General features: G+C 42.1%; 1 protein-coding gene across 1 annotated transcript; it reads left to right on the top strand.

Annotated features, from left to right (window-relative positions):
- Positions 1-64375: 64375 nt before the first annotated feature.
- FREM2 (FRAS1 related extracellular matrix 2) lies at positions 64376-280154 on the top strand. The gene is made up of 24 exons (XM_065415604.1): positions 64376-69521; positions 77506-77595; positions 180890-181036; positions 188283-188513; positions 192850-192975; positions 196872-197123; positions 220166-220315; positions 223026-223235; positions 223894-224091; positions 226685-226849; positions 226947-227129; positions 233175-233305; positions 235858-236016; positions 238861-239164; positions 246049-246180; positions 252528-252859; positions 262952-263144; positions 263902-264006; positions 265198-265325; positions 265418-265552; positions 269570-269696; positions 272125-272312; positions 277381-277527; positions 279642-280154. The coding sequence occupies exons 1-24, from the start codon at positions 64376-64378 to the stop codon at positions 280152-280154; spliced, it is 9492 nt and encodes a 3163-aa protein (XP_065271676.1).
- Positions 280155-288358: the final 8204 nt, after the last annotated feature.

The raw sequence follows: 288358 nt of genomic DNA, 5'->3' as shown, positions 1-288358 counted from the left end.
TCAACTATGGCTCTCAGAGGGTTTCCGTTCCTATGCAAAAGAGTGATTGATTAACGAGGTGACCACTGCAATGGAAAAAAAGAGAAATCCACTTCACATTTATCCTCCTTGTTGTTTTATGGCCAAAGATCCTGTGGGGCAGGAATTTCCCTTCTAGAATAATACAGCTGATGTAAATTAATTTTCCCCTTCGGATTGCCATTCTTGCCCATTCCCATCATAAACTGGCCTGAAGTACCCAGGGACTGGAAGCGCTAATCTGCCACTGATCACACTTACAAACTGGGACCCTGAGCCAAACCACATTGAAGTCTAAAGGAGTTTTCCATGCATTTAACAGACTTTTTTATTTCTGAGTTTACAATATCTATTTATCCTAATATCTGAATAGCCTAATCAATATCTATCAGCCCACATTATGGAATAAGTTGAGGTTTCATTATCCAGAGTTCCTTCAAAATAAGAGAACTTGACTAGCCTGGCTATTTTTACATTTTCAGCATCAAGGACACGAAGACAGGTGTGAAGAGAGTAGGCCCAACATCCACCTTTTCTATCAAAGGTACTATGGTGATTGATGTAAATGCTGAGTGCTTGTATGGATTTTGAAATATAGTTGTCCAAGAAGGAACAGTAACTAGGAAGACTAGCAAATCCTAATGGCAACAACCTCTACAAGCTCTGCTAGGCAATTCTGTGATCAAAATGGCATTAGCATTTAAGCCCTTTCAGCAATTTGTTCGTTCACAATTCACTTGAAGCCAGGGTTACTAATGCCTCTGTCATCTACTGTACATGAAGTCACAATCTAATGCAAATTCCCCATGCATTGGCCAATGTGGTATGCGGAACAGCTGTTGTCTCCCCACTCCAGAGTCCAACATGGCGCCTCTAAGATTTTGTTGCTTGACAGATGTAGTGTCCAGCCTTCCCTGCTTTCAGAGATGTCTGCCAGCCGTGCTGTTCCATGGGGCACTTAGCAGGTGCGATTAGTGCTGTGCTGTCAGCCAATACAGCACACAATAGTGTAGATCACTCAAGCAGTACTGGCACTTCACACCATCATAGGTCTGGGCATCAGCAGTCCCAGTTAGTTGCATATCTTGTTTATTTATCATCAGTCTGCTTTATCTCCCTCTAAAGGTCTATTGCCTTAATATCTAAGCTTTTATTATATTAAACAGGAAAAAAAGCTTTCATTGTATTATAACAGGTAACATTTTTTTTTTTCACGGCTACTATAGTCTACAAAATACTAAACGTCTGATTCATGGCAGTGCTATGTTAGGTTATTTCTGGCATTACGTGCCAAGCTATTACAAAGGCATATGCTATCTACAAGCAATAAAGACCAGAAATAACTTCTGACTTACATCAGACCTCATCAGTAATGCATCAAGTTTTTCCATTGTTTCTGGGCATATATAAACTACATGGTGGTATTTCTGATAGCAAACCACGATAAAAGGTTATTTCTGGAGAGAGCACAAAATAATTACTGACATTTGCCCATTACACATTCCTCGGTTACTGGCATTCTTTAAAACCAGTGTGCTGAATTCTGTTCTCAGAATAGTGAAGCCACTGGTGTAACTGAAAGCAGAATTTTGGCTCACAGCTTAATGTTTTTAAGAGTTTCCCACTCTTTTATGATAACAAATATCTGCGTACCATAAAGATCACAGTAAAAATATGCCAGTGTTCTAGCATAGCATCTCATTCCTTATCTTCAGGGCCATGTACAGACAGCCTGACTCAAAACCAGTGAAGTAAATGACATCTTTGTTTGACTTCAGTGGGTTTGGGATCAAACCCAATCCAAGTAGGGTAAAGTTTTCAAAAATCTATAAATGACTTGGGAGCCTAAGTCAGTATACCCTTTATATATTAAAAAAAAAAAAAGCTTCACCTGTAACTTTTTTTACTAGCTGCCTGGTCAGTAAGTATGTTTACTCCCATTTTACAGATGTGGGGGAAAATATTAGATGAAGGGTCAAATTCTCCCTCGACTTTCTGCCCAGGCAGCCACACAACTTCAAACGGGTTCATAGGCCCACAGAAGTCTTGCCTGCATTAGAACACTTCTGCTAACATTTCCCACTGTTGATCTCATGGTTCCTGCTCCAGTGGTCATAATGCTAGTGGAAGTGCTGCTGTAGACAGAGAGCCAGGTGACCCTCAGATCAGATCTACATAAGAGAGCTCATGAAACACCAGCAGCCTCTGGTGCCTTGTCTGCACTAGTGCTCTTGTTATCAATGGAGCTGAAATGACCCTCTGAGATACAAATTCAGAAGCCACAATGCAGCATTAGCTACAGAAGGAAGAATGGTGAGAGAGGGTGAGATTGGGCTTAAGCAGGTCACTATTCCCAGAAGTTTGTGTATTATACTCCAGAGTAGAGATATTACCCTCCCACATCCCACCATGCCATTTTACATGTGAATTTCCAAGTAGTTCACTATTGCATATTTATATTGGGGCAGATCTTTCCCATCTACTAAGCCCAAATGAGTGGGGTTGGCTAGGGAGCCCCAGGGCCCCCATAGGATAGAGATGGAGTCCTCCCCTGGGACATGGAGCAGACTTGCCATTATGTGCCCCTGCCTCCCAGACACTACATGGTGGTGTGGGGAAAAAGAACTAGGTAGCCTTCTTAATGACAACCAAAGTAACACCGAAGGCCCAAATTCAGGCCCTCTGACAGAAGCTGACTACACAGCCGGCCTTTACATAAAACAGTACAGGCCAGAACCTGAACAAAACTAGGCTGTGCAATTCCCTGCCAAATACGGTCATGGGCCATGACCAGAGGAGGGAGGGGAAGGAAGCCATGGGAAAGGCCTTAGCAACATGATAACCGCTTGTTGATGGAAAAACATGATAACTGCTCATTGATGAAACATAGTAACGGCTTATATGAAGAAATTGCTTCTAGTAAAGGCCAGCTCCTCCTATAGTTCCAGCTACCTGCCACCAGCCAATCATATATCATCTTTGGGCATCCTGTAATGAACCCCCCCCCCCGAAAACAATATGCACCCTGACGAAAAACAACACCCCCGCTGGTGCCAAGTACCACCCATGTCAAAACCACCAAGAACCCCCCCCACCCAATAGGCACCCAATTCTCGTAAAATAATGAGGAAGGTACCGGGAACAGGGGACAGACCCCAACTCTTATTTCACGCAAATGACGTATAATTTGTACTATGCTTGCGGTTTGACGGAATAAAAGCAGCCTGCGTGCTGTGCTATTTGTGGTAGTTTTCGGACTGCTACCCCAACGCGTTGGTATGTTTTGCAATAAACTGGCCTCAGGCTTGAGTCTGTGAACTAAAATCAATGCGTGGGTGACTTTTTCCACGACAGTGTGTGTGTGGGGGGGGGGGGGGGGGAATGGATTTGCAGCCATCTCCTTCCACCCTTCCCTTGGCTTGCCCCTGCCACTCCAACCTCCTTCCAGTAGGGGCAGAAAAAAGCCCCACAGAAGTGTTCTTTGTGACATGGAAGGTGCATGCTGCATGTGAGAGACTTGGAATCCTGCCTGCTCACCCACCCCCAGAGAACAGAACTGCACTGATTCTGCCCAGATTCCCTCCACAGGTATGGAGAAGAAGACCTGATTCAACTAATTGTATCACAATCAGAAACGCCTGCATATTACTATGCACTGGGTGTTAATAGGATATATTTGAGCAGTGAATGCTCATGCTGAGGGTGATTTTTAAAAGATCCTGTACATGAGTTCAAGACCGCAACTGGGCCTTTTGTGCTGACCAGAAATTTCAGTATTGCATAGCCTTCCAATTGCTGTAGAACACTTCAGTTCTTCAGCAGCCAACTGTCTGTAGTGAGTCAAACGTTGTAGCCGCATCAGTCCCAGGATATCAGAGAGACATGGGGGTGAGGTAATAACTTTTGTTGGACCAACTTCTGATGGTGAAAGAGACAAGCTTTTAAGCTTACACAGAGCTGTTCTTCAGGTCTAGTGATTCAAGGCCACGTTGCAGATTTATCACTGCCTCCAAGATTTCACAATACTTTCTTGTTAAGTATTTGTTTCTGTTTTTCACTCTGATGATTTGCATTTCAGGAAGCATTTAAAATGCTACTTACTGATGCAAAAATAACAGGAGTACTTGTGGCACCTTAGAGACTAACAAATTTATTAGAGCATAAGCTTTCGTGGGCTACAACCCACTTCTTCGGATGCATCCGAAGAAGTGGGTTGTAGCCCACGAAAGCTTATGCTCTAATAAATTTGTTAGTCTCTAAGGTGCCACAAGTACTCCTGTTATTTTTGCGGATACAGACTAACACGGCTGCTACTCTGAAACCTGTCATTACTGATGCAAGTTCACATTAAAACTCTTGCAATTCTTGGTTAGTTCTCTAGGTGGCTTGTCATTGAGTTGCACAGGTCATTAGGCTAGGAAAATTCTAGTTAGAATTTCTATTTTTCAAAAGCTCTTTTAAATGAGGGTAAGGCCTGGAACACAGGGAAAGGAACAGCTTCATGTTGATGGGCATAATGCTTATTTGTAGCATTAAACCATGTCACTGAGGAGCTCAGTGTAGAATTGGTGCTAAAGTCTAGTTGATAAGCAGCATGAAGGGCAAGGAATTAAAGAGGATTAAGTAAGTAGAATCCTTGCCAGCCTAATCCATTTGGCACCAGTGAACTGTGGGGAGGCCTGGATGCTTTGTAAGTAGTGCATTTATCAGGCTTTTGTAAATAAAGATTTAGTCAGTTTAGGTACTAAGATGACTTTTGGTGGTAATTGAATTAAGTGACTGACTTTTTTTTAATCATGTTGATTTTAACTATTGGGCTGATCATAAACTCTGTGCTATTTCAGTTTAATGTATCTACACATCAAAGAAATATTTGCCTACATAATGTAAAATGTTGCAAAGCTCAGCATAATGAAGAATCAGCATTTGAAGAACAGAATTAAGGCTTGTGATGATAGTGTGTGTGTGTGTGAGAGAGAGATTGTTCCTAATTAGTTAGGGCCTGATTCCATTTCATTAGTCATTCAAAATATTCCCATTGACTTGAGTGGGAGTTAAATTAGATCCTTATCCTTCGAAATGATCTGAAATGCAGCATATTGTAAACTCAGAAATACAACTTTCAAATGGCAGGATATGTGTTGTAGGTTAGGTCAAGTCATGACAGGAGGGGGAGGAAGGGAGAGGGAGTCTCTAAGGTATCCAGGCCAAAACTGCTTAGGGCTTTATAAATCTATGCTAAATGTCACTTGGAAAACAGCTGGAAGCCATTGCAGACTACAGAGCACAGGTATATGTTCCCTAGCCTACATGCAATATCACTAGGCATGAATTCAATTTTTCTTTGATATCATTCATCAAAATCATAACAATGTTTAGTGTTTAAAATTGAAAGAATGCTTATCTATTTAAATTTTCACAGTGAGGGAAATTATGGGAGGGGGTCAGACAATAATTTAACGATAGCAGGCATTCAGATTCAAAAACCTAAAGCTTTATAACCATTAGAACACTAATTGTCAACATCAAATGTCAAAATATAAAAGTAAATATCCTTCAATCAAACTCTAATAAGTTCTCAAGCAGCATTTTTCTTTCTTGGTTTATCTGTAAATTTTCATTATCAATGGAAATATTTTTGTTAATTTGTGTGTACGGTGAAATCAACCATTTACCAATATTTACTGATTAAAAATTGAATCCTTCCAAGCCTAAATATCACTTAATAATAAATGGACAGGAACATTCTGCACCAGCAAAGTTTCTAGGTGGCATTCCATGATGACTCCTATTGTACTGTGAAGCACACTAAACTAATGCACTCTGGCAGTGACAAAGACATAGATAACTGTGCCAAGGCACTCTTCTGTGAGAAAAGCTCATTGTTTCCCAGCTAATTCTAGAGGGTGAACAACACTCTTTACCACTACTGCTACTAGGTCATCCTGAAACAGCCAAATATCCAAAAAGACTTCCAAACTGCATACTTCAGTAACAGTCTAGCAAATATGTTGCAGTATATTGCAACATGTTCATGGCTGTTTGCCTTGCTCGTGGATAATGCCCGGTGACTGATGCATCCTAACTTGACATTCTGATGCTTCTCAAGGAAAATTTGAAAAACGGGCATCAAATGATGGGGGAAAACCAACCAACCACTTTTTAGACTGAGCAAAGTGACTCAAGCAAATACCGCAAGATTATTTCCTTAATTAAGTTGAAGAATATTGTCACTGCAATGACAGTTGGGCAGGGCCTGGAGCAGTACAATACCCACCGAAAGCTAATTTACAGGGATTAAAATAAATAATGTATGGGTGTCTGGGTACCCATAAGCCTTTATTTCAAGTATATGCTACCTGAATTGGGATTGTTGGTTTCATGCTAGCAGTTTTTACTCAGAAAACTACTGTGTAGGTGGGTGGGGGGGGGGATTAGAAAACAAGGCTTCAAGTATTTGGTATCTTCATTTGTGTGACTTGAGAAGACAAGAGAAATATGTGAAGGGAAGTAGAAAAAGAACAGTTATTTCTTTTGAGACGACTTTGTTTAAAAGGATTGCTCCTTTGCTTACCACCCCACTGATCCTTGGGTTGTACAGCTAACAGATCATTAGACCTACATCAGTATGTGACATAAGTGCTCCTGTTTTGGAGCATGTCAAGCATGCAACAGCCACATCTGAATTCCCAGAGGTTAAACAATAGCTTCTTGTTCGTAGCTGCCTCCAGTTCATTTAGTAGAAAATGTATAACTGTTGAAGTTTTATCAGATCCAGTTAGAGGGAGGAGGTGCTTTAATATTTCCTGTGCTAAGCAGAAGTTCTTTGATCCATTATCCTGCTAATTACTAAGGGTCTTGACCTTTTCCTGAATTCTACTGCCAGTGCCCACTTTTTCTGGCTGCCTCTATTTCCTTAATTAGACACAGACCTCGAACACTCCCACAGTGCATTCTACCTTGTCACATATTGACTTTGTCTGCATGGGTGTTCTACTGCCTTTTGAATAGAAAGCCAGACCCTCAAAAGGGCCTGATTCAAAGGCCACTAAATCAATGGGATTCTTTCAGTCATTTCAAATGACTGGATCTTCACCTGGGGAAAATTAGCATACAGCAGAATCTCAGAGATGCGAACACCTCGGGAATGGAGGCTGTTCATAACTCTGAACAAAACTTTATGGTGGTTCTTTCAAAACTTTACAACCGAACATTGACTTAATATGGCTTTGAAACTTTACTCTGCAGAAGAAAAATGCTGCTTTTAACCATCTTAATTTAAATGAAACAAGCACAGAAACAATTTCCTTACCTTATTAAATCCTTTTTTAAAAACGTTCCCTTTATTTTTTAGCAATTTATGTTTAACACAGTATTGTACTGTATTTGCCTTTTTTTTGTCTCTGCTGCTGCCTGATGGTGTACTTCCTGTTCCAAATGAGGTGTGTGCTTGACCAGTCAGTTCGTAATTGTAGTGTTCATAACTTGGAGGTCCTACCGTAGTTCCACTGACTTCAGCTGGAGCTATGATAGTTTAACGCCATCTCAGGATCTGCTCCAAAGTGCTTGAGTTCCTATATGGAATTTACAGTGGGATTGCTCATGGAGTAATATGCTAAATGTCAGTAAGGGTGGCAGAAACTGGCCCTTGGTGAGAATCATATACCTTGGACAAAGTAGAAGAGTTTCAACAGCTGTGCCTGATACAGATGAGCTCCCATATAAGAATGTTTAGTTATCCCCAGAATATTCACGGATGTTCTTTCTAGTTATTTATCTCGGTTTTGTGTCTAGCTGAGGGATGTCGAGGACAAGGATCTTAGCAGAATGGAACTAGCGCTGGGCATAGCCCATAAGAAGGGCAGAGCACCACCACCGAGGAGGAGCATGGTGACACATTCTGCTCCTGCCAGGAGTGCTGAATCGGAGGGGAGAGGGGGTATATCTACATAGCAAAGAAAACCCACTGCTGGCCTGTGACAAAAAACTTGGCCTCGTAGAGTTCGGGCTGCAGAGCTGTTTCATTGCTGTGTAGACTTTCAGACTTGGGGCTGGAGTCCAGGCTCTGGGACCCTCCCACCCTGCAAGATCCTACAGCCTGGGCTCTAGCCTGAGACGAAGTCTACACAGCCCCGCAGCCTGAGCCTGAGCCCCCATGGGTGCAAATCAGCTGCCATGGACCAGCCACAGGTTTTTCTTTGCCGTGTAGATATACCCTGCATGCCCAGTACTATAGCCAGTTGTAGGATTTTGGCTGCTATGTGACTTGTACATGTATATGTGGGTCATGAAGCAACTCCAGCCCAAGGGATTGCAGGTCTGCCAGGCCCTTAAACCAATTGTGCAATCAGGGCAGGCTTTTTATACCCTCCCTTCCCATTGTGCACCACTGTGGAAGGGCCGGTCAGACTCTGGCCCTAGATAAGGAAAAGTGCCTCCTTTGTTCAGTAACTGTTTGTTTGGTACAGTAGTCGAAGTCAGTCTTATTTCTCAGATTACAGACCATATCTAATTCCATCTTTCTATAGGGATTTTGAGAAATCCATCTCAAATTACACTCTGGAAATGAAGTGTTGAGATAAGCTGCTATGGCTATATCCAAATTTTCCATGAGGGAAAAAAAAAGCAGTATGCTTTACATCTTGCCTATTTCTTAAAGTTAGATTTATTTCTATCAAAGTGATTTATGTCCCGAATAAGCAGAGCCCATTTAAACTGAGGATAATTATTATCCTTCAAGAACTGAGCAGACAATGCGTTATGCAGATGCTGTTCTCTCTCTAGTTTGAAGCTGAAACTCAAGTTTTCATTCTTAGTTTATTTTAGTTTTGGCAAAATTAGGGGTGGGACTTCAAAATCAATCAGTCTGAAAGTTTTTCTGGTGGGTTGGGGCAAATCAGACAAGTTTTGTGATTTACAGGGTTAAAAATGAGGCAGTTTCACATCTTCAGTGTGTTCCTCTGGTTTACCATATCTCAAATACCTTGAGCTTGAAATTTTATTTTTTTAAATTTACCAGCTGGCCTCAGTGAGGACTGATCCTTTTGACTAATTTGGGTATATGAAATATTTTTAGTTAAGAGCATTTTATTCATAGTTTAGGAAGTCCACTAGATTCCTAATTCTACACAACAGGTTTTACCACCTTAGGAATCTTCACCATCCATTTATGAGCTTTTCAGAGTCTGCAAAGAATTGCTCTGAGACAGTGAGTCAAACTGTTGAGTCTCAGACCCACAGTGTAAGTAATGGATTGACTAAAGGGCTAGGATTTGGGACCCAGGAACTCCTCATCCAGAGTAGGCTCTTAATAAAACCATATATGCCAATGTTAATCCAAGCATCTCAACCCCGTACAAATTAGCTATTGCCTCTGTAAAGTAGTGTTGTTCACATTTTATACATTACTAGAGCTGGGAAAACAACTGATTTTTTTTCAGTTCAGTGGCCAAAGCAAAAAATCTGAAATTTTTGGTTCAGATCAAACTGAAATGAAAAATCTCCAATTTCTCAATGAAATGAAAGTCAAAAGGTTTATTTTTGGGTTGGATATTAGGAAACACTATTTTGGATATTAGGAAACACTATTTCACTAGGAGGGTGGTGAAGCACTGGAATGCTTTACCTAGGGAGGTGGTGGAATCTCCTTCCTTGGATGTTTTTAAGGCCCGGCTTGACAAAGCCCTGGCTGGGATGATTTAGTTGGGAATTGGTCCTGCTTTGAGCAGGGGGTTGGACTAGATGACCTCCTGAGGTCCCTTCCAACCCTGATATTCTATGATTCTATGATTCTATGGGTTGAACAAAATGTTTTCCTTGATCCCAAAAAATGTTCTGTTTTTATTTTCAGGGTTTTTAAATGTCTAATGTTTTAATAAAATTTAGGGACATTCCAAAACAAAACATCTGCTCAAAACAAAAGTAAACAGTTTCAACCTTTCCAAAATAATTTCTTTGACCAAAACTATTTGCCAAAATTAACCCAAATTCACAAATAATTTTGGTCAACCTGCATCTGTATTTTTAATGGAAAAAAGCTTTTTGCATAAAAAAAAATTCCTAGCTGAATCCTTATCCATATAACAGCTGTGAAAAATTCAGGGACGTTTTAAGCACATTGCCTGTGGCCACACAGTAAGTCATTGGACGATCCAGAATTGGTCTCCCAGGTCTCTTGACCTCCAGTCTTGTACCTAGTCCAATCTCAATCTTTTTTTCTTTTGCAGACCTCTTTGGACATTTCAAATGGAGGTGCGGACCCCTTTGAAAATCTATAGTCTGTATATACAGTTGAATTCTGTTCAGTCAATTTTTAATCTTAGTCTTTTTGTGGACCCGTTACACATAGTCCATGGATCACAGGTTGAGAACCACTGCCCTAAACACCACTGTCTCCTATGCAAGTCATGGGTTAACAAGCTGTGTGTGCCCTTATTTCCCCATCTGTAAAGTGATACTTTGCACTCCAAACCACACTTCACTGAAGGTGCTTCACAGATATAAACTATTCCTCATGACCACCCTAGGAAATAGAGGTATTGTCACCATTTCGTAGATGAGAACTGATATTCAGAGGTTGTAACTTGCCCAAGACTACCCAGTGAAGCACTGGCACAGAAAGAGTAGGACCTAGGGCTCCTGACACCAGGCTGGATACCTAATCCACAAAACCAGGCTCATTTCCTCACAAGTTACTTAACCGCTCTGTGCCTAGGCTTTGTCATCTGTAAATTAGATGTTGCCCTTCATTTACTGCTACCCCAGGGTATAGCCCACTTGGCCCATAGATAAATGTATCAAGCCAAAGTGTCCCTCTCAGGAGACGCAAGGAGTCAGAGGCCGCACACTTCCCATTTACACAACTGCAAACATGAAAGAGGTAGAGGCATCTGACTTGGTTGCAGAATGATCCTTCCCTATAATCTATCCACTTGCTTGCTTATTAGCTTGAAGTGGGGCTCTCACCTTCCCATAGTCTACTTCTGACTTATCCCATCTATTCATTGGCATAAATTACTTGCATACTTCATATGGCAGGTGTGCATATTTTGGGGGTTGGCGTGATGCGAGGAGCAGGGCTTTGGGTGTGCCATTTCCCTTATTTTTCCAGTGCAGCGATGGGTCCTTATCAGATATTCATGCAGCCACATTTTTAAGTGGCTACTGGAATTCAGGTAATATTGTACAAGGGTGATGTCTTTGAGATGTGTCTGGCTTCTATGCGTAAATTTTGCATGCACACTGGTGCAAGCCGCCTCAAAATTTGGTCCAAGATTCTAAGTTTAATATTTTGGAAAATATCTGAATACAGGTTTTGGTTTCATTGTGTTCAGGAGTTTCTGCTGAAACAGGTAATTCATAACTGATGTGAGAGAACATTACAGGGAATAACAGAAATAATAGTAGAACATAGGGCCATATCCTGCTGTGACCTGTATATCTTGCAACCTCTCAAATTTCAATGGCCGCTCCATTTATTTTTACTTATTCTAAAATATACATCTAGAAATAACATATGACAAAGCACTCATCAGCTTCCATATTTAACTGAGTATCTGGGCAGCTGGCTCACTTTTTTTTTTTTTCAGATAACCTCTTTACTCTCTCATGGATTTCAGAGGACACATAATGCCATGAAATGAACTGACATTCAGATTAACACTTTAAACATAGTTTTAGCTATTTGTGTTCCAAATGAGCAATCACCATAAAGAACAACTGCATTCAGCTATTAGGAAGCATAGTATTTACACAGATAATATCACAGTATGACTGACTGGGTCTCGGGCCAGCATATTGTTATAATAGTACAGGACACAGAAGCTATCCAAGAATATTGTCTGAATAATGTGTGTGTGTGGTTTTTTTTTTAAGCCTGACATGAGCCCCCAAATCTAGAAAAAATGCCATACTTCTTTGGAAAGATGAAGTCTCAATCCCTGCTTACCAGCACAGCTGGGTAATAAACAAGGAATTTGAATTGCTTATTTACGAGCATAAATTCAACCTAGTTGATTTTACTGAAACCTAGTGGGATAAATCACAGGATTGGAATGCGAAATCACTAGTTATAACCTTGTTAGGAAGGATCAAGTGGGCAAAAGGGGAAGGGGAGTGGCACTCTGTTTAAAAAAAAAAAAGGCATTACCTGTTTCTGAGCCAACTCAGAAACCAATGAAATTGAGTGCTTTTGGATCCATGTTCTAACAGATAAAGCATAAGATGAGGTAGTAGCTGGTGTTGTCTGTAGACTGCCAAATAATACTAGAGAACAGGATGACTGTATGTGTAGCGGGGGAAAAGCTGCATTATCATGGAGACTTCAATCTGAGAGACACGTTAGAGGTCTCACGCTGCCAGTGCCAGTTGAACTTCTAAATATCATAGATGACACGTTTCCTAACTCAGGCCGTGTTTGATCCAACATGGAAATTCTACTTTGGACCTTGTCTTGAATATAAAGAATTGATCACAGAACTAAAAATTAGTGGTTGTGTAAATATAATGGTTGTGTATTAGTGAGGGAGGGATAGCTCAGTGGTTTGAGCATCAGCCTGCTAAACCCAAGGTTGTGAGTTCAATGCTTGAGGGGGCCTATTTAGGGATGGGGCAAAAATCTGTCTGGGGATTGGTCCCCCTTTGAGCAGGGAGTTGGACTAGATGACCTCCTGAGGTCCCTTCCAACCCTGATATTCTATGATTCTAACCCATACCTACTTGGTATGGCACTCTGTCCCCCTCTAGTGGCAGCTAGAGATTGATGCGCCTGCTACAGTCTTAGCTAAGAGATGTGTGTCTTTTAGTTCCTACATCCATTAAGCTCCAGAGTTCCAGACACCTGGGGTCTGTTGGCATTACAGTTGCATAGGTGCGAGTGATCCTGACTTGATTACTTTTGTTATGTCCAAACATAATAATGTCCAGACAAGTAATTATATATACTTGGTGCTTTAAAAGGGCCAGTTTCACAAAGCTGAAAACAATTGAGCAAAATCAGCTGCAGGAGAGACATTAAACAAAAAAATGTGGACAATAACAGGGAGCTGTTTAAAAACACTTTATCAGTAGCACAAAAAGCCACAACTGAGAGAGAAGTCTACACTGTTTATAAAAAACAAACAAACAAAAACAGCCTGGCTTACAGGGGAAGTAAAAGCAGCAATAATTTATATTATGTGCATAGAGGAGGGAGGGGGAAGTTAATAGCAATGAAAATAAATTAGAAGCTAAAAAGTTATATAAATTGATAAGGGAAGCAAAAGGATACATGGAGAAATCTCTAGCCAGCAGAGTTAAATACGAGTATTTTCCGTATATTCAGAACAAAAATTGGTATTAGTTCATTAATAGGTAGAAATGGTAGAATTGTCAATAGTGATGAGAATAAGGCAGAAGTTTTCAATAAATATTTCTGTTCTGTATTTGGAAAAAGCCAGATGTATTCATTTCAGATGATATACTTTCCATTCCAACAGTAAATATAAGGAGGATGTTAAGTAGCAGCTACTAATGTTAGACATTTTAAAATCAGTAGATATGGATAACTTGCATCCATGAGTTTTGAAAGAGCTGGCCAAGGAGCTGTCTGGACCATTAATGTTGACTTTCAGTACGTCTTGGAAAACTGAAGTTCCAGAGGACTGTAAGAAAGATGTTTTTTGTCAATATTTAAACAAAAAAAAAGATGCATAGGATGACCTGGGCTATTATAGGTCTGTCAGCTTGACATCAACCCTGGGAAAAAAGAGGGGAATGGATGTTATGGCACTCTATTAATAAAGTAATCTCAAAAAGTATATAGATTTAGTTTGACAGGATCGATTTTCCATAACCCATGTTGATTGTCATTAATTATATTACCCTCTTTTAATTCAACTTTGGTTGATAAAGATAATGTTGATGTAAGAAACTTAGGCTTCTGTAAGGCATTTGACTTGGTACTGCACAACATTTTAATTTAAAAAACCCTAGAACAATACAGAGTCAACACAGCACACATTAAATGGATTCAAAACTGGCTAACTGATAGGCTGCAAAATGTAACTGCAAATATGGAATCAAGTGGACTTGTTTCTAGTGGGGTTTTGTAGGGATTGGTCCTTGACCCTATGCTTTTTAATATTTTTATTGACAATTTTGTTTTCTTCCGTGTCATTAATTATTAAGCCTGCAGTTGGCACCCAGATTGGGGGAGCGGGAAATAATGAAGAGGACAGGTCACTAATACAGAGCAATCTGAATCTCTTGGTAAACTGGGTGCAAGCAAACAATATGCATTTCAATATGGCTAAATGTAAATATATTCATCTCGGAGCAAAGAATGTATGCCATAGTTACAGGATGGGGGCCTTTATCCTGGGAAGCAGTGACTCTGAAAAAGATTTGGGGGTTGCAGTGGATAATCAGCTGAACCATGGGCTCCCAGTGTAATGCTGTAACCAAAAGGGACAATGCAATCCTTGGCTGCATAAACAGGGGCATCTCAAGTAGGAATCATAGGCACAGGAACTAGGGCTGTGGGGGTGCTGCAGCACCAGGTTTTATGCGTGGTCCTGGCTGCCGGTCCCAGCCTCGGCCTCCCCTTACCCTGCTGCATCCCCTCTCCTAGAGCTGCGGCCCTGCTCCTGGCCCCAGCTCTAGGGCACAGCGGGGGGGGGGGGGGGGGGGGGAGCGGCACAGGTAGGTAAAGGGGGCGCGCAATGTTTACACTCTAAAAAGTGTTCTATGCCCCTGGTAGGAGTAGAGGTTATTTTACCTCTGTATTTGGCATTCGTGTAATTGCTGCTAGAATACCATGTCTAGTTCTGATGTCCACAATTCAAGGACACCTCCTACAAGACAGGCCCAAGAAAGAAAATAACAGAACACCACTAGCTGTTACCTTCAGCCTCCAACTAAAACCTCTCCAGCGCATCATCAGAGATCTACAACCTATCCTGAAAGATGATCCTTTACTCTCACAGATCTTGGGAGACAGACCTGTCCTCGCTTACAGACAACCCCCCAACCTAAAGCAAATACTCACCAGCAACCACACATCACTGAACAAAAACACTGACCCAGGAACCTATCCTTGTAACAAAGCCCGATGCCAACTCTGTCCACATATCTATTCAAGTGACATCATCATAGGACCTAATCACATCAGCCATACCATCAGGGGCTCGTTCACCTGCACATCTACCAATGTGATATATGCCATCATGTGCCAGCAATGCCCCTCTGCCATGTACATTGGCCAAACCGGACAGTCTCTATGCAAAAGAATTAATGGACACAAATCTGACATCAGGAATCATAATACTCAAAAACCAGTGGGAGAACACTTTAACCTGTCTGGCCATTCAATGACAGACCTGCGGGTGGCTATCTTACAACAGAAAAACTTCAAAAACAGACTCCAACGAGAGACTGCTGAGCTGGAATTGATATGCAAACTAGATACAATCAACTCAGGATTGAATAAGGACTGGGAATGGCTGAGCCATTACAAACATTGAATCTATCTCCCCTTGTAAGTATTTTCACACTTCTTATCAAATTGTCTGTACTGAGCTATCTTGATTATCACTTCAGAAGTTTTTTTCTCTTACTTAATTGGCCTCTCAGAGTTGGTAAGACAACTCCCACCTGTTCATGCTCTCTGTATGTGTGTATATATATATCCTCAATATATGTTCCACTCAATGTGCATCCGAAGAAGTGGGCTGTAGCCCACGAAAGCTTATGCTCTAATAAATTTGTTAGTCTCTAAGGTGCCACAAGTACTCCAATTCAAGGATGTTACTAAATTGGAGAGGGTTCAGAAAAGAGCCACAAGAATGATTAAAGGATTAGAAAACATGTCTTAGAGTGATAGATTGAAGTAGCCCAATCTATTTATTTTAACAAAGAAAAGATTAAGGGTTGATTTGATCAGTCTAGAAGTAACTACATGAGGAATACTGGTAGAAATTTGATTATAGAGGGTTCTTCCGTCTAGAAGACAAAGATATAACAAGATCCAATGTTGGAAATTACAGCTAGACAAATTCAGACTAAAAATAAGGTGCACGTTTTTAACTGTGAGGGTAATTACCCATTGGAATAATTTACCACAGGTTAAGGTGGATTCTCCATCTCTGGAAATCTTTAAATCCAGATTGCATGGTTTTTAAAAACTATGATCTAGTTCAGAGGTAGGCAAACTATGGCCCGCGGGCCACATCCGGCCCGCGGGACCCTCCTGCCCGGCCCCTGAGTTCCTGGCCCGGGGGGATAGGGGTTGGATAAGGGGCGGGGGTGCCGGGCCACACCTGGCTGTTTGGGGAGGCACAGCCTCCCCTAACCGGCCCTCCATACAACTTCTGAAACCCAATGTGGCCCTCATGCCAAAAAGTTTGTCCTCCCCTGATCTAGTTCCACCATAGCTACTGGACTTGAAGGAATCAATTCAAGGAAGTTACATGGCCTGTGTTATGCAGGAGCTCAGACTAGATGATCACAATGGCCTCTACTGGTCTTAAAAATCTATGAAAACTAATGCTGGGTACTCTAGCAATTCAAATTAGACAAACTTACAAGATTGCAATAGCCAGAATTTTGCTAGGAACTGACATTCATATAGATTCCAGAACCCATGACACAGCCACCAACGCTATGCCAGAACAAGAATGTATACCTTATGATCATTCCCTACTTGCTGCTAGAGTTGTATAAATAACGTTTACCAGTTTGGTGACCAAACGAAAACTTTTTAAAAACATTAATTTAGGATCAAAAGAAGCAACATAGCAGCCATTACTAGAACTTCAAAATAGTTACCTAACAGATTTGTTCAAGAAAGACAGATGTAGAATTAAGGTTGGAAAAAGTCCATGAGACTCATTTGCCACTGGTGGAAGCAGGTGCAATGCTATTAATCTCAGTGGAATTGCACTACAAGACCTGCCTAACCAGCTCTCTTAAGTTGTTTGCCTGTCCAAGCAATGCTTTCTCTTGTGTATGCTTTCTCTTGTGTATGCTTTCTCTTGGAACTAATCCTCTGAAGAACCGAGTATGAGAATTCTCAGAATATTAGCTTCTTCCATATTGCTAAAGGATTCCATTTCTTAATCACAACGGAATATCTAAAGCCAAGGTTTTTTTTAGCAATGTACTTTAGTGGGCTCTTCCTAATAATTTTAAATCAAAAATGCCTGATCCTCAGAGGTGTCAAGAACCCACAACTCCCATTGGTACCAATGTGAGCCACAGATATTCAAAACCTTACTATTTCTGAGCATAAAATCCCTGAAGAGTACATGTGCCTATGAAGGGTAAACAAACAAATACCATGATGGCATGATTTAGAAGTGAAAACATTAACCCTGTGATGAAAGAATATTGCAACTGACAGATGCTGCTTTGACTGTCTGATGTCAATTGTATCTGCTGTAGTAAGTTTTAGTGTTCTGAAAGTTACGCTGTGGTCATGTGAATTATTCTGTGCAATATGTTAAGCTACCTTCATTTGCATATTCAAGTGTTTAAGGCCATCAATGAGGACTATGAAATGTTATGTGAGCTGCTTGTATTTGCCAGTCACAAATGTCATTGGTGGAAGTGGGTAAGTTGTTAAATGCTTAGATAGTATATTTTGTGAACAGTGAAACAGGAAAAGAGATATGGGTAAAAACGAGGAAAACTTCCTGTTATGCAGATTTCTAAAAGTGTGGGAAATAAACAGTTCAATAATTAAATAAAAGAAAAAATACAAGAAGCCTAATTTGAATATGGTAATTGTGATGGGTTGGATTACAGAAACCCCCTTGGGGCTGCCAACTGATGTGCCAAGACTACGTCTGCCCCTGCCTTCCCTGCCACTTTGGGACACCAGAACCCTGCCTGGTTGTGCCAGATACGCTTGCCGGCCACAAACACAGACCCAGGTCTGAACTGCATCCCACAAGCTGCAGGCTTAATTGAAAGCAGGTTAAGACGTGTTCCTGGCTTTAACACTCAGATGCCCAACTCCCAATGGGGTCCAAACCCCAAATCCGTTTTACCCTGTATAAAGCTTATTTGTAAAAGTGATTTTATTAAATACAGAAAGAAGGATTTAAATGGTTCCAAGTAGTAACAGACAGAACAAAGTGAATTACCAAGCAAAATAAAATAAAACATGCAAGTCTATGCCTAATACAGTAAGAAAACTGAATAAAGATAAAACCTCACCCTCAGAGGTGTTCCAGTAAGCTTCCTTTTACAGACTAGTCTCCTTCTAGTCTGGGTCCACCACTCACTCACCCCCCCACCCGGGGTTACTGTCCTTTGTTCCAGTTTCCTTCAGGTATCCTTTTGGGGTGGGGAGGCTATCTCTTGAGCCAGCTGAAGACCAAATGGAGGGGTCTCCCACGGGCTTAAGTAGACTCTCTTGTGGGTGGAGACCCCCTCCTCTCTCCTATGCAAAGTCCAGCTCCAAGATGGTGTTTTGGAGTCACATGGGCAAGTCACATGTCCATGCATGACTCAGCCTGTGTGCAATGGCTGCTGCCTGTAAAAACTATCTTGAATGTCTCCAGGAAGACTTCTTATGTGGATTGGAGCCTTCCAAGATCCATTGTTTGTTAAGTGTTTCTTGACTGGGCAGTTAATTTGCACATTCCTTTCTCAAGAAGCTGACCAAATGCTTTACTAAGACTACTTAAAAATCAAGCCAGTACACAGCCAATATTCATAACTTCGAATACAAAAATGATACATGCCTACAAATAGGATGAATAGATTCAGTAGATTATAACCTTTACAGAGATGTCACATGGCATATGTAGCATAAAACATATTCCAGTTATGTCATATATATACATTTATAAGCATATTTCCGTAAAGCCTTAGGGGGGGCACCGTCACAGTAATAATATTGGTTAAAATGCTATAAAGTTGTCTTGTGTCTCACTCTTATTTTATTTTATACAGCTTTTTGTTGGATATTTAAATTTTCATACAAAAATTAAACGGGTTAAGAATTTTTCAAATATTCCTCAGTCTAATCAGATATTTGTTTTCCTCTAAATTTTATTTTTAGAATTCTATTTTATTTACTCCAAAACAACCTAGAAGTCCAAAATCAACAGCAAAAAAGCTGGAACGAAACAGGTTGGAGTTAAACTAATGGATTAATTATTTAAGGAAAAATTCTAATTTCAACATATTGCATTTCACTCTGTAAGATGTTTTTCACTAGCACTTGTATGCAGCACTGTAGTTGCTTGGGATATGCAATTATTTAGACAAATCTTTTTGACTGAACGTATCAGTAACTGAGAATACAATGGATAGGAAACAAATGCAGTAATATAACTTTATATGTCCATATTGTATTTAAAAAAACAAACCCCCCACACACAAAGAAAAAACCTTTACTCTGTAAAACTTCTTTTCATGAGTCTGTAAGACAAGTAATGTCAGTTACATTATTCATTCTATTATTGGCATCAGTCTTTAGTTAAGGCTTGTGTTAAGCGGTACTAGAAAAAGAATAGAAATCTGGGTTTGATGCCAAAAGTACTAAGAGGCACACATGCAATTCATTATCTATGTAGCAGCTGTTTCTTTATTTTCAGTATACTTGCTCCATTTCAGAAGTTGCAATTGTAAGACCAGCTAGCAACTCTAAATGCCACATTAAAATTTGGATAGCTGTCATTGCATTTGATCATAATTTTATTTGCAACAGAGATCAAAAGGCATTTGAACGAAATGACTAACACTGATTCTGTCTTTAAAGGTCAAAGTAGGGATGTTCAATTGTAGAATGAAGGGTCTCTTCTGTGAGAGCACTAAAACTGAATAAGTATATTACCTGGAAGGCTTGTGTCCAAAATGACTGGAAGGTCCGAAACTCAAACTGCAATATTCAATGGAGAATCTGTCTGAGGCACTGCTTCAGGCCTGGGGAATTCTGGGACTGAGGTAGTCTTTCACCCATAGGGCAGTAGTTTGATCTATTCTAACTGAATGTTATTTGAGGGCTGGTTGGTAGCATTTTGATATGAGTTGGTAATCTAACTGGCGCCTTTTATGTGAGCAGATAGCGCAAAGATTTAAGGAAAATTAAAACTGATCTTCTCTCTCACTTCTAGAGATGGTTCAGGACTAAGGCACATTGAAGCCTGCGATACTACACCAGTTCTATACAGAGAGGGCTTTGGCCTCCAAAGCTGCCACTCTGGGACCTTTCTATTAGCACTAAAATTTACTTTCAAATGTTTAAAAAAAAAAGTTTGTTTTAATTTGAATAGATTTAAGTTGAAAAATCCTATTAGTTTGAATTACTCCTGATGTCACTGAGGAATGAAGATAATCTGTGTATGTATGAGGAGGCAGAAAAGCAACGAAGGAGATGTTGGCTAGCCACATCACTTCATGAACTTCTGAGGAGACTCAAAATGTATAAGGGTTGTGTCAAGGCTGGACAGAAAGGTTATTAGCCTGTAAGTGTATCTAAAGAATTCTGAAAGACTTAGATAAGAGCTCCAAACTTCAGAATATTTTATATACCCTTTGAGATTCACCAATCTCTAAATTTTAGGAGTGTGGTCTTCATTGCCAATAGAGGGATTTCTTTCACACACCCTTCTCTTGGCTATGATTTCCCCCCCCCCCCCTCAGTTTATCCTTTTACTTCCCACTCCTATCTCCACTGACTGACATTCCTCTATATTTCTGTCAGATCCACTCCCCCTTTCCCTGTGAAAAGGCATTAAAATTAAACAGGACTGTTTATAGAGCTAAATAACTATAAATGACTCTTCATAAACATACAGATGGCATCCCTGCTCTGAATGGTTTACAGTGCATAATTCAGACAGATAAGATACATGAAATAATAGACCGAGCACAAGAATGGATGGAGGAACCATGATCAAAACTAAGGAAGACATTTCAGGGAGGGATCTGAAGGACTCTTTATTCAAGAGGAGTGAAAGCTGCTCCAATTGTAGAGTGCAGCAGGATAGAAGATATGAAGCTGGCACACACATGGACCAAATTTCAAAAAATGTGTGTGCATAATTGTGCATACAAACATGTAATTGTGACTGTACCTAATTTGCAAACTCTATTACTGTGATTGTCTATGCAAAGTGAGTAGCCTGTTAGACATGGCTTTTGCAAGACAAATTTTAGATTTACATCTATAGTTGTTAGTTTCAGAGGCATGTCTGCAGCAGTTGCACTTAAAGTTCTCTATTGTGGGGGACAAATGTATTAGTAAATATTAGTACTGTAGTGAGCAATACTGGAAAAGATATGTCACTTCTAACCTGAAGTTCAGCAAGTCCAACCCTGAACCTGAACTCCTTACTGTGCTTCTGGGCTAGCAGCTTGACATGATGTTTGTGGCATAATGCAGCATAACAAGGATGTATGTGAGAAATGGCGATGTAACATATTTACATTAAGGCTGGTTAGTCTGTATGCACCATGTTTCAATTCCTTCCTAAACTGAGCTTTGTGATTTCATAGACTTTCTTTTTAAGGCCAGAAAGGACAGCTATTATGACCTAGTCAGACCTCCTGAATAACACAGGCCATAGAATATCACCTAGAAATTCTTGCATCCAATAAGTTGGGATGAACTAGAACTCTTTCTAAAGAAAATTTCTCAGTGTAAGACCTCAAATCATTCCCCTGGATCTTCAATGAACCCTCTCTAATTTTTCCACATCTTTCTTTCAAGCATAATGTTCTCACCAATGCTATATACCGAAGTAATATAATCTCCCTATATCTGCTTGATACTCCCCTGTTTATACACCCAAGCATAGTGTTAGCACTTCTAGAAACAGCGTCACACTGGGAGCTCATGTTCAGCTGGTTATCTATGATGACCCCTAAATCCCTTTCAGAATCATTGTTTTCCAGGATACTGTCCTTCATTCTGTAAATGTGACCTACATTCTTTGTTTCTACATATATGACCTTGCATATGGCTGTAATAGAATGCATGTTTGAATGGGCGCAGCTTACCAAGCAATCCATATCTCTCTGTAGAAATGGCCTATCCTTATAATTATTTACCACTTCACCAATTCTGTTATCTGAAAACTTTACCAGAAATGACTATTTTCTTCCAGATCACTAAATTATTGAATAACATTGGGCCAAGAACAGATTGTTGTAGGACCCCACTAGAAACATTCAATTGGATTCCTCACTTAAAATTACATTTTGAGATATATCAGACAATTTTTTAATCCACTTAGCATGCTATATTTTTGTGTAGTGCTAATTTTTTTATGAGAATATCTTGCTGTACTAAGTCAAATATTTTACAGAAGTCTAACGCTTCAGAATTTTGGAACAGCAGCACTAGATTTGTATTGTTTTAGGATCTCTGCAATTGTGGAATCCCCAAGGTTCACCCATCAAAATATTTTAATCCTGCAATCTGACACGGCAACTGTACATTTTAAAGCTAGATGATTTGGTACCCAAATACTGTTGCACAGTTATAGTCTTTTGGGGGGATTCTTAGAAAGGTTAGTTGCCCTTTTCTCATCAGGTTAAATTTGTTAGGATCTTAAATCACCCAGTAAAGGACTAATATGTGAATAGAAATCGTACTCTGTCTTCACCATGGGCCAGACTAGGCCTATCTGAGCTACCTCCATTGAAGTCAGTAAATTTACTTCAGGTTTACACCACAGTTATTTGAAATCAGACTCTGGCTCCACATCTGTTGTCCCAGATTGTGTGTCTGAAAATGGATGTAAGATATATTTTTCTTCAAGTAGTGCCCCTGTGGGTGCTCCACTTTAGGTATACATGTGCCCCTGTGCCTTTGATCAGAGATTTTCGGTAGCAGGGCCTGTTCGGATCTCACATGCATCCTACACATCCTCATGCCCCATACCAAGGCTACCTAGGGCTGTGTGGGTGAACCACTCTCAGTTCCTTTTCAACTGCATTCAGTCTGAGGTGGAATCTAGCATGTGGCTGTTTGCTGTGTGCCTGTTTGCCTCTTTCATTAGTATTTAGATGTTAACTGGTAGAATAGGTTTAGTACCTTATAGCTTGAACTTTGGAACACTTTGTTCCCTCCTTTCCTTTCCTTTTAAAAATATTGTTGACAGGATTTTTTCTTGTCTCCTATTGAGGGGTTTGAGTAACTTTTTTTCTTCTGTCAGGGATGCTGGGCTCCTCAGGTTTTAAAAGATGCCTCTCATGTTGGGAAGTAATCCCTGTTAGTGATGGACACTCCCACTGCATTCGTTGTTTGGGAGACTCACATTCCTATCTATTCCTCCTTTAAGGAAAGATACCATAAAAACAGGGAAATTAAATACAGACTTTTTTTAATGATGGAGCAAGCCTTAAGACTCAGAGATCTGCCCCCATACAGGGACCTTCCTCGTCTGTAAGTACCCCATCATTGAGATGATGTTCACCCAGAGCTTCCAAGAGCAAGATGATACCAAAATCCCAGTTTCCAACACTTACCTTGACTGAGGTACTGATAACTGTGCCACCGGTGCCGAGAGATTCCCACTCCAAGAATAAGGAAGGGGTAAGAGGAGCAAAACATCAGAGTTCCTCTTCAAAGATACTCTGGTCACCAGAGGCCTCAGGCCCCGAGAGACGTGCCAGTCAGGCTCCTGGTACTTCAGAATCCATGAAGCATGTTAAGACTTCATCTTCAGAGACCCTTTGCAGGATCAATTGCTTACACAGGAGATCTCAACACTCCTAAGTCTAGGAGCCATAGATCCAGTCCCACTTCAAGACAGGGGAGAAGAATTCTAGTCAAGATAATTTCTGACACCTGAGAAAAATGGCAGTTGGAGGCCAATACTAGATCTTAGACAACTGAACAAGCATGTCAGACATCTGAAATTCAGGATGGCCTCCCTAACTGCTATAATTCCCCCCTTGTAATCAGGACTGATTTGAGACCCTTGACCTCAAAGATGTCTACTTCCCCGTAGCCATTCATCCTTGCCACAAAAGATTTCTTCAATTCACTTTCAATCACAATCATTACCAGTACTGGGTCCTGTCATCTGACCCAAGGGATTCTCAGAAAACATGGCAGTTATAGCTGCCTACCTCCATTGTCTAGGAATAACTCTTTCCCTACTTTGACGATGAGCTCCTCAAGGATCAGTCATACCAGGAGGTATGGTTGGTGGTTCAAACAATTTCACTATTCTGAAGTCTAGGCCTGCAGATAAATCTTGAAATAGATTTTTTTGATCCCTACTCAACCAGTCCTCTTTATAGGAGTGCTTCTGGATTTGATAATCGGCAAAGCTTATCTCCTTCTCAACAAGCTTGAAGGACCCTTATAAAAAGATCACAGCTCAGCCCTCAAGTTCCAGCAAGGACATGTCTGCAACTACTAAGACACATGGTGGTTTGTGTTATTGTGACACAACACCAGGTTACATCTTTGATGTGTCTAAGGGTGGCTCAGGACCGTTTATGTTCTCAATAAAAACAGCCTGAACAAGCAGGTATTCATACCCAGTCAGGTCCTACAGTCACTCACCTGGTGGATGAATCCATCCAAAGTTTGTGCAGGGATCCCATTCAACCAGAATCCCTCTATAGTTAGATTAACTTCAGATGCTGTCCTCTTGGGATGGGAAGCACATTTGGGTCCTCACACAGTCCAAGGCAAATGGTTACAACAGGAACAGTGCTTGCACATCAATCTTTTGGCTTTGAGGGTGGTCAGAAATGCTTGCCTATACTTTTCTTCCCCTAATCAGAAGCAAATCCATCAAGATCTTGACAGACAACATAGCATGCATGTACTATATCATTCATCAAGGCGGAGCACATTTTCCCCCTCACTCTGTGCAAAAGTAAAAAGCTTTGGAACTGGTGCATAGCCAATCAGTTAGTCATCTTGGCTTCTTACCTGCTGGGGCTACAAAACACCATGGTGGACAACCTAAGCAGACATTTTTTTCCTAAATTATGAATGGGAGTTGGACTCTGAAGTCCTCAGCAAAATATCCCTAGCTTGGGGGTTTCCAGAGGTGTTCCTTTTTGCCATGGCAACCAACACAGTGCAAGAAATTCTGTAACCCTAACCCTAAGTTACGCCTCCCCCTAGAGTGACTGCACACACTACTAGATCAATCTACATTTATAGCCCTACTCAATGATATTCCAGTTGCTAAAACCTGCAGGGCTGCAACATAGTCCTCGGTGTGCACATTTTATAACCACTGTGCCCAAATTCACTCTGCAAGATCAGATGTATCAGTAGGCAATGCAGTTCTTTCTTTAGTGATGGACTCTGTTCCAAAACTCCTATCTCCTTAAAGGGTTACTGCTAGGGAGTCACCTAAAGTGGCACACCCACCGGTACACTACTTGGAGGAGAAGTTACTCACCCTTGCAGTAACTGGAGTTCTTGGAGATGTGTCCCCCTGTGAGTGCTCCACTACCCCTCTGCTTTGGAGCCGCCTCTGTGGACTTTGTGGTAGAAAGGGAACTGAGGGCGGTTCGCCCGCGCAATCCTATATTACCTCAATACGGGGCACCAGGATGTGTAGGACACCTGTGAGTGCCAAACAGGTACTGCTGCCAAAAATCTGTGATCAAAGGTTCAGGGGCACATGCACACTTAAAATGGAGCATCCACAAGGGGACACATCTCAAAGAACTCCAATTACTGCACAAGGTAAGTAACCTCTCCTCCATTTTCTTCTGTGAAAGCTTTTATGGTTCTCTCACTCTTTACATTGGATTGGATTGCAAAACTATGCGTTTATGCTGAAGGGCACTGTTCATAGAATATTTTCCTCTATAGCAATTCAAATATGCATTTGTCAGTGATCTATTCCTAGCACACATTTCTGAAAGCTAGATTTGTATCACTCACCTTTTCACAGCAAAACAATTAATTTGTTTTTGCTATAAGTTTCACTTTGATGGAAAGTAAAATGACTCCCTTCTCCATACAGATGTTTGGGTAAAAAGTTTTAATCAAATAATGCCAGGGGGGAGGGGAGAATCTCTATTTTCACTAAACCCTAGTTGCCCTAAAAGAAAGGTAGGGGAACACATTTTTCTGTTACAGCATAAGAAGGAAGGTCCTCTCATCAATCAGTAACTGCTTAAAAGATAAGAAACAAAAGGTAGGAATAAATGGTCAGTTTTCAGAATTGGGAAAGGTAAATAGTGGTGTCCCCGGGGTTCTATACTAGGACCAGTACTGTTCAACATATCATAAATGATCTGGAAAAAGGGATAAACAGTGAGGTGGCAACATTTGCAAATGACACAAATCTACTCAGGATAGTTAAGTCTAAAGCAGACTGTGAAGAGTTACAAAGGAATCTCACAAAACTGGGTGACTGGGCAACAAAATGGCAGATGAAATTCAATGTTGATAAATGCAAAGTAATACACATTGGAAAACATAATCCCAACTATAAATATAAAATGATGGGGTCTAAATTAGCTGTTACCACTCAAGAAAGATCTGGGAGTCATTGTGGATAGTTCTCTGAAAATAGCCACACAATGTGAAGTGGCAGTCAAAAAAGCGAACAGAATATTGGGTTCCTTAGGAAAGGGATAGATAATAAGACAGAAAATATCATATTGTCTCTATATAAATCCATGGTATGCACACATCTTGAATACTGTGTGCAGATGTGGTGGCCCCATCTCAGAAAGATCTATTGGAATTGGAAAAGGTTCAGAAAAGGGCAACAAAAATGATTAGGGGTATGGAACAGCTTCCATAGGAGGTGAGAATAAAAAGCCTGGGACTTTTCAGCTTAGAAAAAAGACGACTAAGGGGGGATATAATAGAGGCATATAAAATCATGACTGATGTGGAGAAAGTAAATAACGAAGTGGTATTTACTCCTTCTCATAACACAAGAACTAGGGGCCACCAAATGAAATTAATAGGCAACAGGTTTAAAACAAACAAAAGCAAGTATTTCTTCACACAACACACAGTCAACCTGTGGAACTCTTGAGGATATTGTGAAGGTCAAGTCTATAACGGGGTTCAAAAAAGAACTAGATAAGTTCATGGAGGATAGGTCCATCAATGGCTATTAGCCAGGATGGGCAGGGATGCAACCCTATGCTCTGGGTATCTCTAGCTTCTGATTGCCAGATGCTGGGACTGGACAACAGGGGATATCAAGACAACTTGATAATTGCCCTGTCCTGTTCATTTCCTCTAAAGCACCTGGTACTGGCCACTGTCAGAAGACAGTATATTGGGCTAGATGGACCATTGGTCTGACCCAGTATGGCCATTCTTATGGTCTTATGTTCATTCTTCAAGAGTGTAACAACAGGATTTAGCAAAGAGGTGAGAAACTAAGGCATTGCAGTGTAGACTACAAGGGGTGTAACCTGTATCATTCACTGAAGTTGTACAATGCACCAGCCTGTAACTGCCGCATGTGGCTGCTGTTGGAACAAACCAAAAGGTACTTAGTTTGCATTAACATAGGCCTCTTCAAACAGGACTATTTGAAGGCAAACCAGGTACCTTTTAGTTTGCCAACATCATCTGCATCGGGCAGTTACAGTGCAGCAGTTTGGTGCATGCTGCAATTCACACACTCCTGTAGTTCAAGCTGCAGGGCCATGTACACAAGTCTATTGTCTAGTCTCCACGGTATAATAAAAGAGCTACTTTTGACTCAATTGAGAGTCTTGTTACATGCTGAAGAGTTGAAATCACTGATACCTAGGTCTAAGTATTAGACCTACTTTGGGACAGTGTCTCTGATGCAAGAGACTTCCCAGTGTGCACCAGCAGTGAGGCTCCCCCACTAAGAGCTGAAATCATTGAGAGCTGTGTTAAGTGGTGGGCCCTGAAGACATCTTGGTGAGCGGGCAGCTGGCGGAGAGGCGTGGCTGGTGGAAAGGTGCGGCAATCAGCCAGTGGGGTGGCAAGCGAGTGCCTAAGCAGCAGACCATGTAAGGTGCCTCCTTACCCCTCCTTCCACGCAGGGTGGGAGGTGAACTCTGCAGATGAACCTCTGAACTCTGGGGCTGCACTGATCAAAGACTGCAATTATGAGTGGGGTGCAAAGAAGGGACGGACACATTAAAGGGACTTTTGGGTTTCTGGACTTAAGAACCTGAGGGGAAAAGGATACTGCCCAACTTACTTGGGGGTGGGTTTATGTTAATGAACCCTAGTTGCGGTGTTTCCCCAAACTAATGCTGAGTTACTCCCCTCCTTTTATTAAAAGTTTTTGCAACACTCAGACTCTGTGCTTGCAAGAGGGGAAGTATTGCCTCTTAGAGGCGCCCAGGGGGTGGTGTGTAATTGTCCCAGGTCACAGGTGCGGACTCGAGCTGGTTTTGGATTGTATTTTTGAAAAGGAACCCCTAGATATTGAACCCAGCCCTTATTGCTGCCAACTCTGACTGGCAGAAGGGTTACATAAATGAAGTTATTGAACCTTCCATTCTCTTGTCTACGTTTACTGAAACAAACCTAGTCATTTTAATTACTGTAAATAATGCAAATGAGTCTGACAGGCACACGGGGCCTGATCCAAAGGCCACTGAAGTTAATGAGAGGCTTCCCATTGATTTTTTTCAATGGGCTTGGATCAGGCCCTGGGCCTACAGATTCATAGTGGTGGGGAACCATCAACGCTGTTCTCCTCCCAGGAATGACATACACCCTCTGCACGTCCACAAAGCCCTGCTTCAGAAAGACCCTTCGCTCTGAGGGAAAGCCTTGGGGCAATGCACCTACTCACAGCTCCTTGCTCAGGACTGTGTCTTAAAGGTTGCTGGTGTTTTAGCTGCTATATCCTTTAGACCTGCTACTTAGGAAAACATCCACAGCTATGTTGGATAGAGTAATGGAAACATCCAAAACTTTATATGATAGGATCACTTGCTCTTATATAAAAGCAGTATACGCCCTTATGTTTCAGGGTATATAAGCCAACTGATAAGGTTAGGAAGAAGCTATCCCTGACATCAGGTAATTCCATAATTGTACTGCAGTGTTTCTTTCGCCTTCATCTTAAGCCTTTGGTACTGGCCATTGTCAGACTGTATACTGGAGTAGATAAATCACTGGTCTGAGCTGGTATGGCACTTCCTATGTAATCAATTTTCCTTTCATTTTTTCCCATCCGATTCTTCAGTGTTTCTTCCATTTCCCCCACCTTTCCCCAGTTTCTCTTTCCCTGAGTTATAGTAGCATCTGGCTGAGGAACACCCTATGTAATCCACAGCCCTGCCTAAATCAGCTAGTAAAAGTCCTCACCACCCTCTTTCAAAACAAGTTCCAATCTGACAAAGAGCTTGAGAGCCTATTGTTGGATACCCCCAGTTTAAGAGGTGTTTAAATTTTAAACTGCTCCCAGAAACTATTAGTATGCAGTACTTTAGAACAAATAGTGAAGGAAAGAATAATTAAATTCATGGAGGTAAGGGGGATGTAATTCAAACAATTGTACATCATGCCAGAGTAACTTGATTTCCTTTATTGAGAAAATAATTGGTGGGTTTTTTTAGGTAAGGGAACTTCAGTAGATCTCATAAACTTGGACTTCAGTACAAGCATTTGACGTGGTAACATGTGGGATATTATTAGTTAAATTAGGGAAGGTGAAGATTAGTACAAGAATTGTAAGGTGTATAAGGAACTGGCTAGAGGGGAGAAAGCAATGGGCTTTGCTGAAAAGCGAATTGTTGGCCTGAAGGGAGGTTACTAGAGGAATTCCTCAAGGATCAGTCTTGGGACTAATCTTACTCAATCTTCTTATTATTGACCGTGGCACAAAAAGTGGGAGTGTGCTAATGAAATTTGCCGATGATACAGAGTTGACAGGCATTGTCAATACAGAGGAGGGTCAGAATATTATACAGGACAACCTGAATGACCTTGAAGACTGGAGTGACAGAAATGGGATGAAATTCAACAGTACAAAGTGCAAGGTCAGGCTCTTAGGGTCTAATAATAAGAATTGCTGCTATAAGCTGGGGACTTGTTGGTTGGAAGCGACCAGAGAAGAAAGACTTGGGTATGTGGATAGATGACAGGATGGTTATGAGCCACCAATGTGATGTAGCTGTGCAAAAGGCAAATGTGATTCTTTGATGTATCAGGTGAGGCATTTCCAGGAGAGAGAAAGAAGTATTGATGTCACTGTAAAAGTTACTGGTAAGACCTCATTTGGAATACTGTGTACAGTTATGGTCACCCCTGTTCAAGAAAGATAAATTGGAATAGGTGCTGAGAAGAGCTAGGATGATCAGGGCAGTGGAAGGTCTATTTTATAAGAGGAGACTGTAAATAAGCCAAGCTCTTCATCTCACAAAAAGAAGGCTGGGAATGAACATGATTGATCTCTACAAATACATTTTATGGGGGTAAATACCAGCTAAAAGACAATGTTGCCACAAGAACAAATGGATATAAACTGATCATGAACAGATTCAGGCTGGAAATTAGAAGAAGTTTTCTAACCATCAGAGGGGTGAGGTTCTGGAACAGCCTTCCAGCAGGAGTTGTGGCAGCAAACACCTTAATTAGTTTGAAGAGAGCCCTGGACAAATTTATGAGGGTGATTGTATCATGGCATTGCTTGTGATGCTACGAAGCAGGGCTCAGCAGCCCTGGGACTCTGTTCTGGTTTATGTTTTGTTTCCCTATGGGCTTATGCTTCAAGGTCTCAGTAAACCACCTGTGCAGGAATCAGGAAGGGATTCCCTCCACCCAGGGCCTTCCCTAGGGGAGTGCGGGGCCTGGGGTGGAAGTGACAAATCTGTCACTTCCGGGATCAACTGCGCCGGCCAATCGCACCGGCCCGCAGGGCCCCCCAAAGCATGGGGCCCAGAGCAGTCGCTCTGATTCATCGTACCCGAGAGATGGCTCTGCCTCCACCCTCTAAATGTATTTTCATTTGGGTATTGTATCTTCCTCTGAAGTATCAGGGATGGCCACGACTGGGGATGGGACACTGGATGTGGTAGGCCAGGGCTCTGAGGTGGCACTGAGCATTTTTTCCCTCAATTCTTGGCTGGCTGGTTCTTGTTCACATGCTCAGAGTCTAACTGATCGCCATATGTGAGGTTGGGAATTTCCCCCCAGGTCAGATTAGTAATAACCTTGGGTTTTTTTCACTTTCCTCTGCAGCTTGTTGGTGCGGGTCACTTGCCAGGCTTATCTGGGAATATCTCACATCCTCATTTCCCTGCCATTGTCGGGGCCTCAGGCACTGGTGCACCTCGGACCCTCCTGTGCTCTGCCTGTGGCACATAATAGTCTGGTCTCCTGTGAGCTGTAACACTTTGGTCTAATTTTGGTTGTTGGGTTTAGTGCGCCGGTGCTGGATGGTTTTGGTGGTCTGTGCTATACAAGAGGTCAAACTAGATGATCTGGTAGTTCCTTCTGGCCTTAAACCCTGACCCTAGACTATAGTCATAATCTGCAATGCTCAGAGGCCAGCTCAGAGAAGAACTGTACTATGCCACTAGCATTAAATCAACTGTGTCTCAATGACGTGACGTGTCTGTGTAAGAGTAATTTCTCCTCACCCAGGATACCAGGCTTCCTAGTTCATAAGTATGTTAAATAGTTCATCACAAATAACATTCACAAAGAAACAATGTTCATCACCACACACTAAGCAATGTTCAATTTGAATTTGGAGCTCAGATATCAGAAAACTTATCTGGGCCACAAATCTCATTTGACAAGAATTGTACAATAAGCTTGTAAAGCCAGTTTGTAAATTCACAATGGCATGAGAAGTTATCCCTTCATGCACACATGTGTCCCATCCATCTTGTCCTAGTCAGAAATGTATGACCTAATGCGAAATAAATCTGAAGTAGATCTATCAGAAAACCAACCACAGAGAGAGACAAAAGAATGGAGTTTTGTTTATCATCGCTCCAAAAATTTACTTTCTGGAGTCTGATCAGTGTGTGTTAACTATTCAAGCATTCCGGTTAGAGAACCAGGTAGCTGCAATTGCTGTTATGATTACAGGATCCAGACCCATCACATGGTACTTTTAAGTAAAAGATAAGGAAGAAAAGAAAAGGAGCTGAAGGAAAGAGATAATTCACTCTAAATATTTTGTTTATGGGTTAGATTGGGACTGGCCCTTATATAGAGGAGTAACATGAAGGTAAGGACAATGCCCTTACATGGTCATGTACGGGCTGGCCACAGCTGCAGCCCTGGTACTTGGGGGAAACATAGCAGCTGTGCTCCAGATGTTTCCCTCTGAGACTAGGCTCCCCCGGGCTCCACTCTTCCTCCACCCCCTGCCCAAGCAACCTTAATTCTGGCATTTCCTTACTTTTGACTGCTGGACTTTAAAACCATAATGCACTATTAACATATGGGGGAAGGGGTTAAATATAATTTTCTAGGTTTTTAACAAAGGAAACTGAAAAACTAATTCCATCATGTAGAACCATATTGACCTCCACATGGTTCATGAACAGGGTTTGAACCTTGAGATCCACCACACAGACCTCTGCCACTTGAGCTGAGTACCTGACTGCAGTAGTAGGTTATCATCCTCCATGTGGATCAGCCACTAGAGGAAAAAGTGCATTTGGCCAGCAGATTCAGAGCTAATTGCTGACTGAGAGCAGAAGAATGGTGAGACTCAGGAGTGCTGGATTCAATTCCAGGTTCTGGAAGAGAGTGTGTTCCATTTGTTCTGCCCCATTCATCTGCGCTCCCACCCCTCTTATTTCTGACTACCCTAGATCCCTGTACCTGATCTTCCCCAGCTATTACCCACCTGCCACTAGGTTCCTATTACCCTCAGCCTACACCTATTCTCCCCTCTGAGTCAGGCGGCTTCCTCTTTCTCCTCCTCACTACTAGGTATCAGCAGGGGGGTCATTTGAGAGCACAGGAGAGAATCTTCCCTTCTAACAATTCTGGTGCCATATCAGCTCTTAGCAGTTGGCAGGAGCAATTGCAGAGAAAGTCCTGCTCAGCCCCCTGAACCTCTGGGATGACAGATGTGCAGTCCAGTTGTACACAGGAACAGTGTGGATTCTCTGAAAATTTAAAGTCCCTGCTCCAAAGTATGGAGGTGCTAGAGCTTATATAAGAATTTAACATGGGCTAACAAAATATTTTTCCCAAATGTCATTCTTGGAAATCATAGAATATCAAGATTGGAAGGGACCTTAGGAGGTCATCTAGTCTAACCCCCTACTCAAAGCAGGACCAATCCCCAGACAGATGTTTGCCCCAGATCCCTAAATGGACCTCTCAAGAATTGAACTCACAACCCTGGGTTTAGCAAGCCAATGCGCAAACCACTGAGCTATCCCTCCCCCCAAAACTGGCTCAATGTTTCTTGCTGAAACTTTCCAGAAATATTCAGCCTGAGGCAGACACCTAGAATAGAAAAGTTCAGCCTGAACAGTTTCAGATTGGCACTTCTAGAAGAAACTAAAACCAGGGTCTTTGAATGAAAAGTGTTAAGCACTGTAACTCTAGGCCAGTGATTCTCCACCTGTGGCCTGCAGCCCAATCAACACACAGCTGCAATCCATGTGGCATCCTCAGGGCCATACAGGTAGTATATATATTATATGGACGCAGCTCACATAACACGCAGAGAGCTGCATATACAGCCCACAATATCAAATAAATTGAGAACCATTACTCTAGGAATTGCTATCAAGGCTGTCTATAATTTTATTTTATAATTTTATTTGTATTATCATAGTGCCTAGGAGCCCCCCAGACATGGGCCAGGCCCCTACATTATTCCTTGTTACTAAAACACGTACATTTTTATATCCACTAAATATATTTCGAAACCTAGCAAAGAGCAAAACATTTCTCTTATGACTTCAGAAATGGGCTGTATCATACTTACCTTATGCATGAAAATAGTCACAATAATGGAAAAATATCATACTTTTAGGAAATGTAACATCAACTGATGTATTGCAATTGAAAATACATAGCTAATCACTTTCCTTATGCCAATGAAGTCATCATTTTTTGACATTCAGGCAGATGAGCTTTTTAAAAGCCCAAATCCTGCTCACCTTACCCACATGAAGAGTCCCTTATGGAAAGTGGTTAACTGTGTATTTTCCTTTTGAAATATATCAAGTGAAAAACTAAATTATATTTTCCAAAAGTGTGGCTCTTTTATTCAAAAGAGATCACTATTCACCCTAGCATCTAAAACACTGTCCTTCATAGATGACAAGTATCAGAGGGGTAGCCGTGTTAGTCTGGATCTGTAAAAAGCGACAAAGAGTCCTGTGGCACCTTATAGACTAACATATGTCTGATGAAGTGGGTATTCACCCATGAAAGCTTATGCTCCAATACGTCTGTTAGTCTATATGTCTGTTAGTCACAAGACTCTTTGTCGCTTATTCCTAGATGATTTTGTTTTGTTAAACATGTTGGGCAAAATTTTGACTTTTGTTTATATCTTTATAAATCTGGAGTAATGCCACTGAAAATAATAACTTCAAATTTACACCACTGTAAGGGAGAGGTCAGATTCTGGCCAATTCATTCTTCGAACAGCCCAGATTATTTCTAATGTTACCCAGAACATTAGCAAAATATTGTGACATTCATAGCTGATATTCAAACAAATGAGTTGATTGTGCTTTTTAATCCTTGTCACAAGAGGATGTAGGGTGTGCCAATTCCTGTTTTTACTGGAGTAGTTGTCAGATGAATTTCAACAAAGTAGAGTGTGTACAGATCAGGCATTATAGGGCAAGATTTGAGAGAAGGATCTGCCCCGAGGGAGCAAATGACAGACTCTCAATCTCCCTCCTCATTCCCATGCATCTCCAAAGAGGGAGGGAACCACACAATCCACAACTGGCACAGTGTACACTGCATGACATGCTAGCACAGTTATGATGCCTATTACATTTGGGAGGAGGGCAAAGCAAAGGATCTACCTGTTCGTTTCCCATTGACCTGTGCCAGGAAGCAGGGACGTAGGAGTTCTATGAAGCCTGCTGTGCGTGCATGCATGAAAGCTTGGGTGTATCTGTGGGTGGATGGGCAGGAGCGTGTGTGTACATGTGGAGAACGTGCAGTGCGTGATTAGACTGCATAACTTATGTCAATGTTAAAAATCCTCAAACTTGTTCTTGCATCCATAAATAGACGCCTTAGTTCCTAAACAAACCTGAACATTAAATAATTCTAAAAGGAGCGAATCAGCTGAGAAAGTTATGTAGTAATAACTTAGGCAGGAATAACTCACAAAACATTTAAATATCTAGATTTTCTATGCCTATTTAGTAGTAGTAGCATATTGCACTGAAAGTAAAGCCACACAGTCTGAAAACACTAAAGGAAAGAATGCACTCCTTATCAGCAAACTATAAAACATAACAATTTGGTTTTAAAACATCCAGACACTTAGCTGATTTTTTTTCATTAGAACAGACATTTCTGAGCCCTTTACTGTCAGAAGCTTCTTAAAATAGACATACACCTCTACCTCAATATAACGCTGTCCTCGGGAGCCAAAAAATCTTACTGCGTTATAGGTGAAACCACGTTATATCGAACTTGCTTTGATCCACCGGAGTGCGCAGCCCCGCCCCCCCGGAGCGCTGCTTTACCACGTTATATTCGAATTCGTGTTCTATCGGGCCGCGTTATATCAGGGTAGAGGTGTACTTTACACTGCCACACTAACAGAGATAGTGTGGAATAGAACATAAACCAAGTATAGAAATGTAAGAAACATGATCCCCAGAATGGACTGATCATAGAATCATAGAACTGGAAGGAACCTCGAGAGGTCATCTAGTCCAGTCCCCGGCACACAATGCAGGACTAAGTATTCTCTAGACCATCTCTCACAGGTGTTTGTCTAACCTGCTCTTAAAAATCCCCAATGATGGAGATTACACAACCTCCCTAGGCAATTTATTCCAGCACTTAACCACCCTGACAGTTAGGAAGTTTTTCCTCATGTCCAACCTAAACCACCCTTGCTGCGATTTAAGCCCATTGCTTCTTGTCCTATCCTCAGAGGTTAAGAAAATTTTTCTCCCTCCTCCTTGTAACAACCTTTTATGTACTTGAAAACTGTTATCATAGCCACTCTGTCTTCTCTTCTCCAGACTAAACCAACCCAATTTTTTCAATTTTCCCTCATAGATCATGTTTTCTAGACCTTTAATCATTTTTGTTCCTCTTCTCTGGACTTTCTCCAATTTGTCCACATCTTTCCTGAAATGTGGCACCCAGAACTGGACACAATACTCCAGCTGAGGCCTAATCAGCACGGAGAAGAACAGAAGAATTACTTCTAGTGTCTTGCTTACAATACTCCTGCTAATACATCCCAGAATGATGTTTGCTTTTTTTTTGCAACAGCATAACACTGTTGACTCATATTTAGCTTGTGATCCATTATGACCCCCAGATCCCTTTCTGCAGTACTCCTTCATAGGCAGTCATTTCCCATTTTACATGTGTGCAACTGATTGTTCCTTCCTATGTGGAGTACTTTGCTTTTGTCCTTATTGAATTTCATGCTATTTACTTCAGATCATTTCTTCAGTTTGTCCAGATCCTTTTGAATTTTAATCCTATCCTCCAAAGCACTTGCAACCCCTTCCAGCTTGGTATTGTCTGCAAACTTTATAAGTGTACTCTCTATGCCATTATCTAAATCATTGATGTTAACTATGCCATAAATCAACTCATAGCAAAAGAGATGATTCTCCTAATGTCTATTAATTTCTGGATCTGAATTCTTGATTGAATGAACTTACTACAGTTCTTGGACACACAAACCCTTTAAGTTAAAGGAAAAGATTAGACTATTTCCATCAAACAATATTAAGGGAATATTTTTAAAACCCTAAATTCTAGGCGCTCAAGAACTTGATATGAAAATTCTAACACCAACCTTAACTCCACGAACTTTACACCCATGGGATGGATATCCTCATTAGTTCCAAACTCATCCTCTTAGTATATGAATTTCAAAAATGTTTAAATTATATAATATGTTGCACACAAAATTACATTAAAATAACATTAGTAAGGTGACAAAGTCAAGCACTCAAAAGTTAAGCATTAAAATTGCCCACACATGGGTACAAATGGTTAAAATTTGGCAAAGTTATAAGACACTGAAAATAGATCCTTATAATGGGAAGTGTCAGGCAACCTTAATAAGCTGTGCTACCAGCCCCACCCATAATAACCCCCACCTTCTCTTCTAGTCTTCATCCAGCACAAGAAGGTCCATGCTGTGTATAGAGCCCTAGATGCTTTGCTAGCCAGCCAGAAAACATTTTGCTCCCTTTCGCCCAGAGCAGCTGAGCCGTTTAAATAAATAAATAAAAAGCTGAGTGCCACAGCAATGTGCCCTGTGTCTCCAGAAGTTGGTGCCCAGAGTGACTGTCTTACTTGCCTGTCCCTAAAACCAGGCATGGCTATATATCATGAGTGTCACATTTTGTATCCTTGAGTTCTAGATCCCGTGTAAGAAAGGGCTTCCAAATTTGTGCCCATCTGACTGCTGAGATTGCTTCCAGTAGGTCATGCAAGATCCAGACTGAGTGGCAGAGGAATAAAATACAGATTGCACACTATGGTTGCCAATCCTGCAGGATTGTCCTGGAGTCTCCAAGAATTAAAGATTAATCTTTAATTAAAGATTATGTCATGTGCTGAAACCTCCAGGAATACATCCAGCCAAAATTGGCAACCCTATTGCACACTTCGGATCTCCTTCTAGAACAGGGGTGGGCAAACTTTTTGGCCTGAGGGCTACATCTGGTTGGGGAAATTGTAGGCAGCACCATGAATGTAGGGCTGGGGCAGGGGGTTGGGATATGAGAGCGGGTGTGGGAGGGGGTGTGGTGTGCAGGAAGAGGCTCAGGGCATGGGGTTGGGTTGCAGGAGGGGGTGCGGAGGGCAGGAGGGGGGTCAGGGAAGGGAGTTGTGGTGCAGTAGAGGGCTCAGGGCAGGGGATTGGGGTGTAGGTAGGGTTCAGGTTGTGGACTCCGACCCGGCGCTGCTTACCTCGAGTGGCTTTGGGGTGGCAGTGGCACGCAGCAGGGCTAAGGCAGGCTCCCTGCCTGTCCTGGCCCCACACCGCTCCCTGAAGTGGCCAGCATGTCTGGCAATGGCTCCAGGGGTTGGAGTGGGGCAGAGGGCTCTGTGCGCTGCCCTCGCCTATGGGTACCACCCCCGAAGCACCCATTGGCTGCGGTTCCCTGTTCCCGGCCAATGGGAGCTGCGGGGGGCAGTGCCTGCAGGCAAGGGCAGAGCACGGAGCCCTCTGCCCCACCCCCAGGAGCCGAAGGGACATGATGCTGGCCACTTCTGGGAGCGGCGCAGAGCCAGGGCAGGCAAGGAACCTGCCTTAGCCCTGCTGCGCCATGCCACAGGGCTGGCAATCCCGTGGGCTGGATCAAAAGCCCTGATGGGCCAGATCCGGCCTGCAGGCTGTAGTTTGCCCTCCCCTGTTCTAGCAGTTGATGCTTACTACTCCTTCCTGGCTTCCAGGACAGCAGAGTAACCTGAACCCAGCAGTGGTAGCAAACTATAAGGAAGCCAGAAGGAAAGGAGGACAATTATAATTGTGGGAATCCTGTAGGAGAGGGTCTGAAACCTGGAAAAAGAGGAGGAACTGCAGAGTTGGCCAGAGGAAGGAGCTGACTTTGCTTTAAGATCAAAGGATTGCACTGCTGGAGTAGTGCCCCAGCTTCTTGTTTACATTGGGGTGAGAGGGCTCAGTTGTCAAATGCTGACCATGCTGTCCCCTAATCCAGTCCTTGTGGATGGGAAGAGGGAGCACTGAGTCTCAGACCTGCATTTTTTGGGCGGCTGAATGGTTTACCAGCCAGTGAGTGGAGTGGGTTGGGAGAGAATGTTAGTAGTCTGCTATTCATAAATGGAAATAAATATAGACAGGTTAGAATGGATGGAACAAGAGGGTCTCTGACTCCATATCACTTCCCATCTGTTGGTCAGAGATAAGATTGCCTCTGGAACCTTAACTGCAAATTTCTTGAGTTTCTAGCATTTGTCTTTTTTATACTATAATGTTAAGCAACATTGCTTTCAAGGTCTCATATTTTTAGTTTTCAATTCAATGAGGCTTTATTGGCTATGCAAATATTGCCAGCATTTCATCCTTAACTCTGTCTTAAAGCTTTTGGGGCAGAGACCTTCCTTCCTTTTACGTAAGGGAAAACAGTGCATGTGGGGGTGGGGGGCGAGGGAGGGGAGAGGTATTACACAGGGCCAATCCTGTTCATGAGAGTTACAATCTCCATTTACTATGCTGACATAGGTTAAACTTCTGTGTGGTTCTCAGTAGCTATGTTTGTTCATTCTCTCTCTCTCTCTATCAAGGATTATTTTAAGGACTCCATGTGATGGCACTGCAATCACTGGAATTCAAGAAGAATCACTAACACAGCTGAGAGGTTTTGAGCAACAACACTAACTCAGCTCAAAAAGCATGTCTGCACTGAAGCTGGGTAAGATTAGAAGATCTTTGTTTATCAGCCTGAATCTAGAGCCTTTTCTCAGAGGGAATCACTGATATAGTAGAAACATTTAGAATTTGAAGGAAAAAATAACACACTTGACTGTTACCAAAGTTCCAATGAAACCTATTCTCTACAGCATAAGGAGGTCTAGATGTAGGTAAGAGTTCATAGAAACCAGGCTTACTTTACTGTGTATTTTGCACCTTCAGTTTACTTTCTTACATTTTTATTTCCTGTATTTTGCTGCAAGTTTTTTCTATGCAAAAATCCCCCAAATAAAACAATATTAATGTGAAATTATAGTGAAGAGACCTGTACAAAACTACACAAAGATTAAAGTTTCAGTGCTTGTTGTCAGGACAATATGGCAAATAACTTTCCATCCAGTTCAGTCCTGTTTAAATAGTAATAATAGTACCCTTGGTTTAGGACACTAACTCTCAGCATATAAAATTATAGCCAATGGGAAAAGTGTGCTAATAAGCAGGTAAAACTATAAGCAAAAACCTTGCAAAATGGTTTAGCATGGTAGCACAGATCATTTATCCTTTCTATGAGCCAGCCACTAAAGGGCAACATTGCTCACTAGCTCACACACCTAGAAAGCCAGTATATTAAAAAGAAAGCCATTCCAAAGCCAACAGAAACTCCAATAGTCCCATTCCTGTTCACATGTATGCAGAGATCGAAAACCCAAGTGGAGGAAAGGAGGTTTTCTTTTGTGTCTGTGCTTCTAATGTGTAGAAAAGCTCTTTTAAACAATTCAAGATTACAATGTTTGTGTTTGACTATAGCTTGCGTGATTTGGAATAAACAGCCTTCCAAGCCTTTGGCCAAGAAATGTGCATGATGCTCCTGCAATAGACCGGGTGATTGATGGATGGGCTTGTACCTGTCCCAGAGAGGAGTAAAGGGTACGTACACTTCCAACCTCAAGTTGTCCATATGTAGGGTTCTTCTGGGTTATAACTGTACGTGAGGCGTGACAAGAATGTGTATGTGTGTGACTGCTTGGGAGGTGGGAGGAGAGAAAGGGGTTTTTTTGGTCTGCATTTTCCCTATATTAATGACTCTATCCAGATACTGCAGTTCCTGTACTCTTCCAGGGCCAGATAGGGGAAGTGAATGGGAACAAACTGGCTTAAATGCAATCATTCTGATTAAACCAGCAATGATATGGGTAAGTAAAGAGAAGTCTTGCATGGTTAGGGGAAGGATGAGGGTAAACCTTGAGGTGTAAGCCTTCTGTCAATGTAGTTTATGGCCTTGGGATTGATCCTATTGGACCCTCTCTGCATAGTAGCTGTGGCATGTAAGGACTGTTTTCAGTTTCACCTTTAATTGAAACATAAGTTGCAACTATTGCAACACAGTCTAATGCAGGCTTTGCCACAGTGATCCATGTCTAGAGGCTATGTTTATTGCAATTGCGGCTCCCATGGAAAATGGCTTGGAAACTTCAGCTAGTGCAGATGGAAATGGTTTGTCTATAACTGGGATGGGCTCCTATGGACACATACCACTGGCTACCTGTTTTTAATAGAACGGTAGACTCCAGAAATAGAATGGACCAATTTGGTCATTTAGTCCATCTCCCTGTTAGTCCATGACTGTCACTTATTGAATGTTTACTATTACTTTTTCCAGTCTAACTTTAGATGCCCCAAGCAATGGGGTTTCAACCACACTTCTTGGGAGACTATTTCATAATGAACAGATTGTACTATAGGATTTCTTCCTTGAAAAATTTCAGGGTAAATTTCCCTTTATTAATTTACTCCTAGTTATAGCTCCTCTTATTGTGCTAAGTAACTCTTCAAATATTGGTAAACTGTTTCATTTCTTTCCTGCCCCCAACCGTTGCTTAACCAAGATACATATGTAGTTCTTTTGCTATTTCCTTATCAATCAGTCCCTCCATCCTCTAACTCAGGGGTGGGCAAACTTTTTGGCCCGAGGGCCACATCGGGGAATAGAAATTGTGTGGAAGGCAATGAATGCTCAAAAATTGGGGTTGCGATGTGGGAGGGGGTGTGGGCTCTAGGGTGGGGCTGGGGATGAGAGGTTTGGGGTGCAGAAGGGTGCTCCAGGCTGGGATCGAGGGGTTTGGAGAGCAGGAGGAGGATCAGGGCTGGGGCAGGGGGTTGGGCTGTGGGGAGAGGCTCAGGGGATGCAGGCTCCAAGCAGCGCTTACCTCAAGCGGCTCCCGGAAGCAGTGGCATGTCCCTTCTCCAGCTCCTATGCGGAGGCGCGGCCAGACGGCTCTGCAGGCTGCCCCATCCGCAGGCACCACCCCTGCAGTTCCCATTGGAGTGCATAGGAGCCAGAGCGGGGCCGAGCAGTGTGGTGCAGCCCCCGACCCAGCGCCCCAGCTGGAGCGCCGGACCGGGGCCAATCAGCATGGTCCAGCCCTGACCCGATGCCCCGGCCGTAGCGGGGCCCAGCTGCTGGTCCGGCCCCCAACCCGGCACCCCGGCCGGAGAGCCGGAGCGGGGCCAAGCCATGTGGTGCGGCTCACGGGCAGGCTTAAAACGGCTCGCAGGCCGTAGTTTGCCCACCCCTGCTCTAACTCCAGTTGTCCTTCTTTGAATTCCCTTTAGGTTGACAATATCCTTTTAGTTAAGGAGGCAAAACTGACCACAATATTTTAAGTGGGGTCGGACCTTTGCTATCATCTTCCTTTCACATTACTTCTGGTGCCTCAGCATATGCAGCCTAAAATTCCATTAACTTCTTTCAAGTATTGGTTATCCCCTATAAAGCCATATGTGGTCTAGGAATGAGTTATCTGGGTAATCACTCCTCTTCTAATGGCCCATCATGGAAGTTATGACCCACTGGTTCACTCTTTCTCTTGGCTCCAGGGGAGTGGAGATGGAAGTATTCCTGGAGGCTTGGTTTTAGCTAGAACTCAGTTCTCCAAGTGAACTGGCATCATTTGCTCTACCTGCAAAAGGACACTACCAAAGTCCATTCACAAAGAAAATCTTGCAGCTTTTGAAAAGATCTGCTTCATATGTTTTACTCTGCACCTCTCTAAAGATACACAAAGTAGCTGCCATAGAAACTATAAAGAAAAAAATCTTACTATGAAGATTGCGTCTGTTATGAGGATTAGTGTAGTCGCTGTACTTAATATTTAAACAACAATTGCAATTCATTAAGCCAATTTCCATTTCAAGTATTGAGAGAAGTTAATAATTACTTTTTACTTGATGCTTAGGAATTACTGTTGAGCTAATAATAAATAGTACTACCACCAAGCTGTTTCATGTTGATGTCAGTAACATCTAAATTTTAAGGAATGGAGACTATTCGTATTAAAACTCTGAACAACCTTATTCAGTGTCAAACTCTTAGGGCCTGATTATGATCTAACACCAGAATAAATCAAGAGTAGTTTTGTCAAAATCGATAGAGTTACACTTGTCTAAAATCATTATAACTCCATTGACACATGTAAATTGAGAGCAGAATCAAATGTGAGAATACCTGAGCTGGTGTAAATTATCCAGCCACCCAGCCAAAGGAAGATGAATGAAACATGATGGGGCAGAACACCAGTGTCCCCAAACATAAGAACAGGGAAGGTGCGGGACTGCTGGGGCTTTGGGTAGGAGATGGAAGGAAGGGGCTGTGGTGCGGGGGAGCATAAGATCAGGGTTGTGAACCAATAATGAGCCTGGGTGGATGTAAACCAACTGAAATGTGAACCCAACTTGGTTACAGGTAGAGCTGGTCAAAAATTTCCTGAAAGAACAGTATTTTCCTTCTGAAAATGCTGATTCGATGAAATTGAAATGTTCCTCAGGAACATACCAATTCCATCAACATTTTTTGGGGGGGATGGTGGGGGGGGGAATGGTTTCATTTCAACAAGGTCCAAGTGTTTCATTTTGACTTTCACTTCCACTTTTATATTATATTGTATTTAGTCCAAACACAGTGCTTCAATAAGGTCATTTCAATATTTCCAAAACAAAATTTGGGGGAATTTGTTTTGTGGGAAATTTCAAAACTTAGATTTCTTATTCTGATTTGAGGTGAAAGAAAATTTTGAAACACTAAATTCTTCCACAGAATAGAAATTCTTTTTGACCAGCTATCGTCTGTGTAATCTGGTCTCATAGATCTACTATGGAATTACACAAGACAGAGCTGCACAATCATATAATGGCTCAGTTATGAGGGTTTATTTTTAATATTGTTTTTAATAAAATCCAGGATCCTTGAATGGAAAACTTTATATTAGTACAACATTGTGGCTTCAAATCTCAACACAAGACCCCTTCATAAGTTAGGGCTTCAGTAGTGAGCCTAACCTTTCCTAACTGCATATGTAGTAACTTTAGTTACTGACTAAACTGTTAAATGTATAACTAATGTGTAAACCAAGTGTTAAATGTTGCAAACTCTCATGATTTTATGATGTCTTATGATATTTGGTGTGTTTCTTCAAGCCCCAGCTGCTGGTGTCATGTTCTGATGTGGGAATCTCAGCTTCCATTAAAAAAAACCCAACAGTTTCTAGTCATGGTTACTGAGAAATGCTTGAAAATATGAACTCTAAAGACTCAAAAACCAGAGGGCAAGTAAAAAGAAAATAATTGTTACTTAAATCTTTTGATTTTAAGCCAGTTTCATGGTTTTTTGAATGCGGGATTGGCAATTTTGGTGCCAATCTGATCAGGGCCGGCTCCAGGCACCAGGCAACCAAGCACATGCTTGGGGCGGCACCTGGTAAGGGGCGGCGGGGGGAGCGTGGCGCGGCGCGGCATTCCGCGGGGGGGGGGGCGTTCCGGTGGAGCGGCGCTCGGCGGGGGGGGCGGGCTCTGGCGGTGCGGCGCTCGGTGGGGGGCGGCGCGGGCGCGGCGCTGGGGGGGGGGGTCCGGCGGCACTCGGCGGGGGGGGGCGGGCTCCGGCGGCGCGGCGCTCGGGGGGGGGGTTCCGGCAGTGCTCGGCTGGGGGGCGGCGCGGGGCGCGGCGCTCGGGGGGGGGGTTCCGGCAGTGCTCGGCTGGGGGGCGGCGCGGGGCGCGGCGCTCGGGGGGGGTTCCGGTGGCGCGGCGCTCGGCGGGGGGGGGGGGGGGGGCTCGGGGGGCGGCGCTTTTTTTTGCTGCTTGGGGCAGCAAAAAAGTTAGAGCCGGCCCTGAATCTGATAGTAGCCTTTTATTTAAATCTGCACCCTTAGGGCAAACTCCTGCATGTGTTTCATGGAAGCACTCGGGATCAAGAAGGTGCAGAGGAGTAGGGTGACCAGATGTCCCGATTATATAGGGACAGTCCCGATTTTGGGGGCTCTTTCTTGTATAGGCTCCTATTATCCCCCACCCCCTGTCCCAATTTTTCACACTTGCCCTCTGGTCACCCTACAGAGGAGCCTCTTCTCTGCCAGCACACTAAGCAAGGCTCAGGCAGAAAATAATGCTCTCGTGAGCACTAAAAGGTGACCTGACCCCTGCCGGCACACCATGGCTTAAAGCAACCAGCCCTCAACCCTCCTCTCCACATGTTGACATCAGCGGGTACTGAGAGAGGTACAAGCTATCCTTTTTTGTAAGGAGCACTATGGAACTGCCTGTGCACCTCGTAGACTTTTTTTCACCTGCAACAACAAAATGGCATCTAGGCCTTCTATTCAGCTGCCACTGCTCCATTCCCCACAGTGAAAGTTGGGTAAGTAAGGCCAAGATGTTGCCATTAATGTTACATTAATGTGGGATGGCTTTTTCAGCTTAATATTACTATTGGCACAATATACTTTGACTCGAAAAAAAGAACAAACTTAGTTCTATTCCTTGTTTAATTTCTTTCAACTCCAGCACACAATAAACCAAACCCAATAATCTTTCCCCAAATGAAGGGATAGACTCTCTAATTCATTGTGTGGCACTGGCAAGAGATTAATTGGGTACACTGTACTGTTATGAATAGCAAATCAATCCTTTAAAATATGTTCTGCTTAAACAAACTAAGCTTCAGGTCTATTATTTTACTCATTTCATTGTTTCTGTTGATTAAGTCAATTAATTACAGTTTGGTAGATTTAATTTCAGTGCATCGTTAGTCTGAGATGTTATTAATCCTGAGATACTTTCTGCTTTTCACTAACTTTACACTGTCTGTTATGGTAGATGGTTATGTACACACCATAAATCATGCAGCATAATTAACCTGTTTCAGCTTTTTACAAGTGGATAGTTTGGTTAGGCAAACCTTAGTACAGTTTGAGATGTCACTGCAGTTGTTATAACTCTTGGCCATCTCACTCAAAATTAAAACTCCATTTACCAATGGTCATTTCTTTCTAACATATAAGGAGCAAAATATCAGCTGCATCAGCACCTAGACATTGTGTTGATAGGCAGTATCGAAAACCATAAAATAGATAGAATAAGCAAAAGGAAGTTATAGTATAAAATGTCCTATACCACTATAGAGGAAATGCAGGTTTTGTACTTTACACCCAGGAACCATTTGTTTTTCTTGAGATCTATCTATAGTAATTATATGGCCCCTATCACCACAGTTTCTGAGTGCCTCAGTCTTTAATGCCGTTATCCTCACCACACCTCTGTGAGATAGGGAAGTACTATATCCCCTGTTACAGAGGGGAAACTGAGGCACTGAGCGACACACAAAGATGACCATGTGGCTAAGGTTGTGGACTGAGACCCAGGAGATCCCAGGCCGGGCCGTCACTTCCTGCAGCTCCCATTGGCCGGGAACGGCGAACCACAGCCACTGGGAGCTGCGAGCGGCTGTACCTGCGGACACTCAGGTAAACAAAGCATCTCATGGCCCACCAGGGGCTTACCCTGAACAAGCCGTGAACCAAGTTTGGGAACCCCTGCCCCAGGGGTACATGTACACCTGATTGAGAACCCCTGGTTTACAGTAGTGCCTATCTATTAGGGTTTTACCCTGCCACCCATCAGCTTGAAAACCTGAACCTCTTTCATGCAAAATCAATCGCAATAGCAAAGTCCCTTGTGGATTTCATGGAGTCTCTGGCACTTTGCCCCATTTTGAGGTAAAATCTCTACTTAGGGGGAGTTTTGTCTTTTTGTTTTTTGAGGGAGTGGTTTGATTGGTTGGGGGATGTTAGGGTTGAAGAGGCCCCAGAGATAAATAGGCAGGATAGACAAAGTGTAGGAGATTCAGAGGGACTTAAACTAGGTGAATGGGCAACATGATAGCAGATGAAGCTTAATGTTGACGAATCCAAAGGAATTAATACTGAGACAACTGTCACCTTACAGTGATGGCCCTTTAAAAAACTGTCAATTTTACTTTTTAGCACCATACTGTCAGATACATAAATACTGCAAATGCTCAGGTTAGCTAACTACAATACTTATTTAGCTCTCTAAGGCAGTTGGCAAAATTTCAGTGGTCGTGGTAGAGATCTTGATATACCAGCTCAACTGGAGGTTCCTGTGTTATAGTAACACTAAACTTTATGGTGGCTCATGTAGTGGAGACCTTTGACCCCCATACTGCATTATTTGTTAAGTGTATGTTTGCTAATTGATCTGCTAATGGCAAATAGCATTTTTTTTTAAAGTTTTTATAGTGTACTGATTTTTAAGAGTGGGGAGGGTAGGCGTACTTGTGGTTTACTTTGTCTTTAAGTGGTCAGGAAGCAGGCACTCAGAATGAAAAATTGTTTGCTCTATTCCTTTATTGCACATCTGGGCCAAATTTATTCTGGTATAGCACCATTGATTTCAGAGGATTTTTTAACCAAGGATGAATTTGGCCTTGTGTGTCAGGTAAGTGCTAGGTATAAGACAGAGACCTCACAACCATAGGTAGTAATTTGAAACTGATAGTTAAGGTTTTGAATTATTTGTAAACCAGGCACTTAGAAATCACAGCTGTTACAAGACTAACCTTGAAAACAATGAAGTTCATGCATTGTATTCTGTTCCATATTCAAGTACTAAAACCAGCCATCTTCAGACAAATTCTGAGGATGCTCTAGAGACTTGGCCCTCCCTGAGGAATATGAGCACATGTGAAATGGCACAATGCATGGAGACAGACTTTAAGAAAAGCCCAGCATTTAGCACACTGAGGTCTCTGCAAAATCTGGCCTCAGTTAAAGTTACTGAGCACATTTGAAAAGCCGATGCTTATTGAGACTCAGTCAGCTTGGTTTGCTCCAAAATGTAGATTTAAAAAATGGGCCAAATCATGTAATGTACATCTTAGCCAGGGAGTGTTGGGGGCAGGGTGGAACTGCATCACCTGCGGGAAGAATTGTGCCTCTGGAGGCATAGATCTTTGATGTGCCGGGAGAATGTACATGCTGCACCATTCCTTGAGTGTGCAGGGTGACTTGTACTCCTGGGATGCAGTAACAGTGTTCCTCCAAACAGGTGCTACTGTTGTCTGGCTCTTGCAGAGGGGAAGAAGAGAGAAGGGCTTCCAGCATAGCACCTCACAACCATTGACAGCCAATGGGAGTTTGGTGCTTAACAGCCATTTGTGCCTTTGACAATCTCCCTCCCAGGTGTTAATAGTAATGCAGGTTAGGATTATTTTGTTTAAACATAGAGGGCCAAATTTGTCCCTGGTGTAATGCCATTTGCATCAATGGAATTGCACTAAAGATTAATTTGATCCACAAGTTTTACATTCAGTGTTCCTTTTATAGCCCCTCTATCTATAGTATATATTTGTCCACTTTGGTCTTGGAAAGCCTGCAGTTCTTACTCTAGCAAAGCTTCCTGAAATCAGTGGGAGTTTTGCCTAAGTAGAGACTCCAGGATCAGGCTCCAATGGATAACTCTGTTCAAACCCGTATGTGTTTGATAAGAGTAAAGCGAATATTGATTTATTTTAGGAAATTCTCTACTGAGAAAAGAAATGGGTTAAGTGACTGATATCACTAGTTTAGTATGAAAAGGTTTGCATTGCTCCTCTGGTCCTTTCAATGCCTTCAAACTGCAGTTTCCTCATTCACCTCCCAGCACCTAAACTGTTCAACATTGCCAGCGTAAATGCTAATAGTTCACAGGAGACAAGAAAACGTGTGTACTTGGCAGCTACATTGTTTAAACTATAATATGATGAAACTGACTATGTGTGGTGGTTTTTTGTTATGACAACTGTGGCTCCAAAGGTTAGATAACATTTCTCACGTGAAGTAGGGAAGAGAGAATTACAATTAAAAGCACTATATGTGCTTGAATAACAATTTCAAGCAGCCTTTGATACGTCTTTTAATAGTTGTACGAGGTCAGCCCAGAGACAGCAGGATCGTCTTTCAAAAGAATTTGCTGCATTTTATGACACATACCAATATGCCCTGCATCATTAAAAGCATTCAGCATTAGGATATCTGGCAGTTTTAGTAAAAAACTCCTGGCCTATTTTAACTGTCTTTGTAATGGAACAAATCCATATACAAAATGTATAATATTTTCTCTGTGTGTGTGTGTGTGTGTGTGTGTGTGTGTGTGTGTGTGTGTGTGTGTGTGTGTGTGTAAAAAATGGTTTTTTTTAATTTCCTTTGAGGAAAGGGGAGCTCTATTATTTAGTAAATCAGCATCTTGAAACAAAAACAAATTCAAATAACTCTAAATGTTGCTAAATTAAATGTGTTTTTTTTGTCAGTGGTAAAATTATTGTATTGCCATCAACAAAAATACCCACACCAATCATTTAATGTATTAGTTACCAATCCATCAAAAGCTGCTCAAGGGTCATGCACAAAATCAGTGTTGCCAACTCTTATGATTCTAGGTGTTTTACTTAGAGCCCCAACTCCTAGAAACAAGAGGTTAGGCGAGAATCTCAGCTTTTGTTCCCTAGTGGATAGAGCACTGAACTAGGATTCATGAGACCAGGGTTCTATTAGTTTCTCTGCCACGGGTGGGCTGGGTGCATTTGCACAAGTCACGTCTCCTTGTGCCTCAGTTTCCCCATCTGTGACATGAGGATAATGATTCCAACCTCCTTTATAAAGTGTTTTGAGATCTACTGATGAAAAGCACCATGTAAACACTAGGCTACACTATTATTAACATTCATGGTTTCTGTTTTCAGGCTATTTTTCTGCAGCCAAGTGTACACTAAAGTTCAAAACCTATAAAGCAAATAATGTATTTTCTAAAATCTTGTAACTTTTGGGGAGGCTGACTCATGACTTTAAACATTTAGTGTTGGCAATAGTGTGAAATGCATTCATTTTATACTGTATATTTTAAGTGAGATCAGACCAAAGTGCCATGCTGAAGGCCTCCTGAAATGTAAAGGCTTTTAAATGTCATTTCAAAGGCTAGACAGCTGGTGTGATGTGACGGCTGCTTATTTTACTATACACAAATATCTCAGTTTCCTTGTGCTTTCCCCTTCACCCCCCATCTGTTTAATGTATCCACCTGTTGTCTATTGTGTTATACTTGGGTTGTAAGCTAGTTGGGATGGGGACCATCTCTCTGTTTTTTGACAGAGCTTTCCACAATGGTGGCTGGCCTCTAGGCACAACCACAATACAAACAGTTATTAACTTTCTTACTGCCTTGCACTATGTTATTTAATCATGGCTTTTTATGGCAGCACAAGGGCCCCATTCTGAGCTGGTCACTAAGCACTGCACAGATTAGTAGACAGTTACTGGTCCAAAGAGCTCACAATCTAAATTCAGAGTTTAAGGCTGGAAAAGACCATTAGATAATCTCCTGTATATCCCTGGACGTTGATTTTTCACCCAGTTTCTCCTATATTGAACCTATAAGTGGGGTTTGACTAAAGCATATCTCCCAGAAAGTCATCCAGTCTTTATTTGAAAACATCAAAAGGTGAAGAATCCACCTCTTCTCCCTGGTAATTTGTTCCAATAGTTAATTACCTTCATTGTTAAAAATTTGTGCCTTATTTCCAATATGAATTGTCTGTCTTCAGCCTCCGGTCATTAGTTCTTGTTATGCCATCCTCTGATAGAGAGGCAAATAGACTAGATGGACATAGTGGGTCCAGATAACTTGCATCCAAGCGTTTTAAAAGAGCTGGCTGAGGCGCTCACTGGACAGTAATGTTGATTTTTTTTAATATGGCTTAGAACACTGGGGAAGTTATAGAAGACTGGGAGAAAGGTAATGTACATACCAATATTTAAAAAGTGTAAACTGGGTGACCCAGGTAATTGTAGGCTTGACAGTCTGACATAGATCCCAGGCAGATAATGGAGTAGCTGATATGGGCCTTGATTAATAAAGAATTAAAGGAAGGTAATATAGAAAATGCCAATCAACATGGGTTTAAGGAAAATAGAACCTGTCAAATCAACTTGATATCTCCTGGTGCTTATACTTGGTAACACACAACATTTTGATTAAAAACTTAACATGGCATACATTAAATATATTAAAAGTTGGCTAAATGATAGGTCTCAAAATGTAATTATAAACAGGGAATCATCAGCAACTGGGTATATTTCAGTGAGGTCTGCAGGAATCTGTTCTTGGCCCTATGCTATTTAATATTTTTATTAATGACCTGGAAGAAAACATAAAATCATCACGGATAAACTTTGATAAACCCAAAAATTGGTGGAGTGGTAAATAAATAATGAAGACAGATCACTAATGCAAAGCAATCTGGATTGATGGGTAAACTGAGCACAAATACATTGCATTTTAATATTGCTAAATGTATACACCTGGGACCAAAGAACATAGGCCATACTTGCAGGATGGGGGATTCTATCCTGGGAAGCAGTGACTCTGAAGAAGAATTGGGGAGATATGGTGGATAATCATCTGAACATGAGCTCCCTGTGTAACACTGTAGCCAAAAGGGCTAATGCATAAACAAGGGACTCTTGAATAGAAGTAGAGAGGTTATTTTACCTCTGTATTTGGCACTGGTGCAGCCACTGTTGGAATACTGTGTCCAGTTCTGGTGTCCACAATTCAGGAAGGATGTTAATAAACTGGAGAGGGTTAAGAGGAAAACCACAAGAATGATGAAAGGATTTGAAAATGTACCTTAGAGTGATAGACTCAAAGAGTTCAATCTATTTAGTATCAGAGGGGTAGCCGTGTTAGTCTGGATCTGTAAAAAGCAACAAAGAGTCTATTTAGCTTAACAAAGAGAAGGTTAGAGGGTGACTTGATTACAGGCTGTAAGTACTACATGGGGAAGAAATATTTAATAATGGGCTCTTCAATCAAGCAGAGGAAGGTATAACATGATTTAATGGCTGGAAGCTGAAGCTAGTCAAATTCAGAGCATAAATAAGATTTATATTTTTAATAGTGAGATTAATTAACCATTGAAACAATTTTCCAAGGGTTGTGGTAGATTCTCCATCACTGACCATTTTAAAATCAAGACTGGATGTTTTTCTAACAGATATTGTAGGGATTATTTTGAGGAAGTTCGATGGTTTGTGTTCTACAGGAGGTCAGTCTAGAATCTAGACTCTAGATCAGGGGTCGGCAACCTTTCAGAAGTGTTGTGCCGAGTCTTCATTTATTCACTCTGATTTAAGGTTTCGCGTGCCAGTAATACATTTTAACGTTTTTAGAAGGTCTCTTTCTATAAGTCTATAATATATAAACTATTGTTGTATGTAAAGTAAATATGATTTTTAAAATGTTTAAGAAGCTTCATTTAAAATTAAATTAAAATGCAGAGCCCCCCGGACCGGTGGCCAGGACCCTGGCAGTGTGAGTGCCACTGAAAATCAGCTCACATGCCGTCTTGGGCACACGTGCCATAGGTTGCCTACCCCTGCTCTAGATGATCACAGTTGTCCCTTCTGGCCTAGGAATCTCTGAATCTGGGGAGGAGAAAGGGGCATGACATACAAGCAGAGTGAACAATGGGGCCCTGGTTCCTGACTGGGGCTTCTAGGTAATGAAGCAGGAGTAGTAATAGCAGTCAGTTCACATGTTAGATTTTAGGAGGTTTAAAAAAAGAGAGAGAGGTATGCAGCTAGCAATCTCCAGAATTTGTGTCTGAATAGTAACAGGCAGACATACCCAACTTCCTGTCATTTATTCTGGGTGATGTTGAGCAAGAGGGATTTCTTGTGCTAAGAAGCAGTGTAATTGAGATACCACTACATGGCATCCAAAACCCAATATGCCTGATCTTGGTTACACAGTTATGAGATCAGAAGCTGGCCCTAGGTGCATGCCTGTTACCTAGCAATACATCACTAGGAATTTTACCTGAGTAAAGACTGCAAAACTTGGTTCATTGATTGGCTTAAGATGAGTGTATATTTCAATAAACAGAGTAGGAGACATCCCTCTGTTATAGCTGGACAGATCATGTGCTCAATTTATTGGGCTCAAATTTAATCTGAGAGGCAGCCACAAAAATATTACTACTCACTACCATGATTGTTTAACAAGACAGCAAAATACATGGTGATATTCACTTGTGCTGAGGACAAACTTTTACCTTTCAATGTGCATGCCTGGTTCCCATTAACTGCAATGGAAACTGTATATGTTCATCCAAGAGCAGAATTTGGCACACTGAGTGGACATAAGAGACCTTCAAATGTTGTCTTGTGTGAAATTCAAAGAAGTCCTTGCAGCCATAATTTCAGTTACTTATAATCAGAACAGAAAAGTTGGAAGTAGAGAAGATAAGCAATCCAAACACAAGTAAACTGAAGCCCACCAAAAAATCCAGGAACAAGGACTGTTTGTTGATAGATTTAAGAGTGCCTAACAAATGAGTAACCAGTCTTCCTGCTGAGTGCTCGGAAATGCTAGTGCAATCAGTACGAAATCTTACAGCAGTAAGTGACCAGAAAGAACCCTAGCACAGCAAATGCAGAACAAATAAGAACTGGAATTCTGTTCATTAGTAGGGAAGAAGGGAGAGACAACAGAACTCAGAGATTCCAAGGTCAGAAGGGTCTACTGTGATCCTATTGTCTGACCGCCTGTATAACACAGCCATAGAAGATGACGCAAACATTACTGCAGAAAAGTATCATCTTCAATGTTACGTACGAGAAGTTTTTTCTTTTCTTGATTTGTTTGTCAGTTGTGTTCAAATGTCTATTTGACCTGCATTTAGCTTGTCAGGGGCTCTTTTCAACTTCCTTGATGATGGAGAACTTAAGCTTCACAGGCCTGATCTAGGATGTGCTTAACACCTCCTAAAACAACAGTTCCTTTTGATGTTGGTTATACAAATAACTTCAGCTTGCTCCACATCACCTATGCAATCATGCAGTGCTTTGCACTCCCCACCCCCTTCCCTACCGCAGGACACTCTTTTTTGTATTCCATTCAGCAATGGTTAACTGCACTGTGTGGCAATAGTGCTCTGGGCTACTATACAGGAAATTGAGAAACCACTTCAGCAAGAAACTTTACCCCTATGTTGCATCCACCTTTCCCTGCCAGAGACTGGGTGCCACAATTTCAGAGGCATAGTGAGAGTTGTATAATCACAGTTCCCCATAAAATCAGTGGCTGCTCTAGACCAATGTTACCCAAGTAATCGCCTCACATACTGAGTTGCCTCTCTCAGTACCTATCTCTCCTGCCACAGCACTACCAGACAGAACAACCCCAATCTCTTTCCTCTTCCTCATCTGTGGTTCCTCACTGCAGAACAAGGAATGGTAACTGTCACCTCAACTCCTTTCTCAAGTTTCTACTTCGATTCAGTTCTAGTTGTCACCAGATTGACAGTCTTCCCTCATCCTGAGATCACCCTTCCAATAACAACAGTGAAATGCATTTCAATTTGTTTTTCTACAGTCCAAAAACTCAGAATAAACTAAATTTGAAGAGTTGGGGATCTTACTGATGGAAAGAGCTCAATTTCAGTATTTTGCTGTGCTTTTCTCCTGAGTCCTAAACTATCCACCTGAGTTCCCTCTTCCCCTACTTTCCATATGCAACTGATCACACAGGTAAAATTTATTCTATGAAAATAGGCTACTGAATGAAAGCAACATTTATTACATCCTCAACTCCATCTGTGACATGAGTTTTAGTTAAGTGCCCAACTGCGTAATCTTTACTCACATTGGTGAACTCTTACTCAACTAAGTAATCCTATGGAAGTTGGTGGCATTACTCGGATAAGTAATTGCTCACCACTGTGCATACGGGCTGCATAATCCCCCTCATCTATCCCCACACAAAACTTCATTAATTTCCAGGTAAGGTTGCCAAGTGCAATTCAAAGAAGGCCTTCTCATAATACGCGTCTGAAAAAATCCACACACATTCAATACTGCGGAAATTACAAGCCACGGTTGCATAAACAATTCTGACATTAACCATAACACTCAATTCATCACAACAAGCAGGAAAAGTCCCTGCAGCATCTAACCAACCTTAACACTCTCATCAACCAAATCACACATTCATTCAAGCAGAGCTTTGTCCCCTAAGCTACACCTATAAAATGCATGTTCTGCAAACTTCTTGTGATACTAAACAGTGAAAAAGATACACACAATACTACAAAACATCCTCCCTGAGTATCAATTTCATTCACGCGAAGTATGAAAAAAAAACATTATTACTGCTTATTGTATCAATATACATATGTAACCATTTAAAAAACCCCTAACACAAGAAAATCCCTATAATCCAAGATAAATGGGGCTGAACGTGTGGTGTGATTTGGTAGCTAATGTAGAGTGAGTGTTTGAAAGTATATGCATCCGAAGAAGTGGGTTGTAGCCCACGAAAGCTTATGCTCTAATAAATTTGTTAGTCTCTAAGGTGCCACAAGTACTCCTGTTATTTTTGTTTGAAAGTGGTGAGGCGGATGCCTAAATGTTAATTTCTGGACTGTCTAAAGTTTAGGGGGGAGTTATAAGTGTATGATAGGGAGGTTTAAGAAGTTTTAGCTGGATTTTAACTGTAATAATGAATATCCTTTCAATATTAACTTTCTTGTAACAATTTTTGTAATGTGGGCATATATATGAAAACAGATATTTGTAAAAGTTTTATTCACAATAAAATGGAAATAGACAGTAAGTTATGGCAGCAACTGTAAAATAGGCAACAATATACATTTTACTTTTTAAGTGTCAAATAGTAATAATAGATCCATACATTTATTTTAACTAGCTGTTTTTATCTAAATCTTATTATTTGTATTACTATAGCATCCAGGAGCCCCGGTAATGCACTAGGACTCCACTGTGCTAGTGCAGTAAAAAGACAGAACAAAAAGCTAGTACCTGCCCCCAAAGAGCTTACAGTCCAAACATAAGAGGAGACAACAGATGGATGCAGACATACAGGGAAACAATGAGACAATCTTGGTCATCATGGTAGGCAGTGATCTCGGCAAACCAGCAGCCTAACTGCTGTCATGTTTTGTACCCATCACAGCAAAAGTGTTTTGAGGAGGGATTTGAAGGAAGATAGAGGTATCTCTGTGATGTTTATAGGGAGCTCCTCCCAACCATGTGGGGCAGCATGGGAGAAAGCTCAAACTCCCATCATATTCTGTCAATTTGGAAGACATCTGCAACATCCTGTGTAGAGAGAGAAGTGAAGGCAGGAGGAGAAGAGGATTTAAAGAGTGAGTCAAAAGGACTGGGAAAAAGTAGTAGCTGGGATTGCAAGCATGGATTCAATTATGTTGGAGAAGAGGAGTATTTAGCAAGGCAGATGGCAGAACTGAAGGAGGAGACAGTGAAGTTGTAATGGAAGAAGACAGCCTGGTCATGGAATTTCTGCCAGAGACATGGAGGAAGCAGGTGTTTGGGGTGAGCCAGGGCTGGGGGTTGGCAGGGCAGACCTTGCAATGGGAGAGAGGGGCAAAAGAGTTAAGGGTGGAAGAGAGTGGAGAGACTTGACAACCATATCAATGGAAGAAAGGGAGGAGAGGGCTGAGAGCAGATGAGGTCATCAGTGCTGATAGACTAGAAATCACTGATAGGGTGAGGAGTGGGATGCTGATGGGTGATGCTCAAAGAGACCAGGTGATGGAAAGAGAGGGGGAACTTGGGGCCGGGTGGCAGAGAGAGAGCAGTGCTTGATGAAGTCCGGGTCAAGTGAATGGGCCATTTGGTGAGTAGAAGAGATGAACTAGGGCTGCAGGTCAAATGAAGTCATAAGTGTGAGGAAATGTACAGCTAAAGGGTCAGGTGGGTCATCAACATGGAAGCTGAAGGCACCATGGATGAGTGGGAGATTGTGAAGAGAGATAGCCAGAAGTCAAAATCAGAGAGGGAGGCTGATGGGAAGGAGCTGGATGGACGGTAGATGACAGCAACGTGAGGGGGATGGGAGAGATGAGTCAGATACAGTACAGTTTGAAAAGAGGGAAGGGGGACGCAGGGAGGAAGCAGCAGGAATGGGAGAGAAGAAACCCAGCTCCCCCAACATGGTCTGATCCAGGGAGGTGGTGTGAGAGAAGGAGATGCTTCTGTAAGAGAGAGCATCTACAGAGGCAATGTCAGGCTGAGGAATCCAGATCTCTGAGAGAGCCAGGTGCTGGAGGGAGCACTATATGAAGAAGTCCTGGATGACTGTGATATTTTGTAGAGATGGAATGGGTGTTTGAGACAGCACAAGATGGGATGGGGGAGGGGCAATGGAGGAGGAGGGGCATGAGGTTAGGAATGGCAGTATAAGAGAGGCAGAGGTGGTGGCAGGGATGGGTGTGGGAGTTGGTGGGGTTGGGGGTAAATGTCACCAGAGGTGAGGAGGAGGATGTGGATGTGGGATCTAGATTTGTGGTGGTGGGAGTAGGGGAAGATTAGGGCGGAGAGGGGAAAAGGAGCTGGAGTGAACTGTAGAGGGGTGAAGATAACCAGGAAGGGGAGATGTAGCCATTTGGGGCACGAGAGGGGAAAGGAGGACAGAGAAGGACTGCAGACTTCTGATGCAGAAGAGGAGAGTGGGTGAGTAGCAGGTGGACAAGAGCATTGTAGTGAGGCTAGGTGGCCTCCCACTGAGCCAGAGGGGGAGGAGCTACTCTGTGATTCCCTGGTTGACAGAGCCAGGCTGGGCTCGCCCCTCCCGTCGGAAGCTAAGGGGTGGGACAGGAAGTATAAAAGGCAGAGCCTCTAACACAGTTGAGTCTGAGACTGGTAAGGGAGCAGACGTCTCCAGGCCACTGCAGATCTCCGGAGTGGAACCCACGCTGTGCCATGCCCTGCCAGGAGACTGACCCAGACGAAGAACTGCCAGGACTTCCGCTCGCCACATACCCCGAAGAGGCCGGGAACGACCCCGAGCTGCAGGTACATAATAGTGGAAGAGTAGGAAATAGCCCAGGGACAGCCGACTATAGTCCGGTTGTGTTGCTGCCTGAACAGCAGTGTGTTTTGGGCAGATCCCCGCTGACCCAGTGGCGGAACACTCCACTACTGTTAGGGCCCTGGGCTGGGACCCGGTGGAGTAAGGTGGGCCTGGGTCCTGCTATACTCAGCTGCTAACCCAACCACTGGGTTGGCAGCCTTCCCACCTTAGGTCAAGGGGCCTGCGTTTATCTGCCATCTGCCAGAGCTAGGATGACGGACTGTTTTGTACTCCACCCTGCCTGAGGGCCTGAGCCCCCTAAGACTGTTTGGTGCTCCTTCCTGCCTGAGGTTCTGAGCTCTCTAAGGCTGTTTGTTCTGCCCTGCCTGAGGATCTTAGCCCCAAGACTATTTGGTTCCTCCATCTGCCTGAGGGCTGGAGCCCCGAGACTGTTTGCTTTGCTCTATTCTACCAGAGGTCCTTGACCCTACCACTTGAATTGCTACTCCCCTGAAGTGGGTGGTGCCCCAGTGACACAGTGAGGCGGAGAGGCTTTCCACTGAGCCAGAAGGGGAGGGATGACTAGTAACACACTACAAGCACACAAAAAAGGAAAAATTTGAAGGTCTGCTCTTGGCTCTGGTGCCAGGTCTGGGATGGCTAGGAAGTGCCCCCGTTACTGGCAAAACCCTCCTATCATGTTCCCCATTGGTGGTTAGGGGCAGGCCAGGCATCATATATATCTGAACAAGAAAATAAAGTTTCTATAGTGCAGTTAGGAGAGTTAAAGTACTCCGTGTGCTATGCTCTTACCCATTGAATGACTTCAGTGTTATTTTCTATTTCAGAAAATATGGCATCAGGAATGCTACCCTACTTATTTCATTAGGCAAACATATAAGTACTTGAATGAAAAAAAAAATTGGGACATCTAGTCACCCTAGTTGTAGCACGTATAGAGCCAGTCCCGATATTTGGGGCTATCACCCCTCACCCCCTGTCCTGACTTTTCACACTTGCTATCTGTTCACCCTAGCTATAACTAATGGTTTGTAGACAATTGTTAGGTTAGCATAGAGAAGCAAGGGTTAAAGCATACTCCATACTGGCCAAGCCAGGGCTCCCTTGAACCATGATGCTGAAGGAACTATCTTGGTTTTCTTTCCCTGTCCCTTTGTCTGTAAGTCCTAGGAGAGATGCCACATGTCTCAAAAGGCTAGCCTCCTGTCACCTCTCAGTCTATTGTCCTGTTCCTGCAGACCCATGCTGAGTTCACATGTTCTGCCTGCTAGAGTTTCTTATGGATATGTGTAAATTGTTTAGTCTTTAGGGTTTCTATTGTCTCTCTGCCACCGGACTCCTTATTGTCTCTCTGGATCCTCCATTGATATAGTCCTTTAACAACTGCTCCAGACAGTAACATGACACAAACACCATTCATACCATCCCATATGGTTTCATGACACACATCTCATATCTCCAGTTCTGCCCTTAGAGCAACTTTTTAATCCTTTTGCACCCACTGGGTAGCAATGCCTGGTCAAGTACGTCACTACCAAGCAAATCATTCATAAAAAATTACAGAAAATTCCCACTTTGTGAAAAGGCCAAATTTTGATTGTCCTTGTCAAGTGAGTAGAAGATGTGATTTCTCTTCAGTCTTTGTGAACCTCCCCTAACAAAGTTTGTTTCTATATAAAATAAAATGTAAAAATTTCCTTACTAAATGGTAAGTATCCTGAAAACAAGTTTAAAATATGAAGAGTTCAGATTAATCTATTAAATGCCTACTATAGAAGTTTAACCAGTACATATGTCAAACTACAGATGACGTAAACCATTGGTATGCCTAACCAGCCAAGATACAATCATTTGAATCTATCTTGCCGTACTCTTGATTCTTATTCATGACCACCTTTCTTCTGGAATTGGGATTATCATAATCTGAGACATCTTCATTCTAAAACTAAAGTCACCAGGACTGTTATTAGCGACCTTCAGTATGCTGACGATTGTGCTATCCTTGCGCACACTGAGGCTGACCTGCAATCCACCCTAGTTCTCGTCTCAGGTACCTATCGTAGCCTGGGACTTTCCCTCAACTTTGGGAAGACTAAGGTGCTCCACCAGCCTGCCCCAGCACAAGTTGCCCCTGTTCTCCCACAAATTGTCATAGATGGTGAACCCCTGGAAAACATTGAGCCTTTCCCTTACTTTAGTAGCCACCTCTCCCAGACAGCCAATCTTGAGGTGGAGATTGAACATATGATCCATTGTGCCAGTGCATACTTCAGAAAGTTGTTCCATCATGTCTTTATTGAGAGAGATCTGCGATGGAAACAATCCTGGTCTACAATGCAGTAGTCATCCTCACTCTTCGTTATTGGTGCAAGACATGGGTGACATACTGAAGCCATTTTAAGCATCTGGAGTGGTACCAACAGTTCTGCTTCAGGAAGATTCTCCATATCAGATGGAAAGACCATCACACCAATGCCAGCATTCTCTCTTCAGCTAACATCACCAGTGGTGAGGCAAAGATTATGAAACATCAACTTCGCTGGGCTGGTCATTGTGTGCGGGTGGCTGATTCTCGTGTTCTGAAGCAAGTCCTCTTTTCTCAGATTATTTGGAAGTAACTGGTCTCATTTAAATTGAATGGTACAGTTTTTAGTCACTTATTTTTTATATTTAATTTTAATTAAATTGTAATTACTGAAATTAATTCTGTAAGGCTGAAATCCTGTCAGGAGTATTGTAATAACAGTAATCATGCCCTGCAAGAGTTAACATGTAAGACTATTATATAACAACAGAGGGCAGACTTTGATAACTAGGAATTTGTATGCAGTATTTACAGAGCAGATCAAACCTTTGTATCACAAACACTGTAACTTCTTAAAATCTAAATTGGACAAGGCAAACGCCACCAGATAGCAAGCAAAGTAAAATCCTTCTCTCCCCCCCGCCAGCTTTGGGATGCTTTTTATTTACTCTATCCATGAAAAGATGATCCTTTTTATCTTTCACTTTTAGTGTGGGTTGTGAGCTAAGAGCTTGCTGACTTGCTTGACAGGACAGAAAACACTAAAATTAGAGGACTGCTGTGATTTGTGCACATGTAGATTTACCATTTGATGATGATAAACATCACAGGCTTAATCCTGCAGTCATTGAAATCAGTGGCAAAATTCCATGAGTTCAGTAGTAGAAAGATCACATCCCAAATCCACTCCATTACATATTTCATCACAATTTATTCTTAATTTTGTTGAAAAATATAGGAAATCCATCCAGTTAATAAATTGCACATTGAAATTGTCTGTATTTTGAATATAGATATTTTAAAATCCAACTCCCTAAAATGGGTTTCTCTCACTCTTGTCCTGCAGCCAAAGGGAAAGCCAAAGCTCTTAACAAACCAGAGATCAATAAGCAGTGTGAGAATGCTTAAAAATGAGGTAAAATTACAAATAAACTAGTGAGAAGATGGGATGGCCTCTCAAGGGTGTGTAGTCTGATTTAGTGAAACATCACAGCAAACATTAAACTGTGTTTAAAACAGATTGATACATCTTAAGAGATTCAAGCAACACTGTCAGGTTAAAAATTTCCTTACCTGTGTAAGATTTTGATTATCAAAAGCTGACTTCTAAAATGACTGCACTTTTTATTAGTGATATTGTTTGGTTTATCTTTTTTTATAAGATGAACAGTGAAAATCCTAGTCAGTTTTGCTTTGTTTGATTGGTTTCTAATCTATTTTCACATTCTGGCTTCAATGTCCTTTTAAAGAAATTTGCACTATATGAGTTGCAAACATTGGTTAGGGAAGTCTTTTTTTTTTTTTTAACAGTTTCTACTGAAACTAATGAGAACATTCATATTGGACCAACAGTGGGCGAAAGCTTCTTTTTAACAAAACTTACATGGGGTCAAATTAAAAAGGACAAGACCCCTTTAACAAATTAACATATGTTGGTAAAGGAGGGTATTCCTTTACATTGGACTCTACCACTCCCCAACCCCAAAATTTCTGTTTAAAAATAAAACCTAGACAATTATACTCCAGAGCCTGAAGTATGGGGTTCTTCCATTACCTTGTATACTGGTAATCTCCCTCACCACATCCCTTCCATAAAGGGTCACCCAGGGGTGAAAGTAATTTAAAGGACTTGCCGGTACGCCAGAGTCCTGAGCAGGGGCGTGGCCTCAACAGGAAGAGGTGGGGCCTTTAAATCACCCCCGGAGCTACCAGCTGCAGAGGCGGCTGGGAGCCCTGGGGCTCAGGGGTGATTTAAAGGGTCTGGGGCTCCAGCCACCACTACCGCAGCAGAGCTCTGGGCCCTTTAAATCACTACAGGAGCCCTGCTGGAACCCTACAGCCACTACCCTGGGGCTCTGGCAGCGGGGCTTGGGAGGCAATTTAAAGGGACCGGGGCTCCAGCCGCTGCAGGGAGCCCCGAGCCCTTTAAATTGCCAGCCTGGGAAAGCTGGTCCGGCACAGCACGGCGTACCATACCGGCATACTTTCACCTCTCGGGTCACCTCTAATGCTGCATTTCTTAATCTGAGGGCTATCCTTGAATGCGGGAGACATTTGTGTCAGTTCTTCATCTTTCATTGAAGACAAGGAAGCAGAAATTTAAAAGAAAATATAAATGTAGTGTACACTGATTTGTATAATGTTGCAATTAACAAAACAGAACCTTATTGTCTGTCTCTTTCTACTTAGGTTCTTATAATAGCCCGTCTGATAATGGGTTACTAGCACCTAGGTGTTACCATCCCTATAAGAAAATGTTGCAGGCTTGAAGTATAGTAATTATAACAATCGCAAAGATGCTTTTAATAATAGCTGTATTCATATTATGCTAAAATAAATATGGATTTGCTGGCCACAGAGTGACCCATCTAAGCCTGTAAAGGTGTCAGCTCAGTGATATCCATCATACCAAATTGCTAAAATAACTCCAGCTGTGTCCATATCAATAATATAAATAAGTTGTTTTCATTAAGTATTCCAGGGCTGTTGCCACCTAGTCTTCCACATTCAATGCTCCATCTAGACAACAATAGGTTGCTTTATTATGGTCCCCTTAGCATAGACATTGACTAATTTCAACTAGTTTTTAAGATAAAATAATCTGTTTTCTAAGACTTATTTCCCGGCATCCTTTTTGTTTCGAATTGCCTATAACACTGTTCCAGAGCTGTTTTTACAGATTACATTTCCATTTTCATCAGAGATAGAAGTTGAGATGACAAACTTGATGAATGAAAGGCCATGTTCCCTTATTAAAATCCAAAAGGAAACTAATTCCTTTACATGTTTCTACTCCTTGTAGTTTCTATTTTTTTTAAACCTAAACTTACAAACACAAGGGGCAGAAAGAGCTTTAAACTTTTATTCTTCCACCGCTAAAAGAACTCAACTCCAAAGAGTGAAACTGGATATAACTTAATGTGTTTTTCCCTACAGATATTTATCAGTTTTCCTTCTGGGGCAAAGAAATGTGATGCTGACAAGCAGATTTCTAACACAGTTTGCACTCTAATTATTGCAACAAAAACAGAGTCATATATCTCTCAAATGACAGCTCTGCACTGTGCCTGCTTTCTCAGCGCCTTGGAGCACTTTTTTCCTTAACCTCCTCCGGTTTTCCACCTTCACCGTCCTCCCTCCCCCTCTCCCCCTATTAATTTGTCTTTCTTGCCAATTATAGACAACTCGTCTCCCTCTTTTAGCCGTGGAAAGAAAAGAAAGTACCCCACCCCCCTTAATTCTTGCATTTATTAACTCATAGTTCCCCTGAGCAATTCCTAACATTGTTTCCTCTGCTCTAGGCGCTATTTTGTAGAAGCTGCACTAGCCTGCCTGGAGCAGTTTCATTCACTGGGAGGGAGAATGACGCCTAGTTAAGGATGAATTTAAAGGCAGTAAAAACAACGAGTGGTCCTTGTGGCAATTTAGAGATTAACGAATTTATTTGGGCATAAGGTTTCGCGGGGCGGGGTGTGTTACAGCCCAGCCCCCTCCCCTTCGGGCAGGGGCGAGACTCCCCCTTTGCAGAGAGGGATGCTCGGGCAGGCTCTGTTAACACCCTAGGATCTGGCTGCTGGCCTTTCCCAGAGATTTTGCACCCTCCCCTGCTTCACGCCGTCCCTGCGCTTGCAGGACTCTGTTTCCCCTGCTGCCAATGGCACGGGGAAAGCAGCCTACCGGCTCCCCCCAGCTCCCCTTTGTTGCTAACCCTCCCTGGGGTGGGGGGGAGAGGCTCCGCTGCTTTACCCGCGGCTTCCCTCTAAGCAACCTGTTGCAAGGAGGGGTGTTTCTGTGCTGTCTCCACTTGGATGATTGGCAAGCTTTGCTGGCCATTCCCCGCCGCCGACAGCGCTCCCTTGAGAGCTTATTGGACAGCGTGGGGTAAATTGGGAGGGGGGTAGGGCGAGGTTTCGCAGCGTTCCCCTGTTCGCGGCGGGCTAGGGGGCGAGTTTATAACGCAGCCTACTCGCCAGGCTGCGGAGCGTGGTGCAGCGGCTCGGGCCCGGGGGCTGCCAGGCGGAGGCGAAGCGGCTGGAGGCAGGGGACGGGGGCTTGGCTGCGCAGCGGGGGCCCTGCGCGTGCTGAGACGGGACTCGCTTGGCTTGTGCTCAGCGGACGGAGACCATGCAGGGCAGCCCCGCCGCACGGACTCTGCTGCCCGCGCTGCTGCTGCTGCTGGCTGGCAGGGGCGGCGGGGTCTGGGCGCAGCAGCCGCCCCCGCCGGGCAGCCCCGCGTTCTCCTATCCCTCGGCCCTGGGACCCCAGGAAGACGCCTCCATCGTGGTGGCCAACCGAGGGCTGCGCGTCCCCTTCGGCCGCTCTGTCTGGCTGGACCCGCTGAGCGACCTGGTGCTGCAGGTGCAGCCGGGGGACCGCTGCCACCTGCGCGTCTTGGACGACGACCCCATGTGGCTGCGCCCGGGCCGCCTGATCCCGCAGCGCTTCCCTTGCGACTTCGCCCCCGGGGAGGTGACGTACTGGCACCTGGGCTCCCGCAGCCCGTCCCGGGACCGGGTCCGCCTGCAGCTGCGCTACGACTCGCCCAGCCGCGCCGTGGTGCTGCCCCTGGCGCTGGAGGTGGAGGTGCTCTTCGCCCAGCTGGAGATCGTCACCCGCAACCTGCCCCTCACCGTGGAGAGCCTGCTGGGCACCAGCAACGCGTTGGACGGCCGCAGCCTGGAGTTCGCCTTCCAGCCGGGCAGCCAGCGCTGCAGGGTGGGCGCCCTGCCGGGGCTGGGCGGGCTGCCCCGCTACGGGGAGCTCCTCGGTCAGCCGGCTGCCCCGTGGCATCCGTCGGCGGCCGGCGCCCCGTCGCCCTCGGTCTGGTGGGAGTGCGAGGAGTTCCTGCGGCTGGGGCTGCGCTACCGGCACTCGGCGGCCGGCCGCTCCCCGAACCGAGATTCGCTGCCCCTGGTGGTGGAGCTGCGGGAGGCGGCGGGCGCCGGCGCGTTGCTGAAGCGGGAGCATTTCCAGGTGCTGGTGCGGATCCGGGCCGGCGCCGAGAACACTCCGCCCCGGCCCAGCTTCTTGGCCATGCTGATGATGGAGGTGGACCAGTTCGTGCTCACCGCCCTCACCCCGGACATGCTGGCGGCCGAGGACGCCGAGTCCGCCCCGGACCTGCTGCTCTTCAACATCACCTCCCCCTTTGGGCCAGGCCAGGGCCATGTGGTCAGCACCGACGACCGCAGCCTGCCCATCGCCTACTTCAGCCAGCGGGACGTGTGGGAGCTGAGGGTCGCCTACCAGCCGCCTGCAGAGGACTCGGCCAGGGAGCGGCTCTTCGAGCTGGAGCTGGAGGTGCTGGATCCCGAGGGCGCTGCCTCCGAGCCCTTCGCCTTCATGATCGTGGTGAAGCCCATGAACACGCTGGCACCCGTGGTGACCCGCAACACAGGCCTGGTGCTCTACGAGGGGCAGTCGCGGCCGCTCTCCAGCCCGGGCCCCAGCCCCAGCCTGCTCATCAGCGACGAGGATGACCTGGAGCAGGTGCGGGTCTGCGTGCTGGCAGGGCTGCGGCACGGGCACCTGGCCCTGCTGGAGGAGCCCCAGGCCGGGGAGCCCCAGGCCCGCAAGCACTTCACGGTGGCCGAGCTGGCAGCTGGCCGCGTCATTTACCAGCACGACGGCAGCGAGTCCCCGCTCAGTGACAACCTGGTGCTGCGGCTGGAGGATGGTGGCGCCCGGCACCATGTCGAGTTTCTCTTCCCCATCACCCTGGTGCCCACTGATGACCAGCCACCCCTGCTCAACGCCAACACGGGGCTGTCCTTGGCCGAGGGCGACATAGCCCCCATCCCTGCCCGTGCCCTCAGCGCCACCGACATCGACTCGGACGATGCTACACTGCGCTTCGTGCTGGAGTCTGGCCCTGCTGCAGGGCAGCTGCTGCTCCGTCAGGCCCAGCCGTCCCTGGGCTGGGACGGTGAGAACGGGGGCTCCCCCTGGAGGAGGGTGCTGGGCTTGCCTGGGGACCCACCAATGTACGAGAGGCTGGTGAGTGAGTGGCTGCAGCAGGACATTGTGGAGGGGCGGCTCTTCTACAGGCACTTCGGGCCCCACAGCCCTGGCCCCGGGGTGGTGCTGGACCAGTTTGTCTTTAGGGTCCAGGATGACAACGACCCGCCCAACCGCTCTGGGCCCCAGAGCTTTATGGTCCGGGTGCACCCAGTGGACCGCCTGGCCCCGGTGCTTCATGGTGGCAGCAGCCTGCGCCTGGTGGTGGCTGAGCAGCAGGTGACCCCACTGCGGAGGAAGCACCTGCGCTACACAGATCAGGACTCTGGGGACCGGGAGATCCACTACACCATCACCCAGCCCCCCACTGACACAGACTCCAACCACCCTGGGGGGGCCAAGGGCACCCGCCTGGGATCCCTGGTGTTGACCGATGACCACTCAGTGGAGATGATGCACTTCAGCCAGGCCCAGATCAACCACCACAAGATCTCCTACCGGCCCCCACAGCAGGAGCTGGGAGTGGCTCCCCGCCTGGCCCAGTTCCAGTACCGGGTGGAGGATGCAGCTGGTAATGCTGCCCAAGGCACCTTCACCATTTACCTGCAGCCCATAGACAACCAGCCCCCTGAGATCACCAACAGCGGCTTTACTGTGCATGAGGGGGCCAGGCATGTGCTGGGCCTGGCTGAGCTGGACGCTAGCGATACTGACACTGAGCCCACTCACCTCCAGTTCACCCTGACCCAGGCTCCCCAGCATGGACAGTTGCAGCTCTCTGGGAATAGCCTGGCCATGGGAGCAGCCTTTGGCTTGGAGGACATTAAACATGGTAGGGTGGTCTATGTGCACAGTGGTACTGAGTCTCACAGTGATGCCTGCAGCCTGGATGTGAGTGATGGGGTCCATGTGGTGCCCATCACACTGAAGGTGACTGTGCACCCTGTGGATGATGAGGTGCCCACCTTACGGCTGCCCCCAGGGACACTTGGCTCCTACTTGGACGTGCTGGAGAATGGTGCTGCTGAGATCACCACTAACGTCATCCAGGGCACGGATGAGGATACAGATGATCTGATGCTGACTTTCATTGTGGAGGACCCTCCCCAACATGGGGACATCCTGGTCCAGGGGGTGCCTGCAGAGAGGTTTTCCCAGAGAGACCTGCTGGATGGGGCTGTGGTATATGCTCACACGGGTGGTGAAATAGGGCTGCTGCCCAAAGAAGATACCTTTAACCTCACTTTGTCTGACCTGTCTGAAGAGTGGAGCATTGGGGGCAATGTTGTTCGTGGAGTTTCAGTGCTGGTGACAATCCTTCCTGTTGACAGTCAAGCCCCTGAGGTTTTTGTGGGGGAACACTTAATGGTAGTGGAGGGTGACAAAAGGGTCATTACACATGCCCACTTAAGGACTGAAGATGTGGATACACCTAGTGATGATATTCTGTGCACCATAGTTGCACAGCCCACCTCTGGTTATGTAGAGAACATCTCTCCAGCCCTAGGATCTGAAAAATCCAGAGCAGGTACAGCTATAAGTGCCTTTACTTTGAAAGACGTCAGGCAAGGGCACATTTATTACGTTCAAAGCATCCATAAGGGTGTGGAGCCTGTTGAAGACAGGTTCACTTTCCGCTGCTCTGATGGCATTAACTTTTCTGAAAGGCACTTTTTCCCCATTGTCATTATCCCAACCAATGACGAAGAGCCTGAAATCTTTATGCGAGAGTTTGTAGTGATGGAAGGCATGAGCCTGGTTATCGATACTCCCATCCTCAATGCAGCAGATGGGGACATCCCTGCTGATGAACTGACCTTCACTATCACTAAGTTTCCCACGCATGGCCACATTGTGAACCAGCTGATCAATGGGACAGTCTTGGTGGAGAGCTTCACCCTGGCTCAGATAACTGAGAGCTCCAGCATTATCTACGAACATGATGACTCTGAAACAAAGGAAGACAGCTTTGAGGTGAAACTCACAGATGGTAAACATGCTGTAGAGAAAACTGTGCTAATCATGGTTATTCCTGTAGATGATGAGACACCCAGAATGACCATCAATGATGGGCTGGAAATTGAAATAGGGGAGACTAAAATCATCCACAACAGAATACTGAAGGCTACTGATCTAGATTCTGAAGACAAAACCTTGACTTACATTATAAGGTATGGTCCAGGACAAGGCCTCTTACAAAGAATAAAGCTTTCAGGTGGGGTTGAGAATATCACACTGGGAATGAACTTTACCCAAGATGAAGTGGACAGAAACTTAATTCAGTACATGCATTTTGGCCAAGAAGGTATTCGGGATCTTATCAAATTTGATGTGACAGATGGGATAAATCCTCTCATTGACCGATATTTTTATGTGACCATAGGTAGCATTGATATTGTCTTCCCAGACGTGATCAGCAAAGGGGTGTCCTTGAAGGAAGGGGGAAAAGTTACACTTACCACTGATTTACTGAGCACCAGTGACTTGAATAGCCCAGATGAAAACTTGGTTTTCAGTATTACCCGGGCACCTGTTCGTGGCCATCTCGAATGTACAGATCAGTCTGGGGTGCCCATCAAAACCTTCACTCAGCTCCAGTTAGCAGGCAATAAAATCTACTACATTCACACTTCAGAAGATGAGGTGAAAATGGACAGCTTTGAGTTTGAAGTGACTGATGGTTATAACCCAGTATTTCGCACTTTCCGAATTTCCATTAGTGATGTGGATAATAAAAAGCCAGTGGTCACAATCCATAACCTGCTGGTGTGTGAAAGTGAAAATAAACTGATAACCCCCTTTGAACTGACAGTGGAAGACAGAGACACCCCTGATATGTTGCTTAAATTTATTATCACCCAAGTGCCAGTTCATGGTCAGCTCATGTTCAATAACACCAAGCCGGTTACATCCTTTACCAAACAAGATCTGAATGAAAATCTTATAAGCTACAAGCATGATGGCACAGAGTCAGCTGAAGACAGCTTCTCTTTCACTGTTACAGATGGGACACATACTGATTTCTATGTCTTCCCTGACACTGTGTTTGAAACAAGGAATCCCCAAACAATGAACATTCGGATAATGGCTGTGGACAATAGTGTACCCCAAATTGTAGTAAATAAGGGTGCCCCTTCTCTCCGTGTTTTGACCACTGGCCACTTGGGTTTTATGATTACCAACAAGGTATTCAAAGTGGAAGACAGGGACAGCTTGCACGTTACCCTCAAGATCAGGATCACAGAGGCTCCTCACCATGGCTTCCTGATCCACCTGGGAAAAGGCAACCATAGTATCACTCAGTTCACACAAGGTATTTCCGTGTCTGGTACTCTCTCTTTAGAGCACTGGAAACATGCATGCAAGAATGAAGCATACTTAATTCTGAAATAATTGATCCCAGAAAGAGCCTGTTTACAGCATTAAGGGCCTGATTCTTTTTTTTTTTTTTTTTTTTTTTTTTTTTTTAAATGTATATTTGTGGTAGTGTCCAGGCTTCAGCAGAGAACAGCTACTAATTGTGCTCGGTACTGTACAAACAGAATGAGAGAGACAGGGTGGGTGAGGTAATATCCCACGATATTAGAGAGGCAATGTAGGTGAGGTAATATTTTTTTTGTTGGACCAACTTCTGTTCGTGAAAGCGACAGGCTTTCAAGCTACACAGCTGAAGAGCTCTGTGTAGCTCGAAAGCTTGTCTCTTTCACTAACAGACCTTGGCTCAGAAAAAGATATTGTCTCACCTGCCTTGTCTCTCTAATATCGAGGGGCCAGCCCGGCTACAACAACACTGCAGACAAAAACAGAATAAGATAGTCCTTGCCCTGAAGATTTTCCAGTTTAATTCTGCATCCTGTATTCATGTTGAGTATCAGTTACTCAAGGGCTTAGTCTAGCTACTTAACATGAGTACAGGTTACAGGATTGGTCCATAAAACATTAGACACTCATAACTTTTTTTTTTTTCAAATTGTTTTCCTTAGAAAATAATAATAGTTGACTGCTCCATTAGTAACTATCCTAGCATATTTAAGGTGCTGGTCATGTACTGCCTGGGTGCACTTTACATAGTTTAAAATTATCCCTAAGCCCAGGGAGCAAATATCTCATGACTACCTTATTGCCTTAATTGCACAAACTTTAAATCACAAAGTCTCTGTGGTAAAATAAGAGGTAATGTAAATATTTTAAATTATGTTGATGCTTGCTACTTAGTTTTTTTTAAACTGTACTAGGTGGCATAGTTAGGATGGAAACCACATATGTTATATGCACTGAAATAAAGCCTTAAAACAAGGCTGTGGAATAACCTCCTTGAGTCAGAAAGGGTGTATTATCTATCCACTGGGGAGCTTTCAGTATTATGTTATTAGTTAATAGCTGGCTGAGTAAAAGTGAAATTGTGCTTCGTGGAGCCTTAGTTGTAGTGAGTTTGTTTGCTCGAGTTGCAAATCCAGCAAACAGACCTCACAAACCTTATATATTTTGACTGAATGCCAAAGGTATCCCAAGAGTTGCAGTGATGGGCAAACCTTAATTTAAAAAAAAAAAAAAAAAGCCCCAAATCATTGCAATATGGCAGGAAATTCAAGCTCCCTAAACTGTGGGAACCAACACAGCTGATGTATAAAGAAACATTCCCAATGATGTTGTGTTAGGACCTTTTGAAGTGGTGAGTATCAGGGAGAAGTACAGAGGAGTAGTAGGGAGTGTGCACTCCTGAGTGGAAATATTCCTTTTTAAGGGCCTTGTCTTACATTTGAAATAGACTGGGTCATGTGTATTCCTTGGAGCAAACCACAGTACAGCATTCCAGATAAGCAAGGAGGCTCATTTGTGAGAATATTGACAGCTTGTTACTGCCTGCCACTTGGTCGGCCCACCCACCTTGTTTAACAGATATGCAGCCCTCTGGCTGCTACATCCTGCATAGCAGAAGAATGGACCAGGTTGGAGGAAGAGATGGGATGTGTAAGAGGCCAAGCAGTGAAACTCTGCATGCTGTACTCAGCAGCATGTACAATCCTGGTGCCATATAAATGATTAATTACCTAATCCTAATTCAGACATTTGCAACTATTGGAGTTACTTCCCTCCACATTTCCCGGCAATACACCCATACTACGGTGTGTCTGCACCTGGGCTTTTCTGCCAAATTTTTTCCACTGTTGCTATCAGCTGTTGTCTCCAACAACAGTGCTGATGGTGGTAGTGCTAGTGTAGTTAAGGCTTCAATCAGGCACCAGTGTTTTTAAGTGCACTGTGTCTGTCTCTGCTCAGAGCAGGTTTATACAGCATATTTATTAAAATGCCAGTGGCCTCCAGCACCTTGTCTGCAGTAGTCTACCACTGGTGGTAGGAAAAAAAAATAGCCTAGGACAGACTAGGTCATGTAGGCATGTAGAACAGTCATAGCAAGGAGAAGCATGTGCTTCCAAGAGGAGGGAGGCAAACCTGGCAGGGGCCTTCAGGTGAAGGAGTAAAGAACAGGGGAGCAGGAGGTATGGGTTGGGGAAGATAGCAGTTTTGGGGAGAAAAGGAGCAGTCCCACAGCAGGGCAGTGGAGGAAACTCTAGGCAGGGGAGGAACTCCTGGTTAGGGGCAGCAGTCTTGCAAAATTGGAAGGCCCTAGTCAAGGGCAAGTGCAGCCCCCTAAGTGAAGAAGGGTGACATCAGCCCTGCTGGGAAAAGGGAAAGGGAAAAAGGCTCCACTTACAGGAAGCTGCAGGAGTATTAGTAGGGCAAACCTGGAGGTGGAAGCTGTGGATGAAAGATCATTTGCCCCAGATCCCCTCTTCACCATATCTCTGACTGGGTGTATGGAGAGGGTTATCAGTGCTGGGAACTACAACTTCTTGGCTAGACTTAGAAAGTTTAAGTTTCAGCAGGTAGTGAGAGAAGCTTACTCAGTCCTGTAGATTGAGGAGCCTGTACAGAATTCTGGGCCCAATTCGCTGAGGCCCTGCACCTTGTGTAGCCATTACACCGGCCTGAAACATGGAAAACATTACCAGATCCAGAATGGGTAGCCTTTTACACCCTGTTCACTCTCACTGGTATAAATGATTACACAGCATGCAAGGCAACAGCCTTTCTTCCTGTTGTACCTTTCCCATCTTTGGGGACCACTGTGAGTACAGTTCTCCCCCTCCCCCCCACCTTTTTTTTTTTTTTTTTGACTGTCAAGAGTCAATTTTGACAGTGGGAGTTTCCTGTTACTGACTCCATGAGTCTCCTACTGCCATCTGTCTATTTCTTTTTGTATCTTATATCTTTTCCCTTTTTAAGGGCCCCATCCTGCAACATACAGAGCTCCTCCTATGAGGAGCTGAATGCCCTCATCGTTCATGAATGTCACTGGGTGCTGATAAAGCTCAGCCTCTTACAGGAGGTATGCAGCAGTTTGAAGGCTCTGGTCCTAACCCCTCTCCCTTACTCTCCCCCCTCCCCCCAAAAAGGGCCATTTTATTGCCATGAGTCCTAGCCTTAGAGCTTTAGCTACTGGATGGTGAACCAAGCATGGGGGAAGACACTTCTGCCCACATTGTTTTCCCATCCCTAAGATGGTGCCTCCATAATTGTATTAATGAACAGACTAATTTCATAGAAAGAGAGAACTCCTCTGAGTTGAGATCCACTGTGCTTTAGCAGCAACTGCCCCAGTGGGGAAAAATGTTAGCCACACAGTAAATTTTGTTTACTATTTGGGAAGGCCACTTTTTCCATAGCTGCTAATATTTTACCAAATACTGAAAAGAAAATCACCCAAATATGTCAGATAAACCACAAACTCCAATTGAAAATTCCAGAGCAGTAATTGGACACACCACATACTAGAGGAGTTTGCACTGACAGTTGATGATCCGGTTCAGGTTTTGTCCCTGCAATATGTCTTCCTTTGCTCAGATACAGAATATGGGTTGGTTTGGGTTACTAATGGAAGTTAGATATTTTTTGTTAGGTTTACATTAGGTAGCATCTTGCTCACATGAGTAGTCAGTGGACTTAATTGGGATACAGTGGGGTGCTGGTCCATGTCTGGGGCCCCTAGGCACTAAAATAATACAAATATTAATTAGTCACATGGGTAAATTACAAGTTAGCAGAGTTGAGCCCCAGGGTAATAAGTTCCAAGATTTTGCAAGCATACAGGATTGCTTCTTGCTCTCGCTTCCTCCATATGCTTATAAATATTAATGTCGTATAAAGAAGAAAAAAGGACAGCAAGGTAGAAGGATCAAATGTTCCCCAAACAGGCCCAACTACTAAGTAACATTTGAAAATGTATAATAAAACTATTTTCTATTACTCAAGTTGTTTCAACTTCAAAGCATTACATTCTGATGCTTTATTTATTTATTTTTTCTTTTCTCCATTTACTTTCACATAGCTTGCCTTAGGCTTGCAAGGATTTTAAAGGTGGAGAATGTATGACAACAAAAATCCCTCCCTAGCCAGTAATTTCAAACTCTCTTAGTTCTACTGAGGACAAAAATATTTACTAAGAAAATTGCTTATGCATAATCGCACAGCACTCATCTCTGCAAGTTAGGGCTGGAATTTGTTCATAGAAGATATTTATTAAGATTAGATAATTGACTATGAACAGGGGAACTCTATTAATGAACTGCCAAGTCTTTTCCATTAAGGAGAATAAAATGTATGTAGCTTTTAATTAGCTACTGTTTTTCAGTGTTTTGAACATGCATACTGCTATATAAGTGCTAAGTGTTATTTTGGGGCCTACTCAATCCAATTTGGTTAGCTTTGATTATTAAGGGCAAGAGCATGACCTGCAGCTCTATGGGTGTGCCAGGGAGTGAAAGCAAAAGAAGCCCATTTTACAATTGTGTGCAAAAATATGGCACAATCCTCTGGGGCACATAGTATCCCAAAGGGGCCAGTGAGGAGGGCTGATCTGTTGCCTGGTCTCTAACTAATACACCTGCCAACAGATCTGGCCCTGTGCATGGGATTTAGTGAATGTGCTGCAATCAAGATTCTTCATCAAAATTCCTCCCTGAACTCCCCCTGGGGTGGGGTAGCTCCACACCTTCCCCTGTTGAGGCAAGTGCTTTGGAAGACATTCTCTCTCTCTCTCTCAAAAAATAAATAAAATAAAAGTACATTATTGGGGAAAAATCTCATGACAATCAAATGAGTTTGGCATAATTTTAACTGGGAAATCAAATTTCTAATCTTGTGTGGCTAACAGTTTTATGTAACCCTGGCTAAAGACAAAGCTATAGGATTGCAGATCAGGCCACAATTCCAGAAACTGTTCAGCAAGAGTTTAGCTGAGTTTGCAGTCACAAAGGACTGCATTACTGCTTGCAACTAAAAAGAAAGTGCTAGTGTAATCAAATGAGCTATGGAAGGATAATGTAGGTTAGCTCAAATAACACTAATATGTGTTTAACTAACACAAAGAAAGACATCCATATAGGATACTTTATCTAAATATAAAATTTTGGTAGATGTTATTGTTTTAGGAGCTGATCCTGCAAACCTTTACTTGAGTGCTTGGCTTTATGCATGTTAGTTCGATTGACTTTAATAGGACTACTTGTATGTGTAAAGTTAAGCATTTGTGTAAGTGTTTGTTCGCAGGATCAGAGTTTTAATTTTTTGCCACATTGACATGAGGATATTCACTTGCAACCTCTTTATTACTCCAGGAGTTCTTTGTTTAAAAGAAAGTAAAAAATATGTACTAAAGATAATTATTTAACATAAAAGATACATGTCTGGTTTTTGAACTATTATGCAGAGGGACACACAACCTCTAACAAAAATGCTTTTGACATGTTTTTACCAACCAATACACATGTCCTGACTTGTGGGGAGAATCTGTATGATACATGAGTTCCACTTAAATGCTATTACTTTCTAAAGTTTTGTCTAAAATTGTTCATGATATGATGCCCTATATGATTGGGAGAAACAAAGGATTTCTCTTTCAAAGTAAGTGACAAGGACAAGTTTGTATTTACTAAAGAATTCATGTCACCCTATAAAGAAACTAGAAAACCCATATTAACAAATAACTGTTTTGCCTTTTGCTTTTTTCTCTTCTATTTATTTTGCTGCAACTGATGCTCCAACATCTATTAAACTAAATAAGTTGAATTCTCTCTTACTTCATTTAACTGAATTTGTCTAGGTTTTTCAGTGCATCACTAGTGTCTGAGTACCTCTGTTTGTGATGGCTCAGTTATAAAGATTGTAAGCCATATTCGGTAGAGTAGATGGTCTGTAGGAAGGATGGTTTAGCGACAAGGGCACTGAACTGGGATTCAAAGGACTTGGTTGGTTTCACTTCAGTTTGGTGTCGTATAAGTAAGGGCAGAATTTGGCTTCATGGTTCCTGTTTGACATCAAACACATTGCATACAGGCATGTTTGAATTCAGTGCAATAATTAAAATGAAAAAAGCAAGTTTTACCAGAAATAAATAAGGAAAGACATTAAATAATACAATTAAAATATAGCATAGAATAATTCCTTGTTTTATTTTAAAGTTTGTATAGTTTAATAAAAGCTTGTTCTAAGAGTAAATTCAGAGGATGGATTTGAAAGAGGTAGGCAAGTAACATGAGTTCTAGCATCAGTAACCTTGTTGTTATTGACATTCCTATATTGTGCACTTTTAGGTCACAATAATCTATCTTGGCTCCTTCATTCTCTTTTAGTCTATGAAGTGCACCTCCTTGCAACAGCATTCATTAGTGGTGGTAAGCCATAGCAATAGGTTTCCTTTGAGTGTCAAGATTTTCCCTAGTTGTACAACCAGCAAGATTGATCCCTTTTCTCCTTTTTTGTTGTCTAAATTGTTGCTGGACAGCTTGTTGATCCAGAAAACCAGTGTTATACAGTGGTCTGAATGACAGGGCCGGCTCTAGGCACCAGCCGAGCAAGCTGGTGCTTGGGGCGGCAGATTGAACGAGGCGGCATTCCGCCCAATCCTAGGGCGGCACGGCCGCTTTTTTGTTGTTGTTGTTCCACTCCGGCCGCCCGGCAGGCGGCGCGGCGGGAGGGGTCACGTGGCAGCTCCCCCTTCTCTCTCTCTCTCCCGCCCGCTCCCTCCCCCACCCCCCCGCTAGCCGGTCCCCCTGCACCCGCGTTCCGGCGCACAGATCACTGTGGTTTTTTTTGCTTTGCTGTTCTGGCTGCCCCGTTTTTTTTGCTTGGGGCGGCCAAAAAGCCAGAGCCGGCCCTGCTGAACGATCATGCTTGACACACCTCATGTAACTGTAGAGGACACTAATTCTGTAAGTTAGCATATGTTTCAGAATGAGTGGCACTGGCAAGGCATTCAGGACCAGTTCTGCAACCTTTATCTGTGTTGAGTAGAACCATATTCTAGACTACTTACAGAGTGAGGTACTAGTCAGCGTAAGTAACAGTAGCAGAATCAGGCCCTTAGTGATGATTTCAGCTGAACAAAGTGCTACACAAAAACAAAACAACCCCCCCGCCATGTAAAACCCTCACCATTGACCATACCTTCTTACCAGAACTCATAACACACATGTATGCATATTTCCTCTGGGTTCTGTTTATCAAATATATATAAATAGGAAAAAACAGTGAACTTTGTTTTTTAAAACATGCAGTCCATTAATACTGAAATTCTCTGACTCTAACGGTATGTCTAGTGTAAGCCTAGGCTTCTGTTTGAACTCAAGCCTAAACCCCCTTCCATGTACACATAAATCATGCTAACACGGCTCAGACCCAGGGTCCCAGGACCCCACGGGGCTGGAGGGTCCAAGCCTGAGTCAAGCCAGGACCTATTGTTCAAACCGTATTGCTTTGCAGTGTAGACATGGCTGCACTGGACTCATGCTCTGGGAGTCTGCCAAAAGTATCCCACAATCCCCTGGGCTGATTTTCTTTGTCTTCTGGACAGTAAAGTTTGGTGGACAGTCAAGTTTTCCCACAGAGCCCCACAAGTAAAGGGCAAGAATTGGCCACATTTTGGGAGGGTTCTAGGAAATCTGGGATGTGGGTGGTTGGACTCGGGGCCAGGCAATGCATTGTAGACTCTGGAGCCCCAGATTGGGACCCAAGGTTCAACAATTCCTAGCCTGGGGTTAAAAATGAGTGTAGATGCTCAAGCCCTATGTTAACAAACCCAGTGTCTCCTCAGTCTGGATTAACATTGCAGTTTAGACATAACCTAATAGTGAAGTCAGACTTCTGATGAACAAATTAATGATAATTGTTAAGTGTTCCTATTCAAACTGTTTCTGTTTACATTTAAGTTAAAATGTGTTTGTCTTGACATTTTCCAGCTGATATTGATGACATGAAGATATGCTATGTTTTAAGAGAAGGTGAAAATGCCACTAGTGACCTTTTCCATTTTACTGTTGAAGATGGTGGTAAGTACTCAACTTCGAAAACAGCTTTCTGTGGGTTGAACTACCTTGTGCAGATGTTTAGGTTAATTACAGGAAGCTTGTGTAAGCTGTTACTTCACCAGCTTCTGTGCTTTTCAGTATTGTGGACTATTATTATTGTGGCTACAAAAAGTTGTTTTGAAGGAATGGTAACTATATTCAATGTGAATGTACTTAGACTACTATGGTAAAAGGATGAAATCCTCAAATTCCACATAAAGCTCAAGTTATGGGGCTTTATGCAGTTTTCCTGCGTATCCCCAACCCAGACACATAGTTGCAGCATAATATCTCTGCAATTACTGCACTGGCTTATGAGCGGCAATAGTGGCTGCTGTACCTAAGAAGCCCCATGTTGGGGTTCCTGACCACGGGGCCCAATACCTCTCTCTGCGCTCCCCATCAGTACCCAGCCCAAGCCGGGGAAGCTAATGATTCAACCAGCGAACCAAATTTGGTGATGAATCCTGGTCACGTGCCACCTGAAGCACGTTGCGCATATGCTAAGAAGAATATTAGGAGCCATCATGGACCCAATCCTTTCAGCACACAGGTTGTGTGGAGTCCCCATTCTGCGTATCCTTTCCGTCAAATCCATTGGGGTTTGGTCACATGCAAGGCCTTACTCAGGGTGATTAGTAACAGATGAATTTCAATAATTGAGACTTTGGAGGCAGGGGGAAAAAGATATATTTTAAATAGAAACAAACAGTTGCTCTTCAGCTAAAACGATTTACCAGAACAAAACAAATATTGATACAAGATTTTGGAAACAATATGTGTGAACATGGCTAACTTTTTATCAGAGAGTTACATTTTAAGAAACGACCAGAGATCTTTCTAGGTGTAGATGTCCCTATGGCATTGTAGGTGAGTGTTAAGTTAGGATGCTTTAGTATATTTTTCAATAAATTAAATTGCTTTATGTCTAAGCAACAGTGAGTTTTAATTAGTTTAATTTAACACTAAAATCTCTTTTCAAGAACAAAGCTATTTTGAGCCGGATTGTGATCAGCCCTTGTGTTCCCTCCCCCCCACACACACACACTCAAAGACAAGAAGCACCGTCCATCTAACAACCAATTGCAATAGCAGTCTCTGTGAGCAGAAACTGCTCAGCTCACCCTCTCCCTAGTTAGCAAATTGCCCCAAAGGAGGTTGGCAATAGCCCTGAGCCCATCCTCGCTGGCCTGTGGAGTGGGGCAATGCACTGGGAGTGGGGCGCTCTACGCCATCCTTCTGGATGGCACAGAGTGTACCCCCTCCTGTGTGCCAGGGATCTGTCTAAGAGATGATGTCTCCTGAGGCACAAATCAGGCTCTTGGAATTAGAGGCCACTTTTCAAAATGTGATTGCTAATCTGTACTGGCCCATTGACACCAAGATGAACTAATTATTTATGGCATCCAGGCTTATTTTCCCAAAATATTTTAATTAAACCAGTACCTAGATCAGGGGAATGAAAGGGTAAGTACACATATGTGTATGAAACACTGTGAAATATTTTGCATGCAATACCATAGTATTGTTATGGCAAGAGTCACCAAATGTCGTTACACGGAGTCTCCCAAGTTCTTTTTCTGAATGCGTGAGCTCCAGTGTTAGGAAGACTAGCAGTATAGTGGTATTAGTTTTGTTACGGAAGGCTCTGAGTAGAGAGAGCTATGTGAGCAGCTGGAGAGTTTGTTCTTTGCCTTGGTCTGTGATTAGAGTCAATTCTTGAGACAAATTTGCTCCCTAGGACATGGGCATTGGTGACGGGCAAGGCTTCCTGATGGCCAGATCGGCCTCTGTAGTGTTTGGCCACTTCTGTTGGTGTATATGTGTAGCTAAAACAAGGTACACATAGCATACACCCAGACTCCGTGTCACTGATTTTTCTTTTACTGGGAAGCCAGCTTGCCAAAGTCCTGGACATCTGCTGCCACTTGGCAGAGGGGCAACAGTATTTATTGTGTCCAATTGTAATCTGTAATAGTATGAGATTTTTTCATAATAATAAAAGGAATCATTCTACTTCAAAGCTGATTGTTGATTTTCTAACCCTTTGGGTATTTTCAACAGAGCTCTACCAGATACATTATCATGTTGCACATACCTTACCTAGGTGGTAAGGTAACACTAACATTAATGTTGTAGTCTTTCTTTAAACCATGGAAAACATTGAGTTGTATTGTATTTCAACATATTTTGTGAGAAATGGTTGGCTAAAGAACTTGGAAGGGATGAAATTTGGGACTGAGACACTAATAGTTTTCTTTGTTTGGAATAATAACTAAATTATACTAGCAGGCTCTTCAGGATCTATAATTTCATGTGAGAAAAAAGCAGAAACTTGCCTTTCTAAATTTCACTCTTCCTCAAAAAGACATCAAAGCCTCTGTTGCGCAGGTCACGTAGGTTTTTTGGCAGAATGTCAGTGATGCAGAGACATTTGTTTCTATGTTCTTGATGCAAAGCCAGCTATTTTTGAGAGAATAAACACAACGTTAAGGAGTGAAAGATTCAGTACAGAATACCCAAACCCACAATAGAATTATATATGACATGCTTCAATTTTCTCCTGTCTTGATTTCTGTCTCCTGAATTAGCATTGCTTTTTGAAATCTTGCAGTAGTAAACAAGGTTGTGATGTCTACTGTACATTACCTAAAGGTGTAAAATAAGTAATTCACTCTTTCTGTGAGAACCCTTAACTCTGGTTGAGTTGAACCACAGTGAAGTCAGTCAGAATATGACTTGATCAAAGAATGAATGTTTGTTGAAATTACTCCATAAATATTATTTTAGGTAAGTCAAAAGCTGTATTGAACAAACACTTTCAAAAGTGATATTCTACTAAAGGTGGAGCAGAGTTGTGCTTACTATGTTTGGGAATTCTTTGGGGCAGTCTCTTAAGACAGCAAGTTGCTTTATAAGGATGGTTTCTTGGACAAATTTCACTATTCTTAGAACAGGAAATAACTGTACTATCGCAGATATTATGTGGTAACTGTATTGAGATTTTAATGGTGGTAACGCTACGTCTTCCGATTTACTGTTCTGTCCTGTATTGGGATCTGCTGGTACATACCCCTATGCCTGTGTGAAGTCCCATTGACATTAATATGAGTCCACATCGGTGCTGGGGAGCCATGCTTGCTGAGCCTGGTGCAGAAACTGGGCTTTGATTATGTATGGGTGGCACAAGAGCCACACTTACTTTTTTCTTTTAATCATGCACACTGTAGTGATAGGTTGAAAAAAGAAAGTTGGAAAAATCCTCCTTTTCATATGAGCAAACATTTAAATGTAGTGAATTTTGAATCTTAACTGCCTGGAATCCCTTGTCATGTTAATATTAACAACAAAGGAACCAATATTACCAGAAAGCAGGAAAGAACACAGGAGGCAGAAGTGGCAGTGGTAGGAAGAAATGGAAATCCAGGGTGATGGCTGAACTCCTGGACTTTACCCATGTTATTGTGAGTACACGTTTATGGGATGTACAGTCACAAGCTCTTCAGAGCCTCCTGTAGTACATAAGTATATTTATTGGCTTGAGGATGGAGATTCAACCTTAACTCAAAATGTCTGAGCCTTTAATTGGTTTAAGACAGACTCTTTGTGTAGTTTATACATAGTATAATAGATTTATGATAGGCTTTAATAAGTATGGCAACTTTACAGTGTTAAAGAAGTCAAGTCAGCTTGATACATGGTGCCTTCTGTATATGTGTAGAGTTAGCATTTCAACTGTGCAAAATGGCACTAATCCATTTGGAATGAAAGTTAATGCACAAATTTGTTTCAGTGCATTGAAACCCTGTTCCTCTCGCAGAAAATTCCACACCATATCCCCTTATCCACTATGTGGAGCATTCTTGCTTCATAGATGAGAAATGACTGAAGTAAATACATGGCTGAAATCTAAGGACCCTATTCTACCTTCATTTTATGCCCAGTGTGATTCAGATTTATTTTATGTAATCTTAATGAGAATGTGGAGCTAAATGTCTGTCTTGTTCAATCTATGAAAAATTGTCATTTTCCTCTTGGAGTTTGGTGCATGTCTCAGAAACATGAAACTAGTTCAGATGGGTTACACTGACTTTATGGGCAGATTCTGCTGCTAGTGCAGAGCAAAATGGACAGAACATACCCCAGCATCTGGAACCATAATGTCAAAGTATTGCACAGACCTTAACTAATTAATCCTCAAATACCTCTGTAAGATGAAGAAAAATCATTTAACAGATGAGGAAGAACATTGATAGAAAAGTTGTCGTATGCCCAGAGTCGCACAGCCAAGAATGCTAGAGCTAATACTGGAGTACAGGTGTTGTTTGATCCCAATCCTGTACTCATTCCCTCACACAGTGCTGGCAGTAGAAAATCAAAAGCTTCTTTTTTATCAGTGCCATCAGGAAGTGCATAGCTTCATTTTTTGCACATAAAATTATCCTTTCTATTTTGATATGACAGATATCTTTGAAACATTTAAGGCCAGATCTTAACCTGGTATAAATTAACGTAACACCATTCACTTCAGTGGAAGTGCCTTGACTTACACTTGCTGTGAATCTGGCCCCAGTACATGTTACATCTGGGGACCTTGTTGCTGAGTCTTTCATCTCTTGTCTGGCCCTTTTAATGTCAGTGGTTTTTGGTTTGTTTCCTCCTCTTCTTTCTTTGCAAGCCATCTGGTGCTCAGAGCACTTAAGAACAGAACTGAGTTCCTGGTTGGAGGGATTCAGGTGGTATGTCTCAACTAGACCTGGTCGGGAATTTTTCGATGAAATGTTTTTTATCAGAAAATGCTGACTTGACAAAGCTGAAACTTTTTGTGGGAAAGGGGCTGGTTCTGAGGAATTTCCTGTTTAAAAATAAAATGGGGGGGGGGGAGGGTTGAAAATGCCAAAACAGAGTTTTTCAACAATTTCAGGAAAGTTCAATTTTTCAATTAAAAATAACTTTATTTCAAAATGTAAGCTAATTTATACTAAAAATGTAAAAAGATGATGTTGAAATTAAACAGAATGCTTCAAAATTATCAAAACAAAACATTTTGATTGACCCAATCAACTTTTTTTTTTTTTTTTTTTTTGATTTTTGGATCTCAAAATGTTTTCAAGATTGACTTGTCCTGATTTGAAATGGGAACACTTTTCAAAATCTCAAAATCTCATGGGATGGGTAAACTGTTTCCTGCCTACTCCTAGTCTCCACAGTAATCCTCACCCCCAGACTGCAGTTTGGAGTCTGTCAGAACTGCTTCTTAAGGAGTCCCATCCTTCCTGACCAGTGATATGGTGCCTTGAGGGTGGAATGATTTTGAATGAGGAAACAAAGATTCATATAGTTGTACCAGGAATGCTGAGTATCCCCAGTGAAGGAGAGAAACAAGAATCTGTGATTAGGGCTCTTTTGAGCAATCTTTCTGTCTTTAAGCCAAAGCCTGGGAAAGCCCAGGCTCGCTGAAAATGGCGATTTACACAATTAGATAAATATCACTTGAACGCTTCATTTCAGATCCCTAAATACCTTAACACTGCAGCACACTTTCCTGATTTACCACTTGGTTAAATCCTCACAGAATCAAGGAACCTTTCAAAGATAGTTTTAAATGCTTAATTTACAGACTTAACTTCTGGGTAAACTTCATAGACAGTTTCCATATATGTTTATACAAGAAATGATGTTAATAAAAGAAACCCATGTCTACTACTTAAAGCAATCTTCCATTATTAAACCTTATAAAGTGTCGCTATTTTGTCTGGGTCATATTCCTTGTTTATATAAACATTGCATAAAACATTTTTGGAATTTCAATCCCTCCTCCCTCCCCAGTTTGTTCATTTCAGAGAGAGAGAGAGTGAGCGATCAGTGTGGTGTTCCTGGATGTAATTATAGTGTTAAAACAGGTGTCAGTGCTATTTCTTTGAAGCCACGACACTGATGTGGCTTCCAGTATGTGGTATAATAATTTAGGAACAGAAGTTTTGGAGTTGTATCAAAATATCTGGCAGTTCTTAAAGAATCAATGTACTAAAATAACGTTAAGAATTATTTGGAGTAGCCTTGCGCGAACTCTCTTGTGGGATTTGGGCATGTCAGTTATGAAAGGAAAGTTCAATTACATTTATCTTTGACACTAAAAACTGGGGCATCCTGAGTTATGCTAGTGGTACCTTTCATCACGTGGGCTGTGTCTAGACTGGAATAAAACACCTGCAGCACCGAGTCTCAGGGCACCGGACAGTTGACTCGGGCTCACGGGGCTTGGGCTGCGGGGCTAAAAATTGCAGTGTAGGCATTTGGGCTGAGCCCTACCCCAAATGTCTACATGACAATTTTTAGCCCCACAACCTGTGCCCCATGGGCCCAAGTCAATTGACCAGGTCAGCTGCGGCTATGCTGTGGGCCTTTTATTGCAGGGTAGATGTTCCCTTGGTGACGACTGAATAGGATTCTGATCTATTGCCAGTCTTGTTGCAGCTGTTTTGGTGTCCAGACAATTTTCCACATACCACACTTCTCACTGTAAGCTTTACCAGAAGATTTAAATAGTAGCTTGACACTACAGTATAAAAAAAATCTTTTCTGTAACTGAATCATTGGGGGTTTTTTTGGTCATTGCCTTATGGGGCTGAACAGTCAAAGCTAAATGAAGAGCTATGTAGAAAAACGTAAAGAATAAGAGAGGTTCCATGCCCTTTGTCAGCAGGTGATTACAGTGGGAAATGTAGAGGGCTCAATCCAGCTCCCATTAGTGGAAAGACTCCCATTGACTTCAGTAGGAGTTGGATTGGTTCTGTTATGTTTTGCTCTTTTAGAGCCACGTTTTGCTTGCCTTGCTCACCTGAGTAGGCCCACTGATTTCATCGGGAGGACTCTGGTGAGTGAAGTAAGCAAGATTTGACTCGGATAATGGTCTGTACGCTCAAGTTCTGTGCAAACATGAACTACTTAACAGGGCTGGTCGTAGGTGTTTTGCTGCCAGTATGAAAAATGTGTTTGCTGTCCTCTGAGTAGCTGAGTTAAAAAACAAACAAACCCAATGACAACAACAAACAGCGGGGCAAAAGAATAAATAAATAAATAAAGTGGCAGGCAGGGGGGAGGCAATGGGAACAGCAGAACCAAAAAGGGGAGGGGGAAGGGGGAAAGGCCAAGTGATGAGGCAGCTCCATGAAAGCAGGCTGCCCTGAGTGCATGCTCCTTAGGTACCTAATGTAAAAAACTAAGCACTGACTTGTTTGTTGTTATGCATAAAAAGGCATGGCTAACAGTAAAAATAATAAAAGCAATAGTCAGTAAAGTGAGGTCCAAATACAAGTATTAAGAGATTAAGGAGAAACATTAGATTTAAAGTGAAAAACGGAGGACTCGAGGGGATAAAATGGATTGCTGGTGACATGAGAATTTACAGAAAGACACTAATGCCTAAAAGGAGTTATAATAAAGCTGTGCAATAATACCAGGGTTTGGATACAAACATTTTTGACTGAGGCAGCCTAAAGAGGTGCTAGAGAAACATGACAAGCTCCATCCTTTCCTTGTTCACTGAATAATAGCGCAGGCAATTTGGTTGCACAGTATACTACACTGAAGGGTACACAATGGAGCTATGACTATTATTCTTATTTATAGATTTATTCATCATTTAATAACACCGGATCCCTGAATTCCGCCCATAATAATTTGCCAAATTCTGCATCTACAGAAGATGTTAACCCAGAAAGTTTAGTCTTATATTGGGTGCATCTGGCCTTTCTGAAAAGTTGTATACAGTAACTCCTCGCTTAATGTTGTAGTTATGTTCCTAAAAAATGCGACTTTAAGCGAAACGATGTTAAGCGAATCCAATTCCCCCATAAGAATGAATGTACATAGGGGGTGTTAGGCTCCAGGGAATATTTTTTCACCAGACAAAAGACTATATATACACACACACACACACACAATATAAGTTTTAAACAAGCAATTTAATAATGGTACACAGCGATGATGATTGTGAAGCTTGGTTGAGGTGGTGAAGTCAGGGTGGGATATTTCCCAGGGAATGCCTTACTGCTAAATGATGAACTAACACTCGGCTGAGCCCTCAAGGGTTAACGCATTGTTGTTAATGTAGCCTCACACTCTACAAGGCAGCACGAATAGAGGGAGGGGAGACCGCATGACAGACAGAGACACACACCTGTGAGAGAGAGAGTGAGAGATGCGCATTGCCCCTTTAAGTACACTGACCCCACTCTAAGTACATTGCCTTTTTAGATCAGGAAGTTGAGACAGCAGCTGCGGCCAGCAAGCTCCCTCCGTCCTGAGCCCTGTCGTGTCCCCTGCTCTATGGAGGTGGGGTAAGCGGGTGGCAGGAGCAGGGGGGGAGGGGGACACCCTGATATTAGCCCTCCTCTTCTTTCCCCCCCCCCCAACAAGCAGGAGGTTCCCGGGAGCAGCTCCGAGGCAGAGGGCAGGAGCAGCACATGGCAGTGTGGGGAGGGACAGCTGAACTGCCAGCAATTGATAGCCTGCTGGGCGGCTGCCGCACGGGAAACTTAGGGGAGTGGGGAGCTGATAGGGGGCCTGTCAGTCCACCCTGGTTCCAAGCCCCCACCAGCTAGCTGCAAAGGGCTGCTCTTTCTGCAAGCAGTGAACAAAGCAGGCAGCTGCCAAACGGCGTTATAAGGGAACATTGCGCAACTTTAAACGAGCATGTTCCCTAATTGATCAGCAACGTAACAACGGAACAGTGTTAACCAGGATGACTTTAAGGGAGGAGTTGCTGTATATGCAATCTGATTTTATATAGGTTAACTTCAGAGCTATGTTAGAATTGTTTTCTGACAAACAAAGCTAGTGATTCTTGATCTACTGGAGAACATTAAAACATGAGATATCTTAATTTAAATAATATAAGTATCTATTGGCATTAAACAATTACAGCACCTGCTTCTTAAATGAAACATATTTATCTTTTGCCATCATAATCTTCTTTCTGGCAGTTTAACAGCATATTAGCAAAGACCATATGATGGGTTTTATTGCCTCTTTATATTCAAATTCTTATTTGTGTTGCATCATGTGACTTACTGACTCCATGAATTGACTCCTCCCTGGTCGGCTTCCCAACTCAGCTCTGTGGAAGGCGTTTTGGCAGGAGTTTTGAATATGATGTAGCTGAGCCTGAAGCTTACAGCCTTTTAGCGAGAGGATGGATTAGTGCTGCTGTTTGGAAAGACCCCAGCTATCAGCCTGCGGAAAAGGAACCGGATTCTGTAGGTAGTCTTGCTCCTAGGCTTTCAGATGGCAAACACTCACTGTGATGTGAAGGAGGAGTGATGATGTTCATGCTAAAAGTCAGCCTTTGTTGCATGTAGGGCTTAAAATACAGGGCTTCTGTAGAAGAAAAAGACATCTACTCATAAAGGCACAAGACCTGTTGCTTCTATGGTCCTGGATATTTGTGCCCAGTTGGCTTTCTGAACCTGCTGTATCCCTGCCTCTGTGGGAAGTTAAGACACAAGGATGGCAGTCATGAAGAATTGGGGAGACTTCATAATAGAAAGGTGTCCCCTGCAAAGATATTAAATGACAGACAGCCACACAAAAAATGAGAGATTTATTATTGAAAGTTACCTTAGTGCTCCTGATTGAGGCTAAACTTACAGGTATAGAAATTTTAAAGAAAGAAAAGTTTTAGAATATCAATATATAAAGAGCTGAAAATTAGAATAGGAAGAGCAGAGCCTGCTTCAGATTTTGTATAGATTCTGTGCTGTGTCCATCTTCCACTTGGCGCCCCATAGGTTCACAGAGTTTAAGGTTAGAAGGAACCATAGGATCATCTAGTCTGATCTCTTGTACATTAAATTTCACCCAGAAATCCCTTCACTGAACCAAATAACTTGTGTTTGTGTAAATCATATCTTCCAGAAAGGCATCCAGTTTTGATTTGAAGCCATTAACAAATGGAGAATCTCTACTACCCTTGGTAGTTTGTTGCAGTTGTTAATTACTCTCACTGTTAATAATCTGTGCCTTATTTCCAAAAGAATTGACTTCCTTCAGCTTCCAGCTATTAGTTCTTATTATGCCTTTCTCTGATAGATTAAAGAGCCCTCTAGTACCCAGTATTTTCTCTCAGGGAAGATACTCATACACTGTAATCAAGTAACAACTTAATCTCTTTTTGATAAGCTAAACACATTGAGTTTGTTACATCTCTCACGGAGAGGCATATTATCCAGCCCTCAAATAATTTTTGTGGTTCTTCTCTGCACCCTCTTCAGTTTATCAGCATCCTTTTTAAAATGTGGACACCAGAACTGGATGCAGTATTCTAATATTGCTCTCACCAACTTTGTATTCAGTGGTAAAATCACTTCCCTGCTCCCCTGTTTATACATTCTAGGATCATGTTAGCCTTTTGTGCCACAACATTGCACAGGGTGGTCATGTTCAGTTGCATGTCCACTGTGACCCCTAAATCTTTTTCACAATCAGTGCTTTCCAGGATGCAGTCCCCCATTCTCTAGGCATGACCTGCATTCCTTGTTTCTAGATGTTAAACTTTGTATTTGGATATATTAAAACACATTTTGTTTGAGAGGGCCCAGCTTACCAAGCAAATGTGATCACCCTGTGTTACTGCCTTGTCCATCAGGAATAGGATCCCTGAGACCATCATGGTAAACCTGGTGGCTGAACTTTGTGACTTTGTCCTCACCCACAACTATTTCAGATTTGGGGACAATTTATACCTTCAAGTCAGCGGGACTGCTGTGGGTACCCGCATGGCCCCTCAGTATGCCAACGTTTTTATGCGTGACTTAGAATAACGCTTCCTCAGCTCTCGTCCCCTTACGCCCCTACTCTACTTGCGCTACATTGATGACATCATCATCATCTGGACCCATGGGAAGGAGGACCTTGAGGAATTCCACCAAGATTTCAACAATTTCCACCCCACCATCAACCTCAGTCTGGACCAGTCCACACAAGAGGTCAACTTCCTAGACACTACAGTGCTAATAAGCGATGGTCACATAAACACCACCCTATACCAGAAATCTACTGACTGCTATACTTACCTACGTGCCTCCAGCTTTCATCCAGACCACATCACACGATCCATTGTCTACAACCAAGCTCTAAGATACAACCGCATTTGCTCCGATCCCTCAGACAGAGACAAACACCTACAGGATCTCTATCAAGCATTCTTAAAACTACAATACCCACCTGGTGAAGTGAAGAAACATATTGACAGAGCCAGAAGGGTACCCAGAAGTCACCTACTACAGGACAGGCCCAACAAAGAAAGTAACAGAATGCCACTAGCCGTTACCTACAGCCCCCAACTAAAACCTCTCCAGTGCATCATCAAGGATCTACAACCTATACTGAAGGATGATCCCTCACTCTCACAGACCTGGGGAGACAGGCCAGTCCTCGCTTACAGACAGTCCCCCAACCTGAAGCAAATACTCACTAGGAACTACACACAACACAACAAAAACACAACCCAGGAACCAAACCCTGCAACAAACCCCGGTGCCAACTCCGTCCACATATCTATTCAAGGGACACCATCATAGGACCTAACCACATCATCCACACCATCAGGGGCTCATTCACCTGCACATCTACCAATGTGATATATGCCATCATGTGCCAGCAATGCCCCTCTGCCATGTACATTGGGCAAACTGGGCAGTCTCTATGCAAAAGAATAAATGGACACAAATCTGACATCAGGAATCATAACTTTCAAAAACCAGTAGGAGAACACTTCAATCTCTCAGATCACTCGATAACAGACCTAAAAGTGGCAATTCTTCAACCAAAAAACTTCAAAAACATACTCCAATGTGAAGCTGCAGAACTGGAATTAATTTGCAAACTGGATACCATCAGATTAGGCCTGAATAAAGACTGGGAGTGGTTGGGTCATTACAAAACATAAACCTAATTTCCCCAATACTAATTTCTCCCTACTGTTACTCACACCTTCTTGTCAACTGTCTGTAATGGACCACTCTCATTACCACTGCAAAAGTTATTTTCCTCTCTTGGTATCTTGCTGTTAATTGATTTATCTCGTTAGACTGACCTCACACTTGGTAACGCAATCCCCATCCTTTCATGTATTTATACCTGCTCCTGTATTTTCCATTCCATGCATCTGATGAAGTGGGTTCTAGCCCACAAAAGCTTATGCCCAAATAAATTTGTTAGTCTCTAAGGTGCCACAAGGACTCTTAATTGTTTTTGCCTTGTCCTCGTTATTTACCATTCCACCAATCCTTGTTTCATCCACAAATTTCTTCAGCAGTGATTTTTATGTTTACTTCTAATCATTGTTGAAAATGTTGTATGGCATCGGGCCTAGGATCAATCGTTACGGAAGCCCACTAGAAGCACCCCCATTTGATGTTTATTTCCCATTGACTACTACTTTTTGAGATATGTCAGCCAGTTCTTAATCCATTCATTGTGTACTTTATTGATACTGTGTAATACTAATTTTTCATCAGCATGTCATATTGTACTAAGTCAAACACCTTACAAAAGTCTAGGTATATTAAATCTCTATAGTTACCTTTATCAACCAAACTTCTAATCTCATCAAAGAATAAAAGCAGGTTTGTCTGATAAGATCTGTTTTCCATAAAACCATGTTGACTGGTATTAATTATATTCCTGTCCTTTTATTCTTTCTTTATTAATTGACTCCCATATCAGCTTTTCAGTTGTTTTGCCCAGAATTGATGTCAGACTAAGCAGCCTATTGTTACCCAGATCATTCCACTTGCCCTTTTTGAATATTGGCACAACTTTAGGACTCTTCCAGTGTTCTGGCATTGCCCTGGTATTCCAGGATTTATTAAAATGAACATCTGCAGGCCAGAGATTCCCTCAGCCAGCTCTTTAAGGAATCTTGGGTACAAGTTATTCGGGACTGCTGATTTAAAAACATTTACCCCAGCAGATGGTGTTTAACATCCTCTATGGTTACTAATGGCCTGGAAAGTACTTCATCCTCATTACCTGCTACAAGCATATCATATTGCTTCTTTCCAAATACAGAACAGAAATATTTACTGAGCCCATCTGTCTTTTCTGCATTAATATTAACAACATTACCATCTTCATCTAGTGTTGGGTCTATACCATTGTCAGAATCTCTTTATTACCTAATATATATTTAAAAAAATCATTTTCATTACCCTAATCCCTGCCAACTGTGGATTTTTCCCTGCTGTCTTTAAGCTTCTCTTATCATGCCAGGAGGTCTGTCAGGGAGCTGGTTATAGCTCCCAGATTCTCATAGACTTATAGAGTTTAAGGTCAGAAGGGACCAATATGATCGTCTAGTCTGACCTCCTGCACAATGCAGGCCGCAGAATCTCACCCACCCACTCCCACAACAAACCCCTAACCTATGTCTGAGCCATTGAAGTCCTCAAATCATGGTTAAAGACTTCAAGGTGCAGAGAATCCTCCAGCAAGTGACCCGTGCTCCACGCTGCAGAGGAAGGCGAAAAATCTCCAGGGCCTCTGCCCATCTGCCCTGGAGGAAAATTCCTTCCCGCCCCCAAATATGGTGATCAGCTAAACCCTCAGCATGTGGGAAAGACTTACCAGCCAGACACCCTGGAAAGAATTCTCTGTAGTAACTCAGATCTCATCCCATCTAACATCCCCATCGGACATATTTACCGCTAATAGTCAAAGATCACAGTGTCCACATTGGTACTGAGCTTAAATAATTCCTCTCCCTCCCTGGTATTTATCCCTCTGATATAGTTATAGAGAGCAATCATATCTCCCCTCAGCCTTCTTTTGGTTAGGCTAAACAAGCTGAGCTCTTTGAGTCTCCTTTCAAAAAACTGGTTTTCCATTCTTCGGATCATCCTAGTAGCCCTTCTCTGTACCTGTTCCAGTTTGAATTCATCCTTCTTAAACATGGGAGACCAGAACTGCACACAGTATTCCAGATGAGGTCTCACCAGTGCCTTGTATAATGGTACTAACACCTCCTTATCTCTACTGGAAATACCTCTCCTGATGCATCCCAAGACCGCATTAGCTTTTTTCAATGCCGTATCACATTGGCGGCTCATAGTCATCCTGTGATCAACCAATATTCCGAGGTCCTTCTCCTCCTCTGTTACTTCTAACTGATGAGTCCCCCGCTTATAAGAAAAATTCTTGTTATTAATCCTTAAATGCATGACCTTGCACTTTTCACTATTAAATTTCATCCTATTACTATTACTCCAGTTTACAAGGTCATCCAGATCTTCCTGTATGATATCCCGGTCCTTCTCTGTATTGGCAATACCTCCCAGCTTTGTGTCATCCACAAACTTTATTAGCACACTCCCACTTTTTGTGCCAAGGTCAGTAATAAAAAGATTAAATAAGATTGGTCCCAAAACCGATCCCTGAGGAACTCCACTAGTAACCTCCCTCCAGCCTGACGGTTCACCTTTCAGTATGACCCGTTGTAGTCTCCCCTTTAACTAGTTCCTTATCCACCTTTCAATTTTCATATTGATCCCCATCTTTTCAAATTTAACTAATAATTCCCCATGTGGAACCGTATCAAGTGCCTTACTGAAATCAAGGTAAATTAGATCCACTGCATTTCCTTTATCTAAAAAATCTGTTACCTTCTCAGAGAAGGAGATCAAGTTGGTTTGGCACGATCTACCTTTTGTAAAACCATGTTGTAATTTGTCCCAATTACCATTGACCTCAATGTCCTTAACTACTTTCTCCTTCAAAATTTTTTCCAAGACCTTGCATACTACAGTTGTCAAACTGATAGGCCTGTAGTTACCTGGATCACTTCCCCCCCCCCTTTCTTAAAAATAGGAACTATGTTAGCAATTCTCTAGTCATACGGTTCAACCCCTGAGTTTACAGATTCATTAAAAATTCTTGCTAATGGGCTTGCAATTTCACGTGCCAGTTCCTTTAATATTTTTGGATGAAGATTTTCTGGGCCTCCCGATTTAGTCCCATTCTTTGCTGACTCTGGCCGCAGGTGTAGGTCAGTGCAGCCTGGGAATTGCTCTGAACTGAGCTAGCTGGCCATGCTCCCTAAGCAGCTATATACCAACTAACAGTTTCTGGGGAGCTTTGCATTCTAGCCACTCCACCTGTACATCCTTCCACACCCTACACATGCCTCTCCGTTGCCTTGACTCCCCCCTGTGCCATGGGATGCATTGAAGAAAGTATAGAAGCCAGCTTCTGAGGTTTACATTTGCTGGAGACTTCCCCATGCCAAGTGTATCCACAGCTAAGTGCTTAGGGTCAGATTTTGCTTTCTTTATATTACTTGAGTGGGGCAGAGATTCTTCACCCAAAGTTTTCATGTGAGTGTTCCTATCTAATATCAAACAGGCAAAGAATTCCCTTATCCCCCACAACATACATATGATGTATCATCAGGATTGCTTTTAAACTGAATGTTTTAAGTTTGTATGGAGACATCCATTAATGTTTTTGTCTCTGTCTATTCATTACTTGGCCTCTCTATTGAGACTGCCAACGTGGGGGCAAATTGTGATGCTAGTTAGGATGTGGAAACTGGTTTATTGGGAAAAGGAATGACTTTAGCAACTTTTGTTCACCTGGGCTAAATTTTAACCAGTGATCTATGGATGAAAGGCAGTATTATTGATCTATATCTTTAACCTTTTGGGAGCTGACCCCTCTGGTCTGATCCAGCAAAACTGGACCCGGTTTGGGAGGACAAGTAACTTTGTGTTCTCCTGAGTGGAAATGCTATCCTGAATCAGAGCCCTTAAGCTGTGGTATTACTCATTCATGTGCTTGAAGTTCAGCACATGCTTAAGTGCCTTTGCTGGATCCTGAAAGATGCTGAGCATTCTGGCCCAATCAACACTTTCATATACTTCTGAAGAAAGGAAGAGATTGGTTTTATTTAATACACACACACTATATTTGGATGAAATTCAAGTTCTCACAGTAGTAGTAGGACATATTCTTTATAGCTGGTAACTAAGAATTTAAAAAGAGGAATGAGAGAGGAGTGAAGTTGGGAATAATAAAAGCAAAGTGAAAAATCATCAATACAGTAAATGAAGTAGTTTTTTGTTTGGATTTGGCCTAGATGGGAATTTCTTAAACTGGTATATTGTGGTTTGGTTGCCTACATGGGAGTCTCTTCAGTTAATCTTTCTTTTACAGAATGCTCAACAGCTAATTAGTTTTTGGTTTTAGTAATAGAAGGAATTTTGTTAAGAACAAGGCTCTTAGAAAGCTCTGTGAAAAGAGATTTTTCTATTTTCTTCTTTCAGAAGCAGGCTTTCAGCTTGTTTTTTATGGTAGAATCATTAGTAAAATATTAATTCTTTAGACTCGATAGAACATTTCCCTGTGTTTGCCAGGATTCAAATTCCAGTTACTTGTAACTTAAGTATTAGCACACTGCTTCTGTCACTTGACTGTTTCACACACATTTTCTTTGGGATTGAAGGAATGCTGTTATCACACACCTTGCTGCCTCGGTAAAGCTTTGTAGTTAGGGTGGGGCACATTGATTAAAGCAGTAAGAATGCCTTTGGTGCAAATTTAGGGCCTGTTCTAATGTCCAGTGAAGTCAATGGGAGCTTTTCCAAGGAGTTTAGTATGCTTTGGATGAGGCCCTTTGGGTGGGAGTCACAAAGATATTTAGGCACCTAACTCCTCCTGAAATCAGTGAGAGTTAGGCACCTAAATACCTTTATGAATCCACCCTTTGTGCCTAGAAGTTAAGGACCATTGAAGTCAATGTGAAGTTTGCCAGGATTTCAGTGGGTTCAAGATCAGATTCTATTAGAGAAATGGACTTCAGTAAAATACATTATGTACAGTTGTAAAAATTTGGGCAAAAAACCATCTTTTAGTCTCACAAGCGTTCAATCCTTCACAGCCATTGCTTTCTCTAAAACTCTAGCTCCCCTCCTCCAGTGTCTACAGGGATGGTTGGCTGTCTCCCCATGTAGTACTTTCAAGAGGCATATATTTTTCCTCTGTGGTTCACTCTCCCAAAGTCAGGGACGAAGCATTGCTGCATCTAACTGCTGGACTAGTTGATTCCTTTTCCCCTCACTAAATTCACTGTCTCAGTTCCTCTTCCTGCTTTGTAGTTAGACATACAGTATGGAGAAGGAACCACCAGCATCAACAGCATTGAATGGGGTGGGGCAGGAGAAAAATCATCTGTTAGCTACTTGCCCCAACAGCTGCAACACTGACCGCACCCCCCAGCAGCAGGCGAGAGGGAAAGATTTAAAAAAACGCCAGCAACTTTTCACTGTTGTCCCAGAGATTTAGGGTTTGAGCCAGGACAAACTTCTAAAACTGAGGATGGTTTTGGTCAAATTGGGACTGTTGGCAGATTTCTGGTCTTCTTCACTCTCCGATTAAGGCTAAAGGGAAAACAATGGCAGGCTTCGGTCTTGTTTCCAGATAAGAACTGGCAGTATGGTTCTGCAAGCGAGCAAGGGATGGGAAAGGAGGGACTGTTATTAATTTCTAGTTTCTAGTTGCACCCGTGATAAGCGAGGCCCTTTTAGAAATTCATGAAGAGACAATCCTTGCTCTAAATTGCTCATAGCATTAGAACAGATAGTCACATAGGGGAAGAAGAACAACAACTAGGGATTTTTTTTTTTTTATTACAGATCAGCTAGATTGTCCATAGCAGGGGTAGGCAACCTATGGCACATGTGCTGAAGGCGGCACGCAAGCTGATTTTCAGTGGCACTCACACTGCCCGGGTCCTGGGGCCTCTGCATTTTAATTTAATTTAAATGAAGTTTCTTAAACATTTTAAAAACCTTATTTACTTTACATACAACAATAGTTTAGTTATATATTATAGACTTATAGAAAGAGACCTTCTAAAAACGTTAAAATGTATTACTGGCACGCAAAACTTTAAATTAGAGTGAATAAATGAAAACTCGGCACACCACTTCTGAAAGGTTGCCGACCCCTGGTCCATAGCATGGCACTCCAGCACGGCTGGAATCTTTAAAATGGACTTAAATGTGGACAGGGCAGGGGACTTGCAGATGAGCTCTGGGAGTTTTTACCATCCATAGAAGGCTATGTGAAGGAAGATATGGAAGCAATTGTATTGCGTTCTAATCCCAGTTCTGCCAATCACTTGCAGAGCATCACTGGGCAAGTCACTTGACCTTTCTGTGGCTTAATTTCTCCCTTTGCAAAATTAAATTTATCTAGTATCTCACATAGGTGGTGTTGCCTGTGTAACTCTTTGAAGACTAAAATTTCCATGTACAGTGTATTTATCTTTAAATATATTGCAGCAGATGCTTAGCTGGTTTAAACTGTCCTAACTCCATTGTCCTCAATGGAGCTATGACAATTTGCACCACTGATAATATGCCTCATTGTCTTTAAAGGGTAATCCTTTTATTAAAGAGTGAGAAGTAACAAACTACAATGGTTAAGATACATTTCTTTTTTTCAAGTAATTTTAATGAGACCCTCTCCTCCATTGTTATCCAGCAAAATGTGATTTTTATTTATTTCAACAATAAACTGTCCCATAATTCCGCCTTTTATAACCACCAGAAAGGAGAGCAATGATGGAAAAAAGCATAGCCACTTGGTAATCAAAATGTCCAGTTAACTTTTTATTTATTTAGCCTCAACATTATTTCACTTTCTTCCTCTCGAACATGTCATCCATCGTATGTGTACCTGTTGCCATTGAGTACACATAGCACCAGCTCACATTTTGTATCCTTGTATCCTTATTCTTTGTGACAATTTCTTTCTCATGTCTTCATAATGATCGCTTCTCATCAGAATTCTTAGGGTTTCGTATTAATAAATTAAAAGGCAAAATTATTTATTCCAATTTTTATTTTAATGAATTGAACCAAATGGAATGATTATAGATATGCGGTATGTATGCATTTTGGACAAATAGCCCAGTAAAATACATGTCCATAACATTCCAAGTTTATTGCTAAACCCATAGGCCAGGGTGGGTCACCGTAAATCATATTTTTCCAAGATGCATTAATGATCTGCAAATATTTGCCACAGATTTAGAATGGTTGAGGGGGAGGGGGAAGAAAGATATTTCAGGGGGTCTGGTTTTGCTCCTTATTGAGCCCCCACACTAAGTCCTCTAGAACAGCCCACACATCAGCTGCTAAATGCATTTTACTAATCCCACTTTTCAGGCAGCCAAGAGAATTAAGTTTCTGTGGAATGGCTCTTTGCTACTTTGAGTGCTTACATATTGAAAGAGCAGAAGAGGGCCCCAAAAGAATTTATAACTTAGATTTACATGTCAGGTTAGTTAAATTGTTTATGGTAAAGCTCTAGTAACTGCAAAGTGAATTCAATAATGAGTGAATGCAGTTTTACATCATTCGTTTGCAAGTTGCTTCTACTATTGTTTAAAGGGATATTAGCAATGTAAAAACACTGGGCCATATCATACCATCAATTTTTAAGCAGAAGTCGCTCCTGATAGGAACTCTGCCTAAAATATGTGGCCCAATATGTTCTATAAAATATTCCTTTTCTTGCTTCAGTTGCACCAGAGCTTATTCAAACTGAAATCATTTTGAAGATCTAATTTTCACCATTTATACTGTCTACATTTTGCATTTCTCTCACGTTTCACAGTTTAACAAGAACGGTCAGCTTTCACTTTGTTCATAGTCTTTACTACTCTTTGGTGTTTATGCACTACCAAAATGTTGTCTTGTGTTGGTTTATATCACTGCCTGGGAATATTTACAGTATTTTTATTGGAATTTTGATTTATTTTATTTGGCAATCCTATTTATGTGTAAGCTCTTTGAGGTAGGACTGGATCTATCTATAAGGACTTGATCCTGTAAACATTTATTCATTCAGCTCCTTTATGCATATGCTTGATGATACGGCATTTTACTTACATGATTACATGTAGGCTTGGAAGGATTAGATTTTTATTGGTAAATATCAGTAAACATCAATTTCATCACGCACATACAAACCGTTGAAAAAATATTTCTATAGATAATAATCGAAATGTGCAGATAGGCTGCATAAGAAAAATGCTGCTTGAGAACTTATTACAGTTCGATTTAGGGATATTGACTGTATATTTTGACATGTGAAGTTGACCATTTGTGTTTTAAAGGTTATAAAGCTTAAAATTTTTGAATCACAACGTCTACTCTCACTAAACAATTATTGTCTGACCCCTCCATAAATTCCTGCAACTGTGAAAATTTAAATTTATAAAAATCGAAAAAAGATGCTTAAAAATAAACCATGATATTATCCGTCAAAATTATAAAAAAAAATAAAAATTGAGTTCTGCCAAGCTTAATTACATGCTGTTTTTTTTATAGAATATTGGCTTCATTCAGTGCCCAGGATAGATCCACAAGAGGGCACAAATAAAATTGAATGGGCAACAATAAATCTGGCATTTCATAACTTTTAAATGCTTGATTTTGCAACCTAAATAACATTCTTTTAACACACTTCAGGTACACTAACATGGGTGTGTTCATTTTGACTTAAGGGAGACTTTTAAGCACTCTTTCCCATGGTATTGCCTCTACTTAGTTTTGTTTTTTGTTTGATGTATGTTCAGAGTAAGTTTGGTTTTATGGAAAATAGGTCTTGTCAAACAAACCTGATTTCATTCTTTGAGGAGATTACAAGTTTGGTTGAAAAAGGTAGTAATTTACTGTATAGATGTAATATATGTAGACTTTTGTAAAGTGTTTGACTTAGAACTGATTTAAAAAACTAGCACTATACAACAACAAAGCACATGTTAAATGGATTAAGAATGCCTAAATGACAGACTTCAAATGAAGCTGATGAAGGGAATCACCACTGAATGTGGAGTTATTCCAAGTGAAGTTCGTCAGGGATAGGTTCTAGGCCTGACAATATTCAATATTTTCATCAACAATTGGTAAATGTAATATGACTGCTGATAAAATGTGCAGATATCACGTTGGTAGAATGGTAAATAATGATGATGAGGACAGGGCAATCATACAGAGAGGTTGGGATTGCTTGGTAAGCTGGCCCATTCAAACAAAATGCATTTTAATACAGCCAAATGTAAGATTGAATAGCTGGGAGGAAAGAAATCAGGCCATATCTACAGAATGGGCGGGGGTGTAGCCTGGAAAGAAGTGACTCTGCAAAGGATTTAGGGGTCATAGTGGACAAGCAATGGAACATGAGCTCCCAATGCAATGCCATATATAAACAGGGGAGTAGTGAGTAGGAGCAGCTCTGTATGTGGCATTGGGGAGATTGATACTAAAATGGTCTGCATCCAGTTCATGTTTTAAAAGGAGGTTGAAAAATTAGAAAGAATGCAGAGAAGAACCACAAAATGATTTGAGGGCTGGAGAAAAATCTCCTAATGTGAGTGGTCTAAAGAGCTCAGTTTGTTCAGTTTAAGAAGATTGAGACGTGACTTGATTACAGTGTATTAGTATCTTCACAGGACAAATACTAGATACATGAGGGCTCTTTAATCTAGTGGAGAAAAGCATAACAAAAAAATAAAGCTGGCAGTTAAAACTAGACATTCAAATGAGAAATAATGTGCATGTTTTAGCAGTGAGGATGAAAGTCAGACTAAATGATCTAAAGGTCCCTTCTGGTCATAAAATCTATTAACCGTCTCATCAGTGAGGCAAGGTTCTGTAGAAACCTTTGCCTGATAGGCCTGATCCTACTTTCATTTGAAGTCAATGGCAAAATTCTCAATGGTTTCAGTGAGGAAGGACGGGGTCCAAAGTACACAACTTGTGCAAGCCAAAGCACTCTTGTACAATCTGAAAAAATAGTGCTGATGCTACGTTTTTTTTTCTTTTAACAAACCCAGAAAATTCTTTCACAAAAGTACAGTTGAACCTCAGAGTTACGAACTGACCAATCAACCACACACCTCATTTGGAACTGGAAGTACACAATCAGGCCACATCAGAGACGACAAAAAAAAAAAAAAAGGCAAATACAGTACTGTGTTAAACGTAAACTACTAAAAAAAGGGGGGGGGGGCGAGCAGCATTTTTCTTCTGCACAGTAAAGTTTCAAAGCTGTATTAAGTCAGTGTTCAGTTGTAAGCTTTTGAAAGGACAACCATAATGTTTTGTTCAGAGTTACAAACATTTCAGAGTTACGAACAACCTCCATTTCCCAGGTGTTTGTAACTCTGAGGTTCTACTGTGTAACAAGAATCTTAGAGTCATGTGGCTAAGAATTCAAAAGTCAGGAAATACCAGTGTTAAGGTTGAATCTTGTTGTTGTTATTTAGGCATATTGTGAAATACGTGGGGACTCTTCTCATAGACCAGGACCACATTGTGGTAGGCGCTGGATGTGCAACGTTAACTCTGGCTCTTTATGACTTTTGATAGAGTCTCTAATTAAATGATGGAATGTTATTTCTAAAATATGATACACTAATGTTTTTCCCCATACAAGCTCATGAGGTGGAACTTGTAATCTGAACATTCTTAACTTTTTTCCATTGAGTTATTTATTTATAAAAGTGTGCAATATTTTAAGAAAATAAAATCTCCCTTTTCCTGCTAAATTTCAAGGGCAAACGTAATTCACAAACAAGTATGAAAGTTGTCTAAAAGATGCCAAATTTATTGCATAAACACATTTTATCTCTGATGTATAACAGACCTAACCTGTATACCTTTCTTTTCTAAATAATTTTATATTTTGAAACACAGGTGCAGTGTTCTTAAGACTTTCATGGGCCAAATTCTGCTGTGCTCAGTTACAGCAGGGTAAATCTAGAATAAAGGGAACTCATCCAGATTTACGGTGGTAGAAAGGAGAGCAGGATTTAGTTGCATTTCTTTAAACCTTTTATATTTCTCCTACACAAGTGACTTTCCTGTTGTGTACCTATTAGCCAATGTGGCAGCTTCTGTACACTGTCCCGCCAATATGCTTCAAACCCTTCTTCTGGACAGAACACCTCAAATGACAAGGCTGTAATAATTTTATCCACATTCACTGCTAGCCATGGTATCACTTAACACCAAATGCAATGCTATAGACAGTTTCCTGCTATGACCAGACACCAAGACTACCAACTCATCTCATGTGGGCCCTCCAGTTGGGTGAGGGCAATAAGTTTCATTGTAGTTTATTGTTTAATTGAGCTGGATTTGAACCTGTGACCTAAAGGCAAAAGGCTTTGTAGCCCACTAATAATCCCCTGAGCTACCAGGGTCCTTGACTTTGTGTGGCTAGTACATTTTCAAACAGGTCATCTTTCTTTTCTGCTCTACTCCTGCTCTTTTTTGTATTCAACTGAGGTTGATTTAGTAGGTAATGTGGCTCACAATGGTGTCTTGAACTCTGAATTCTTGTCATGCCTGAACTAGTATTCTACCAGAAGAAAGGCAAGTATTTCTTTCAGTGTTCAGCTTTGCATAAACAATTCTTTCCTTGAACTTTGTTTATAGATATTGTTCACCCAATTAGCCACCTAAATGGGTAGGAGACATAACATTCTGTTTTAGGCAGTAGTGTGTTCTTAAGTATATGAAGTACATTTATCCTTTACACTGAAGAGTCAAAGTTTCAGTACAATTTCTTGGAAAACATGGGGAAGGGCTGGGTGGGTGGCGCTGTCGTTTCACATTTAAGTAATACTTTTGGAACAACTTCTAGCTTTCACTGTTGTTAATATCATCCGCTCTCCGGCCCAACCCACCTCTCCACTGTAAAATTGATAAGAGATCATCAAGAAGTTGATAAATGAGGGCTTGGAGGTTAAGAGTAGAATGAAATATTTGGGGTGGGTTTCAGTGCAAAGCGGTATGTATCAGTAAACTTGTGCCTTCATTTTAGCAGCCTTTTCTTCAACATGAAATGTTGTTTAACTGCAAGTTCCACTAAAAGGGCTTGAGATATTTACTCCACAGTCTACTAGCCCAAGGACTGAGATTCCCTGTCAGAGTGAAAAACACCTGTCCTCTTCCCCTCCCCTAAAGCCCTATCCTGCTGTGAATCCGCTTTAGGCAGTGCAGCTCAGCACCATCCTCCACTCAGGGCTGTGTGTTAAGTGACTGTGCTCTGTTAATAGGATTTTGCTAAACTAGCAGGGCTTGCAGTTGATTTCCATATAAGGACATTTTTAAATTGGAATTGGTTAACAAAGTGAAAGCCATTGCAATAACTTTCTGTGAGTTCTGGCCTCTCTTTAATTAAGATGTAACAAAAATTGTTGTTTTGCTTTAATGTCTTTGAAGTTTTGATTTTTGCAATTCAGACTAACAACACGGTAATATCAATTTTATTAGAGAGAGTTGGTTATTCCAAATAATAGTTCATGAACCTTTCTAAAATTTCATTTCAGACCACAAATGCCATAGCAGGACAAACTGCTTTTTATTATCATTTTTGTCCAATTAATCAGTACATATGTCAGTCTTCTAAATTTAAATATTTGAAGTACCAGTTCACATCAATGGAAGTTTTCAGTATGCTTGATAAATATCCCTTTAGTAGTTTTCCTGCACCAAATATTTTCATGAAGGGAAATTCATGCATTTTGTTGTACAGTACCTGTTCAGTTTAGTATCAATCATTTGGCTTTATCATTTTTGTCAGTATCCTAGCTAGCATACAGTGTTTGTGGTCTTATCTACTTCTCTTGTCTACATACAATGGCAGTGCATTAATGACCTTGTCCAATGTGGTTTTAGGATCTGCCAGTGCACCAGTGACCTTGGGAAGTGTAATTCCATAGTCTGGGGCTATATATAAATGACCTTGTCTATTTCTAGTTTGTGCCGTCTATCCCAGCATAACAGTAATTTCTGCGATGGATCTGAGGATCTCCTAGTTCAGTTCATCGTATGTGTAGCCTTGTCTTGAAACGACTGATTTAGAACTCTAGTCCCAAAGGACTTTTTTTCCCCTTTATGAAAGAAATGAATTAATGTCCCTATCCTTTTCTCACCCTAAGGCTCTTTCATAACAGAGATAGAATACATTATACAGGCTCTGTCTTGAAACCATTTATGCACTTTAGGGTTAGCCTGCTCATTTGAACAGGCATTTACCCAGCTCAAAGTGCAATCATGCTAATTGCAGACACAAGTTAGGTGCATATCTTGTGTGCACAATTATATGCTTAAGCTTTTTGAAAATCTGCATGTTAGTCTTGACAGTTTCTCAGCCTATATTAGCATTTAACTGAAAGTTTAAAGAGGATCTAAAATACAACAAATTTAAAACACATTAAAGGAAATATAGTTTAGGTAACTCATAATTAATCTACTTATTTTAGGTAATAAATATGTGGTACTGTCAAAGACTGATTTATCCAAAGAGGAAGTCCTGGAACAAATTGAACAAACTTATCATGTGAAAAGCACCAGTTCACCAGGACTGGATGATATACATCCAAGAGGAACTTAAAATCAAGTGTCTGAACATCTAACAAAGCTATGCCCTCATTAAAATCAGCTACTATAACAGAGGACTGGAGGGTGGTAAATATTGTATCTGTTTTGGGAGGAGGGGGTAGGGAGGGAAAGGCACTACTGGTGTTTCTGGGACATATAGGCCAATAAGGTTACTGTAGTACCAGGGACTAGGTTGAAACTATAATTTAAATTAGAATGTTAAAACACCTACATGCATATGATATGAAATAAACATGCCAGCAAAGCCTTGCCAATCTACTAGAATTCTTTTAGCATGTAGTAGAATCTGGTGGCTAAAGAACTGTTTGACATACTCGCTTTAGACTTCCAAAAGTCTTTGACAAAGTCTTTCTCAAGTGGCTGTAAGGAAACTAAATAATCACAGGGCGAGAGGTAAAATTCTGTCATGTGTTACAAACTGATTAAGAGGCAGTAAAGAAAGAATAGGAATAAATGGTCAATTTTCATCTTGGCAAAGGGTTAATGTTTGTGAGGAATGGTCATATTTAATATATTCAGTAATGATCTGGAAAAGTGGAACCGGAAACATTTAGTGTAGTCAAGACCAGTGAAAACCGTCAGGAACTTCAGACTACCCAAACAAAGGTAGATGAATGGACAAAACAATAGCAGATTAATTCACTGTTGATAAAATCCAGATAATGAACATTAGAAATAATTTGAACTAATACACATTGCTGAGTTCTAACCTTAAACACTCAAGAAAAAAAAAGCTGGGCATCATTGTGGACAGTTTGTTTAAAACATCTATTCAGTGTGCCGCCATGATAAAAAAAATAAACAAAATATTAGGGTACATAAGGAATGGGGTTGAAAATAATTCGGAAAATATTTAAACTGATAGCGTGCTCTCACTTGGAATATTATGTTCACTGGTGGTCACTCTCTTTCTGAGATATAGAAGAAAAAGCGGGGGTCCAAAGATGAGTGACAGAATAATTAGAAATATGGAAAGAGAGTCTTTTTTTTATGAAGAAACTGAAAAAAATAAGACTGTTTAATTTATGGAGGAGACAAACAGAAAAGGACATGATAGATATGCAAAATAGTGAAGAGTGTAGAAGAGAAAAATTGGGTGTTCCTGTGTATCATTTCTAATAATGGAAGAATACGGGGGCAGCCATTGAAATTGAAAGGCAACCAATTCAAAAATGTAGAAAGAAATACTACTTTACACATCACATAATAAACCTGTCGAACTTAATGAGTTAACAAAGGATTAACATTGATATGGGACATGGAAATGTCCAAAATTACATGAGCTAGAGTAAGTCTTTTTTTTTCTTTTTCTTTTTTCTTTTTTTTAAAGGATGTAACTTTAAACACTCCATGCATCATGGCCTAACCCAACCACTAATTGATGGAGGTTAGGAAGAAATTTCCCTGGTAGATTGTAATTCTGTATTTGTCCACCATGTTTCTTGCACCCTCCACTGAAGTTAATGGAATCCACTGATGTAAATAAGAGCTTGGTCCAATTGGAGTCCAATCCAAAAAGAGGAATATACTAAACTAACTGAACATTATCAATATTTAGTTTAATAATCAGTTGAAATGGGACTCATCAGGCAGAAACATTTAACTGTGACATTAAATTGGTTAGAATCCTGTTACCCAGAGACCAGTGTTTTTGATGGACTGCCATGTTTCTTCTCCAACTTGAAAAACTCATTCAACCTATTTAAAGACTTTCATTGCATTTTTATTGTTGTTACATTCTGAGTTGCAGAATGTATCAAATGTACCCTCCATTTAGTTCAAGGCACCATGGCTGAAGGCCAGACAATTAGCCTAATGTGTTGTCCAGAATACCATCTACCATAGTGATTGGGCATTTATAAAATCCTAATTAGGAAAGGCCAGACTGTGCTGTCTGGTTTCAGTTTATATCAAGATAAATCAAGAAAACTTCACTGAAGCTCTGTGCAGTCAATGAATGTAATGTTCTTAAAGCTAAGGTTAAAGTTCTGTGTTTTACCCACTTTGTGAACTAGGGGCTATCACTGTTACAGCTTATTTCTTTAAAAAGAATAACAGCTCTGACATACACAGTATCTGATTAAAGCAAGTTTAATTTAATGAGCTGGTGGACTTCATGGAAGTGAAATTGTGTTTTCTTTGCCTTGACTGTAAATATGATAAAGCACTTTCAAGTACATCAGTCATTCCTTTTATCTAAAAGTTTGAAAAAGAAGACAGAGATAATTGTCAGTGGAGCAAAGTACTAAGACAGTTATGTTGCAGATAAAAGAAAATGCTAAAAGATGCAAGGGAATTTTATCTGATACATATAATCCTTTAAGATACCAAGTGATTATAGAAAACAGGGAGTCGAGCACTGAAGTTTACAGAATTGTAAGCCAAAAGACTTTATGTGCTTCTTTATAAACATTTAGGTGCTTTTCTTCTGTGTGGTATGAATATAGACTATGTCCCTAATAACATGTTTGTATGTATATATGTACATGTGGTTGATGCACAAAATTCGGTTAGTGGCAGTGAAATTAAGGAAGCAGAAACAATTTTAGTGAAACTGAATGTTCCCATTTCTTAGGTAAAACAAACCATTATGACTGGGAAAATCTACTTTCCTGATTTTTTTTGTCTTTCTAAGTGGAAGAAGGGTGATCTTGTGGTGAAATTACTGAACTGGGACTTGCCAGATCTAGATGCTATCCCTGGATGGTGCCACAGGCTCCCTGTGTGACTTGGGCATCTGTAAAATGAGGACAATGCTAACTGCCCTGTAAAGGACCTTGAGATCTATGTGAAAACCACTGTGTAAGATCTAGATGGTGGTATTATTGGGCAGGTCACTTATCTCAGTCCCTTAATTCCACAGCTGTAAAATGGGGGTAATCCTTTCTCTCGTCATTTGTTTGTCTATTTAAATGTAATGTCCTTGGGGAAGGGATTGTCTCCTACTATGCAGGTGTAAACACATTAGCACAATGGGACCCCAGTTTTTGTTGGGACTTTAATGCTACTATAATACTGACAGTGACATTTACACATAAACCCTTGAAAATATTTATACTTTTTTCACTTCTTGGATTATGCTAGTCATTATATCAAGACAGAAAAGCTTATGTTGTTGAATAGTAAGTGGTCAGTATTTAACTTTTTATATGGATTGGACATGAGCTTTTCTTATAAATTTCAATAAGAAAATAGTTTTTAATGTACAAAAATGTCTTCTTTAAACCTATGAATTCCTAACAGTGGGGGACATGCTATGATATATCAGTCCAGATACACCAGTACTTTCATTTTACAGTGATAATGACTTTCTATTCAGCCTCACAGGAACGATAATCTTAAAGCATTAAGTATATGAACAGTTCACACATTTTCACCTGCTATGAAGCAAAAGGCATTCCCAGGCTACTTTGAATCATATCCATCTGAGTTTAGACTACCAGCTGGCTTCCATACTTAACATAAACCAGAGCAGTCACCCAGTAACCACTAGTTTTATGTAGTGAATAGACCTTATAGTGGGGGGGGGGCGGGTAAGGGAATTCACACTAACGGCTGCTGCACGAGTTCTCAGGATTTATTAGCATTTAATACCTGGTTCTTGGTGAAACAGCTGGAGGCTATCTTTTTTTATTCCTCTTTGTATCTGACATGTAGTAGGTTTGAGCATAGACATTTAATGCTATTTATTCCTCCATATTCCTATGCGGAGCAGCTGGTAGAATTATGGCGATGTCAGACAAACTAGAAAAGTGCTAATCTTAAATTTATTAATTTTGAAATTAGGGACCATCAAAATAATTCCTCAATTTAAAAAGTATGTATATGAAACAAAGGCGTAAAATATGATTAATTCCTGAAATGAACTATGAGAAGATTGTTTTATGCAGTTTTTGCAGTTTTGTGGAATTGACTCACAACTTATTCCTTGATTTTTAACCTGTATGAATGAATCAGAAGTTTAATTAGCCATATCTACAAAATTTAACAGATCTCCATATTTTTGTTGTATTTGATTTGTTGGTGATTTCATTGAACAGTATATACCATTGGCTTTAATATGGTAGCTTTATAAGTAAAGTAGAATAGACATGTATTAAAATGTTAGCAATCCATTTCCCACGTGAAAGCAATATTCCATGGTAACATCTGGAAGGCTTTTTGTTTCACATAGTGCTGTAAATGCTCTAAAATATATTTTATAGTTTTATCAAATTGGGGCGGGGGGGCAAGCATTTCCAACAATTGCCCTGCTTTTAAAAAAAATTACAGAGGAACAAGTGAAGAAGTGATGCAGGTGTTTAAGACTTATGCAAAATATTTTAATATTTATGATAGAAAAAGTAGAAATTACATGTGTTACAATAATGTCATGGTTTCTATTTCAGCTTACTTTAGTATCTCCCAGTTTGCATACCGATTCTTTCAGTCAGACCATGAGAAGATCCATTCTGATTTTCCTTAGTACCCTGCAAAAATATAGGCTATAGATTAGTGGATTAAACATTTTAAGAATGTGGCAAAAGGGATGTGTGTGTCTTGAAGGAGATACACATTTTGATTATTGAAATGATGGGTCATGCTCTCACCTTATTGAGAATTTTATTTCTCAGAATAATAGCATTATGTTGCTTTGGATGGACTTAGCTGCATTACATCCATTAACTTAATTTGTTTTGTAACTTTGATTTCTCTCTCTATATTTGTCTAACCACACAGAGTGATGCATGTTCAAGTGTTTGGAATTATAAGATTGTGGAATTAATTATTTTAATGCATTTAAAACCTGACTTCTTAGGAGAATTTTCATCTTCCTTTTCCTTGATAGAGAAATTCCTTTTCCAAATTTATTTTATGGTGGACATTAAGTGGATTTGTTACAAAGTGATAATCAGTATTTTCCCCCTAGTTTGGAGATTTTGTGATGTTTTCATGCATTGTTTTTGTATGTTGTAACACTGTTCTGCTTTAAAACTTGTGTATTAAAAAGAAAAGGTGGGGCATGACTTGAGAGTGGTATACCAAATTGAGTCCTAACACCTGAATGACCAAATCAGAGTATGGCATCCATGTTAACAGCAGATCATGGGGGCAGCATCCCTTTTGGGATATCAGAATGGATAGTGAATTAGGGGCCAAATGCTGAGGCCTTTTCTTAGACAAATACCTCAGTGGGAGTTTGTTTGCATAAGGTCATGTCTATACTGCCAACTTTGGTAGAGATGCCGAAGTTAGTATATCACTCGTGCATGTGCATGCCTGACTGCTTGCATCAGTCTTGTGCGTATTCATCAGGAGTGCTTATCTTGATGAAAAGTGCAGTTCACCATGGGAAGGTATCCCAGTGTGGTATGAGCTGCCATCTCGCGCAGTGCCTCTTGGGAAATTTTTACAATCTGTTGTGAGATAGAAATGAGTTGCCCAGGAATCTCAAGGAGCGAAGGGTCAAGTTCCCAGCATGCAAGTTTCTCCATTGCATTATGCCATCCATATTCCATAATTTTTGCACCTTTTTTTTTTAAATCCCACAAACCTGTGCAGTACATTTCAGTGACTGCCACCTCGGACAAATATATGGAGTTCTCACAGCTCTGCACTCTTCACATGAACATTGCAAATACAGGATGCATGATCCTCCAGTATTTGCAGATGTGCAGGAAGTAATGCAACAACAGGGGTCATGACAGTTCCTTCAAGAACAGATTGCTAAGGAACATAATGAAAGCAATTCAAGATTGTTGGTGGCGTTCACAGAGCAGTTGCAGATGGCGGCGTGCCACTTCTGAGCCTGAGAAATGAGCACTGATTGATGTGATCTCATCATAATGTAGGTTTGGAATGATGAGCAGTTGTTGCAGAACTTTCAAATGCAAAAGGCCACATTCCTTTATCTGTGTGCTGAGCTTGCCCCAGCCCTCTAGCTCAGGGACACCAGAATGAGAGCTGCATTGACAGAGAAGTGAGTGGCAATTCTGAAAGCTAGCAGCGCCAATGGGATATCATTTTTGAGTTAGAAAATACACAGTAGGGGCCATTAATAATCTCCTGCTGTTCAGGACTGTGACTTTGCTTTCACACGGCACTGCTGCTAATTCCTGTCATACCCCTTTGCCTGCATCCCGTGCAACCTTTTCATAGATGCTGTGGCTGATCCATAGCTGTGCTTGCACAGCCTCTTCTCCACAGAGGCCCAGGAGGTCCAGTACCTCCTGTCTACTCCAGGCAGGAGCACATCTAGAGCATGTAGCCAGCAGGGTCAGTTGTGCAGCTTCACACAACAAGAGAGAGCTTCTGGGGGTGTTCACCAAGCTGGGCATTCAGGAAGAGGCATTTCAGGTATACGTGGGTTGTTTCTAAGGGGGTTGGTGAGGGGGCTTCCAGTTTCCATAACCTCTGGGCAGTAGAGTTTTCAACTGTGATCAGAGCCATCACTGTCACAGGGAATGGGGCATTGTGGGACATTGTTAGAGGACCGTTAGGATCAGCACAGGTCACTTAGTGTCTACATTCACGCTGTATTGATCTCAGGAAGTCAACCACAGTACCCCAACATTTGGAGGAGGGCATTTTACTGTGTTGTGATAATGGGGTGCTTATGTTGGCCAGAGACAAATTTGAGTATAGACACATGCAGAAATAGGTAGAAGCAAGGTGACTTATCAACCTAACTTTGTAGTATAGACTTGGACCTAAGGCTTGGATAAAGTCTCTGGCATATTACAATTTTCTTTTGTAAACTTGAAAAGCACATTTTCAGAAGAGACTTGATTTTTGTATTTTGTATTCATCTTTTGAGTGAAAAATTGAGAAGTATCCAGTTAATCCTTGGAGAAGAAAATATTGAGAAATTCCATAATACTTGCATGTTTTACATTGAGTAAATTCTTTGGAAAACATTACATTCTTGGTATTGCGGTAGTGTCAAGTAGCCCCAGTCATTGACCAGGGTCCCATTGTGCTTGGTGCTGTACAAACACAATAAAAAAGATGGTTCCTGCCCCAAAGAGTTTACAGTTCATGCTGCATAATTAAACAAATTAAGACTCAACTACTGATGTTGATCAAACTATGTATTTCTCTTTAAAGCATAGAAAGCAGTTAGCAAAGAAGATAGACTGTAGATACAGAAACCCTAAATGTTAACATTTTACACAAGTGAGGGGGTTAATGAGACTCCAGCTGAAAGTAAAGAGAAAACTCTACCATCCCATTTCTATAACTATGAAGGAAAAGTGCAAAGATGTTGCTGTAATGTACCAAGAAGTTGCAACACTTTTATCCAGACATGTTATGTCTGTATTGATTCCAAATTACCCTGACATTTTACTGTCTCCCATTTGTGTAATGAACAAAACGTAGCCTCTGGATGTTTCTGCAGAAAAACATTTTAGATGACAGATGCAGATATATAGATAATTCCATTTGTCCTCAGGGGTTTGGCTAACTTCCTGTTTCTGTTTGCACTTGGTGTTGAAATGTTTTTAACCTGTGATCCAAGTACAGTAAAAGCTGTTTTATCCGGCTTGTTGTCAGAATGGGGGGTGCCAGTAAGTGGAAAAATGTTAGTTAACTAAGAGGGAGGGAGTTTGGATGTGGGAGGGGGTGCGGGGCTGGAGGTTGGGGCGTGGGAGGGGGTGTGGGGCGTGGGCACTGGGAGGGAGTTTGGGTGGGGGTGGGGGCTCGGGGTTGGGGTGCAGGAGGGGGTGCAGGGCTCAGGCTCTGGGAGGGAGTTTGGGTGCGGGAGGGGGCTCAGGGCAGGGGGTTGGGGCATGGGAGAGGGTGTGGGGTGCCAGATCCAGAGGGTGCTCACTTTGGGCGGCTCCCCGCTAGCGGCAACCTGTCCTTGCTGCTCCTAGACAGGGGGCTCTGTGTGCTGCCCCCGCTCCACCCCGAGCACTGGCTCTGCAGCTCCCATTGGCTGGGAACTGCGGCGAATGGGAGCTGCAGGGGTGGTGCCTGCATGTGGAGGCAGTGTGCAGAGCTGCCTGCCGCACCTCAGCCTAGGAGCAGCAGGGACATGTCACCGCTTCCGGGGAGCCATGCGGAGCCAGGTAGGGAGCCTGCTGGCCCTGCATCAACTGGACTATAAACTGGACTTTCTATGAAGATTAGAAATGCCGGTTTATAGAGCTTTCCAGTTGGTACAGGGCCAGATAACACCGTTTTACTGTAATACTACAAAATAAAACATTGGCCTTTGCATTCCATACGAAAGAATAAATGGGACTCTTCCAATTTTTCAAAATGATGTAGTAATGGGATACCTTAAGGGTTAATAAAAAGTGACTTTTATACAAGGAACATACTGAAATGTTAGGTTGCTATTTCTACTGATCAAGGTGATGTCCAGCTGGAAATAAATACTACTCTTTTGCATACTACTCTTTTGCATTTTTTGATAAGGTGATTTAAAATAAGATTACTTTTAACTCTGTTTTAGAGACATTAGTCCCAATCCTGCGTTGCATCTGAAGTTAACTTTATGATCCCAATCCTGAAGCAGACTGAGGATTTAGTAGGTTTCCGGCTTAGAAAAAAGCAGCCTAGATCAGTCTGTGATTCCAAGGCATTGTCCCAGAAGACATTAAATGTTGGTGCACAGGGTAACTTTGGCCATACTTCTTTCCCAGGTGAGAGGCACTTGTGCTGGGGGCGGAGATGGTGGATGTCAGATGAGCTGGTGTTGCTCGTTGCTATGTGGGGATTTCTCTAGAATGGAAGAATCCTCCCATTGGAATATTAAGCCAAAATTACGATTGGAGCAGTGCCGTGCAGCCTTAGTGAGGCCAAAGGTCTGGCCCATCATGTGATCAGTTTAATTTATTTCAAACCACAAGTTAATGTTTATACTGCTACTGATTTTCTCTAACCGAGTAGGTGTTGATGTGACTTCTTACAGAGACCCAAATCCTACAGCAGTTACTCAATTTTTACCCTTAACTCTTTTTTCAAAATCAGTGGCAGTTTTCCGGTAGGCAAGGACTAGGTGCAAACTGTGTAATAAAACTAGTCAGCACTGAAAGGTCAGACTGCAATAGAAAATCTTTGAAATTTGTTTCTGGCTGAAATTTGTCCCTTGCAATCTAACCTTAAAGTGTTGACTAGTTTCTTTCAAAAAAACATTGTCTATCTACACAAAATTTGGAGAGATCGACTCAGGAGGATATATCAGGTACAACATATGATTGACTGTGGTTGTACTTGGGGAACTGAGAAGATAATTTAGTGCAATATTTTTATCATGGAATAGATATCACACATTGAGAGGGTCCAGGAAGAAATTAAATTCCTAATGTTGCAATGTGGTGTTCAGCCAAATCCTGAAGTCCTTAATCAGGCATAAACTTCCAGTGAAGTAAATGACTCCCATGAAGTCTACAGTAGACTTGCCTGAATAAAGACCGAGGGTAATATTTTCAAAAGTGTCTAAGTAACTTAGGAGCCCAAGTCCCATTGACTTTTAGTGGGACTTGGGCTCCTACATCACTTAGATGCTTTTGAAAATTTTACACTGAAATAAAATAACCAAAGCTGAGAGGGGAGCTCCAGATTAATTATACTGTAGCGCTATACATAGAGATTTCTAAGTATAGGGTACAGCACAGTCCCTATACAAGAGAGTACTATGTCTTAAACATTTTGTACGTAACTGTCAGCTTTCTGTCTGGTGAGAGAAAGATTACCAAGAAGGTCTTTTCACAAACTGTCATATAAAATGTCATGGATATATTCTGTGTTCTTAAGGATTTTTTTTTTTGATGAGCTGATTAAGGAGGTTTTAAAAAATAATTTAATTTGACCCAGTATAAGCAACTGAAGCCCAGGGAACTGATCATCTATTGAAAAGGGTATTTCAGTTCTTTTCTTTTTAAGTTCATTAAAGGGGATCACAGAGAGAGGTGAAAAAGTCTCCCACCTCTCTATATATTCTAGAAACCTGAGTTCACTTTAGAAGGCCTGAGGCATGAGAGGAAGCTAAGCCTTGTGATGAGGGCACTACATTGTGAATTGGAATCTAGGTTCAGTTTCCAGTTCTGTCACACGCTATATGTGATCTTGGACAAATCATTTCCTCTCTCTCTCTCTCTCTGTTTCAGTTCCCCATCTTTAAAATGGAAATAGTAATACTTCCTTTCTCCAACACTTTCTCTGTCTTTATGTGGACTATATCTTCTTTGTATCAAGGAATATCTCCTACTGTGTTTATGTACAGCTCTTAGAACCAAAGGCACTACTGTAATACAAATAATTAATTATAGTGCACTTGCAGTCCATATGTATGTTGATATGAGATGAAGTTTTTGATTGCTGGAACTTCATTTGATGTTTTCTTAAAGTTTTTGGATGCATGAGATTGAGTAAGGAGAGCCCATGAGGAACAGAGATTTCATGTAAATGCATCTGTCCAGCTCTAAAGTGATTGTCAGAAAATTCAGGATCAAAAATTATTTTTCGAAGTTAATCTGTCCCCAAGCCCACTTGCTGTATCATATGTTGCCTTCTTATTGAAAATGTTGATTGAGGGTTTTCTGTCTCCAACAATACAGTTTTACCCCAATTTTTAAAAAGTTCTATATTACTATTAATCAACAGTTCAGACATACCAATACACACTGCAGTACTTCCAGATTGGTTACAAATGATCAATGTATTGTAACATACCTGCTAATTCATTACAGGGGACCACATTTATACCCAGTGCAGCATCCAGCCCGCAGAGGTTCCATAACCTCCTGAGTACAGGAAAGGGAAGTACTGCCTATCAGAGTTAAGGGGAGCCCGAGGCTGTGTGGGAGCTGGAGCAGCAGCCTTGCCAACTCTTGTGATTTTTATCGTGAGTCTTGTAATATTTGGTGTTTTTCTTAAAGCTCCAGTGGTTGGAATCAAGAGATTGTGAGAGTATCTCAGCTCTCGTTTTCAACATAAACATAAGTGTGTAGCTCTTGTGGTTATGGAGAAAACTTGAACACGTGAACTGATGCACCCTAAAGGCTCAGGAACCAGAAGGCAAATTAAATCTAATTCTTTTGAATCCAATCTCATGATTCTTGGGGCCTGACTCATGAGTTTTGAACACTCTGGGTTGCTAATACTGCAGCTGGCTGCAGAGAAAAGGCTGTTTGGGATCTGGGACTGACAGTTGGGAAGTTGTCTGTTGCTGGCCAGTGGGCCAGTGGTAGCCATGAGAGATCTTTGGGAGCAGACAGGAGAGCTGTGCAGATGGGTCTGAAAAAGATGGACAAAAAGAACCAAACTCTGGCCTGGGGATCTGCCTGATTGAATCCCCAATGGAACATTCTGCCCTGAGGCAGAAAAGATTCACCTTCATATCCCCATACAGGCCTGCCCTTAGGGGGCTGAGTCAGGAGTTGTCATTTGGTTCATTTACTGAAACCATTAAAGGAACTCTGGCTGGGGGGATTTGCACCATTTATTTCTGGCAGAAATGGAAGTGGACTCCTCTTACCTATGTAGTAAAGGAAGGAAAAGGATTCCTCTTCCCTATTTGGAATCTGTTTTGGGAGCCCACTGAGAGCTACAGTCTAGTGTTTGGAGCACTCACAGTGCTTGCCTCTGAGCTCATGGTACACCCAATATACACAGGCCTGGTGCAGTCACCATGGTACCCTACAGTGAGTGGGGTTACAGTCTAATACAGTGGGTTGTTTCTGCACTATATCCGGTACATTAATGATGCAATATTGTTGTTTCTCTCAGGATTCCCCCCCCCCTTTTTTTTCTTCAATATATTTGTTTATGGCCACTTCTAAAAATTTACTCTTAACTCTCTCAGCATTGGGCTGTGTGTAAAACCTCGTATGGAATATTTGGTGACATTACTTTCTTCATTGGTTCTGGTCGGGAATTCGGAGGGAAATCTTCCTAGGGTGTTGAATGCAAGACATGACAACAGAATTTACAAAAATGACTCTTTGGGGGGGGTAAATCTTAGTTTTTCAGGAACTCAGTAAATATAATGACTGCTGTTAATAACTTCATGTTTTGTGTGTGTGTGAGAGAGCAAGCAATGTAACCTCCCAAAAATATTTTTTAGCATACTGGCAAATAGTTGATCTTTGACACCACTTGACACATGCACAGTGGTCGGAATAGCTTTAATATGCAATAAACTGTTGCACAGAAGTGGCACCTTTCTTTAATTTTACTCTTACTTTCTGTTGCTGGCATAAAGTGCATAAACAAACATTGAAAAATAAACCTTGAAAGATAATTTTTAACCCAGGAGTTACCCATTCATTAGCAAAGCCGAAAGGCAGGATGCATTAAGAAATTATTTCCTGACACCAGAGAACTATGTGCATTTTAGATATGTGACTAACAAGTGATTCTGCCCAAGGGGAAAAAAGAAACATAAAACTAAATGAACACAGAGAGAGTGATCAGTGAAGGGTGCTCCCAGAGTAGTAGTTTGCTTCTGGCAATTGTCCCACCCGTGTGACTTAAAGTTTCAAATATATTTTATCTCATCCAGGAACGTGTCCTATAGGGTTACCATACGTCCGGTTTTTCCCGGACATGTCCGGCTTTTCGGCAATCAAACCCCCGTCCGGGTGGAATTGCCAAAAAGCCGCACATGTCCGGGAAAAATGCCGGCCGGGCACTTCCCCTCCCGCGGCTGCTCTGCTCCTCCCCTGACTCTTCGGCTCTGTTTAAGAGCTGAGCCGCCCGAGCGCTACAGGCTTCGGGCAGCCCCCATGCCTCCGGACCCTGCGCCCCCGGCCGGGCACTTCCCCTCCCGGGCTCCGGCGGCGCAGGGTCCGGAGGCATGGGGGCTGCCCGAAGCCGGTAGCGCTCGGGCAGCTCGGCTCTTAAACAGAGCCGAAGAGTCGGGAAGAGCAGAGCCTCCGGCCGCGGCGGCTCTGCTCCTCCCCTGACTCTTCGGCTCTGTTTAAGAGCCGAGCGCTACGGGCTTCGGGCAGCCCCCATGCCTCCGGACCCTGCGCCGCCGGAGCCCGGGAGGGGAAGTGCCCGGCCGGGGGCGCAGGGTCCGGAGGCATGGGGGCTGCCCGAAGCCCGAGCGCTACCGGCTTCACGGTTTGCTGGGCAGCCTCCAGACCCTGCGCCCCCGGCTGGGCGCTTCCCCTCCCGGGCTCCGCTGCGCTGGGGAAGCGCCAGCCGGGGGCGCAGGGTCTGGGGGCTGCCCAGCAAACCGTGAAGCCGGTAGCGCTCGGGCAGCCCTTTTCGTGTGTCTGGGAGTGGGAGGGAGGAGGGGGTGGAGTTAGGGTGGGGTTGGGGCGGGGAAGGGGCGGAGTTGGGGCGGGGCTAGGGGTGGGGAAATGGGCAGGGCCAGGGCCCCGTGGAGGGTCCTCTTTTTTTATTTGTTAGATATGGTAACCCTAGTGTCCTACATTTAATCGGAAAGGTCAGTGGATAGAAGCAGAAACACTGATTGGTGGACTGATTCTTTAACCTTAGTTCTCATATTGTCACATAAACATTCTTTGTGGGATGCCAACACATGAAAATGTGACAATTTTCTTTTGAGGGATAATATCTCAATCTTAATTTAAACATCTACATGCGCTGTATGCTAATAAGGAGACTAAGGAAAAATCCTGCTATCCAATTGAAAAAAGCGTAGGGCTTGTCTTCATTGCACACTTAACTCACATTTTATAACTTGAGTGTTGCCACTAACTTGAGGCCCACCCACACACACAAACCCTTAACTCAAGTGTGTTTGTGCTTTTAACTTAAGTTGTCTGGTCCCTCAGCGGGTATAGACTGCAGCTTGAGTTAGCCTAATTCATCAACTGATAACACAATCACTTTGTGTGCTTTAATACAATTTACTCTGTGCAGTTCCTGTTGTTTAGCTGCTCTCACTCAAGAGGAGTTAACCTGAGGCCTGGTCTACACTTGAAAATTAGGTTGGCATAACTGCGGTTTTCAGGCATGTGAAAAATCCACCCCCATGAGTGACATAGTTAAGCCAACCTAAGTTTCCATTTAGATAGTGCTAGATCAATGGAAGAATTCTTCTAGCTACTGCTGCCTCTTGGGGAGGTGTTACCTATGCCAATGGGAGAACCCCTGCCATTGATGTAGGTAGTGTCTATACTGAAGCGCTACAGCGGCTCAGCTTCACAACTGCAGCGGTGCTACTGTAGCCTTTCAAGTGTAGACAAGTCCTATGTGTAGACAATTCAAGTTAATTCTGCAGTAAGGACATAAGGAGTGCATGGCGCTAATAAAATGTAAATCATACATACATTTAAAGACACTCAAGATAAAAAAATCTTTAAAAAAAATTGTCTTTACTGTCCCTATGTTGCTAATTAACACCTGAGATTAGTGAAGAGGTGCCTTGTGGGGGGGCAGGGTAAAGAAGTATTATCCCCATTTTAGGCCTTGTCTACACTACAGGGAAAAGTCGATCTAAGCTACGCAATTTAAGTTACGTGAATAGCGTAACTCAAGTCGACGTAGCTTAGATCTAGTTACTGCGGGGTCCACACTATACGATGTCGACAGGAGACACTCTCCTATCGACTCCCCTTAATCTTCCTGATCCGGTGGAGTACAGGAGTCGACGGGAGAGTGATCTGCGGTCAATTTAGCGGGTCTTCACTAGACCCGCTAAATCAACCGCCAATGCATCGATTGCCGCATGTCGATCCCGCGGTAAGTGTAGACAAGCCCTTTCATATTGGTCTGAGGTACAGAAAAGAGAAAGGTCAGTGAATGAAAGCTTCCACTAATTAGGAGTGCCTCAATTTTGTCAACTTGAGACATATAGAGCATAATAATTTTTCACAGGTGCTGAGAACCCTCAGCTCCCATTGACTTCTTTTGCAGTTGTGGGAACTCAACACCTCAGAAATTCAAGTCGTGTATGTGGACACTTAGGAAAATTTCGGGCCTAAGTGGCCTATCCAAGGCAGAATTGGGAACAGAATGCAGGTTTCCTGGCTTGTGCTTTACTCGTGAGACCATGCTTCCTCTCATTATAGAGGACACAGATTCACGTTGCTTTTTCAGATCACAATGAACACCAAATATATCATGAAATCTCTTACATTTTCATGGTTTTGTTTTTTGGACCAATGCACATTTTAAAACAAACAGTTTAATAGTTTAAGTGGAAATGAAAATGGGAGGAAAATAAGATGTCCCTTTTTTTTTTTTTTTTGAAACTGAAGCTCTGAAAAGGGCTTTCCTTCCCCACCCCCTTCCTTTGCCTGTTTTGGGGGTTATGCTTTTTCTTTGTTGTGCATGTGTGTACTAATACACTTACTGATTATTTGCAACGTATAGGTTCTGTCATTCATGCTAATTCTGAAAAAAAAGAAAGGGAAAAAAAAAAAAAGAACCCCTGGTCATCTGACAGGGAGAACACACATCTTGCCGGTGATATTACAATTTCCCATTCAGAAGCACTAGTGACATTTACAATAACACTTGGAATAGGTTTCAGAGTAGCAGCCGTGTTAGTCTGTATCCGCAAAAATAACAGAATCTCCACTCTCAATATTGAATCATTCCAAATGTACCCTGATACTTCCTGTCTCTATTTTGCTAACCTTTTAGATTATGGGAGGATGTAATTAGAACGAGCATTGGCAGTAGAGGGGGAAAGAAAGGGTGCTATGTCAAATTTGAGTTCTCAGAAGGCCTTACTTTCCCTAAATATTACAGCTGCTATTCTCCAAGTTAGTGTGCATCATGACAGCTTTACTGTCCGCGTTTGTAAATAGAAAATACTGAAATGAGTTCCGTTAAGGATTCAGTTAATGCCATTCTGGTTAGCCAGTAGGTGTCATCACAAGACTGATCCTCCTCTGTCAGGAGCTGAGTAATATTCTTTCATGATCCTTCGAGCCCTTGCCAACTCATGACTGGGAGAGACCAAATTTTAGCTTGAGCTTTTTTTTTTCTGGCTGGCTGGCATCACATCTTGGCTAGCCGTGTGGTTCAGTTTGTATTTTATTGTTTCAAAAGAGCCACAACTCACTGAGGCACCTGTACAACAAAGAACTGATTATCAGCGGGATCTGTTGCTTTAAAAACACAAGGTTATATCAAGGTGAAATCAAGATTGATTTCAATACAGGAGATATCAATGATGCCTTCAGCAAATGGAAAATGGTAGTGACCCTGAGTTAGTTAAGGGCTCACTTGGGTCTTCTAGGCAAGGGTCCAGATGTTTCATAAAGCTGTTGCTGCAGAGTACAGCCCATGTATTGTTCTCCAGAATGTGGTATTTTTAAGGGCACTCACCATTGATCTACCTCTGCCCTCATTGAAATCAATGGGAATTTTACCATTGATTTTAGTGGAAGCAAACTTAAGCTACTGCTGAGCATTTTTTAAAATTCCACCCTGCATTTTCATTTTTAAAAAGCTGGTTTTAGTCCTTATGACTGTGAAGAAAAACTTTAAAATTTGAACCCAATGTAGCTAATGCAGTGTTGACTTCCTGGGTCTGCAGGCAGCCTAAAGCAATTATTCTGAGAAGTGTGAATCACCAATAGTTTAACACTAAAACCTAAAAACAATAATGTGCTAATCCCACATTGTTTCCTTCCAAGATATCCTGGATACCAAAAGCCCTGATTACCGCTGCCCAAACCCCTAGCTTCCTCTCTCTTTGCCAACTTCTGCAGTGCAGTTATACATTATCAGTACAACACCTTTTAGCTGCAGCACACTGAAAACTGAAAATGTGGAGACAGTGTAAATTAATTGAATTTAGCATCAAAATATATACTATAGGGACTACCGTACTGACTGTATTACTCATTTTCATATTTAATTAAATACAACCCTCTATTTTTTAAAATGTAAATGAGCATGCTATAGAATTTCCAGTCTGCTGTATCTGAGTTGTAGAAATCTGGGGGCCTTGCTGCAGAATGTAGGTCCATCTTCCCTTGGAGAACACGGGCCCTTGTTTACTGGTACTTGCCCTTGTTGGAGGCAGTGCAGAGCAGCAATGCCCAAGAGGAACTCCAGGAGGAACTCTGGCTCAGGAAACATAACCTTTCCCACAGCTCTCTGGTATGCATATGTAACACTGACAGACCCCAGTCGTCAGTGGGCGGGTTGAGGGGCCCCTGGATCTTAGTGCCTGAGCCTCTACTGCGTGAGCTAAAAGCCAACTGGCTGTTAGCTAAGGCTGTAGAGCAGACTCACTTATCTCTCTCTAAGTGGTCTCGGTGCCACTAGATGGGACAGAACACCACACCCAGGAGGTGTGTGGGTTACACATACACTTCTGACCATTTCTGCTGACCAATGTGGAGGTGGGGCTGGGGGCATACACCTTCCCTCCCCATCTTCTTTGTGGTCTCTTACCATGAGGGAACAGTCACTGCAAAGACTGTGATTGGCCCAGCGGGTCTGCTTCTTATGCATTGCTTGAGCAGTCTGATTCTACGGAAGGATGACGGCTTCAGGCAGGAGTGGTGGATGCACCCTAAAAGTGGGGGGGAGCCACAGGCTCCCGAACTGTGGCACCGCCCCCGCCCCACCCCTTCCCCTGAGCCCTCGCCCTTGCACTGCCCCTTCCTCTGAGCCCCTGTCCTTGCACCAAGCCCCTGTCCCCACCCCACCTCTTCCCCTGACGCCACGCCCCCCACTCATTCCTGTCAACCCTCTCCCCCCATCACTTGCCTTTATGTCCGGTAAAAGGTGGGAGGGCCATGGCCCCCCCGTTCCAGCGCCCCTGGCTTCAGGGGGACCGCTGGGCCATGGAAAGACAGCCAGCAAAGTAGCAATGACAAAAAGAGAAGTACTAAAGTACCTCACAGGATCACACATGTAAAAAAGAGTGTGATGATTGTGTATTTGTAATGATCCTCTTAAAATGGGCTTTGGGGTATTATATCTTCCAAATTGATTTGCCTTTTAAAGCCACAGACACTGCATTCCTGTAGTTAGCTAAGGGTGTTTCTTTCTCATGGATAGAAACTACTGTACTACCTTCTCTGTTTTTGACAGAGATTTTATTTGAGGTATCAAGTATCAAAACCCAAGTCCCGTACTGAGGTTTTACTTAGCCCTTACTTAGGGAAAGTTCTCATTGACTTCAATGACTGAGTAAAAATACAGTAAAGACTTCAGAATTTGGCCCTACATATATAAATCTCCTTAAGAAGCCTCTTTAAAGTGCAGCTTGTAACTATCAAAACTGTCACTTTGAGAAATGTGGCAAGATTACAAGGTCAATCATGACAAATACATTGTTAAATGAAAACATATGTGGCACAGTAAAATGTACAGCATAAAGTTTTATTGTCAGTTTGCTTAGTGTCTAAAACTGTTTCATGACCATTTTGCAAGACATAGTATTTGCACACTGTATTTAGTTTCACCCATCAATCAAATCATGTCAACTGGTCTCTTCCTTTCCCCTTATTGTATGTCCTCAGACAAGTAAGAAATACACAGATTCTGTTTGTGATAAAACTTACAACTGTCAGCACAATGCCAGTTGGAACGGAGACAGGAAACTATCTTAGTATCAGTTTTCCGAGCTAAGATTAATGCAATAATTTGTATTTCTAGGAACTGTATACAATTTGGTGCCTTAAACAAGATTTGCAGATTGTAAGAATTTTAAATCCCAACAAGGGCATTACTTAGGTTTACATAAGAACAGATGTGCAATCTGGTATTTAGTTGGCTCTGAGAAAATAATGGAAGAAAGTGAGAAACCTACAGAAATATATTAGTGGCCAGGCAGCATTGCTTGAAAACAAAAGGTGACTAATAGAAAGCTCATCTATTAATATGATGTTGTTGCACTTCATGTTTAAGAGTAAGTTTATCAGTAATACACTCTACTATCAATATTACTCCCTGGTTTGGGCCTTGGCTTATTGAGAGCTGAACACTATTTTTACAAGGTTGTTCATAATGCTGCTAGTTTTAGGAAGGGGTCTTAATGGATAACCTGTCAAGTTGATTTACGAAGGTATGGGCTTTTGGAGAAGACAAAGAAAATGTGTTCCTGATAAAACCACAGCGACCGCCCTGGGACAGGAAAATACTTCTTTGAAACATGCTGGAACTTGAGACTTTGAGGCTGTTCTATTCTGTACAGGTAATACCCCTGTATCGCTGTATTTGAGCACATACTAGTAGTGCATGAAACAGTGTGATTAACATCTGTCACACAAGGCGTGTTCTTTCTCTCATTCCCTCCCCACAGGGAGAATTGTGTGTGCAGTGTAGTATTTTGTTTTGGTAGGTTGTTTTTATTTTTTCATGTACTTACTGCTCTGTGTGTGTTAGAGAAGGCAGGCCAAAGAAATGTGGCTTGCACTTGGGGCAGAAAGTGGTGAAGTTTGAGATACGCCTTAGTTCCTGTGGGAGTTCTTTCCACTGTCTCAGACCAGTACCTGAGAAAGCTCTGTCTCCTGCAGATACATGCTTTACCCTTGTGGTAGAAAGCTCCGTTGTACCTGATGACTGGAGTTGGAGCTTTAGGTAGTGTTTTAGGTATGCTGTGCCCAGCTTATGGAACACCTTGATGAGACGTTCAACTTGACTCAGTGTTGTGTGGGAAGCCAGTGTAGAAGGTGGAGGACAGATCTGAGGGGCTCGTGGTAGCCTGTGTTGCTGAATAGATATGCTACAGTGTCCTGTACTAGTTGGAGTTTCCTAAGGGCTGGTGGCTTTATGAACAGATATATTCCATTGCTATAGTCCAGATAGGAGGTGACAAAGGAATATATAACGTAAATCATCATCCCGTGGGATGGGATGGAGTCTCCTAGCCACCCAGAGATGGTAGAAAGCATCTCTTGTGGATGCTGTTGTGTGAGAGATCGTTGTTAGTGATGTATCCAGGAATCCTAAACTACAGACTGAACTGACCAATTGTGGGTGTGTACCTTCAACCAAAGGAGACTGCTCCGTGGCTGCAAACTTATCGTGTGCTTTCCTCTATCTACCAGCATCACCTCTTTCTTGCTCAGGTTCAGCTTTGATCAGCTGTTCTTCATCCATGAGCTGATCTTGTCCAAGCAGTGGGCCATCTTGATGATAGGGGTGGGGTCGTTGGAGTGAAGGATAGGTAAAGTTATGTGTCAGCTGCATAGTGCTGGCAAAATTCATCCATGTTGTCCGACCAGTTCACATAGTAGCTGCATATAGATGTTGAATAGGATCAAAGATAAAACTGATCCTTGTGTAACTCTACATGTGAAGGGGCTAGTGGCAGAGGCACAGTTTCCTCTCACTACTCTTTCAGTTTCTCCTTCCAGGTATGACTTAAACCATTTCAGCACATTCCCCTGGTCTCCTGCCACCTCTCTCAGGTGAGACAGCAGTATCTTGAGGTTGACAGTGTGGAATGCTTCAGGGAAGTCCAGCAGGATGAGAATGGATGTCTGTCTACCATCCATCGACAGCGGGAAATCATCCATTATTGAAACTAAAGCTGTTTTCATTGTATGTCTTGGTCTGAATCCAGATTGTACTGGGTCTAGGATATTAGCTTTGATTAGGTAAGCTTGTAGTTGGCTTTCGGTTAGTTTCTCTGTGAGTTTACTCAGATAAGAAGGTTTGGGCAGTAGCTGACAAGAACAGATGTATCCAGGGTTGGTTTCTTTAGTGTTGCAAGTTTCAATGAAGTATTGGCTATTTCGGTCCAGAGCAGGACCAGCTGTTCATGACTCTCACCAGCCAGGAAGGGGATGGGATGCAGTCATAGGTTGTGAGTTCAGACTTAGGACTCAGAGTAAAGAAAAAGGCACCTAGATTGAGCTCTGTGTCACCAAAAAGGATTTCAATTAGGATTTCAGTTCCATTTAACATTATCCTGTACCTAACATTTGGAACCAGTTTTAGGAACACTTTATCTTACAACTTACTAACTGTCTAACTTTTTTGACCAACATGCATTTTATGTTTGCCTCTGTTTTCTGTACCATTCCAAAAAAAATTGCTTTTGTTTAAGGTGACTGGAATTGGATATTGAGCTGGTTAAATGAGGGATAATCCTGGGAAGAAGGGATTTGAACTAGAGGTTGGAAGGGAGTAATGACTTGAGTTCTTGGTTAAGGGCAAAAGAGTTTGTAATTTCCCTCCTCAAACTGTGCCAAAAAGGGATACTAGTGAGTCCTTCAGGCATGGACACAGGAGAACAATCAGAGGGTGCTAGGCTTTGTAACAATTATTGTCTACTTTAAAGACTAGGTATATATATATACACCCCTTTTATTATATATTCCCTTGTCACACTTTCCATATAAAAATTCCTATCCTGTTTTTAATACATCAGTGGTATAATGATAACCAACTTAGCCCTGGTCTACACTACAGAGTTAGGTCGACATAAGGCGGCTTATATCAATCTAACTCTGTAAGTGTCTACAATAAAATGCAGCTCCCACCGTTGTAACTCGCTCACTACACCGACCTAATAACTCCACCTCCATGAGAAGTCTAGCTCTGAGGTCGATGTAGTTAGGTCAAGGCAGTGTCAGTGTAGACACTGCATTGCTTACATCGACTGTTGCTGCCTTTCAGAAGCTGTCCCACAATGCCCCACACTGATAGTTCAATTGGTGAAAGTGCTCCTGGTGAGGACATGCACCGCCGACACAAGGAGCATAGCATGGACATGCAAAAGCAGCTTAATTACTGTGGTGGCTGTAAGTCAACTGAACTTAGGTCAATTTAGTTTTGTAGTGTAGACTTGCCCTTAGCATTTGAGAGGGATCTTATCACCCATAGTGCTTCAGTGATTAGTAGCATCATTTAGGGCTTATTTTTCTTACTATCCAACTTTATTTCCTCACTTTCAGATATTTTATTGTTTTTGGGTGTGTCCATCTCTAATAAACCTGAAACATATGGGGCCAGATTGTGAGTCTGTCATTAACTCTGGTGAGGAGCTACTCTCGTGAGTAGTTCCTGTGAAGTTAGTTGGACTGTGAGACTGCTTACCATTACAAGTAGGATGTTTACATTTAGCCCTTGGAGAGATGTGGCTTACAGAAAAACATTGAACTCGATTGTTAGATCGATCTTCCACAGAGTGGCCTGTCCAAAACTCAATTTTTAAGAGGGACTAAATATATTTAAATCAAAAACTTTACTGATAAGATTTCCAATAAGAAACACGAAGAAGTGCTGAATGTGGGTTATAATGCCAAAAGCAAATAAGGAAAGTATAAGGAGATGTCATATTTTAGATGCGTATCTCGCCTTAACTTTAATGGTAGGCCACCAATGTAAAATCTCTTTAGAAAGGTAGACCGATTGTGTCAGAGTCAGAAAATGAACTGTAATGTTTACTGCTGTATTTACACAAAGGGCCAAATTTTCAGTCCTGTCACTGTTTTGGGCATTTAGCATGTTAAAACAAACATTCAGTCTTTCCATTTGCCTGGTTTGCATACAAAGTGTGTGCACGGGTATTTCTGAAGGCAACATCAGTTGTGATCTCAAAGGCAGACGTACAAAAACGCAGGCCATGTTTGGAAATTCAGCCAAGAATGTTTAAACTGCAACTTTCTTGATTCTTATAGTATCTCAGTGTTGTGTGAAATCTGTTCTATTCTACAGCTGCTGTTTCTATTGCTCTGCATCCACCCCATCCCAGCCAACAATTTCACCTCTTATTTTTTGAAGTGTTAAAAAATACTCAGCCTGTGGCAGAGCCAGAGGTTGAGCAGTGAGCACCCCCCCGGCACATTGGAAAGTTGGCACCTGTAGCTCCAGCCCCGGAGTTGGTGCCTATACAAGGAGCCTCATATTTACTTCTGAAGAGCCGCATGTGGCTCCGGAGCCACAGGTTGGCCACCCCTGGACTATACCTTTGGGAGAGAATTAGCCTTTACCATAAGAAGAACAAATAGGAAACCTTTGGCAATGCACTTTTTTAGTGAAAAGAGCAAAAATTCCTTGTCATTGTATCTAACCTGCAAGAAAGCAGTGTAACTGCTTTTAACAGCCAGTCTTAAAACATAGTGTGTGCTTGTCTTGGCTGCAGCCTACCACTGCACAATGACCTTTTTAAACCACCAGGTGCACGTTTGCCGTCACGTCGCCCATTATAGTCTCATCCGCCCTGCCAGAATGTTAGGGCGGAAACACTCTGGCGAAAGGAATGGATATCTGTTAAAATCCCCAACCAGTCCCTCGTCGCCAACCCCGCAATTTGCCCACCTGGTTTTGACTTGCCCCATCGCCAATGGTCCCTGTTGAACAAGTTCCAGACCGGGCAAGGTCTCTGTGCAGCCAACCAGTATTGCTGGGGCCTTCGTGACAGCTCTTTGTGCAGCTGTGGTGCAAGACAGATGATGACGCACATTGTCATTGAATGCCTGCTGACTAGGTTCAGCAGTGGCCTAGAAGAACTGCATCACGCCACTGAAGATGCCATCACTTGGCTAGACGACTATGCACTTAAACGCTAAATAAATTGGCTGCACTGGGGTTTATTTATTAGTTTATTTAAATTTAGTGAATTCTCTCCTCCCTCCTCTTCCCCTCTCTCCCCCCAAAAGCAGCAATTCTACATTTGCTTGTGGTGCAAACATCACGTGATTTTTTTCTCCTGTGATGGTCTTGTGGCTAAAGAATAAGGCTGGAGGTCAAAAGACTTGGGTTCTGCTCTTGGCTCTGCCAAAGAAATCTTTTGTGATGTTGGGCAAGTTGCATCTCAGTCCCCTCCAACCACATCTAATCTCTCTCACTAGGTGCTTTTACTGCTCTCAGCATCATGACATTTGAGTGTTTTACAAGAGTCAACATTAAATACTCATAGATATTTATTCAGCATTAAAGTGGAGGTGATGATGCTTCCCTACCTTACAGTTTAGTCAGACTAGATGCATTAGGGTTATATTGTGCCATTAAGGAGCTGTGAGTACTCAGTACCTTTGAAAATCAGGCCACTTTATTTAGGTACATAACTTAGGTGATTAAAGTTTTAAAACTTTTTGCCTTAGGTTTCCAGTGTGCCTTTCTAAGACCCTGAATGTCACTGGAGGAGCACGGAGAGAGCACCTAGACTTTCTGACTGGAAGCAGGACATGTGCTCTCCCTGTATGAGCTGCAATCAGCTGCCAGTGTGATGATCCCATCCCCTTTGCAGTTCCTGGTAGCGTTAACGCTTCCTTGTCCGTATGCTCAGAAAGCATAAGGGTTCTGGGTGTCCATGTATCTACCTGTACCATCAAGCTTATTCTGCATGATAAGAATCCTGAACTTCACCTAACCCTCCAGCCCTGTCACCACATGGTCAAAGAATGTACTGGTCTGACAGAAAATATATTAGCAGGTCCTCCTTGACATTGGCTTGTCAAGTATTCCTTAAGATTAATGTAGTTTAGGGTCAGAGGGCAGATTTAAGATGTTTATTGCAAAATTATGTAAACAGAGCAAAGTGTACAATCGCTTTGCTTTCATTCAAATCCATGGTGATTGTGTGTGGATGAGTTCATAAAACTACTTCTCTGTCAGAATGAGATGTGTGGACCGTACATTGAATAGAAAAGGAAAGCTTTCCCATTTTTATCACTGGATGGTAAAATTCTGTAATAAGAGAAGTAAAGTATTCTCATGTATCAGGGGGTAGCCGTGTTAGTCTGTATCTACAAAAACAACAAGGAGTCTGGTGGCACCTTAAAGACTAACAGATTTATTTGGGCATAAGCTTTCGTAGAAGTGAGGTTTTTACCCACGAAAGCTTATGTCCAAATAAATCTGTTAGTCTTTAAGGTGCCACCAGACTCCTTGTTGTTTTTGTAGATACAGACTAACACGGCTACCCCCTGATACTTGACACCATGCAAGGCACTAAATTTAGCCGTATGGAGTGGAAAGTATTCTCATGTTCTTACGTAAATAGTAATAAAAAGAACCCCAAGCAAAATAGTAACTCATAAAATATTGTATCTTAAAATTTGTTTTGCTTTCTTTATAAAGTTTGAGAGTGAAAGTTAGACTGGTAACACTGTCTTCATCTGCCTATAGTAGAGGCAGTAGATGAGCCGGCTTTCATATACTGTCTTGACCAGACTCTTCAATCCTGACCTGAATCACCCATGGTGTCCACTCCTGTAACTTCAAGACGAATCAGTCAAATTGGTTCAGATTTTGTGCTGGCAATACAATGTAGATAAATGTTTTCTAGTGCAGTAACACCACTGGGTCACCTTGCTTTTCTATAAACTATTTTTATATTATGTTTCCTGATCTTTAATAGTTGCCATTGTAAAATGTGACAGACTGAAGTAGTTGCCGATGTACTCTACAGGTTTGTTTTATTATAATAACTAAGGATATAGAAAATTTAGGTAATTCTAAACAGACCTTAAGTTGCTAAAGTAGTTGATTACAATAGGGACACATGAAAATACCTTACTGTAGCACTGGATCACTTTTTAATAAGGATCACTTTGTTCCACTTCTTGACAATGTTGTCCTTCCTAATATGAGTGTAACAATGTCAGAGTACACGGGACAGCAAAAGTCTCACTCTACAGCTTGTTATCCAATTATTATTATTATTATTTATTATTTATTTTTTATTTTATTATGTATTATTATTGAGTAGCAACAGCATGCTCGGTGCTGCACAGAACACAAAGCTGAATATGATCGCTGCCTAAAGGATTATATGTTCTATATTAATCAGTAGAGTTTAGACAAATAAAAACAACATGCCTAGAGGCAGGACATTCTTCGGCAAAACACGCTGGCAATAATTGGTAGAGTTCAGCTCACTAAATTTCATTGTGGATAAAGAGCTCAATGGACTAACTGACTTATTTTTTAAAATACCATGCTTTTCCATATTTGCCTCCATGTCATCTATTCCTGTTAAAGTTATTGGTGTCTCGAACCATGATTATCTTAATTGCATTAAAACTTCTCAAGACCTTTAAGTGTTGCATTTCCCAGTTATTCAGCCCCTAGTCTATTGTGAAGTGATAAATGAGTGTTTAAAAACAGAGTACCACAGAGAGCTTTCCAGACAGCCATTTAATAAAGGCATAATTTTGCATTTTTCAGCAGCATTCAGACCCTTGCATTTGGAAACAGTTTGGAGTTTCCAGCTTGTCGTCATAACTCTATACCACTGTGAGTGGCATGGTCAAGTATGCTTAAAGGACTTGCATGTTTAAGAATTCCAGATTTGTGCCAAATATTTGATTTCTTTAAAAAAGATCATCTGATTTCTGATATTTTTATAATAAGGTAAAATATATATTAAATTAGTATGTAATGGTTAAAATATTATAGAATTAATTGTTTTTATTTTAGTAATATTTAATAGATTATATTTTAGGTCTCTGCAATTCTCACCGGTTTCTGTTTTATATGCAGAGATGATTGATCAGATCAGGACTGGATTGGATGCTCTTGTGGCACTAGATCTGTGAGTGGTGGGACAAAAGCCAGGGGGGCTGGAACAAAGTGTATGGTGGGGATGCTGAGAGCTATTGAACCAAACTGTAAACCCTGTTTATAATGGAAACCACTTCAAGGCCGGGGGGTGCTGCAGCACGCTCTGCACCCCTAGTTCCAGCACCTATGACAAAAGCCACATTGTTGGTGGCTAAATTTTAACCACTTCCCTATATTGAGAGTCTCGATGTTCTGGGGAAGCCCTGGTGAACTCCACGTTGGTAATCTCTAATCTGTACATGAGATTACCATAAGCCACTTGGAGAATACACCTGGTGCTGTGGCCAGATTACTTAGTGATGTTAGTCTCTGGAAACACATAACACCATGCTACAAGGACTTCACTGGTTCTTCTTTAACTTTGGAGTAAAATTCAAGAGTTGTTGATACTGAGCTTTAAAGCTGTTCGTGGTTTGAGTCCTGTCTGGCTGAGAATCCAGTCCTTTCCTCATGAACCTTTGCACTAGCTGAAATCAGTTGATATGCTCTTGATTGTAATCCCTTGGTTAGAGCATCTAGGACTAGGGGCAAAGTGTTTTCAATAGCGGGCCCTTGAAATTCATTTCCTTCATTGCTCTGACAGAGCCTGGGTCTGTTGACCTTTAGGGTCTAGTGTAAGGGCCAGAGTCCGGGATTGATGATAGATAATTCCCTGTTTAAAGCTGATTTTCAGAGGGTGGGGGAGTGTTGAGTATTTTAGATTTAATTTGATGTCCAATACCTGATTTCTTCTGCATGCGCTGTCATGTGCTCTTAAAACACCACATTATTTAAGTGAACTTGGACAAACATGAATTGCTGAGATACTTTAATTGTTGCCAGAAGGTTAATTTAAAGTTTCCTTCCTGTGTGTGATATATTTACATTAAGGAGCACAAAAGGAACAAAGAAAACTAAAGAATATGCTGTTTGGATTCATTGTTACCTGGAAGATAACCACATTCCCTTCAATGTCTGTCATATGGATGTGTTTATTCTCAAACATACAGGCAAACAATAAAAAGGTATTCCAGCAAGTAATTGCTGTAGGCTCAATCTTTCGAATGCTTTCCTGTATTGGTAATTTTCTACAGGTTACTACTATCATTGACGTTCATGAGACTACTTAGCTGAGTGAAGTAACTCGTGTGCGTAAGTGTTTGCAGGATTAAACTGTATATTAGAAACACTCACTTGAAAAATCAGAGAAAGGAGGAGCTTAAGGTATTGGGCCAGATTTCCAAAAGAACTCAGCATCCAGCATCTCTCACTATTCTCAGTGGGAGCCCAAGTTGCTGAGAACTCTTGTAAATTTGGCCAATTATGGATCTACCAGAAAATTAATTCCCTCTGACTTGTTCCATAAACTAGCATGGCCTGTAAAATCAAAATATATTTTGAATTCCCTAATGGTCCCCTTGCTTTTGTTCAGCAAATACTTTCGTAAGTGACACAATGTTAAATCAAAGAGAGACTTTATTTGAGGTCTTCTGGAGAGCACATTGAAACTTGGCCACAGCAAGCCATTTCTGCTCACTCTGTAATGAGAGGGTAAGTTTAGATGCATGTGTGTGTTTGTAAAATAAGATTTTCAAGAAAAGTACTTTTAAAGTTTTCTTTCCTTCTGACCACAAATTCCTGTTGTTATTTTCTGTAAGGTTGGTGGGCTGGAGCAATTTAGAAGTAAGATGTCACCTCACAAATGGAGCCTGTTGCAACATTACAGAAAGCCCTGACCTTCAGTCACAACACTGTCCTTGCCCATGGAATAAATGGAAATGGACCTGAATAGAAAGATAGGGAATCTGCAGGTGTTTTTTTGTCCCCCCTCCCACCCCTGGGAAGCATTGTAAGGTTGAGACCTTTGTGACTTGTAAAGTACCTATCTAACTGGTTTCCACAACAACTCCTAGCTTCTGACAAGAATCATTTTCATGTTGTTACAAGTGATGTGGTGTGTGTTGGTAGTGGAGCGTGCTCCTTAGTTACACACTGCAGTAGGTATGAGATCGGGGGGATAAAGTTGTTTCTTAATGAACTTAACATGAAAAGCACACTTTTAAAAATGATGGCCAGATTTTCACTTTTCCATACTAACTGATACCAACACAGAGCATCAGAGTAAGTTAGTGTTTTGTAGTTTTTTTTCTTAAATGTGCAAATTGAAAATTAAACAAAATAATTAGACAAATATTACTTAGAATTAAAATATAAATTTTGCCCTATGATGGTAGTGATAGAGTTCCTTTACTAAGTAATTACATTTTGCGAAGACATAGACTCACTTTTCCATGTGGTGCCCTTTACTCCAGTGTCCATGATCTGAAAAATCTCAAGCGACAACAATCAGTTGCACCTGGATACTTACATTTTATTATGAATGCTAATATTTTGCTGAACAGAAACTTGTTTTCAAGATACTCAAGCAGGCACATTCAACTTTAGTTGGGGCTGTTAAATTGCATTGATTTCTCTAAAAAAATTGTTATGCAGAACAATGAAATTATTGATTTCTGAGCTTTTAATATCCACCATTATTATTAATTTTTTATTATATAAATTTGTATTCCCACAGCACTTATGGGCACCAATCAAAGCTCATAGTCCCAGGGTCAGCTAGGCACTCTGCAGACATGCGGTAAAAAGACTGTTACTTCCAAAAGGAGCGCGCAACATAGAATATGTGGATGAGACAAAGGAATGGAGGGAGGACGAGTTAACGGAATAGTGAGCAGGTTATTGTACATTAAACATAGGTCTCGTAGACCTTAAATATCATTATTAGGTGATAACGTGAGACTCCCAAATGGTAGCATTGTAGGAACTGTGATAGTTCCATTTGACTGTATAAATACTTTGGCCAGTGTATGAATGAAATGTTGGTATTCCATATGTATTACGATTCTATAACACTCTACCCACCCACACATCACAAACAAGGACAGTTTCACAGCATTTGGGGTCGTTAACCCAGTTTCACAGAAAAACGAGGATATAGTGTGCAATTTTCAAATCCTGCATAAAGCTAGAATGATCAGGTTTTAGGGGCTATCCTGCACAAGTAGTGGGAAATGAAATCCAACCCAGCCCTAGGGCAGGTTCTGGGCTTGCAGCACAGCCTCTGCTGAAATAAAGCTGCTGTTTCTTCGTGTCCCCATATAAGATCCATTTAAGCTCAGATCCAATAGCTGTTTGCCTTGCCTGACCCATAATCCCCTCCTTGGGTATGTCTACACTGCCATTAGACACTCGCAGCTGGCCTCTGCCAGCTGGAGACTGGGCTCTAGGACCCTGCGAGCTAGGAGGGTCCCAGAACTCAGGCTGCAGCCTGAGCTCGAGCTTCTGAACTGCAGTGAAACAGAGCCATAGCCATAGGTCCAAGAGTTAGCTGGCACAGGCCAGCGTGGGTTTCTGATTGCAGTATAGTTATACCCTATGAATGAATCTTAGGCACCGGCTGCAGTGCAGATGGTTGGAGGCAGGAAGTGATCATATCATCCCAAGTCCCACACATAAATGAGACCACTTTTGCTTAAGGCCAAAATGAGCTGCCACTCATAGCAGATTGTCGTACAGATCTTTATAATGTGATTGTCCCTCTCTTTTCTTGCATGTTCTGCCTGCAGTGACAACAGATGATCATTGTCTTTAATTTTGTGCTTTGCTCTGCAATAAAATGTATACCAATGCTTACATTGCAATTGTTGTTCTTAGGTTTCCTAATTAACCTTCTGAGAAGAATGGGGCATGTCACACCTCAGAGCTATTGTTTCAGGCTGTCTGCAGACACAGGCAGAAATCCGTGCATTGGCTTACATCCTACTCACAACCATAAGAGGCTTGCAAATAGAAATCTTTCCTGTGTGAATGCAACCACCTTCTGCAAAATAAGCTTTTTTAATTTTTTACCATTTTTTATAAATTTCCAGACCTTATAGTTGCAAAGCAAACCTACCAAACATGAACTGAGTGTAAATCTATACAGTCACTTCTTCCTAGGTCTGCAGAGAGATTACTCCTGTGCTAATGGCAGGAGAGGGAGCCTGGCTGCTGCTGGCACTGTTAGAGTGGCCAAAGAAGTGCAGTTGTTAGGAGTAGTCTGCCTTGGGCAGGGGGAGGAAGGCTGCCACAACCACCCTGGGAAAGGCCTCTGCATATGTCTGTGGGCCTTGTCATCTCTGCAGAGGGTGTGTCCTCAGCACAGTCTCTGTTGGGTTGGTAGTAGTGGGGTCCCATACACAAAACCCTCTGTTTTTTTGCCAGGTGATTCCCCCTCAAAGAACTCTCTGCTTGGTGGAGGGTGTTGGCAGGGACCTGCCCCTTACCAATCCAGGGTGGAAACTTTAGCCCTCTTCCTCCCAGAAGACAATTCTATGTCTGGGACAAACATATAAACTAAGTTATTTGGAAGGGAGGGGGAGAGATGCCTAGAATTAATCTGTTAGGAGGGGGCACTAAATTGTTTCAGTGGAGAGTAGGGTAGAAGGTGGCCCGGAATTAATGGATTTATTGGCAGAGGTGGAAGCTTTAATTTGTTGATCTTGTGTGTATGTGAGATGGGAAGTTAGGTTAATTGTTTTGTTTGTGTGTACCGTGGGAGCCAGCAGTAATTAGGAGCTGAAGGTTCAGCAAGCCAAAGACCGGGATCTCAGACACTGTCAGTGTGGGGATTCTTGACCAGCAGGAGACACAAAGGAGGGGGCATGGCTTGGGATGGTGCATGTGTGACTTGGTGTATTTCACCCTGTTATTAGCCCAAGGATTACTTAGTAAATTTTTACCACTGTGGATACAGACTTACTTTTCTTTAAAATGAAAGCTTAGATTCTGGAGCACAACACTGAAGTTAAAAAAAAGAAAAGGAAAAAAAAAGCACCAGTTCACAAAGTCACTGTGAACCTGCCCAGTTCCAATCCCTGGGTGCTGGTATAAAGCACGATCCCTGGCAAACAGGTAATGTAGAGGCTTCCTTGCACAGCTCCTCCATCTTTGCCTCATGCAGATGTACCGTGAACATTCCATACCACAGAGACTCTAGGGCCAGAGCCTCAACTGGTGTAAATGGTCATAGCTCCATTGTCTTCAGCTGAGCTCTGACTACTTACACCAGTGGAGATCCCACATTCCCTAGTGTGGAATGGATTTAACGTGCAGTACTCTTTTATTATGTCCAAATTGCCATACTGTGCCCATTGCCATACTATATGGGCACCTGCAGTTTGTGCATACTGTGCACACTGTAGAATCTTAATATAAAAAATGCACATCTTACGTTGTTCCTTACAATCTTGACAGTGCTCAAATAAGCATTGATTTAAGAATGTCATGGTAAATATCAGTTGTTTCGTTCAAAATATGTAATACATAGCTATTTCTGTTTGAAAAAAATAAACTTGCTAGCAGTTTTCCACAAGTTGTTTGCAAATTTTTTAGTGCACTCGATAGATTCAATATGTTTTTGTCATGTTCAACAATTTGTACATATCAAAATTTATATTCTGCAGTTCTTTTGTGTTGATAGTATTTCTGTTGTTCTACAGAGACCAGATTTAGGATCTGTTTAGTTTTTATTCTGCATCAGTGACATTGCTGTTAACATTATTAGTCATAGTGGATTGTGTGCTGAAGATTATTTTTACTACAGTAAATTCAGAGCAGAATAAGATAAACTCAAGTGAAAACTGAACTTTAGCTCACCATTGGTGTTTGAAATAGAGTAGAATGTAAGCCTAAATATGGAGAGTGATAGTAGAAATTAGTTTTACTAGAAGCATAAACATTTATACATTTCCGTATCCTGTTAAAAATATTCTGGCAAAAGTCAAAGAATATAAATATTGGGTATCTGATTGTCAAATTTATATAGGGATTATCTTGTTGAGTATGCATTTGACAAGGCTCTGAGTAGTGTAAGCTTTTTGTTTAACATGACATTTTGATTTGCAATCATTAAGGGGTCAGCACTCCTTTCTCTTGTTCACCCCACCATTCAAGATTGCTCAACAGTAAAGGATTCAAAATAGTTTCCATTTTTAACCCCTGCTTTTACATGTTCCTGGCTTTCCTAAACATTTGTCTTTGGGGACCAATTTTGCAGTGGGGATCCACACTAGCAAATCTGCCTCAAGATCTGTGTTTTTGAAAGTTTGAGCAAAATCTCATAATATCTCTTTGGTGTTGAGACTTATGAAAGGGTGTCAAATTCTGGGGTGCAGCCCTGTAAATTTGGGTGCCTCACAATGCTTTGCTGTTGTAGCTCCCAACCTGGGCTGCTCCCAACCAGCCTACCAGCATGCAGGTCACACCCTGAGGGCTGGTCTACTCTGGGGGGGGGGGGATCGATACAAGATACGCAACTTCAGCTACGCTTAACTTCAGCTACGCGAATAGCGTAGCTGAAGTCGAAGTATCTTGGATCAAATTACCTGGGGTCCACACGGCGCGGGATCGACGGCCGCGGCTCCCCCGTCGACTGTGCTCTGGTGGAGTTCCGGAGTCAACGGTGAGCGCGTTCGGGGATCGATATATTGCGTCTTAACGAGACGCGATATATCGATCCCGGATAAATCGATTGCTACCCGCCGATACGGCGGGTAGTGAAGACGTACCCTGAGTGTCTGTGTGCTAGACCAATGGCTCTTAACCTTTCCAGATTACTGTATTCCTTTCAGGAGTCTAATTTTACTTGAGTAACCGCAAGTTTCATCTCACTTAAAAACTAGTTGCTTACAAAATCAGACATAACAATACAAAAGTGTCACAGCACACTATTACTGAAAAATTGCTTACTTTCTAATTTTTACCATATCATTATAAAATAAATCAATTGGAATATAAAGATTGTACTTGCATTCAATGTATAATATACGGAGCAGTATAACACGTCATTGTATGAAATTTTCGTTTGTACTGACTTTGCTAGTGCTTTTTATGTAGCCTGTTGTAAAAGTAGGCAAATATCTAGATGAGTTGATGTACCCCCTGGAAGACCTCTGTGTACCCTCAGGGGTATACGTACCTCTGGTTGAGAACCACTATGCTAGACAGCTCTGATTGAGATGGTCTGATCCCAGCAGTCTGTCTACCGCCCCACTGTCTTTCTCCAGCCTTGGTTACTAATTGCAGGGTGATCCATACACACTCCCAGTCCCAAATTTACCCAAAGACAGGATATTGGGCTAGACGGACCTTTGGTCTGACCCAGAATGGTTATTCTTATATCAATGAGTATCCATAATTCCTTCTATAGTGTTAATACATACATTTCACAATTCTATTAATCAGTGGTGTGTCATTAGCTTTCAGAAAAGACCTCCCTCTATCCACTTTTATAATACAGTAATGTGTACAATCGGTTGTTTCAGTTGCTTATCCCTGGAAGTTCAGCACCCCTGTCTTCACATACCAGTCAATCTTGGAAATGGGTTCTTCTGAAAAGTAAAACCCAAACCAAGCTTCTCTCTCCTGCTGGGTGCAGACGCCATGCTGTCTTCTAGTGTGAGGTTTGCCTCCACCTCTTGTTAGCTTGATGGGACTGTGTACTGCTTATATGTAAATAAAAGTAAACATACATTCCTTTCTTGAGGATACACCTGTTTAACTGCTCTCGCTCACACATCTGGTTTACGCACACTTTAGTTATAATTCCAGCATATATGCATAACGCTTAATACCCATCGCATACGTACATTATGTAAGAAAACTAATGATCAGTGAATTATTAGTTTTCAAATGACACTTCACAAGGCATCTTTTATACAAAGATTATTACAGTAGTGTGTAAGTGTTGAATACAGGGGTGCTTAGTATCACATCAGGTAAATAAAACATCTTTCCCATTGTAACAAGTTTGACCATAGTGGGTTTTTTTTTCCATAGGATATCTCATAAACAGCTGAACCTAGAAACTTCAAATTGCATGTATAATTACAACTCATTGAGGAATAAAAGAGTTGCACGAGGGGGGAACGGATTTTTAAAAAAACAGTTACAAACATTTGAAAGTGTAGAACTGAGCCATTTGTAAATTATACACATTGTTGTCCATTTCAATTGTCAATGTCTGATCCTTACATATAAATTAAAGCTTGACATAAAATAACAGCCATCAGTTTTATTTCAAAATTCTTATACTGCTTTTGCGAGTTGGATTGTGGCTTCTTATAATAATTTAATTTATTTTGATTTCTAAAAGTACACCTATCTAAAACAAGGTGCATTTGCAAACAATTTACAAAAATACCTTCTGATTGAATAGGGCCAGTGTATTAATGGTACAGAGCTCAAGGCCCAACACAGCTGAAATATGCTCCCTTTTAATCAACAGCCTCCAGGAAAGCCTGGGAAATTAAGTAGCACTTACAGCTTGTCCTGACAGTCAAAGAATTTGGGCTCCATTGGGCCATGGCCATTTTGTGCTAGTGGACCGGAGCTCCCAACGCTAAGCAATAATGCAGTTTTCTGATTCAGGTTGTTAAGATGATAATGGAACTGCATTTATATTTCTCAGTGGACATCAATCTGATTTTTAGAGCTTCTTTTTATCTCCTTATTCAGGCACAACTCCTATGAACTCCTGAGTAATGTCTGACTGACCTTACGTCTGCACTACAAATGCTGCTGTTTCACAGGGCCCAGTTACAGGCTGGAAAGAGTTAGTGTCATTCCATGTTACAATAAATGTGGGACACAACAGTGGCTTAAAAACTGTGCTTTCATTATTGTGTGTTTGTAGGATGGACGGGAGCCGGAGATTGCAGGATTTGATCCTATCAAAATATAGTGTTCTTTCAATCTGCTTCGGTATTATGATTCTCTCTCATTTCTTTACATAATTTTCTAGGGACATTTAAGGTAGAGTGATCAGTGCTTTGTTTAATTTCATAGCTGGTGACATAACATGGCTACAAACAAGTAAATTAGTGTGTTTTCTAGCCTGCTGCAGTTGTTTAATGATGTGTATGTGTAATTGGCTAGGCATATGAATATGATGAATGGGAATATGGTTAGCAAGTTCTGACTTTTGCATTATTATAATTCATTAATACAGCTTCTTCCCACAGTATTTAGGGCCCAATCCTGCAAACACTTATTGCCAGGCATAATGCTTACTTCCTGGTATAGGCTCATTGACTTGTTTCATCTAGTGTGGTGCCGCTTTTATCTCAGCCATAGCATGGTCAGAAAATGTCAGCTCCTCCAAAATGTCAAAGATTAGGCTGTATAGCGTATCATTGACTGCGGTGGAATTTACACCTAGCATTAAGCACTGCATTGTGTAAAAGACCAGTCCTTACTCCATTTTATAATTGATGGGCTCACTACAGATACTTTAGGGTACGTCTTCACTTACATCCGGGTCCGGATGTAAGCAATCGGCTTTCTGAGTTCGATTTATCGCGTCTGGTTAAGACGCGATAAATCGATCCCGGATCGATCCCGGAAGTGCCCCGGATCGATCGCTGGTACTCCAGCTCGGCGAGCGGAGTACGCAGCATCGACGGGGGAGCCTTCCTGCCGCGTCTGGACCGCGGTAACTTCGGACTAAGGTACTTCGAATTCAGCTACGTTATTAACGTAGCTGAATTTGCGTACCTTAGTCCGAAGTGGGGGGGTTAGTGTAGACCAGGCCTAAGCGAAGGAATACATTCTGTCAGGAGACTTGACTAGGTCTGAACAATGATTTAGACCTGGTAAAAGCATGTGGGTCATCTTCCTCTCTTCATATGATACCAGTCTCAGGATGGTGATTCCGGCAGTGCTCATTTACTTAGCACTAAAAATGAGTCTCTTCTTCCAGACACCCTTCTTTCTCCTGTGTATCTTCCCTCATATATCACTAGGATTTATTGTAACAGCCTCTAAAAGGGATCTTTTGGCAGGTTATGTAAAGCTGTTATCGGGGGGGGGGTTGGTTTTAAATCAGACCAAATGAATTATGTTTTACCAAATCTAAAGCAGCTTGAAGAAATTGAGCAAAGTGAGATTAGGAGTCAGTGTGAAGGGCACTGATGTTTGAAAGGTGTGAAAAGCTACCGTGAGTGAGATCAGAATTAAAATTGGAAGATGATGTAACTTTTGTACAGAATAGTTGATTTGCCTTGGCAATCTTTTGGAGCTCCTTGCAGCATAATCTTTTATTTTTAGGGTGGGTGGGAAGCTGATATTTCTGCTTAACAAAACGGCTTTACCACTTTGGTGAGCCACATCAGAGATGGAATGTGTGTTTGCTGATCAGTTTAGCCCTGACAAAACAAACAGGTACATTTATTTGGGAAACTTTGCTAAAACTTTGTCAGCCTCCCTATTTTCTTGGCACTTTGATTACTGCATATTTGCTTGGGAAATATGTCCCATTAGGTACTTTGCAGCTTGTATTACTAATGGCAGTCCTTAAATCCTACTGCCCCTGATTCTGGATTCTGGCATAAGTAGCTGCATAGATGGCAGAATTCCCAGGTATGAGAGGATTCACTCAGTGGTGTAGGGTTGACAGAAATGTCCTACGCTGCTCTCCCCCATCACCTGCCCTTCCAGATCCCCGAATGGGGCATGCTGGCGGTGTGACATGGAGGGCACAGTGCTCTAGCTCTTCTGGCCCCTTGCAAAGGCCCATGGAGCCTTTTGTGTAGCAGAGTTTTAGAGCAGCTGTCCGGACCTTCAGAATCCAGGAGGTGAAAAGGCAGTGTAAAGCCATCTTTGCCCACCCTGCCTTAGTTCCTGTGTCTAGATCAGCTCTGGTGGGCCCGGGAACTTCCTTTTATTCTTATTTAAAGTTTCCACACAGCGTATAAATTGTTGATGGGTATACTAAGGAGCTTCAGCTATGATACTGGAATATTATCTGAATTCAAACAACTCTGCCCTTTCATTACTGTGTAATAAATATATGTAATGCAAATCAGTATTTCCATGCATTTGAGGATCATTTATGTTGTTCAAAACATGTTGCGTATCTGATGAAGGAGCAACGATTGACTGTAAAGGGACATAACCTTTCCAAACAAAACACTGTATGGATTCTGTAACCGTGCCTCAGTGAGTCACTACTGAGGATGCCAAATTCAGGACGAACTGCCGAGAATTAGGGCAGATACACCCCAAGACTGGTGGCTAATCCCCCATAGGATATACCAAACCAGCAACAAAAGTAAACTTCTGTTTCACCACACTGGCTAACAAGAAGTCATAAAGGCAGTTTCCTTAGGCAGTCCAGTCCTTGTATTACCACCGAAAACACTGGATTTAAAGGTGAGTGGTTCTTTACAACCAGTCTTATCAAATAAAAGGTTCTTCTGATCCCATAGGACCAGCCACACACACCAGGTCAATATATAACTTAGATCTTACCCAAAAATCGACGCTGATGCCAATCCTTTAGTATCTAAAATCTAAAGGTTTATTCATAGAAAGAAAGAAAGAAAGCTGAGGCCTGGTCTACACTACGACTTTAATTCGGATTTAGCTGCTTTAATTCGAATTAACGCTTGACCCGTCCACACAACGAAGCCATTTAATTCGAATTAAAGAGCCCTTTAATTCGATTTCTGTACTCCTCCTCGACGAGAGGAGTAGCGTCAAAATCGGTATTGTTAATCCGAATTAAGGTTAGTGTGGCCGCAATTAGATGTTATTGGCTACCCACAATGCAACGCTCTGGAAATCGATGCTACTACGGTAGCTTGGACGCACACCACCGAATTAATGGTGCCTAGTGTGGCCGAATACATTCGAATTTATAAAATCGGTTTCCTAAATTCGAATTATATAAATTCGGATTAATCCTGTAGTGTAGACATACCCTGAGAGTTAAAATTGGTTAAAGGAATCAAATACATAAAATAATTGCAAAGTTCTTGGTTCAGGCTCGTAGCAGTGATGGAATAAACTGCTGGCTTAAGTCAAGTCTCTGGTTGTGTCCAAATAATTGGAAGGACTTCAGTCCCTTGGTTAGAATGCTCCCATTAGTATAAGTTCATAGCCCAGAGGCTTGGTCAGGAAAGAGGCTGGAGCAGGATAGAGGCAAAATGGAGGGGTTCCCAGGGCCTTCTATACCCTCTGTTGTGTGGAGGGAAACCCAGTGTTTTAAACAAAAACCTCAGCACAGCTAGTGGAAAATTACAGGTGACAAGATAGTGTTTGGAGTCACATGGGCAAGTCACATGTCCATGCATGAAGGTTTGGACACTAGGAAGCCATTACCTAGACCTCAAACAGCATGTTTGCAGGACAGCCCATTCAGTGTAGATGGGCGTCTTTCATGGTCCATTGTCAGTCAAGTGTTTCTTGATGAGCCACTTAATTTGAATAGTCCCCTCCAAGATGTGCTGGCTAACTACCTGGTGGGTGTTACCCCAGGAGCAAACATTTGAAATACAGATTTAAAGCCAATACTCAGAACTTCAAATACAAAAACAATACATGCATACACATAGCATAATTATATTCAGCAAATCATAACCTTTTCATAGACACCTTAAGTGCCACATTTTGTTCAAGATTTCTTGCAACTATATAACAGCAGTAGCAACAATCATCTATATGGTCATATTTTAATCAGATAATGTCACAAATTCTCATTCTCCCGCAGTTAGAAAGCTTACTCTGTATTGGAGGGAACTGTTCTGAAATGCTCCTGAGAGAAGGATTCATATTACTTTAAATGGACTCCAAACCCCATGTCCCCTTCTGGGATGTGGTTGTCTGTTCTGTTATACATTTAAATAAAATAAATTTGGTAGAACACAAGTTGTCAGACTGTGGTTCATAGATTACTGTGATCTGCAGGGATACTTTCTGGTATCCTTTGGGTTGCTGGCTGCTCACATATTACTGGCTTTTCTCCTTCTCTCCAGCTGTTAAATTGTATTAAAAGAAGCTTAAAATAAATGAAATATCACTTTTCCATGTAAGCAATTGCTGTACATGCCACAGCGATGATATGTTACCATGAATGGTGAGGAGGTTGCCTGCAAGTCAGTCTCTCAATTAACGTGTGGTTTCACACTATGAGAAATGTTGAGAATCCCTGGGATAGAAAATACCCACCTCATGTTCTTTCATACCAGCCAGAAATAAAGCTCGCTCTTTATATGTCACATATCTCAAGGTGGGAACTGGAGGCAGGTTCACAGTTGTAAATTGTAATGTCCATTGATAAAAGACTGCTGAGATTACAAACCGGGGCCTCTTTCATATCAGCACACACTGAAAGTTAGATTACAGCAAATGTGTCTGCACTGAACACTAGTTCTTGAGACTGTCCTTTCAAGTTTCATTTTACCCCTCCCTTGCTATGTAGAAATTCTCCATGGTTCCCATGCCCTTTACCATAAGGACTTTTGTAGAACTCACACTGAAAGTTGCACATTAACCAAATAAAGGGGAAAGTAAGTGTTTTTCCATGACCATATATGGATCGTGGTAAAATGCTTTGGGCTCATAACCTTTCCAATGAACTATACATTGTGTATGTTAAGTGACAAAGAATAGAGATATTATTCACACTTAGGCCAGGTACAGAATCTACTGTAAACTCCAGGGTAAATGAACATAATAAGAGGAGATCAGAATCTGTTAGAAACTTTTTTTTTAAACAAGGAAGTTTTCAAGGTCAAAATGTGAGTCCCATAAAATCTAAAATCAGGGTAAATAAAGAATAGGAAGTATTTGTAAGTTCATTGACTAAGTCTAAGTTCTTGTCAATGTAGGCTTGGTCTACTAGAAAAGTTATACTGACACAAGCCTTAGTGTGGATGCAGATATGTGGGTATAAAGGTGCCTTACACTGGTATGTTTTATTTCACTTTCTGAGTCGGAAGCACTTTTATACTGGAGTAATTGCCTCCACACTCTGTATGGGTGTGTGTGCACGTGTGGGTATTTGTGTGCATGTGCTACATATTGATATAAAGTGGTACATTTCTAGTGCAGACAAGCTCTTAATAGTTAGCATCTTGAAGATCTGATCAAGAAAGTGTCTATACACTTGTGTGACTAAAGTTACGTGTGCAAGTATTAGCAGGATTTGGGCCTTATTATTTATCTCCTAACCTGTCATTTTTATCTCGTTAAGCAAATCAGCAAACCATTACCAAAACTTGTTTTAATATGTGTCCACTTATTTGAAGTAGGTTGTTTTGCACATACTGAGCAATGTTGGCCTGTTTCAACTCTTGATTGAGTTGCTAGTCATCCAGCAGTCAGAAAGAGGACCACATTTTTATTCCCCCTGCATTTTAAAAATTGATAAATGTTTTAAAATGTATGGACTCAAAATTCCTTGCATATGTTTTGATATGCCACAAAAACTTGAATAGGTTTTCACAAATAGCATTTTTGTGTCCATATCCGGTAAGTAGGTGTTTACAGAAATTGTTTACACAAACAGCAATTGGTGGTGCGATTCTGAATTTTAGCGTGTGCCAAAACTTTGCTTGTTTAAATTTAGAGGCTAAGTTGAAGACAATTTCAAAACATGGCCTGAAGTTGTTACCCACTTTAAAGGTTTGCAGCTACCATTCCCTACCCGAAAGGTTTGTGGAGTCCCATTTCTCACGCACTCTCCTGTGGATCTTTGAGTACTTTGGCATGCTGTGGAAGGTCTTGGATACACTGGGTCCTGCCATGTGGTTCCTGAAGTTAAACAGAGTTTTCCGGCATCTCAAGGAACGGGAAACTCCTTAGTTGTCTCCTCCTCACCCCCAACCCAGACCTCAACTCTGTACCACCCAGCAGTGGAGAAAACATAACGAGGACAGTTGCACTCTCATTGTGGCAAGCAGGTAGAGTGAAGGCAGGGGAGAGAGTGTTGCTGTGTCCCTTGTGGTGGCCAGGCACAGCGAAGAGGAGAGAGTGTGCTCCTGTGCCCATTATTGCAATCAGAAGATACAGGGATCTATGTTTTATCAGAATTCTACTTTTATGCCAAATATGAGACAAGGAACCCCCAAGCAACACCTTGATAACCATTCCAATATCTTCTTTGCAAGGAGCCATGGGCTTTCATTTGGGTGCTGTCCCTGGTTCCATCTTACATATCTGGCTTCTGAATAATAGGTGTCTGGTCCATCCCAAGCTGTGCGTTACACCTGTTTCAGCTTAATGTGTTTGGTTTTAAACCACGTGTCAAGGCTGTATCCCCACTTTGAACTTTAGGGTACAAGAGTGGGGGCCTGCATGAGGACTTCTAAGCTTAACTACCAGCTTAGTTCTGGTCCGCTGCCACCATTCCCTTCCCTGGGAAGCTTTTAGAAACCTTTCACCAATTCCCTGGTGAATACAGATCCAAATCCCTTGGATCTTAAAACAAGGAGAAATTGACCCTTCCCCCCTCCTTCCTTTCACCAACTCCTGGTGAATACAGATCCAACTCCTTGGATCTAAAAACAAGGGAAAATCGATCAGGTTCTTAAAAAGAAGGCTTTTAATTAAAGAAAAAGGTAAAAATCATCTCTGTAAAATCAGTATGGAAAATAGCTTTACAGGGTAATCAAACTTAAAGAACTCAGAGGACCCCCCTCTGTCTTAGGTTCAAAGTACAGCAAACAAAGATAAACACTCTAGTAAAAGGTACATTTACAAGTTGAGAAAACAAAGTAAAACTAAGACGCCTTGCCTGGCTTTTTACTTACAAGTTTGAAATATGAGAGACTTGTTTAGAAAGATGGGGAGAACCTGGATTGATGTCTGGTCCCTCTCAGTCCCAAGAGCGAACAACCCCTTAAACAAAGAGCACAAAACAAAAGCCTTTCCCCCCCCCCCCCCAAGATTTGAAAGTATCTTGTCCCCTTATTGGTCCTTTGGGTCAGGTGTCAGCCAGGTTACCCGAGCTTCTTAACCCTTTACAGGTAAAAGGATTTTGGAGTCTCTGGCCAGGAGGGATTTTATAGTACTGTACACAGGAGAGCTGTTACCCTTCCCTTTATAGTTATGACACCACGTTTCAAGCATTTTCAAGAAATACAATTTGGGGTCCCATGTGTTTCCAGAGTCTAAGCTTCTTCCAGCTTGGAAGAGCGAAGGACAGTCTGGAAGCTGAAAATGGGTCTCCTACAGAGAAATACTGTTAAATCACTAAACCAGCCTAAAGTTTATAATGGTCTAACCCAATGGTCCCCAAACTTTTCAGGGTTGCACCTCTCCTTACCCCTGTATGTCCCCCCGGGGATGGGAGCAGGGCCATGGCGCGCGGGGGAAGATAGGGGAACATGGACCGGAGTAAGGGAGCTGAGGCTGGGGCCACAGCTGGGGGCGTGTCTGGGGCCAGGAGGGAGCTGGGCCAGGAATGGAGCCATGCCCAGGGGCCAAGGCTGCGAGTGGGACCGGGTGCAGAGCCATGGTTAGGCCACAATTGGGGGCTAGGGTGGCCAAGTGCCCGGTTTTTGACCGGAAAGTTTGGTCAAAATGGGGACCTGACGGTGTCCTGTCAGATCTACTGACCGGACACCCAAATTCCGGTTACTGCAGGTGTGGGAGGCAGGGCGGCACCAAGTAATCACCAGTACCAGCCCCTATTTAGCCAGGACGGCCTTCTGCCCTGCATCAGGCGGCTGCAGCTCCCAGCTGCAGCTCCACAGGTGAGTCCCTCCCGACTCGGGCAGAGTTGAGGGGAAGAGCAGCGAGTGATGAGGGGAGGGGGAAAGAGGAGCAAATGGGGGCGGGGCCTCAGGTGAAAGGGGCAGGAGCAGGAGCAGGGCCTCGGGGGAAGAAGTACAGCAGGGGTCAGCCCTGGGGAGAAAGGGTGGGGCGGGGTGGGTCCTCAAGCAGAAGGGGCGGGGAAGGTGAGGTTCCAGCACTCCTGGTAGAGTGTCCGGTTTTTAAATATTACAAAGTTAGCAACCCTATTAGGGGCCAACGCTGGGCGCGGGGCTGAGAGCCGGGGTCGCAGCTGTGGGCGGGGCCAGAGCAGAGCTGGAAGCGGAGCGGGGCTGGGTGGTGCTCGCTCCCTGCCATCACCCCCCCCCCGGGGATTGGCTTGGGACCTGCCATGCCCCCCATAAGGGGGACATGTCCCACAGTTAGGAGACCTCTATATACAGAAACGAGGGCAGTAGGTTACATAAGGTACACTGCTGTCTATTTTTAATCAGAATCCTCCCACCCCCCGATTTCAAACTTCTGCTCAAAACTCTGTGGTATAAGAGGTCTTAAAGATTTTAGTTTTCAACCTGAAAATTGGTTTAATCTGGGTAATACCAACAAAGAGAGGATGGGGTGGAGGAAATATCTGAGCACAGCCAAACCTGTTCAGTTCTGTTTAACCAGAATGTCCATTCAATGCGACTGGGCAGCTGGTCTGCTTTGACCGCTGCTTGTCATGATGACCAGTTTTGTCTTGTTTCTTTGTGCTCCCCGCCCCTCCCATTGGTTTCTTGCATCCACCTATTGTCTTTTGCTGTATATTTAGATTGTAAGCTTCTCAGGGCAGAGGCCATTTTTTGTTCTGTGCCACGGTGGGGCCCTGATCAATGACTGGGCCCCGATGCACAATGCAATGAAGTAATAATAATAAATAATTGATAGCAAAGGGATTATAGAATTGAAGAGGAATATAAAAGTTTTAAAGTGACATGAAATGATATTAAAAATAGAAGGTTTAATATCCTAAACTAAAACCAGAAGGTATGTGTCAGCTTCAGAGTTACTGTTAAATACATTTTAAATCAATGTAGTAGAACGTTAGCTGCATTTCTTATTTTGCTGAGGTTTGAGTTCAAAGGTGTTTTCCCTCCAACACTGAGGATGTCACAAGCACCTCAAGCTGTGGACCAGGAATGCAGGGAATGCAGCAGCACCTGCTTCATTTTATGTACTAATGATGTTATCAACTGTGGTAGAAGAAACACAGAACTCTGAGCTCAGGTCTTGGCAGGTAGAAAGCTTTTCAGCTCACCTTTAAGCTAGAATGATGAACGTCCTTTACAAATTTTACATGTTTGGGCTAAGAAATGTTAAAACTGCTTTTAAACTCCTCCCTCTCCTCCCATAACTTAAGAAAGAAAGTATCATGAACACTGAACTCTCATAACACCCTTTATAACCTGCCCCTTTCATTTATTCCTGGAGCAGGCTGTAGACATTGTGCTGCAGTGTTGGAGAACTCCCAGTGTTCACCCTAGCATTGAATCTTTGCTTCTGCATTCGAGTAGAAAGCAGTTTCTCTCCTGCATATAATTTCCACATTTTGATGGCAGCAAATTTAGGTATTTACAACCTGACTTGGAAATTCTGAGATAGGTGATTTGGGTTATTTTACCAAATATCCATCTTACCTTCATATATACTGATGTTGCAGTGTTATGAATATACAGATCTTTTTGGGATAACCCCATAATATCAGTAAACATCCTTACGATTTTGATATGTTAAGATAGTTTGCGTAAGCAATATTTCTTTTGTCAGTGGATGTTCATGTAGTTTTCTTGAGCTAATATCTCTAGATAGAACAAAGTGATACAAGGTTATAATGCATTAAAAATGAACCCTTTTATTGTCTTTGTTTTTGTTATCAAATTATCTAAACAAAGGGTATTTTTTATTTTGTCTTTTCTTGGTAGAGTTAAATCACCTGCAAGGGCTACAGTTTTAGGGTTGGCATAGCTTTAAAAGGATCAAAGCAGCCACAAAGGAGTTTGTCTGATCAAATAATATTAAAAGTTAAGTACTAAAGATTACCCAGCACAATTAATCTGAAATAAATTAAAAGTAAATGTTAAATGAAAGTGCATGGCATTTGTTCTCCCCCACTCACTCTGACATTTTATTTCTTGTGTTGCCAGAACAGCGAGGGAACCAAAATTCAAATCCTTTTAAAGATGTGTTCTTAATAAGAGACCAGTTCAATCGCTTTGACATGGGGAGGAAAAGTGTAGTTTTTTAACAAGAGTTAACTTAGTACTGCAAGAGTAAAATAAGACTCTCATCCAATTTATAGTGTTTTGCAAAATAATATTGTAATAACTTTAATCCTTATTTGCATATGTTCCTTTTCAATCTCTGAACCCAAAGTTTCAAAATCTGCATTGTCATCTGATAATGCTAGAAATGCTCTCCAAAGATGCAGCTTTCAGCAGTCAAGATTTAAAAGTTCAACTGCTCAAAAAGTTTACACATTAATTACTTTACAAATCACTATTACAAAATTATAACTACAAATTAAGGCCCCTGATTCAACAAAGTATTTATGCATGTGCTTAATTTTAAGCATGTGAGTAGTGTAATTAAAATCATAAGGTGACTCATATTCTTAAAGTTAAGCACATGCAGGATCGTGGCTAGATTGATAAAATGGAAATGTAATTTAAAGAAAGGGAAATGATATTTTAATTGGCTTTTACAATAATACAATATATGTAATATGACAATTTTGATTCTTAAATATTTTTCTGTTCTTTAGTCTATTTGTGAGGAAACAACATACTTTTTAAAATATGGCACAGAGTAGTTAATTTGGGATCAGTTCCTGCAAGTTATAGGCCACATCCTGTGCCATGCTAAAAGAACCCTTAATTGCAACACCTTCCCTAATCAGGCTCTTTAATTACACTAACTATTTTACCTGTTAATCTGCATGTGATAATGTGTGGGGCCCTGTTTTACAAATATAAATCAGAAGAAAACTTCACACAGGGGTATTAACAAAACAAGCAGTACTAAACCCGTTATTCTGTGACTGAGTAAAATAAACCTTGCTTTCAATTCCAGGCAGAGTCTGCTGTTTTGGGGAAGTTGTCTGGCGCCACAAAAGGAATTAGGCTTACAGTTTGAACAGAGACCTCAAGGCAATTAAGTTTATTTTAAGAATGCATTGCCAGAGATCTCATAACTTTGCTTATAGCTGCAGGCTATGCATGCATGAAACCATACTAAACCAGGTGCTTTTTTTATTTTGGAGGGAGGCACAGGGTGTGGATCCCTTTGGGGGGGGAAAACATTCTGCTCTAGGTAAAACGGGTATTGTTTACAAGCATGTGTGATGGTTTAAATGGTACAGTTTCCTTTTCCTTTTTGACTACTCACAATAGAGTTTAAATTATTTTGCTAAACTTAGGTTAGTTTGCTATTATACAAAAATAGCAAGCTGATCAGGAACAAAAAAAATACTTAATAAAAAACCTACTTCCTCTAAAAGTGTAAAATCAATGTAATAATTACATGAAGTGATATTTAAATATTGGAAAAATTAGCTTAGAAATATACGCAGTTGCAAATACAGGTACAAGTGCATCCTGGTACTTTAATCTCCCATATTGCTCTTTCTTTTGTTCATTTGTATATGTCTGTTTATTCTTTACATGTTGTTACAAGGTTAGGGTTTGATCCTACAATGTTTTGAGTGGCTCCTTTGAGGTGCTGAGAACCCTCAGCTCCTTTTGACTTCATGGGAGATTTCAGGCACACCCAGTGAGAAAGTATTTCGTGAAAGGATTCACTATAGGTGCAATCATGCAAATTTAATTTGTAAATGTGAATAGATTGTTAACTAGTCAAATAACATGATGAGGACCTGATACTGTCTGGTGTTGAGTTCCTTCAGTTACCACTGAAATTGAACTACTTGCAGTTAAATGTATGCGAGTAGATAAGTATGCAAGTTATAGTGGTACCTATGTACTTTTATGAAAGCGCTGAATGCACTTCTATCTAATCTTTCTATGTAATCTAATCCACGTAGGCAATTAGGGCCTGATCAAAAGCCCATTACAATCAATGGCAATTTTTCCATTAACGTCAATGGATTTTGGATTAGGAATTTATATGCTATTCTCAGTGCTGTGGTATCTCTGATTACATTGTGTATGCTTTTAAATTTGTAAGTAGTATAACAATTTTTGTCCTCTTTGGCCACAAAAGTAGACTAACCAATATATTGGTTCTTTTATTTACTCAACTGCCCCTTCTGTGAAATAGCTCGAGGTTACAGTACTGAAGTCTGTTTGAAGTGTCCTTGATTTAACTGTATCCTAACCCTAATTTCTCGTGCACCAATTGTTCTTTTAAGGAAAAAGCTTCACCGGTAGATAATCCTTTAATTTTAAATTACAAACAAAGAAGTGTGAGCAGTCATTTGGTGTGCCTGCTTTAGATATCCTTTTCTGTACGGTGTTCCTTTGGTTTGGATTTATTGAATTCAATTGTATTATGTTCTCTTTGTACATCTTCCACTAAAACATGCATGGAAACAACATGCAATATATTTGGAGTTTAGCTGATAAATGTTTCAATTGCATGTAATTATTGTGTGTCTCCTTCATTTCTGAACATAGTTTGTCAACCACTACTGGGTTCCATCTTGCAAAGGACTAGCAGGGATAGCTGAACTTTCTTCACTCCCATTAAAGGCCATTCAGCAAGGTACTTAAGCATTTACACAAACACATGAGTACATAAAAACAGCCATACAGAGTCAGACAAATTGTCCATCTAGCCCAGTATTTTGTTTTTGACAGTGGCTGGTGCCAGATGCTTCAGAGGGAATGAACAGAATGGGGCAATTTCAAGTGATTCACCCCTGTCATCCAGTCCCAGGTTCTGGAATTTGGAGGTTTAGGAACCCCGGAGCATGGGGTTGCATCCCTGACCATCTTGGCTAATAGCCATTAATGGACCTGTCCTCCATGAACTTATCTAATTCTTTTTTGAACCCAGTTATACTTTTGACCTTCACAACATCCCCATGTAATGAGTTCCACAGGTTGACTGTGCATTGTGTGAAGAAGTATTTCCTTTTGTTTGTTTTAAACCTGCTGCCTATTAATTTAATCAGGTGACCTCTGGTTCTTGTGTTATGTGAAGGGGTATATAACACTTCCCTATTTACCATTCATGATTTTATAGACCTCTATCGTATCCCCTATTGGTCGTCTCTTTTCTAAATTGAACAGCCCCAGTCCTTTTAATCTCTTTTTATATAGAGGCTGTGGCGTGCCCTTAATCATTTATAAAAGCAGCAAAGAGTCCTGTGGCACCTTATAGACTATAAGATGCCACAGGACTCTTTGCTGCTTTTACAGATCCAGACTAACACGGCTACCCCTCTGATACTTAATCATTTATGTTGCTCTTCTCTGCACATTTTCCAATTTTAATGCATCTTTTTTTGAGATGGGCCAACCAGAACTGTACACAATATTCAAGGTGTGGGTGTATTATCAATTTATATAGCTGTATTCTTCTTCAAGTGTCATCCCTGTGGGTGCTCCACTTCAGGTGACAGTGCGTCCCGGCGCCATTGATTGTAGGCTTTTCCATAACCGTGCTCGGCCAGGCCACGCACGCACGCCAGCTGTCTCGCAGTGCCTGTCCGTTCTGTTGAGTGCACGTGCGCGGTCTACCCACCCTCAGTTCCTTCTCAGCCATCCTTGGCTGAAGATGGAGCTCTCCACAGTGCGACAGCCCTTTCTCCCTAGAGTTTAAAAAATAGAAATTAGTAGTTAAATACGTTTTCTTTTATTGTCGTGTCATAGTTAGTTTGTTAAAAAAACATTATTCTTCGATACTTAGATTTATTAGTTCTCCTTAGTTCGTAGTCCTCCCTCAGGGCACATACATTGACGTTAATGACTATGCCAGGCTCCCTTGGTTTTAAGAGATGCGGCAATGTGTGAGGTGCCTCAGAGAGACGCACATTCCTTCTAAATGCATTCATTGCAGCAACTTGAAGACATAAACCCGCCGAGACTGGGACCTCCGCTTGAAGATGATCCTAATGAAGAAAAATACTTCTCCCAGGATCAGACAAGGACGACCACAAGTCCTCCAGAAAATGCTCACCAACACGGTCTGAACCGTCAAGGAGCATGGCTCCATCCTCCTCAGAAAAGAGAAAGAGAGCCTTGACCTCTCTGCAGCAGGAACCACAGAAAAAGAAACGGTCCCCTGCGTGGTCTCTATCCCCGGTGCAGACAGCTCCTAGAGTCAGTCCATACAACTTTCCCGGCACCTCCGGCACCAGCCGTGCTGCAGAGCTGAAAGCCAAAAAGGAGGAATCAAGACATAAAACACCACATGTCTCCTCCACGGCACCGATGCATACAGCACCGACAACTAAGCTGACACCGACCATGCTGACACCCCCAGTACCATCCACATCGTCACTATCAACATCTACTTCGGTACCAACATCCACAGTTGGCACCGCCAAGGACCCGGCACCGACCAATTCGAACCACAAGCCTACCGGTAGAAGCCCACAAGTGGTTGGGGGTGCCAAAAAGCGGTGCCCTGGCTTGGCAGGGAGGAGCCACCTTTCGGAGGCACCGGAGAGCCAGAGCTTCTGCCAGCCATGGAGGAGCCGGCGCGGCGCAGAGGGGCAGCAGCCCTGCAAAGGTGGCGGCGCCGCTAGCGGGGAGCAGCCGTGCCCCCTGTCCCTCCTGCCCAGGCTGCAGTCTGGCACCCCCCCAGGGGCTCCTGCAATAGATTCATGCGGGCGGCGTCCCCTGTGCGCCCCCTATCTCCCCCCATATTTGGCCATCATCTACAGCATTTCCAACAAGCCTGGGAGCACAATACCCAAGACCATTGGGTCTTGGAGATAATAAAATTGGGTTATTCCATCCCCTTTACTTCTTGTCCCCATACCCTACTCTCCTCCCTGTCCCTCTTCAGGGACCCTTCTCACGAGCAGCTTCTCAGACTGGAAGTAGAGTGCCTACTACAGTTAGGAGCTGTGGAATCTGTACCAATGGAATACAGGGGGAAGAGGTTTTATTCCCATTATTTTTTTGACACAGAAGAAAAGCGGGGGATAGACTGCCAAAAACTCAACAAATCCATTCCCTCTGAAAAGTTCAAGATGGTCACTGTAGGCATGATAATCCCCACGCTGGAGCAGGGGGACTGGTTTTCACCCCTCGACCTACAAGACACACATTTCCACATCATGATTCATCTAGCCCACAGATGATTCCTCTGATTTACAGTCGGACATGAACATTTCCAATACCATGTACTCCCATTTGGGATCTCCATGGCACCAAGGGTGTTCTCCAAGACCCTAGCGGTTCTCACAGCACACTTACACAAATGTGGGATCATAATCTTCCCCTACCTCGACGACTGCCTCCTCAAAGGACGCACCTACGCAGAGACAAACATCCACCCAAATCACCTTCAATCTTTTCCAGAACCTGGGACTCCAAATAAACATAACATCCACACTAAGGGTACGTCTATACTTACCTGCTGGTTCGGCAGCAAGCAATCGATCTTCTGGGATCAATTTATCACGTCTTGTCTAGACGCGATAAATCGATCCCGGAAGTGCTCGCCGTCGACGCCGGTAATCCTGCTCCGCGAGAGGAGTAGGCGGAGTCGACGGGGGAGCCTGCCTGCCGCGTATGGACCCGCGGTAAGTACCTTTAAGTTCGAACTAAGATACTTCGACTTCAGCTACGTTATTCACGTAGCTGAAGTTGCGTATCTTAGTTCCAACTGGGGGCTTAGTGTGGACCAGCCCTAATACCGACTCAACAACTGGAGTTCATCGGGGCACGCTTCGACTCAGTACAAGGCAGAGCATTTTTCTGAATGCCAGAGTTCTAACCATAAAATATCTGTTAGACACAATCTCCTTCTTTCCCCAATTTGAAACAAGAACTTGTTTCCAACTATTAGGACACATGGCCGCCACCACATACGTGGTAAAGCACACCAGACTACACATCAAGTATCAGAGGGGTAGCCGTGTTAGTCTGAATCTGTAAAAAGCAACAGAGGGTCCTGTGGCACCTTTAAGACTAACAGAAGTATTGGGAGCATAAGCTTTCGTGGGTAAGAACCTCACTTCTTACTTGCATCTGAAGAGGTTCTTACCCACGAAAGCTTATGCTCCTAATACTTCTGTTAGTCTTAAAGGTGCCACAGGACCCTCTGTTGCTTTTTACAGACTACACATGTTAATTCCCAAACTAGTAAATACCCTATCGTGCCTAAGACAGCTTTCAATTCCTAGGTGTGTGAGGCATATATTTTTTGTATGATATCCTTACATAATGAAGTGGGGACAACAGCTCTCTGTCCTCGAAATATGATTCCATCCTGCACACTCAGCTCATCTTTAATTTGAAAATATGGTTCTGCTTTTCCCAGTACTGGACTTTTGTCTTCTGGCCACCCTGCTAGTATCGCTCTTGTGACTTTCTGTAGTTGGATGTTCTTTTCCGTAGCCTCTTAGATTTCAATGTTAATGAATTCAGTGTCATGATCTTCTTCCCCCATCTCGCTTATGCTGTGTATATATGGCCTGCTCAGGGTGTGAGCTAACACCTGTAGTCATCCTGGACAATATCTGATCTGTGACTGGTAGCACTATCCTGTCCCAAATGAGGGAGTCTGGCAAATCCCCAAAATTGTATGTAGTAGCCACCATGTGTAAGGCAGTAACATACAGGTCTCTCACCTTCACTTTGGATTGGTATCTACTGAGAAACCTGTGTCACTCCGTAGTTTTTTGTTCTGCTTTTGGGGAGCAGTAAACCCCCAGGGCTCCTAGGACTGCTGTGAGGCTTTTGGCAGCGGTGAGCTTCAGAGAGCTGCAGACCTCTCTGCCTTGTTCCCCAGTAAGGTAAATTAACAGTTTTGCGTTCCTACCATTGTCATTGTCCTGCATGGCCAGGTCTGTGTACAGCTCAAGCTCCTCCTCCTCTGACGTTGGGGGCGTCAGACCAACCTCCATGGCTCATGCTGCCAGCTGCTGCGCTTCAGAGCTGCCACCATGTTTCATTAGCAAAGAGATGCTGAATGCAGGTTAAGTTGAACAGGTGGGGCTCTATTAAATCCTGTGCACTGCTCTGTCCATCTGGATGAGTTGTTCCCTGTTTTGCTGGTGTCCTGTCAGTAACAGTCTCTCCAGGGAATGATTCCCTTGTTGCTTTGTTGAATTCCTTCATTAGGATCCAGATTTTGCCCATTTCTTTGTATATTTCTCTCTCATATCTCCCACTCACCCCCTTTACTTTTTGTTGTAATGCAAATACACAATATACTTCAAATTTAAAAGATTTGCTTAAACATTTGCTTATTCTGAACACTGGCAAATACAGCCATTTACAACTTGTTTCTAGGTTGTAGACCTAACCCCCACCCACCCCAGAAAGTTGTGGTAGCTGTTGACAGCTATCTATTCTTCATATGTCAAGTAGGGCTGTCAAGCGATTAAAAAAATTAATCACGATTAATCGCACTGTTAATAATAGAACACCATTTGTTTAAATATTTTGGGATGTTTTCTACATTTTCTAATATATTGATTTCAATTACAACACAATACAAAGTGTACAGTGCTCACTTTATATTTATTTATGATTACAAATATTTGCACTGTAAAAAAACAAAAGAAATGGTATTTTTCAATTCCCCTATTACAAGTACTATAGTGCAATCTCTTTATTGTGAAAGTTGAACTTACAAATGTAGAATTATGTACAAAAATACCTGCATTCGAAAATAAAACAGTGTAAAACTTTAGAGCCTACAAGTCTACTCAGTCCTACTTCTTGTTCAGCCAGTCGCTCAAACTAACAAGTTTGTTTACATTTGCAGGAGATAATGCTGCCCGCTTCTTGTTTACAATGTCACCTGAAAGTGAGAAGAGGCGTTCTCATGGCACTGTCATAGCCGGCGTCGCAAGATATTTACGTGCTAGATGCGCTAAAGATTCATATGTCCCTTCATGCTTCAACCACCATTCCAGAGGACATGCGTCCATGCTGATGACGGGTTCTGCTCAATAACAATTCAAAACAGTGTGGACCAATTCACGTTCATTATCATCATCTGAGTCAAATGTCACCAAGGGAAGATTGATTTTCTGTTTTGGTGGTTTGGATTCTGTAGTTTCTGCATTGGAGTGTTGCTCTTTTCAGACATCTGAAAGTATGCTCCACACCTCGTCCCTCTCAGATTTTGGACGGCACTTCAGATTCTTAAACTGTCAGTTGAGTGCTGTATCTATCCTTAGAAATCTCACATTAGTACCTTCTTTGCGTTTTGTCAAATCTGCCGTGAAAGTGTTCTTAAAATGAATAACATGTGCTGGGTGATCATCTGAGACTGCTATAACATGAAATATATGACAGAATGCAGGTAAAACAGAGCAGGAGGCATACATACAATTCTCCCCCAAGGAGTTCAGTCACAAATTTAATTAACTCATTATTTTTTTAATGAGCGTCATCAGCATGGAAGCATGTCCTCTGGAATGGTGGCCGAAGCACAAAGGGGCATACGAATGTTTAGCATATCTGGCACATAAATGCCTTGCAGTGCCAGCTACAAAAGTGCCATGCAAATGCTTGTTCTCACTTTCAGATGACATTGTAAATAAGAAGTGGGCAACATTATCTCCTGCAAATGTAAACAAACTTGTTTGTCTTAGTGATTGCCTGAACAAGAAGTAGGACTGAGTGGACTTGTAGGCTTTAAAGTTTTACACTGTTTTGTTTTTGAGTGCAGTTATGTAACAAAAAACCACACTACATTTGTAAGTTGCACTTTCACAATAAAGAGATTGCACGATAGTACTTGTATGAGGTGAATTGAAAAATACTGTTTCTTTTATCATTTTTACAGTGCAAATATTTGTAATATAAATAAGAATATAAAGTGAGCACTGTATACTTTGTATTCTGTGCTATAATTGAAGTCAATATATTTGAAAATGTAGAAAAACATCCAAAAATATGTAATAAATTTCAATTGGTACTCTATTGTTTAAAAGCGCAATTAAAACTGCGATTAATCACGATTAATTTTTTAAATTGCGATTTAATTTTTTTGAGTTAATCATGTGAGTTAACTGCGATTAATTGACAACCCTAATGTCAAGCACTGTCTGCAGTTCAGTGGACACCCAGCAATTACATTCAATCAGGCACAAAGTAAGGTTGTGATGCTAGGAAGTGTGTGTTGTCTCCTTAGAATCTGAAAATCCATTGTTTTGAGATAGAGATTAATTAGAGGTTGTGATTCTTCATTACTCTGAAAATATATTGCGTTGCAGTGGCATATATGAAGCAAACAGAGTTCAGAAGGGGAGAATTCAGAGGAAAGCTCAGAGGGTTAATTTAGAGATAGGGTGTCATGATGGCATTTGAAAGGGACTTGTAAAGATGAAATATTTTAATTTGTTTCAGATGACACTATTTGACTCTCTTACACCATAGAGATGGTTAAAATCAATCTCAAAACCCCATTCAATGGAGCATATAATGTACTGGGTTTGCTTGTGTATGTTACTGCTGCCGTTAGGATTTCTAGACCAAAGAAAGGCAATTTTGTAGAATATGTGAGTTCTAATTATGGTATGTTCCACAGCAGATAAACAGTGGATGGTGTAGAGCTCTAATACTGTGAAAAATGAGCATTTGTTACCTATTCTCTAAACATTTCTTTGGGAAAATTCTATATATGGTAGAAGAAATGTTCATTGTGTAGATCTATGTTTTCTGTCATTTGTACTAGTGTGCACAACACCTATAACATACAAGGTTATAGTAGTATGGAAAATCAGTTAGAGTTGACTGAAATATAGTTCCCAAACTAAACATATAAAATCTGCTATCTATATTTCTCTGACTGCAGTGGGCATTGGTCAGAATTGTCTGGGATTTATGTACTCTGAACATGGGGAAGGAGAACTAGCATAAAAGAGAATCGGGCTACAACCCTGCAGGTGGCTCCCCACAGGTAGACCCCTGAGATGCCACTTCAGTTGATCTCAGTGGGGCTCCCAAAGGTCCACCTTCGTGGTGTTACATGCAGGACTGGGGCCATTAGCATGTAAATCAGATGGGAGAGACACACTGGAACACAGGACGTGGGGATCTGCCAATAATTTGTATTTCATCACAATAGAAAATTGATAAGAGGAAACTGATGAGGAATTTAAAGAGGCAAGCTATTTTTAAATGCTGCCTCGATGATCAGACAAGAACAATGCATATACAAATCAAAAGTCAATTAGCTTGACTAGTGAGGTTTGGCTAAGGAAGTAGAGATCAAAATGGTCTGTAAAATGCTGGACTTGGAGACAGGAAGTTGAGGGAACCTCTCACGGGTAATTTGGGGACAATAGTCCTTTTATGGGGACAAGGATTTCTGTATTTCTTTGTTATGACTCTTGATCAAAAACTCTGTTGTGGAAATGGTGTTGTAACCTCATCCTGATATGATAATGAAATCTAATACCTGGGATTTGATAAACAACTCTGGTGAGGGATGGGGGGAAGGCTTCAATGGAAACAAAGAGGGAGGCTATGTCTGTGCAGATCAGGGAATGGTCAGAGGGAACTGATCTCTAGAGATACAAGCTTTGCTTTTCTCCTTTCTGTGACTACAAGGCTTTGTCTTCATGACAAATTTAACTTGGACTCAACTGTGGGTTTTCCCCTCACCATACTTCACTTTCACACATTTACACACCTTTATTAGTGCCACACGACATGGGAGCCGCTGCTTCTGGAGCTATAAAGCAGACCCCAAGTATCTTTTATTGCATGTTGCTTCCCCAAGATAACCGCAGTGAAAACATGCAACCATGGGCAGTCACAGAAAATCGAGATATGACGGTCCTCCAATCCCTTTCCTTCATTCAGTCCCTTGGCACCTATTCCTTTGTACTATCCTGCTGTCTATCTGTGTTCTGACCCCCGATCAGAAGTGGATTTTCAATCTGCCCCAAATATCAGGACTGTCCCTATAAAATCAGGACATCTGGTCACCCTAGCCTCTGCTCAGCATCCTACTTGCAATTAGCAGTGTACCTACATACAGTTTCTCCAGCTTCAGCCATCACAGGTCTTTGATAAAGCAGAACAGTGCCCACTAGTGAACTTCTTAAACTAGATTTCAAACACTCCATTCCAAACCTGTATTTCTAGTCCAACTTTTTGATAACTCTCAGACACTGCTTTAGTACCTATAGTTGAATTTTCAGTGAGAGCCATTAATAACTTGTCAGGCTATTCTAAAAGCTCAAAGTGGGTGAGGTAATATCTTTTATTGGATCAACTTCTGTTGGCGAGAGAAACAAGCTTTTGAGCTTACGCAGAGCTCTTCTTCAAACCTTCAGATTAGCTCAAAGCTTGTCTCTCACCAACAGAAATTGGTCTATTCAAAGATATTACCTCCCCCATCTTTTCTCTCTAATATCCTGGGACCAAGATGGCTACAACACTACTGCATATTCTAAAGCAGGGGTCGGCAACCTTTCAGAAGTGGTGTGCCGAGTCTTCATTTATTCACTCTAATTTAAGGTTTCGCGTGCCAGTAATACATTTTAACGTTTTTAGAAGGTCTCTTTCTATAAGTCTATAATATATAACTAAACTATTGTATGTAAAGTAAATAAGGTTTTTAAAATGTTTAAGAAGCTTCATTTAAAATTAAATTAAAATGCAGAGCCCCCGGACCAGTGGCCAGGAGCCGGGCAGTGTGAGTGCCACTGAAAATCAGCTCGCGTGCTGCCTTCGGCACGGGTGCCATAGGTTGCCTACCCCAGTTCTAAAGGCTGGCTCATTCAAGTATTTAAAGTGAGGTAAAGATAGAAAAGTACTAGGCTTTAAAATAACGTTTTTCTCCCCATGCTCTTCTTAGCAGGCAGATCATTAAGAGAATAATTGTTAATTGTTTTCTTTTTCTTTTGACTAATTTTGTTCTATTTTATGTTAAGTTCAATTAATTTCAGTTTCTCTTTGGATTGATATTTCCTAAATGCCCAAACCAAGGAATTTACTGATATGTTCTCTGCATGAAACTGCCTCCCACAGTCCCTAGAGTGAGCAGACAAGTAGCCCCACAACAGCCTGTGAATGCGACCATAAAGTGATATCGTGCGTTGTGGTGCTATGAATCTTGGGATACGCTCCCAGATAGCTGTATTGCTTGTCATAGCCAGATATTGTGCTATTGTGGATGTAGGGAGTGACAGCACACTGTGTATCGTTGCACTTTTGCAAGTTAGGCTACCACAGGTTGACTGACCCGTGATTGCTTACACCAGGGTTAGCATGCAGTGAGGACAAGGATGTCTAGAATGTCTATGTAGTTTAATTCACGAGAAGTGTAAATGTACACATGTTGTGCAAACTGTTTGTGTTGCTCTATTACTATTTTCTCTCTATTTTTAATAAATCTTGTTGTTGAGAAAACTACTCTTATAAGGTAACTTCACTCAGATGGCCCCAAAGAAATGACAACACCTCCACCTCCAAGGAGAGGTGCTGAAGGGCAAGGGATTCTGGAACCTAACCCTTCACTGATGATCTCGGCAGAGGAGGCGTTGACAGTGGTGTTCTTTCCCATGAAGATGTACTGTTAGTGGCTACAGCATGCAACTGTGGGTGAAATCCAAAGACCAAGGAGTTGATGGGAGTTCAGGTGATAAACACAGGTTGTCCTTTTAGTGTTTCTGAGCCCTGTTCTGATGGCCACTGTATTCTAGATCATACTTCCTTTTGGCACACATTTCTGATTGTGATTCAGTGTCTTGTAGTATGCATAGTTACCAAGGGACCATAACACAACATTCATGGTTTTCATTATCTTTATCTACTTTGGAAATGGAGAGCTGTCATTCAGTTAACAGAAGCATACTTGTTTGGGTGGCGTTTGTATCCCACCTCAGGTGTTATTGACATATCCTGTTATATAGAGGAAAATGATACACACCCACCAAACATTCTGTATGTGCCATATTAATTTCAGTCATAAATGCTGGTACTGAAATCTCGGCAAGTAGAACTAATGTTAGCATCTTGGCAAGGGATTAGACTAGATGATCCTTGCAATCCCTTCTGACCCTATGGTTCTATGATTCTGTGATTCTAGTTGGCTGAATATTCCAGGCATGCCGAACTGCTTAGGTTCACTCTCAGTATTCCTTACTACCCAGCGCTGGAGGTGAGAAGGAGGGGACCACTACTAGCCCTAGTAATCTTGGAGTTCATAGAACTAGATTTTGATCTCGGTCATCAAACTCCAGTTTAGTTCTATACATTTACAGTGGCATACACTGAGAACAGAAACTGATCCTTAGTGTTCAATATTTTCAGGCTGCAGTTATGAAGAAAACCATGTCAAAGCATGCCTCCATTCTTGGAAAAGGAGCGTAAGAATGAGGCTGTGGTAGGAAAAGAAAGAAACCCGGGTGTTAATGTGGGTATAAAATATTAATAATAGAACCCCTTCCAGAAAAATCCATCATCTTTCAATTGTGATTAAAAATTCAGAGCTTCATAAATGCTAATAAATGTAGCAAATTGACATTTGTTGAAAATGTCAGTAATGTAGAAAATTGATTTTGGAGTATGTTGTCAATGAGTAATCAAGCAAAGAATTATACACTGGGCTACAATAGTATGATTTTGTATTTTGAACAAAAACATTTGGGATGAGGTTCCTTAAACATAAAGGCTAACTTCTCAAGTGCATCTGAGCTCCAGCCTTGCCCACAGTGCTGGAGAGGCTAAGAGCAGATGGTATAGAGCTGGCTATGACAGCTTTATGTCACCCAGTAGTAATCCCTGTATGTTAGGGCAGCTTTCCACCATGGGAGTGAAGGCTGAGGATCTGACCCAAGGGTTTTATCCTGTATTTTTCATGCGGTTTTTATTTCCTTTAAATGCATGTGGCCACCCTAGGTACGCTGGTGAATTAGAGGAACCAGAAAGGTGTAAGATATTCAGATTTTCAAGCATCTGCTTAAATGGGAGTGTTAATTTTGTATCAGTTTTTCCCATACCGTAGTGTAATGATTAGTTTCACCCTTTTAATTTTCTTTTAACATAACTTTTTGTATTCAGTAATTGCAACTGGAGATGCTACATGACTTGACTTTTCTGGAAACGGCCCTGCTAGAAATAAAGAAGTTAATGACTAATTTGGCATCATGAGTATTTAAATGCATTGGGTTTTAAGCATAATCATAGTTACGCCATCAAGGGCAAATTTCATTGATGTCAATGGAGTTTTCTTGGACTACATCATTGTAACTTGGCCCTCAGCCCTTTTGTTTAGTCTTAAAATCACTATGGTAATGGCTCCCCTCGCTAAATCTCTGATATATTTGTATTACAAGCACTTATCTGGGAGAGGAATGAAAGCAAAACTGTCATTGATTTATAGTACCTTAATTATTTGCACAGCAGTTTGGCTTAAACCCAAGGGAAGGGTTCATAAGAGATACAAACTCCCTTAATTTATTTGCAGGTATTTATTTTATTACCATAGGCAGCACAGATAGTGAATTAAGCAGGAAGCCAAATTAAGGTGGCACAGGCCACCTTAATTCTGTCATTTTTTTTCATAGTTGTGTGCTTGACTTTAAAACCTTAATATTCTTTTAATATAGTTTTGGTTTTGGATGTAATATTTTAGTATGCTAGAATGGAGCATGCGTAGTCGCATCCTATTCTGAAAGGGATTTGAAATGAAAATAAAACTCTCTTGTTCTCAAAATAACATTTGACTCTCTTTAAATTATTTGTATATTTAATTTAATAATTTCTGCACAAAAGACTTTAAAAATATACAATTTCTTCGCCTAAATTTATAATCTGCCAATTATTATAGTACAGTGCTGCTCATTTGAATAGAGTTAACGATATTGTGTATTATAATAGTAACAAACGGCTTACATAAATAAAGGATATGTTGAAGGCCCTCTGAAAACCTCACCCAAAAGTTTGTTTGCCTACAATAAAGTAGTTTAAAATCTGGAGAGTAATCTAAAAAAGGAGTGGAAGTTAGGCAATATAAAATGTTTTACATTAGTCTTCTCTCTGAACTTTTTAATTGTATATTTAATCTAACCTTACCTTTCCAACAGAGTAAATTTTACCAATCTCCATAGCACAGACAACAAAAATAAATTAGTTTGGTACCTGGGCAATTAGGTTTCTCCATGTGAATGTTTTTCTTTAACACCAGTTTGTTTCTTTCTGTTAAGTAATAGTTTTTTCATGTACAAAACTGTGTGCCAATATAAAGTAGACCAGAAAGAGGTTTAAACTATTTAAAGCAGTGAGCAAGAAATTTGAGACCAATTACAAAACCATTAATAAGCTGTTTAAAACGTTGTGTAAAAGCCTGTGTCTGCAACACAGTATTAAAAAGTATCCCCATGCACTTTTGCCTTAAAAAGCTAATAAGGGACATTGTCATAGAAATGTACTTCAGGAAGGGACCTTAAGATGTCATCAAGTCCAGCCCTCTGCACTGAGGCAGAACCAAGTAAACTTAGATCCTCCCTGATAAGTGTTTGTCCAACCTGTTCTTAAAAACTTCCAATGATGGGGATTCCACAACTTGCCTTGGTAACTTATTCCAGAGTTTAACTACCCTGTAGTTAGAAAGCTTTTCCTAATATCTAACTTAAATCTCCCTTGCTGCAGATTAAATCCCTTACTTCTTTTCCTACCTTCTGTGGACATGGAAAAAAATCAAGCATCGTCCTCTTTATAACAACCCTTAACATATTTGATGACTATTAACAAAGTTCCTCCAACCTTCTCTTCTCAAGAATAAACATGCCCAGTTTTTTACCTTTCCTCATAGGTCAGATTTTCTTAACCTTTTATCATTTTTGTTGCTCTCCTCTGGAATGTCTCCAATTTTTGCACATCTTTCCTAAAGTGTGGCACCCAGAACTGGACACAGTACTCCATCTGAGACTTCATCAGTTCTAATTACATTCCATGTCTTACATATGACACTTCTGTTAATACACCCCAGACTTTTGTACTCCACTTAGCAATTTGTCCAAGGGAGTGGGAGTCCCTCGCCAGCCGTAACCCCATCCCCGTGCCCCCCTCCTAAAACCTATAAACCAAACCACATTCCAAAACTTCCTTCTGTAAACCACCCTTTCACTAACTAGGATACAATGCAGGCAGAAGCCCAGCAGCAGAGTGGGGGCTATCCAGTTTATTGCACCGACTGTTGCATGTATGATTACCTGCCCTGTGGGCGGGTGGCGTATGTGTGCAGTCGATGCAAGGAGCTCCTGGCCCTCAGAGACCATGTACGGACTTTGGAGGCCAGGGTGGCGGAACTGGAGGAGCTGAGAGAGGCAGAGAGGTATGTTGATGAGGCTTTCCGGGACACTGTAGAATTGTCCCACCTCCGCTTAGACAGCACCTGTGCTGTTAAGGAGGAAGAAGGGCCCAGGGAAGTAGAGCAGTCAATGGGAGCAGAGGGAAACTTTCCCGTAGTTGGGACCCTCCTTCCAGATGGTACTGGGGTTGCCTCTCGCACTGAGGTTGCCTCTCCGGGGGAGGGAACTCCAGTTTCTAGGAAAAGGCAGGTGTTAGTAATGGGAGATTCGATTATTAGAAATGTAGATAGCTGGGTCTGTGATGACCGGGAGAACCGTATGGTGACTTGCCTGCCTGGTGCGAAGGTTGCGGATCTCTCGAGGCATCTAGATAGACTTATGTGTAGTGCTGGGGAGGAGCCGGTGGTCGTGGTACATGTAGGTACCAATGACATAGGGAAGGGTAGGAGAGATGTCCTGGAAGCCAAATTTAGGCTGCTAGGGAAGAGACTGAAATCCAGGACCTCTATGGTGGCATTTTCAGAAATGCTCCCAGTTCCACGCGCAGGGCCAGGTAGGCAGGCAGAGCTTCAGAGTCTCAATGCGTGGATGAGACGATGGTGTAGAGAGGAGGGGTTCACGTTCATTAGGAACTGGGGAAACTTCTGGGATGGGAGGAGCCTATACAGGAGAGATGGGCTCCACCTAAACCAAAGTGGAACCAGACTGCTGGCACTAAACATTAAAAAGGTTGTAGAGCCGTTTTTAAACTAGGAGATGGGGGAAAGCCGACTGCTGCAGAGGAGCGTGTGGATCGGACACAGACTTCTCTTAGGGGAGAGTCTGATGATAGAGAATCTCCAGGTTATAGTCAGGAGCAGAGGACTGAAAAGTATAATGTAAGGGCCGGATCAGATGATAAACAGCCACATAAAAAAGAATCTGGCACATCAGAAAAAGACAGGCTAATAAACAGGGACAAGTTTTTAAAGTGCTTGTACACAAATGCCAGAAGTCTAAATAATAAGATGGGTGAACTAGAGTGCCTTGTGATAAAGGAGGATATAGATATAATAGGCATCACAGAAACCTGGTGGACTGAGAGCAATCAATGGGACACAATCATTCCGGGGTACAAAATATATCGGAAGGACAGAACAGGCCGTGCAGGGGGAGGAGTGGCACTATATGTTAAAGAAAGTGTAGATTCAAATGAAGTAAAAATCTTAAGCGAATCCACAGGTTCCATAGAGTCTCTATGGATAGAAATTTCATGCTCTAGTAAAAATATAACATTAGGGATCTATTATCGACCACCTGACCAGGACAGTAATAGTGATGATGAAATGCTAAGGGAAATTAGAGAGGCTATCAAAATTAAGAACCCAATAATAGTGGGGGATTTCAATTATCCCCATATTGACTGGGAACATTTCACTTCAGGACGAAATGCAGAGATAAAATTTCTCGATACTTTAAATGACTGCTTCATGGAGCAGCTGGTACGGGAACCCACAAGGGGAGAGGTGACTCTAGATTTAATCCTGAGTGGAGCGCAGGAGCTGGTCCAAGAGGTAACTATAGCGGGACCGCTTGGAAATAGTGACCATAATACAATAGCATTCAACATCCCTGTGGTGGGAAGAACACCTCAACTGCCCAACACTGTGGCCTTTAATTTCAAAAGGGGGAACTATACAAAAATGAGGGGGTTAGTTAGACAAAAGTTAAAAGGTTCAGTGACTAAAGTGAAATCCCTGCAAGTTGCGTGGGCCCTTTTTAAAGACACCATAATAGAGGCTCAACTTCAATGTATACCCCAAATTAAGAAAAACAGTAAAAGAACTAAAAAAGAGCCACCGTGGCTTAACAACCATGTAAAAGAAGCAGTGAGAGATAAAAAGACTTCCTTTAAAAAGTGGAAGTCAAATCCTAGTGAGGCAAATAGAAAGGAGCACAAACACTGCCAACTTAAGTGCAAGAGTGTAATAAGAAAAGCCAAAGAGGAGTTTGAAGAACGGCTAGCCAAAAACTCCAAAGGTAATAACAAAATGTTTTTTAAGTACATCAGAAGCAGGAAGCCTGCTAAACAACCAGTGGGGCCCCTTGACGATGAAAATACAAAAGGAGCGCTTAAAGATGATAAAGTCATTGCGGAGAAACTAAATGGATTCTTTGCTTCAGTCTTCACGGCTGAGGATGTTAGGGAGATTCCCAAACCTGAGCTGGCTTTTGTAGGTGACAAATCTGAGGAACTGTCACAGATTGAAGTATCACTAGAGGAGGTTTTGGAATTAATTGATAAACTCAACATTAACAAGTCACCGGGACCAGATGGCATTCACCCAAGAGTTATGAAAGAACTCAAATGTGAAGTTGCGGAACTATTAAGTAAGGTTTGTAACCTGTCCTTTAAATCGGCTTCGGTACCCAATGACTGGAAGTTAGCTAATGTAACGCCAATATTTAAAAAGGGCTCTAGGGGTGATCCCGGCAATTACAGACCGGTAAGTCTAACGTCGGTACCGGGCAAATTAGTTGAAACAATAGTAAAGAACAAAATTGTCAGACACATAGAAAAACATAAACTCTTGAGCAATAGTCAACATGGTTTCTGTAAAGGGAAATCGTGTCTTACTAATCTATTAGAGTTCTTTGAAGGGGTCAACAAACATGTGGACAAGGGGGATCCGGTGGACATAGTGTACTTAGATTTCCAGAAAGCCTTTGACAAGGTCCCTCACCAAAGGCTCTTACGTAAATTAAGCTGTCATGGGATAAAAGGGAAGGTCCTTTCATGGATTGAGAACTGGTTAAAGGACAGGGAACAAAGGGTAGGAATTAATGGTAAATTCTCAGAATGGAGAGGGGTAACTAGTGGTGTTCCCCAAGGGTCAGTCCTAGGACCTATCCTATTCAATTTATTCATAAATGATCTGGAGAAAGGGGTAAACAGTGAGGTGGCAAAGTTTGCAGATGATACTAAACTACTCAAGATAGTTAAGACCAAAGCAGATTGTGAAGAACTTCAAAAAGATCTCACAAAACTAAGTGATTGGGCAACAAAATGGCAAATGAAATTTAATGTGGATAAATGTAAAGTAATGCACATTGGAAAAAATAACCCCAACTATACATACAACATGATGGGGGCTAATTTAGCTACAACGAGTCAGGAAAAAGATCTTGGCGTCATCGTGGATAGTTCTCTAAAGATGTCCACGCAGTGTGCAGAGGCGGTCAAAAAAGCAAACAGGATGTTAGGAATCATTAAAAAGGGGATAGAGAATAAGACTGAGAATATATTATTGCCCTTATATAAATCCATGGTTCGCCCACATCTCGAATACTGTGTACAGATGTGGTCTCCTCACCTCAAAAAAGATATTCTAGCACTAGAAAAGGTTCAGAAAAGAGCAACTAAAATGATTAAGGGTTTAGAGAGGGTCCCATATGAGGAAAGATTAAAGAGGCTAGGACTCTTCAGTTTGGAAAAGAGAAGACTAAGGGGGGACATGATAGAGGTATATAAAATCATGAGTGATGTTGAGAAAGTGGATAAGGAAAAGTTATTTACTTATTCCCATAATACAAGAACTAGGGGTCACCAAAAGAAATTAATAGGCAGCAGGTTTAAAACAAATAAAAGGAAGTTCTTCTTCACGCAGTGCACAGTCAACTTGTGGAACTCCTTACCTGAGGAGGTTGTGAAGGCTAGGACTATAACAATGTTTAAAAGGGGACTGGATAAATTCATGGTGGCTAAGTCCATAAATGGCTATTAGCCAGGATGGGTAAGAATGGTGTCCCTAGCCTCTGTTCGTCAGAGGATGGAGATGGATGGCAGGATGGAGATGGATGGCAGGAGAGAGATCACTTGATCATTGCCTGTTAGGTTCACTCCCTCTGGGGCACCTGGCATTGGCCACTGTCGGTAGACAGATACTGGGCTAGATGGACCTTTGGTCTGACCCAGTACGGCCTTTCTTATGTTCTTATGTTCTTATGTTCCTTTATTTGGTAAGATTTTTTTGATTTTCATGTAATTAAAGAGCTCCTGATTGCAGTGGTGCTGGAACTCCATGGCACCCCCTGGCTTGAAGTAGTAATAACAAACACCAAATACATGGTTTCCAATCCATGATCAGCACCCTCACTATAAAAATTGTTCCAGCACCCCTGCCTGATTGGCCTTTTACTATTCTTCCTGTCTTTCCTTCATATCGGGATAGTTTGCAGTTGTGCCTTTCATATTGTCTCCTTGAAAAACTGACAGCTCCCCTGAACTCCTTTTTCCCGTAGATAGGCCCAAGGGAATAAAAACTACCAGTTCTCTGAGTTTTGTAAAGTCTGCTTTTTTAAAGTCCATTGTCCTTATTCTGCTGCTCTCACGCCTTCCTTTCCTTCTAATTATGAAATTGACACTGAACTTCACTAGGCTAATAGAACCATGTTTTAGCTAAAATAAATACAGGCTTAATTAACATTGAATAGATAGCTGTGTCAAGGCTGCTTCCCCACTCTGAACTTTAGGGTACAAATGTGGGGGCCTGCATGAAAACTTCTAAGCTTAACTACCAGCTTAGATCTGGTCCGCTGCCACCATCCCAAAGCTAATTCCCTTCCCTGGGAAGCCTTGAGAAACTCTTCACCAGTTCCCTGGTGAATACAGATCCAAACCCCTTGAATCTTAAAACAAGGAGAAATTGACCATCCCCCCTCCTTCCTCCCACCAACTCCTGGTGGATCAAGATCCAACCCCCTTGGATCTAAAAACAAGGAAAAATCAATCAGGTTCTTAAAAAGAAGGCTTTTAATTAAAGAAAAAGGTAAAAATCATCTCTGTAAAATCAGTATGGAAAATAGCTTTACAGGGTAATCAAACGTAAAGAGCTCAGAGGACCCCCCTCTAGCCTTAGGTTCAAAGTACAGCAAACAGAGATAAACACTCTAGTAAAAGGTACATTTACAAGTTGAGAAAACAAAGGTAAACTAACACGCCTTGCCTGGCTGTTTACTTACAAGTTTGAAATATGAGAGACTTATTCAGAAAGATTTGGAGAACCTGGATTGATGTCTGGTCCCTCTCAGTCCCAAGAGCGAACAACCCCCAAAACAAAGAGCACAAACAAAAGCCTTCCCCCCCCCCCCCAGATTTGAAAGTATCTTGTCCCCTTATTGGTCCTTTGGGTCAGGTGTCAGCCAGGTTAGCTGAGCTTCTTAACCCTTTACAGGTAAAAGGATTTTGGAGTCTCTGGCCAGGAGGGATTTTATAGTACTGTACACAGGAGAGCTGTTACCCTTCCCTTTATAGTTATGACAAGCTGTATTTAGTGTTTTAACTGTTGTGCTCAATGTATAAACACTGTACAGCAGTGGTCACCAACCCATAGACCGCAATCAACTGGTCGATCCTGGAGTCTCTGCCAGTCGATCGTGAACTCTGTTCGCTAAAAGTCCGGCGGCGCAGCCGGACTAAGGCAGGCTCCCTGCCTGCCCCGGCCCCACACCACCCTGGAAGTGGCCAGCATGCCCCTTGGGGCAGAGGGCAGGATCTCTGCACACTGCTCCTGCCTGCAAGCACCGCCCTTGCAGCTCCCATTGGCCTGGAATGCACCCTAGCCGTGAGCCCCCTCCCATAGCCAGCACCCCAAATCCCCTCCCACACCCAAACCTCCTGCCCCAGTCCTGAGCTCCCTCTGAGAGCCAGCACCCCATACCCTCTCCTGCACCCCAACAGTCTGCCCCAGCCCGGAGTCCCCTCCTGCATCCAAACTCCCTCCCAGAGCTTGCACCCCTCACCCCCTCCTACACCCCAGCCACCTGCCCCAGGCTCAGCCTGGAGCCCCCTCCCACACTCCAAATCCCTTGTCCCCAGCCCAGAGTCCGCACCTCCTCCTGAACCCCAGCCTCCTGCCCCAGCCCGGTGAAAGTGAGTGAGGGTGGGGGAGAGCAAGCTATGGAGGGAGGGGGGAATGAAGAGAGCAGGGTGGGGCTTTGGGGAAGGGGTGGGGTAGATCCTGGGTTGCACTTAAATTCAAAAAGTGATCTTGTGCATAAAAAGGTTGGAGACCACTGCTGTACAGCAATTACTGGTACATCCATTTGTAAGACTCCCCTCTCTCCACAATAGTTGGTACAGTTCAAAGGAATAATAATAGGTTAGGTCAGTGACTGCAGCATGATACTTTGATAACTATTTTGCTTCCATTTGCATAGTACAGTAGCTTTCACATTTTTTCTGATAGCTCCATAAAGAAGAATGTATAATACAATTATAAAATAAATAAAAATAATAAAGATATCCTATCTCCTAGAACTGGAAGGGACCTTGAAAGGTCATTGAGTCCAGCCCCCTGCCTTCACTAGCAGGATCAAGTACTGATTTTGCCTTAGATCCCTAAGTGGCCCCCTCAAGGATTGAATTTATAACCCTGGGTTTAGCAGGCCAATGCTCAAACCACTGAACTATCCCTCCCCCCATGTATAAAGGTTTATCTTGGGAGCAAAGTGGAAGTAACTTAAAAGGCTGTCTGTTTGTTCAAGGGAATGGAGTGGAACACATTATAAAAAAAACCTTCCATTTGTCCCTTTCTACTGTAGTTAAAATTTGAGAGGACTAAAAGACTTGAAAATATTTCTCCTGCAGTCCAATAAAATATATTTTCTTTACAAGTTTTATATAAAAATCTTAAATGACAATAGTTCTCGAGTCAATTCTCTGCACAGTTTAGCCATCAGTTATCCCTACAAACCTTGCCCGTCAGCAGTGCCTTGTAGGAGGGGAGCCAGACTGCATACTCTCACAGGAGCAAATAGGCCCATCAGTCTGTTGATAAGAGGACATCTTTGTTCCCAGTGCTAGATATATATTTTTCCCACGACCATGCTGATCACTGCTTTAATCTTTCTCTGGAAATGAAGGGCCGAGGCAGAGTAATGGCAAACAGACTCCACCATGTTGACTCACTCAATATTGATGGGTTCTGAACTTCTGTCTGAAAGTCACAATACCTATATTTACAATCTGATATTATGTTGCCCTTTCACCCAGGATAATCTGTAGCAGATGGAGGTAAACTGTACATCAGAAAATAAAACTCTGCTATATCTTATCATCATCATTTTAATCTGTTTGGGTGGGGTTTTTTGTGCTTGTTATACAAATAAATAAGCATGTGCAACCAGTACATAGCTCTCTGCCAGTGATACATCTGTTACCTCCGTGCAACTCTTATCTTTCCATCTGACAAAAACGTGTTCTTATGTAGGCCTTTAAAGTGCCATCTGTTTACAGATGTTTCTTCTGAAACATTTATTTTAGAGTAGATTAAGCTCTGTCTGTCTGGTTTGTCTTTTTTTTTATAGTGCCTGTCTTCACCATATCTAAGTGCTATGTTCTTCCGATTGTGTAAACTCCAGAAGGCCATGTAAAGTAGGTGCATTTGAGTGTGACTGGTGCTAGGAATAGGTCCATACCTAGCTTGCGGGCTTATATTATACAGATGCTTGGAGTCGAATGGGAAGGAAGGCATGTGAATGAGTTCCTCTTTCCAACTCTGGATCCTGTTCCTCTTTTTCATACTTGCCTGGTCACAAAAGTAGAGTACTCATGATGAACAATATAAGCATTATCCACACAGGAATGGGAGGAAGGGTGTTGTAGAGGCTCTTTCAGTGATGAGTGTGTGGGTATGATCTTCAACTTGATGGCCATGTCATCAACACATAGAGCTGCCATCCAGGAATGCCATCTCAATCCATATTGACCATTCAGTCTTCCCACTGGGGTGGCACTGCCATGCTGGACTTCACTTGCAGTGTCTGAAGGCATGGCAGTCAGGCTCTGCAGCGTCCCAGACCATTCCTGGGAAGTTGTGCTGCTGCTGCTGCTTTACTAGGGACCTTCCCCACTCAGGATTTCAGTTTGCTTCCATGGGTGTGGTACTCAGTTGTGCCATAGGGTTGCTTCTTGTGCCATGTCACAGACACTGTTAGGCCTGGTCTACACTAGGAGTTTATGTCGAATTTAGCGCCGTTACATCGAATTAACTCTGCACCCGTCCACACCATGAAGCTATTTAGTTCGACATAGAGGTCTCTTAAATTCGACTTCTGTACTCCTCCCCAACGAGGGGAGTAGCGCTAAATTCGACATGGCCATGTCGAATTAGGCTAGGTGTGGATGGAAATCGATGCTAATAGCTCCGGGAGCTATCCCACAGTGCACCACTCTGTTGACGCTCTGGACAGCAGTGCGAGCTCGGATGCTCTGACCAGCCATACAGGAAAAGCCCCGGGAAAATTTGAATTCCTTTTCCTGTCTGGGCAGTTTGAATCTCATTTCCTGTTTGGACATCGTGGCGAGCTCAGCAGCACTGGCAACGATGCAGAGCTCTCCAGCAGAGATGGCCGTGCAATCTCAGAATAGAAAGAGGGCCCCAGCATGGACTGATCGGGAAGTGTTGGATCTGATCGCTGTGTGGGGCGATGAGTCCGTGCTTTCCGAGCTGCGCTCCAAAAGACGGAATGCAAAGATCTATGAGAAGATCTCTAAAACCATGGCAGAGAGAGGATACAGCCGGGATGCAACGCAGTGCCGCGTGAAAATCAAGGAGCTGAGACAAGGCTACCAGAAGACCAAAGAGGCAAACGGATGCTCCGGATCCCAGCCCCAGACATCCCGTTTCTACGAGGCACTGCATTCCATCCTAGGTGCGGCCGCCACCACTACCCCACCACTGACTGTGGACTCTGAGGATGGGATATTGTCAACGGCCGCTTCCTCGGACATGTTAGCGGACGGGGAAGATGAGGGAGAAGATGAGGAGGACGAGGCAGTCGACATCGCTTACAAGGCTGATTTCCCCGACAGCCAGGAGCTCTTCATCACCCTTACAGAGATCCCCTACCAACCATCCCCAGCCGTTAACCTGGACACGGAATCAGGGGAAGGATCAGTCAGTAAGTGTTTAAAACATCTAAACATTTATTTTTAACAGAACAGGAATATTAACAATATTAACAATGGGTTTTGCATGATTACTTTGCCCTAGGCGCTTAACGGTTCAGTCCCTGGCAGTGCAGCTAAAAAAAATCTAACAATGTCCGGTTTAGCATGATTGTTCTGCCCAAGCTGCTCTACTGTTTAGTCCCTGCCAGTGCAGCTACAGTAAAATCCAGTCTATATGTCCGGGGATAGAGCAGAAATCCTCCATGGACATCTCCACGAAGCTCTCCTGGAGGTAATTGGAAAGCCTTTGCATCAGGTTCCTGGGGAGAGCGGCCTTATTGGGTCCTCCGTAGTAGCAAACATTTCCGCGCCAGGAGACAAGCAAGTACTCCGGGATCATTGCCCTGCAGAGCATGGCGGCATACGGCCCTGGTCTTTGCAGGCTTTCCCGAAGCATCCTTTCTTTTTCCGTCTCTGAAATCCTCATCAGAGTGATGTCGCTCATGGTGACCTGCTTTGAATTAGGTAGGGGAATGTTAGTATTGGGACTGCTTGCCTGTTCCTTTACAGAACTGTAACCGGCGGTTTACAGCCACGCGGTGGAGGCGGGAGAGGGGCAGCATACAGGGATCTTTCCCTGGGACAGCCGCGAGGGGGTGGGACAGGGGCAGAGTTCATGCTTGCCGGATTGCTGGCAGCAGGGACTGGCATTGCTTTCAATGTGAAAGGAGGCCAGTGCTACTATTAAAGTTTTAAGCAGCCACAAGTCTACGGCTTACCATGTCGGCGTGCTACACAAATTCCGGTGTCCTGCACCGCTTCTCTGATGTGCACTGCAAGACCCCAGGCACTGAATGCGAAGGCCGAAAATTCGACCTTGTCCTGAGTGCGCATGTGATAGGTGCTGTGCATGGTCTTGTTCACAGAGAAAGACTATGTTCTTTGTTCACAACGAAATTTATCTTTCTGAGGAATTCACTCCCTTTTTCCCATTCCCACAGCTGCGACTGTCTCCCAACCCAGCCTGGCATCACACTCCCAGAGGTTAGCGCAGATTAGGCGTAGGAAGAAGAGGACACGGGAGGACATGTTCTCGGAACTTATGGGCTGCTCCCGAGCCCAGGCAGCCCAGCAGACCCAGTGGAGGGAGAACTTGTCCCAAATGCACCGATCACACATGGAACGGGAGGAGAGGTGGCGGCAGGAAGACCAGAAGGTGACTCAAACGCTGCTTGGACTAATGAGGGAGCAAACGGACATGCTCCGGCGCCTTGTGGATGTTCTGCAGGACCGGACGCAGGAGGACAGAGCCCCGCTGCAGTCTATCTCTAACCGCCCTCCCCCGCCACCAAGTCCCATACCCCCCTCACCCAAAGTCCAAAGAAGGAGGGGCGGCAGAGTCCGTGAAAACTCTCACTCCACCCCTGCAGACTGCTCTACTACTAGAAGGCTCTCATTCCCCAAAATTTGACAAGTCCTTTCCTTCCCGCCTCACCCAAGCCCCCGTCCAAGTTTCACCCCCCAGTTTCATGTGTAGTTGCTAATAAAAAATACGTTTCTGTTAATTACTGTTTCCATCATGTTCTTTTAGAGGAGAGTCTGTCTGAAGGGGGGGAAGGGGGTTGGTAATTGGACAGGACAGTCACCTTTACCAGGGTACAGAGGCGGGGGCAGGTTCAGCAGCAGGGCACACACACGTTGCAGTCACTAGTTACCCTGGTCAGTCTGGGAGGTGGTTTTAGTGTTCTGTGGTGGGTGGGGGGTGCTCTGTGACTTTGTGGCAGGGGAGGGCAGTTACTGAGCTTATGCAGCGGTCCTTATCCTGGATCACAGAGCCACGCAGCAGGGGATCTGTAACCGTCCTCCCCCTGCCACAAAGTCACATAGCCCCCCCACACACAGAGTCCCGAACAGGAGGGGTGGCAGGCTCCGTTGAAACCACCAGTCCACCACTGCGGAGCCTGTCAATACTGGAGTTTAGAAGCGTCATTTGCATCACTACACTACACCCGCTCCCCACCACAGTCTGCGTCCCAGTTTCAACACTTTCCCACGAAAACAGTAATAAAGAAAACGGTGTTCATTAACAAAATTCAAGTGATTTTATTTTTAAACGTGGGTTTAAGGGGGGGAACGGGGTATGTAACTGGAGAGGATACTGAACATTTAGTGGGTAAAGAAACGGGGGCAGGTTCAGCTTCTCTGTACACAAACTGAAAAGTCACAGGTTACCCTGCTCACTCAGGAACCTAGCTTTCAAAGCCTCCCGGATGCACAGCGTGTCCCGCTGGGCTCTTCTAATCGCCCGGCTGTCTGGCTGGGCGTAATCAGCAGCCAGGCTATTTGCCTCAACCTCCCACCCCGCCATAAAGGTCTCCCCCTTGCTCTCACAGAGATTGTGGAGCACACAGCAAGCTGCAATAACAATGGGGATATTGGTTTCGCTGAGATCACAGCGAGTCAGTAAGCTTCTCCATCTCCCCTTGAGACAGCCAAAAGCACACTCCACCACCATTCTGCACTTGCTCAGCCGGTAGTTGAAGAGTTCTTTTTCAGAGTCCAGGGCGCCAGTATAGGGCTTCATGAGCCAGGGCATTAGCGGGTAGGCTGGGTCCCCGAGGATGACTATAGGCATCTCCACATCCCCAAGAGTTATTTTGTGGTCCGGGAAGTAAATACCTTCCTGCAGCCGTCTAAACAGACCTGAGTTCCTGAAAACACGAGCGTCATGAACCTTGCCCGGCCATCCGACGTTGATGTTTGTAAAACGTCCCCTATGGTCCACCAGTGCTTGCAGCACCATTGAAAAGTAGCCCTTTCGGTTGATGTACTGGCTGGCCTGGTGGTCCGGTCCCAGGATAGGGATGTGAGTTCCATCTATAGCCCCACTGCAGTTTGGGAATCCCATCTCGGCGAAGCCATCTATGATGACCTGCGCGTTTCCCAGGGTCACTACCTTTGAGAGCAGTACCTCAACGATTGCGTTGGCTACTTGCATCACAACAACCCCCATAGTAGATTTGCCCACGCCAAAGTGGTTCGCGACTGACCGGTAGCTGTCTGGCGTTGCAAGCTTCCAGAGGGCTATGGCTACTCGCTTCTGGACAGTCAGGGCTGCTCGCATCCGGGTGTCATTGCGCTTCAGGGCAGGGGACAGCAACTCACAAAGTTCCATGAAAGTCCCCTTCCGCATGCGAAAGTTTTGCAGCCACTGTGATTCATCCCAGACCTGCAGCACTATGCGGTCCCACCAGTCCGTGCTTGTTTCCCGGGCCCAGAATCGCCGTTCCACAACATCAACATGACCCATTGCCACCGTGATGTCCTTGGTGCTGGGTCCCATGCTTTCTGACAGGTCTGTGCTACTCTCAGACTTCAGGTCCTCACCGCGGTGCCATAGCCTCCTCGCCTGATTTCTCTGCATCTGCCTCTGGGAAAGGTGGATGATAAGCTGCGAGGTGTTGACAACGGCCACAACTGCAGCGATGGTCGCAGCGGGCTCCATGCTCGCAGTGCTGTGGCGTCCGCGCTGTCACTGACCAGAAAAGTGCGCGAACTGATTTCCCGCCGGTGCTTTCAGGGAGGGAGGGCGGTAGTGACGGACGGATGACGACAGTTACCCAAAAGCACCCTCGACACATTTTTTTACCCAGAAGGCATTGGCGGCTCGACCCAGAATTCCAATGGGCAGCGGGGACTGCGGGAACTGTGGGATAGCTGCCCACAGTGCACCGCTTCCTATGTCGACGCTTTCCCCGTTAGTGTGGACTCACAAAGTCGAATTACTGTCCTTAGTGTGGACACACACGTTCGACTTTGCAATATCGATTCCACATATTCGATTTAAGTAAAATCGAACTACTCTCGTAGTGTAGACATACCCTTAGGGACAGCACTTGATCTATATGTGTAGTCATTTAAATTTCAAAAAATCCAAGCCGGCAGGGTGATTCAGTTTGGGGGCTTAATCAATAGAATATATAAATTGAAAGCCTTAGAGGAAGAAAATCATTGCTGAATCTAGTATACATGCATGTGTTTTCCCAAAGTGATTCATGGGAATGACAATAACCATCTGCAGTGCTCTAAATCACCTTACATTACGAAGATAAATCATGCTTTTATGATTAAGTTTACAGTTATAATTTCATATGCTTTTGGAGAGTATCCCACCTATCAGGAAGACATAACACTGGTCTACAATTTTTGAGAAGTCGTATGCTTCAGAGATAAAATGTGCTATTTATTATGTATTTTGATGTGCTGAATTCAAATATGACAATTAAAACAACTGATTGGCTACTGTTTCTAAGATATTTAAGTTTTTACATTTTAGGTCTATGTATATTATGTAGATAGTAGAGTTTTAATCATAAATTGTAAACCTAGGTCTTTTCATGTGTTTATGGTTGCTTTACATGATAATATTTCACCTGTCCTGTTTATGTAACACTTTAAAAATCAGCAAAAGGGTTATATAACTAAAATTTATTATGAAACAAAAGGCAAAAAACTATTATGTACATAGTTTAGTCCTATTCACTGTCTACTCAGCGCTTCTTGGCTTATCTCTTGTATTCATTAAATGGAGCATCTCTTGTCACTGTCCAGCAATAGTCTGCAAGCGTTGATGGGCTCCATTTGCCCTGATAGCGTTTCTCCATTGTTGCAATGTCCTGGTGAAATCGCTCGCCGTGCTCGTCGCTCACTTCTCCGCAGTTCGGTGGAAAAAAATCTAGATGAGAGTGCAAAAAATGTATCTTTAGTGACATGTTGCAACCAAGGCTTTTGTATGCCTTGAGGAGGTTTTCCACCAACAACCTGTAGTTGTCTGCCTTGTTGTTTCCGAGAAAATTTACTGCCACTAACTGGAAGGCTTTCCATGCCGTCTTTTCCTTGCCACGCAGTGCATGGTCAAATGCATCATCTCGAAGAAGTTCACGAATCTGAGGACCAACAAAGACACCTTCCTTTAGCTTAGCTTCACTTAACCTTGGAAATTTTCCACGGAGGTACCTGAAAGCTGCTTGTGTTTTGTCAATGGCCTTGACAAAGTTCTTCATCAGACCCAGCTTGATGTGTAAGGGTGGTAACAAAATCTTCCTTGATTCAACAAGTGGTGGATGCTGAACACTTTTCCTCCCAGGCTCCAATGACTGTCGGAGTGGCCAATCTTTCTTGATGTAGTGGGAATCTCTTGCACGACTATCCCATTCGCAGAGAAAACAGCAGTACTTTGTGTATCCAGTCTGCAGACCAAGCAAGAGAGCAACAACCTTCAAATCGCCACAAAGCTGCCACTGATGTTGGTCATAGTTTATGCACCTCAAAAGTTGTTTCATGTTGTCATAGGTTTCCTTCATATGGACTGCATGACCAACTGGAATTGATGGCAAAACATTGCCATTATGCAGTAAAACAGCTTTAAGACTCGTCTTCGATGAATCAATGAACAGTCTCCACTCATCTGGATCGTGAACGATGTTGAGGGCTGCCATCACACCATCGATGTTGTTGCAGGCTACAAGATCACCTTCCATGAAGAAGAATGGGACAAGATCCTTTGGACGGTCACGAAACATGGAAACCCTAACATCACCTGCCAGGAGATTCCACTGCTGTAGTCTGGAGCCCAACAGCTCTGCCTTACTCTTAGGTAGTTCCAAATCCCTGACAAGGTCATTCAGTTCACCTTGTGTTATGAGGTGTGGTTCAGAGGAGGAGGATGGGAGAAAATGTGGGTCCTGTGACATTGATGGTTCAGGACCAGAAGTTTCATCCTCTTCCTCTTCCTCGTCTGACTCAAGTGAGAATGATTCTGGTGCATCAGGAAGCGGCAGTCCTTCTCCGTGGGGTACTGGGCGTATAGCTGATGGAATGTTTGGATAATGCACAGTCCACTTTTTCTTCTTTGACACACCTTTCCCAACTGGAGGCACCATGCAGAAGTAACAATTGCTGGTATGATCTGTTGGCTCTCTCCAAATCATTGGCACTGCAAAAGGCATAGATTTCCTTTTCCTGTTCAACCACTGGTGAAGATTTATTGCACAAGTGTTGCAGCATATGTGTGGGGCCCACCTCTTGTCCTGATCTCCAATTTTGCAGCCAAAATAAAGGTGATAGGCTTTCTTAACCATAGTGGTTATACTGCGCTTTTGTGATGCAAAAGTCACTTCACCACAAACATAGCAGAAGTTATCTGCACTGTTCACACAAGTACGAGGCATCTCTGCTCACTTTGGCTAAACAGAAATGTGTCCCTTTGCAAAATCAAACACTGACAAATAAGAGAGCACGGCACTATATGATTTCTAGAGCTGATATAGGGCAATTTGTTCAGCAGAGTGATGTAAGCTTCGTTATGATTGCATCATCCATGACTTCTAGGAATAACATGATGCAATTCATATCATGTATTACGCAATACCAGCTTCAGATTGCATCACATTGTTTTGCCTAAAAAGCAAGTACTGTCCAAACCCAGTCATAGATTTATTCATAGATCCAGTCAAAGATGTATTTTAGTCATTTCTGGTTTAAATTGAGATCCCTTCCCTTTATAACTCACTTATCCTCTGCCATTCCAAAGTCAAGGGTTGTATATACTGACCCAATAGCATATCTTAAAAACTAGAGCCAATCAACAATTTTAAGCATCATTTTCATTCTCAGTGACCCAGAATTAGTAAAGTTTGACTACATTTATTTCAGAAGCATTTTGGCTGTAGAGCAGTGTAATCTTTCTCAAACCATTTGCTAATAAGATGTGAAAGCTGTGTCATAAATATGTTATGTAACACATACCTGACATATAATCGCTGAGCCAGAAAGACACTGGATCACTGAACAAAACAATGATCTTTCAGAGCACGCTGTATGGGTAAAGATTAATTTCCCAAGTAACCGGAATTAGTCTCTTTGCAATTGTGGAGTGATGTGTCAGAAGTTGTATTTAATTTTGCTGTAGCAGTTTGAATGATTGCAGGTATCATCTCCGATTTCTTAAGATAATACGTGCCTTCCTTTGCTTGAGGCACTCTGATCATATCTCAGAAGTTCCACATGATATCCTGTGTAATGTGTGTTTTGGAAATACAAACTCAGACTTGGAAAGTTTTGGGTCATTCATTCATTTGTTTTAAATACAGGGAACTCAAGCATTATTTTGATGAAAACTCAAAATGGATTAATTGATCCATATCCTAGTTGTAATGTGACCTGTTTATATGCATCCAGCATAGAATTTGTTTCTGTGTATATGAAATATGTCATAGACTACTTGATTATTAGTTTTTTCTTACTGTTAAACCTCCACGATGTTAGGAATTTGAATTTACAGCTGAAACATATGGCTTAGATAGGATACATTAATTTGCTTCACTGAAAAAATAAAGGCAAGGTGAATAAGCATTTCTTTTTCATTTTGTTTTACAGGAGGCAATAAGCTGAAGAGCCAGCATTTTCGTTTGAACTGGGCCTGGATCTCTTTAGAGAAGGAATATTATTTGGTAAATGAAGACTCTAAATATCTAGATGTTGTTCTTAAGCGGAGAGGTTACCTGGGAGAAACCTCTTTTATTAGTAAGTTCCAATCCTATAAATTACTTCTGAGTCATAGACCAACAAGATTAGCAAAATGTGTTACAGTATGTTATCTTGGTACTGTTTGGTACTCATCCAACTAGGTACACTAGAATGCATATTTATTAGACAAGGTTCTTTTGTTCAAATAATTGTATGATTCATTTAAACTAAGGCACAAAATCAAATTACAAATCAGTTACTGATAGTTTTATGTCCTCTTCGAGTCAAAAATCAATCTTTAGTAGGAATTTCCTTTTCAACAGTAACCACATTGGTTCTTTCATCTGTACATTTTCTGGTTTCTGCAGCAACTCATCGCTGGTTATAGCTGCCATGGACCCAATCCTTCTCTTTGAATTCAAATGTAGAAATTCTATTTGCTTGAATGGGAGCAAAATAAGGCCATATATCTTTACAAGCAAATTAGGTTAACAGGGTTGAAATTGGAGCTCTGAAAGGGCCCCCTTGACCCTAATTAGTTCCCCAAACTTTTTCATATGAAGTATCCTTTTAATTAAAAAAATACTAAATTTGATCCATTATACACTGAAAACTAAAAATGCTTAAACTAAAGAATGTGCAATAAAAATGGTGGTTTCATAAATTTGTACATTTTTGCATATTTATCTGTGTTGTGTTTAGCACACCTGTAGAAAATACCTCATTTATAGATTGCGGCCAAATATCCATTAGCCCACTGAACGGAGCTGTGATTTCTGACTCTGGGATGAATTTTTATGGAACTTACTTGGAACATTTGGCTCAAGTTAGTATGTACAGGGTCTGTCACTCAGAGTGCCAGAAGAATGAAAAGAACAAATTTACCCTTTTGCAATTCCATTTGATACATAATATTTCCAAAGAATTGGCCATGGTGCAGCATCAGAGAGTATAAATTATGTGTTGTATCTACTCATAATTTTCCTTGACCTTTGTCATTACAAGACTGAGAGTGTCAAATGCAAAGATTTGAGGGGGAAGTTTCTCTAGCTGACTTAATGCTCAATATAAAACAGCAACAGTTATCATCATCAGTCCCAGGCTGTGAAACACTTTCTTTTAGGGATGGGGCAGTTGGGCTGATGGTTAGGGAGAGGGCTTGTATTGTCATAAACCAGGAGGACACTTTAGGAGAGGTGAGGACGGAAGGGTAATTATCTCTTCCATTATCAAGTGGAATATATATATGGAGAGAAAATATTTTGGGTATGTCAATTTAATACACATGAACAGATTGGAAGCCAGACAAAAATGTGGAATGTGATCAGTTTATTTTTTAAAAAAGTTGCACTCTGATTTTAGTCGTTTTAGTCCCCAGTTATGCTGCTTATGAACAGTTATCAACAGTCGTCTTTTAAGCAAGGCCTTAAAACTAAAGGAGAACCTGAAAAGGTTCTAGTTTGTAAATGCTCTAAAGTTTTCTGAGACAGAAAAGTTTAGACAAATGGACAAAAAGAGTTTGCTAGGGAATATTAATTGGAATACAATAAAAATATTTTAATTACATAGATTTTAGTTTTTGAACTGGACTATAAAATATATTTCAGAAGCTTGGTGGTTGGTCAGATTTTCCAGCACTGAATTTTTATCAATACTTTTTGAGACCAGTTCAGCACTTCTTTGTCAGGTAGAACATGTATTGAAGTCAATGGGAACTTTGCTTGATTTAAGGCTACAGAATTTTATCCTTTGTTATTGACTGGACAAAATATTCAAAAGCACCTAAGTGACCAAGGGCCGGATTTTCGAAGGTATTTTCAAAGATGCATATAGACACCTAGTGAGATTTTCAAAAGTTCCTAAGGGGAGTTATGCACCTAACATGCTGAGGTGCTTTTGAAAATCCCACTAGACACCAATTAGCATCATTAGGTGCCTAAATACCTCTACAAATCTGTCTCTTCAGTGCTTTTGTAAATGTTACTCTTTGTCTCACACATGCATATGAACATACACTTTATAGACTAAGTCTGTTTACTAGTGGAAAGGAACTGTCAAACTGGGATCAGAAAGCTTTTTAACCATCCTTACAATTACTTGCATCTGCAGTTGTGTTTTGCATGAATTCATATGTTATTGAGTAGCCTTATTTGGTTAACCACAGCTAAACAGGTAAGTTTAATTAATAAACTCAATTACTGAAACTTTTCAAACAACTTGCAACTTGAAACTAACTTTTGTAATAGTTACAATTTGTGGAATTTGCCAAATACCTTCAAGGATAATGGTTAACAATACCTTTTTTATACAGAATTATTTCCATACATAGGAATTCCATCCCACAACAGCTGTACTTCAGCTAATTTCTAGTGTGCTACCCCTATGGGTGATTAACCACAACATGTTATTTAACAACTGGGAAATAAAAGCATTCCATTTGTAGCCTGCTCATCCTCATCAGTCATAATAACAAACTGCAGTAGGATTGAGAATTTAGCAGAATCTATATTTTCTAAGATGTATTGTGTACTGTAGCATTTCAAGAAAATCCGCAGGTTGTCCATTGCTTTCCATTTTTATTCTATATCTGTATCTGTTTTTATCCAAATTAAAACGAGCAAAAATTTTATGCTTTTAAACTTAGAGCAAAGTTTCTGCAAGAATAATTAATACAAAGCTCAGTTGTAATTGTGCAATGTGGGAAAACATTTCCTTTCCAGTCCACATATTTGATCTCAGCCCTACTACTCTGTACTTTCTGTGCATGTGGAATTCCCCTGGATGTCAATGGGAGTTTGTGCTCATAGAGGAGTTGATATGCCATATGAGTTTGAGAGGAGAATATTTCTGTATTAAAATTGTTTATTTTCTACTTGTGGATTATATTCTCCTGTCATCTACACTACTGTAAATCCAGACTAACTCCATTGACTTCAGAGAAATTATGAGTGAGGTAAGTCAGGTCAGACTTCAAACTTGTCTTATTAATCAAATTGTTCCATTTAGATGGAAATGGAGGGACATCCTTGGTTTATAGAATAGGTCATCTATAAAGGAAGTGTTGTAGCAAATTCCTAGGTTAAAGCCTCTCTTGGTATGTCTACACAGGGATAAAAAACCTGCAGCTGGCCCGGGTCAACTGACTAAGACTCCAGGGACTAAGACTCCAGGGCTGAAAAATTGCTGTATAGCCATTTGAGCTTGGGTTGTGGTGGAGGGTCCCAGAGCTCTGACTCCAGCCTGAGCCTTGAACATCTACACACTAATTTTTAGCCCCGAACCCCACAAGCCCAAGTCAGCTGACCCGGGCCAGCCACCGCTGTGACTCAGGTCTTTTATCCTTGTGTAGACATACCCTTTGGGACCACAAGTGGGAAGGGGGGAAAAGTGGTTTTAATCATAGTCTTTCATTTGTTTACACCACAAAACCACCACAGTGTTGCATGATTTTAGCATAACTGAAGCTTCTGCTCAACAGACTTCCCAGCCTACTACACTATGACTGTTCCAAGTCACTTCTTTTCTTCAATGGAAGCTAAATTCCCCCACAAAATGTAAAATAAGTTACTCACATGAACTCCGACTATAACATTAACTGATCTTAGCAGAAAGTAGAGTTTTGGGATTCATACCTAACAGAAAGTTCATATCCTCACCAATGTTGCATAGTACTTATGGAAAAATTCAATTACTGTCTAAAAGATAGATCTTACTGCGGAATCCAGTATGCAATTGTTGTTTGAGTTTTTCTTATATTCTGGAAACTTGCTCCTTGATAAATCTAAATGGTCCCCGGAATCCTATATAAGAGAGGACAGTGAAACAGCTTAAACAACCAATTGCCATCTCAAACATGGCCAGTCCAACACTGAGGAAAGATTGAGAACTAGTTTAAAAACAAGAATTGCTGGGGGGGGAAATTCTTCCCTCAATGCTACTTTTTTTATTTTTAGAAATGAGGGATAAGGTTGGGTGATCTGATGGTATAATCCAATCGGAGAAGTATCTTGAGATGGTGCTGCCAGTGCCAGTAGTGCAGCAAATCCTGCTCGCCTTACTCACTTGGAAACCACTGGTTTTGTGTGTCTGTGTCTGTGTGTGTATGCCCACACGCACATGTGTGATGTTGTTCTCTGGTAGCTGAGTGACTGGGGAGGCTTATTACAACTTGTAACTAAAGAGGGTCTACTATAGTTCTGAATTTTCTTTAGTTCTGTATTTTTGAGCCAAAAGAGTAGGATTCCATTCCTATCTCCCCAGGCATATGTATTAGGAATTAATCTACATCAGTGGTGCTGAAACTTTGCTGTCATGCCCCCACTTACCAATAATGGAATCTGTCCAGTCCCCCCACCCCCCATTGCTGCACAGTTGGCTTAGCAGCAGAGCTGGGAGCAGAACTGGGGATGGGGGAAGAGCTGGGGCTAGAGGCAGAGCTGGGCTTGGGGCAGAGAGGGAATGAGGCAAAGAAGGGCTGGGAGCAGAGATGGGGGGAAGTGGAGCTGCAGCTGGAGCTGTGCTCAGGGCAGAGCGGGGATGGGTGGTGCTCCCTACCACCCCCCATGGAGGCTGGCCTGGGTCTCACCATGTGCCCCCTAAAAGTTCCTCCTCGCCCCCTTTGTGGGGCATGCCTTACATTTTGGGGACCACTGATCTACGTGCTGCAGACAGACACAATAACTGTATACAAATCACACACACACACGGGTATGTAATTAATTGTACATAATAGGTGTGTCTAGCTGTAGAACATAGATCAATTAAAATGTGAATAATTGGATTAGTCACCCGAGCAGAGTGAGCAGTATTTGATCTTGTCATTAAACATGAAGAATTCACACATACTGTGTCTGTGAACAATAAAAAGACGGAGTTTTCACTAAAGACAGGAACCTATCTTTTTTTGTTGAATCCATTTATGTTTAGTGGGATACCGAAGAAGAGCATCTATTGAGGAGCTTACATTCATGAATATCTATGCTTTATAAATAAAGACAACAAAGAATTTGGATTCTAGCCTCAGTTAAATCCAAAGACAGCACTAACTCTTTGCCTATAAGTTTAGGAATTGTTTTGAGAGTATAGTCATAAAGTTTTTCTCCTGTGCATTTGCTTTGTAGAGGACAGTGGGCATCAACTGTTAAGACAAACATTAATATATATCCTTTACCAGCCACACTGCTGTGAACTGATGTGATCAAGCAATGACCAGCATATGCATTAGGAACTGCAGCGAGTAGGCTCATTTTCTTTGGTCAATGTTGCCAGTGATTTATGGTTGATCCAAGAGGTGTTGAAAACTGCTCACAGAGGATGGGGAGTGAGAAGGGGGGGAAAGTGCTATCACATTCTACAACCTCACACATATCTCTGGCTTCTGGATCTGCTTTTTTTAAAAATTCCAATTCCCTCTGCACTGGCAGTAGTGATACATTTGGATGCTGAAATATTAATCTTGCACAAGTTCAGGTCAAAGCATAGCAGGCAAGACTTAAACTGATTGGAAGAAGAGGGAAAACAGTTTAAGTCCCTGATTCAGCAAGATACGCTTCAAGCACAAGAAGTCCCTCTGAAATCAATAGGCACAGCTTAAAGTGAGGCACATGTTTAAGTTCCTAGCTGAAGCAGGGTCTAAGTGACTCTGTTTATGACAATTAACTTGGCTATGTACTTTTTTTTTCTTTCAAAGAGCAAACGCTACATCGGAAAATAATACATAATAACAGGAGTGCTGGAACAATGTGTATAGCGGGGGTATTGAGAGCCATTGAACCAAACTGTAAACCCTGGATATGATGGAAACCACTTCAAGCCAGCACCCATAGTTCCAGCACCTATGTATAATAATAAAGCACAAGTTAAGGAATTTTGTTGATTGGTTTAAATAGTTGTTGATATTGGCTAACAGATACTGATTTTATTCAAGGAAGTAACAATACAAATTTGCCGTCTGACCTTTTCAATAACGGTATGTACAAAATTTTCTGCCTCTGGAAAATGAATTGAGTTTAGTTTCTAAATACTTTGGGCTCTGATTCTAACAAGGAACTGATCCCAAGACAGACTGGCTGGTTAACTTGCATCTGACTAACCTAATCCTTTTGAGTGTAATTCTAGGATTGTAAAAGAATGAAAAAGGTGTTAGGGGAGATTCTTATCCCCCTCTCCTGTCTCAATATACAGGGGAAAGGGCTTGGAGTGACAAAAGGGTCTCTAAAAGCCCTGGATCTGGCAGGGGAAATCTCCCAGTGCCAGAAGTGGAAAAGACAGCCACAAGTTGTATTTTGAGGGCCTCCGCAGAAACCCTGTTGTGGGGGCCATTCCAGTGGTGGAGATGAGGGCAGAGATATGTGTTGGAGACAATTTTCACAGGCTGTCTAATTTACATTGAGGTAGCCCAAGCTCAGGAGGGCACAAAGATGACTTAAAGATACCTCAGACCCCCAGCCTCCTGGGCTGCAAGTTCTGTGTTGTCTCTCTAAGGGGCACAGTGCTGAATTTCATCGCTTGGCTTTGATACCCGATTTTGACCATGAAAAGTTTGAGATTAGTGGTGGCCATTATATAAAGTCTGAAACAATCTGATGTCACCAAAGTATAGTTATTGTAGTGGGGGTGTCACTATATTTCAGGTTTCATAACCATTCGTTGTCATTTCCCATGTTTAGTTGTTCATAACTTCCCCAAACTTTCATCTTTCAAGCAAAAATTTTCCAGGCTCGATCTCTGTCTGAAAGTGCTAAATGGTTTTTTGAAAGTTTCAGCAAAAAGGGTGCAGACATTTTTGAGTAGCAGAGAATTAAAGAACAAAACCAAAAAGTTCTTTTGAACAACTACGTAGCTGAAATGTCCTGGGGTAGAAAAGCTGACATTTAGCATGGAAAATATTTAATTTACCAGCAGTTAGTTTTGATTTGGGTGACAGTGGCCAACCTTGTTTAATCTGTGTTTACCTGTGCTGGATGTTCCAACACAAATTCTGATACAGAGTAACAGGGTTACGTTGGGTGGCTCCTATATATTTCTGAAGATTTCCCCAACAACCTAAACCCCGCAGATTAATACCCTCTGTTGGAAAAAGTGTATATTTTCTAAACTATTATTTGATAGTGGCAAATCAGTAATGATTATAGTTCAAACAGGAGTTAATTCAGGGAAGTTCTATGGCCTGTGTCATACAGGAGGTCAGGTCACTAGATGATAACAATGGTTCCTACTCACCTGGAAATCTATGAATCTGTGAATGACAGAAAAATAGAATTGATCTGTTGTTAATGGTCCTATTTTCTGTTTTTCTCTGCAGGTATTAGCACTAAAGATGGTAGTGCTGAGAAGGATAAAGACTTCAAAGGAAAAGCCCAGAAGCAGGTGCAATTCAATCCTGGCCAAACCTTAGCTACCTGGAGAGTGCGGATTTTGAGTGATGGTGAACATGAGCAGTCTGAGACCTTCCAAATTGTGCTTTCTGAGCCTGTCATGGCTGTCCTAGAGTTTCCTGAAGTGGCTACAGTGGAAATTATTGACCCAGGAGATGGTAAAGACATTTCAAAAATGTTATTCTGAATCTGTAGAGACAGCTGCAGAGGAAACTGTAAGAAAGGACTGGTAAAGTGATTCCTTCAATATTGTATTTTTGAGAACAGATTTAGGTATCATCTTAATGTTTTGACATAGGTCACGTTCAGTGGTAGTTCATGGGAACCTAATGAATGTGGTATGTTTTTATACGTGTAATATATTTTTTCATGGCTTTACCCTCGTTTATTAGTTCTGCATTGTTTTATTGTGGACTGAATAGACTGAACTGCTATTGAGGCTCATAGTCTTCCTAAACCTTTTAGGGTCCCCTTTCCAATGAAAAGCCATACTCTCAGTAGCGCTCATGTGCTAGTAGACATCTGCCTGTTTTGTAAGGTCAGGCAAAAAAACCTTAAACCTTCTTCAAAGACATAATTAGTAGAGTGCACAGAGGAAATCAATTTAGAGAAGTAGAGAAAAAACTCTGCTTTGTTGTTCAATATACTTAAAAAGTGTAACCTGATGATGTTGATTTTATCTCATGTATATTTACCTTATACTGAACGTGAAATAATTTACACACCAACAGTGGCCTCCAAAGGTAGTTCTAAATTCAGAAACCACTTTCGTTACCCCAGATTTAAGTAAATCACTCATGATTTCATTAGCTGCATGCTTGACTCTACCAAATCATTCTGAAGACATCTCCTATTTCCTCTAATAATATTTTCAGCTAACACAAGTTGCTCAGAGTTTATTTAATGTTTGCAAATCCCTTTAAATATGTAAAGTGCTATGTTAGGTATATCTGATTTCAATTTACATTGTAAGCTCTTTGGGTGCTACTGTAGCTTCTTCATCATCATAATAAGCAGTTAGGCATCACTGAGCCAAATTCTAGCTCAAGCTGTGCCTTCAGCACAGAGGCTTCAACATGATGTGCCTGCAACCCTGTTTCTCTGAAACATTTGCCTTCTGACTTCAGGGCTGGTGTTCCTGTGGGAGTGAGAAATCTCTCTCTAGAGCTGAATGACAGCTGGGGAGATTGACTGGGGTGCATGGACCAAGATAAGCCTTCCTGGCTGATGCTCCTCAGCAAAGCGTACTATTTCCCCCTGTTCTTCCCCCCACACACACCCATCCACACATGGAGTAAGGGATGGGCAAGTCCCCTTGGTGACACTTGAGCCTCCCAATATAATATAAAGATCTGCTCCAGTTGCTCTTGCCTCCCAGCTTCAGAAGCTCTGCACAGGTTGCTGCTGCCCGAGCAGGGATTTAGGGGAGAGAAATAGTATTAGGGGTGAATGTACAACTGGTTTATTTTCAGGGATAAATTTGACAGCGGAGGTGTCAAGAATAGAGAAAACGATAGTTGAATGTGGCTGAGGAGAGAAGCGATAACAAAAGCATGTGCTGGAGTAGCAGCCCTGGTAACGTTTGGAGGTTTTGCTTTTGAACTGCATCCAGACACTTGAAACAAGTGGTCATGGTCACAGAAAGATGTCAGTAAGGAATCTTGAGAGAAGCAAAAGCTGGAACAGCTTGTTTTATATAGTTCTTTTCGAATTAACACTTGAAGGTGGCTGGGCAGGAAAAAACGTGTCCAGCAGATCTTTTTCATTTGCTAGTTTCAGATTTAAAATATATCAAACCTGGGGGTTATCTTGCATCCCTATTTAGTTACAGAGGGCAGCACTGTTTGTAGATCAAGTTCAAAATTAAATACAGTCTGTTAAGGACATAGAAGTGACTAAGCATGCAGTTCCTATAATCACCAGTGGGAGCTCTATCAGGGTTGTGTGATTAAGGGTCCTTAATCAGTGCCAACCCTCAAGATTTCATATGGCAAGAGGGGGAACCTGGGGTTGTTTTGGCAACTGGAGTGTGTGTGGGGGGGAGAAATAGGGTTGGTCTCTCAATTCATCTTTCAAAATGTTGGTGGATCGTGTGTGTAGGTGCTGACTGGAGTCATTGTTAAAACTCCCATTTACTGAAGTGGTTCAGAATTAGGCACTAAATAATGAGACCCTGCTGAAAGCTGAGCCAGCCCTTAATAAGTCAGAAGTACTGTTGTGTTACAACAGGAAGGTGTTGAATAAAGAAGAATTTTCATATACTAATTCTAGAAAATATAAACTCAGTCAGCCATGAGCCTTAGGCAGCTATCATAACACGGAAAGGTTTAGACCATTTCCCCAAAGATTTTTGCTACCTCCATATGTAAGATTTGTTAATTTGTTGTGTGCGATTTTAAACAGTATAGTTACATAGTCATGCAAACACAGGATGCACAAAATGTATATCATCTTTAACATTTTTTCCATAGGATATACTTTTTCTGCATTAATTTATTTCCACAGAAAAAGAAAAATCAGTTCTTTAAAGAATATGCTGGTATTACTTTAAACTAAAAGGTTGATATTTTTCCTATGGTGTTTTTTGTCTTTCTGAAATAATAAAAGTCAACAGATCTTATCGAACCAGAATTACAGCATTTTTATAGCAGTCTTTTGACCTTCTCTCATGCGAGTAGCATTTTCCAATTGCAGAAAACGCATAGTGGGACATCCTTTCACAGAAATCACATTACACTTTCAGGAAATTGCTTACAAAAAATTCTGAAATAACCAAATTGGCTTTGCATAGTCATCTAAGTTATACAGAACCATTACAGCAGTTGGATTTTAAAAAATTGAGGTTTGTTTGTTTGTTTGTGTTACCCTTTATATTAAAGTAACCTTGATTAATTACAGATAATCTTTGCTGAAATTGTAAGGGTGGATGGATACTCTGTATCCACAACTACCTATTTCTCTTAAGTTTTTGATGGACATAAGAAAATAGAATCTGAACTCCAAAGGCACCATAAAAGCCAATGGCCTTTATAGGAATGTAGAATAACTAGAAGTTTTTGTTTTCAGATTGTTCAGTGTTTTATTTGCTTTGTCTGAAAAATAGGACCTGACATTCGTACGCCTGATGTTTTTAAGAATTCTGCAGAAGTAGAGAATGCTAAAATAACTTTCAAGGCTAGTTGTGAATTTTTTCTGTCTTCCCTTCTGGCACCCGAAAGGAAATAGCTAGCTTTAATTAACAGAAGATACATTCCCAGTCAAAAGAGCAAAACTGGTTACAAGAAAAAATATGCCTGCAGCACTTATTTAGATAAGAAAAAGGAATTCCAGAGAACATGAAAGAGGAGTCTTATTTTTTTATATATAAGCCTAAAGAGATAATGGACATGCCCAAATCCTACATGTTTTACAGGATTTTCTATGAGCTCAGACTAATGGCCAGTTTTCTTTTGAAGTCCATGTTTTGGTTACACTGTTGCAGACAAATCAAACAAAGAACAAAATTAGGGATCACTCTTTGTCTGGTAAATTTATAACTTCTTATAAAATGAAATTATTATTATTTCTTTGTATTATTGTAGCACCACATGCTAGCCACTGTACAGAGAACAAAAAGATGGTCCCTGCACTAAGGAGAATAATGTGGAGTCAAAGTGAATGTCACAAAGGACCCAATCCTGCATCTTAAGCACCCCAAATGTCAAAGGACTCCAACAGATGTTTTGGGTGTGCAAAATGAGCAAGAATGGTCTTAATGAATTTCTGTCAGAGAGGCAGATACTGAAATGATTGTGTGATCCTCAGTGGCGAACCTTTCGTGGCTAACAGCTAGTAATAATAATAGTCTAGAAATACTAAAAGAACTTGGATAGAATTCTGGATGTACACTGGAGGACCAGTCCTTCAAACCCTTACTGACAGGTGTAATGGTAAATCACATTATTTGTCCCATTACAGTGATTAAATCCCAGGAAGTGGAACTACTTCTCTGATTAGGAACTACTTATTAGTAAGGGCTTAGCAGTGGTTCTCAAACTGTGGGTTGGGACCCCAAAGTGGATCCCGACCCCATTCTAATGGGGTTGCCAGGGCTGACATTAGATTTGCTGGGGCCCGGGGCTGAAGCCGAAGCCTGAGCCCCACCACCCAGGACTGAAGCTGAGGCTCTTGGGTTTTAGCTTTGCCCCACCCCCGCCCAGGGCAGCGGGGCTCGGATGGGCTCAGGCTTCGGTCCCCCCTCCTGGGGTCATGTAGTAATTTTTGTTGTCAGAAGGGGGTCACGGTGCAATTAAGTTTGAGAACCCCTTCCTCAGACCATCAGGCCTTGGTTCTGGCTTTCTTTTTGGCTGCAAAATTTCATTAACATTTCGCTATACCATTGAGAAATGAGTATTTTGTTACATTGAATTCATGGTGGGGGGAACTTCTGGCTATTTCTCCTGTGACTCTTTGAATATATAAAGTAACACAAATAAATATGTCTGATCTCTGCAGAATCAACGGTTTTTATTTCTCAATCCACCTACACAATTGAAGAAGACATTGGAGAATTGTTCATTCCTGTCAGAAGAAGTGGAGATGTCAGCCAGGAATTGATGGTGATCTGCTATACACAGCAAGGTAACAGAATCTAGATTGAGTGAAAATAATAACCAAAGCTAAAATAATTATTATTTCTGTCTGCAGAATATACAAATAATTCCCAGCACTGGTAATTACTTTCTGCTTGTCTAGTTTCTATGTCAATTGGTAATGTTATTCCTCTTTACTTTATGTCTTAAACTGTTGCTGTGTATTGTTAAATAGATGCTGTGTTCCATTCTAGAAGTAGTTGCAGTTCATTGATCGATATTCCTTGCCTATTTCACAGGGTCTTGTATACAGTACCTAATGTCTGGAAGTAATGTCAATTATGTTTTTTGAGATCCTCCAGATGAAAGATTCTCTACAGGTAGTATGATAGTAGAAGTAGTTTTTTCCATTTGAATTCATTAAACAATGACAAGCTTTTTAAAAAAGATACAGCCGTGCTTAAGCTAAGTGCATAGCTTTTATGACACAGAGAAATATATTTTGGCTTTTTTCCCTGAGTATTACAGGTTTCCTCTTCTTTTTAGTGAGAAATTCTAGTATTTATAGGAACACCACAGAATGCCAATAAAGTAACTGTACCACTATGGTTCTGCTTCAAAGAGGCCTGAGGTCTGGAGAGGCTATGCTACAAAGCTGAGCTCCAGGAAGATTTCTTTATTGATGTTTGTAAAGAAACAATTGAATGGACAGCTCTATAGAAGTAAAAATAGTATTTATTATTATTATTGTTTCTCCTTACCACCCCATCTGTTAAGCCTTTTGTGCGCTTATTTTGGCTAGCTGTCTGTTTCTCTCCCCTTCTGAATTAGATTTGTAAACAGTAGCCTCCCTTTTGGCATCTGCAAAGGGATCATATGTTCACTTTGATACCTAAATAACATAAAGTTTTAAACTCCGGTAAGTAGACAGTTAAATTACCTGTATTACAGCATCAAATAATTGCAGGTCCGCTGTAGAGCCCAGAGTTGTTTGCACCTGCAAAATAATGAGTACAAAATAGGATGTTTAATTAGGGCCTTTGAACATAGATGATTCTTTTAATTTTTTATTTTTTTATTTTTTCCCTGACCAGAGCTGGCCCGTGTTTTTCCATCAAAATGATTTTCAACAGAAAATGTGGTTTCTGCACCAAAACTTTTCAGTTTTCTGTTGGGAAAATTAAAATGAAATATTTCATTTTAGGTCAGATTGCCCTGAATCGAAATACTTAGGTTAGTGGAACTGAATCAAAATGTTTCATTGTGGCTCTGTTTGAAAATGAGGGTCCGGCTGTAGAATCTTGCCTGTATGCTCGGGGTTCTGCTGATCGCCATATTTGGGGTCGGGAAGGAATTTTCCTCCAGGGTAGATTGGCAGAGGCCCTGGAGGTTTTTCGCCTTCCTCCGCAGCATAGGGCAGGGGTCGCAGGCTGGAAGATTCTGTTGTGGGTGGGTCAGCTTTTGTGGCCTGCATCATGCGGGAGGTCAGACTAGATGACCATATTGGTCCCTTCTGACCTTAAAGTCTATGAAAAGCTGAGCTGCTGCAGTGCCTTGTGGGATATGTTGTTCAGATTCTTCATGCATCTGTTCTGCCCTCTGGGCTGGGCTCCTTGGCCAGACTACGTTTCCCCTCTGTGATGTACTGTGATCTCTCCTCTAGCTGAACCACCGTGGTGATCGTGAGAGATGTAGTTCAACCAGCGAGCTCATCCCATAGGGAAGAACAGGAGAATGAGGCACCAGGCAGCTCATCTGAATACAAGTCAATGCTGAACTGAGCTGTAATGAAACATCTTGGTTTAGGAATGGGGAAATGTTTTGTTTTGTTCAAAATTATCAAAACAAAATGTTTCCGCGTTTCTGAATCCATTTTTTAAAACTTACTTTCAATATTTCAACATTTTGTCCTGAATTGGAATGAAAATAAACATTGGAAGAATTTCCCGAGGGAAAGAAATTCCAGCTTTCAATCAGCTCTAATTCTGAAACCGGTGAGACCTTTGATGAAAGCTACCTGGTTATTTTTTTGCTTGTAAAACCTGATGTGGTTGGTTTTTCAACCACATTTTTCACCTCACAATGTAGTTTTTTTACACTATATTGAGGTATTTGACGTTAAAGCCTGTAGCTGAGCACATTATAAAATGCTTTTTCAGTACAATTATACAGAATAAGCTTAAAACTCCTCTCAGCCACTCAACTGCCCGGGTCTTGCAAGCCCAAGAATAATTACATATGGCTCCGCATAGCTGAAAGGTTGGAGATCACCAAGTTAAAGGCACAGAAATGGAGTAGTGTTTTGAGATACTCACTTATCAAAAGAAATCTGGGTAGCAGGAAAGATTAATGCTTTTTGTAGATCAGCTTGGATGCATAGTTGTCAAGCTGGAGAATTAAATTAGGTGTTTCTGCAGCTCGTAATGAAATCCTGAAAGCAGGGCACACACTGCAAGAGTGCTGATTACCTAAGTATGCCTTTTTCCCTTATTATTTTTAAATATATGTACATTTACCAAGTTCACCTCTTTCAAGTACAATACAATCTGCTGACTTTTAAAACAGAATAGTTATGAAAAGCCATAACACTTTGAAAACCATTTTCTTCTTAACCAAAAGTTTCTGGGCTACATTGTACCCTTGAACTGTGCACAACTCCCAGTGATTGACATGTTAAAGTGACATGTTAAATTGCACTGATTAAAACGTCTCTCTTTTGTGTAATGCCTTATTTATTGGCAGAAATGTGTTATATTTTGTAAATACATTTGTGGATTAGTGTCTCAGCAGTTGTACTGGTTATTTCATGCAAGGTTAAGTGGCCAGATGTTGAGTTGAATTGTAATCTTTTTCACAACATTGGCATGTGGGTATTACAGCAGTTTTCTATCTGGAAATTCCAAAGAGATATAGTTAGTGCACACTTGTTTGGGAATGAAAACAAAGAGTGCCAGAATTTGTTTCTAAAAAGTATAGCTGGAGAGGATTAATGCAGGGGTATTTCAGCAGTGACTTTGTAACATTTTTCAGATGAGAGAAATTGTTATATTTTATCAGTTCTATATCGTGGGTTTCTTCAGAGTCTTGCCAGCAAAAAGAAAAAAACAGAGAAATGAAAACTATTGTTCATTGTGCTCATTAAAACAAACAGAGTTTGCATTAGTTGCCATTAGGGCAGTTTTAAGACCATCTTCTCACATAGAACATAGCCCAGTTCGAAAAAACCTCATTTGAGGGAGGAGCTCATTGATTTGTCATTAGTCAACTTGTTAAATAAATAAATTAATGGAGATATCCCATCTCCTAGAACTGGAAGGGACCTTGAAAGGTCATTGAGTCCAGCCCCCTGCCTTCACTAGCAGGACCAAGTACTGATTTTGCCCCAGACCCCTAAGTGGCCCCCTCAAGGATTGAACTCACAACCCTGGGTTTAGCAGGCCAATGCTCAAACCACTGAGCTATCCCTCCCCCCATGTCCCCCTTGTTCTGCTATTAAGAATTGTTTTATTTTTGTACATCATAATAATACCAATGTAGCATTATAGTAAATACTAAAAAAAACAAACAAGTTCTGGAAGAGATAGCAACCCTCATGCTTCAAGGCTTCAGTCAGCCTTTAATTATTGGGAGCGTTAAAAGGAAACTTTCCGTGGGACAGGCAATCCCCTAACTGCCTACTTCACTGTTTCTTAACACCTTTCTCGGACTCAGCTGGTACTAGCATCACTTGGAGAAAGAATACTGGACTAGATAGACCACTGGCCTGATCCAGTATGGCATCTCCTATGTTTCTTTGTACATGCACGTAAATACTATGCAATGAATGCATCTTATCAGTCTAAAAATAAATAGGAATAAAAATGGAAAGCTAAAGAGAGTACAATTCAACCTTAATAAGGGATTCTTTACAAATATTACAGCTGCTTATTTACTTCCGTCTCACAGGAACAGCAACTGGTACTGTCCCAACGTCTGTGCTGTCCTACTCGGACTACATATCCAGGCCCGAGGACCATAACAGCATTCTCCGCTTTGACAAAGATGAACGAGAGAAAATGTGTCGTATTGTCATCATAGACGATTCCCTGTATGAAGAAGCTGAGACGTTTGATGTTCTGCTGAGCATGCCTATGGGTGGAAGAATTGGTTCAGAATTCCCAGGGACTCAGGTTACTATTGTGCCTGACAAAGATGATGGTAAGACTTAATTTATCAGGATGGTATTACCAGTGAGGGACAGAAATGGCATATAATATGGCCCTTCAATCATGATGTAAGAGCCGGGTTTATTGGACTTCCTCTCTCCCTCACTTGATACAAATGCATGATCATGGCCTTCAGGAGTTTTGAAAGTATAATTAGGGGGATAATGATTTTTTTTAAAACGGTCAGTATTGCTATTTTAAAATTCAAGAACATGGAGTCATTGTAAAATTAGCTGGGTGTTGGGAACTCACCTTTCCACTCTCACAGATTTCACAGTTTCTGGAGGGTGTGATCTGGGAGGTCACACCAAATGGAAGTCGATGATGTTTGTTATCTGCATTTCTTACTCTTTCTAGTTAAGCAAAGGCTGCTGCCTCCTGATAATCCAAAAGAGTCTAGTTCTGTTCTTGTTACAAAATATTAATACAATCCATTGACAAATCTGATGTCAGAATCATGTTCATACTTTGTATCAGGAGACTAACACAATGATATGCTTTGTTTCTGGTCAGAGTAACCCATGGCTCTGATGTATTGCTTTGAAAGGAGCAGAACTTTGGTGATGGGCTAGAGATCTGTGACAGGAGAGGTGTAGGGCTGGGGAGGGAGTGGGGACACACATTGCATTCTCTCGTAGAGAATGCACATGAAAGCTAATGCAGCCTGAGGCAGCAGCATCTTTTGCGCAATTTCCGCAGCAGTAGAAAGGAGTCCCAGGTAACATGTTACAGGTAACAGTCCCAGGCCTTTAGTGAACTCTGCCTGTCCTGGTGCTCAGGGCGGCGTGGCTGTAGCGCCGTCAGCCATCGGTGCTCCAGGCAGTGCGGTAAGGGGGCAGGGAGCAGGGGGGGTTGGATAGGGGGCAGGGAGCAGGGGGGGTTGGATAGGGGGCAGGAGAGTTCTGGGTGGTGGTCAGAGGATGGGGGTGTAGATAGGGGTCGGGGCAGTCAGAGGGCAGGGAACGGGGGGGGGGTTGAATGGGGGCAGGGGTGCTGGGGGGGGCAGTCAGGAAGGAGAGGAGGTGTTGGATGGGGCAGCGGGGGGCAGTCAGGGGCAGGGGTTCCGGGGATGGTCAGGGGACAGGGAGCTGGGGGGGGGGTGGATGGGGCAGGAGTCCTGGGGGGGGCCGTCGGGGGCGAGAAGCAGGGGGGGTCGGATAGGGGGCAGGGGCCGGACCATGCCTGGCTGTTCGGGGAGGCACAGCCTCCCCTAACTGGCCCGCCATACAATTTCGGAAACCCGATGTGGCCCTCAGGCCAAAAAGTTTGCCCACCCCTGTCTTAGACACATCCCAATTTATCTGTCACAGCCTAATATGTTGCATCTGGTATATCTGAAATATTTTGTAGGCCATCCCACACAGAGGTAGCTGTGCAGTGCTTTCTATGTCAGTGAAACTTCTCCCAGAAGAAATTCCAGTGTTTTTAAAAAGCTGCTGACAATTCATTTAGCATGTCACTTTTCTGTTTAGAGTTTGAAAAAGTCTGAATGCACTATAAAGAAGCATACTAGAGGGATCGATTGAGAAGTATAATGCTTTTTGGTTTTCTCTGACTTGATAGTGTCCTGTATTTAATATTTTGTAGGTCACCTGAGAAGTCAATATTTTGGAAAGTAGGATAAAATGAACAGTAGAATTTAAGAAGCATTTGTTAGTTATTATTGTGTGTGCTGCACAAAATTCCTGGTAATTGTGTTCAGTCATTTGATTTGTTAAAAATATGCCACATGAAAGAAATAGCATTTTCATTGGCTGTGTAATATTATAAATGTACTTTATCTAAAACATCTCTCCGATGGAAATGCAGGTAGGGTTGTGACGCATTTATAGTAACCTATCAAGTGCAGAAACGTTATCATACTAAATCCTGTAGTCAGCCTGAGTCCCATTACTGCACATCTGCAGGGGATCTGGAGCTATATTATCCTTATTGTTTGTTTGTTAATGGAATTTACATTTAGATAACAACGTTTCTCTAGCCAAATGTAACAGCCTGTCATTTTATGCTGATTTCCCCAAACACTGTGCCTGGATTAACATCATGCATCAGTGTCTGAAGGTCATAAACCACAAATAGGAAAGGTCAAAGTTTAATAATTCTACATCAGTTCTTTCATAAGGAAGTCAAGTCAGCACTAGAAACTTTTTGCCTATATCCACTAGCATTCAGTGCAAGTTAATTAGGAAACATTCAACTTCAAAACCTTTAATCAATTTCTTTTCTTTCTGACTTAAACCCATGGGATTTAAACTAAAATATTTGAGTTTGAATATAAATGACAATTGATAAACCAAGAATAAGTGAAAAGACACACATCAAGCCTTATGCGTTACCTAGGGAGGTGGTGGAATCTCCTTCCTTAGAGGTTTTTAAGGCCCGGCTTGACAAAGCCCTGGCTGGGATGATTTAGTTGGGAATTGGTCCTGCTTTGAGCAGGGGGTTGGACTAGATGACCTCCTGAGGTCCCTTTCAACCCTGATATTCTATGATTCTATGATTTATGGTGGACCCAAGAAAGACTAAGTGTAATAAAACCCCCAGGGAATAGACTATTTTAATGTGGCTTACGTGCAGTTAAACTGTGTGGTCAGAAAAAAATTTTGTAAAGAAGTAATTCTAAATGAAACAAGTACTGATGTATTACAGGCTGAGGAAACGTGGTTTTAAAATCTACAGTGCTGTGGGGATATTTTTACTTTGAAACTGTACACACTTGAGGATAGAAAGGGGGCAAAAAAATCAACCAAAGGAACACCAGACCAGGTCCTCATCTGATGTAAATAGCATTTTGAATTGTTTGTTTCAATGTTACATATGCTACCACAATTGAAATGTTAAATAATAACATGGATCTGTTTGAGTCAGAGATTAAGGTTACAAACCATAACATGCAGAAGGAAGTACAGTAGGTGAAGAAACCTACAGAAAGAGCGTTTATATATGGTCATTTCAACTTGCAATTCCAAAGTCATAAACACTTGTGAAACTCTTCTGGGAGTAAAGGGAACCAAGCCTTTCTGCCTTTGGCAGAACCCCCTCTCCTCCTCCCTACCACTATAAACAACAGAATAATTTTCAGTGAAATTATATAGATATAGATATACAAACACACTCCATGATCATAGTTCTGAAATTTTAAACATTGAACTAAATATCTGAAAGACGTTTCTTTAATACAGAAGTAGATAGCTGGTAATCAACTGCAGAAAGAAAACATTTTATTATTTATGACCCTGTAGGGGACTTAGCATAAGGCTTAAGGTATTTAAAGTCTGAAAGAATCAAAAGTGCTGTCTAAAATTTCAGGATATTCTGACATCTGAATGGAAAAATCATGTCCTTAGGCTGCATTTATGCAGTTGCAGCGCTTTTAATAGCCAGTCTGTTTAAAGGGTACTAAGATCTAACTCTGAATGCAACTTTTAAGTAACAAAGGTGACAATGATATGAAAATAATAAATTCAGGTTTTAGAATGTCTGAAAGGTGTACAGTAAGATAGAATTTAGGCACCCTTTAAACATTGCCTGGTTAGTGCTTGTAAGGGGGAGCACTAATACCATGAATATGGGCAGCTCTCTGCTGCATTCTGGGGTGACTTTTGATAGTACTGTAGTTGGTACTGAGAATAATCTTGTCAGCCTCTGGTGCTGAGTAGGGGATCTTCCCACTGAGTTCTGTACTTAAATTCTCTTGTTTCTGATAGGGATTGCGCAGGGAAAGGGGTATGTTAAAGAAGGCACAGTACCCACTCTGGTGTCCACTGATCCTGGTCCTCTTGTGAGAAGAGTGGAGGTGGTATTATAAAGACAGACAACAAAGCAGTTAAAATTGATGGAAACCAGCCGGGAACCAGAAATGTTGAGCCAGATCCAAAGCCAACTAAAGTCAGTAGAATTCTTTGGGCTTTGGATCAAGCCTCAAATTGGCAGTCGCAACCATCTGGAAATATATTATCACCTCAGAATACTACTGTGAAGTCTTTCATCTCTGTAGGATAGTTGGAATTTTAAGAAACAATATCACTTGGAAATGAGGGAGGCAGGAAATAACCAGTGATGGACACAAAGGTCAACAGGCTGTATCCAGTAAATTAAAGAAAATTGAGTCTGTGCCATCACTTTAAAATTACTGGATATTTTAGAGTTGTGAAAACCTTAGCCAAGGTAAGGAGGAATATTTAATTAATATCTAATTATTTAGGAATAATATAAGCTGAATGTAGAAAATACGATACGGAGTGATCATTCTGTGAAAAGTGTTCACCCACAGGTGATACAGTGTCCTACACCTGTCACAGCTTCTGATGTACCTCATCCAGTGCACTAAATGCTCCCATAGCTGTTCTGTGGGTGAAACCAGACAACCACTATGCTCTCGAATGAACTCACATAGAAAAATGATAAAAGACAAAAACACCATATCAGTGTCAACTGGATACCATATTCTTCACTTTTTTGTACAGCGTTTCTGTGTGCTGTTAAACTGGTCCACTTTCCCATCCAGACATTGCTGCATTTCAGTGCCAGGCAAAATGATTCCTGTATTTCTATAATTTGTAAATGTGTTAGGATCCATTGGTACCATAAAAATATAAGATATTATGAATTAATTAACAGACCCCAAAATAAACAAAAAATGAAAAATTGTATTCACCATTGCTAACAATAAATATTTTGTTCAACATGAGCTTGCATTTAATACATTCATTTTCACTAGTGAAATATTATTTTGTTAACTAAAAGCTCATTTCACCATCTTCACTCAATCAACTGAATAATCAGGCTTAGCAATATTCTTTAGACACAGAAATTGTACTTGTATGAAATGTTTAGTCATCTAATAAACAAACTGATCCAACATTTCTCTGAATAAAAAAATTAAGTGGCCATTAAAAAGTCCAAACAAACAGATTCTGCATTAAATACAGCAGATGTTAAATCTTCCCCATAAAATAACCAGATTGGAACAATTTGCATTGAATAATCACCAACACAATGGTATGTAGGCTTATTGTCTTAACCATCTACCCAGTTGCTTTTCATCTGTATATAAACAAATAAATCAGTTAGGTAAATAGAACAGCATAAAGCGATTGTATTAGAATTTACAGTACAGTGCCGCTGGTAATGAATAGTGTATAATCTTGCTCCCAAACGCCCTGTATTAAAAACCACAGGCCAGATTCTGCTCTCACTTACTCTCATGGAATACCCTACAGGGGGATCCAGGAGTATAATTTAGCCGCCCTTCTTCATAAACCACTTTGCAGTCAAGTATAATTTTTACCATGGTTAAATTCTTCCTAGGAAATGCAGATGCATCTGCCATTGAAGTCAGTGAAGGTTGTGTATGCTCATATAAGGGCAGGATTTGGCTCACAGTGTTTAAAGAGAATGGTAGTTCACAACAAAAGAGAGCATATTTTAGACTGTATGCTGTCATTTTAAAATAGATTCTTATTTCTGTACACTTATGTTCAGAGCACCGTGAGAGTGCACAGCTCATGTACACTTAAAGATAAGCTCAGGCCAAGTTCTGTTGCCACACCTCTACACCCAGTTGAACACCTCAGATTGCTCAGGTGAAAATGAGAGCAGAATTTGGCCCAAGGTCATTGCCTCAGTGAGCTTTAAGTCTGAGTCAGACAAATATGATATAGAGGAGCAATGCCCACACAAACAGGTGTGGAGACATTGTCTGCAAGAAGATCAGGGAAGAAAGACCAAGCATAAAGACTGGGTTCAGAGGTGCACTAATGATCACTTAATGCAATGATCTAATTTTACTATATTTCTCTCTGGATGCCAATCCACTCAGTTTAAAATGAACAGTTGCAGCACCTGGGGATTGAACTAAATAGTGTTGTTATGTTGTTGTAAAAATGGCTTTTGTGCCAATATCAATCTCTTGAGTCATCATCATGTTTAGAATCTGAAAGTGAACAGCATTGATGAATAAAATGGTAGAGCACAGCAAAAAGGAGAACATTTGTGAGAGGCTTTCTTCGGTTTAAGTTGTCGGGGAGGTTATCATCTCCCCAAGTGTTCTTTTTTTCTTCCTGAATACTTAGTGCTGCCAAGAGAGCACACTGCCACTCTGCAGGACATATGAACGCTCTTCTTGCCTTATTGGAATTGCTGAAAAACCACACTGTTCACAGCAGGAAGGGCATTCAACAGATTTGTTCCACTTCACTCACATAAGGCTGGCAAGCAGCCATTCAGACTCCTCCTGCTGAACCCCTGTTAAACATTTCAGCACCATTACTGGGGAGGCGAAGGCCACAGGCTTATATCACAGCATGACTTACAGTTTATTTAACTTGTCAGAAAAAATGACCACATTAACCCTCACACCATCCCTTGTAGGGGAGAGCAGTTCTGCCCCATTTTACAGATGGGTAAACTGAGAGATGGAGAGATTTAGTGAGTTGGTCACAGTCACACAGCAAGCCAGTGGCAGAGTTAGGAACAGAACCCAACTTTCCTGGGTCTTCTAATATTCTACCTGAACCACTAGCTGGCACTCATGCTGCAAGAAGTTAAACTGTAAATATCCCTAGAGGAAGCATACAGTATTCATGAGCCACCAACTCTCTATTTGTCCAATTTTTTCTGAGTATTAAAATAGTCAAAGGAATTCTTTAGCTGGCCAGAGGCCTCTTTACTGACGTCTTCCATTAGTAACCTGAAATGGGGCAGAAAATCAACAATGCAGTATCTGACTTGGAGTACAGACTTTGCATTAAGTATCATGATAGGCATGAAAAACTCTAATATCATAGAATCATAGAAATGTGGGGTTAGAAAGGTCTCTAAGAGATCATCCAGCCCCCCAGGTTGAGGCAGGACCAAGTAAACCTAGCCATCCCTGACAGGTGATTGTCTAACTTGTTCTTAAAAACCTGCAATGATGGGGAGTCCACAGCCTCCCTTGGTAATTTATTCCAATAGTTACCTATCCTTAGTTGGGAAGTTTTTCCTAATCTCCAACCTAAACTTCCCTTGCTGCAGATTAAGCCCATAACTCTTTGTCCTACTTTAAGTGGACATAAAGAACAACTGATCCCGATCCCCCTTGTAGCAGCCCTTAATATAGTTGAAGACTGTTATTAGACCCCCCCCCCTCTGTCTTATTTTTTCAAGACTGAACATGCTGTTTTTTTTACCTTTTCTCATAGGTCAAGTTTTCTAAACTTATCATTTTTATTGCTTTTCCCTGGACTTTTTCCAATTTGTCCGCATCTTTCTTAAAGTGTGGTGCCCAAAACTGGACACAGTACTCTCAAATATAACACACCTGTTAATACTCTCCAGAATGATATTAGCGCTTTTTTTTTCTTTTTCTTTTTTTTTTTGCAATAGCACCAACACCTCCATTACTTCATTGAACAACACTGACTAAGACTCGAAAAGAGAAGACACTCTTTGTCCCCTTGGAACACAGTTCTTTTTCCGTGGCAATGAGTTTATTCAGTGCTGTGAGCCATTTTATTTGCAAAATAACATGAACATCCTTCACAGTGAGGAAAAACTTGACTCAGTAACTGAGTGGAGGCAGCTAGGATTCATTAAGCTGTCAGCTACTCAGAACGGTGTGACTGTATGAGCCTTTGCAGATGCTGTAATGGAGATGAAACTTTTCTTTGCCATCTGCAAAGTAATTTGTAAACCATGGTGACCTGTGAGGATAAAGCCAGAGGCGACATTGATGAGGTGCCTTGGATCAATAGTGGAGGACAAAAAATTATTATAATATCCTATCAAACTATCACTAAAGTGATTAGTCAGAAAAACCATCTTATCCCACAAGGCTACGTGGAATCCTATTAGTTCCATCAGCCTCCAGGGGCAGTCCATCAAAAAAAGGTCCTTCACCTCATCATCAGTCCATCAAAAAAAGATCCATCACCTCATTGTGTGCCACAATCTCAAACCGAATGCAACAGTGGTAAGGATGTGAGGGATGAGTAATATCCATCCAACCTCCAAGTGCCGGCCCAAACACTGGGTGCAGCATGCCCAACGTTATGATGGTGCCTACAACCACCTCAGGATAGCCCAAGAGTAGTACCATCTGTCTGGATGGAACTAAAGGAAGAGACAAGTATGACTTCCTTCCTCTGATACAGCCACAATATTTTAGATCTCTGTCATTTTTAATTTTCTACTGGGTCTGCCATGCCAAAGCACTGATTTTATGCTCTTTTCCAGCAGTTAATCTCTTTTAACAAAAATTATTAGAGGTATGGAATGGCTTCCATATGAGGAGAGATTAATAAGACTGGGACTTTTCAGCTTGGAAAAGAGATGACTAAGGGGGGATATGATAGAGGTCTATAAAATCATGACTGGTGTGGAGAAAGTAAATAAGGAAGTGTTAGTTACACCTTCTCATAACACAAGAACTAGGAGCCACCAAATAAAATGAATAAGCAGCACGTTTAAAACAAACAAAAGGAAGTATTTTTTCACACACTGCACAATCAACCTGTGGAACTCCTTGCCAGAGGATGCTGTGAAGGCCAAGACTATACCAGGGTTCAAAAAAGAACTAGATAAATTCATGGAGGATAGGTCCATCAATGGCTATTAGCCAGGATGGGCAGGGATGGTGTCCATCCCTCTGTTTGCCAGAAGCTGGGAATGGGCGACAGGGAATGGATCACTTGATGATTACCTGTTCTGGTCATTCCCTCTGGGACACCTGGCATTGGCCACTGTCGGAAGACAGGATACTGGGCTAGATGGACCTTTGGTCTGACCCAATATGGCCGTTCTTATGTTCTTATATTTTGGACAAGCATTGTCCTACACATTTCTTGTGTCCCTTTTGTATGCAAAATACCTACATAGCCTCCTACTCTTTCTCCAGTCTTTGGCAGATGGCCAAACTAACTGATCAGGGCAAAAAATGGAAGGCTGCCAATTTATCACACATGACCTACCCCAGGGTTCTTCACTAATATTTTATTATTAGAAGCATTAGCCATCTTCACCATGAGTGAAACAGAATGCTCCGAGAAGAGTTGATAAATTAGGAAATCACTGTTGGCTGTCTATCGCAGCAATAAATTAACATTATATCTCACACTGGAGGGTATCATAGAGACAACCAGGCCTAGTTGGAATTTGCCTTTCTCACAGCACCTGTTACTGTCAATGGTTTTATATGTAGATAGATTTTATTTTTTCTTGTCAATGATTTTATATATAGCGATAACTTTTAAAAATTGATGCCTTCAAGAGAGAGATTTTGAATAGATGCTTCTGGATACTCCACATTACTTCTGTTACCCTAACAGCAAATACAGAAATACTCACCAACAAGCATATCACAGGAGATGGCGCTGGCCTGTACAGAATCAGTGCCTCTAACTAAATTAGGCAGAGTTAAAACTGAGTGGTATTTGTGCTATGTGATGTTATTTGAGGACCGATGGATCACTGTGATATCAGAGAGCTCACTGAGGTGCACGCCATGCTGAGAATTCTCTGTCTTTAGGTGCAGTCCTAAATATACGGTTGGCCCTGTTGATATTTCAGCTTGTTCCTTTTCAAGGGCATCTTCAAAATCTCTGGGATCCAGTTAATAAATAGTTCTGCAGGGCATTTGGAGGCCTACAATTTTCTCTATAATTCTCCAAATCATCTGGTGTGTCTTGCAACTCCTTATGTTGATACTCTGCCATTTTATTGATCATTGGCATCTGAAATGTGGGCTTCAGCTGATTGAATGCTATTAATATTGCTCTGGACATTTGCTGTCTGTTGCTTGACATGCTTTATTATTTTGCTCAACTTATCATCCAAAGAATCAGCAAGTTTTTTCTGTGATTTTGTCCATGGTGAGTTTTAAATATTAATAACAGGCTCTCCAGTGCAGAAAATGTGACGCTCCCTTTTTTTATCACCAGAGAGCATGTCACTGTATCACATCTTGCTTTTTCATATATTTTGGTACTTTTCCTACTGCTCTTGAGGTTAATCCTTCCAATAAGATTGTAGGGATATTGTGCAAAACAGCATGTGTCTTTTAAAACAAACCTGTGTGTTTTGCTTAATTGGAGCTCTAATAAGACCTAGTCTCTTGGACTATGCATCGTTCCTCTGTAATTACCATCTCATTATGCACATTAGGGTAGCTGTTAAGCCACAGCCCATGATGCCAGAATGCTTGGGGGGAGCAGATGCAAGAGTGTTTAAAGTGGTACTAAGTGTGTTCTCCATCATGCCAGCTCAGCTCCACTGCACAGTATGGAAAGGGCGGGGAGGAGGTGAGGCCATTGTCCTGCCCTCTCCCTGATTCCTTTGCTAAGTCAAGTGCCAGCAGTAAGTACTGGAATGGTTGACTGGCTCCTATGAGGAGGTGCAGGAAAACAGGTTTCTTGAATTCCATTCTTCCCTCCTTTCCTCCCACACAGAACACACACACTTGGGGTGGGCCAACCATAATCTGATCCTGTCTCAGGGAATCTCTGAAACGTGTGCTGTGCCAGTTAAACAAACATAGTATGCTATGGTAGCACTGGGCATAGTAGTGAGCACTGTTAGCTGAACACTAAACAGGCAGAAATTGGAGAGAGAAGTGTGACAACATGCTTGTTGGGCTCCATTACAGTTTGGTGAAGATGTCTTCAGTCTAGAAAAGCGCTTGTCTCCATACAGGAAAAAGAACAGACTTAGGCTATGGCTACACTGGCGCTTTACCGCGCTGCAACTTTCTCGCTCGGGTGTGAAAAAACACCCCCCTGAGCGCAGCAAGTTACAGCGCTGTAAAGCACCAGTGTAAACAGTGCCCCAGTGCTGGGAGCCGTGCTCCCAGCTCTGTAAGCTAATCCCCTCGGGGAGGGTGGAGTACCTGCAGCTCTGGGAGAGCTCTCTCCCAGCCCTGGCTCCGCGACCACACTCGCACTTCAAAGCGCTTTGGAGTTTCGAGTGTAGCCATGCCCTTAACTATTTTTTAACAAAATATTGAACAAAATCATGAGTTGGTTCAAGATATATGATAAATGCTGTCACGGGGCGATGTATCTTACTCAGCTAGTGTCAGTAGCAAAAGTCATGTGGAAGACATGATGTTTATATTTCTCCATCATTATTCACTGTCAACTTCCTGTTCTCTAAGCCATTCGTCCCCCCCCCCCCAAAAAAAAATGTTTTCCTGCATCATAAATGGTTCTTCAAAGAAACTAAGCAGGTTCTACTATGTTTAAGAGAGAATTATATTTTTAGAAATTAAATGTGAAATAAATAAGGTGACTATGATAAGATTCTACTGATTGGTCCAAGCTAATATTATTCATGTAGAGAATAGGCTCAGAAAATGAATAATCCTGTTTTAGGTTTTATAGCAGCAAATACTCAATTTTGCTGTAGTTACAGTTGAAATCAAATGGCTTTTATTACAAAAAGACTTCTCACATTTTCTGCAGGTATTTGCTTTTATACGAAGTCAGTCAAAATTCACTCAGCGAAATCAGTCTTAGCCATCAATGCTCTAGGAATTCCTCTCTACCCTGCTCTCACTTTGCATATTCCAAAGAACAACAAACACAGGCAGGTGCATTTACTTAAAAGCCTTTATACAATCACTTGTTTATAAGTAATGGTGTGTCAGTGAAAATGTGTTTGCTTCCCTTGTTTTCCTTCTGAGGTGTGCCTGTAAAGAAGTTTGAAAATGTAAGGGGAAAGAAATACTTTCCCATTTCAGAGAAAAGGGTCCCTGGTAGTACTGTATCCCCAGGTGAGGAAAACCTTGTTCACCGGGGTGACTTTGATAGTCACCATAGTGAATCAGGTGGATGTTACAAGATATAGATCCCAAAACAGAAGCATTCAGAATACATAGTTCTGATTTGTTTTGTTTCTTGCTTTGTTTGTTTCTTTTTGCTTTTGTTCATTGTTGTTACTAACCCCACTTAGGAAGAACAACCTTCAAATTTCCCAGGCCATTTTCACTGAACCTCTTTGCCTTTGCAAATACACTTGCCTCCTTCAAATCCCTGCGAATGGCTAACCTCTGCTGCAAAGCACACAAAAAGTGAACTAATTACTATATGAAACTAAAACTAACCTAAAAAGAGAAAAGCTTTTTAAAATGTACACCTACTGAGTCTCTGCTTGGTCTTATTTATAAAACTCTGTCCAAATCTACCCTGCCCACTCTTGTTTGTACTCAATCTCACTTGGTATTTCTTGTCTAAATCCTAGTTTGTGAGCTATTTGAGGTAGGGGCCTGCCTGACTATGTGTTCTGTGAGGCTCCTAGTATGCCTTTGAGTGTGGTACAAAATACCTACTACTAATACATCTGTCCCATGTATTTGTCTCTCTCTGTTTCAGCAGCTTCTTGAGGATTTTGCTGCTGTTGCTAATTTCTGTGCTGTTTCTGTTAAAGCTGTCAGTCTTTGCTTCCTGTTCATTCTTTTAAAAATGATAAAAAGATTCTGAACTCATTTAATATACTTTAGGAGGTGTAGCCCAAAGGAAAGTAATGCACAGTATCAGATGGTGGCTGGAGGCAATCCCCTTCTGTGCAGGTGTGTCCCCAAATCCCAAGCATGTGTTTATTCATGGAGTGCTGCCTAATATTTTTTATTTAAATTTTAAATGAAATAACTCTCCAGATAAGTGAATGACTTGGGCGGATGGCCTGTGCAGTAATGATGATATAAATGAGATAAATCCTACAATCCTTTACTCAAACCTTAGTCAAGCAAGTGATATGTTCTAGGAATTATTTTGGGGAAGTTTTAGGGCCTGCGTTATACAGGAGGTCAGACATTAGATGATCACAATCGTTCCTTCTGGCTTTGGAATCTCTGAAAACTCCCACTGATTTCAAGGACTGCAGGATTTGTCACAAGGATGACTATTACTACTACTACTTCTTCCCCTTATGCCAGCATCTGGGGTCAGGTCATCATATGCAAGCATCCGTCATCTTTAGCCGTCTTGAGATGGCACTAAGGTCCACCTGCTTACCAAATTTGTCTCAAGGACATTTGCAATAATAATATTTACACCTATAAGTGGGATAATCTGGGATTCTTAAAAAGTTAACAGTGTTTTGCAACAGAACAATAAACGTGAATCCACTTATAAACAGAAAGAATCCTCTAAAATCCATATAAAACTGTAAACAATTGCCTTGGGCAAAATGAACGTCAGCAGTCAAAACTAATGGTGTCACAGCCTTTCTGAACTACTGTGGGGTAAATTATATTCTGAAGATGGGTAAAACTGGTGCAGAGCACCCTTTTGCAGGATTAAGGAAACTCTATTGCCATCAGGGTTGGTCCACCAGGATTTATCTAAACAAGTCTGTTGCACTTTTAATAAAACAAAGCTTACTGTCTGATCTTGCAGCACCTCTGCACCAACCTCAGTACTCTAATTTCCCAGTAATGCAGAGACTGGACGCATGTCATATGTGACATGAATGTCAGAACACTCCAAATTGACATGTTGCCTGTGCAACTTTCTTTATTGTTGATACACTGGGTGCGAATAATTTGTGTAGCACTCAGAATGTGTGCTTTGCTTTTATTGGGTTCAGAGCGGCATGAGCAATTAGGAATACCAAGAATGCATACACTTTAATGTAAAGGATAAGGTAGTAAAACAAAGATCTTCATTTATGTAGTAGTATACATCATAAATCACTTAAAACTAGATTTTATATGACATGTTTATTTATAGTGTTCATTGGGTCCTATTCCCAGTGTTATTGAAATCAATTGAGTTACATTCGCATAAAACTAGAGGGGCAAATCAGCCCAATTAATGTATACAGCTACTTTTGTAGTTCACAAAATTCTGTGTATATTTCTTAAAAGATGGAATTGAAATCTATAAATTAATGCAACTTTTAAGATTAAGTTTGCACTTTTAAGTACTATACTGAATAAACTTTCTTTAAAAAAAAAAAATTGAGGTACAGGAGAGATGTGAGCTATGGGAGACACATGTAAATCCGGACATTATTTGCTTGAGATACTATATGTGCAATTTTAACTGCAGCTAGTAATTTTGATTGCAAGATTAATTTATTTTTTGGTTGTGAAAGTTATGATAACAATGCTGAGATGACTGAGCTGTTAAGATTGCAGCATATACATTTGGAAAGTAATCAGTTTTGACCACATCAAATGAAAAACCGGCATTTTTACAAGGAGTATCCAGTCCAGAATTGTGCTCTGCATATAATCTTGACCCCTGCTTCTGCACCACTCAATAACAAAAAAATGACTTGGCAAACTAAATTCAGTGTACTAACTGCAAGCTCAGTCATGTGTGTAATTTCAAGTAAGCACAAATAGCTGTATAATGGCGCTACCTACTTTCTTTAGTGAGCATAGATTTCTTTTTAAACTTTTTATTTTTTGTCCTTATTAACATACAAGAACTGAGAAACTATAATAATTTGAATTATGTAGACGTTTATCCTTATTAACATTAGCCTAATAAATTCATATTTCCACACAAGTATCATAAAATCTTAGTAAACAATTTCCACCTGCTAATTCCACCCTGGTTAGCCTGCATAGAAACAAGAGGGCCTCAAGCCTGTAGACAGAAACAACATGAATACCAATATAAAAGATCTAGTCAATAATCAACAGCACACATTGTCCAGATGTAAATAGTTACTCCATCTACTGCTTATGCAGCTACCTCATGTTTATACTCGCATATTAGAGCTACCAGAAAATTTTCCCCTTTATTATTCTTCCCCTCTAAATCATGTAGGTCAGTGAAAATAGATATTTTACAAAACAGACCAGAACAATGTATTCTCAGAAACTGGGTGGGCAAACCTCACATCCACACCTCAGTGACCTTGAGGGAAAGTTTACTCAGGAAGTATGCACCATTTGAAGGGGGGGGAGTCAATGTAGTTCTTTTTACTAATATTTCAAATCTCCCGATCATATTCTGTAAGTGTATATGGGATCTGGCATGCAGGCTACCCTGACATCAAAACATTTGACTTAAATGGTAAGCTCTCTGGGGCAGGGACCATCTTTTTGTCCTGTGTTTGTTCAGGTCCTAGCACTGTCCTGGTCCATCACCCTGCATTGCAAGGTGATACCCCAGTACAAATAAATAATAATAAAACCAAACCCCTCTTCATTTCAGTGTAGTTAGACTGAGAAGTTACTGTGAAAAAAATTCCATGTTTGTCTCTCAGTTATTTCTATAACAAGTCTGCTCAGTTTATTGCTGGCTGTGCAGTCTTGCCCTGGGATCCAAGAGTAAAGCTGTCTTCTTTCTGGCTTGTGCATCATGATGCATTGCAAGCCAAGAATCAGGCAAAGCACTGCACACATCTTGCAAAAGTAGCATGTTTCTTTTCATTGCCCATTGTGGTTGGTCATACTTCGTCTCTCTACGGTAGCTGGTAATGTTGGTTTAGAGGCAGAAAGATCCATTAAAATTGATATTTGCATTGATTTCTTTTTATACCTGTTGCCTTTACGAGATATGATCAAGTGTGGATGTGCTTTTGACAGCTTCAAAAGTTTGTCTAATTTTCCTGCTTGACTGCTGGTTGATGTTCTAATTAATATATACCCGGTACTTTCCATTCTGCTGGATGTAAGGACAAAACTTAGATTTAATTTCCTTATCAGAGGCCTTTGGGAATTAAGTTCCCATCCTCTCTCCTCTAATTACTCTAACTGTATGCCAGCGAAATCTGCAATCTTCAATCTGTGTTTGCTACATGAAAGGCTTTCTCTTATTTCTGAAAGAGAAGTCATTAAATTTGCAATGCTCTCTATTCAGACTGATTACTAGATTAAAGATCTGCCATAAGTGAGCCCCCAATCATGGGGCAGCATGTTTTCCAACCATGATGTGTGAAACACAATGCCTCCCTGTTTGTATCTTGGCTTTGCTTCTTCCCCTGGGGAGCTCCTAAAAGGACTTACAGGAAATTAACTACAAAACATTAGTAAGGATTTGGTTCCTAGGATGAGTAACCATGAAGAATGTGTCTGCTATTACAGATATGTGGCTCAAAATGTGTGAAAATCATTCCCGAATATGAGGCTAGCTAACTTACCGCAGTAATGTGGTTCTCTGTGGGCCTGTGGATGCAGTAGCAAATTTAGTGCCTGTTTTTCAGCAGTGCTGTAGCTGTAACCGGGCAGGCACCCAGGTTGACAAAGCTAGTGTTTCCAGTATCTTGTCTGGAAACGCTCCTCTAATCAGAGCTTGAGGACGTGTTGCTAGAAATGCCCGAGTTCTGATTCTACTAACTAGAGCTGGACAAATAACTGATTTTTTGGTTCACTGGCAGTTCTGAAAAATCAGCGGGGGATGGGGGACGGTTTAACCTGAACTGAATCTGAAAACTGCGGGGCGGGGGGGGGGGGGCGGGGGGGGGGGAGAAAGCCCCTCGGTTAATCAGAAAATTTTGGTTTATCCTAGGTGTGTCTCCTTGTTAGGAAGTGGAGTCACACCACAGATGAAAGTGGCTCTCTGTGTTTACTGTGGTTTTGAACAGTTCCTAATGATAATTTCGTTATTGTTAGTGGCACAGTGTCCTCTGCTGTTGTTGTGAAAGACACTAAGGGCTAGATTCACAAAAGGCACCTAAATCCCAGAATCAGGCCCCTGCTCAGCAGCCACGGCACCCGGTGGGCACGTATACTTTGCAGTAGAAGTTCCCTCAACATCTGTGTTTCTGCACATGTGCACTGCAGCCCCACACCAGGCAGTGGAGCCTAAGCCCAAGGTGATTCGCTAACCTAACTCACCTGCAGGGCCCAATCCGGTAAGCATACTCAGAGTGTGCCTGCTGGATCAGGCCCCTGCAGGCGAGCTTATACTACTTATAGCCCAGGGGTTAGGATACTCACCTGGGATGTGGGCGACCTCTGCTTCAAGTCCTCCTTCCTCCTAAGGGGGAGAAGGGATTTGAACAGGGAACAACACCTCTCAGGTGAACTCCTTAGCCACTGGGCTGTGAGATATTATGATGTGGGGCTCCCTCAGTCTCTCCTGTTGAAGCTGTTCCACTGTGCATAGATCATTTAAAAAAAAATCATTGGAGCAGGCGGACTGGGTCGTGTGTCTCACACATCCCAACCACTGCTGTAGCTCTAACCCCCAGGCAACAGAGTCATTCTCATGCTTGTTTGCCTGCTCTCTCGCTCTCTCTCTCGCTCTCTCTCTCTCTCTTGCCCAATGATTCTTTCATATTGACAGTCACTCATGTTCTTATGCTCCAGTATACACAGCACATTGTAGGAGCAGTCATAGATTTTTCCAACATATATACCAGCTGAGGAAAACTTGATTAGGTCATGAAATTTAATGGGTCTGGCTTTCACCTGCCTGCCTGCCATTAGAGGCTTAGTTTTTTCCCCCTTCATGTAACCTCAGACCTCCTTGTACACACATCACATGTTGCCACAATTCTCCTCCAGCTAGGAGGGCATAAATTAATGTGACTTCGAATCACGCACTGAGAATTCCTTAATGACACAATGGATTTTTCCCTATGAATTGGCTTTGTGCTGTTCTTTGCTCTCAGGGAGTTGAAAACTAAATTCAGGGTTTGATGTTAAATGTCCTGTATGGGATAGCACAGCACCATATTTAGAACATGGAGCCATTTATTCTTCTTTAGATGTTCGTTAAATCCTAGTGGTCATGTATTGCCGTAATATTTTGCAGCAGATTTAGTATACTGGAGCCTTGCTATTCTGAAATAATTCCACTAGGCAAATCATGAAAAATTAATGTAATGAGGCTTTTACTATGAAACCCTCTAATGTTAATAATACACTAAAAAGTATTTGCTTAGCACTTTATATATCCTAACTGCTGTGGAAGGTAAGGAGTATTATCCTGAAACCAATGCACAGAGATAAAGTGATTTGCCCAAGGTAACAAAATCACTGGCAGTGCTGACTCTGGACACCAGATTCTCTCCTTAGAGATAGCTGTAGGGCTCCCAGCCCTTAGCAGTACAGTGTATTTAGGTGCAAAGCATTTATGTTTGTTAATTTGTTCTCTGAAAAAAGAGGAAAAATGCAGATAAATATATCACTATTAAATGGGATAACTTGCCCCCTGCTCCATTTTTTGCTGTTCTTTCTTATAATCTGAGGGGTTTAAAATGTTAAAATAAGGACAGTACTCACATGGTTCGGAATGGGAAATAAGCTTGATTTCAGTCTAAATGTTACTTGTGGGAAATCAGATTGAGGGTTTTGTCCCCATACTTTGTGGGACAACCTTTCACAAAACAGTTCACAAAGCTGCATCATGTTCCGATCTGGTCTGGATAACAGATTTCTGCATTGAAACCCTGTTTAAGGTCTCAGTATCTATCTTCACCTTTGTCTGCTTCCACTGAAGTGAGAAATGCAAGGAATGTATTGGCTAGTGCACAAGGTCCAGCAAGGAATAAGGTTAATAAGATAACACGTTAATCTGTACACACACACTCTCCTACACACTGGTACCTAGAGTTGAAAGTGCAGGAAGGGAGTGAGATGTGATGTGCAGATTTATCGCCTGTTCGCCCGAAGTATGTAAACAAATAAACACATTGTAATTTTGCATTAATGTAAACTATACCAGGAACCCCTCGTATAGGTTTTAAAAAATGCTTTATTATGCTTGCTGAAAGAAGAGAGCTGCTCTCCTACTGATGGTTCAGTGTGGTTTCATTCTTTTGTTGCTTGTTACCCTCAGGGTAGGGAATTGTATGCAGGATAGTAAGATGTAGGTTTCAATAATTTCTAATCATACATGTGTCGTTTCTGTATCCCTTGTGCTCCTTCCTGCTCTTTTTTATACACAATACTGCATCTGGTTTTAAATTAGCTTCTAAACTTTTCAAGGCAGGTACTGTCCTCCTACAGTGGGTTTGGACAGACCTAAATCAAGAAGGTATGTAGGGAGTTTACTCCTGAGGGAATTCTGCACCAAAAACAAATGAAAATTCTTTGCACAATATTTTAAAATTACGCAAATTATATTTGTCAATAAATACATGTGGAGGCTGCAGCATGGCAGTGTGGAGCGCACAGAGAAATCACCCTGCAGCCCCTTCTACCCCCGGACAGGGACTTGGCAGTGAGGCTGCACCCAATTCTGACACAGCACAAGGGCCAGGCCAGCTGCAGAAACACACTGGGGCCCTGACCCTCTGTGCTAGATACACCAGGTATGGGCAGGCAGGCTCAGCCCAGCAGGATGCAAGCATAGAGGGGCTCAGTATGGGGGGACCCAGCTGTGGGGTAAGAGGGTTCTGTGTGGGGCAATCTGGGTGCGGGCAGCTAAGTGAGGGATATGGATGCACAGGGGATTGTTGGGGAGTTCTGGGTGCAGAAGCAATGGAACTCTGCAGGGGGGTCCAGGTGAAGTGGTTGGGGCTCAGCCGGAGGGTCCAGGTGCTGGGGGAGTGGGGCTTGGCGGGGTGAGGGTCTGGGTGCAGCTGGTTGGGGCTCATTGGGGTGGGAGGCTGTGTGCGGGCAGGCCCATCAGGGCGGTCCAGGTGCAGGGGGGTGGCGCTCATTGGCGTGAGGGTTTGATGGGCCTGCTTAATAGGGGAGCCCCAGCTACTGCTGCTGTCGAGGGGATGCTGCATGCCGGGCTCCCACTTCCCTGCCCTATTCCCCTAGCCCCTTCTCGTCCCCATCCCATCTCCCTTCCCTACTGTCCCCTGCCCCATTCCCTCTTCACTGTTCCCTATCTCATTCCTTTCCCCTTCCTCTCCCCGCTGACCCTGCCCCATCCCTTCACTCCCACATCCCCCTTCCCCTGCCCTATCCCACCCTCTTCCTTCCCCTCTGTCTCTTCTCTCCACCCCACCCCTCTTTTCCCGTTTCCTCCACCTCACTCTGCCCCTTTGCCCTGCCCCAACACAGGCACTCACTGTTGTACAGAAAACAGGATGGCTCCCAGCACACAAAAGGGGAGCTCAACCAGCACTAGGACCTAGGAGGCGGTGTCTGAGTGGCACCCTCCTTCAGCCAGGCAGCTCTGAGTTTGCAGAAATGGAGGGGGGCAGTGGCACATGACACAGCATGCCCCCCATGCCTCACCTCTGTTTGAGGGAGCAATGCCCATGGGCTTTCCCAGATCCTCCACCTCCAGAGCGGCTTCCCTTTGCTTCCCCATCATTTTCTGTGGGGAAGGAAAGAAATCTGCAGGTGGATATGAATTCTGCATGCTCAGTGGTGCAGAATTCACCCAGGAGTAGGAGTTACTGTAAAAATAAATAAAATGTGTATGTACTCTTTGTAATTTGGATGGGCTGAAACAATATTGCATTTTTAAATGGATTCTCACTTTTGCCTGGAAGATCAGGTAACTGTTTCCTAAGGCCCAATTCAGCAAAACACTTACGATGGTGCTTAACTTTAATCCTGAGAATAACCCCATCCCAATTCAGTAAAGCACATGTTTAAGTCCCATTTGACTTCAGTTGGACTTTATCACATGTTGAACATGGGGTTAAGAGCACTGCTAAATAGAGATGGAATTACTCATAAGAATGTAAAAATGGCCATACTGTGTCAGACCAGAGGTCCATCTAACCCAGTATCCTGTCTTCTAACAGTGGCCAATGCCAGATGCTTCAGAGGGAATGAGTAGAACAGGGCAATTATCCGGTGATCGATCCCCTGTCAATCAGAGGCTTAGGGAGCATGGGGTTGCATCCCTGACCATCTTGGCTAATACCCATTGCTGGGCCTATCCTCCATGACCTTATCTAATTCTTCTTTGAATCCAGTTATACTTTTGGTCTTCACAAATCCTCTGGCAATGAATTCCACAGATTGACGGACACTGTGAGAATTACTTTCTTTTGTTTGTTTTAAACCTGCTGCCTATTAATTTCATCGGGTAACCCTTGGCTCTTAAAAGGGTAAATATTACTTCCTTATTCACTTTCTCCACACCATTCATGATTTTATAGACCTCTATCATATCCCCTCTTAGTCGTCTCTTCTCCAAGATGAACAGTCCCAGTTTTTTTAATCTCTCCTCATATGGAAGCTGTTTCATACCCCTAATCATTTTTACTGCCCTTCTCCATACCTTTTCCTATTCTAATACATCTTTTTTGAGATGGGGAGACCAAAACTGCATGCAGTAGTCCAGGTATGGACATACTGTGGATTTATATGGCATTGTGATATTCACTGGGGGTGGGATAGCTCAGTGGTTTGAGCATTGGCCTGCTAAACCCAGGGTTGTGAGTTCAATCCTTGAGGGTGCCATTTAGGGAACTGGGGTAAAAATCTGTCTGGGGATTGGTCCTGCTTTGAGCAGGGGGTTGGACTAGATGACCTCCTCAGGTCCCTTCCAACCCTAATATTCTATTATTTATCCCTTTCCTAATAGTTCCTACAATTTTGTTAGCTTTTTTTGACTTCCACTGCACATTAAGTGGATGTTTTCAGAGAACTATACACAATGATTCCAAGATCTCTTTCTTGAGTGGTAACAGCTAATTTAGACCCCATTTTTTATATTCATAGTTGGGATTATGTTTTCCAATGTGCACTACTTTGCACTTATCAACATTGAATTTCATCTGCCATTTTGTTGCCCAATCACCCAGTTTTGTAAGATTCCCTTGGTAACTCTTTGCAGTCTGCTTTGGACTTAACTATGTTGAATAATTTAGTATCATCTGCAAACTTGGCCACTTCACTGTTCACCACTTTTTCCAGATCATTTATGAGTATGTTGAAGATCACTGGTCCCAGTACAGATTCTTGGGGACCCCACTATTTACCTCTCTCCATTCTGAAAACTGACCATTTATTCTTACCCTTTGTTTCCTGTCTTTTAGCCAGTTACTGATCCTTGACAGGCCTTGCCTCTTATCCCATGACAGCTTATTTTGCTTAAGAGCCATTGGTTAGGGACCTTATGAAAGCCTTTCTGAAAGTCCAAGTAAACTATATTCACTGGATCAGTCTTATCCACATTTGTTGAACCCCTCAAAGAATTCTGATAGATTAATGAGGCATGATTTCTCTTTAAAAAGCCATGTTAACTCTACCCCAACAAATCATGTTCATCTATGTGTCTGATAATTCTGTTCTTTACTATAGTTTCAACCAGTTTGCCTGGTTTTAAGTTAGGCTTACTGGCCTATAATTGCCCGGATTGCCTCTGGAGACTTTTTTTTTTTTAATTGGCTATTGTCCAGTCATCTGATAAAGAGGCTGATTTAAGTGATAGATTACATACCACGGTTAGTAGTTGTGCAGTTTCATATTAGAGTTCCTTCAGAACTCTTGGGTGAATACCACCTCGTCCTGGTGACTTATTACTGTTTAATTTTTTTGATTTGTTCCAAAACCACCTCTACTGACACCTCAGTCTGGGACAGTCTCTCAGATTTGTCACCTAAAAAGAATGGCTTAGGTGTGGGAATCTCCCTCACGTCCTCTGCAGTGAAGACTGATGCAAAGAATTCATTTAGCTTCTCTGCAATGGCTTTGTCTTCTTTGAGTGCTCCTTTAGTACCTCTATTGTCCAGTGGCCACACGGATTGTTTGGCGGGCTTCCTGCTTCTGATGTACTTAAAAAAATATTTTGATGTTAGTTTTTGTGTCTTTTGTTACTTGTTCTTTAATTTCTTATTTGGCCTGCCTGATTATACTTTTACACTTGACTTGCCAAGATTTATGCTCCCTTCTATTTTCCTCTTTAGGATTTGACTTCTTTTGTTTCTATCTGCCATACATACATTAACATTTGTCTGAGCACCTTATAATCATTAATGTATTCATCCTCACAACCCCCCTTTGAAGTAGAGAAATGCTGTCACCCCCATTTTACAGAGAACTAAGGGACAGAGACTTCTCAAAATCACAGAGGTGGAACAGGGAATTGAACTCTAGACTGCCGAGTCCCTGCCCTTAACCACTGGACCATCCTTCCTCTTGTATATATTTTTAATCTGTTTATATATGCTTAAAAGTAGGTTCTCCGGTAAAAAGCAAACTTTAATGATTTTAAATTACTTTAACCTTTTTACCAGAACCAGCCTTCTACTTTGGAGATGTCGAATACTATGTTGATGAGAGTGCTGGCTTTGTTGAGGTGCGTGTCTGGAGAACTGGAACTGATTTGTCCAAAGCTGCCACTGTTACAGTAAGGTCTCGCAAAACTGAGCCAATAACTGCAGAGGGTGAGTGATCATTTTGCTCTAGTGTCATTTTTCCTTAATATGTCTTAACATGGAGCACTGGTACATCCAGTGTGGATTCAATCCTGAATGCTTCTTGTTTAGCCCCAGAAGTGGCTCAGAGAGCCTCAAGGCTAGGCATGCCACACTTGGTGTTTGCTCTGAACCTTCGGACAGAGGCTTCTCCATAGTGTGAAGAAATGCATGTGTGTGATGTTCAGAATTATGAGGAGACATCTGTGCCCAAACTGAACTGCATGATAGTAAGTAAGAGGAAAAGTGAGCATGATAAGGAACAGAGAAAGGGCATGGACAGGTGTTGAAATGAAAACAAATGAATGGAAATCATGGGCTTTATCCCGGAAGGTGCTGGCTGCCCTCAGCTACCATGAATTTAATTAAACATTTAAGTTGCTCAGCACTTCACATGATCTATTTGAGATGCATACAGCCCATTTTTAGATATCAGTTATTCCTACTGCTAAGCTGAAGTAAGGGCTTATTCAAATGTGTTTAAGAGCTGCCCTTAGAAGGAAATGGAAGCAAGGGCAAATTATGAGCTCCAGCCTTCCAATGGTTCCCACAAACTATTATCTCTCATGGTCAGTTGCTCATTGCCTCCCAATACATGCTAGGCACAGAGTTCTTGCCAGCCCACCAGCCTGCAGTTCTTGCTGCCCTCAGCTCATTATATTTAGTCTTTAGAGTAGCAGCCGTGTTAGTCTGTATCTGTAAAAACGAACAGGAGTACTTGTGGCACCTTAGAGACTAACAAATTTATTAGAGCATAAGCTTTCGTGGGCTACAACCCACTTCTTCGGATGCATATATATATGTTATATGTTTCACTCTATATGCATCCGAAGAAGTGGGTTGTAGCCCACGAAAGCTTATGCTCTAATAAATTTGTTAGTCTCTAAGGTGCCACAAGTACTCCTGTTCGTTTTTATATTTAGTCTGTGTCTACCCTTAGAGCTAGAGGAATGATTCCCAGCTCACACAGACACACTCCTGTGCTAATTTGAGGAGAGTTAGTGGACAAAAAATAGTCGTGCAGGTGCAGCAGCACAGGCAGCTGTGAGTGGCACCACGGGCTAGTTGCCCCAAGTACGTACCCATGGGGTCCAGGTAGGTAGGTAGGTACTCAGCACAACTAGCCCATGCCGCCGCTCACCCACTGCCCATGCTACCCCAGCTCACGAATGTTTTTAGTGTGCCAGCTCCAGGAGAGTTAGTGTGAGTATGTCTATGTGAGCTGGGAGTCATACCCCCAGCTCTACGTGCAGACATACCCTCAGAGCTTTCATCCACATGCCGAAAGGATCAAGCTCTAAATTGGTATCTGGAGCTGGAGACATACTGTACTCAGTGTGTTTCTAAAACATGGCATTTTATGCTAAAGCGTTCTTTTGATGTGGAGAAGTCATGAAGAATCCAAATATTTTCCCTAGATGGTTACATTGAGCATGGACGGACGTTAGTGTTTAGTTACTGATATAATTTTAAAATACTCTTAGTTGTCATAAGCCTTCTTGTTATGATGCCCATGACAGGAAGACATAGAGTCTGGGTTTAGCATTAGTATGCCTTTCCACATTTTTGTGCTTTCTCTTGGAAAATTAGATTATTAAGATGTCTAAAAAGAATGTCCATTTACTTCATTTCTTAACTATTATTTCACGTGATCTGTTGGGTTTACCTCACCCTAAATATTGAATGCATTTTTGTTCCAGAAAAGCATAACAGCATTATAGGACCATGTTTTTGGTCTTCACTCACTGGATAACTGTTAAATAGGTGTGGGGGAGGGGGGTTGTTTTTGTTTCCTTCAGCAATATGTGTAAGGGCTTTTCATCTCTTTATTTAAGAGTTTATTGGAGAAGTAAAACAGATTGGACTGTGATATCACAGCAAATGCACAAAAGTCCACTCTTTCACCTCAGACTTAGGTACCTTTAATACCCTGGAACCCAGACACCATGTCCTGGTATAACTCAACATTCTGTCTCATTCACTTCTCTCTAGTTTTGTTTTGTTTTGTTTTTTATTCCTAGAGTGAACTGGGTTTTCTTATCTTTGACACTGAAGTGTGCCAGGCCCCACCTGACATGGTCTGGATGTAATTTGACTCGTCTTGTCTTTCTCTTGGACTTTCATTAGCCGCTGGCCAGCAGGGTCCAAAATCTGTTTGCCTTCCCTCTTCTCTACACTTAAGTTTCATTCTTGTTATAGATCTCATCTGGATATCAGTAGTGTAAATCCTCTTAATCAGCACTGTCCCCTAGAATTATAGGCATAATATTAAATCCTTATTCCAAGGAATCTCCTTCATTTCTGGGATTTCTCCCAGAACACTCTGGTTGGTCCCAAACTATAGTTTGTATCTCACTTACAAAGGTTTTACATCAATATAGCTCCATTCACTTAAATGGTGTTATTCCTGATTTTCAACAGGGTAAGTGAGGTTAGCATCAGGCCTGCTCCAAATCCCTTCTAGGTAAGAAGCTTTTTGCTTTGAATGACCACAAAATATCTAGAGAGTTTTAAATGATAAAGTAAAAAGTACTTCTTGACAATAAAAGAAAGAGATAATTACATTTTTATGAGTTACTGTCATCAACTTCCTGACTTTAGATCCCTTATTTTCTTTAACTAAATGCTGTGAAAAACAGTTCCATCAATGTATTCCATTTTATGTTGTTTCTTTGTGTAGCTGGGGTAGATTATGTAGGCATCAGTCGTAATTTGGATTTTGCCCCTGGAGTCAACATGCAGACTTTCCGTGTGATCATTCTGGATGACCTTGGACAGCCAGTATTAGAAGGAATTGAGAAGTTTGAGCTTGTGCTGCGAATGCCCATGAATGCTATCCTTGGAGAACCAAGCAAAGCCACCATCTTCATCAATGACTCAGTCTCTGATTGTAAGTATTAATTATTTTCACAGGAAGAAAAATGATGCTTGCAATGCAATAGATAGTATTCTTCCTTCTGAGTCCATATGGAACCAATGTTCAGGCACGGTGTTTGGAAACACTACATTGCTGAAGTTGTGATCTTTTGGATGAGGTGTAAAATCGGGCTCCTGACCCCTTGTGGTCATTATAAAATGTCTGGGCACTTACCGGTCTACATTTACTCTCAGCTGGCTATAATTTTTCACTTATTTTCCTAAAACCATGGGGAATGTAGAAAATGTACATAAGGCCTGAAGATAAATACATTTATACTAGTTTTACATTTGCTAGTTGTAATTTTATAGACATAAATGGTAATATTCCTGATTTATACCAGTTTGAGATCAAAATCAGGGCCATAGCTTGTAGTTCTGTAAAGCAATTGTGGTGAAATCCTGGACCCACTGAAGTCAGTGGACATTTTTCCATTGACATCAGTCGGGCCAGGATTTCACTCTTTGAATTGTGGGAAATGTGCTAAATAAATCAGTTGCTACCTGGTGAGGAGTCTGCCACATCATAATCATATATAACATGGCACATAACACCCTCATGTTAAAAGCAGTGGCTCTAGGAATTGATCATTTTGGATATTTTATTCCTTCTTTTGTATGTGTCTGTCTAGTGCCTAAGATGCAGTTTAAAGAACCTATGTACATTGGCAATGAAAATGATGGACAGATTTCTGCCATGATATATAGGAGCGGGGATATCCGCTACACATCTACAGTGCGCTGTTATAGTCGGCAGGGTTCAGCCCAGGTAATGATGGACTTTGAAGAACGTCCTAACATTGACGATTCCATCATCACTTTCCTTCCTGGTAAGCTACAGTTCTTTGTTAGAATCCTTTATTCTGTCAGAGTTGGTTTTGCTTTAAATCATGTGAGGTTTTTTCTCATAGCAAGGGCCATACAGACTGTTTGGGGGAACAAAACTCTCTCTCCACAGAATAGGTAGAGCATGGGCAGCAGCAGCACAGCATTCCTCACACCATCCTGCCTTAATCCTGAACTAGAGGGGGATCATCTATAGAGACACAAGGGATATCCTTTTGCAAAGACCCAGCCACTCATCCTAACAGATGTATCCCATTGCTGTGCTGCAGGCAGAACTGAATAGCAGGTGATATCACAGAGGAAACCCCCAGAAGCTCTGGCCCCATTAGGCAGACCATCAGCAAATCCAGCTATCTGCCGCTGGAAAGGGTAAACACCTTTTAACTTTGCATAGGGACACAGCTAAGCTAATTATTGCTCTCTGGTATTTCTCCTCCTTCTTCCTGCTTATTTCTTCTTTCTCAGTCTGCCTGGGTGGCTCAAAATGTTGAACCCAAAGAAAAAACATGAGGAAATGGGGTATTACTTCTCCTTTGAGGGAAAAATTGCTTGAGTCCCTCTTGGGGGTTATCAATCCAAACCTCCTTTTACTTGACTGGAGAACAGTTTCTTGTCTCCTCATTTTTATATGCTCACATTTTTAACTTCTGTTTTTTCCAAGCCCTAAGCAACTTTTTTCCGTAAATCATATGATGCAGAGGACCTTCCCTCTTATGAAGGTCCTCTCATGGATAAGTAACTGTTAAAAGATAGGAAACAAAGGGTTGAAATAAATGGTCAGTTTTCAGAATGGAGAGAGGTAAATAGTGGTGTCCCCCAGGGGTCTGTACTGGGACCAGTCCTATTAAACATATTCATAAATGATCTGGAAAAAGGGGTAAACAATGAGGTGGCAAAATTTGCAGATGATACAAAACTACTCAAGATAGTTAAGTCCAAAGCAGACTGTGAAGAGTTACCAAGGGATCTCACAAAACTGGGTGACTGGGCAACAAAATGGCAGATGAAATTCAATATTGATAAATGCAAAATAGTGCACATTGGAAAACATAATCCCAACTATACATATAAAATTATGGGGTCTAAATTAGCTGTTACCATCCAAGAAAGAGATCTTGGAGGCATTGTCGATAGTTCTCTGAAGACATCCACTCAATGTGCAGCAGCAGTCAAAAAAGCGAACAGAATGTTGGGAATCATTAAGAAAGGGATAGGTAGTAAGACAGAAAATATCATATTGCCTCTATATAAATCCACGGTACATCCACATCTTGAATACTGCGTGCAAATGTGATCGCCCCATCTCAAAAATGATTTGCAAACTTGACACCATTAAATTAGGCTTGTATAAAGACTGGGAGTGGATGGGTCATTACACAAAGTAAAACCTATTTCCCATGCTAATTTTTCCCCCTACTGTTACTCACACCTTCTTGTCAACTGTTGGAAATGGGCCATCCTGATTATCACTACAAAAGTTTTTTTTTCCCTCCTGCTGATAATAGCCCACCTTAACTGATTACTCTCTTTATAGTTAGTATGGCAACACCCATTTTTTCATGTCCTCTGTGTATATATATCTTCCTACTGTATTTTCCACTGCATGTATCCGATGAAGTGGGTTTGTTAGTCTCTAAGGTGCCACAAGTACTCCTCGTTCTTTTTGCTGATACAGACTAACACGGCTACCACTCTGAAACCTAGATATTTGCCTAGTTTTACAACAGGCTACAGAATAAGCACTAGTGAAGTCAGGACAAACTAAAATTTCATACAGACAATGACTTGTTTATACTACTCTATATACTATACACTGAAATGTAAGTACAATATTTATATTCCAATTGATTTATTTTATAATTGTATGGTAAAAGTGAGAAAGTCCGAAATTTTTCAGTAATAGTGTGCAGTGACATTTCTGTATTTTTATGTCTGTTTTTGTAAGCAAGTAGTTTTTAAGTGAGGTGCAACTTGGGTTATGCAAGACAGATCAGACTCCTGAAAGGGTACAATAGTCTGGAAAGGTTGAGAGCCACTGTTCTAAATAGGCTTAAATCAGTTAGAACCAAAAGTTCAGAGTAATCACTAATTTTAGGCACATTGTTTTCTGGTTGTTCAACTTGAGACACGTAACTACTGATCTTCCAAGGTGATAGGCATCCACTTCTCTCATTGGAATCAGTGGGAGCTGAGAGTGATATGAAAATCAGTTGAGCTGCCATATATTAAAGTACCCAAAATTAGAGACTGTTCTTTAAAATTTGGTCTTGAACCTTCCTGTTTCTCATTTTCCACCTCTGAAAATGAGGATAATACTCTTCTACCTCTCAGATGTGTTGTGAGATATTAGCTGTACAACTATGTAAATACCTAGTCTTACTATTATAGTAAATAAAAATGTTGTTGCTGATGCTATTGCTACTACTTTCATTAGTTATTTACTTATATAGGGCCAGTACAGGTGCTTTGACCAGTTGAATTGACCTGTGGGTCCTACAGCTTGAGAGAAATGTCTGTAGTACATCTAGAAACAATTTTAAGTTCTGCATGATGTTACTTTCTGCATGATGATTCCAGGTGAGACTGAGAAACCTTGCACCCTCATGCTTGTGGACGACTCTCTCCACGAAGAAGAGGAAGAGCTGCGTCTGGTTCTTGGCACTCCAAGAAGTGATTCCTCCTACGGTGCTTCTATTGGTGAACAAAATGAAACCCTGATAAGGATCAGAGATCATGCAGACAGTGAGGAGTTATTTTTGACCATACAAATATCATTTTGACTTTGGTATTTAAAAGCTCTTTTGTGCACACTATTAAACACTGTTTTCTGTTATTACAGAGGCCATTATTAAGTTTGGTGAGACCAAATTTAGTGTCAGTGAACCAAAAGATGTAGGACAGCTGGTTGTTGTAAAAATTCCAGTGCTTCGTCTGGGAGACACTTCAAAGGTTTCCATTGTGAGGGTTCACACAAAGGATGGCTCTGCCACCTCTGGAGAAGACTATCACCCCGTGTCAGAAGGTATGACGAGACTCTCCGGCAGTCATTCAGATCAATATCACATCCCATTGGTTATTTCAGCCACAATTGTACAGTATTTAAAGGGAAAAAAGGCACTGTGAACTTTTAAGCTTTTAATACCTTTTAGCTGCTTTCATTAGTGCCTTTTGCCTTTGGGATTAATAAGGCCACAGGAATGGAATGTCATATTTTTTATATTTAGCTTCCAATAATTTGGAGTTGCAGTGTATTCTCAGTAATTCGGAGAGTAGTCCAGCATATGAATGTTTTTAAAAGAAAGCATTACTGATTCTGAAGTAAGTATTCAGCAATGCGAAATGCTTTCCCCTAAGCCCTACTCACAGAGTAAAAACTCAAAGGAAGTAAAACTTTTATATTGAAATTTTGTATGAGAATTATACCAACAAAGTTAACCCAGAAGCAATAACTGATAAATAAACTAGAAAATACACTGAGTTAGTAACCTAATGCTGCATCTCATAGATGTGATTTGCATATTTCAGCAGGAAAGACAAAGGGCAAAATGAGGTAAAAGGACCTGAAATCAGGATTATATAGATAATTTGTATACAATGCCAATGCCTTGGGAAATAACTGGAAATATGCGTTGGAGTAAAGAAGAAAATTACTAGAAACAGGCAGCATCTGGAAAGCACATAATCTATCTGATCCAGTTTATGTGGCCATAAGTGTCAAATAAGATTCAGAGGGTCACATAACCTGGTTCTGCACTTAACTGACTGACCCTGAAGACTGTCAGATCTGATGTGTAAGGATGGTGGAGGGAACTCACTCCATGCTTGGAAAGAAGTGGGGAGCAGAGAACAACCCTAAACAGCCCTGAGACTGGTTCTCTTCTACATCCTTATAGGTCATGGTGAGATTAGTGCAGCCTTAGGGTTACAGTAACTTCCATGTACCTCTAGTAGACAGAAGGGCTGGGGATCGGGTATAGGCCAGCAATCTTCTGGGAAATGAGCATGTTGCTGGGGTACTCTTAGCTACCCTCCCTTCTGATATACATGATCTTGTTCTCATTCTCTGCTGTCTGGCTGACAGCTCCATTTCAGAGCTGTAAAATGAGAACAGTAATCTACAGCCTATGTGGCCTGGACAGACTCTCTGGACATCAGTCAGCTGGGGAAGTATTTGGACACCTCACTGAGACAATTATTAGGTGGTCCCTCCATAAAGTGATTCCCCCATGCTCCATTTAGAGGGCAGAGTCACAGTCTCTGTACAAGGGGAGCAACAGGTGTGGCAGCCAGACGAGCCCTGGGTGGCCTCCTCAGAGAATGTGCATCTCCTCAGGATTTCTGTTCACTTCCATGGCTATAGCGCCCAGAGGGCTGCAGACATCCTGGAAACTTATCTGAAATAAACCTCCAGACTAATAGAAGGGAAATATGAATCCTTTGTGTTAACTGTTAACGTCAAAATACTTCAATTTTTAATCAACTTTGTTTATTAATGTGCATACAGATAAACAGATTAATCTCCTTTAGCATTCTGCTTTGAAGGCCTAGGATGGTTTCCTGCAGCCATTTTTCACCTCAGACAAAACTCTACTTTGGGATCATGTAGCCATTCTGAAGGTGCCATAGCCATAATAAAACAAATTAATCCCTGATGTAACTCTGTTATAGGGAAGTCGGTGAGTTTACACCAGGGATGAATTAGGCTCATGATGGCAAGTTTCAAGCGGGTGTTAGATTTCATTGTGAAGGTGCTGAGGGCTGTGGGCATTCCAGTTGCTTCTGGAAAACCATTCCATAGTCATTTTGTGGGGGCACAGCTGCTTTCCTCGCTCATCACTAATGAATAATGGCTCCCACCTGTGGACTTCAGCAGCGATCCAGTGTTGTTGTTGGGGGCTCTGGGACTAGGCTTGGTCTTTTAGCTCAGTCCACTGGATTTTCTGCCTCTGGCAGTGGAAGAAGATGGCAGTTCAGTTTCTTCGGACCATTTTGTTTTATAACTTTATTTCTTATTTGTTTTCGTGCAGTAGTGACTTCATTTCAGCTTCAAGCCCCTCTCCCCCTCTCCTGAGGTGGAGAATCAATGGACTACTGAGGTTCTAATCCTCTGTCTTCTCCAGTACAACACCTCTCAAGTGGGCTGTCTGCTTCCCTCTGCAGCAGCAGAGAAGCCCTGCAAGCACTGAGCCAAGTCCAAGGGGCAGCTTTCTGGGAGCTTCAGGGAGCGAACTGTGCCCTGCTGCCTCCCCAAGCCATCAAACCTTACTATGATGGGATATGGTCTTGAGAGAGTGAGCTATGCCCTGATGCCACAAGCCATCAACCCTCACACTGCCAGGGCACAGGCTGGAGAGAGTGCGCTATGCCTGGCTACCACAAGCTATTGGCCTTCACACCTGCAGGAGGTTGGCTTTGAGTCAGGCAGGCATGTAAGGCCTCAACCCCCTCCTGAAGCCATGATTCCAAAATGAGAAGCTCAGCCAGGAGCGTGAGGATTCCCACAGCGAGGGGAACCCCCTCACAACCGTCTCAGGGGAAAGTCTTGCAAACTTCAGAGAGTTTGAGTTTGAAAAAGGCAAAATCAAGTGCCCCCTTTGTAAAGCAGCAACTTGTATTGTTCACTTCCACAACTCTATCTGTGACGTATCTGAACAAAAACAGAGACATGGCCACATGGGTTCGGACCAATGGGTCCATCGAGTCCATTGTCATGTCTATGACAGTACCAGTTACTTCAAAAGAAGGTGGAAGAAACTATGTAGAGAGCAGTCATGGTGCTCACAGGGGAAGTCTCCTCCTACCTCCCATTACAGGCTGGCTTATTACTGAAGCAGGAGTGTCTATATCCCTCCAAAACTAGGAAGTAACCTGAGGTCACAACTTCTCCTCAGCAGTGGAAATAGTGTCCTGGGAAGGGGAAGAGAGAGCTGAAATCCTTCTCCTACTCCTCCAGTGACCCAGAAGGCACTTCAGACTTAATAGACAACCAAGGAACCTCCATTGCACCTGCAGAAAACACCAGACCACTTAAAGCAGGGACTCCTTCATCCAGACCTGATGACCTACAGTAACAGCCAGTTAACGGAAGAGAAGTGTGGTTTGACAGAGTTTTTCAGTTGGCCTCATCAGTACTTTTTGGTATGCAGGCAGAACTCAACCCGGAAATTTCAGTTGCTGATCTGGTCAAACTTACATTTCTGGTGCAAGGGGAAACTGAAAACTCTTTGTGCAAACAAACTGCCTCTTGTCTGTATAGTGCCCAACGCAATGGGGCCTTGGCCTCCCAATGCTACCAGAATATAAATAATAGTAGCAACCACCACAGTTCTGGTGATCTCAGCTACTCTAGAGTAGCTACTCTAGGATGGCTGATTGGAATCCTACAACCAAACCACAGAAAAGGGCATAACAACCCTAGTGGTAGTCTTTAGGCAGAGATATCTCTTTCCTCATCTCATGATCATCAGGTGTCAAGATTACTTAGAGTGACAGATTAAACCTGTGGCTGGCCTTTCTAGTCACCATTGCCTCAGAAAGACAGGGTTTGGAATTAGTTCCTCTATCCATACAAGAACCGCACTGCTGTTTACTCCTGAGGGAATTCTATGCCAAAAAAACCGTAAAATTCTGCTCCAAAAAACTAAAAATTCTTTGTACAGTATTTTAAAATTCTGCAATTTTTATTTGTCAATAAATAAATGTGGAGGCTCTAGCATGGCAGTGGGGAGCACCAGCCACTAGCTGCATGGAGGTGGGAGATCACCGTGCAGCTCTCCGTCCCCTCAGGACAGAGACACGGCAGTGAGGCTGCACCCAACCCTGACGCAGTACAAGGGCTGGGTCTTACCCAGAAACACTGGGGCCCTGTCGCTCTGCATTAGGCACACCAGGTGTGGGCAGGCAGGCTCAGCCCAGCAGGATCCAAGTGTAAAGGGGCTTAGTGTGGAGGGATCCAGGTGTGGGGTGAGAGGTTTCTGTGTGGGGCAGTCTGGGTGCAGGCGGCTCAGTGGGGGATCTGGATGCACTTCTCTTCCCCATCCCCTCCCCAATCCCATCCCCTTCCTTCACCACTGCCTCTTTTTCTCAGCCCCACCCTATCTCCCTTGCCCTGCCCCACCACGGGCACTCACTGTTGTACAGAAAACAGGATGGCTCTCAGCACACAGAAGGGAAGCACAACAGGCACTAGAACCCAGGAGGCTGAATCCAGCTGCAAAGTCAGCGGAGCCGAGCGGCACCCTCTTTCAGTTGGGCAGCTCTGTGTTTGCAGAAATGTGGAGGGGCAGTGGCAGGTGACCCTGTGTGCCCCCCCACGCCTCACTTCTGTGGGGGGGCAATGCCTCCCCAAACAACATCCATGCACATCCCCAGGCCCCCACCTCGTGTAGCTTCCCTTTGCTCCCCTGTTACTTTCTGCAGGGAAGCAAAGAAATCTGTGGGGGGACATGCAGTGGTGCAGAATTCTCCCAGGAGTAGCTGTTGCAACGAGGAATAGCTTATTCTTATAGCTCCAGAAAACTTTCTGGTTTAGGTAAGTTCTTCTTTCCACAATTCCTGAAAATTAGTTCTCCCATCATTTGTTTCAGCCCTTAGTACTCCTGTGGAAGGTGGTGGCATAAATGGATTTCTAAACGGATATTTCAAGCATATGGAGTACACATGCCACTCACTTGTACCCTGTTCATCTCATTCTGTCCAAAATGCCAAGGTCTTAGGGCCTCAAAGTTGCTGCAGGCAAGATGTTAAACTACTGCACAAGTTGCCATACTAAGCAACTGAGAAATTACTTGTTGAGACAGAGTCAAGGCTCTCTCTGCAAGCTCCCTAGGATCATCGTGGGGGAAAGGATATGAGCCTTATCTGAGGAACATTTACAAAGTAGGTTTCCATTCCTCTGCAGAGATGTCTATTGGCAGGAAGATGTTGCTGGGTTGGTTCCAAATAATTCTGTAATATACAAAGTTCTTACTCGATATTATGGGGTGAGACTTCTATTTGCATTTATTATCCTACTCTAATAACAGTTTAAAAACTCTATTTATCCTTTGCTTTTTTCTTTCTGTGATTCACTGCTTGCCACTTCCCATGAAAAGAGGAGTGAGGAGAGAAGCTGTGCAGCACGATGAGAAATTTCTTAGCTGAAAATTCCCTTTCTGCTAGCAGTTTCTCTCCTCATTCCACCTACCCTGGTAGTCTGGGAAATGACCAAATGCTAATAATCTGGTGTTGGAATAGTTCTGTCACTTTGGAAGAACTCTTCTGGTGACCTGAGCTGAAGGGCAGGATTTGATCCTGGAGCCTCCAGCAAGAACACTGGACCCCCTCAGATTTCCACAGGTGGGAGGCAGTTACCCATTACCCAGTGATGAATGAGGAAAGAAGCTTCTAACAGAAAGAAGACTGTCAAATAAGAAATGTCCCATTCCAGTTGCTGAGTGGGATGTGTTTCTGTCACATAAGAGTTTCACTCATCCGTCCTCTGATCCACAGGAACTTGTAGAATCAGCTGACACTGACCCTGTAAGCCTTACCCTGTGCCTGCTTCTGCCTCTGCCTCTGTGCTGTAAACCAACAGAGTGGTTTGACTTCTGAGGGAAACATGCTACCACAGAAGACACAGGGACGGAACACTGTGCCTCTGCCACAAATCCCCAGCCCTTTGCAAGTGTTCTGTGATCCAGAGGATTTCCTCATGGATTTCACATCTGTGGATTTAGAGAGTCCAGCCCATTAAGCGGTAGGGGCAAACCTTGCATCCCTGACTGGATTATCCCAGGGGAACTCCACAAGCCAAAACTCAGTATTTTCTTGGTCCTTACACGGTATGTTTACTCCCACAGGAAATGAGATGGCCCAGTTAGTACACATTTAATTAATTAATTAATTATGTATTTATTGTGTTTGGATAATGTAAACTAGTTTGTTCAAGTCATGGGAACATATGTAATTTGCAAGACAAGTATTAACTTTTGTAGCTCTCTGTGTCATGCCAGAATAGAATAGATCAGCAACCTGATGAATGTGAACAGCAGATTTGTTTTTTTAAATGTCTTATTGTGTTTTTTAGAAATTGAGTTTAAGGAGGGTGAAACACAGCACATTGTGGAGATTGAGGTTCTTTTTGATGGCGTTAGGGAGATGAGAGAGGCCTTCACTGTTCACCTGAAGCCTGATGAGAACATGGTGGCAGAGATACAGGTAACACAAACTATTCAACAGCACAATCTGGCAGACAGACAGACCTCTTATAGCTATTATTCTAGTAGCCTTGTTCTTCAGCTGGGTTATAATGAAGAGCCTAAAATTTCCATCCAAAATAACTCACCTCCATGGCTGAAGAGCCCAAAGGGCCACAGAGAACATATATGTTCCTAAGAGCATATATGAAATAAATATCTGTAATATCTCCCTGCAAATTAATTCTCTTTATCAGGATAGTTCTCAGTAACTGCTGTCATCGTCTTGGAAACATTGACTGACAGGATCTTTCTGACACCTGTGCTGGAAGCTGTGGAAGTACCCTGGGCAGACTGCCTACACATGTATTAAATGTAACTTCTGCTATAATAGTTCTGTTATTGCTATACTTGTTGCTTGAACTGAAATAGTAGCACAGTCTTACCTATTAATACAGTCTGTCTGCATTTAACACTCATACTTTCCTTCTCTGATTCTCTATATTCATGATTTAGAAGTGCAACATCCTTAATACTATTTAATCTCTTAATCAGTTGTCACATTGTGGGGTTCAGCCCAGACCAGTGAGAGGTTGTGTCACTGCCTGTCCTCTAGCCCTGATTGTCTTAAAATGCTCTGCTGCTGTAGCTTCCTGTCTGGATGTTATCAGTCAGCATACAAGCATGCACTGAGTATCTGTGTGTAGAACCACCCTGTTTCAGCAACTCAGGTGCCAACAGCATGTTTGTTACAATAAAGTCACACTCCGGTCTCTATCAGTCTCGATTGCTACTAGCCAAGTGACCCCAACAAACCCCCAGCCCTGAATTTTCCCAAAACTGTCTGCCCTGAAATGTCCAGCTCTCTCCTGGAATGTTCAGAGGAGTAATAAGGTCTGTTGCTCCTTTAAAGAGACAGCTTGTTGCTTTAACTGGAGTTAATAATCCTTTCAAGTCAAACACAGCACTGGGTATAAAAAGTGTATCAAGAATGAAAGTAAAACAAGTTTATTTAATCAAAAAGAGAGAGGTTTTAAGTGAGCTCAAGTATAATGGATAAAGTTGGAAATGGTTTCTAGTGACCAAGACTTTCATGAACTAGTTTTGTTTAGATTCTTACCACACCTCCTTCCAGCAAGATGACTGACCGCCTCCTTGGTCATCTCCCACAAAGTCAAGACAGCTTGGTTCCTTTGTCTTCTCAGGCAAAAGATTTTTGCTGAAGTAGGTTTCTCACCTATATTCAGTTCCCAAAGACTTCAAACCCCTGGGTTGTAAAGACTCATCTTTCTCATCTTACAAGAGGTCTGGCCCCTTGTGTCTGTCCAGTGATGGATGCCAAGATAGCTTCTTCTGTCTCCTTATATCTTCCCAAACTCACTGTTTTGTCCCCAGACTCAGGATAACCTCATGAACCATTCTTCACTTTTTTGTGGACCTCCCGTAAATGTGGGCTTCCATTGTTTTTGGTCACTTCTTGCTTAATTTCGTTGGAGACAGGTAGATAGTTGCCTTCCCTTCTGTCTGGGAGAAAACCTGTTTCTCCCTTTGTTAGGTCATAGACTTTAAGTGTAATATCAATGAGTATTCATAATTGCTAATATAGTGTTAATACATACATTTCAGGTGATATTAATCGCCAATGTGTTGTTAACGTTCATAAAAGATCTTACTTGATACACTTTTATAATACAGTAATATTGTATACAATCAGTTGAATCAATTACTTATCATTTGAGGTTTAGCTCTTCGCAAGAGGCTAGCTCCCCCACTTGCTAGATTGATGGCTTTGTTTACCATTTATGTAAATGTGCCTTCATTGTCTTTGCCTGATGACCAGCAAATCCACATTCCTTTGTGTAGGGTAGACTGTGCTTGTGCATTGCTTGCCAAACACATTTTAAGAACATAATTCTAGCATTTATCCATATCCCTTTGTGCACACCCTGCACGTACACAGCACAGGAATATTAATAAGTCAGTTATTAGTTTTGAAATGATATGTTACATCCCACTATTTGGATATATATCATGACGACAGTGTGTTAGCTGTATGGAGTACGCCTGGCCTGACAAGAGCTGCTGCCAGAGTAGAGTATCCCTAATGGGCCTCTGTGTCACACCTGCATAATGTTGTAAATAAGAACTATCGCCTGGCTCCCTATCATCAGGCAGCAAAGATACAGCTGTTATTAGCAGTTACGGACACCACAGATCCACCAGACATGTGAAGCTGCAGCATTCAATAGAGATAAGTTATGCCATTATGCCTATGTGGCTCAAGGACACAGTGAGGAAGGAAGTGGAAGACCTCATGCCTTCATCCTTCTGAGAAATACAAATATTTTGTTGCCATTCTGTTTCTCACCCTGCGCTATATTTTCCAGTGCTTCCAGTCCAGCTTTAAATAACTCAACCCATGGCGCTTCTGTCATTTCTCTTGGGACACTATTCTGCAGGCTAACAAATGCTGCTGCTGCTGCTAGATAATATTTCCTGATCAACCTTCAGATTGAGTTGCCTTGGTTTTGTAAATTTGCACTAAAAATTGTGTTTCTGTTTATTAATTGCCAGACAGCCAAGGCCATTGTGTACATTGAAGAAATGAACAGCATGGCGGATGTCACCTTTCCTTCAGTCCCTCAGGTTGCTTCTCTTTTGATATATGATGATACTTCTAGAGCCAAAGACAGAACCGGTCCAGTTGCTGGCTACCCTGTTGTCTGTATCACTGTGAGTATCAAGATGAGAAGTGGGAACAAAGCTAGTAGGTGGGTGATTTCAAAGAGACAATGGAAATGTATACTGCCTGAGGGAAGTGGTGAAGGGTTATTATAAAATAGAACACCTTTTCCAAATACTTTTGCCACTAATGGTAGATAATAAATGTCTCCAGAAAACATTTTTATAACGGTGTGTATGTTGCATCATGAAAAGTTGTTCACTGCCAATACTGTTTGTGGTACTATATTTTCTTCATACAAGATGGTTGGGTAAATAATATGAAAACTTATAATCTTTGAAAAAGGAAACAAATGTGAAATACAGGAATTTAGATATTAAAAATAGAAACTACATTTAAATACTATTTTGGATCTGACTTTAAAGGAGTTTCCTCCACCATTAGCTGAATGCAAGCAAGAGTTTGCTACCATACTTATAGCAAAAAAATAAGTTTTTTAAAAAGCTATACTTCCAAGTCAGGAAATTGCCAAAATTAATGTTTCACATAGAAACTTGAGTCTTGTGTGCATACATTAAAATTCAAGGCTGGATTCTCAGCTCATGATCCAGCCCTTTTCTACCATAAAATCTGCCTTAACAGGGCAGCTGGGGATTCTCCTTTAATAGAACATGGCATAGAGCCAGTGTAGCCAAATCTACATCACCCCCTCAGACACCTCTCCAATAGAGGGAGTGTTAGGGGGACAGGAAGGAATGTAGACAGAGAAAGTACTGCACTTCAGCAATCCGCGCTGTTGTAAGTTACAAGCAAGTATAAGCTGTAGTATAGAAGCTGCTCTAACTTGGGTGGAGGCCAAATCAACTTTTAGGGGGACAAACAGGGACAGAAAGCCATCTTTCACCCACCTACCCCTGTTTCCTGTGCCAAACATAGCTTGGCCAGACTCAAGGGCCTTGTCCAATGACTTTAATTATGTGATTACACACTATTTTTTCCTCAGGGCCCTTGTCTCATTCAGTCTCTGATCCTACACCATCAAAGTCAATTTATTGCACTGTCCAGTCTGTGCAGTGAATTAGGTCAGGGTCCGCCGTAATCTTTGGTGCACTGAGTCTGAATTTTTGTAAACCGAATGTGGACATTAAAACTTATATACATTGAGTCAGGATTCTATCCATCTGCACTTCCCTTTAGAGTCTTACAGTTTTTCAACGTGCACCTTCACAGGTTATGCATTGCACGAGACAAGGTTTTCCTAAATCACAGTAAAAACTTGCATGCAACTTTGTTACACATCTGTGCACAATGCCATTGGAACATTGGGAGACTTGAATCAAAGGGCCAAATCAGACTTCGCATATGGAGTGCAACTCCACTGAATGCACTGACTGCATAACCCAGGTCTGAATTTGACCTATATGCAGTATTTCAGATCAAAACTGGAATCTTATAAGCACAATTATAACTTTATAAGCATAAAGCAGAATAAGTTGCTAAAAGGGTATTCTTAAAAAAAAATAAAATTCAAATTTGCCCTGCACTGAAATTTTTCTTTGTCGTGTTTCCTGACTGTTGAGTGATTAAAGCACAGGTTAGCGCTCCATCCATAACTTGCATTTTTGGTATAAGGTTTATTTGGTGCTTTTGTTCCACAGTGTATTCCTGAGGGCATTCTGTGCCAAAAAATTAAAAATTGTGCCAAAAAATTGAAAATTCTGCACACAATATTTTAAAATTCTGCAAAAATCTGCTAATTTTATTTGTCAAATAAATGTGGAGGCTCCAGCATGGCATTGGGGAGCACAGGCCAGTGGCTGCACAAAGGTGGGAGATCACTTTGCAGCTCCCCCTCTCCCCTGGGACATGGACTCAGCAGTGAGGCTGCTCCCAACCCTGACACAGTGCAAGGACCTGGCCTGCCCCAGACACACTCCAGGACCCTGCCCCTCCATGCCAGGTGCACCGGGGTGGGCAGGCAGGCAGGCTCAGCCCGGCAGTATCCAAGTGTGGAGGGGCTTAGTGTGGGGGGATCCAGGTGTGGGTTGAGAAGGTTCTGTGTGGGGCAATCTGGGTGTGGGGGGATCTGGATGCACAGGGGCTTGTTGGAGGGTTCTGGGTGCAACAGTAATGGGACTCTGCAGGGGGTTCCAAATGCTGGGGAGTGGGGCTCAGTGGGGTGCGGATCCAGGTGCAGCTGGTTGAGGCTCGGTGGGGTGGGGATCCAGGTGTGGGTGGCTTGTTGGGGTAGTGGGGCTCGTCAGGGGGGTTCTGTGTGCGGGGGTGGTGAGGCTTAGCAGGAGAGTCTAGGTACGAGGGGGCCTGGATGCATGGGGGTTGGGTGGATGGGGGAGCAGCTCCCTGTACAGGGATCCCTCCCCCTGCAGCTGAGGAGCAATGGGTGCAGGAAGCAGGGGGAGAGTTTGCAGAGCTTTCTGCAGCTTGGGGAGAAATCTGGGGGTGGGTCTGACACAGCCCTGGATGCCGTGCAGGGGAAGAGGAAGTCCCGTCCTGCCCAGCCCAGCCGGGACTAGCAGCTGAGCCCAGCGCAGGGTAGGAGCCACCAGCCATGTCTTCCCCAGTCCTGCCCCCTGCCCCACAGTGATTTACCTCTCTGCCGGCTACCCAAAATATACTGCTGGGGAGGGTCACATGACCGCTATTGTGGCTTTCCTTTGCTTCCCAATCAGAAAGTCATTTTTCTGCGGGGAAGCAAAGAAATGTGCAAGGGACATGAATACTGTGCGTGCACAGTGGCGCAGAATTCCCCCAGGAGTAACAGTGGCTAAAGCCAAGCCTTATCTGAATTTCCCGATCATTTTCTCACTACTTGGATTGCTTTCTTTATCGTCAAATAAATAAGATCATTATAACTTGTCTGACTCTTTCCACAGGCTTGCAATCCTAAATATACAGACTATGACAAGACAGGTTCAATATGCGCCAGCGAGAATATCAATAACACGCTGACTCGATACCGATGGCTGGTTAGTGCCCCTACTGGCCCTGACGGTGTGACCAGTCCCATGAGAGAGGTTGACTTTGATACATTCTTCACTTCCTCCAAGATAATCACACTGGACTCCATTTACTTTCAAGCTGGCTCTCGGGTCCAGTGTGCAGCTCGTGCTGTAAATTCGGATGGGAATGAAGGCCTAGAGCTCATGAGTCCTATTGTAACAATAAGCACCGAGGAGGGTAATGTATCTGTTAACTATAGCAAAACTTGCATACCACACAAAAAATGACTTTCTCTCTTACTTTATCAGCTTTCACTTACATGTCATCTTTAATGTCATAATCTTGCCTGTTCTCTAGTCATTCATGGAGCCTTCAAAAATTAATAAAACCTGAACTTCTAAGGTAAAAAACAAGCACGAAATAAACTTTTATTGGCAGGGCTGCAGGGGGAGATGGGGAGAGATGCAGAAAAACCTTTTAGAACTTCTCTACACATCATAAAGAAGTTATAAAAAGTACAAACACATTTCTCCCCTTTGAACACCTTTAAATAATCTTCCACCTGACAAATCAGGCTTTCCTATTTTAAAAGTCAAATAAAAATTGAGGGTCATCCCAGAAATCAAAGGGGTTTTTTTTTATGTTTAATGTGATAGTTGTCAAACAATCAAAACAGAATTCCAAAGCGTTGCACTGTATAAATCCTATGTGAGATTATGACAATTCTTTGTCACCCCTGCTCTCTTTGCTGCTACAGTAACTTTTTTATTTTGTGTAATATACCATTTATAATAGACAAGATATTAAATCGTTCATTCTGTGAAAAGTCCTAGCCTCTTTAATCTCATATGGGACCCTTTACAAACCCCTAATCATTTTAGTTGCCCTTCTCTGAACCTTTTCTAGTGCCAGTATATGTTTTTTGAGATGAGGAGACCACATCTGTACGCAGTATTCAAGATGTGGGCGTACCATCGATTTATCTAAGGGCAATAAGATATTCTCCGTCTTATTCTCTATCCCCTTTTTAATGATTCCTAACATCCTATTTGCTTTTTTGACCGCCTCTGCACACTGCGTGGACATCTTCAGAGAACTATCCACGATGACTCCAAGATCTTTTTCCTGATTTGTTGTAGCTAAATTAGCCCCCATCATATTATATGTATAGTTGGGGTTATTTTTTCCAATGTACATTACTTTACATTTATCCAGATTAAATTTCATTTGCCATTTTGTTGCCCAATCACTTAGTTTTGTGAGATCTTTTTGAAGTTCTTCACAGTCTGCTTTGGTCTTAACTATCTTGAGCAGTTTAGTATCATCTGCAAACTTTGCCACCTCACTTTTTACCCCTTTCTCCAGATCATTTATGAATAAATTGAACAGGATTAGTCCTAGGACTGACCCGTGGGGAACACCACTAGGTACCCTTCTCCATTCTGAGAATTTACCATTAATTCCTACCCTTTGTTCCCTGTCTTTTAACCCGTTCTCAATCCATGAAAGGACCTTCCCTTTTATCCCATGACAACTTAATTTACTTAAGAGCCTTTGGTGAGGGACCTTGTCAAAGGCTTTCTGGAAATCTAAGTACACTATGTCCACTGGATCCCCCTTGTCCACATGTTTGTTGACCCCTTCAAAGAACTCTAATAGATAGTAAGACACGATTTCCCTTTACAGAAACCATGTTGACTTTTGCCCAACAATTTATGTTCTTCTATGTGTCTGACAATTTTATTCTTTACTATTGTTTCAACTAATTTGCCCGGTACCGAAGTTAGACTTACCGGTCTGTAACTGCCAGGATCACCTCTAGAGCCCTTTTTAAATATTGGTGTTACATTAGCTATCTTCCAGTCGTTGGGTACAGAAGCCGATTTAAAGGACAGGTTACAAACCCTAGTTAATAGTTCCGCAATTTCACATTTGAGTTCTTTCAGAACTCTTGGGTGAATGCCATCTGGTCCCAGTGACTTGTTAATGTTAAGTTTATCAACTAATTCCAAAACCTCCTCTAGTGACACTTCAATCTGTGACAGTTCCTCAGATTTGTCACCTACAAAAGCCAGCTCAGGTTTGGGAATCTCCCTAACAGCCTTAGCCATGAAGACTGAAGCAAAGAATTCGTTTAGTTTCTCCGCAATGACTTTATCGTCTTTAAGCGCTCCTTTTCTATCTCGATCATCGAGGGGCCCCACTGGTTGTTTAGCAGGCTTCCTGCTTCTGATGTACTTAAAAAACATTTTGTTATTACCTTTTGAGTTTTTGGCTAGCCGTTCTTCAAACTCCTCTTTGGCTTTTCTTATTACATTTTTACACTTAATTTGGCAGTGTTTATGCTCCTTTCTATTTACCTCGCTAGGATTTGACTTCCACTTTTTACATGGTTCTTTTACATGGTTGTTAAGCCACGGTGGCTCTTTTTTAGCTCTTTTACTGTGTTTCTTAATTTGGGGTATACATTTAAGTTGGGCCTCTATTATGGTGTCTTTAAAAAGTGCCCATGCAGCTTGCAGGGATTTCACTTTAGTCACTGTACCTTTTAATTTCTGTTTAATTAACCCCTTCATTTTTGCATAGTTCCCCTTTTTTAAATTAAATGCCACAGTGTTGGACTGTTGAGATGTTCTTCCCACCACAGGGATGTTAAATGTTATTATATTATGGTCACTATTTCCAAGCAGTCCTGTTATAGTTACCTCTTGGACCAGCTCCTGTGCTCCACTCAGGACTAAATCTAGAGTTGCCTCTCATAGAATCATAGAATCATAGAATCATAGAATATCAGGGTTGGAAGGGACCTCAAGAGGTCATCTAGTCCAACCCCCTGCTCAAAGCAGGACCAATTCCCAACTAAATCATCCCAGCCAGGGCTTTGTCAAGCCGGGCCTTAAAAACCTCCAAGGAAGGAGACTCCACCACCTCCCTAGGTAACGCATTCCAGTGCTTCACCACCCTCCTAGTGAAATAGTGTTTCCTAATATCCAACCTGGACCTCCCCCACTGCAACTTGAGACCATTGCTCCTTGTTCTGTCACCTGCCACCACTGAGAACAGCCGAGCTCCATCCTCTTTGGAACCTCCCTTCAGGTAGTTGAAGGCTGCTATCAAATCCCCCCTCATTCTTCTCTTCTGGAGACTAAACAATCCCAGTTCCCTCAGCCTCTCCTCATAAGTCATGTGCTCCAGACCCCTAATCATTTTTGTTGCCCTCCGCTGGACTCTTTCCAATTTTTCCACATCCTTCTTGTAGTGTGGGGCCCAAAATTGGACACAGTATTCCAGATGAGGCCTCACCAATGTCGAATAAAGGGGAACGATCACGTTCCTCGATCTGCTGGCAATGCCCCTACTTATACAGCCCAAAATGCCGTTAGCCTTCTTGGCAACAAGAGCACACTGTTGACTCATATCCAGCTTCTCGTCCACTGTGACCCCTAGGTCCTTTTCTGCAGAACTGCTACCTAGCCATTCGGTCCCTAGTCTGTAGCAGTGCATGGGATTCTTCCGTCCTAAGTGCAGGACTCTGCACTTATCCTTGTTGAACCTCATCAGGTTTTTTTTGGCCCAATCCTCTAATTTGTCTAGGTCCCTCTGTATCCGATCCCTACCCTCTAGTGTATCTACCACGCCTCCTAGTTTAGTGTCATCTGCAAACTTGCTGAGAGTGCAGTCCACACCATCCTCCAGATCATTAATAAAGATATTAAACAAAACCGGCCCCAGGACCGACCCTTGGGGCACTCCGCTTGAAACCGGCTGCCAACTAGACATGGAGCCATTGATCACTACCCGTTGAGCCCGACGATCTAGCCAGCTTTCTATCCACCTTACAGTCCATTCATCCAGCCCATATTTCTTTAACTTGGCGGCAAGAATACTGTGGGAGACTGTATCAAAAGCTTTGCTAAAGTCAAGGAATAACACATCCACTGCTTTCCCCTCATCCACAGAGCAAGTTATCTCATCATAGAAGGCAATTAGGTTAGTCAGGCACGACTTCCCTTTGGTGAATCCATGCTGACTGTTCCTGATCACTTTCCTCTCCTCTAAGTGTTTCATAATTGATTCCTTGAGGACCTGTTCCATGATTTTTCCAGGGACTGAGGTGAGGCTGACTGGCCTGTAGTTCCCCGGATCCTCCTTCTTCCCTTTTTTAAAGATGGGCACTACATTAGCCTTTTTCCAGTCATCCGGGACCTCCCCCGATCGCCATGAGTTTTCAAAAATAATGGCTAATGGCTCTGCAATCTCCCCTTGTGGGTTCCCGTACCAGCTGCTCCAAGAAGCAGTCATTTAAAGTATCGAGAAATTTTGTCTCTGCATTTTGTCCTGAGGTGACATGTTCCCAGTCAATATGGGGATAATTGAAATCCCCCATTATTATTGAGTTCTTAATTTTGATAGCATCTCTAATTTCCCTTAGCATTTCATCATCACTATCACTGTCCTGGTCAGGTTGTCGATAATAGAGCACGAAATTACTATCTATAGAGCTTCTATGGAACATGTGGATTCACTTAAGATTTTTACTTCATTTGATTCTACATTTTCTTTCACATATAGTGCCACTCCCCCCCCTGCACGACCTGTTCTATCCTTCCGATATATTTTGTACCCCGGAATGATTGTGTCCCATTGATTGTCTTCAGTCCACCAGGTTTCTGTGATACCTATTATATCAATATCCTCCTTTATAACGAGGCACTCTAGTTTACCCATCTTATTATTTAGACTTCTAGCATTTGTGTACAAGCACTTTAAAAACTTGTCACTGTTTATTTGTCTACCCTTTTCTGATGTGTCCAGTTCTTTATGTGAATGTTTCTCGTCTGATCTGGCCCTTACATTATCCTCTTCCATCCTCTGCTCCTGACTAGAACCTAGAGAATCTCTATCAATAGACTCTCCTCTAAGAGAAGTCTGTGTCCGATACACACGCTCCTCTGCAGCAGTCGGCTTTCCCCCATCTCCTAGTTTAAAAACTGCTCTGCAACCTTTTTAATGTTTAGTGCCAGCAGTCTGGTTCCACTTTGGTTAGGTGGAGCCCATCCTTCCTGTATAGACTCCCCCTATCCCAAAAGTTTCCCCAATTCCTAATGAATCTAAACCCCTCCTCTCTACACCATCATCTCATCCATGCATTGAGACTTGGAAGCTCTGCCTGCCTACCTGGCCCTGCGCGTGGAACTGGGAGCATTTCTGAGAATGCCACCATAGAGGTCCTGGATTTCAGTCTCTTCCCTAGCAGCCTAAATTTGGCCTCCAGAACGTCTCTCCTACCCTTCCCTATGTCATTGGTACCTACATGTACCACGACCACCGGCTCCTCCCCAGCACTACACATAAGTCTATCCAGATGCCTCGAGAGATCTGCAACGTTCGCACCAGGCAGGCAGGTCACCATACTCTTCTTCCGGTCATCACAAACCCAGCTATCTATGTTTCTAATGATCGAATCTCCCATTACTAACACCTGCCTTTTCCTAGTGACTGGAGTTCCCTGCCCCGGAGAGGTAACCTCAGTGCGAGAGGATACCCTAACACAATCTGGAAGGAGGGTCCCAACTATGGGAAGGTTTCCCTCTGTTCCCGTTGACTGCTCTGCTTCCCTGGGCCTTTAATCCTCCTTAACAGTGCAGGGACTGTCTGACCGGAGGTGGGACAATTCTACAGTGTCCCAGAAAGCCTCATCAGCATACTTCTCTGCCTCCTCCTCCAGTTCCGCCACCCTGGCCTCCAAAGCCCGTACGCGGTCTCTGAGGGCCAGGAGCTCCTTGAACCGAATGCACACATACGCCATACGCCCACAGGGCAGGTAATCATACATGCTGCACTCAGCGCAATAAACTGGATAACCCCCACTCTGCTGCTGGGCTTCTGCCTGAATGGTCTCCTAGTTAATGAAAGGGTGTTGTTTAAATCAGGAAGTTTTGACTGTAGTTTAGTTTATAGTTTTAAAGAAAACAGCAAGGGGCCTTTGACCCCTTCCCACTCCCCTTCCAAACTCCCTTGCGAAATTCCCTGTTAGCAGCCCCTGTTTGCAAAGCTCCCTGGTCGCTTGCGCACTGCTTTATAAAGCCCTGGCCTGCTTGATAGCCCCGCCCACTGACTAAGGCTCAGCCAATTAACAGAGGCTTCTAGCTTTCAAATCTTCCTTTGAAGCTCACAGCTTCCAACTGCCAGCCACAGCACACGGTCCTTCAAACAAACAAACAGGAACAAACACAAGCTCAGCACATAGCGAGTAACCCCCAAACACAAACACACACACACACACTACAGACAGTCACTTACCCCAAGGGTGTTGTATTTGCTCCTCCTTCACCTGGAGAACTCCCTTGTGAAACTCCCTGATGAGGAAAACTAACTGCAGGTTTACAAGTAGACATTTGAGTTATAATTTTCTTAATTTATAAACAGTTCAATATGCATAAATATAATCTTAAGGAAGTCTTAAGTAAGCTTGTTCAAATTTAAGTCCTCCTCAACAGTATGGTTGCAGAAATCATTTGAGTATAAACAACTTACTTCTATTGTTTTCCAATTTGCTCTGCTCTAGAGATGTAATCTAGGTACAACATGAGGAAAACGTTTAAAAATAAAAGTAAAATCTTGTTTCAAAATAAGTGAAATTAACCATGCAATCAAACTACATTCTGAAGAGGATTTTTTTTAAACCTGCCCATGCATGGACCAAACTTTCAAAAAATGACCACTCAGCCCCACATTTAGCATGGTCCCATGTGCAAACAGACAGTCATTTGTGCACAATAGGTACCTGTGTGTTTTTGTATACAGTGTCTTGCTTTGCAAGCCTGTTGATGCATACAAATATATGCTTAGAGTATGTGTGTGCAATTTAGGCATCCGGTTTTGAAAATTTGATCCACTTTGGACAAATAGTTCTGATTTCCACTTAAATCCTCTGTGGTAACAATTCCTGTTCAAAGTTGTGGTTAATGCTGGCCTCTCCTAACAGGCTGCTTGTCATTCCAGAAAATTTGTCTAGTTTTTAAAGTATGTACAGTGAAAAAGAAACGTAAGATTAGTGCAAAGCAGAGTCAAATGTTGTTCTGGACACAAAGTGAAGTTGCTTTTCCCTTTTCCATTAGGTCTTTGCCAGCCCCGGGTGCCAGGTGTGGTTGGGGCAGAGCCATTCTCTGCCAAGCTGCGCTACACTGGCCCGGAAGATCCAGACTATGCTAATCTCATCAAACTGACCATCACAATGCCTCATATTGATGGTATGTAAAAATTTCATCTATAGGTCAGAGTGCACATCATCTTCATTTTATTTTAGCAAATGTCTTAAGTAGCCAAAAGCACAATGTAATCTCGTAGTGTTTACAACAGTGGAGAAATGTCATGAATGTGTAATTTGAACCTGCGATAGTACAATATGTCATAGTGAAATATGTGTAAGGAGATGAGTCATCCCTCAATTAGAGCCTGATTAAACCACATGGACTGAAGAGTCACTCCTGTGCTAGGCTCTAGCCAATCCACAATCCAGAAACTGATCTGTGACTCTCGGGGCAGGTATATAAGCCTTACAGGAGGAACAGCATCTCAATCTGCTCAATGGCACTCTGGAGCTTGGAACCTTTCCCTGCCTGATGATGGCAACAGACTCCACAAGCCTTAACCTGCTCTTGCTCCAGCCCTGTTCCTAGTGCTGCTCCAGCCTTGCTCTCACTCAGACCTTGTTCCAACCCCACACTGGACTCCTTATTCTGGCTCTTGACTCCCTGGCTCTGACCAGTAGGCATAACTGCCACAGCTCCAATCACTAGGCCCGACTATGCTCATCATACTTTCTGACAGTTAGAGCAGACTGACCTCCATTGGGCTCAATGACCAAGATGGATCTCCTATGTTGGCAGGTGCTCTCTACAATTGAAATGAAATCTCTAGACTCCTCTGCCACTGAGATGACAGAACTAGTTCGAGATCTCGAGAACTAAGTGGCCCAGCTACAATTGGAAAGTGCCTTCCTGCGCTCACACCTCCCAGCAGTCCCAGGCCCCCCCTAACATCATCAGCCACGACAGCCCGAGATCTAAGTCCAAAGATCCTGCTTCCAGAGAGATTTGATGGGAACCATCAAAAGTTTTGTTTGGGGGGGGGGAGGGGTGCAATCATTGTTGCCTACGGTTCCCGTTACACCTAGCAATGTACATGAAAAAACAAACCAAGAGAGGTGTCATCAGCAGCTTATTAACAGGAAACACTGGATTAGGCATCGCCAATCCTGGAGAAGGACTTTGATGAATTCATTTGTGTCTTTTCATTCATGTTTGATGACCCAGACCGTACCCACTCCACCGAAGTTGCCCTGCAGTCACTCAAACAAGATCCCCGTTCTGTTGCAGCCTACACCACCTGTTTCCATCACTGGTAACTGACATGGCTTGGAACAAAGCAGTGCAGATTTACCTTTTCTGTCTAGGTCCGAATGATGAGATTAAAGATAAGCTGGCCCAGGTAGATCCCCGCTTGGCATTGCTCCCCAACATCAAGTTGTGTATACAAATTGACTGTTTGAGTAATGCCAGGAAAGAAGGAAGGTACACGCTTGGCCACTGCCTAGCCCGGACCTATTCCTGCCACACACACATCCCTAGGCAGTCGTCAGACCCAAACTCATGCAGGTAGACATGACATGAAGGTGCCTCTCAGATCAAAAGAAGGAATATCATTGTCTGAAAGGCCTCTGCCTGTTCTGTGGGGAACGAGGCCACTTTGCCACCAGGTTTCCCCTCAAGTCCTGTTCTGTGGCTAGTCTGAGAAAATGAGCAAGTTCAGCCTCATTAGAAGAGACACAGCCAGATAAACCAACAGGATCGGGTTCCCTGACCAGACCCCTTCTGCTACCTACGTGTATCCTAACCATCGTGGACAATGGCCAATCCCACCTTCAGATGACGCTCCGACTTTGGGCCCTCTATACACCTGAAGCGAGCAGCACCCAGCTTGTGCGGATAGACTCCAGAGGCTCTGGCAATTTCATGGACACTGGGTCCATCACCTACTAGTGCAAAGGAAACTCGCCCCCATCTTGGTGGAGGCAATTGATGGCAACTTGCTATCCTCAGGCCCAGTTTTGCTATCCTCAGGCCCAGACTGACCCCCTCTGAACTGTAATTCAAACCACCAGGAAACCCTGCAGTTTAACCTGATTGATTCAGCCCACTTCCCAATCATGCCTGGTATCCCCTGACTCTCCCTCCACAATCCAGGCATTTTCTGGAGAGCACACAACATTCGGTTTGAGTCTGTGCCTAGTCCAACCTAGTGTCGAGGACATTAGATGTAATCTGGGGAAGTCCTCAATTTTTTGCACACAGCAGGCTCCAAGTAAGGATAACTTACCAATTCCCATAAAATACATGGACTTTGAGGATGTATTCAATAAAAGAAATACTGCTGTTCTGCACCCACATAGGCCCTACTACTGCCCCATAGATCTCTAGCCAGGGGCCAAAATTCCCTTTGGGTGAATTTACCCTAAGAACTCAGGGCCCAATGGGAGTACTTAGATGAAAATCTAGCAAAAAAATTTATCAGTCCCTTTGCATCTCCTGTCGGGGCCCCAATCTTGTTTGTCAAAAAAAAGGATGGCACCCTGTACTTCTGCATAGACTATCAAGCACTGAACAGTATCACCATCAAAAATAAAATATCCCTTGCCATTGATCAGTGAACTACTGGAGAGGGTCAGCTCAGCAAACATTTTTACTAAACTTGACCTACGCTGCACCTATAACCTGATCCGCATCTGAGAGGACAATGAATGGAAAACAGCTTTTCGTACTCAATATGGATGTTTTGAGTAACTTGTCATGCCTTTGGTCTCTGTAATGCCCCTTCCACATTCCAGCACTTGGTTAATGATATCTTCGGGGATGTTCTGGACCAGTTTATCATTCTCTACCTAGATGACGTTCTTATTTTTTTCAGAGAACCAAACCTTGCATGACCAGTGTGGCTAGTTAGTACTTGAACACCTTCAAACCAAGTCTGTATGGGAAGCCTGAGAAATGCAAGTTTGATCACACCTCTGTGGACTTCTTGGGTTATACCATTTCTCCCAACAGAATAAGTATGGATCCCAAAAAAGTCTCTGCAGTTTTGACCTGGGCGACACACAAAAGCATCCATGATATCCAGTACTTCCTAGGGTTCACCAGTTTCTATAGATGATTCATCCATTGATTCTCGCAAGTGGTGTTCCCATCTAAACCCTTTGTCATCAAAACAGATGCCTCCAATTACACGATCGGGGCAACGATATCTCAGCAACATGGGCCCCCAAATGACCTCCACTTTTGTGCCTTCTATTCTACAAAATTGATACTCGAGGAACAAAATTAAGAAATTTACTATAAAGAAATACTGGCCATCAAGGCTGCATTTCAGGAATGTCACCACTATTTAGAAGGTGCAGGCTTTCCAGTCCAGGTGTTCACAAATCATAAAAACCTAGAACATCTCCGAACTGCCACAGCCCTGAACCAGCGTCAGATACATAGATCCCTCTTCTTTTCTAGATTCAGCTTCACCCTGGTCTGCCAGACCGGAACCCGAAATGAGAGAGACGATGCATTATCCCATAAGGGGGAGTACCTAGATAATTTTGCCTTGCCATTTTGTAAACATACTGGCCAACACCAATCTTTCGGCCCTTGTAAAATCCTCATGCCCAGTGATGTGCTTGTGGTGACATGGATGTCAGCCAATTTTGACCCAAACTTCTCTGTCAGAAACGAGGTACTTTGGTACAAGGATCACATTTATGTCCCTGAAGGACCACCTTGTCTAGCAATGCTCCAGCTATGCCATGATTCCACTCTGGCAGGCCACTTCAGGTATGGGTAGACAGCAAAGCTGATCTCTCACAACTTGGTAGCCAAAACTATTCTCCTCTGTCAAGTCTTACATTGCTTCCAGTGAGGTGTGCAGCTGGACGAAGACCCCTCGCCCCCATACCAAACCTCTAGGTGCCCTGATCCTGCTTCCAACCCCACCCAACCATGAGCATCTTATCTCAAAGGACATCATCACTGATGTCCCCACTTCTCAGGGCTGCATAGCTATACTGGTCATTGTTGACCTTCTTACCCAAATGGCTCACTTTGTGCCTTGTCAAAAGATACCCACTGCAGAAATGACAGCTCACTGAATTTTTGACTATGTCTTCAAGCTCCATGGGTCACCAACAGACATTATTCCTGATTATGGGCTACAGTTTTTCTCCCACTTTTGGAGAGAATTGTTCAAACTCCTGGAAGTCACCCTACACATTTCCTCTGCCAGATGGAGGGACAAACAGAAAAGGTAAACCAAAATCTAGAACAATAACTTTGTTGCTTCATCAACTACCAGCAAGATGACTGGTTCCAGTTCTTGCCTTTTGCCAAATTTGCTTACAGTAACTCCACTCACAGATCAACCTGCCAAAGACCCTTCTATGCCAGTTATAGCTTCCACCCCCAATTTCATCAGTCTGTACTGCGGTCCTCCCATGTCCCTGTGGCTTCTGATTTGGTTCAATACCTCCACCATATTCAAGAAAAATTAAAATCACACTTAAACTCAGCCAAGGAGGACTACAAATGAAACACTGACCTTCATTGACAGGGCCATCCTCCCATGGCAGTCAGAGACAGAGGATGGCTCTCAACTCAACACTTGGATCCTTCCGACCCTCAAGGAAACTAGACCACCATTACCTTGGCCCATTCCAGATGATTCAACAAATTAACCCCATGGCCTTCAGACTCCAGCTACTATGTACCATGAAGATACATCCAGTACTCCATACTTCCTTGTTAAATAAATATGTGAACAACTCCTTTCCTTGATGCACACAACTACCTCCACTCCCCGTCATGGTTCAGGGGCAGGAAGAACACATGGTGAGGCAGATCCTGGACTCTAAGCTCCTCCGAGGATGACTGCTGTGCCTCATGGATTTGGAAGGGTGTGGCCCAGAGAATGGTTCATGGGAACCAGCCAGTAACATACACGTACCTGACCTCCTTCGTGAATTCCATCAATCACACCCCGACAAGTGGGGTCTAAAGCACCCGGGGCAGGGGTGGGAGGGTAATGTAAGGTGATGAGTCATCCCTGAAGTAGACCCTGATTAAGCCACATGGATTGTTCAGTCATTCCTGTTCTAGGCTTCAGCCAATCCACAAGACAGGAACTGGTCTGGTGACTCTCAGGGCAGGTATATAAGCCTCACAGGAGGAACAGCAGCTCAGTCTCGTAAATGGCACTCCAGGGCTTGGAACCTGCCCCTGCCTGATAGTGGCAACAGATTCCACAAGCCTTAGCCTGCTCCAGCCCTTTTCCTAGGCCTGCTGCAGCCTTGCTCTCACTCTGGCCTCGTTCCAACCCTGTGGCAGACTCCTGATTCCAGCTCTGACCCACCTGGCTCCGAGCACTAAACCTGACCGCCATGGCTCCAACCACTAGGCCTGACCATCCCCATCACAGTTTCTGACAAGATGTTTTCTTTTCCTCGTGTTCTTCGATGTGAAAAGTAAATGGTTCTAAATTATTTGCATAGTTTGCACAAATTGGCCTAATCTATCCTTAATATAACTCCTTTGAAGTTTATGAAGTTACACCAGGGATGAATTTATCATGTTGAATATTAAGTGTTATGCGGTGGGGGGGTGGGATTTAATGAAATCTCCTGGATACCTAAGCACTGCTTATTGAATGCCTTTCAGAAAACAGAGATTGATTTGAGCTCAGAAGTTGCTTATGTTACACGGAAGTGTCACTCTAGTAGAATGGGCATCTAAACATTCTGGCAACAGCCATTGGTGAACTAGTTTTTAAATTTAGCTTGAGTGTAGAATGGTTAGAGCAGACAGCTAGAATTCTTTTCCCAGTCTTGCTGCCAGCCTTGGACAAGTTACTTATCCTAAATATACCTCAGTTTATCCATGTGCAAGTTGGGTATAATCATATTTACCAATTTCACAGAGGTTTTAGGAGACTTTAATGAATGTTTTTAAAGCATTTTAATGAATGGTGAGGGATGCAGTAGAAATTGATTTGCTGGGATGATTAGGAAATCAGTTAATTAGCCAATAAGTAAACAAACAATTTAAAAAGCAAGAAAACTGCATCACAAAATGCACTTTGTGCTTTTATCTTAACAGCTATAGCTCAGTTTTAATTATTTTATGATGAATCTTAATAATGTGCAATTAATGCATTATAACATAATTTATCCGGAATAACATCTTATAATGAGATCTCGGATAAAATTGGGAAAGCACCTAGGTGACTTAGGAGCCAACATCTCATTTTTAAAAGTGACTTGGGCACCTGGTTTTACCCAAGGTCTCATATTACAAAGATGTCATTATTTTCCAACATTCTGCTACACAGATGCAAAGGACATCATTTTTGTTTACATTTTAAAGTGCATTGATTAGTGGGGTTCTTCTGTATGTTCAAAGCAGGGTCTAATATACCTGATATAATGTGTTAGGTGACTGGCAAATTTGGGCAGAACTGAATGTTAAAATGTAGTTACGGTGCCACCAGTTACACATATGTCTTCTAGGCATGTTACCTGTTATCTCCACAAGAGAGCTGTCCAACTTTGAGCTAACCCTCAGCCCTGATGGAACTAGGGTGGGAAATCATAAATGCTCCAACCTGTTGGATTACACAGAAGTGAAGACTCACCATGGTTTCTTGACTGATGCTACCAAAAATCCAGATGTGATTGGAGAGACCATTCCCTACCAACACAGTGCATCAATCAGGGGTCCCAGTACTTTACGCTTCTACCGAAATCTGAACCTGGAGGCCTGTTTATGGGAGTTTGTCAGCTATTATGACATGTCTGAGCTCCTCACTGATTGTGGAGGCACCATTGGGACAGATGGACAGGTACCAAATTTTTACTTCTTATCTATATAGTGGTCTCAAAATGAACTAATCCAGTTCAGTAATTTCCACTGTGATTTACATATGCTTTAAGACTAGGTGGCTTAAGAACTGCATTTAGTTAAGAATGAAAGCCTTTTCTTTCATAACCATCCATAGGCCTGTCCTGAACCCGATTATTTCATAACACTATCAATAGCCACTAAATACCAGTAAACATAATGGGTGAAATCCTGGCCCCAATTAAGCTAATGGCAAAACTCACATTGACTTCAGCGTAGCCAGGTTTTCATCCAATACATTTACATTTTTTACATTTGAACGTGTAGTAAAAGCATCCCACTCCAGTCCTACTTTGGAGTGGAGCCCTTCTGAAAAACTTGTGGTTTTAATCAAGTGATTGTTAGCCCATTTCCAGTACAGATTGTGAAGTACTGCGATATTTAGATGTTGACAAAATACAATCACCTTAAAGTAACATTAAAGAGGAAGGCGTGGAGGCTGATCCCATATGCTGATGGCAATTTCCTGTGCTGCCATGTGGGGGGCTTAGATTTAGCTGTCAGTGCTTGTCTCTTTCTCTCTGGAGCAGCAAGAGTTGCGAGTTCAGACAGCCCACGGAAGAGAGTGTGCTTCATATCACGCAACAGAAAACCCCTCAGGCAAGAAGGAAAGAGAGACTCTGCCAGTTTTACATGTCATATAGTGGTTGTCATATGGAGCTCTGGAAATGGAGTGCGGGTTAAAGCAGGGGAATTAGGTTTCCATCAGAGAAAGAATTTCTACAAGTTTATGCCAATATTGTGAAGGAGGCAAACGGGGCTTGTATTTCTTCTGCCACTGTGACAGCAAAGTCACCTCCCAGAACTTTTCTGTACAATAAATTGCTTCATAAGCCCATACTGCCTCCACTCAACCCCAGAATAGAGCACCACTGGCTGTGAGGCGTTCTCTTTTTATTTCACAGAGAAGGTTATATCTTGGAATAGTCTCAGAGGCTTAGAACAGGACCAAAACCACAACACCATCCTTCCTTTCATTGTAACTCCTCTCTAGGATAATGCTACAGAATGCAACCAGAACCTCCAAGAGGTACATTCCACTGGAACCCTGAAACTATTAGCAAGAAGGGGGAGGCTAGTGAGTATGGGATGCAAAACTTGCACAGCAGGTGGAGCTAGACTGCAGAATACGTTCCCAGAAGATAAGAATGATTACAGACCCCACCGCTTTCAGAGCTAAATACTAACTAATGTCTTCAGCTCTGCTTTCCCCCAGTCTGAGCTCTCACACAAACATACAACACACTCACTAAAATCACACATTCATTTCTTCTCTCTCATACACAACACAGTCCTTAACACACAAACAAGCACAGAGAAACCCCTGTAACCTAATCAAGCTATTTCTCCCACTACCTGGAAAGGAAGACAGACAGATTATTTTTTTGGTAATTATTTCTGTTTTAAAATACTTGTAAATACTTCAGAGATAAGGCCAGATAGATAAGATAAGATGCTTTTCACATATAAACATAGCTGGAAAAAATAAGGGACATTGTTAACACTAATTTTTATGAATATTTTTAGAATATTAAAAGAAGTTATATATTCTAGCTCAGGATAAAACATGGCACTTGTTTCAAGCTCAGGAAGCATTTTGTACTGTAGGTAAGAATCATGATTTTTGTGTGGCGGGGGAATCTTGAGAGGCCTCAAGCAGTGGTGAAGTCATTGCTCAGTGCCTCGCAGGATGTGGTTAAAAGATTACAGTGCTATAAGTGAAATATCAAACTGAATTGGTTCTAGCAGTGAAACATTGCCCTTCATTCCCCCCCCCCCCCCATCATAATGCGCTTCACTGCCTTCTTCATTTTTAATTCTTCTCGGAGTTTGGTCTTTGTCTTCACATGACCCCCCTCCAGCTGAGGGGCTAGTCAGTCAGTATCCTATGTCTGCAGTTGTCACCATTGTGGGGCTTTTTTCCCCTTCAGCTAACAATTAATAATCCTCCTATGTGGGATGAAAGTTGGCAACTGCAGTTTTCACCGTGCTCTTGGTTCAGCACGCCAAGGAAGCTTGTGATCCACAATGCAGAATGTAATAGATAAGGAAATGACAAAAAACACTTTTAGCAATATTATACTACCCACTGCTCCTGATGGGTCTTGGTTTTTGTTTGTTCAAGGTGAGCAGGTTGGCAGATGAATTGCCAGTCAGTGAGAAGATTTTATTGTGTTTGTGTCTTTAAGGCCAAGTCTTGGTTCTTCACTCTACCTGGCCCATGTGGCCCAAAAAGTAGTGCTGAGGAGGGGTGCAATGAAAAGACTTCCTGGAAGGGGTCTGCTACTTCCTTCATGCCATGGGGCTTTGCTTTGTGGTAGCTCCACCCGTGGCAGTGGCTGGAAGAAGATTGCGTGCATGCTCGGGGAGATGAGGCAGTGATGTCAATGGCCCAGTGACTTGTTTGGTTTCATTGGCAACACTGCAAGCAGTCTGGGGCAGGAGGTGCAGCAGCCACAGACACTGTGCAGATGGCACAGAGCATTTCTTTTGGGGCTCTCTGTCTGCAAGGGAGCATTCTTTCCCAGGACTACCTCAGAGTGCCAACATATCCTGTGTGAGGATATGAGCACAGCCTCCTTCAATCTGTACCATGAGGCCAGGGAAGAGGGGCTAGAGAAGGTTCTTGGCAGGCATTCTTGAAGCAGAGAGCCACAGAGTTCTTCATAGGGATTTTCACAGGGGCTGAGCACCCTCAACTCCACAGAGGATGTTTATGGGAATTGCATGTGCTCAGCCCCTCTTGAAAATCAAACCACTTTTATTTAAGTGTCTAAATGTGGATGTAGCTACCTAACTTAAGGAACCTACAGCAGAACCTACACCGGTTAGTCTAGATTAGAACTGTGTTCTGGCTAAAGCTGAGATCAGCCCTTACGGTTAGCAACAGTTTTCATTGTGCCAACACTCCACAATCCAGTAAGCCAAAGTCTGAAATTCAAGATATATAAAGTGTATAAACTTGTAGTATATAAAGCTCTTAAAATAATAGATCTGAGATACTTGAAAGATCCAAGCAATAGATAGATATAGGCTGGGTTGTGACCCCTATACGTTCCTTAAATACTTCACAGCGATGTTGTGAAGCTTAGTGAATTAATGACTCTGAAGAGCTTTGTGATCCTCAGATGAAAGGTGCTATAGAAGTGCAAAGTATTATTTTTGAAAGGAAGTTAAAAATGGAAAAAAAAAAACTAAGAAAAGTTGGAGTCCCTTTTAATATTTAATTTATATAGGGGGAAAAAGTCAGCCTGGACTTATTTGATAGAGTATAAAGTATCATTTGATCTATTTCCTCCTGTTCCAATTACATTCTTGAGCCAGACAATTTGTGGTTCTGGCCATGTGTTTATTTGTGGAAGTTACTTTCTCTGGTTCCAGTCCATTACCAGGCTTGACATGGTGGCTCAAGAAAATTATCATTCAAACAGATTTTATTAACAACATTAAGTAAGTCTCTGCCAGAAACAACAAGATGAAGAACATACATTAAAATGTTTGAATGTACAGATTGGTAGCTTGAAGCTACTGTAATGGAATACAGCCGAGCAGTTGTATTTCACTCTGCAATAGAGAGGCTGCGTCTAGCCAGGGTTTGAAAAGATTTTCCTTCCAGTCTGTTCAGCTCATATTTATAGTGCAGATGGTGTAGGCTGAGATGTTTAGATGGTCCATATAAAAATTCATTTAAAAGCGATCATTTTACTACCTTGAGTTGTACACGGAAGTTCACAGATTTTTACTCTAAAGAGACAGTGTTTTTCCATCTTCACTAGATCTAGCTTCAGCAATATTGTACCTCAGAGCTGCGAGTTAATTTTCTTGTTAAGTTTGCTGAACAGTGTAAATTGCAAATAAAAAGAAATATATATTTTCATGGCAGTTTTTCAAGCTCATCTAGCATAATCAACTTGTGATTTTTCCTTAAACACGTCAGGTTCCATAACACACGTCTTCCTGCGCCGCCCCCTCCCAGCTGTTTTTGTAAAGAAGTGAATTCAGTAAGGGATGAAAAGAAAAACTGTTTTATAAAGTGAATACTTTGTGGATATATGGGCACCAGCTGTGCAACAAAGTAAAAGGTTAAACATTTCAAGAGGCCTGACATGTCAAGGCTGCGTTCCATTATCCTCTCCATTCAAATTCTTTTAAACATACCTGTTTTGCATTTCACCTTTAACTCACCTGGCCATCTGCCTTCCTGTGGCTGACTTTTCACTTTAACAAACTGTTATTGTGTAAATAAGTGGTTGATAACATTGTTAAGCTTGCATGGAGAAATTGAAGAGAGATCTCCCACTAATGCAATGAAAAATAGGTTCAGGACAACTTGGAGGACAAAATTATAGTTAGCATGAAAATCCTGCTTCACTGAGAAATATATTACAAAGCATTCAAGGAATACTGCTTGCCTCTAACTATTTTTCATGCTATAAACACCTAGCGATGAGGACACACTCTCTCATGCTTCCCCTGATAGTATCCCAACAATCACGTAAAAGATCATTTCCCTGGGCCAGGTTCTGCCCTCACATAAACTAGGGCCATTTTGTTAAAATCAGTGGGGTTGCAATAGTGAAATTATGACCAAAATGTGCCTAAAATGGACCAAAAACAGAGAATGTCCTTTCTGATGTGTGTTTTCTCATTTAATCTGTGCGGTGACAGATTTGGCACTGAAACATATTTGTATTATCTAATAAAGTGTTCTCTAATGAAAAGAGAGCCTGCAGAAATGGAGTATGGGGGCAGGGGTTGTTTTTTACCTCTTGTAATCCTGGCATGGGAATCATCAATGTTCAGAAACAGACGTCAGGCTCATTCTGACATTTCAGATTGCAAAGGAGATGCTTGTAAATCTACTCCCCACACTGATGACAGGCATAAAAGATTTGCTTCGCTCACAGGAATGGCTTTTATAAACAGCTGTTAGAGTGATTTATTGATCTGCAGCTTTATCAGGTACACCTCTACCCCGATAGAACACGAATTCGGATATAACGCAGTAAAGCAGCGCTCCGGCGGGGCGGGGCTGCGCACTCTGGTGGATCAAAACAAGTTCGATATAACGCGGTTTCACCTATAATGCGGTAAGATTTTTTGGCTCCCAAGGACAGCATTATATCGGGGAAGAAGTGTATTGGTAGAGTGCATTTCTTGTACTGCTTGGAGCAGCTCCTCTGTTCTATCTTCTCATGTTCTCCAGGCATGACATGGTTACAGGGCATTAGGCACAATTTCCTAGATCCCACAGCCCCCCTCTCTCTTGGCTTTGAGTGTGACAGTGAACTGTGAATATCCACGTCAGCATCATAAGGTTAAAAGTCATACAACATTCTAGATATTATTTTCATTATTTTATTGCTAATGAATAAAACTCTGATAATGCAACTGCTAAGTTCTACTGAGTGTGGAATTCACAGATATGTAATGCACCTGTTCTGCATCTCCATAGCACTTAAACTGATACTCTACTTTTATAGCTCTCAGTTAGCCTCCTGCTTTCATAACATCAAGTTAAAATAGGAACAGCTGCCTACTTTCATTAGTCTCTGCGGGCAGTGCTAAAAAATGGAGCTATCACAATGGAAGGAGTGTTTTCCATATTCAATTGAATGGCATATCCCAAGTAGGACTGTAAAAATAGGGTCTCTCAAACTATAAGGAAATGGTTAGTTGATTTATTTGGGTTTTTTTCTATCCAGACTGGAACCAGAAGCATTTGGGTTCTGTTCACTGGCAACTCAACTTGGAATACAGGGAAAAAGTCTCCTCTCCAGTCTCCACAGCAGCTTTTTAAGAAGCTTGCCTATTATATTTTAGTTTTATTTAGTTTGATCGAGGAGATGAACTACATGTTTTTTTATTTTATTTTTCTGTCTACTGGGCTAAAATTATTATTTTCACTGGCAGGGTTCTGCTTATTAAGAAATAGTGTAGTGATGCAACTTATTTAATAACATTTGGGGTAGAATCTGAGTATATATAATGGACTTGATTAATCTTGGTGGGCATCGGGAGTGCAATTTTCAAACTATTGCTGAACCTATTAGAGGGCAGCTATTCTGGCAGTGGCATATTTTCCTCTCTCTCTTTCTCTCTGACACACACCCAGCAATATTACCTAGGATTGCCAGGCGTCCAGTTTCTGACCGGAACACTCAGTCGAAAAGGGACCCTGGTGGCTCCAGTCAGCACCACTGACTGGGCCGCTGAAAGTCCGGTCAGCAGTGCAGCGGGGCTAAGGCAGGCTGCCTGCCTTCCCTAGTTCTGTGCAGCTCCTGGAAGCAGCTGACATGTCCGGCTTCTAGGCGCAGGGGTGACCAGGGAGGCTCCGTGCACTGCTCCCGCCCCAAGCACTGGCCCCGCAGCTCCCATTGGGGACCGCGGCCAATGAGAGCTGCAGGGGCAGTGCCTGCAGGCGCAGGCAGTGCACAGAGCCCCCTAGCCCCTCCGCATAGGAGCGGGACATGCCAGCTGCTTCCGGGAGCCACCTCAGGTCACCACCACCTGGTTGGAGCCCGGAGCCCGCACCCCTTACGCCCTCCCACACCCCAACCCCCTGCTCTAGCCTTGAGCCCCCTCCTGCACCCCAAACCCCTCATCCCTGGCCCCACCCCAGAGCCCTCACCCCCTCCTTCACCCCAACCTCCTGCCCCAGCCCAGAACCCCCTCCCATCTCTGAACCCCTTGGCCCCAAGCCCGGAGCCTTCTCCTTCACCCCAAACCCCTCATCCCCAGCCCCACCCCAGAGCCCACACCCCCAGCCGGAGCCCTCCGCCTCTCCCGCACCCAACCCCCTGCTCCATCCCAGTGAAAGTAAGTGAGGGTGGGGGAGAGTGAGCAACATAGGGAGGGGGGAGAGGGATGGCGTGAGCTGGGGACAGGGCCTCAGAGAAGGGGTGGGGTCTCAGGGAAGGGGTAGAGCAAGCGTGTTTGGTTTTATGTGATTAGAAAATTTACAACCCTAACAATCCCCCCTGCCTTCCTTCATGGGTTCTCCCAGGGGATGATAACTTTTAAGTTCCATATAGGGGGGATGATCAAGAGATGCATTGAATTAGCCCATCTCCTAATTCATTGATCCCGGCCAGGCCTTTCATTCTTTCTATGCTGTACCAGCTGGCTTCAGGCCCTTCTTTGAGGTAGACTTTCACTCAGCAGGGACCTTCAGACTTATTTCCACCAGTAAAAATGAATTGTCTCCAGTACAGAGACTTGTGCCCTATAGAATGGAGGGGGGAAATGCAAGTCTAAATTGTTGCTTACAGATTACGTTAATTAGTTCATGTAAACTATGCATGAATATCTGACAATGTCTGGTGTACACAGCTCAGGAAAAGGTGTAATAGAAAAACAAAGCATTGCACTATGCTTGTTTTCTTTATAACAGGTAATTGAAAATAGGTCAAACCTTTTACCACATTAGTTCTTTTAGCTAGGGGTTTTTTTCCACTCCCGTCATCACACACAAACTCAATTTAAGACCTTTGGTTGGTTGGCTTGTTTTATGCTATATGAACATGCAGATGAAAAACAAAAACTCATATGTAAAGATCAAGAAAAGGCCATTTGGGCTGGCAGCGATGGTAGAGATGTGTTTAGTTATGGAAGCAAATGGGTTTGAATCTTGACTATGTGCCAGGAGTGCAAGATTGCCCCTGAATCAAAGGCAAACCAAATCTCCTGTGGAGCTGCATCACAACGTGCATTTGTCTTAACATAAGTGAATATCCTGTTTTATTGCTTTGGAACAACATGCCAAATCTGTGCCTGAGGTAATTCCATTGAAGTCAATGGAGTTACCTCAGGGTGAACTTGGCCCTATTTGTGTAATACATAGTGTGACAAAGTTCCTCCTCTATCTTCGTGGGTCCTGCACTTATTGGCGGATTTTCTTGCCTCAGAGATTCACCATGTGGGTTCGGGAACAGCCCAGAAACCTTCCCCTCTGGAAGAACCCACAGTCCAGGTCAATTGGGAGGTTTGGGGGGAACCCGGGCCCACCCTCTATTCCGGGTTCCAGCCCAGGGTCCTGTGGACTGCAGCTGTCTATACTGCCTCCTGTAACAGCTGCATGACAGCTACAACTCCCTGGGCTACTTCCCCATGGCCTCCTCCAAACACCTTCCTTAGTCTCACCACAGGACCTTCCTCCTGGTGTCTGATAATGCTTGTGCTCCTCAGTCCTCCAGCAGCTCACTCTCAGCTCCTTGCGCCTCTTGCTCCCAGTTCCTCACACTCACACCACAAACTGAAGTGAGCTCCTTTTAAAACCCAGGTGCCCTGATTAGCCTGCCTTAATTGATTCTAGCAGCTTCTTCTTAATTAGCTCCAGGTGTCCTAATTAGCCTGCCTGCCTTAACTGGTTTTAGCAGGTTCCTGATTACTCTAGTGCAGTCCCTGCTCTGGTCACTCAGGGAACAGAAAACTACTCATCCAGTGACCAGTATATTTGCCCTCTACCAGACTCCTGTACCCCACTGGTCTGGGTCTGTCACAATAGTTGACTGAAGGAGCAATTTTTTGTCTAAGAACTTCTTGGCATTCAGTACACCTAGACAGGAAAGCTATTATCTTGATCCAGAAAAAAAGTTCCTGAACATATTTAGTAGAACCAGCAAAGGAGCATTAATCTTAACTGATTTAACAGTAGCACCTAATATTAGCTGTGAGGCCACTTTATTACATAGCACTTTAGGAATCATAAATACACATTTCAAGATCAATTGCTAAGTACTAGTAATAACAGACACCTTATAACAATATTTTTCTATTATACTTAGTTCAGAATGTGAAGTGCTGCAAAAAAGTAATATTGCTATACTTGTGGTTTCATGTATTACTGTGCTTTTTGTCTGGGATAGGAAAACATAAAACACGAGTGAGAGAGACCCAATAAATGGAGCTGGGTGAACCCAGAGAGGGTTTGGATTTCACACAACTTGTAAAGTTTTAAAACAGCGCTAGAGGTCTTGCAAAACACTTTTAAAACCCTTTAAGATATTAATCTGGGGGAGATATTCAAAGCCATAAATGGCAGTTAAGTGCCCCTCTCCCAATGAAATTGAAATCTTTCCATCCTTCTCCCATACCCTCTTATCCTTTCCCCTCCAATGCAACCCATGGTGTTGTAAAAGTTCCTCCTCAGTTACAAGGTCTGGATGGCCCTATCTCTAATAATAGGGCAGTAATGGCAGTATTATTTCACAAAAAATGAATATTAAATTAAATAGATATAAAAAATCTGTTCAGAAAATAAAAAGGGCATATAAGTCAGATAATAACTCTATTGTATATAATAGGGATTTTCTAACCTTGTTCTTCTTTACTTTGTAAAACATACCTTTTCTGGCTGAAAATATTTAAATAGAGTATTAGTATTTATATGATATAAACCAAAAATATTCTTTTTTAAAATCCAATTTAACTTTCTAATTCTTTTCAATTGAAAGTATTCTAACTTGATCCTTCAATGCACTATTAGTATTTATTTATGGGAATGCATGCAATATGACACCCGCTGTCTACACACAGAAGAAGCCACAGGTCAAGCCATGAAGAGAATGTAATCTAAGGCTTCAATCTTGCAATGAGCTCCATGCAAATGCAGGGTCCTCCCATTCGGAGGTTATTGCAGGATTTGACATCTCAGAAGATGAGCACTAGGTGAAGGTTGAGAGAGAAGGATAAAATGTACAAGCAAAGATTTGTTTTGTTTTGTTAACTGGCTATCCCCAACTGGTTCTCTATCTAGCCATTGTTAGTTGGCTATTTACAAAGACTGAACAAGAATACATATCCTGCTTCAAATACAAACAGGGCACTTGAGAAGATATGTATCCACATGCAAGCCATTGAAATTCAGTGCTTTATTCATCATGTATAATTTGGAAGAGAGCGTACTCATCTCATTCAAAATGTTTACAGTAATCTGTATCTTCTGTATTTTTTGCTTATGCATTAGAGTTGTCTATACTGGACTATATTTCATTACCATGTACTGAACTAACTGATTTTGGTCTTTGGATAGGTCCTCAATCTAGTGCAGTCCTACGTGACCTTGCGAGTCCCCTTGTATGTCTCCTATGTTTTCCATTCGCCTGTGGGTGTAGGTGGCTGGCAGCATTTTGACCTACAGTCTGAACTTCGGCTGACTTTTGTGTATGACACTGCCATCTTGTGGAAGGATGGAATTGGCAGCCCACCTGAAGCAGAGCTCCAAGGTATGTGTTCAGACTTAGTTGATTTTTACTCTTGCTCTGTTGCTGAAGCCTTAGTTGCATGCAGCAGAATAATTTTTGAAGCAATTGTATATGAAAATATTGCTTTGTAGTATATATGTGAAATAATTAATTGCAAATAAACTGCCATTGGTCAGCCATTCTGTTCAATATTCTAGAAACACTCTCTGATTTGGAAAGTCTGTAACCTTGACTTCAGATGTGTTATTGCATTGAATGAAAAATATCAAGATATTTATCAATCACCTATGAAAAATCATAAAATTCCATTTTCTTACATGTTGACTGAAATTTAGGATTTGTTGTGTTTTTCTATTCCATTGTCGGGCAAGCTGTCGTGGATTATAAAACTTTTAAGTAACATGAATTCATTATTCTGCTGGCTATGAAATATTGCATAGTTGGAAGCAGTTTTAACCTCAGGGAAGACACATGCATTAAACTCTCTGTCTAGATGAATGTTTGAGTGTGGGTACCAAGCCAAAATCCTTGTTCTTCCAAGGAGGCATGTTTTATAGTTTGGAAGACTGTTGTACCACACAAAGTATGGGCCCTTCATATAAATTCTTACTTGACAGTCACCATGGGTAAATCCAAAGGATGTCAGCAGACTCTCTGCCAAATTGTTGACTGACTTGGCAATGTGAAATAAAAGGGTGCCAGTGTTTTATCAAACCATGACTCATTTATTAGCCATTTGCATGCTGAATAATCAGTGCTACTTGGCATCTGCTGGCAGGTTCTCTCTACCCAACCAGTATGCGCATCAGTGAAGAAGGGCGTTTGGTTGTCAACTTCAAGACTGAAGCCCGATTTCATGGTTTATTTGTGATGTCTCATTCTGGTAAGTCAATTCTGAGGTCTGATAATATCTCATAGCTGTGAATTTTATACTGTTTATTATCTTATTCCTACTATTAAAATCTGGATCTTTTTAATGTGCTGTGCACAGCAGCAGGGGCTTTGTTCTATGCCAGTGGTTTTCAACCTTTTTTTCATTTGCGGACCCCTAAAAGTTTTGAATGGAGGTGCTGACTCCTTTGGAAAACTTAGGCATTGTCTGTGAACCCCTAGAGGTCCATGGACCACAGGTTGAAGACCATTGCTCTACGCTCATAAATTCATAATGTGTAACGAATTTCAGATACATCATGCCACATCCACAGCTGGTGTAAATTGGAGTAGCTCCATTTATTTGAGCAGAGCTATGTTGACTTATACCAGATGAGGATTCGGTAGAAAAGAGTATGTGAACCATATTTTGCTGTTAATAAAATGTTCAGTGGCATTTAATCATATGTGAGGCCTTGATCCTGCAATCAAATCCATACAGGTTGACCCTTGTGCCCCATTGTAGCCCCATTCACTTCAGTTAGACTACATGCAGGTGTATGGTTCCAACTGCACAGATAAATTGCAGGATCGGGGCCTAAGTGTACTTCTGGACATGAATGCTGAAGGTGAACAAGAATATCTGAATAAATTAAACCCTCCAAACAAGCTCATATACATTAATGTGTGTTGAAGAAAAAAAGCATCATTAATGAAATTATTTTAGTTTATCCAAGTTTCATTAACCAAAAAAGCTCCTTTATAGCAATTCCACTCTTTCTTTACTTTTAAAATACATACTGCATTTTACATTCAGGACAGAGCTGAAAGAGTTACAATACAGTAGAAATTGTTTTACGTTCCCTGGGTTGGCATTCCAGGTTAAAAAATAGGAGGGATTATAGATCTTTACCATTCCACTCTCCCTGTTTTGCCTTTCCGTTAAATTTAATCTTTATACAGCTTTGGTTGCATAGCCCCATAAGAGATTGTTTAACAGATATTTGAACAAGAGTCAAGCAGGCTCAGCTATATTGACTATAATTGGTTTTGTTTGTTTCAGTTAATAAAACCAATGCACTGTAAATGTATTAGCATCAGCCGTCATATTGTGGCTTATGAATCTCTGGGAATGCTTTTCAAGTTCTGAGAATCTGCAGCTAGACATTTAAACTGACAAGCTTGTCTGTTGACATATTTCTAGCTTCCTCTCTGAGCTCCATGGTTATGTCAGCTGATCACCCAGGCCTGACATTTAGCCTCAGCCTCGTGCGGAGTGAACCAACGTACAACCAACCAATACAGCAGTGGAGCTTTGTTTCAGATTTTGCGGTAAAACCTCAGATTTCTCTTCCTTGGTTTGCTCTGTCCCAGTTCTGAAATATTTTAGTGGAAGTGCCATGTCTCTCCTTTGCTTTTAACAGGTACGAGACTATTCTGGAACATACACCGTGAAGCTGATAGCTTGTACCACAGTACCTCACCAAGAGTACAGTGTGCCAGTGATCTGTAATCCTAGAGAGCCAATCACATTTGACCTCGATATCCGATTCCAACAGGTACCATCAAGAAATGTTTTGCATGGTTTTTACTTCAATTCTAAAAATGTCTTTGGTAGTCACGAAGGATGCTGGATTGACAGTCCTGGAGGCTGGAGTCCTTTCCTTATCTACAGAACAGGTACAGAATGGGCAATGACAGTGCAAATTATTCACGCTATCCCCACCAGGGTGACTCAGCCTTGACCTGGAGGGGACTACTGAAGGAGTGAGTGTGTGTCACAGGGCTTGTCTTCACTCTTGGGGTAAGTCGACCTAAATTACACTACTCCAGTTTAGTGAATAATGTAGCTGGAGTTGACATAGCTTAAGTCAACTTATTCCGGTGTCTTCACTGCACTGCGACGATGGGAGACACTCTCCAGTCGACTTCCCTTACTCTTCTTGGAGAGCTGGAGTACCGGAGTCGACCAGAGAGTGCTCTTCACTAGACCTACTAAATCGACACCTCCTACATCGATTGCAGCAGCGTCAGTCTCTCCGAGAGTGAAGACCAGCCCTTAGCCTCAAGTCCCAGGTGATCTTTGGCCACTCTGCTGTGACAGCTAATAGAGTGTCAGTTGCCAATTTTGGTCCTGGCTTTTGTGGTGTATAACTATCCACTGGAGACTGGACTGAGATCCCAAAACTGTATCATCATCATAATAGGCACCAGTATAGGAACACAGATACATAGACAGATAAAACTTAGCACTGATTCCTAAGATTTTTAAGTGCTCTGCAAAGGTGGGTGAGCATTATTATCCACATTTTACAGCTGGAGAAACAAAAGGTGAAGGGCCAGATTGTAAAAGCACTTTGTTCCAAGAATAGTCCCACTGAAGTCAGTGCGTACCCGTATCACAACTTGGGCCTCAGGGTTTGAGTACATGGTAATGCAGTCTGATCTGCGGGAGTGTAAATTGTAGAGCGCTCTCACGAGTTGTGCTCTATCTGCCCCATGTAGACCCTGTACCTAGTGTGTGTTAACGAAGTCCTGTTTGAAACAGGACTACATCATCACAAACTAGATACTTTTGAGTTCGCACCAGCAGGGTCTCCATGGGGCAGTTAGAGCACAGTTCATACATGTAGACCAGTCTGTGACACCATGTAGGCAAGCCCTAAGTCACTTGTCTCAAGGTCCAAGTGAATCAGACGTGAAAATAGTAATAGAACCTGTCTCTCCTGACTCCCTGTCTAGTGCCCTATCTACTGGACTACACAACCTTGCCTGTAGTTTTTTATTTTTTAAAATAGACTAATATGATGGATATTTTTATGTTGTCCCTCTTCGGAATTGTTTACACCATGAATGAATGAGGGTCTCTTTTTAAAAGCAAGTATCAAGTAAGTGGGAAGGGTGTCTCCCATTCTAATACTTTGTTTTTACATTTCCTTGTTGAAGCTTTTTGTGTCCTTTTTTTCTCTCCCTGGGAAAGCACTGTCCTCGTGGTATTTCTACAAGACACAGTGTAACTTCATGGCTAGTGGCAACTCTACTACCCAAAGCCCAGCCTCAATATCTTGGGGACCAGGAAGAAAGAATCCTAGTACCCTTGTAAATAGCACCTTACTACCCCAGTAGGGAAAGGATTGTTTGCACAAAGCAGGAGATTTCTCCCTTTTTTTGCCATTCCCTTCGCTTCCCTCTCCAAGCCTTCTGCACACCTCCTGTAGGGAGGAATTGGGATCCATGCTGCACTGGGGTGTACAACACATGCCCTCCCCAAATCCTGCCCCTTCTTTGTGCAGCAGAGATCACAGTGGCTTTGCTGCAGGATGTCCTCTGGTCCTCTGGTCCCACCGATGTGCCCTTTAGTCAGGGGTGAAAGTAACTTAAAGGACTTACCTGTACTCCAGAGTCCTGAGAAGGGGGCATTGCCTCAAATGGAAGAGGCGTGGCCTCAACCAGAAGAGGCGGGATCTTTAAATTCCCCGGGTCCTTTAAATCAAGATTTAAAGGCCCCAGGGCTCCGGCTGTGTCTGGGAGCCCTGGGGCCTTTAAATCACCCCCGGAGGTCCCAGCTGCAGAGGTGGCTGGGAGCCCTTGGGCTCAGGGGCGATTTAAAGGGCCCCGGGCTCCCGCCGCTACCACAGCGGAGCTCTGAGCCCTTTAAATCACCCTGGGAGCCCTGCTGCTGCTACCCCAGGGCTCCAGCAGCGGGGCTCGGGCGGCGCTTTAAAGGGCCCAGGGCTCTGCCTCTTTGGGGGCTCAGACGGCACTTTAAAGGGCCCAGGACTCCCCCGCTGCGGGGACCCCCGGGCCCTTTAAAGCGCCGCCCGAGCCCCCAAAGAGGCAGAGCCCTGGGCCCTTTAAAGCGCCGCCCGAGCCCCGCTGCCAGAGCCCAGGGGCAGCCGCGGCAGGGCTCGGGCTGGGATTTGAAGGGCCCGGGGCTCCCCGCAGCGGTGGAGCCCCTAGCCCTTTAATGCGCCACCCGAGTCCCTCTGCCGGAGCCCGGGGGCAGCGGCGGCAGGGCTCGGGCCAGGATTTGAAGGGCCCGGAGCTCCCCTCAGCAGTGGATCCCCTGGCCCTTTAAAGAGCCACCCGAGCCCCTTTAAATCACCAGCCGGTCTGGTCCGGCACGGCATACTGGCTCTTGCCAGTACGCCGTACCGGGCCGTACCGGCTTACTTTCACCTCTGCCTTTAGTGAATTCCTACAATGTTCTTCATCCATACAAAAATCTGGCCATCTGCAGTGATGATAGTTAAATATTGGTGTGAATCTCAAAGATTAAAAGTAAGTAAGGTGATACTCCTCTCACCCCAAATAGTCTTTACATGTTATATTATTGAGAACCTTTGCTTAAAGTGTTTCCATCATGAAAATAATTGTATGCTTAAACTACTACTGTAACACCCACAAGTCAATCAGTGTGTGACAGTGAGACATTCATGTGAAATTGCAAAAAAGATAGATAGATTTAAAAGGGAATGTGTCAGGGTATATTCACAGCTATACATAGTGTTAATGGGAACTGCATAACTATATCTTATATAAGCTTCAGGTATACAGTTCCCATTAACGCTACTGTAAATTGCATGGCTAAATTCCAGTGCTACTAGCTGAAAATACATTTCCAGTTTCTTATTCATTAGACATTTACTCTCTCTAAAAGAAAAGTTTGATTCAGCCACTCTTGTTTTTCTTTCACATGCTTGTGAAAATAAGCTGGAACCCAGCTGTGTGAGTGAGGCATTTGAATTTTGAACCTCTAGGACTTTAGATCCTATAGCCTGAATCCATGCATTAAAACTGAAAAATTCCAAACAAATCAGAAAGGAATGTCTTCTATAAACAGTGTTGTTAGGTTTCATCTCCATGGAGAGTAGCAGTTGGTCTATAAGAAGAGCCTCAGTAGTACGTTTTCAGTTGCCAAATCCTGCTGCTTTGATATTTTGGAGTCTGTTCCGTGGAAAAGTGATTTCAAGAGAAATGAGTAGGTCAGCTGCATAATTTCTAGTGATAGTTTCTAATGGTATTTTTATGACTCACCTCATCAGCCTCACATAAGAGCAAGTGAGAAGATTGTTCGTTTACTGTTTGGAAAAAAAACAGAATTCTCTCTTTTATTAGTGATTCTTTAATATCTCTGTTTCTATTTATCTTTTTAAAAGCAAAACGTGTGCAACTTCCAAACTGTATTCTTAGCTAATATATGTATCTTTGTTCTCCTATTACTGTTCCTCTGGTCTTCTGCCACCCCCCTCCATTGTATTCTATGCCACCTGTCACGTCTTGACCATATTTAGATTGTAAGCTCTGGGAATGTCTTCTGCTTTGTGTTTGTAGAGTACACCGCCTCATGGGGCCCCAATACTGATTGAACTGACCCTGGGTATTACTGTAATATGCATAATTAAAATTGATTTGTATCAAGTATGTAAAGGCAAACATAGTAGACACTGATGTTAATATTAATTAAGAAATGGATAGTGTAAATAAGTGCTGTTTCATGGTAAATATATTCATATAGGTGAATACACAGACCAGATTAATGACCGCATGTTGAAGAGCTTTATGCTGTATTTTAGGTCAGCGACCCAGTGGCTGCTGAGTTCAGCCTGAATACCCAGATGTTCCTCCTCTCTAAGAAGACTCTCTGGTTATCTGATGGCTCGATGGGATTTGGGCAGGAGAGCGATGTTGCTTTCACAGAAGGTAAAATGCATAGACGATGGCTAATTTATGTGACATCCCTTTACTGTGTTTCGCTCTATCATCATTTTCTTTCAATCAGAACAAACTACCACCACGTGTCTTTCTGCTTTTGCCAGGCCTAAATGGGAATTGGCCATGTGGCTGGTCGCCATTCAGGGTTAGACCTGTTCAGCTCATTGCTCACTTCTCAGGGCAGCAATAATAATAATAGCAGTTTTCATATTCTAAGTACTTTACAAACATTGCTGATCCTCTAACAACATCCCTAAAAGGTAAGGGTAACTGCCCCTGTATCTCTCCCACCCCTGTGGTCCACTTCAGGAGTGCCCAGACAGGAGGTCTCTTGTCTCCAGTCATCACTTATCTCTGGGCACAATCCTTGTCCCCCTTCTTCTGATAGGGAAGTTTTAAGGCTGCTCAGCTCTCTGCCTTACACTGGGATATCCCCAGCAAGCCAGTCTGCGTAATGGCCAGCGCCTGTGGTTTGGCTACGAACAATGTATTGCCAGCAGTTACAACTTACCACACCACTCTGTCTAAGCAGACATGTTTATTCTTAAGGCAAAAGCATTACAGAAAAACCATATAAAAACCATAAACAGATTTAAATACCCACTAAGTATACCAGGAGTCGCCAGTCAGTCTGGTGGGGCCATAGGAGGCTAAAGTCTTTCCAACCCTTCCTCATGGGTTGGGACCCCTCTTGGACAGAAGGTCCTGTCCAATTGCTGGATCAGAAAGAGAAGGCCCCAAGTCAATCTAAATTCAGCCTTTTTATGCCAGAAGCCTTTTCTTTGTCTGTTGGTCTCTGGAAAACCCAGTTTGAAGCAGTATATGCAAGCCTCTGCAGGGAGTGGTACCTCTCTAGAGATGTTTACAACCTAAGTGATTCACCTTAATGACCGGCCACTGTTTTTGATTCCTGGAGGAGCTGAGGCAACCCTCCCCCATTGCACTGCATACAGTCCTGATCCAGAGTGATACATAAAGTTAATACAATATGGTCCTACGAAGATAGTGCATGGGATGCCAATATCTGGCATGTAAGTGAGTAAGTATTAATAGTCCTCTTTGTACAGGGAAAACAAGGCAGATTAATTGATTTGTCCTCTCAATGGAAATCAAAGTCAAAACTGAGATTAGATTTCAGGAATTCCTGCTTTGAAGGTCTAAGCTCACACCCCAAGGAGGGGCAGCCAGATCCAGCAAACAGAGCTCTGGACTGGAACTCAGGAGACCAGGGTTCTATCCATGTCTCTGCCACTGAGCTGTTGTGTGCCCTTGGCAAATCACCCAGCCTGTGTCTGTCTTGGCTATTTAGAATGTAAGCTGTTCAGGGTAAGGACTGTCTCTTACTATGTGGTGGTACAGTGCCTCGCATAATGGGACTTTAGTCTCTGTCAAAACCTTTAGGTGCTTCTGTAATACACATAATAAATAACAAGCCACATATCTCTCTGAAGACAAATTCACAGGGTCCTATTCACTATAATGGTTGTTTGACTCTTGGACATGGACTACCATGGTCTGCTACTGGCAGTGCTCTTTTGTTGCATATTTTTTGACAACCCACAAGTCTTCTATGGGTTTAGCAAGCAAAACCTGCCTTAAATTTTGGCAGGCAGCAGAAAGTCTTAAAAACTCCATGTCTCTCTTCGGTTTTGGCAAAGTTAGATGTGAACAGATTTAATCAAGTGTTAAGAGGCCAGAGTTGAAAACAAAACCACTTTGGAAATAGAGGAATGTTTTCCCATAGAGTAGATGTCATTTTCACTGTGCCAAGTGCTGCCCATCTAACTAAGTATTAGAAAGTTCTTATGCCCTGTGGCCAAGGTCTTGCTGATATAGAAGAAGGTATCTTGCTATTCCAGACACATTTTTAGAAGACAAAAGGCTGCAGTCCAAAATAGGATTTGGGGAGGACAGAAGTGGCTCTATATACCTTTGCTCCTTGTGAATTATGGGTCCAGAAGCACCCAACTCAATTTTTGAGCAGCCCTAGTGGCTGCTTTAAGTTATAGCAGCCTTGTATGGCCACTTATGGGCTACTCTGCTGGCCCAGAATAGATGGAGCACAGTACATTCTAGCCATGCCTCTTCCTGCCCCTCAGGCAAACCCCTAAGCTGGGAGCTCTGCAGGAAGGTGTAGTAGGACTACACCAGCCATGGAATGCAACCCATTCCCTACTGCCAGCGAGATTCCTGCCAGCGAGACTCCACCTGGGTTCCAGTCCATTTATGTTGCTAGAACTGTGTAAAGGAACTGGAGCACAGCTCAGAATTGAGGTCAATTTGTTAAAAGGAGCATGCTTGTTTCTTATAACCTGCTGTTTCACAGTATATGTGTCTGACCACCATCAGCTCATCTGACGTACTTGGATACTTGCTTTACAGAATGATATATTGTATTTGAAACGATTGTTTTCAGGTGATATTATATATGGTCGTGTGATGGTGGATCCAGTACAGAACCTGGGTGATTCCTTTTACTGTAGCATTGAGAAGGTTTTCCTGTGCACTGGAGCAGATGGATATGTACCCAAGTATAGTCCACCAAATGCAGAATATGGCTGTCTAGCTGATTCTCCATCCCTCTTATATAGATTTAAGATTGTGGTAAGTGTTCTGCATTTAATCAAAAGCATGTGTAATTTTTTTTTTCAGATTTTCAACACAATTTGTTATTTTGAGCCTGCTGCAGGGCAAGGGTCTCTTAAAAACATACCTACCAGAAGATGTTAGGGAGGTTCCCAAACCTGAGCCATCCTTTGTAGGTGACAAATCTGAGGAATTGTCACAGATTGAAGTGTCACTAGAGGAGGTTTTGGAATTAATTGATAAACTTAACAGTAACAAGTCACCGGGATCAGATGGCATTCACCCAAGAGTTCTCAAAGAACTCAAATGTGAAATTGCGGAACTATTAACTGTGGTTTTTAACCTGTCCTTTAAATCAGTTTCTGTACCCAGTGACTGGAAGATAGCTAATGTAATGCCAATATTTAAAAAGGGCTCTAGAGGTGATCCCGGCAATTACAGACTGGTAAGTCTAACGTCGGTACCGGGCAAATTAGTTGAAACAATAGTAAAGAATAAAATTGTCAGACACATAGAAGAACATAAATTGTTGGGCAAAAGTCAACATGGTTTCTGTAAAGGGAAATCATGTCTTACTAATCTATTAGAGTTCTTTGAAGGGCTTGTGGACAAACATGTGGACAAGGGGAATCCAGTGGACATAGTGTACTTAGATTTCCAGAAAGCCTTTGACAGGATCCCTCACCAAAGGCTCTTACGTAAATTAAGTTGTCATGGGATAGGAGGGAAGATCCTTTCATGGACTGAGAACTGGTTAAAAGACAGGGAACAAAGGGTAAGAATAAATGGTAAATTTTCAGAATGGAGAGGGGTACCTAGTGGTGTTCCCCAAGGATCAATCCTAGGACCAATCCTATTCAACTGATTCATAAATGATCTGAAGAAAGGGGTAAACAGTGAAGTGGCAAAGTTTGCAGATGATACTAAACTGCTCAAGATAGTTAAGACCAAAGCAGACTGTGAAGAACGTCAAAAAGATCTCACAAAACTAAAAAAAGAACAGGAGTACTAGTGGCACCTTAGAGACTAACAAATTTATTTGAGCATAAGCTTTCGTGGGCTACAGCCCACTTCTTCAGATGCATAGAATGGAACATATAGTAAGGAGATATATATACATACAGAACATGAAAAGGTGGAAGTAGCCATATCAATTCTAAGAGGCTAATTAATTAAGATGAGCAATTATCAGCAGGAGAAAAAAAAACTTTTGTAGTGATAATCAAGATGGCCCATTTCAGACAGTTGACAAGAGGTGTGAGGATACTTAACATGGAGAAATAGATTCAATTTGTGTAATGACTCAGCCATTCCCAGTCTCTATTCAAGCCTAAGTTAATGGTATCTAGTTTGCATATTAATTCAAGTTTAGCAGTTTCTCGTTGGAGTCTGTTTTTGAAGCTTTTCTGTTGCAAAATTGCCATCTTTAAGTCTGTTACTGACTGACCAGAGAGGTTGAAGTGTTCCCCTACTGGTTTTTGAATGTTATGATTCCTGATGTCAGATTTGTGTCCATTTATTCTTTTGCATAGAGACTGTCCAGTTTGGCCAATGTACATGGCAGAGGGGCATTGCTGGCACATGATGGCATATATCACATTGGTAGATGTGCAGGTGAACGAGCCCCTGATGGCATGGCTGATGTGATTAGGTCCTATGATGGTGTCACTTGAATAGATATGTGGACAGAGTTGGCATCGGACTTTGTTGCAAGGATAGGTTCTATAACAGGACTATAACAAGGTTTAAAAGAGAACTAGATAAATTCATGGAGGTTAAGTCCATTAATGGCTATTAGCCAGGATGGGTAAGGAATGGTGTCCCTAGCCTCTGTTTGTCAGAGGGTGGAGATGGCTGGCTGGAGAGAGATCACTTGATCATTGCCTGTTAGGTTCACTCCCTCTGGGGCACCTGGCATTGGCCACTGTCGGCAGACAGGATGGTGGGCTGGATGGACCCTGGGTCTGACCCAGTATGGCCATTCTTATGTTCTTCCATCAAGTTTTTGACTTCAGTTCTAGTCTAGTGCAGCTTGGTTACGGCATAATATTGTTATCCAGGACCTTCTGTGTGCTGGTTACAACCTGGTTAATTCCACTAGGGACTCTCAGCACTTGTGGCATATCTTACAGTTTGACTTGTCAAGATAACAGTATGACATGTTGCTTGTATAGTCTCAGATGTTTAGGCTTGGAAGGATTAGATTTTTATCAGTAAAAGTTGAGGAACATTGATTTCACTGTACACACACAAACCAGAAAAATATTTCCATTGATGAAAATTAAAGTTTATAGATAGGCAAAATAAGCAAAATGCTGCTTGAGAACTTATTAGAGTTTGATTTAAGGATATTTACTTTATGTATTTTGACATGTGATGTTGACAATTTGGGTTTAAAGCTTTAACTTTTTGAATCTCAACATCTACTGTCATTAAATGATTATTTTCTGATGCCCATATTGTCTGACCTGCCCCATAGTTTCCCACAACTGTGAAAATTTAAATAAATAAAAATAGAAAAAATGCTTTAAAATAAACATCGATATTTTCCATCGAAATTATTTAAAAGATCGTCGAAATCTGCCAAGCCTACATATATTGTACGTTTCAAAACAGGAAAACCCACACCAGAAGTAACAAGAACAGAATAACTTTGATTTTCAGGTTTCAGAGTAGCAGCCGTGTTAGTCTGTATCCGCAAAAATAACAGGAGTACTTGTGGCACCTTAGAGACTAACAAATTTATTAGAGCATAAGCTTTCGTGGGCTACAACCCTTGGGTTGTAGCCCACGAAAGCTTATGCTCTAATAAATTTGTTAGTCTCTAAGGTGCCACAAGTACTCCTGTTATTTTTGCTTTTCAGGAACAGGTAATTTTACTTATTAAATGGGAATAGTGAGAGATCTCAGTTGAATGAGATTTTGTTGATATGAGGAGCTGTACAAATGTTGATAAAGTGTAAGAAACAAATCAGACCCCTTGGGTGTCTGTTGGGGCAGGCAGAATTATTACCCAGGTTTTGGATTTGATTCCCTGTATCCGTTGTCATTACTGTCCATTCCTGAATTGGTGGAGGTGTGCTGTGTATGGATATGATGCCATCTCTGCCACCTCTCTGATTTCTCAGGCACAGTTTTCCCTCAGTCCTTTTGGATTTGTCAACACCTGCTATTTGTATTACCTGCTCTGTCCTGGCAATAGTAATCAAGCAGTGGTTCTGGCTTCCAGATAGACCTCTTGGTACATTTAGAGAAGGAGAGGAGTCTACCTCTCAGCTGAGACTGCTCTTTTCATTCCAGCATCCTTAAAAAGGACCCTACAGTAGCAGCTTTTTTCATTACATTTCTCCCCCAGCTTTGACTATGTTTCTTTTCTATTTACAATGATTTTCCTAGAGATTACATAGTGGAAAAATGCTTCTTCAAATTGCGTGTGTCCAACAGAATAAGTGAGAAGCTTTCATAATCTTCCTCACCTTCATTTTACAGTGCTTAAATGCTGATCTGCAGGAAATAGTGATCAGAATCTTGAAGGCAGAACTTGCTATCTCCTTTTCATGTTGCACAATACCCCAGTACTTGCCTCCGAAGAAAGAGATCCCCTTGAAAAGGGGTACCTAACCCTTTATAAGCATTCTGCCTAGAACTTGACCCTCGTGTCTGCAAGTTTAGGAGTGCAGTGAGATTCACTGAGAGGACATCTCCCTCATGTTTGTCAGCAGGGGGTTGAGTCATCGTGGTGGGTCAGTCAGTGGGTGAGACAACCTAGAAGGGTTGAATCAAATATTGAATCATTTTGGGTTCCTGGGTTTCCTTGGAAACTGAGCCCCTCGTACCATGGCACAAAAATCTCCTGTGGAAGGGAGGGTGAAGTGAAGGGAATACGCTTAAATCTGATGTCCCCTACCCCTCTCTAAGGCAGGCGTCGGCAACGTTTGGCACGCGGCTCACCAGGGTAAGCACCCTAACAGGCCGAGCCAGTTTATTTACCTGCTGACGCGGCAGGTTCGGCCGATCGCGGCCCCCACTCGCCGCGGTTCGCCGTCCCGGGCCAATGGGGGCGGCGGGAAGCGGCGTGGGCGAGGGATGTGCTGGCCGCGGCTTCCTGCTGCCCCCATTGGCCCGGGATGGCGAACCGCGGCCAGTGGGGGCCGCGATCGGCCGAACTTGCCGCGTCAGCAGGTAAATAAACTGGCCCAGCCTGCTAGGGTGCTTACCCTGGCGAGCCGCGTGCCAAACGTTGCCGACCCGTGCTCTAAGGTATGCCTCCTGCCATGGTCCAGAGCTGGAGCAGCAGAGGAAGGTTGATTGGATAGATCTGGAGGGGCTGCTTCCAGGAGCTATCCAGGGTTGTCCATTGTAGAGTAGTCATCTGATCATCTTCAGCCTAGGGTAAAATTTTCTAAAGCATCTAAGTCTCATTTTCAGAAGTGACTTAGACTCTTAAGGAGCCTAAGTCCCATAACTTTAAATGAGACTTAGACTCCTAAGGCTACTTTGGTGCTTTTGAAAATTATACCACTAGTCTAAATAGAAGGAAAATTAGTCCTTGCCAGACATCTGCTCCTTTTCCTTAAAGGAGTCAGTGAGGTGGTTTGAGCTGGCAGAAGGTCAAGGATGGTCAAGGACTCAAGTTTCAGGGGGGGAAGTTAGGCATTGTTTCTAGGAGAGAGTCGTTCAAGCTTTTGATGTTAGTGTCTTAGAGCCCTCACCTATTTACAATTTAAAGGTAATCTGTGAAATGGGAGAGAAATGGGTTTCTGCCTGTCTTTATAATAATCTGTAAAGGTGTTGAAAGGATTTTTTCTTACAAAAAAAAAAAGCTATAGAATTTCCCTCCATTTTATTTCTATGGCAAAAATCCTCAGGTAGTAAAGAAATTAGTGCTAGTCAGATGTAATCACGATGTTGCTGAAGAGCACTTTTTTTCCTTAGGAATGCACCAGATTACATAAAATTGTATGTGTTGATTATGTTCCTGGGAAAATTGCATTTCCATGTGAATATAAAAACTTCTTTCTTGGCGGAAGTGAATGTGCGAATGTACAATGCACAAACAGAATTATTTTTCCCTTTCACCATTTAGGACAAAGCTCAACCAGAGACACAAGCCACAAGCTTTGGAAATGTGCTTTTTAATGCAAGACTAGCAATAGATGATCCTGAGGCAATTCCTTTAGTCAAGCAACCTGGCTCGGATGGATTTAAAGTAGACTCAACACCACTGTTTCAGGTGAGCAGTCTATGGGTCAGCCTCAAGAATACTGTGCTAAGAATCTAAAATAGAGTCAGGCATCATATAAGGAAATACTTGATTATAAGAATAATGAACTTGAAGATGTGTAAACTGCAATAAGGACACCAACACCATTGAAGTCAGTGAATTTGCGTAGGTGTAAACCAGTATAAGTGAAAGCAGGGCCCAGAATATTCATGGAGATTGAACCAATCCCCTGTAGCTCTCTCTGTCTTATTTTTGTGGTATTTCCCCTTGTTTTTTGCCCTTTCCAGTTTCTTGAGGCTACAGCCCAGGTCACTCATGTACCAAGCTGTGGTACATACGTACACTGCAAAGTTTAAAATTATTTGTAAATGATGATAAAGTGACCTGCTTTTGACTCCAGTCCTGGATTGGGAGGGAGAGGTAGAGGTGGGGGAAATCTAGAGAGGAAAAGTTCAGGATGAGTGATGATGAGGAGAACAGTGGACTAGGACTGGCCTGGAGCTGTGCTAACTGCTCTTGGAATTGAAGTCTCAGAGAGAGATGAGGTGGGGGAGCTTGGAAGGCGCATACAGGGCAGGGGAACTCTTATCCCGGTATATTTTAAGGGCTTGATGCAACTCCCATTTAAGTCAATGGAAAGATTCCCACTGACTCCAACAGGAGTTGGATAAGGCCTTAAATGCACTTCATAAAACCTTTCAGAGCAGGGCTCTTCTCCTCTGGACTTTATACACCAATCCAACATAAACTTTTTCATGGTCAGTAAAAAAAAAAAAAAAAAAACTGGCAAAATCAAACAAATGCTTACTGAGTTAAGGTCGAAAGTACGTTTTAGCAAAGTCCAGCTAACTAAAGTTACCAAAACAGTATCACTCTCTAAACCATTCTACACTGTCCAAAGCACAAAACCCCTAGAATGTCTAGAAGTGAGCAGGGATTGAACTACTTCCTCGATGCCATATCTTTCATTCATGCTCAGCCTCTTGATTTATGCAGCTCATACAAATTTTACTTTGCCCCTTTAACATTTGCAAAAACATATGTGAAGGTCAAAATAACCAAGTAGAAGAAACAATAGGGAGCCCTTACTCTGATTGCTGAACATTTTAAGCACATGTGGAGTCCCATTAAAACCAGTGGGATTGTTTGAATGAGTAACTGCTCACCCATGTAAATAAGGGTTTCACAATCTGGCACATAGAGATTGTAAAATCCCATTTGCTATTTAAGGGTTCTGTTTCCAGTAATAATCTAGTCATTTGTTCTGCCCTCTTAGACTGCAACACAATGAGAATGGCAAGAGACAATGGTAGATAGGTATACGGAAGGCAATGGAGGGATAAAAGTAAATTATAGGAAGGTAATGCTGACATGGTGTGTCAGGCGGTAAACATAGTTTATTAAAATTAGACATGGATTAGCTATGAAATGCCCTAGAGAGACAAGGTGGGTGAGGTAGTGTCTTTTATTGGACCAACTTCTGTTGGTGAAAGAGACAAGTTTTCGAACTACACAGAGCTCTTCTTCAGGTTTGAAAAGACTTGTCTCTTTCACCAACAGAAGTTGGCTCAATAAAAGTTCACCCACCTTGTCTCTCTAATATCCTGGGACCAACGTGGCTACAACAACGCTGCGAACATGAAATGGCCTATTCATTGCATGCCCTCTTTTTGATGAGCTGGTGCAAATTCAAGGCCAGATTGTGGCTCACCTCTGGTTGGGCATTCATAGTGGGCAGAATGTGCAATGATTCTTTCTCTTTTGGAGTACAACCATAACTGTAGTCCTTGCACAAGGACTCTGTGAGGCCAATGACACTAAAATCACCAAAAAAGGCCAGGGAGGAGATGGCTCATGCTCCTCCATCTGCACCAGGCAGCAATGGAGGCTGGCTGTGGAGGGACTTGGGCTCCACACCCTGTGTGTAGCAGATGGCATGATTGCCAATTCCTGCTGGGGTGCTTGGCATGTGGCATATTCTTTCTGAGCATGGCCTCAGGAGTGCTGTCCAGGCATTTCAGGATCAGATGATGAAACAGCTTGCAATTTACTTCTCAGTTTGTATTGGTGTTTAACCGCTTCATCGAGGTGGGTAATGTTGAACCAAATGTTGTGTTTTCTAGGTGTCTTTGGGTAGAGAATGGTACATACATACAATCTACACTGTGAGATCAAAAGAAAGTGCCAACCGAGGTATTGGCAAAAGAAGTGTGGAGTACCAATATCACTCTCTGGTCAGTGGTGGGAATCCAGGAACTTCAATGCAGATACGTCAGAAGAGAGGAGTCAAAGAAGCTCCAGAGCTTGCTAAAGCAATTGGCATAGAAAACAGCAGAGGAACTAACATTCAGCACATAGCTTTGGATCGCACCAACAAGAAACAGATCCCACAAAGAGAAGTTACAGTCAATGGAATTCTCCCCAGGGAGCTGAATAACAGGAACCCAGAGGTCAACATAGTCACGATCATTGGCGGAGCTGCTGCTGTTTTACTTGCCATCGGTTTAATTGCAATTATTATTTTGCTGTTAAAGCATAAACAGAGCTCAGAGAAGAAAGAAGTCGCAAAGGGGTCAGGGAGCAGCGAGCCAATGATGCCACCACATAATTACACTAGTGACAGCTCTGAGGTTTGATTCCAAGACCATGGGATTTGAACCTGTCTCCAGAGTGCCTCAAAGATAAACTTGAACTGCTCCTTGTTAGCAGAAGGTCACCATTATGCTTGGAAATTAAAAGATCGTATGGCTCTAGCTGTACTTGAAAATACCGATTTGAGCTCTTGCTACCATTCTCACACATAAAGGAAGAATCCAACCCAAACCTCCTGTTTTGCACAGTAGGCAATCCTGACGTCCGTACATCATGCACTAACGTTAAGCTGCATTGCAAGAAACTGCATCGCAAGGGAGAGATTTTTTTGTTTTGTTTTTGTGTTTTCTTTCAATTAAAAAGAAGAAATTATCCAAAGGTGCTAGTGGGCCCCTCTCGGCAATACAAAAGGAAGTCTCTTATTACTGTACTCTTGTCTACTTGGGAGGTGCAATGCTGACACTCTCTGAATGATTTCTCACACAGAACTTCCTTGTTGTTGTTGTTAGTCTGTAGAGTGTGAAAATCCTCTGGCCTGATTCATCCCAGTTAGAGTCCTTTGGCTTCAGTTAAGTTACACCAGTGATGAATTGTATCCCTTGCATTTAACTGACATTTCTTCCAAAGACAAATAGATTAGTCACAACAGAGTTATAAGCAGGCACATATGCCAGGATACATTACACATTCTTCGCTGGGAATTCACAATCAGCTGTTTGACCTGACTTTTTTTCTTCTTCTGTTTTTTTTCCTTATTTAAGTTTATATAAAACCAAAGAATATGATAATGTCCAAAAGGAAGCTTGATTTTTACAAACGCTGGATAGCTGTGTCCTCTTACGCTTATAATGGTTATAACAATATTTGTACAGTAAATTGTATTTGTCAGTGCACATCCAATGGTGGGAAATGCATGAGTTGGTAACATTGCAGTGTCTAGAGGAGGGGTAGTGTTAGATTCAAAATGCAGAAGACAAGGTTCTGTCCGAACTGAGGCTATGAATTGTGATGTAGAATTCAGTGCTTACTAGGCAGTTACCATATTACAAGTGGCAACAATGGGAAGAAAATACAAACATTTTATGGGAGCAAGTTGTATTTATTAAGTTGATGCATAATCATTGTGCCTCTTGAGAAACATACTGTTTTATGAGTAACTTCACTTTTGGAAGAATAATTCTAGTTTTCTCTGTCTTTTTGGTTAAGGTAATATGACAGCAGCATGTTCTGCAGAAGACTGGATCAATGGTGCTTCATTACAGTGTTTATCCAGTTAGGGCCTGATCCACCCAAAAGGTGTCTCTGCAGCTGCTGGCCCACAGAAGCTCTGTCATCTCCACAGTCTTAGTCAGTTGTCCTTGCTCTGAGAGAGTTTGACCCTCTCTCACACGTGCATAAAGCAGGAGTAATTCCATTGCAGTCAGTGGAGTTAAACCAGTGTCAGATCAGAATCAGGCTCTTTGTGCTGTTTCTAGAACATCCTCTTTCTCTACTATAGAATCACAGAGGGACCCATCTGGACTCTTTTACTCTGGAGTTACACTGATGTGAGTCCAGTGACTTCAAAAGAGTTACTCTAGATTCGCACCAGTGACTGAGATCAGAAACTAACCCACTGATTCCTTATGGGTTTATCTTAATGGGCTGTATGATCTAAAGACATTTTCAGTGCTCTCAGGGTATGTCTACACTGCAGTTAGATACCCACAGCTCACCCATGCCCAGCTTACTTAGGCTCGCAGGGTTCAGGCTAAAGGGCTGTTTAAGCCCAAGTCAGCTGGCATGGGCCAGCCATGAGCATCTAATTGCAGTGTAGACATACCCTGAGAGCCAAACCCTACCTTTCTCCTGTTTAAATCAGCCAGAAAGCATACTGGCCTTCAAATGTTACCAAACACTTTTGGCCTGAAACAGTTATTTACAGAAGCCCAGAAGGCACCCTATGTATTATAACTTTCTCCCACTAAGTCCACCATTGATTTGCTTTATGTCTCTAATGATGATGTGTTTTTGAGACCCATGTTATAACTCATGCCAGATATCTGCCAGTTAAATCTTTGCTATGTTTTTTGCTTTTACCTCAAATTTAGAAGTAGATAAGTAGCAACAACAATCTAGGGCCAAATATGCCTTTGTGTCTGCATACCAAGCCCACTGAGATCAATGGGAGTAATGCACAGCCAAATGCAGAATTTGTCCCCTAGGTTCTGTATGTACAGCGAACCAGCAATAAATGACTCTATAGTAAAATGGAACACATGTAAATAATAGCACACTTCAATATTTATAATGGGCCTGTTTTCTACAAGCAGAGAAGTAATTTAAAAAAAAGTTATAATAAAAACAGAAATTAGGGATTTATCACCAGAGCTGTTTTTCTGCTTTTGAATGTTAACAAATAGGAATGCTATTTGGTAACGTTGATACAAGATCTTCTTGTTATTCCTTTTATGAAGTCAATCTGGGACCCATTTATTTTACAAGCCAAATACTGAGCCTGTTAGGCAGCATAGTCATTACTTTAAACAAGCCCAATGCAATTACTAATTACTCAGAGGACTTTGTAATAGTACAATAAAAAGCAACATCGCACCCTTAGGTAACTGAGCAGTTATCCAAACTCAGTTTATTTAAAATCTTTGTTGGGGATTAAAACCTCTAGTGTTTTGGGGGGGTTTTAAATTAAAAAAAACACTATATAAAACAATATAGAATCAAAGCTGCTGATAAAAAAGGGGGGTGGGAATCAAACACTGAAAAGATAGACCAGTATCAATGAGATGCATGAGGTCAAATCCTGAAATCCTCTCTTACAAAACTCCCATTGGTTTCAGTAAGGTCTGCCAGATTTGTGCCATAATTAACAAATTGGGTTTCTTAGAATTCAGAGGGTTATAAATACATCTGTAACAGAATGCCTTTTTATTATGGCTTCAGGATTTCAGTTTTCACCAAGATCATTTGAGGCCTATTAACATTTGCCCTTCTGCTTAAAAAAGGGCTTTGTGAATAGTAATTTGAATAAGTGCCTCAATCCCAGTTACTGTGCACAGATACATTTATATTTATCTATACACTCAATAAATTAACTGTATATATTTAACTATTTGCAGATTTTTGTACTGAGCCTACTTTCCCATGGAGAGATTATACTACCATCAATAACCAGCATTGTTAGGACTTTTATACAGTGATTACTGTATTGTAATTTGTTGTTTGGATGCATATAGATTTTGTTACACTGTCAAAATGATTTGCACCCATATTTATTTGAAACAACTTGTTTGTTTATGGCTGTTGTATTTGGCATTTATATCAGGAAAAAAATAAAGCTACTTCCCCTTTTGGTTACTAATCAAGTATTTATATATAAGTATCAGATTATTGAGAATGGCCAGTAATACACTACTGGGGTAAGTACTGTAATTTATAATTCAGATAGTCAAGCACAAATTTACCATAGTCTGCAATAAAACCTCTTTTTTTTCATTCTTCTTGTGATTGTTTCCCAATATAAAATGATTAGTGCAAGGTTTGTTTGCTTTTTAATTTAAGAACTATGGTTTCATTCCTGGACCACAAGTGGAATGTCCAATAAAGAATGGATGTTTCATATCTAGTGTTACAGATTCAGAAGATCAGAAGTGCCTAGACAGAGGGATAGACAGAAGTACCACACACACTAGGGACCAATATTTTTTTACTGCAGTTACTAAAATACTGACCACAAACATCCACAATGTCTGTCAGATCATTTGTGCTGGTCAGTGCAGCAACCTTCAATCCACTAAAAATATGACTTTTGGAGCAGTGATCCTTGAAGGAGGTACAATACTGCAAGATGGCAGAAGTCATCAGTTCAGAGTGAGGAGATGGATAGCAGAGATACCCCACCTACACAATGACCTCTGAAATATGCTTGGGTTTAATTCCCCTCTTTTCTCATGGCAGATTAAGAGAAATCTCAGTTTGGAAAGGGTCACACTGTGAATCAATATACAAACATTGCCAGATTCAGGCCCTTCGTAGGCTTGATTTGTTACCCAGCTTTGTACTATCAGGGTTTCCTGTATTTTACGAAGACACAGGCAGCAGTGGGCAGTTTTCACAAACCATCACTCCATATCTGATCTCTCAGACCTTGTCCTCCAAGGAAACCTGCACAACATCTTCAAAAGATGAGCCTGGGAGCTTAAATTCATAACTTTGCTAGACACTGAAAATCATGGACTCAATAAAGACACTAGATTTATGGCTTATTACAACCATGTGTAACCCACTAATCCTCCTTTGTCCTATGACTGCAGAGGTGTTAACTGCTCGCTAAACCTTGGTCTTTTGCAACACATGTTAACTCTTTATGCTAAACAATCTGTTCCAGCTTGTATTTCGGTGTGACACTTTGAATTTCTCAGCCCTGAAGAAGAGCTCTGTGTGAGCTCAAAAGCTTGTCTCTTTCACCAACAGAAGTTGGCCCAATAAAAGATATTGCCTCACCCACCTTTTCTATCTATACCTTTAAGCAGAATAACTCTAGATTTAGTCTCTACATCTGATACTTAAACTGGGAAAGCAGGTCTGCAATCACTTTTTAATTGATACTCTTCCTTTGGGGTTTGAACCTCTTGCTAATTACCCAGAGAGTTGATCCATCCAGGTAATCATCTTGAATCACCACTCCTAGATAAGTATCCGTACTTTGATTCACACAGGTAATGAATGGATCAGTTAAGAGATTTTTGAACCACACCTTTTGGTTCATTACATGAGTGAGTCTTCAAGAATACATCAATTTTTTTCTAGCTATTTGACGGTTGTCACTTGCACTTTAAAGGTATTGGGTCTTAATACATAGAATCATAGGACTGGAAGGGACCTCAAGAGGTCATCTAGCCCAGTCCCCTGCACTCCTGGCAGGACTAAGTATTATCTAGACCATTCCTGACAGGTGTTTGTCTAACCTGCTCTTAAAAATCTCCAATGATGGAGATTCCACAACCTCCCAAGATAATTTATTCCAGTGCTTAACCACCCTGACAGGAAGTTTTTCCTAATGTCCAACCTAAACCTCCCTTGCTGCAATTTAAGCCCATTACTTCTTGTCCTATCCTCAGAGGTTAAGAAGAATAATTTTTCTCCCTCCTCCTTGTAAGAACCTTTTATATACTTGAAAATTGTTATTATGTCCCCTCTCAGTCTTCTCTTTTCCAGACTAAACAAACCCAGTTTTTTCAATCTTCCCTCATAGGTCATGTTTTCTAGACCTTTAATCATTTTTGTTGCACTTCTCTGGACTTTCTCCAGTTTGTCCACATCTTTCCTGAAATGTAGCGCTCAGAACTGGACACAATACTCTAGTTGAGGCCTAATCAGCGTGGAGTAGAGCTGAAGAATTACTTCTCATATCTTGCTTACAACACTCCTGCTAATACATCCCAGAATGATGTTTGCTTTTTTTTTTTTTTTTTTTTTGCAATATTGTTACACTGTTGACTCATATTTAGCTTGTTATCCACTATGACCCTCAGATCCCTTTCCGCAGTACTCCTTCCTAGTCAGTTATTTCCCATTTTGTATGTGTGCAACTGATTGTTCCTTCCTAAGTGGAGTACTTTGCATTCGTCCTTATTGAATTTCATCCTATTTACATCAGAGCATTTCTGCAGTTTGTCCAGATCATTTTGAATTTTAATCCTATCCTCCAAAGAACTTGCAACCCCTCCCAGCTTAGTATTGTCCGCAAACTTTATAAGTGTACTCTCTATACCATTATCTAAATCGTTGATGAAGATATTGAATAGAACTGAACTGATCCCTGCGGGACCCCACTCGTTAAGCCCTTCCAGCATGACTGTGAACCACTGATGACTACTCCGTGAATGGTTTTCCAACCAGTTTTGCACCCACCTTATAGTAGCTCCATCTAGGTTGTATTTCCCTAGTTTGTTCATGAGAAGGTCATGTGAGACAGTATCAAAAGCCTTACTAAAATCAAGATATACCACCTCTGCTGCTTCCCCCCATCCACAAGGCTTGTTACCCTGTCAAAGAAAGCTATCAGGTTGGTTTGACAAGATGTGTTCTTGACAAATCCATGCTGACTGTTACTTATCACCTTATTATCTTCTAGATGTTTGCAAATTGATTGCTTAATTATTTGCTCCATTATCTTTCCGGCTACAGAAGTTAAGCTGACTGGTCTGTATTTCCCCAGGTTGTCCTTATTCCCCTTTTTATAGATGGGCACTATAATTGCCCTTTTCCAGTCTTCTGGAATCTCTCCCGTCTTCCATGACTTTGCAGAGATAATCGCTAATGGGTCAGATATCTTCTCAGTCAGCTCCTTGAGTATTCTAGGATGCATTTCGTCAGCCCCTGGTGACTTGAAGACATCTAATTTATCTAAGTAATTTTTAACTTGTTCTTTTCCTATTTTAGCCTCTGAGCCTGCCTCATTTTCACTGGCATTCACTATGTTAGATGGCCAATCACCACCAACCTTCTTGGTGAAAACTGAAGCAAAGAAGTCATTAAGCACCTCTGTCATTTTCACATTTTCTGTTATAATTTTTTCCCCCTCTTTGAGTAACGGGCCTACCCTGTCCTTGGTCTTCCTCTTGCTTCTAATATATTTGTAGAATGTTTTCTTGTTACCCTTTATATCTCTAGCTAGTTTGATCTCGTTTTGTGCCTTGGCCTTTCTGATTTTGTCACTGCATACTTGTGTTATTTGTTTATATTCATCCTTTGTAATTTGACCTAGTTTCCACTTTTTGTAGGACTCTTTTTTTTATTTTTAGATCATTGACAATCTCCTGGTTAAGCCAGGGTGGTCTCTTGCCATACTACCTATCTTTCCTCTGCAGTGGGATAGTTTGCTCTTGTGCCCTTAATAACGTCTCTTTTGAAAAACTGCCAACTGTCTTCAATTGTTTTTCCCCTTGGACTTGCTTCCCATGGGATTTTACCTACCAACTCCCTGAGTTTGCTAAAGTCTGCCTTCTTGAAAGCCATTGTCTTTATTGTGCTGTTCTCCCTCCTACCATTCCTTAGAATCATGAACTCTATCATTTCATGATCACTTTCACCCAAGCTGCCTTCCACTTTCAAATTCTCAACCAGTTTCTCCCTATTTTTCAAAATCAAATCTAGAACAACTTCTCCTCTAGTTGCTTTCTCCACCTTCTGAAATAAAAAATGGTCTCCAATGCATTCCAAGAACTTGTTGGATAATCTGTGTCTTGCTGTTTTATTTTCCCAACAGATGTCTGAGTAGTTGAAGTCCCCCATCACCACCAAGTCCTATGCATTGGATTATTTTGTTAGTTTAAAAAAAGCCTCATCCACCTCTTCCTCCTGGTTAGGTGGTCTGTAGTAGACCCCTATCATGATATCAGCCATGTTTTTTACCCCCTTTTTCCTTACCCAGAGACTTTCAACAAGTCTGTCTCCTATTTCCATCTCAACCTCAGTCCAAGTGTATACATTTTAATATATAAAGCAACACCACCTCCCTTTTTTCCCTTCCTGAGCAAGCTATACCCTTCTATACCAATATTCCAGTCGTGCATATTATTCCACCAAGTGTCTGTGATGCCAACTTTGTCATAGTTGTGTTTATTTACTAGCATTTTAAGTTCTTCCTGCTTATTTTCCATACTTCCGGCATTAGTATACAGACATCTAAGATACTGATTTGATTCCCGCCCCCAGTTCCCCCCTGCCCAGTTCTGTCTTGTCTCTCCTTTATCCCTGCTATAACAGCCCATGCTCCCCCCAAATTCCGACCCTTCTCCCATGTCTCTATGTTTTTGACTTACCTGTGGACTTTGGTCACCTGCGCCCGTCAAACCTAGTTTAAAGCCCTCCTCACTTGATTAGCCAGTCTGTATCCAAATATGCTCTTCCCCTTCCTCAATAGGTGGACCCCATCTCTGCTTAGCAGTCCTTCTTCTTGGAACAGCATCCCGTGGTCAAGGAAGCCAAAGCCCTCCTGGCGACACTATCTTCGCAGCCAGGCATTCACCAGGGCCGCCCAGAGGATTCAGGGGGCCTGGGGCAAAGCAATTTCGGGGGGCCCTTCCATAAAAAAAAGTTGCAATACTATAGTAACATGTATTTGGAAATGTAAAAAATAACCAGTGAAATACATTCAAAAATTAAATTTTAATAATTTGAAAATACACAAAATACATTATTTAAAAACATTAAATGCTTTAATGGTATGTATACATTTGCAATTACATAA

The sequence above is a fragment of the Emys orbicularis genome, chromosome 1 (assembly GCF_028017835.1).
Source record: "Emys orbicularis isolate rEmyOrb1 chromosome 1, rEmyOrb1.hap1, whole genome shotgun sequence".
NCBI classification, from domain to species: Eukaryota; Metazoa; Chordata; order Testudines; family Emydidae; genus Emys; species Emys orbicularis.
Note: the sequence above shows the minus strand (reverse complement) of the source record. Positions and strands in the feature narration are given on the sequence as shown.

What these genes read in the sequence shown, in the direction of transcription:
- FREM2 (XM_065415604.1), top strand. Translation starts at nt 64,376, where the DNA reads ATGCAGGGCAGCCCCGCCGCACGGACTCTGCTGCCCGCGCTGCTGCTG. An exon ending in CACAATGCCTCATATTGATG is followed by an intron (nt 246,181 to 252,527) that starts GTATGTAAAAAT and finishes TATGTCTTCTAG; the next exon opens with GCATGTTACCTGTTATCTCC. An exon ending in TATATAGATTTAAGATTGTG is followed by an intron (nt 272,313 to 277,380) that starts GTAAGTGTTCTG and finishes TTCACCATTTAG; the next exon opens with GACAAAGCTCAACCAGAGAC.